Below are 267,265 nucleotides of genomic sequence, written 5' to 3' on the forward strand. Positions count from 1 at the left end.
CTCTCCAACATGTCTGCACAGAACACAGAGATGTCCCTACTCTGGAGAAAGTTTCTTTGAAAGGAAGCTTCCCTTTCTTCTCTGGATGATGAGACAAAAGACAAAGAAGGAATTTCTCACGAGAAAACGAAACTGTATAATGGAGAAAAAACCCATAGAAGAGACCCAGGAGCTTGTAAATTTAGCAGGAAAAGTGACATTCTAATTTCTATTTGACATCATATAAAAAAAGACATGTTCAGGAATTCCCACTGTGGCTCAGTGGGTTACAAACCTGACTAGTATCTATGAGGATTCAGGTTTGATCCCTGGCCTTGCTCAGTGTGTTGAGGATCCAGTCTCGCTGTGGCTGTGGTGTAGGCAGGCAGCTGCAGCTCTGATTGGACCCCTAGCCTGGGAACTTCCATATGCCTCAGGTGCAGTCCTAAAAAGAAAAAGAAAAAAAAAAAGAAAGAAAAAAAAAAAGACGAGTTCAGTGGAAATTAAGTTTATTTCTGGATATACCAACTAAAATATATGCCATATTTACTAAGGATATCATAATCAATGCAAAAATAGAACTCTTCTCCCCTGTAAAAGTTACATACATATTGTAGGTTAGACACATGATTATTTTCGTCAGGTCTTCGGGATTAGCTTCTCGAAATAGAAAAATCTAGTTACAGACATCCAATTTATCATACAAAATATATACAAGAGCATAATTGTAGTGCAGAAAAAATAAAGTTACCAAGATATAATGTATGTCATTTACTTTGCAAAAAGCTTCCAGTTAACTTTTTTCAAGGGCTTCACCCATCAGCCGGACAGCCACACTCTTGCCTTCGTCTGTCTGCACGACCAGCAAAGCCTCAAACCTGCCCGTGGACCTGGGCTTGAACTGCACGGGCATGTTGATGTAGTGCTGGGCCCTGCGGGAAGAGGGGCATCAGCACCGTGCCGGGTCCCCGTCAGCACCCTGGGTCCCCACCAGCGCCCCCACCCGTCAGTACCCTGGGTCCCCACCCACCCAAGGATTTGCTGCACCGTAGCTCACGGCTTCTGCGGTGTGCACCAAAATCCCTATGAAAGTCTTTATGAAAATTTATTTGCAGATTTTCGTGCGCCAGGTAATGAGTGCCCTGTGTTTGCACATAGTATACTGGAAGGTTTGTTTTTGTTCATGAAAGGAAGTCCCCAAACTTTAAGAAATATACCTTTATTCTTAATGATACAGGCACTTCACCACAGCCCACATGGTGTTATTGACCTTCTGTTTTACCCGCTTTTAAGTGAAAATTTAAGTTTAAAAATTTTTTTGCTTTTTAGGGCCGCACCTGCAGCATATGGAGGTTCCTAGGCTAGGGGGTTTAACCAGAGCTACAGCTGCCACCCTATGCCAGAGCCACAGCAATGCCAGATTCGAGCCGTGTCTGAAATCCACATCACAGCTCACAGCAATGCCAGATCCTTTAACCCACTGAGCAAGGCCAGGGATCGAATCCGCAACCTCATGGTTCCTAGTCGGATTTGTTTCTGCTGTACCATGACTGGAACTCCAGAAAATTTACAGCTTCTAGACTTTCCTTGGGGAAAGATAACTTAGTTTCATCTCAGAGCTACAACTGCAACTGATGTGTGCTGCTGTTTCCAGCTTATTTCCTGATTAAATCAATACAGTGCGGCCTCTTGGGTACAACAGCACTGTAGGCTAGAGAACAGTCTAAGTATTTCAAAACTCTTTTCCTGATATAATTGATAATGTAGAATATGTATATCTAAAGTTTGGGTCATCTCCCCCCACCCCATGCATACATATACCATATTCCCCAGGTCAAAAAATAATGTGCCTTAAAAAAAAGCGGCACCAGAGTTCCCTCTGTGGCTCAGATGATTCAGGACCTGATGTTGTCTCTGTAGGGATGTGGGTTTGATCCCCCGCCTGGCTCAGTGGGTTAAGGATCCAGGGTTGCTGTGGCTGTGGCATAGGCCTCAGCTGCAGTTCTCATTTGATGTCTGGCCCAGGAACTTCCATATGCCACAGGTGCTGCAATAAAAAGAAAAAAAAAAAAGAAGAGAAAAAAGGAGGTACCTATCCATGGCATTGACAAACTACAATTTTCTCTTTCATGTTAGCATCTCAATCCTCAGAATGATGTAGTACAATATGCCAAATTATGAGACTTTGTAACTTATAAATTACTAAAACATTAAAATATCTCAAAATAAATCTCTAGAAGATCCCATTACTAACAATATGGATACAGAACACTGTATTTACCTGAGGGAGTGTTTTGAAAAAACATATTACAACAAACATGTATCATCTGCTTTAGATTTACAAACACGTGAATAGACTGGGATGCCAGTAAGAACCCGGCTCCAGTGAAAATGGAACCCCCTACACTCTGGTGGGAATGTAAGTTGGCACAGCACTAAGGAAAATAGGATGGAAATTCCTTAACAAACTGAAAACAGAACTACCATATGACCCAGCAATCCCACTCCTGGGCACATAGCCAAATGAAACCATAATTCTAAAAGATGCATGCACCCATACATTCATAGCACTATTCACAATAGCCAAGATGGAAACAACTGGAATGGCCATCAACAAATGAATAGATGAAGAAGATGTGGTAGATGTATACGACAGAGTATTACTCAGCCACAAAAAAGAATGGAATAACGCCATCTGCAGCAACATGAATACAACTAGAGATTCTCATACTAAGTGAAGTCAGAAAGAAAAACACAGACACCATATGATATCACTTATATGTGGAATCTAAAAAAGGACATAAATCGACATATCTAAGAAACAAAAAGACTCAGAGAGAACAGACTTGTGGTTGCCAACGGGGAGGTGGGGTGGGGGAGGATGAACTGGGATTCACGGATGTAAACTATTGATTTAGAATGGATAAAGGACAAGGTCCTACTGTACAGCACAGGGAACTATATACAGTATCTTGTAGTAACCTATCATGGAAAAGAATATGAAAAGCAATGCATGTATATATGTATAACTGAATCACTTTGCTGTACATTAGAAATTAACACAACATTGTGAATCAACTATACTTCAATTTAAAAAAAAGAACACAGCTCCAGTGCCGAAACCAACGCCCAGGTCTAATTCAAAACCTTCCACCAGCCAAGGAAGAATTTCACAGCCAAGGAACTGGAGCGGAAGCAGAGAGGGGAGTGTGCAGGCATGGGTGTGGCGCCAAACCTACAAATTACAGTAACCGGAATCCTTCTTTTCCTCTAATTAAAGGAGGGCTTTGCTCTCCTGGCTGCAACTTGGAGAACCACCCTGCCTTGCGCAGTAATTCAGCGGAGCCCGTGGGCACACAGCAGCTGCCACACCTCAGCACAGATGAAACCTAAATAAACAGCTAACAGTAGATGCTTGGGGTCTGTGCGGGAACATGAACAAATTCTTTTAAAAAAGACACAAGAAAAAGATGATCATCTAGAGCCTCAAAAAGAACCTTCACCAAAAAACTGCTCATCAATGCTCCCAACTTTCCCGTTACCTTCCTTAGTCCCCCACTTCCCAGGCATGCAGCTGTTCCCAGCACATGCCCTCGCTCACCGCCTCTGCTCCTGCATAGTCACCTGCAGGCCTGCGACAGCCTGGGCAAGATGCCCACTTGTGACTGAAGCCAGCTTCCCCAGGAGCATGCGTGCGGCTCACCTGTCTGGAATGCGATGTGACCATGAGGGGCTGGAAAGGGCTCAGGGCCTCAGAGCCCACGATCACTTGCCCGGACAGGCTGGCTGTCACTCCCACCAGCAGGATAGGCACAAAAGCCCTCCAGCCCTCCCTGAGCACAAGTCCCACTGCCCAGCTCTGTGCCAGAAATCTCAGGCAAGCAGAGGTCTGCTCCTTGGCCAGAGTGGAAAGAAGTCATTGTTATGTTATGAAGAAACCACTTTCCTGCCTCCCTGTACGTAAGATTTAAGCGTACACATGGGTCACGAGAGAAGTGTTTTCTATGATGTAGCTTACTTTGCTTGGTTAAACAGGTCAGAGTTACTGCTTTGCACACATGGTTTTCTTGTATTTCATTAAGTTTATACTGAATCACTGACCCTAAATATTAAAGCTGATGCTGGAATCTGTAACTTTACTATTAATTCTAAGTTCCAGAATATGGATGAACATTTTCTGGAAATGCAGCAGAATAACAAGTACCTGCCACTAGTGAGTATAAAATTACCTTATTTAAATTTCAAAGTATAAAAAGTTAAAAACATTTTAAATAATAACATGTTCTAAGTATATAAGACAAACAAAATGTATCTTGTAATGCTATTTTAAATGATACAAACTGTTCAAATTTGGTTAATAAAAAAATATTTGCTCAGGGGTTCTCTGGTGGCCTAGGGGAGACATAGCTCAGAGCAGAGAAGGTGGAGGGCAGGGCCTGGAGCGTGTTGAACTCAGGCCCCTCTTGTCCGTGTACCTGCAGAAGGACCAGGCAGGACATCACTGACATGAAACCATGAGATGTTGTGCGAATCCGTGGGTCCTGCCCACAGCCCCCTGCAGAGGATGGCTTCCCCGTGCTGCTGAAGACCCCTCACCACTGGGTGTTCCTGGGATGCCCTCACAGGCTGCCTCCTGAGCTCCTGAAACAAGGCCATGCTGCCAGTAGCATTACCATTTTACAAATGAGGAAACAAGGCTGAGAGAAATCAAGTCTAGATCTGTTCATTGCTGAAACTGCACAATTTGTGCCTTGAGGCTGGGTTGTGGGGAAGCAGGTTTCACAGCACACAGGAGAGGGGAGGGAAAGTAAGGAGAGGTGGTGGAAAATCTGCCCTTCCCACCCGCCCCCCCCCACATCCACCAGTATCTAGAGGCCAACACAAGCTTCAGAGTCAGCCCTGCTGGGCTGAGCAACTCAGAAACAGCCTCGAATGTCTGCAAACAAGCTAAGTTTTCACAAAACAGAACATGTTTCTGGGACAGCCTCCTGATGCTAAAATGGAAGATCCTATAATGATAAATGGTTTAATTATAGATTCAAATATGAAGGTAAAATTACTTTTAGTTACTGTGAAGTCCAACAGAGCCCAATGGTGAAAATTCTAAACGACAGGGACACCCCAGGTTAGATTTCAGCCTTTATGTACAGCACATGGGAAAAGAAACTAGCAAGACCCCCAAAGAGCTAACAACACGCCAGCAGGCACATGCCTATCAATAATTACTTTTAATTTAAATGAGTTAAATGCTCCAATCAAAAGTGACTGAATGATGGATACAAAAACAAGACCCATGTATATGCTTCCTACAAGAGACACACTTCAGATCTAAAGACACACACCAGACTGGAAGTGAGGGGATGGGAAAAGGTATCTTAGGGAAGAAAACCAAGTGCCCATTGGCAGATGAATGGGTAAAGATGTGGTATATAGACACATACATACAGTAGAACACTACTCAGCCACAAAAGAGTGAAATCTGATTATGTGTAAAAATAAGGAGGGACCTAGAGGGTACTATGCTAAATGAAATAAGTCAGAGAGAGACAAACACGATGTGATTTCACTTATATGGGGAATCTAAAAAAACAAAACAAACGATCAAACATAACAAAACAGAAATAGAGTTATATTCCTAGAGAACAGGCTGCCAAAGGGGAGGGGAGCAGGGCGGACATGCCAGTGAGGAAGATGAAGGGTGGAAACTTCAGTTCCAAAATGAATGAACTTAGTGTGGACACTGTCAGCAGCTCTGCTAACATCTCTGCATGGCGGTGTATCACCCTAGACTTACTGCGTGTCAGTGTGAAACGTATAGAAAAATAGGAACTAACACAGTGCTGTAGGTCAGCTGATTTCAAAAACAAATGCAGGGAAAAAGGATCCAAGCTGTGGCTACCAGAGGCAGGAGGTGGAGAGCGGGAAGTGGATGAAGACTGTGAAAAATACAAACTTCCAGTTGTGAGATAAGTACGTGCTAGGGACGTGATGTACAACACAACAAATATACTGAACACTGCTGTACATTATATATAAAAGCTGTTCAAGAGAATAAATCTCAGAAGTTCTCATCACAGGAAAAAAGATTTTTTTCTATGTCTTGAATTTTGCATCTACATGAGACGATAGTTTTCATGAAACTTATGGTGATCATCTCTTCGTGATATATGTAAGTCAAATCATTACGCTGTACGCTTTCAACTTACACAGCACCCACCATGTGTCAATTATATCAATAAAATTGGAAACACACACACACACACACACACACACCCCTTAAAAATAAAAATAAACACATTAAAAAAAAAAAAGAAAGAAAATTAACAAGGGCGACAAGAGAACGAGACCCAATATAGGTTTACCTGAAGAATGATAACCGGAAAATAGGGTAATAAAATTTCCCCAATGAATCTGGGGAAGTTTTTGTCCCAATTAGGAAAAATAAGAATCTGTGATTCAACAGAGTGAAAATTACATTTGATGCAAAAATTAATCGCAAGACAGTTAAGGTTCTATGTAGGCTTACAGCTGTCATAACACTGGGAAACATGAGCCACAGGCTCGGTCCCAACACTGCACCAAGTCTGGGTGGCCACCTCCACGGCACGGCCTGTCTCCCTGCAGGGCACGGCCTGTCTCCCTGCAGGCTTGTCCCCTCCTGTGTGGAGATCCAAGCCCGGTGCTGGGCGGTAGGCCTGCACAGAAGGCAGCCTCAGAGTCCTAACCCCCAAGAGGGGTCTTGGGGTCCTGTACCAGGATGAGAGCACTTGGATTCAGGATAAACTCACCTCAAAGAATATTTTGAATGTTTGACGTAGAAAGGCTCTCTGGGACTTAAAAACTTCAGCTGGAATTGAATATGAAACACTTTCTGAAGTTATGCAAGTTAGATATTTGTGCATACTTAAATCAATATACCACGCGTTTTTTAAAGACACAACGTTGTCAATTTATGTATAGACACAAAATTAGGTAAAATAACAAATGCTCATGAAAACACACTTAAAGGAATTTTAATGCATTTGCTTTTTTTCTTTTTCTTTTTTTTTTTTTTGGTCTGCCTACAGTATGCAGAAGTTTCCTGGCCAGGGATCAAACCCGCACCACAGCAGTGACCCAGGTCACTGCAGTGACAACACGGGTTTCTCACTCCACTGAGCCCCCAGGGAAGTCCAAGTTTATTCTAGTTTTGACTGGAGTAAATGTTATCCATAAACATGGTGGTGTGATGGTACAAAAGAAAACAAAAGGAAACATTAAACAAATACTAAATGTTTCCAATTGTCCTGAACTTCCTTTTTAAATACAGTAGTTGAGGTGTTTAAAAAATTCACTATTATAACAAATTTATAAAACAAATTTCTAATTATCAGGGAAATGTTTTATCAAAGAGCTGAATACACTTACTTTCCCACAACCCTCAGCATTACTTCCAACTTACCGAGTGTGTAATAAAAGAATTATTTCGCAAATTAACTTTCAACGTCCTCGATTCTCCAACTCTCGTTGGCAGAAACTGATACACGTCTTGTGGGGCATAAACTCCACGGTGAATTAGGTCCAGCTGCCTGCTATGGAAACAGGTTTCAAGTTAATTATCTGGAATCCATAGTAACTAACTCTTTGCATATATTAACTCCTGGTCTGTCTGCATTAAGACAAACTGCAGGCAGTAGGGCCCCCAGGGCACCACCTGTCCCTGTACCCAGAGCCCCTCAAGGGCAGAGCTGCCCTTCCTTGTGGTCACCTCACAAACAGCATAGTCAGTGGGCGGCCTCCAAGTCATAGGATGGACCATTTGGGGCAGCCGGAGCAGGTCCACACCCAGCCCCTTGGCCCTGGCTGCCCTCCCACCCACATGTACCCTCTGGCTAACTCCAGGACCTTTGTCCCCCAAACACAGGCTCCGCTGCTGTCCTTCCTCTGCGAGCCTAGCCCTCCATGTAGACCCAGTGTCTGGGTGCCATCCAGAGCTGACCTGACACTGCTGCCCTCTCTCCATCCTCCTTGTCCTCCCCAACACCAACTGAATCCCAAACCTAGTGAACACAGCCCTGGCTAGCAGCAGGTCTGCTCCCACTGCCCCTACCACAGCCAGGTGAGAAGCCTGCAAAGACTCATCTATCCCATCACTGGACGGCATGCCCTGCTGTCCAGACACCCCAGCCTCAGCCTGCTGGTCTGCACGCTGCCCCTACATGCTACCCTCATGCTCAGGAGCCATCCCCAGCCGGGTCCTTTACACAGGTCCCCTTTCAGGGCGGGGGCGGGGGGTGTCTCCCCAGATATGACAGACCAAGCCACTCCTCAAATTTCCCATTCACTGCCTCCCATCCTTGCTGGGACTGTCAAGGAGCCTGTTAGTGTGACGTCACCACCCGGTCAGAGCAGCCCTGCTTCTGGTCCCAAGTCCCTCTCCTGGACCAGCTGGCAGCAGGCACCCGTCGGCCCGGCAGCGGTGCTGACAACACAGACCCTCAGCTCTCAAGCTTCTCCTAAGACGCATTATCTGCTCCCCCAATGTGTGTGTGACCTCATTTACATCACATCCAGAAGGCATTTCACATACATTTTCCTCATAAGCATTTTCCCTCAGATCTAGGTCAGCCCTAAGTATTAGGTAATACATTAAAATATTATCATTTAAGTTGTATATGCCGTTGCTATAACATACTTTTTAAAAGTTTTTAAGAATCTACTTTCAGAGTGCCCGTCATGGCGTATCAGAAAAAATCCGACTAGGAACCATAAGGTTGAGGGTTCAATCCCTGGCCTTGCTCAGTGGGTTAAGGATCTGGCATTGCTGTGAGCTGTGGTATAGGTCGTAGATGCAGTTCATATCCCGAGTTGCTGTAGCTAGAGCGCAGGCCAGCAGCTACAGCTCTGATTCGACCCCTAGCCAGGGAATTTCCATACACTGCAGGCACGGCCCTAAAAAAATAAATAAATAAATAAATAAAATGGTATAGCTGTTTTGGGGAAAATTTGGCAGTTTAAAGGTAAATAAATATCATACGACCCAGCAATTCTACCCTTAGACATTTTTACCAAAAAGAAATGAAAAAAACATGTCTATGGCGCCTTCATTCAAAAGGGTTCCAAATCAGAAGCCACTAAATGCCAGAAGTACAGTGAATTAGCTGTGATGTGTTCACATGGCAGTGCAGGGTCAACAACAAGGAACAGCTGCAGACACTCAGCTTGAATGAGCCCCAAATTGTCACCATAAGTGAAGGAACCACAAGCAGGAAGTTCAACAAGCTGACATGGCCAATGGCTGGGAGAACAGTCTTGAGCGCCTGCTTAGGGTGGGATGGGCTGCAGAGGCGCCACAGGAGCAGTCTGGGCCTTGACTGAATGGGGGACACACATCAAGTCCTAGGTAAGCCCCTGGGCCATCTCTCACAGCAATCACACCTCAATGACCCCTGGGTGACGAGTCATGAGAATGAATGAGCAGCATACCTAGGAATGGGGACCGAGGCCTCTGACTCAGCTCGTCTTTGGGACTTCATTACATTATCGAGTTTAATGAGGCCATTCGTGGACATGCGTGCATTTTCAGGTTCAAGTCCTGCTTTGACACTCTGTATAAAAAAATCACAGGGTGAAGAAGGAGAAACAAATATATGGACATTTCCCTATTTGAATTCCACTATTTCCTTCACAATTTTTAAAAGAAGGTTTAAGATTTTTAAATTCCTCTAATCACAAATGCTTTATCTTGCACTGTTTGTCTGTCTCTCACACACACACACAATCTTACCTAATTAAGGCAAACGGATTTCACAGAGCCAAACCCAGACCTCTAACATGCCAATAGAAACACACACTAAAAAATCAGGTAAAGAATCTACAACAGAATTAATGATATAATAGTAACACCAGGAACATACTTTGCATTTTCAGGCTAGTTTTTCATGCCAGTTCTACCTGGTGTCTTTGAAACACATCCCGTAATCGACTTAAGTTCAGTGTAACACTCACTTGTCCAGAGAGCTGGAACCTCAAGGTGTGCTTCAGGTGAGGCTCTTTAAGAGGGTGACACTCAACATCCCAAAACTGGGCATACTCCCCTTTGTCTCTGGGCAAAAACGTGATTGACACCTATGAAACACACATCCGGGAGAGGAACTCAGAGAACGAATCTTACACACATATAGTTAGTTACCAATTCAACACGTGGTATGAAAAAACTGAAGGGAATATGTTTTTGCATTGGCTGATTGTGCCTATGGAAAAAGGACTTGAATATTTTTCAGTAGGCTTATGACAATACCAGATCCAAGTATATTTTCCTTTAAGGTTTTATGTAATATATTCCTCAAAATGTAAATTTTTAAAATTAAAGTTATTAATTACTGCAGCTTTGGAGTGTAGTCTGAAGTCAGGGAATGTGATTCCTCCAGTTCCATTTTTCTTTTTCAGGATTGCTTTGGTTATTCAAGGTCTTTTGTGTTTCCACACAAATTTGAAAGACGTTTATTCCAGTTCTATGAAAAATGTGATGGGTAATTTGATAGGATTGCCTTGTGTAGTAGGTCACTGTAACAATATTGATTCTCCCAATCTGAGAACATGGTAAACCTTTCCATCTGTGTTGTTTTCAGTTCATCAATTTTCTTTTATTTCTATTTTATTCTTTTTGAAGAAATGGTAAATGGGATTGTTTCCTTAATTTCTTTCTGATTTTTCACTGTTAGTGTATAGGAATGCAACAGATACCTATGCGTTAATTTTGTATCCTTCAGCTTTACTGAATTCACTGATAAGCTTCAGCAGTTTTCTGGTAGCATCTTTGGGACTATTCTATGTACAGTATCATGTCATCTGCAAACAGTGACAGTTTTACTTCTTTTCCAATTTGGTTGCCTTTCATTTCTTTGTATTCTCTGACTGCTGTGGCTAGGACTTCCAAAACTATGTTGAATAAAAGTAGCGAGTGGACATCCTGTCTTGTTCCTGACCTTACAGGAAATGATTTCAGCTTTCACTGCTAAGTATGATGTTCACTGTGGGTCTCTCATATGTGGCCTTTATTATGTTGAAGTATGTTCCCTCTATGCCCACCTTCTGGAGAGTTTTTATCACAAATGAGTGTCAAAATTTTTTTGGGTCTATTTTTAGGCATGCACATGCAGCTTATGGAAGATCCCAGGCTAGGGGTCAAGCTGGAGCTGTAGTTGCTGACCATAGCAACTCGGGACCTGAACCGTGTCTGTGACCTACACCACAGCTCATGACAATGCTGGATCCTTAACCCACTGAATGAGGGACCTGCATCCTCATGGATACTAGCAGGATTTGTTACCACTGAGCCATGATGGGAATTCTCAGGGTGTTGAATTTTATCAAAAGCTTTTTCTGCATCTACTGAAATGATTGTATGGTTTTTATCCTTGTTAACATGGTATATATCACACCGATTGACTAATTTGCAGATACTGAAGAATCCTTGCATCCCTGGGATAAATCCCACCCAATCATGCTGTACCCTTATTTTTATTTTTGGCAGTGTCTGAGGCATGTGGAAGTTCCCTGGCCAGAGACAGAATCCGAGCCATAGCAGCACCCTGAGCTGCTGCAGTGACAATGCTGAATTCTTAACCTGCTGCACCCCAAGGTAAGTCGTAGTATATCCTTTGAACGTTTTGTTGGATTCAGTTTGCTAGTATTTTGTTGAGGATTTTTGCATTTACATTCATTAGTGATACTGGATGTGATTTTTTTTCTCTTTTTTGACCACAGCATGCAGGGGCTTGATGTGGGATCTCAGGGACTGAACCTGGGCTGCAGTGGTGAAAGTGCTAAGTCCTAACCAGGGAACTGCCCATAATTTTCTTTTCTGTGACACCTTTGTCTGGTTTTAGTATCAGGGTGATGATGGCATCATAGAATGAATTTGAAAGTGTTCTTTCCTCTGCAATTTTTTTGACTAGTTTGAGAAAGATAGGTGTTAGCTCTTCTCTAAATGTCTGGTAGAATTCACTACACTACAAAGCCACAGTAATCAAAACAGCATGGTACTGGCCCCCGAACAGACACAGATCAACAGAACAGAATAAAGCCCAGAAATAAACAAATGCACTCATGGTCGAGTAACCTGTGACAAAGGAGAAAAGGACACACAATGGAGAAAAGACAGTCTCTTCTAAAAGTGGTCCTGGGAAAACTGGACAGCTATATGTAAAAGAATGAAGTCAGAACATTCTCTAACACCATATACAAAAAACTCAAAATGGATTAAAGACCTAAATATAAGACCAAAAATCATAAAACTCCTAAAGGAAAACATAGGCAGAACACTCTGACACAAATTGTGGCAATATTTTTTTGGATCCATCTCCTAAAGTAAAGGGAACAAAAGCAAAAACAGGCAGTTCTCATTGTGGCTCAGTGGTAATGAACCCGACTGGTGTCCATGAGGACACAGGTTAAATTCCTGGCCTCACTCAATGGGTTAAAGATCTGGCATTGCTGTGAGCCATGGTGTAGGTCACAGACATGACCTAGATCCTGTGTTGCTGTGGCTGTGGTGTAGGCTGGCAGCTGCAGATCCAATTCAACCCATAGCCTGGGAACCTCTATATGCTGCGGGTACAGAGGAAATAGAGGAAAAAAAAAGAAGAAAAAACCTCTCAACAATCACCCACCTCCAGTCAAGGCCCTCCCTCCCAGCCCAGCAAACATCTAGCTACCATCTCTACAGAGTCATCTGTTCTAGACATGGGCCACACATCGAATCATACAATATCTGGCCTTGTGAGTCTGGTTGCACTCAGCATGTTTTCAGGGTTCACCCTGTGTAGCATGATATCAGTATTTCATTCCTTTTTACTGCCAAAGAACATTTCATTGTATGGACACACCACATTTTGTCTGCTTATGAGTTAATACAGACATGGGCTGTCTCTGCCTCTCTGAGCTATTGTAAATAAGGCTGCTATGAATATTTCTGTGTGAGTTTTTGTTTTAATCCTGGGATTGACTTTTTTGAGTATTTATGCAAAAGTGTGACTGCTGGATCATATGACAACTCCACCTTTAAGTTACGCAGAGCCGTGATGTTTTCACATCAAACTCTTTTCACGGTGGCCGCACCACTGTCTTCCATTCCCACCAGCCCCCTGTGAGGCTCTAATTTCCCCACATCCTTGCCAACACCTGCTATTATTACTGTGATTTTTAAAAGTCACAGTCCTCTAGTGAGTGTAAAGTGACCTCACTGCAGTTTCGATTTGCATGTCCTTGACAACTGGTGACTCTACACAGATTTTCTAGTGTTTACTGGCCACCTGTGTATCTTCTCTGGAGAAGTGTCTATACAGAACTTCTGCCTGTGTGTTAAACTAGGCATTTGTCTTTGTATTATTGAGTTATAAGAGCTCTTTACACACTCTGGACACAAGTCTTGCCTCAAAACACGTGATTTGTAAACATTTTCTCACTCTGGGTTTTCTTGTCACATTCTTAACAGTGTCTGTCCTTTGATGGCACAAAATAACTTTTAAACTCTGACAATCCATCTGTTTTTCCTTTTGGTACCTGTGTTTTCTCAGGCTACATCTAATAAACCAGTGCTTAACCCAAGATCATGAAGAGGACAGTATTTTCCACCATTTGCAGCTTTAGCTCTTACACCAAAGTCTACAGTCCATTTTGAGTTGATTTTTGTACATGGTTGCAGTAAGGATCCAATATAATTCTTTGCATGTGGATATCCAGGTCTTCTAGTACCATTTGTTGAAAAATATACTCTTTCACTGTGGAATTGTCTTGGTACTCTTACTAAACAATCAACTGACCATAAATATGAGGGTTGATTTGGGGGTTTTCAAAGCTGTACCACAAATTCTGCATGTCTATCTGCATGTCAACACTGCATTGCTTTGATTACTGCAGCTTTATAGGAGGTTTTGAAAATGGGAAGTGTAAATCCTCCAACTTTATTCTCTTTCAGATTGTCTTGGTTATTCTGGGTCCCCTATGAATTTTAGAATCAACCTGTCAGTCTCATAAGCACACACACTCAAGCTGGGATTCTGAGCAGGGCGGTGTTGAAGCTGTGTGTCAGTGTAGGGGGTCCTGCTGTTCCTAATAAAGTCAGGTCTCCTGATCCATCAGCAGAAGACGTCTTTTGTGTGGGGGCTTTCCTGCAACTTCCTCTCAGACGCTGAACTTCTGCTGAGCAATGTGTGCTCCCTGCTCTGCTGCCTGTGATGTGGGAAATGAAACAGACGATGCTTGCAGAACTGCACACCTTTCTCAGATGGAGCCCCTCTGGACCCAGTGAAGCCACTGAGTTTGTGACTCTATCATTGCTCAAAGTTTCTCTTGCATCAGTTAAGAGTTCACATTATATTCCACAACTTATTCTAAGTCTGAATCTCTGATAGTACTACATACCACGTAAATGCTATAGTTTAGATAGGTTTGGCTTTTAGAATGAAAAATAAAGTATGTCACTGAGGCCACATGAACAACTAGCCTCCCACCCCCACCCCGAGGGTACCCCAGGGGGCAAGGTCAGCGATACTAACAAATCAGAACCTGCCAGGACACCGCTGACTGCTCATGAACACTGAGTGGTAGGTGGCTAGAGGAGACCTTTCTGACTGTGGCTAGTGGGTAAAACTGCTGTCCAGGGCAGTACTACTGGAAATGTGTTCTAAGCACTGACAACACGCCACCAGACGAAGTGCTTACATCAGTTTGTAACTCGATGCACTGAGCTCAGTGCCATGTTTCTCAGTGCAACATCCCATGGCAGGAGCAGAGCTCTGCCCGGCACCGTGGCCGCTCTTGCAGGTGCCTGGCCGTGGGCAGCACTGGTCCCAGGTGAGAATGAGCGAGGTGCTCCTGGCAGTGGACAATGTGTTCTTACCAGGCTGGGAAAATATCCACACTCACCCTCTGGACTCCATGACTTTCCAGGACACCGGAAATAGGAGAACACCTGAACACAGCATAGGTAGCCCTAAAAACATCCCCACTCTCGTCCACTCCCTATGGAGAGAGGCAACAGTCAGGACAAACAACAGAGTTGGTGGGTCGATGCCACAGCAACACATTCTCTTCATGGTCACTGAGGACAGCCAGCCTGTTCCACGGTGGCCAGAAGCACCCCCGGGTTGGGCTTACTCCCGGCTGTGATAGTCTGTGGGATGCCGCCTCCTCAAAGACCCTGACGACCCTGCTACTTGACCCCAGGCAGCACCAACACTTGGTCCCTTGTCAGTGGGTCCTGCACTGTCTCTGCACACGTCTTCGGCTCAAAACCATTACAGTCGCACGAAGAACAGGCAGAGAGGCCAATGTGTTCCCCCACCACACGTGACCACACACACAGCACAGGCTGTCTGCAGAGAGGCTTGGACACACTGCCAAAGGAAGTCAATTCTGCCTCCTGCACTTGCGCCCCCATGACCCCAGGACAGGAAAGTGCATGCTCATGCTGTAATAACATGTCTATATATTTTTCAAAATAAAGTTATTCTAGATAAAACTGAGGGCTGCAGGAGGCAGTGCTAAACAGAGAAAGCACACCTTTCACTGTCCAGGGCGGCACAGCTCAGAGCCAGCCTGTGAGAAAGAGCCCCACCCTGGAGTGATCCCCGCCCACAAGGACGAGCCCCCAGGAGGGGGAGAAGCAAAAGCCAACAACCTCCAGCTATGAGCACAGGTCAGACACTCAAACATTAAAAAGAGCACCTTCCAGGCAATTAGCACTGACCTTGACATAAGGAGGGGCTAGAGATGACAGGTACCATCGCACTTGCGTGTCCCCGTGATTCTCAAGTTCCAGGTGATTTCCTAAAAGGGACACATTTCACAACTCAAACAAACTGGGGGTAAGTAATTGCGCAGATTCCGGTGACAACGTGTACTAATTACCTCATCACAGGGAACAGATGCAATTAAATCCCCAGGAGGCCAACTGGACGATACTGTTTCCTAACACAGTCCTATCTGACAGCTACACTTTGGATTTAACAGACGTGTGATGCAAAGCTCCTGAAGGACTGAAGCAGGTGCCAAGCAGGGAGGGGGTGGCTTGCGGGGTGCAGGGAGGTGCAGGCAGAGACCAGCTGAGGTCACTGCAGCACAGGGTAACCTGCATCAGGCCTGAGTTGGGGCCAAGGGAGCAAAGTCAGTGAAGGACTTGCTGATGGATGGGACAGGAGAACAGAAGGACGAAGAGACTTGACTGAAGGGAACTGGCTCAACTGAGTGGGCGGCCGTGGTGCCACTGCAGAGGAGGCTGGAGAAGTGGGGTCATGGGTCAACAAGAGCTCCGTGTGAGTCATCCACATGTGGAACCTGGGTGAGCCTGGGGTGACAGCTGGGGCTCAGGACGGCAGAAGCGGCAGAGGGGGCACCTGGTGGGGGCCAGTGCCTAGAGGGTGAGTGTTGAGCATAAACTAACAGACACAAGAGGGCCTGGATTTGGTAAAATAAAGCTCCTGAGTGACCTGACAGGAGCAAGTTCAGGGCTGGCAGTGGCACAGCTGACTGCTGAGGACATGAGGGAAGAGAGCACAGACCCCGCAGGAGGAGCTGGGGGGGGGGTACCCCTGAAACAGGCGACACAGTAGTTTCCAGACTCTCAAGGGCTGGGAGACAGTGGGGTTGAATGAGGGTGGGACTGGCACGCAGGACACAGGGGGATGGGGTGACAGACCTCAGAGCCAGAAGGAGTGGGCAGTGGAAACGTGAGAGGGCCAGGGGCCTGGGGGTCTGAGAACTCAGAGATCAGCTCTAACTCCTGCAGGAACTGAGCTGGAAAGATGGGGGGAACAATCAGGAAGTGCTGAGTCCAAACATGGCCCTGAGATCAGGGCTGGGCTGGAACGGCAAGGGACGGGGGGCCAGGAGCCAGATCCTATCTAAGAGGTTTACCTACAATTGTAGACACTGTGGGGGGCGGGGGAGGGAGGGAGGGTGGGCACACACAGGAGCCAAAGCAGTATTCTTCCCAGGCCCTCTGAGGAAGGAGGCTGGATGACCAACACTAAGCTTCTCTCTCTCACACCCCAAGCCCTCAGAGGCGGGGTTCGTCACAGCGGGCGCTCCACAGTGAGGAGGTGGGCAGGTCTACAGCCTGACTGTCACATCCTAAATGACAGTGAGGCTCGACCCACTTTCCTCTCTCCTTCAGCCACCCCAGCAATTCTGGTCTGGAGAGCTGGAAGGGATGGGTGTGAGAGGAAAAGTCCAGGACTCCTAGACTACAGAGTTATTAGAAGCCTAGAATCCATGTGTTACTATTTCAAGCTTCCCCCAATCCAGCCCATAACTGGAAGGATTTCCAGCAACTACCTGATCATGACCTGAAGTAATGACGCCTGCGCCCATCATGAACCATGGCTAACTAGGTGGAGAGCCTTCTACCCAACACAGAAGTAGACATTTGAATCAGGTAACCCTGCAATCCCATACCTGAAGTTTCACCAGGTTCTGTTGTGGGAAAAATAATAGTCTTGTTTCTTATCTCAACCCTGGTGGAAGGCGGTTTTCTCAGCGGTTTCACCAGATGGCTAACTGAGGGCTCAGGTCCCAGGGAAAGGACTCCAGGGGCACTGGAGGTCAAACGAATGAAAAGTTCTTCCTGGGTCAAGTCTTCTCGAATTTGAACCTTCACAATTTTCTGAAATGAGCCACACAAAAGGGTAAGAGGCAAGTGAAACTGTTGTTAAAAAAAAAAAAATTCCTATTTTTATCTTTTTTTTTTTTTTTTAAAGGCCCATACCTGAAGCATATAAAGTTCCCAGGCTAGAGGTCAAATCAGAGCTACAGCTGCCGGCCTACACCACAGCCACAGCAGCAGAGGATCCAAGCTGAGTCTGCGACCTACACCACAGCTCACATCAATGCCAGATCCTTAACCAGAAGCAAGGCCAGGGGTCGAACCCAGGTCCTCATGGATATTAGTTGGGTTCATTACTGCTGAGCCAGGACAAATTCTCAAAATGCCTATTTTTAAATCATGGTAGAGCAAAGTAATGCCAAACAGATGAAAGACTGATGAACTGAGAACATAAAGTCCCTTCACAAATCAGAGTATATGTCTGACTTTATCCCTGTCCCCCAGGCCCCTCTTTCTTCATGCTAATGATGGTCATGAGGCCCACTATCCACTCCAGACACCCAGCCGATTCATGCAGACCACATGGAAAACCCTGCTCAAGTGTTCTCTTTAAGTAAGTATGTTTGGGCAGAAAGGACACCTCGATTTGATTTCTGAAATATAAGTGCTATCAATAAAGATTACAACACTTAAACTGCAAAAAAAGAGAAACATTGATTAAAAAACATTTTAAAAAGTACCTTCTGCCCATTGTCACAGTGAATGTAGATCAAGCCACTCCACGGGAACATTGCATGTTTTGCAGACAAGGAGGAGTTAGGACTCACCAGAATCTGCAGCTTACTCCTTAAAAGAAGAACATGACACTGAGAGCCAGGCCCTTGTGCCCTGTCGCAGCGGTAACCACCAGAGGTGTGCATGCTGCTGTGTTAGGGACCAGACGCTCCCTCACTGCTCAGAAGGAGCAGAGAACAAGAGGTCACCCCACGCATGGTGACCCAGCAGCCGACACAAGCTGAGAGGCACGAACCCAAGAACCTAAGGCCAAAGCTCATGGGAAAGGGACAACCCCACAGAAACACCATCTAAACAGTAATTCGAAGCAAACATTTCTGGCACAGAAGCCTGACAGCACAGAAGCTCTGAGCCATCCATGAGATGGTAAAGGATGCCAGCACCATCACAACCAGAGAGAATGGGGGAGGTGGGAAGGATGGTTTCTTTTTCACAGATTCCTGTGCTCACTGCTCCCTTCAGAGCTAAGGGACATCCAAGACAATGTGGGCAATGTGACCACATCTGTGACGGAGGAGGAATGGCCAGGGACACGAGCAATCTCGGTGCCCACGTCCCAAAAGGCAGAGCAGGAGCACCTCCTATGCAGCTGCTGACAACAGCCTGTGCCATCATCTCGCATCTCTGCAAACAGCAACCATTCAACAGACTGCTTTCGTCCTAGGAAGGATTCCTGGGAGCGTCCCCACCCACACCTTAACTCAGTCTTGGTCAAGTCAACTCTCTGAAGTGCACTCGCCATCGTTTCACACAAGTGAGCAAAGGTCACACTGTTCTTCCCACATATGAAGCCCTTTTGGACAAGCATATCCTGGGTCACCCCAGCAGTAGTCCCAAGAAGCTGAAGAGCTCAGGCCTGTCCGTCAAGGATCAGGCTGCACATGGGCAGTGACTCATTGCCATGTGGTCCGAAGACTTCCTTTCGACTTAAAACACCCCTTGGAGAAGACATGTCAGGGGGTCCGGGAGCATCTGCAAAGCATCTCAGATGACCCAGCAGAGTGAGGTGCAGGCAGGACAGAAGACTGAGAAGCGCCCATGTCTTCCCAGCTACCTTCTCAGTCCAGAGTGTGGCTGGCTGTGTGTGTGGCCCATCTGGCAAGCGGTTTGGAGCTCACCCCAGCTCCCAGGGCCCCGCCTGCTCTGCAGGAAGCTGGCGCTGCACCACTCTGCTGAGTGAGGAAAACAGCCTGTTATCTGACCCCAGAAAGTCACCACGCCAGTATGTGATGACACCGGAGGAAAGGGAGCTCATACTTACTCTGGCGCAATAAACCCATGTTGTGGCGTCACTGTCAGGCAATGCGCCGGCCAGTACAGCTCAAATCTCAGTAACCTAACAGAATGGTTGATGATCTGGAAACGTCCAGTTTTCCCCATATCATCTATGATGGCAGATAAATAAAGTATTACTTACACTTAGCATTAGTGAAAAAGAGAGGTTAACAAACAGTAAAAATAAATCCTAAATAAATACACTACAATACCAACGCATTTTGCTTTCCCAACTGCCCAATTACAGAAATTTCAAGTTCCTGGTAAAGCAAGACCTTCATTTACTCTTGGAAACTACAAAGATACTGAACGAAGTTCAACACTGAACAAAGAGGAGGAAGGAAATCTGGAAAGTGCTACCATCTGCCTTATCATGGGCAGGAATGTAAGCACTGGACTTGGTGCTGCTCTGGACCACCTACATCAGTGTTAAGGGTAAAAGAGACCAGGCACCAGACAAGCCCTCTGGGTGGGGAGGGCAGAGTGAGAGCCTGGGGAGGGCAGTGCTCAGGCTGGGTCCTAGAGCACCAGTCCCACTGGCATGGAGCTGGTCTGTCTTCCGGGTCCTGGGGACACACTCACAAGAAGGGGCGACCAGGACCAAGTGTTCAGGCTGCACAGCCCACACTTCTTCCGAGACCGATCTGTCCTGAGGTGGGTGAATGGCTTGGGAAAGCAGCGGGGAGCCCTGAGGACCTTTAACTGGCAAAACATCCAAAGAAACGTTACCCCCATGCTTCCCACAACTGCCAGGGTCACTGGAGAGAGAAAAGAAATTAAAAATGATGAGAAAGCAGATTGTGTCACATTTTTATATTTTTCATAAATCTAAAAACACTTAGATAAAACTAAAAGTGCATTATATATGTATATTTTTCATTGACTAAAAATCCTTCTTGTGTATTCTTAAAGTAATATATAAAAAAAATAAAGGACAGTATAGGTTATATTGACTTTTAATTGGAATACACAGTGACTTTCCTGCTCTGACTTTTGCATGCCATCTGAGGTCTCTTAAAAGATTTACTAGAGGAGTTCTCATCATGGTTCAGTGGTTAACAAACCAGACTAGTATCCATGAGGACGTAGGTTCAATCCCTGGCCTTGCTCAGTGGGTTAAGGATCTGGCGTTGCTGTAAGCTGTGGTGTAGGTAGCAGATGTGGCTCAGATCCAGTGCCGCTGTGGCTGTGGCATAGGCCAGCAGCTTCAGTTCCTATTTGACCTCTAGCCAGGGAACCTTCATATGATGTGGATGCGGCCCTAAAAAGACAACAACAACAAAAAGATTTACTAGAAAACTACCCAATATTAAGAACTTATGGGGGTTCTGCTGTGGCACAACAAGATCAGTGCATCTCTGCAGCACCAGGATGCAAGTTTGATCCCTGGACTGGCACAGTGGGTTAAAGGATCCGCTGTTGCTACAGCTGCCACATAGGTCACAACTGTGTCTCAGATCTGGTCCCTGGCCTAGGAACTCCATATGCTGTGGAGCAGCCAAAATAAATAATAAATAAAAATAGTTGTAATAATAATAATTTATGAAAACAACAAAACCCTTCACGTATCTACAGGTGAATAATGATAACTGGGCTAAATGTTAACACCAAAAAAAAGTTACAACAAAATCTTCTGGGCAAAATACTAGTGTAAGAAATGCTAAGAAAGTTCAGGAAGGTTTTTATTTTTTTGCCTTTTTAGGGCTGCACCAGCAACTTATGGAGATTCCCGGGCTAGAGATCTAATCAGAGCTGTAGTCGCCGGCCTACGCCAGAGCCACAGCGACACCAGATCTGAGCCGCGTCTGCGACCTACACCACAGCTCATGGCAATGCCGGATCCTTAACTCACTGAGTGAGGCCAGGGATCAAACCTGCAACCTCATGGTTCCTAGGAGGATTCATTAACCACTGAGCCACAATGGGAACTCCAAAATAACTTTTAATATATATATAACTACTATCTTTGATTATCTTGGGAGAAAATAAACATTAAAAGTACAGGGAAGGAGTTCCCTGGTGGCCTAGCAGTTAAGGATTTGGTGTTGTTACTATGGTGGAACTTGCACATGGTGCAGGGGTGGCCAAAAAAAAAAAAAAAAAAAGTATAAAATAGACTTTCCGTGCTTAAAATAGTAACCTTTGTGTGACATATGACACCCATACCTTACGGACGTATTACATCTAGGCCAGAGTGGAATGCTGACGGTGTGAAGGGGACCTGGGGAGCACGAGTCACCCAGGTCTCCCATGCTTCACCCCAGGTTCCTAATGAAGCATGGTTCTAGACAACATCTTTGCATCTGTAGGCCTCACCTGATGAGCCAACCCTGTGTGATTTCTCAGCTGTGAAAGAAACATCGAGGGGCTCTCGGTATGGAAACAGATTCAGTGACAACCCAAGCAAATGCATGTGTGATCTCAGATTAGATCCCAGACCAAAGAGGAAGCTTCTGGTTCCTGTTTTAGTTACACAGGAGGTCACTGGGGCCCTGGGCGGCAGTCCTCTATCACATCGGCACCCTCACCTGGCTACACAGGGAGCAGCAAAAGCGCATCTAGGACTAACTGGTCATCCTGCCTGCAACCCACTCCAAAACGGCTCAGAAAAACAGTGAATATACATAAAGAGCAGCAAGGTAAATAGGGCAAAACGTTAACAACTGGAAATCTCAGTGCAGTGTACAGCAGTTCTCTGTCATTTTTAAACTTTTCTATAAATTTGGCATCATTTCAACTTAAAAATAAAGGTGAGATGCACATTTTGAGATTAAAAACACCAATAAGTACAAGGGAAAGATCAGCTTTCTAATGGATCAAATAACCTGGAGGGCTGGAGAGAGGTGCTCTGTGAGTCCTACCTGGAAGGCTCTGAGCTAGCCCGGGACGCAGGCGAATGGTGGTCTCTGTTAGGAGTGGATGTTCTAAATTCCCCAATTACTGAAAGGATAATCTTGCGCATATTTCCATAAAAGAGCTGAACGTCATTGGGCCGCTGAGGAAGATCATAGACTGAAATAGAAAATAACGTTTGAAATACATGAATTTTCAGGTAATCACATTACGAGGGAAACAGACATTTATAGACTTCTGCATTGCCTCATGTTTTCTTAGCTTGGGGGCCAGTGACTAAAGTTATGGCTCAGGGAGTTCCCGTAGTGCCTCAGTGGTTAATGAATCCGACTAGGAACCATGAGGTTGTGGGTTCGATCCCTGGCCTTACTCAGTGGGTCAGGGTTCCGGCGATGCTGTGAGCTGTGGTGTAGCTCACAGATGCGGCTCGTATCCCATGTTGCTGTGGCTCTGGCATAGGCTGGTGGCTACAGCTCCAATTAGATCCCTAACCTGGGAACCTCCATATGCCACAGGAGCAGCCCAAGAAATGGCAAAAAATAAATAAATAAAAACATTTAAAAAAAAAAAACAAAAAGAAATAAAGCTATGGCTCAGTACCAGTGATGGGAAGCTCAGGTTCTGGCCCTAGCCAACAGCTCTGTGACCTCTGGCAAACTCTTTCAACTCCCTGGGTGTCAGGCCCCTGAGTACAAGCCAGGAACAGCTCTCTCAGGGCTGGGAGCTTTAACAAACCCCTATAAGGCACAGTGGGCCAGCACTGCTATGACCTCTACATCTCCCAAGGAGGTGCCATCTCCACTCAGCAGGGAGGAATCTGAGCCCAGAGGCTGAAAGCACACCCTTCCTAAGTGGTGTCTCGTGAATATTTAACCAGCAGGACAAGCATTACCGCCATATGCAGCCTAATCAGACAGTGCTTGAGGCGAATCACTGTATAGCTCCCACCCGAATCTATAAATACAGGAAACTGTGTAGAACATGGTTGAATTGTACATATGAAAAAGGTGCTGGAGTTCCCGTCATGGTGCAGTGGTTAACGAATTCAACTAGGAACCATGAGGTTGCAGGTTCGATCCCTGGCCTTCCTCAGTGGGTTAAGGATCCAGCGGCTACAGCTCTGATTGGACCCCTAGCCTGGCAACCTCCATATGCTGTGGGAGCGGCCCTAGAAAAAAAGACAAAAAAAAAAAAAGGAAAAAGATGTTAAGAATTACCTATTTTTTAAATGGAAATTTAGAAAAAACATAGTATAAATTGAAATTTATACTAAACAAAACATCTGACCAAAAGTTTTAACTGAGGAGTTCTCATCCTGGTACAGTGGAAACGAATCCGGCTAGGAACCATGAGGTTGTAGGCTTGATCCCTAGCCGCACTCAGTGGGTTAAGGATCCGGCAGTGCTGTGAGCTGTGGTGTAGGTTGCAGACGTGGCTCGGATCTGGTGTTGTGGCTCCGGCGCAGGCCAGCAGCTACAGCTCTGATTAGACCCCTAGCCTGGGAACCTCCGTGTGCCGCAAGTGCGGCCCTAAAAAGGACAAAAAGACAAAAAAAAAAAGTTTTAACTGAAATTATTTGCCACATTAATTACACATTTTGCAAAAGATCACTACAAATGCTTGTGACAATCTCCAACAACTGTTTTTCAAAATAATCATGTAACAAGTTCAACTGCCACCTTCTGCAGGATCCAGTGTACAGCTGAGAGGGAACAAAGTGGGGCTGCTTCCTCCCTGCCCTGGACACAATGTGCCCCCATGGAAGCCAGCACCCAAGAGGCCACCCGGCACCCAGAGACCATGAAGCCCAGCTCCACTCCGTCTCAGGCCCTCGCAGGCCACTGAGGGCGTGGCTGGCTGTCCTGAGAGTCTGAACCCACAGCTCCCTCTGCACCTCGGCCCGTGGTGTCCTCAGTGGGGTGCCCTCCCAGACCCCAAAGCACAGTCCTGTCAAGGCACTCTCATGTGCCTGGACCCCAAAACCTCAACCCAGGCTGAGCTCCTTACCTTCTGCAACCTGCAGCTCATCCTGGAAGGCCACGGCGAAGTTGATGTTCTGCAGCACGCTGTGCGCCGGCAGGGCCTGCCTCACCAGCCCCGGGTCTTGCAGCACGGCTCTGCCAGCAGAGGGTATATTCAGAAGGGTTGTGCTTCTCAAACACCCTTCGTCAGATTTTATTAGCGCACCTGCCATTCCCATTACTACACAGATGTCGTAAATTCCAATCTAAGTAATTTTAAAAAGAGAACTTGTTTTGAAAACTCTCTCGAGTTCCCATCGTGGCGCAGTGGTTAACGAATCCGACTAGGAACCATGAGGTTGCGGGTTCGGTCCCTGCCCTTGCTCAGTGGGTTAAGGATCCGGAGTTGCCATGAACTGTGGCGTAGGTTGCAGAGGCGGCTCGGATCCCACGTTGCTGTGGCTCTGGCGTAGGCTAGTGGCTACAGCTCCGATTAGATCCCTAGCCTGGGAACCTCCATATGCCGCGGGAGCAGCTCAAGAAAAGACAAAAAGACAAAAAAAAAAAAAAAAAAAAAAGAAAACTCTTGAAAGTTATGCATGGTAGTACCATCACCAGTTTCAGTTATGCATTAAAATAAGAACTCTCTGGGAGTTCCTGTCATGGCTCAGCAGTTAATGAACCTGACTAGCATCCATGAGGATGCAGGTTCAACCCCTGGCCTCACTCAGGGGGTTAAGGATCTGGCATTGCCATGAGCTGTGGTATAGGTCGCAGACGAGGCTTGGATTTAGTGTTGCTGTGGCAGAGGCCGGTGGCTACAGCTCCGATTCGACCTCTAACCTGGGAACCTCCATATGCCTTGGGTGTGGCCCTAAAGCGCGCGCGCACGCACACACACACACACACACACACACACACCACACACGCACACACACACACACACACACACACAAACACACAAGAACTCTCTAACTGAAAAGTAGAAAGAATTAGGTTCTTTTCAGGTCACACATTGTGATTATTTGTGATAATTTGGTCAGTTAGAATATGTCTCAGAAAAAAAACACCCCATGCCAAGAAAGTCATACAAATAAGACAATAGAAGAAAATGTTTAAATTACCATAAAATTTCGTCTGACATCTAGAGAATTCTGAAGTGAGAGAACTGAAATGCAAACATCTCTATAAAACTCAGATGTTCGGAGTTCCTGTCGTGGCGCAGTGGTTAACAAATCCAACTAGGAACCATGAGGTTGCGGGTTTGATCCCTGGCCTTGCTCAGTGGGTTAAGGATCCGGCGTTGCCGTGAGCTGTGGTGTAGGTTGTAGATATCACTTGGATCTGGCATTGCTATGGCTGCAGTGTAGTCCGGCAGCTACAGCTCCGATTCGACCCCTAGCCTGGGAACTTTCATGTGCTATGGGTGCAGCCCTAAAAAAAGACCCCCCCCCAAAAAAAACCCAAAACAAACCAAAAAAACTTCTCAGATGTTCACAACAAAAGAAATCTCATTACTATAAATTAATGGCAAAAAGGAGTTATGAAGTAATCGCTGATTGTAAACCTAAGAGAGAGAAAGGGGGAAAACCAAAGAGCCTTGTGTTCTAATTTCTCCAAATGTCAGCTGCTATTTCTAAGATGCTCAACTGAGAAACAAGACCAGGTTTGAAGCTGAGCTCCTCACACGGTGTCTATGCTACCATCTCAGAGCAAGTCACAACGTAACTCTTAAAACATTCTCAGAGTCTTGCACAGACTAAAACTGAACCTGTGGCTCAGCAGGTTAAGAACCTGACTAGGCATCCATGAGGATGTGGGTTTGATCCCTAGCCTCACTCAGTGGGTTAGGATCCGGCATTGCTGGGAACTGTGGTGTAGGTCACAAATGCAGATCAGATCCCACACTGCTGTGGCTGTGGCGTAGGCCAGCAGCTGCAGCTCCAACTAGACCCCTAGCCTGGGAACTTCTATACACCACAGGTGCAGCCTTAAAAAGTAAAATAAAAATACCAAAAAAAAAAAAAAAAAAAAAAAACCAAAAGAAAAAAACAGACTAAAACGAGAACAACGCTTTAAACTGTGCATCAGAGTGAAACAGTGAAGCACAAAGGATAGGAAGGAGAGACGGTCCAGGCCGGGTTGGCTCAGGGTAAAGACACCCTCCTCACCAGATCAGCAGGAGCGTCATATCTCACATTGTGAGACAACGACACACAAGAATGTCTAACCACACCTGGGCCCAAGTATACAGCTGACAACATTCGAGCATGTTAAAACCATATTTAACTGGAGGTACCTAATTTCTTAGAAGTACGTTTCAGTAACTAAAGACCTACATATTTGTAAAATACAGCTTGATCCTTTCAAACAATTCTCAGCATTCCCAGAAATGTCCCAGGTCAGGTGTGTTTACACTGTGTACTAAATCTTCTGACACTTCCTAAATCTTCTGACACTCTTCTGCACCACCACTCAGTGATCAGAGGACTCGGACTGGAGAGGGGCACATCTGGAAAGGAGCACTGCAGGAAGTCAGGGGACAAGCGTCCTGCAGTAGTTCCGCCAGTTTCTCCTACAGGTAGCATAACAGCCATCCCAACTTTACCGAGATTTTACACCCACCAGAGCATGAATAAGTTGTGAAGCATGTCCCTTAAATCCTCAATCCCAACCACTTTTAAAGCTGCTGTTGTTTCCACTGAATAGTTCTCACAGTGGTCTTAGGGACATAACCCACCTTCGAAACTGCTGTCTTGAAATTTCATCTCCACCAAAAAAGTATATAGTTGATAGTTGTGTGGTTTTATAATTGCTTTCGCTGTCTGATGGATTATATATTATAGTAACATCCTGATGCCGAGAAAAAAAATCAGGAGTAAATATAATAAATATTGCTAAGAAAATCATTTTACTCTGAAAAAACTGTCACAGGAGAACAGTCACCAGACACAAATGCACATAAACAGCATTTCCAAGATCAGACAAGTCCTTCTATCCTACATTACTTTCAAGTATGATTTTAGCTTTCAGCCATAAAATATGTAATTATTACTTCAACCTAAAAATGAGTTCATATTTTTAGTGCAGAGACTTTTATACTTACTTCTTGTGTTCTTTCCTTGAGCACAAATGTATCTGGAACAATCTTTAATACTTTAGAATCCAGCAAAATTTTTTTCTGAGAATCCTTAAAACCTACTGCTTTAACAAAAGCTGCACGAGAGCCAGTGTTACGAACAGAAAAAACAATTCTACTTTCTTTGCCAGGCACTAAGTCATTCATTGTTACCATGTAACTGTCAGATAATTTTTTAACATTGTCCAAAATCAGGTTACTTGTTCCTCCATATCCAGACAAAGGTATCTGAAAGTACAGAATATATACATCCAAAATTACTGTTATGCAAGCAAAGAGTAGCAGATTAAATTGTAGTCAGAAGAATATAAATACAGATTTACTACAATTAAAATTATTACCCTTTGTGTAGTTTATCCTGCTTCCGATCCAGCATTCTATTAAAGACTATGTTTTGAAGGGAATCCAAATCAAAGAGCTACAAAATTACTTTCCAATATGCCAAGAATAATTATTTCACTGTTGTGGAAACCAAGCTTAGATGATAAATTTGGACTAATAATGATATTAGTATTGATGTGCTTGCTTAAAAAGTGTTTAGCATGATGGGAGTTCCCTTTGTGGCTCAGTGGTTAACGAACCCAACTAGGATCCATGAGGATGCGGGTTCAATCCCTGGCCTCACTCAATGGGTGAAGGATCCGGCGTTGCCGTGAACTGTGGTGTAGGTCACAGACTCAGCTCGGATCTGATGTTGCCATGGCTGTGGTGTAGGCCAGCAGCTGTAACTCCGTTTTGACCCCTGGCCTGGGAACTTTCCTATACTGCGGGTGTGGCCCTAAAAAAAAAAAAAGTGTTTAGCATGAAACATACTGGTGTTTTTACTTTGAAATACATAAAAAAAGATGAATTGATGGACAGTTAAAAATGTAATACCAACATCAAAAAGCCTACAAATGGAGTTCCCGCTGTGGCTCAGGTTGCTGCAGAGGTCCAGGTTTGATCCCCAACCTGGCATGGTGGTTAAAGGATCTGGTGTTGCCACAGCTGCAGCTCAGATTCAATTCCTGCCCAGGAACTTCCATATACTGTGGGTACAGCCATAAAATTTTAAAGTCTACAAACAATAAATGCTGGAGCAGATGCAGAGGAAAGGGAACCTTTCTACACTGTTGGTGGGAATGTAAACTCGTGCAACCACTATGGAAAATAGTATGAAGGTTCCTCAACAAACTAAAAATAGAACTACCGTATGATCCAGCAATCCCACTCCTGGGCATACATCCAGAGAAAACCATAAATCCAAAAGATACATGCACCCTTATATTTACAACATCCAAGACATGGAAACAACCTAAATATCCATCAATAGAGGAATGGAAGATGTGGTACATACATACATACATACAATGGAATATTATTTAGCCATAAAAAAGAATAGAATAATGTCATCTGCAGTAACATGGATGCAACTAGAGATTCTCATACCAAGTGAAGCCAGAGAAAGACAAATATCATATGATACACTTATGTGTGGAATCTAATAAAAAATGGTACAAATGAACTTATCCACAAACCAGAAACAGACTCATAGATCTCAAAAACAAATTTATGATTACCAAAGGAGAAATGGGGGGGCAAATTAGGAGTTTGGGATTAACAGATTCATACTACCATATATAAAATAGATGACTAACAAGGACCTACTGTATAGCACAGGGAACTCTACTCAATAACCTATACGGGAAAATAATTTGAAAAGGAATATATATTTAACTGATTTACTCTGTTGTACACCTGAAACTAATACAATATTATAAATCAGGTATACTCCATTAAGTTTTTTAGATGTGACAAAATACAGCACAATGTTACCTGTAGAATGTAGGTGGTGGGGTATGTGAGTGTTCACCATGTGATTCTTTCAAATTCCCAGTAATTCTGAATTTTAAACATGAAAAATTGTGGGAGGGCGGGGGCAGAAAAATCTATGATGATATAATCCTATGAATTTTGGGTTGCAGAGTCAGAGAGAAGTGGGAAAAGGAACCAGAGAGCCCAGGACTCAAACGGGCCCAAGAAGACCCACGCCAGATGGTGGGCACGGACTCAGGCCTGAGACGACCCATGCAGGTGGTGGGTATGGGGGAAGGGAGGCCCCCAGTGTGCCATCCTGGGACCAGGCTTAAACAGGGCTCAGCACCAGGAGGAAGGAGCCAGAGAACCCCCACTGTAAGTGAGAAGGTAGGGCAGTGGCACGCTGCCAGGAAACACACTGCCCTACCCGTCACGATGCACTCCTTAAAAACCATCTCTCATTCCTAATAATTAAAATGTTTCAAAGAATCCTTTGCCAACTCAAAATGTGACTGTGAGTTTTCGACCAGAAAAACTCTTCCCATAGGGCGGTTTCCTAACCTTAGCACAGTGGACGCCAGGCTGGGGTGGCCAATGTGGGCGTGCTATGCACCATGGGGTGTCAGCCGCACCCCAGCCTGCCCTCAGCAGGTGCCAGAGCACTTTCCCCACTCCTAGGCAACAACCACAAATGTCCCCTGTAAGGTGAGAACCACTGCTCCTCAGGCCTTGTGCACCTTCACACTGCCCAGCCCAGCTCATGTACCAAGTGCAGGCTCCAGAGCATGTTAGCTCGTGTCAGACAAAGCTAGATTTGCCACAAATACCCACTCTTTAAAACAAAACCAAACAAAAACCTTTCAGATATTTTATTAATCTTGTAATTTACCACATGACCTTTTCTTCTTTTTTCTTTTTTAGGGCCACACCTGTGGCACATGGAAGTTTCCAGGCTAGGGGTCAAATGAGAGTCACAGCCGCTGGCCTACTCCACAGCCACAGCAACGCCAGATCCTTAACCTACTGAGCGGGGGCCAGGGATCAAACCCACATCCTCATGGATACTATTCAGGTTCTTAACCCAGTGAGCCACAATGGGAACTCCCTCACATGTCTTCTTTGACACTAGGAACTGCACCAAAGCTTCAGCTCAAGTCCCACTGCCAGGAATGGCTCAGCTTTAAGGTCCTCCTTTCCTTTCTCCACAGTATCATCTTTTTCTCTCAGGGCTCTGAATCCAGCTAAAGAAAGGCCTTGGAGTCTTTGCAAATCTTGCTGGGAAGAAACAAACTGCAAAGCTCTTGCCCCTGTATCCCTACTGTCCCCAGGGCACTGGAACAAGCAGTGTCAAGAGATACTTTGGGGAATGGGAAGAGTAAGATGTACTTGAAAGTCAGTGTCTTAAACAGTTGGATCTGGATTTGCCAAAAAATGGGTTCCTGAAAAGTTGAGCACATTTCAAAATTTTACAACTGAAATGAAACTTACAAGCATTGGAACAGACTGTGACTTATAGGAACACCATAGCAGCTGCCTTTGTAACAGGACAGTTCTAAGAAGTATACAATTACTCCCTGATTTGTTTCTACATCTAGGTAATCACATATTTTGACTTCTAAAAAGCAGAGTATGTAAAATTTACTAGTATTTAGCCAATAGTCCAACATGTCATAAACTCCATGGAAGGAACAAAAAGCAATAAAATTATCTTACCGTGAACTTAACGCCTGGTTGTGATCGAATTCCAAGTTGTTTAATTTCTAGTTTGGCCAACATACATGATAATCGAGTAGGTGCAAATAACACAGAAATGCAAATGTCCTCTTTTGGACGAATTCTGATCTCACAGTTACTGGTAAGTCGCTCTTCTGAACCAAATGTATGCTGAAGCTACAAGGGAGAAACAATCTGTGCATAAAACAGCAGCAGCACAAATAAAACAGGCCAGAACCCTAACGTGAACCCTTCAAATACGAAAAACATGAGATGGTGCCCATGTGTAAGTGTTCTGGATCTAGATGGAATATGAAACAACAAAATTTGGCAAACCTGAAAGCAATCTTGGTCCTGTCCTCTAATAAGCAGTCTTAAGAGTTGGGTGGTAGATATGGAATTATTTCTTAAAGCCAATTTCTGGAGCCTAGAAACAAAGACACATTGTAAAGGTGGTTTTCCTCTGTCGACGTTGCTACCATCATAAAAACAACGGCAACTAAAAGGGCCTTCGGGGTGGGGAGTGGCCTGACTGGGACTGGGAACAGACCCACAAGACTCACCTTCTCAGAGGAGCTTTTTGGTTTAATCTCTCCGGTTGGGGCTCCTCAGCTGCCCTATCATTTCTACTATATGTTAGGTATTATCTGTCTTATAAAACAGCAGTAATAAATGAACACTCAGATTAACAAACTCATTAAGTCATTAAATCAATACCGCACTTAGCTCCAAAACCTACCTTTTGTGGAAACAAGGGTCTCAAGTACACTGCCCAGATTTTTCACTCCGAGAGGCTCATTTGCACAAAGCAGTCTCTTAAACAGCATACTGAATTAACCTTATTTTTAAAGTTACAATGCAAGTAGAATGGATACATGCAGAGCCATGGCTGGGAGTGTGAAAATCCTTACATCTTTGAAAGTATATGAACCTTCCATTCACTGGGGAACAGGGAACACATGAATAAATCTCTACTCAAATTTTGAAGACTGGCAGTTAAATTATTTAAGCTGTGGTCTGTTAAAAGGGAAAGGCTGCTGAGTTTAATTAGCCTTAGAATAAAATCTAAGACCTTCAGTTATCAGCACATCTGAGCAAAGCCACACTGACTAGGAAAGACTTTCTCAAAAACTTTTTCTCATAAAAACAAGGCCAACTAAAGCCATGTGCAGTGTTTAGAGACTGACTGCGCTGGCACAGGAGCTACTGAGGGGCTCAGCACCCCAAAGTCACAGCCACTCTGCATGCTGAGACAAGCCTGTACTTAAGAGCTGCATAAAGAACACACGCCATCCGTCACCCGGGCTGTAAGCTCCTGAACCCCATGCAATGCCTATTTCTCTGCCAGACTGCAGGAAGAAGAGCAAAAACACTCCCAATTGCTTAAGCTTCGTCATCAGCAGAGAATTCACCCAAGACCTCAAGAAAATTAACACCCAATTTTGGGGGCTTGTATTTTTAAAATAGGTGAAAATTTAATTAGAAAATTGGAAGTGATGACAGAAGGAATAAGGAATGGGAGGTAACTTTATTTCAATTCTATTACCATGGTCACAATGAGCATTAGGCGATGACAACAAAGCCTCGGCAGCGGAGGCCACACACGTACTTACTGGGTTCTACCGAGAGGGATGCCACCCCAGGCCAGAAACTGCTTGTTTGATAAAATTGGTGGGATATCGGAGCAGCAAGATCCAGGTGTCAGAGACTGATTTCCTGAAGAAATTACTTCACCTTTTAATAGCACTTCGTACTGAGGCCCAAATGGCTGCACGAATATTTTCAAGATCCTAACAAACAAAACCATCTAAGTTCAGTGTGTAGAACTCAATGCCTGTATCCAAGAGACTGAGCTGGGTGCTGAGGATGCAATGCCGTCCCACCCCTGGAGCTTACACCCCAAGGATGCAGACAAGAAGGAGCCATCTGGCCCTAGAAGATGGCAGGGGTTTGTGAAGGGCTGAGCAAAGCCGGGTGGGGGCGGGGTCTGGGGGTCTGGAAAGGGCCTGGAAGGCCTGGTGGGGAAGGTCTTGGAAGGGCTGAGGAAAGCCTGAGGGGGACACAAGTGTTACCAGTGGCACAGCCAGTGCTCCCCCCGCCCCCTCCTCCCCAGGGTGCTCAGGGACCCAGCAGGATACAGACCATGTGTATCTCAGGGCAGTGGCTAAGCTACTCTATCAAGCAGTTCAAATGCTGGTGACAAGGGTGCCCTGACATTATAAGATCTGGGCATCAAAAAGTCACTGGCCCTGGAGTTCCCATCATGGCTCAGTGGAAACAAATCTGACTAGGATCCATGAGGATTCAGGTGAGATCTATGGCCTTGATCAGCAGGTTAAGGATCCGGCATTGCTGTGAGCTATGGTATAGGTCACAGACCTCTCAGATCTGGCACTGCTATAGCTGTGATGTAGGCCAGTAGCTATGGCTTTGATTCAATCCCTAGCCTGAGAACCTCCATATGCTGTGGGTGTGGCCCTAAAAAAAAGTCACCGGCCTGGAGAAGGGATGAGGAAAAGCATCTTTAACAACTGACAATGCATGGCTTCCTTGGAGAGAGAAAAAAGCGAATGAAAAACACCAACACAGACACGGTATTATTTACTTGAGTCAGAAAATGTGTGAAGGGAGTTCCTGTTGTGGCTCAGTGGTTAACAAATCCGACTAGGAACCATGAGGTTGCGGGTTTGATCTCTGGCCTTGCTCAGTGGGCTAAGGATCCGGCGTTGCCGTGAGCTGTGGTGTAGGTCGCAGACGTGGCTCGGATCCCGCGTTGTGGTGGCTCTGGCGTAGGCCGGCGGCTACATCTCTCATTGGACCCCTAAGCCTGGGAACCTCCATATGCTGCAGGAACAGCCCAAAAAATGGCAAAAAAAGACAAAAAAAGAAAAGAAAAAGAAAATGCGTGAAAACAGGGATTTCTTACTTTCTAGGCAGCTGTTTTACGGAGACTTTGAGTGAACAGAAAGAGCAGAATGTGAGGCTCAAGGAGAGGGCCGTGCACTGGCTGAGAGAAGCACGTGCTCTGTCCTGAGGCTGGGGGCCCAGTACATCTAAATAACCGGCCGCCACAGAAGTTTTACCTTTCCTCACAGGCTCCGGGATCCTCCGGAGTAAACGAAACCGCCACTTCATGTTCTTCTCCTGGTTTGAGGAACAGCTTCTCTGGATCCACTGACAAGCGGCTTCCTTGCCCTGGGATCTAGACAGTTCCAAAGTGTAACTAGATGCTACCTGGTGGTGCAGACACACCTCGCTCACGCTCGCTCCCGCCTCCTCGACCCTCTCTCTGTGACATGACCTCCCTCCTGCTCATCCATCGATGCTCCACCTTGCTTTCTGGAGAGCATACTTCATTCTCCTTTTCCAGAACAAACTGTCTCCCACCCCATCGCCATCTCCGGGTCACAGACACCCCCTCAGACACCCACACATCTCAGATACAACATCTACAACAGGGTCACTGCCCTCTCTCCACCTGGACACAGGACACACACCACCTGCGGGGGCTAGTCTAGAACTCAGTTCTTCTACCAACAACCTCAGGCACCCCAGCTGAAGCTCCTGACCATCTGCTTCCTCCTCGCAAAGCACCAGTTCCAAGCACCAGGCAGGACCCTCCTGAATGACCCTCAGACACTCATACCAGCTCTGACACCAGGCAGGACGCTCCTGTGTGAACCTCAGGAGCTCGGAGAAGGTAGGCAGCACAGCAGCCTTCAGGAGGCAGGAGTCACAGTCTCACTGCTGAGGGATATGTTACAGCCTCTGGCACAAATCCTTACCTTGATATCCAGGCAGACATCAATATTCCCAGCATTTTTCAAAGGTAAGTACTGCCTTGTTGAGGAAGCCACAGTGGCCAACAAGTGCATGGTCTACAGGAGGGGTAAAACAGGCATTTTAAAAACACATGACACTTGGAATGTAATCCACCTGAACATAAAGGAATGGCAGAGCATAGCTTGGGTACCTGGAGGTCTTTCGGAGCATGGATCCTGGCTACTCCTGCTCTTGCTCGAAGACTGATACTTTTAATGATTGGTGTAGGGTTTGGACTATCAACCTCGATATCAACTCTTGCCAAGAATTCTTCTGCTGAGTCTAGAATCTCTATAAAAGTCACACCTTTAGTCCAATACTAGAGTTATTTAATTCTAAGGCCAAAACTACACAATCAGGGGCACGTGAAATACTAAGCAAAGTGATTTTTGAAAGAACTCAAAGAGGAACAGAAGTAAGTGGAGGAAAAACGGGAAGACAGCATCTGATTGGTAGATGCAATAAAATCAATCAACAGAAAAGACCCCAAAAAGTCTTTAGTGGTGCTTCTCTGGGTTATCCAAAATTGGACAGATTTGACCCAAAACAGCATGCTCTCTGCCTATTCTCAAAACAATATATTTCACGAATTACAGTAAATCTTTGACAGATATACGAACAGAGGAATATGTAGGTGTGATTTTAGCTACAGAATAAAAGCAATTTCCATAAAATATAAACACGATACCTGAAGAAGTGATCTGTTTCTTTGGACTACGGAAAAGAACCCAAATTATCAGAAATTCTGGATCCTGTAAAATAAAAAAATTTTGAATATACATTGACAATTAAGATTACAATCTTGGGAGTTCCCATTGCGGCGCAGCAGAAACAAATCCAACTAGGAACCGTGAGGTTGTGGTCTTGATCCCTGGCCTCACTCAGTGGATGAAGGATCCCGTGTTGCTGCGAGCTTCGGTGTAGGTTGCAGATGCGGTTCAGATCTGGCATTGCTGTGGCTGTGGCACAGGCCGGTGGCTACAGCTCCGATTAGACCCCTAGCCTGGGAACCTCCATATGCCGCGGGTGTGGCCCCAAAAAGACAAAAGACAAAAGACAAAAAAAAAAAAAAAAAAGTGTAAAATCTTAACAAGAGAACAGCTGTTTGGAAACTAAACTTCCAGCTTAACTGTACCCCAGCCCTTCCATGCCCGGCTCACCTGCCCATCGGAGCTGGCGGGCATCATGTGGTTGATCACAGAAGGGGCTGTCAGCTGAGCAACCACATCGGCGTAAGGAAGAACCTTCAGAGCTGGGTGAATGGGCTCCTTGGAGAAGGCAAAGCAGCGCCAGGCCATGGCATTCTGTCAGGAGGGGGAGAGGTTGCTTCAGTAGAGCAGGTGGTATAATGCTGGTATAATGGTAACCGTGCTGACAGACCCTTAACAGAAGAATATGCTTTCCTAAGAGACAGTAACCCAGGCTGCTACCACTGTATTTGCAATTCCAAGTCAATGTGCTCTGTAAAGGCCCTGTCACTGAGTACCGGTACTTAGGCACTGATGATAAGCATGACTAGGCTGTCACCGAGTACCACTGGTACTTACAGCATTGATAATAAGTCTGACTGGGATGGTGGCATGAGTCCTGTTTATTAGTTTCAACGGCAAAGCTTTCCAACTTCCATAAGTCAAGTCACCAAAATCAAGAACATCTTTCTTTTCTGTTTCCACCTAATTGGAAAAAAGAGGGATTTATAAAACAACATATTAATAAATACCACAGCTTAAGTTCCCATCACTTCCTTTCTAGCCACAGAGAGTCAGCATTAAGGGTGAACTTACCTAAGATTCCCTGGTCTGCTTTACAAAGGCTATTTTCTACAAAAATAAATGTTAAATCCCTTTTGTGAATTAGTCTATGTACTAAAATACACTTCAGAACTAAGCAGTATCTCAGCTCTCAAAGACTGTGAGGCCGGAAGACAAACTGACAGTTTTATAAAACACAGCCTCCCTTGTGTCCACACCTGGCTTCTCCATTCCCTTCAAAACACATGCTGGCATTTCCAGACTTGGTCCAAACTTCTGACAACACTGAAAATGTTTAAAATGATATTAACACAGGCACATCCCAAGTTAAAACAAGTACCTATTGATTGTCATGACAGACTGACTTCTTTAAACAGGGAGATCAATCTAACAGAGCCTCACACCCACACATGTAGAAATGATGGGTAACACTTAATACACGCCAGTTTTTTGGCCAAGCCCAATATCCAGTGAAGGGAACCAGAAGCAGTGGTAGCCCATGAGGCTCTGGTTGAGCTTCAACATCCTCCAGAGCAGGGGGTGGGGCTCTGGGCTGCTTAAGGGCAGAGCAAGGCTATATGGAACTTGACTCCTGCACAACGTGCAGAAATTCAGAAGAGCCCTTTTTATGGAAGGGAACTGGGAAGCCTGTGTGCGTGTCGGAGGACACAGGAACTGTGTCCAGGGACATGTGGGCACTGGAAGAGCTTTCCAAGAATGTGAGCTCCTAGGCCTGGCCTGTACCAGGCAGGGGGAGTCCAGGCTGAAAAATCATTGAAACTGCACGCCCCCAGCACTTAGAACAAGCGCTTTCCAGGGGACATTCATGAAAAACCAGGACATATGGGATTTCTAAGGCAAAAAGCAGCCTTTGTGAATATGAGCTCACATTAAACATTTTAAGGTATCAATTATAAAATTAGAAACCACAGAGGAGTTCCCTTCATGGTGCAGCAGATATGAATCCAACTAGTATCCATGAGGATGCAGGTTTGATCCCTGGCCTTGCTCAGTGGGTCAGGGATCTGGCACTGCCGTGAGCTATAGTGTAGGTCACAGACACAGCTTAGACCCCTAGCTTGGGAACCTCCATTAGCAGTGGATGCGGCCCTAAAAAGCAAAAAAAAAAAAAAAGAAAAGGAAAGGAAAGGAAAGGAAAAAATGAGAAACCACATAAAGAAAAGAATCAGGGAGACCTAGAAAAACTAGTGGAAGAATTAGCACTCAAAGAACTAGAAATAATCTGAAATAAATTACAAAATAAGTACCTTTTAAATATAGATAATAGAGTCCACTTAGAAAGGAAAAGCAGAAGATTCAAGAAGCAAGGACGAGCAAAAAAAAAATGTATAAATAGCTTGACCGATCTGTAAAAGTTTAATATTGGAGGTTTTTTTTTTTTTTTGTCTTTTTGCTATTTCTTTGGGCCACTCCCGCGGCATATGGAGGTTCCCAGGCTAGGGGTCTAATCAGTGCTGTAGCCACTGGCCTACACCAGAGCCACAGCAACGCGGGATCCGAGCCGCATCTACAACCTACACCACAGCTCACGGCAACGCCGGATCCTTAACCCACTGAGCAAAAGGGCAGGGACCGAACCCGCAACCTCATGGTTCCTAGTCGGATTCGTTAACCACTGCACCACAACGGGAACTCCGGATTAAAGAAAAATTTAATCTATCCAGCAGAAGTCAAGAAAGGTGGGAAAAAAACAGGAATTTTAAGAAGCATTGTAACAAAACAGAGGTTGAAGACGAGAAATAAAAAGATGGAAACAGATATACCAGACAAAATACACTTTGAAACAATGGGGCAAAGAGACTTGTTACTTTAAAAGAAACTATTTCACTTGGAGGGTAACAATCCACTAAGGCAGGAGACTCTCACAAGATGGACAGACCCAGGCCAGTCAGAGCCGGAAGTCAATGGAAATATCAGAAATGAGAACTGGGAGGAACAGACCTGAGCCAAGGGACAGGAGCTAGGAATCTGCACCAGAGAGAGAGGGGAGCCACATGTTACAACACTAAAACACCAACACAAACTCAGCAGCCAGAGTGCCCTGACCAGAGGCCGGTGGGAGGGGGCAACAGCCGCCCAAGCACTCCTAGCACACTGGAGACTATGAATCTAAAATGCGCGGCAGTCAGGTTTCCAAAAAAGATCCAAAAAGTCTCTATGGCCAACTTTAGCAACTGTATAAAACTGCTACCTGACTGCATTCATCAGCTCTGGTGCATGTTATGTAATACAATATTTTTTAATACATACACAACTTCTCCCCAGTCTTACTGAGGAACAGCAGCCCATCACAGCATGAAGTGCTGCAGGAACTGGGAACCGACACCACAGCAGGTCCGGCTCCTCACCATTACAGACACCACAGAGAAGAGAACACAAATTTCTCCTGAGGACACAGTGCCTATGCATGCGCGTTACCTCTTAGGGTTTTTCTCAACAACTATTAGTTGGGTCTATGTGCGCCGAGCACTGTCCACTTCCTGCCCCCAAGGGGGTGGGGGGTGATGACAGACGACGACTATAAACAGGGACGCATTCAGCACATCAGGTGCCAGAGTGCTAGACAGGGCAGCAGAGTGGGCTGAAGGACGCCAGAGCACTGGGTGCATCCAACTTCCATGGGGTCTGCGGCCATTGCCTCACCACTTCTTCAGCTGTCCTCCAGTGCCCGCAAGGCCAGGTCCTCATTAGCATCCAAACCGATCCCACGTCGCTGTTCAGATCTCCACATAGTCTGTCACTGCGCCTGGCTCCAAGCAAAACCGATCACACGGTCCAGGGCAGCGGTTCCTGCACACGGACACTCAGGTCCCCGCCGGGAATGACAGACCACACTGTTTCTCCAAGCGACACCAAAAAGGCTCAAGAATAACATCCAACACTCCAATCACCTGGAATAATCACTGCATCTGGTTCTATTTCTTAGTCTCTTTTTCAAACCAGTTCTGTCAAGTAACTTTTCAGAACGTCCCAAACTAACATCCATCAGCAATTACAGTAAAGCCTGACCCTCAAGACGTAATCTTGAAGCAACCTCTCCCTCTTTTCAGAGGGACACTTTTTTGGAGGAGGAAAAGCAAGCCTTGTTTTATATGAGGGCTCAGGGTCTTACCTGTGTTAGATTTAAAAGTTCATCCCAACCAAAGGGGGGAAAACCCCCACAGAGTTGAAGAGCCAAGAAACACAGAAAATAACCAGAGAGCACAAGCATTAGCAAGAATTTATACTCCAGACTACAAGGAACATCTACAGAAACTGGTAAAGACATTCAAAACAAGAGAAAATGGGCAGGAAACATGAACAAGCGTTCAGAGAGGAGGGAACCAGAACGGCTAACAGACGCATCAAGATGCTCGGCATCGCAGTAATCCGAGCACACCAGTCACAACTAACTTCACATGCAAGAAGCGAGCAGACAGTTTACTAGCAAGTGTCAGCAACAAGTAGGGAACTCTCATAGATTTCTCTTGGGAACTTCAATAAGCATTCTGGCACAACCTAACCAGGATAAAAGGACATTTACTGCAAAACACGGTGTCTGCTACGGCTACATCACAGACCCTTTATGAGTCAGAAAAGGAATCTAACGGTGTGGCCTCTGTACAGGCCCTGAGTCCACTCACAGGAATACTGTTCCCTGGTCTAATCCTGCCAGCCCTTCTGGAGCCCAGCCTCCCAGAAGGCTCTCCGCAGCCTGGCCAATGCTGGGCTGCCCTCACCAGTGCCTCCCAAGCCTGTCTGAACACTGGACTCAGAGCCCAAACGACACCACGTGCCAGCAAGATCATGGGCTCTGGGAAGGACACACACTAGGTAATTCCAGTGAGCCTCTCACAATGCAGCCACCTCAGATCCTACTGCGTCCTCACATCTGCTAAAAAAACATGGTCTGCTTAGGGACAGGTTCAAAAGCCTTGTTAGTGGGACATAGTGAAATGCAGAAGATTAATGACACAGCTTCTCAGGCAGGGGTAACTTGGTGAAGTGTGGACACAAGTGGCTGTCACAAGTGAGGGAAGGAGACACTGCTGACACTAGTGTGAAGACAGAGGGACACTGCGAAGGCCCCCACACTGCACGGACAGCCTCCACCCACAGCAAGGCCACCCGGTCTGAAATGTCACTGGTGCCACAGCAGAAAATCCTGGGCCTGCGGCAAGTACCACAGAGCTGTGACTGAAAATGACATCAAACGGCACTGAAGCAGACAGGAAAAAAGGACGGAAAGTTTCTAACAAGAGAACTTCTACCAATCACACGCCTGTTCCACGCCCTGGCAAAGTACACTGCTGGGCTGGGCCAGCAAGCACACCCCCGTGGGAGGGTGGGAGAAGGCCTCCCCCCGCCCCCCCAACACACACCACAGCCGAGACACAACCACCACACTTTGCCAGAGCAAACAACACAGTAACTGTGAGTCCCTGTGGTTAAACCAACACCCGTCATCCTGGAGAGCGGCTCTGCTTTTCTGTTAGCACCCTCCTCGCCGCCCCTCACGTGCTCCCTAATCTTCATTATGTCAGTTCTGACACCACTCACAACCAAGACAAGACACTACTCGTATAGCTGAGGCTGTTACTAAGGCTGTAATCTGTAATCATCCGCCGAGATTTAAAAAGTACTGATGCGTGGCTGTGTCCTCCCCCCACTCAATGCTGAGTTAGCTGGTCTGGGGAGGGGGGAACAGGACCTGGCACCGGGGTGCAATTAGAATCCCCAGAGTTAATCCAATGTGCATCCAGGGTTGAGAGCCTCTGTCCTAGAGAGGTCTGAAAGCCAACCAACCTCGACCTGAGTTCTTTCACTTCCAGAAAGTGGGTGACTGTAGAAGAGAAATGTTTTTGTTGAGCAAAGGGTCTTCAGGTACAGAAAAGGGAAAAGAATATGAACATGGTACTTTCCCGGTACCTCAAACTACACAACAGAAATCAGCTGGAAAGTAGGGTATAATGTTATACTTTGCTTACAAACATCATAGCAAGTGCCTCTAAAACAACACAAATAATTTTAAATTCTAGAATAAGACGATATTAAGAGCAGATACTTAGCTTGATTATAACAAATTTATTTTAGCCATATAACAGGTATTTCTAAGTTTAAATATCCTCACTAAAATGCCAGGTATGACAAGGACATGCTTAAAATAGTCACCTCGATCATGGGGGTCTCAGCAATGGCGGTGAGAACGACCCTGCTCGCCAAGGCTTCTGCTTGTACTACTGTTTCTGCATCTGCTGAAAACGGCCAAGAGGCAACACTGAAGATACATCTGAAAATCCCAGGATCAGAGGGTATGAAAAGCACTTTGATGTCTTCTGTGGCATGAGGTCTTACGATGACTTTATTCTTGAAAACCAAACAAGGATAAGCTGAAAGATCCACCTTAAAAAAAGAACCACACAGTCCATTAAGAAATTAACTTAAAAAAAGAAGTTAACTTAACATTGAAATCAAGAGGAACCAACTGGTTTAAGATACCTTGCCCTAGTCACCCAAACTACCAAAGCTAGACATTTCTTTTCCTCTTCAAAACTATCCAGGCCTCAGAAATCATTATATGTAAAGTACAAATAGTCAAAATTGTGAGGATGCACGAAAGTAAGTTATTCAATCTCACTTTTCTTGAAAAGGGCACCAAAAATGACAGCACCTCCTGGGCCCTGGACGACACCTTGGGTCCCTCCTCCTGGGCCTGGACAACCCCCATGGGTCCCTCCTCCCAAGCCTAGCTGTTCCCCTTGATCCTTCCTCCCGGGCCCTGGATGTCCCCCTGCGTCTCTCCCCCCAGGCGTGGACGTCGCCCTAGGTCTTTCCTCCTAGGGTTGCTATCACCCTGGGTCTGGGTCCCTCCTCGCAGGCCCAACATCACCCTGGGTCCCTCCTCCTGGGCCTGGACATCCCCGAGTCTCTCCTCCCAGGCTGGACATCACCCTGGGCCCTGGACTCTGGAGCTGGGTAACAGAGGTTTAGACTGATCTCTGAGGTTCCTCATCAGGCCTCCGAGACCATGATTATAATGGACTCCCTCCCTCCTTACTATAAATAGGGATCTTTTCGACTCCCAGTTCCAGAGACAAAATTATCTCCTCCATGCTCCTGAAAAGGCCTCCGATCTCACCTCCTTCCACCCCAACCCTTCCTCCAGTCACCCTCGGGATCGGGACCAGAAAAGGGGAGGGACGTACATGGGGTCCAGGTGGTCACCAGCAGGTAAGAGGTGGGAGCTGACCTCTGCAAACACCTGCTGGCCGTGTGCCAGCCCACCTATTCACCAGGCTCACGTGGTGAGCAGGTATCACCGCAGGACAGCTAGAGTCTAGAACCTCAGGTGTCACCAATTGTGTGAGAGGTCCTGCTCCAGTGTTAAAACTGTGCTTCCAGGTATTTCAAAGATCACGTACGAACATGATAAGATAAATTACTCAAGAAGATGCCACTGACTAAATAAAGGCAGAGGTCCCAAAACTAACTTGTTTCTTTTTTGTTTTGGATAAATGACAGTAACTTATATTCAATCACGTTTAACAAAACCAATTAAGGAGAGACCAGAGACTCAGAGCTCCAGTCATCCTTTTATTTTTATTTACTTATTTATTTATTTTGCTTTTTAGGGCTGCAGCCATGGCATATGGAAGTTCCCAAGCTAGGGGATGAATCAGGGCTACAGCTACCAGCCTACACCACAGCCATACAACGCAGGATCCAGGCCATGTCTGTGACCTACATCACAGCTCACGGCACCGCTGGATCCTTAACCCACTGAGTGAGGCCAGGAATCGAACTGCATCCTCATGGATATTAGCTGGATTTGCTTCTGCTGTGCCACAACAGAACTCCCTCCAATCATCCTTTTAAACAACAACACTAATGGAGTTCTTGTCGTGGCTTAGCAGTTAATGAACCTGACTAGTATCCACGAGGAGGTGGGTTCATTTCCTGGCCTTGCTCAGTGAGTTAAGGATCCAGCGTTGCTGTGAGCTGTGGTGTAGGTCGCAGATGTGGCTCTGATCCCGCATTGCTGTGGCTCTTTGTAGGCTGGCAGCTACAGCTCCGATTGGACCCCTAGCCTGGGAACCTCTATATGCCGCGGGTACGGCCCTGAAAAGACAAAAGAGAAAATAAATAAATAAATAAACAACAAGACTAGAAGCACATTCACATGAATTTGGAAATAAGTTAATGATATATAATGATTCATTAATATAACAACTTATGGAAACGGAGCCAAACATTCAGATTTCATTTCTTATACAGGAAGTACCACAAAAAAGGGAACCAAGAAAATGATCCTGCTGCAATGACTCTATGTAAGGTGTGTGTAGGGGGAGCCAGGGTCCGCAGTGTAAGCGAAATACTAGGGACTGGGAAGGGAAACCCAGCACGGTGGCAATGCAACAATCAGCTCCAAGGGAAGGACACGTGAGCTTACCTTCTCGCCATTGACGCTGACGCTGAGAACCCCGACGCTGACCTGCAGCCAGCGGTCAGTGGGGTTCAGTACGCTGAGGTAGGTCTGAGAAGCGATGCCAACACAGCAAGCATGTGGGAACTTCAACTCCTCAGGCACGCTCACAGTCCCTGCGGAGAGGCAGGGCAGAGTCAAACGCCCACCCGACCCCCAGCCTGAAGCACACTGGTTACATGGAAGTTCTCACACAAGGCTGCCTGTGTATACCTGGGCCCTAGATTTAAACAGAAGTTGCTAACACGGTATACGCCTCAGTGCAGGCAGCTCAGTAACTTTTTCCTGCTGCATCCAGCTCGTGAGGAAAAGCAAAATTGATCAAATTCAACAATTTACAGCTAATCAACTTGTAGATGTTACTGCCAATCAGTAACCTCTTCCCTCTTTCTCCTATAAATAGAAGCCACTGTCTAATGTAATGAGAAATGACAGAAGCTTTCACCAGCTTTGTACATCCTCACGCAGTTTTCATGGAGTTAGTTTCCTCCAGAAGACAAAGGGCAAAGACCGCACTTCAGTGGTGGTGAGCACTGCCAAGAGAGCAGAGCACCCCAATCTGCTTATGAGGGGGGACTGCTGGCACAGGTGCCAGATGGCTGGGCTCCCTCTGATGGAGGGTGTGCAGTCTCCCAACACCCAGGTACCACTCCCAAAAGACTTAGACACTGGCGGGGACTCATCCTTTAAGGAGGGCCTGTGAACCAGACATCTCCTCACAGAGATAACAACAGGACTCCTCTCTTCAAGCATAAGACAGAAACAGAGAGACAAAGGCACTGGGAGTTTTACCTGCCTAAGCTTTTATGGTTTTCTAAGACCACGCAGGGACCCCTGCACAGAAGTGTTACGGTCTATGTTCCAAAGTCAGGATAAAGAGAAAGGCTTACAAGAAATTCACGCTAATCAACATCTCCTTGAAATGAACGAGTTTTATGGTCCCAACCGAGAAAGGTGAATTTTTAAACAGCAGTAATCAGTAGGCAGCAACAGAGAAAAAGCCTCTTACCAAATCCTGTCACTGCTCCTGAGTCCCAAGATTCAATGCCACAGCTGGTGGCAGCAGCCTGTGCAGGAAAAGGCTTTGCTGTACTCAAGAGGCTCTGACTCACAGCACTCGGGTACAGGTCACAGAGGGAGACGGCACCCATCCAGCCTGAGCCAACACTCTGTCCCAGACAGATGCCCATGGGTGCCACGCTCCGAATGTGCTCCCCTGTGATGGCAGGGTGACAGCCTCCTGAGCACCCACAGACCATGGTGCTCTGTGGCAGGGTTCCCGGGTATGGCTGGGCAAAGGGCATTGGGGCTGGTGGGGGATGTTGTGTTGTGAGTGTGGGTGCCACAGGCTGCGTCTCGGGAGCAGAGCCACCTGCTGAGGCCATCTGGTGACAGCCCTGGCCACCTGACACGTCTTCAGGGGTTCCCCTCCCAGCCGCACCCACAGGCGCCTGGCGGGATGCGGGCAGGCGGAGTGCGGCCGGGGGTTGGAGGCCCGGGTGGCTCAGAAGAGCCGGGCTGAGCCGGTCCTCCTCACGGGGGCCTGAGGGCACACCCAGTACACTGGCTTCCGACAGGTCTTCAGATCTGGAGCAAAGCTCTGAACTGGATCTCAAGCGAGGTTTTCCTCTTTCAGGTCTGCTATTCAGAGAAGTGGTCTCAGTCACATGCTCCGGACCCAAGCTCTTCTGGGTGATGTACACTAATGCTCCTTTTGCTCGACTTTGAAATGGCCTTTCTTCTCTAAACCTATCCACAGCTGGCTCCTGAGATGGAAGTGGACTGGCCTGAATAATCGTGGTGCTCAGCTCAGTGGTGATATCGCTCTGTGTGACAAAAAAATGCTTAGATGTGATCCACAGACAACCTGTGTTACAAATACACAGCCCACTAATCGGCTCTCGAGTCACGAATCTACACAAAATCACCTCTCTGAAAAAGAGATGTCTTATACCAAGAAAAGCAGTTTTGCAGCAGTAAAATGCAGGATTACAAGCTGGAAAATCTGCATTCAATGTTTTACAGAAATCCTGATGAGGAGGTATATACCATTTACGGGGCCAGAAACCGTGCTTGTTTGACAACTTCAGCAACAGGCTGAGAAACAGCCCAGCAGAGGCGGCCTGCACTGCATACTCACAACAGGCAGCTCACTGGAAACAGGATACTGTTACCTTCACAACATACCCAGGTCATCACAACTAGCTTCTCCCTGCCCCCATCCAGTCTCAGACCTCTCTGCCTCCTTCCCGCCCCCATGGCCACAACCTTGGTCTGAGCCTGAGCCTGAGCCGCCGCCGCTGCCACCACCAAATGAGTCCAACAGCCTAGGCTCAAATCATCCTGATCTAACTCGCCCCAGCACATCCTCTGTTGCAACAAGCTTTTGAAACATCAACACAGACCGTGTCTACTCCTCCTGGACAGCCTCTGAACTCCAGAACTGTACATCCATGATGTTGTGTGTGGCCCTCCTCTTCCTCCATTTCCAGGGCAGCCATTCTGAACTTCCTGGGGTCCCTCAAAGCAGTGTGCACTCTTTGGTCCCTGCCTCTCCTAGGCCTAATTCCAATCAGTCCTCCCACCAAGCTCTGCTGGACATGCCCCTGGTCTGACTGCCCCCAACCCTAACCTCCCAAATCCATCAGCACATCTCACTGCCTGGCATATCTCTGCCCCCAGACTCAGACTGAGGGCTTACTGAGGGCAGATGCTGACACATCTATACCTGCAGGGCCCACCAGCACAAGCAGCTGCCTCTCTCTCTCACACAGACACACTTTAAAGGTGAAAGAGCAATAGAGCTCTTCAGGCTGACTTCAGTCTTCATCCTAAAACTCGAGCACCAGGAGCCTGAGTAGAGAGATAGTAGAGGGTGCCCACCTTGCGGTCCTCAAGGCCACGATCTGAGGCTGTGGTGGGCCACGAGCTGTCCCGCTCAGATACATAGGTCAACCTGCTCACACTTGATTGTGGGCACATCAGCTGGGATGACTCCCTCTCACCAGGGGGCACCTGTGGACAAGCTGCTGAACCAGAAGACTCCAGGGCACACCTGGAAGAGAGAACAACTGCACCTACACCATCTACACTGATAGAAAATCCTTCCTTCTTGCCTACAACCCTTCCTCCTGCACTCTGTCCCAGGTGCCATTTATAACTCAACCATGACTCATTCTTTTTCCCTTTAATTATCTAAAACTTTAGGAGTTCCCGCTGTGGCTCAGCAGTTGGCAAACCCGACTAGCATCCATGAGGACGCAGGTTCGATCCCTGGCCTTGCTCAGGGGGTTAAGGATCTGGGGTTGCCATGAGCTGTGGTGTAGGTTGCAGATGCAGCTCAGAATCTGCGTTGCTGTGGCTACAGCTCCGATTCGACCGCTAGCCTGGGAACCTTCATATGCCGTGAGTGCGGCCCTAAAAAAAAAAACTTTAAATTATAGCCCTACTAAATGAAGTATCTGGTAAGCTACTGACAGAAAAAAGCATCGGGGCAATTTCATTAATAAATCCCATATATAGGAGTTGCCATTGTGGCTCAGCAGTAATAAACCCCACTAGTATCCTTGAGGATATCCATTCAATCCCTTACCTCACTCAGTAGATTAAGGATACAATGTTGCTATGAGCTGTGGTGTAGGTCACAGATGCTGCTAAGATCCCTTGCTGCTGTGGCTGTAGCACAGGCCAGCAGCTGTGGCTTTGATTCTCCCCTAGCCTGGGAACTTTCACATGCTAAGGTGTGGCCCTAAAAAGGAAAAATAACAACAAAAAAACTCCCAACCCCTTCCCCCCAAAAAACCCAGAAAATTACTTTGCTGGTGAGCCCTAAAACATTCTTATTCCCCACCTGGTGATTCCTTTTTTTATTCCTTTTTAGGGCCACACCTTCAGCATACAGAGTTTCTAGGCTAGGGGTCAAATCAGAGCTGCAGTTGCCGGCCTAAGCCACAGCAACGCAGGATCCTTAACCTACTAAGTGAAGCCATGGATCGAACCTGAGTCCTCTTGTATACTAGCCGGTTTTGTTACCACTGAGCCATGACAGGAACTCCCCACACGTGGTACTTTCACTTCCAGATACCTATCCTGAGGAAATCAATGAAAACACAGAGAAAATTTTATGAACAGAGTTGTTCATTTCAGTATCCTTAAATGGTGCAAAAATAAGAGTAAAATATAGTAACACCAATATCCACCAGGAGTACCAAATAAACAGTGACAGAGTCATTATGCAGTCTGTAACATGGCTGATTTTCTCTTAAATGCAGGGAATTATTATAATAAGTGCAAAATGCAGAGTAGAAATTTGCATAGGAAAAAATGGCTTGAAAGAAATTCACAAAGTATTTATAGTGGCTACCTTTGAGAACTGAACCTATAGATGATTCATCTTCTCCTTTATATTCTTTTCCATTTTCCTAGACTGAGCATGTATTTTTATTACTATTTAAAAAACAAAAACGTAAGTACCTACCCTGACAAACTTGTTCCAGAAATTTCGCTAGGAGAAGAATGACTCAGTGGAGACGTGGATGGTCGGAAGCTATCCTGGTCGTCCTCTGAGCCAAGTCCACCGTGCTCAGGAGAAGAATTTTTCACATCTATCAGAAAGTGTATCTTTCCGTGAGAAGAGAAAAAAAAAAAAAAAAAAAAAAAAAAACCACCCTGTAATTTTGTGAATGTGACCAATTACCCGTGACACTTACCAATACTTTTTGGTGATGTTACGGAATGGTTTTCAAAAGTCACATGCTTCTCACTGTTGCTCATCTCACTGGCATGCTCACTCTGCCTCTGACATCCCCTGCTCTTCTGTCTCACTTCACACTCCTCCGACAGCCAAAGTGAAGCCACCCTGGCGTTTCTCACTGATGCGAAGCCATCAGAGCCTAGAGCTGGTGCCAAGGCAGTGTCTCCACCATCCCCAGCATCTGGGGCTTTGTGCTCAACAGAATGTGTCTTCACATCGACTCCAGCACCCCCTCTCATATTTGTAAGAACTGAATTTGAAGAGTTCACTGTCCTCAATGAGGCCTGGTTCGAGCTTGCTCCATTTTCGCCATAAAAAGCAGCTGCCAGACCTTGTGGCTCCCTTACACTTATGCTAGCAGTGCCCATGTCCACTGCATGGATGTCACGTGTAGTCTGTTCTTTGGACAAAGATAAATCCCAAATATCAGACACACCAGCTCTTGAGAGGTCTCCTGGTCCACCTTCACATCTACTGATTTCTGTTTTCTGAAGGTACTTCTCCATGTCAAACGTGCTGGATCCATTACTTTTTTCCAGATCGTGAGGTAAGAAGTGAGACACAGTGGGACTGAGCTCTTGTTTACCATCTTCATGCAAAGCCTTCTCTCTGGTTTTATTGGAAAGTGCCTTGATCATGGCAGCCAGCTGGGAGGGATCTGCGCTAACAGACGCGTCTGCAATGGCCGAAGCAATGGTGCTGATTCTGAGCACAGAGTCACCAGCACGAGGCAGCTCGCTTCTGCCTCTCTGGGGTTTGCTGTCTGAGGTGAAAGTGTCCTAGAAATGAGAAAATTGATAACAGATAAATTTATTACTTCGGTTCCATAGACATGTACCTAATGTTTAATCTTTTTTTTCTTTGTGTTTAATGTTTTTAGGGCCACACCCGTGGCATATGGACATTCCCAGGCTAGGAGTCAAATCCAAGCTGTAACTGCTGGCCTACGCCACAGCCACAGAAACATGGGATTCGAGCTGTGTCTTCAACCTATACCACAGATCATGGCAACACCAGATCCTTAACCCACTGAGCTAGGCCAGGGATTGAACCTGAGTCCTCATAGATACTAGTCAGATTCATTTCCTCTGAGTTATGATGGGAACTCCAAGAAAGATAATACTAAAATAAAGTTTCGAACAATTTAAGAAGGAATCTAACAAATAATATGTAGACATCTCTGCACACACACACAAAAAATAATAAAATATGAAGAGAAATTAGAACCTAAATGGAGAGATGTGTGATTTTCACAGATTAGAAGATTTAATATTATAAAAAATCAATTTTACTGCTCTATAGATTACATGAAACCCCAATTTAAAGCCCAGCCGGGCTGCGGGGTGGCTGTGGAAGACAATCTGACCTAAAATATACATGGTAACTCAGAGTGACAGGAACAGCCAAGATACTTTTAAAGACAAATAAAAGGAGATTTGTTCCACTAGATATCAAGACTTATTACAAAACTGTAATATTCTAACATCGTCACAATGACATAAGATAGATCCCAAATGTCCATCACAGTAGAATGGATTTATCAACTGCAAAATATTCGTATCATACAGCAATGAAAATAAGCTACTAGGAGCTCCATCATGTACAGCGGAAATGAATCTGACTAGGAACCATGAGGTTGTGGGTTCGATCCCTGGCCTTGCTCAGTGGGTTAAGGAGCCAGCGTTGCCATGAGCTGTGGTGTAGGTCACAGATGCGGCTTGGATCTGGTGTTGCTGTGGCTGTGGTATAGGCCGTGGCTGCAGCTCTGATTCAACACCTAGCCTGGGAATCTCCATATGCCGCAGGTACAGCATGTGGAGCCCTAAAAAAGACAAAAGACCAAAAAAAAAAAAAAAAAAAACTTCTCATACTTGCATTTCACAAACAGTAACCAAAAAAAAGAAAGAAAAATATATGCCACTAGATGATTTCCTGTCTGTAAAGTTCAAACATGGGTGAAATTGATATCAGGTAGAGGTCAGACAGGAGGAAAAAGTGTTGTCGGGGCAGGGTGGCTCTGGGCTGTTGGCAGTGCTCTCTGACCTGGGTGTACATGGGTGTCTGAGTTGTGATAATTCACTGACCCTGAGTTGTTTTTTGTTTTTTTGGCCACACCTGCAGCATGCAGAAATTCCAGGGCCAGGGATCAAACCCATGCCACAGCAGCAACCCAAGCCATAGCCAGATCTTTAGGTCGCTGGTTCACAAGAGAACTCTATCCTAAGTTTGTTTCATAAACTCCTTTGAGGTGTTCCGTTGTGGCTCAGTGGTTAATGAATCCGACTAGGAACCATGAGGTTGTGGGTTCAATCCCTGGCCTTGCTCAGTGGGTTAAGGATCTGGTGTTGCCGTGAGCTGTGGTGTAGGCCAGCGGCTACAGCTCCAATTCGACCTCTAGCCTAGGAACCTCCATATACCGCAAGAGTGGCCCTAGAAAAGGTGAAAAGACAAAAAAATAATAATAAAAAATAAACTGCTTTGAATGTTAACTGTACACTGATAAAACTTTCAAGAAAACCTATGGGAGTTCCTGTCATGGCTCAGCGGAAACAAATCTGACTAGCATCCATGAGGACACAAGTTTGATCCCTGGCCTCACTCAGTGGGTTAAGGATTCGCCACTGCCGTGAACTGTGGTGTAGGTTACAGACTTGGCTCGGATCTAGCGTTGCTATGGCTGTGGTGTAGGCCATCGGCATCCCTAGCCTGGGAATGTTCACATGCGGCAAGTGCAGCCCTAAAAAGACCAAAAAACAAACAAACAAAAAAACCTGTAATAAACTGAATTTTAAAAAACTCCATGTTATGCATTTTTTACATGTGACCCTTACTTTGATCTTGTACAAGAATTATGATAATGCTGTGCTTTCCTTGCTCAAAGGCTTAAAGATACCTCTGTTTTCCTTTTACTGGCAGTTAAAGTCACATCATTTTCATCCACTTGTGAAATATTCTCCAGTTCTTCAGCCTCAAGTGTAACTGAGCCTTCACTTAGTTGTGCCTTTAAATCTCCTGTAGAAAATATACAGTATTCAACACACATCTATAAACTACTTCACAAAAACCATCTGTGGGATAAGGACCACTAAACATAACTGCTAAGCAAGACATCTTTGTACCCCCAAATATCAGTCACCCTCACAAAAACTGTTTAAATGTACAGTCACTAGGACAAAGAACCATAGCATTATTAATTCCGCTCAAGTCTAAACTTTGAAGAATGTGGATTTTCATATCTTCCATGCAAAATACTGACAAGCTCATTTAGTACTTTTCAACTGGAAATATTTCACAAATACACAAGCTGAATTAAAAAAGGAGTACATCGGAGTTCCAGTTGTGGCGCAACAGAAACGAATCTGACTAGGAACCGTGAGGTGGCGGGTTCCATCCCTGGCCTCACTCAGTGTGTTAAGGATCTGGTGTTGCCATGAGCTGTGGTGTAGTTCACAGATGTGGCTTGGATCTGGCATTGCTGTTGCTCTGGCGTAGGCCAGCAGCAACAGCTCTGATTAGACTGCTAGCCTGGGAACCTCCACATGCCATAGGTGGGGCCCTAAAAGGAAAAAAGACACCCCCCCCAAAAAAAACAAAAAACAAACAAAAAAAACCAGAGTACCTCTTGAAAATAACAGAAAACCAACTGATTACATATATAGTCTCTTTATGCCAGCCCCTCTGGTGGAATACACGCTCTTTCAGGACAATTTTACGGTAGGTAGCACTAGGCATTACACTACTGAAAAGTAGCTGCTTAATACTCTATATTAACCAAGAAGAGTCTGACTTTAAATATTCATCACAGATATTTATCATATTCAGACTATCACAGTCCAAATCTCAAAGCTCCTCTTTAAAAGTCTACCTAAATAATAAATAGCTATAATTCATTGACTCAGTAGTTTAATAAGCTAAAGTTAACCTAACTGCTTGAACAAATTACATTTATTTTGGTTTTTACAAAACCATTTAGGTGAATTTGGGCTGATCTGTTTTAGATTTTAGATTGAGAAAGCAATGTAAATTTTAGATTGAGAAAGCAATGTAAGGTTACATAAAAATCAAAACGGTAACTAATAAGGAAAACATTCAAAGCGGCATATACAATTTTTCCTCATAAACATGATCATATGGCCACTGATTTAAAAGTTAAAAAGTTACTAAAAACTTCATTTAATCCATTACCTGCAAATAGACTGTGATTAAGATGAACCATTTCTTTTTCAAATTACTTCTTGATAAGTCTGATTTTCTTATTAGAGCAACAGGTTCTCTCTTCTCTGGTGATCTAATAAAATAACCAAATGATGGCTACAAAATAAACATGTAAGTTATTTATTTAGTTTTCATTTGTTTTTGAGAAATTCTAGACTATTTTATTCTAATATCCAGTAACCTAGCTAAAATGATTTTGACAAAGGAATTCTGATTTTTTCCCTTTAAATATAAATTACTAGAAATTGGAGTTGCTGCTGTCGCTGAGTGGTAATGAACCTGACTAGTATCCGTGAGGACGCAGGTTTGATCCCTGGTCTTGCTCAGTGGGTTAAGGATCCTGGGCTGCCATGAGCTGTGGTGTAGGTCACAGATGTGGCTTGGATCTGGCACTGCTGTGGTGTAGACCAGCAGCTGCAGCTCCGATTTGACCCCTAGCCTGTGAACTTATATATGCTGCAAGTGCAGCCCTAAAAAAAAAACAACAAAAAAAAAAACTGAATAAACAAATTACTAGAAATAAACTTTACAAGTCCAGAGATCTTTTATTTCCTTACTGCAAGGTATCTTGAATCATCAGGAGAAATACTGTCAAATAACCTGTCTTAAGGAATTCAAATTGAAACAACACTGTTCCTTCAGTAATTATTACTGAGCCTTACTGTGTGTCAGGCACTGTTATTAATCACCAGTGACAAGTCAGTGAGAAAAAAGATAAGATTTCTTGCCTTCCTGGAAGTTACAATACTCTCAAGTGTATTTTATTTTATATGATAAATACATCCTCGCAAGTCCGTGTTAAGATTAGGTACGTTTCTACTGCTGTGGCTGAGAGTTCAAGGACTTGCTCAAGGGCAGGGAATCCCCCCACTCCCCAGCCCCTGTCCTCCCTCCAGAGATCTCACTTGACAAACCTGAAATAGAAATTTGCTAAATGCACTCAATTTTCAACTGATCTTCACATGGGAATTTCTTCCCTTGACCCAGCAACTTGAACCAAGGACCATCTCAAAACTAATACAAAAAGGAAATTCCAAAAGACGAATCCATCACCCCACTGCCCAGTGTTTGGTCCAACTGTTCTGAAACGAACTCAGTCATTCCAAAACTTGCCTCATAATGTCAACCATCAGTCCAGGCAGAAAAATCTGCCTCTAAATATTTACTCTCATTTTTTAATTCACTGCACAGATAGGACCCACAGAGTTCAGTTTCCAACTTTTCTGTAAGTCAGCTGAGTCCTAACCCCAAAGCGGTTTCCATCCCACCTGGAGTGAGACCCAGTTTGCATGCACACCCCTCCGAGAGCATCATGTCCCTCCAGGGACTCACTGATAGGCACACAGACCGGACCTCTAGGAAACCCTCAAGTTAGACTTTTCCTGTTCCCGTCCTGCCATTCGACCCCTGCCTGCACGTGTCTCCTGTGCTCAGCCTCTGCCTGCTTCTCCTCCAGGGCCTGGGCCTTCTCCACCGAGGTTCCTGTCACACCTGGAGACAGGCTGGCGTCGCCATCTGCTCCAATCACTTCTCCCCGGTTGCCAGAGATGAACCCCAGCCCTGGGACCTTACCCTCATCTTCTATCATCAAGCCCTCCGCCCCTCACAGGAGCTGCCAGCTACTCCCTGCTTCTCCACAGGCCGCCCCAGCCCTGCCTCCAGGCCTCCCCCCACTGTCCCCACCCTGGGGCCCATCCAGCACCTCCTCAGACCCCGCCCTGACCCCCCCCAGCCCAAGCAGCTACCACTAGCCCAAGCAGCTACAACCAGCACTACCACTTGCATTGAACACTTTTATATGTACTGTCTTTAGACCAGGGCTTAAACAGTGAAACTTTGAGTTCTTCCCACAAGCAATGACACAACAGCAACCAACAAAACAGCAACCAGATACTATAAAACTCTTAGAGGAAAACACAGGCCAAATACTCTCCGATATAAACCACAGCAACATCTTCTCAGATCCACCTCATAGAGTAATGACAACAGAAACAAAAGTAAACAAACGGGACTTAATTAAACTTAAGTTTCTGCACAGCAAAGGAATCCCTAAACAAAATAAAAGGACAACCCACAGAATGGGAGAAAATGTTTGCAAATGAAACAACTGACAAGGGATTAATCTCTAATACCTCAATACCAAAAAAAAAACCAAAACAACCACATCAAAAAATGGACAGAAGATCTAAACAGACAATTCTCCAAAGAAGACATACAGATAGGCAAAAAAACACATGAAAAGATATTCAACATCACTCATTATTAGAGAAATGCAAATCAGAATCACTAAGAGGTACCATGTTACACCAGCCAGAATGGCCATCATCCAAGAGTCTACAAACAGTAAGTGCTGGAGAGGGTGTGGAGAAAAAGGAACCCTATTGTACTGCTGGTAGGATTGTAAATTGGTGCAACCACTGTGGAAAACAGTATGGAGATTCCTCAGAAAACTAAAAATAGAACTACCATTTGACCCAGCAATCCCACTCCTGGGCATCAATCCAGAGAAAACCATGACTCGAAAAGACACATGTACTCCGATGTTCACTGCAGCACTATTTTCAATAGCCAAGACATGGAAACAACCTAAATGTCCATTGACAGATGAGTGGATAAAGAAGATGAGATATATATACACAGCCATTAAAGGGAAAGAAGAAATGGCATTTTTAGCAACATGGATGGACCTAGAAATTATCATGCTAAGCGAAGTCAGACAATGAGACACTAACATCAAATGCTATCACTTACATGTGAAATCTGAAAAAAGGACACAACGAACTTTGCAGGACTGATACTGACTCAGAGACTTTGAAAAACTGGTTTCCAAATGAGACAGGTTGGGAGGTGGGGAGATGTGCTGGGGCTTTGGGATGGAAATGCCATAAAATTTGGTTTTGATGATCACTGTACAACTATAAATGTAACTGAGTAATAAAAAAAGAAACAAACAAACAAAAAAACCCTAACAAAATAGCAATTGAGAGGGGCAGGACCCTGGAAGCATGGTTGCTGTGCCACCCGCTCTCCGTACACCATCACATCAATCCCAAGACCTTACAGAACAGTATTTCATTCGAGAAATGGGGAAATGAAGGCACAGAGGAGTCAGTACACTGCTCAATGGCACAGAACCGCTCAAAGGTAGAGCGAGGACCGCAGTCAGGAAATGGCCGACTGTACAAACAAGGCTCTACCAATACCCGACCACATCCCCCAGGTACCGCACTCCAAAGACACCTTCATAACCTTCGAAACTCAAGGGATGCACACCCCATACTCACTCTTTTCACATTGTAACCTCCACCAAGGCAACCAAGAGCTTCAGACCTTTGAGCAAAGAATTCTCCCAAAGACAGACGTCGGTAACTGGCGTCATCTCTGTCCAAATCAGACGTGCTAAGTGACCTCCTCAACAGACTGTAATTGGCTGAAGCCCCCCAGGAAGTATCCCCCAAGGCCTCTGAGGTGTTCTGGACACCCACACTTTCGCCCTATAAAAAAAGGTATCGTTTCAGTTCACTTCTCTAGCAAGCTTTCCTTCTGCTGTCCTAACACACATAGAAATAAAAGTTTAACTAGGAAAATTTACATATTTAATTTTTTTTAAAATTTGGACAGATTCAAGCTTAAGCAGTTAACAAACGTAATGAAGTCCAGGAGAGATATTAATTTTTAACACTGGAGTTATAATATGCATTGTTTTAATATATTGCTTAGTCAAATGCTGTCATTAATATAAATCTTTAGAAAGAAGTACATCTTCAATAAAAACGAATAGCATTACCTCATTTGAAGACATGGCTAAAACCAATGGAAATATCTTTGAAGTCTATTAAGGCAATTTTAGGTGAACTGAACATTATTTCAGTATACCAGCTATTCTTCAATTAATAATTTAGAGTAAGAAGGAAAAGGCAGAAATTGTCTGAACACAAAAAATACCAACACTCACTAAATATCTATTCAGAAAGAAATGAACATTTGTCTACATTTAAATGCAAAAAAATCCTAAGTTTTGATTAATGTCAATAAAATACAAACCTGCATAAATTGGTGCTCTTTATTAAATTCTTCTTCATCATGTGCAATCAAATCCAATGCGTCAGCTGAAAAAAAAGTTTATGTAATTTTATATTATACTAATATCTAATTCAATACTAGTGTAGAAATATAACTTAGGAAAAGGAAATATTGAAGCAATACAATTGAAAAAACGATGTGAAAGCTTCTGTCACACAATTGCTACATCTGTATTAAACACACAGAGGAGTTCCTGTTGTGGCTCATTGGAAATGAATCCGAATAGTACCCATGAAGACTCGGGTTTGATCCCTGGCCTCACTTAGTGGGTTAAAGGATCTGGCATTGTTCTGAGCTGTGGTGTAGGTCTCAGATGAGTCTTGGATCCTGCATTGCTGTGGCTGTGGTGGAGGCCAGCAGTTGCAGCTCCCACTTAACTCCTAGCCTGGGAACTTTCATATGCCTTGGGTGTAGCTCTAAAAAAGCAAAAACAAAACAAAACAAAACAAAAACACAAGAGTCTGTCCTTCTGACACTCTTGGTAACCTAACTGATTTCACCAAGTGCTAATCTGCCCTAACTTATTAAATGGGCTTAACATGTAAGTTTCTTATTTTTAAAAGATTCAAATTAGGATTTCCCATTGTGACTCAGCAGGTTAAGAACCCAACTAGTGTCCATGAGGATCCGGGTTCGATCCCTAGTCTCACTCAGTGGGTTAAGGATCGGACATTGCCCCAAGATACAGTGTAGGTCTCATATCCAGTGCTGCTGTGGCTGTGGTATATGGAGGCTGGCAGCTGCAGCGCCAATTCAACCCCTAGCCTGGGAACTTCCGTATGCTGCATCACAGCCCTAAAAAGCAAACAAACAAACCCCAAACCAAAACACCAGTGCTCTAAAATGTAAAGAATCAACCAACCAAATCTAATAGCCAGAAGAAGAGAAAATAACAAATCAGCCTATGGGGTGGCCCTGGAAGGCAGGTAGGTATGCATGAATCAGCCAAGAAGATAACCCAGAAAAACTTACTTTAATGAGTTAACATATCTTTTGTGGGTTGTTTTTTTTTTTTTTGTCTTTTTCTAGGGCCACACCCAAGGCATATGGAATTTCCGAGGCTAGGGTTCTAATCGGAGCTGTAGCTGCTGGCCTACACCACAGCCATAGCAATGCTGGATTACAGCCACATCTTCGACCTACACCACAGCTCACAGCAACACTGGATCCTTAACCCACTGAGCGACGCCAGGGATCAAACCCACAACGCATGATTCCTAGTCTTGGATTCGTTAACCACTGAGCCATAACAGGAACTCCTAACATATTTTTAAAGTCATTATGTAAACAGCTCCAAACTCTTTTTTAGTATACTCCTGAGTACTTTATCTCTGAATTTTTAAGACATGATTAAGGAACTCTACAGCAACCACATATGCTCGTCAGAAATCACTCAGATTATAAAAAAGTAGAACTTCATTTCTCATAAGATCCTATGCCTAATTCTTTGCCAGATTTAAGCATTAGTCCTTTCAAATGCCACAGCTGTTAATTTTTCTTTGGCCATGCCCACAGCATGTGGCAGTTCCTGGGCCAGGGACAGAAGTGGCACCACAGCATCGATCAGAGGCATTTCAGTGACAATGCTGGAGCCTTAAACTGCTGGGACACAAGGGAACTCCTTTTTTAATTTTTAAAAAATGTTTGAGGAGAAATAGTTAAGTAAATTTTCATTTAAAACTACCTTGAGGAGTTCCCGTCGTGGTGCAGTGGTTAATGGATCCGACTAGGAACCATGAGGTCGCGGGTTCGATCCCTGCCCTTGCTCAGTGGGTTAACGATCCGGCATTGCCGTGAGCTGTGGTGTAGGTTGCAGACACGGCTCGGATCCTGTGTTGCTGTGGCTCTGGCGTAGGCCAGGGGCTGCAGCTCTGATTAGACCCATAGCCTGGGAACCTCCATATGCCGCGGGAGCGGCCCAAAGAAATAGCAAAAAAGACCAAAAAAAAAAGACAAAAAAAAAAAAAAAAAAAAAAAAAACTACCTTGATATTATACAATTATACCCTTGGTCCAATCTTCCTGTTCTGAATATCTCTCTTTACATTTTCAAAATTCCCTTCTCCTTCCTATATGAAGCCTCCCCCAGCCTGATTCCCCGTTAACTCAGTTCATCATTTCTTCGCTCCATCAAACTTTTCCATGATTTTTGTAGTCATTTTCTCTATTTCCTCTCCACCCATGCTAGTCATCCTTTCCTACCTGGCACTGCTCATTCGTGAGACAAGCATGGTCTCATGAAATCCCTCCATTATCTATTTTATTTATTTTATTTATTTATTTGTCTTTTTGCCTTTTCTAGGGCTGCTCCTGAGTCATATGGAGGTTCCCAGGCTATGGGTCTAATTGGGGCTGTAGCTGCTGGCCTACACCAGAGCCACAGCACACGACCTGCAACCTACACCCCACAGCTCACGGCAACACCTGATCCCCAACCCACCGAGCAAGGCCAGGGATTGAACCCGCAACCTCATGGTTCCTAGTCGGATTTGTTAACCACTGAGCCACGATGGGAACTATTTTATTTTTTTCCTTTAATAGTAACAGGTCCATATGGTTCAAATTGCAGAAGGTAATGTGTATTATGCTTCAATAAAGAGTTTTGGAAGCTAACTGAATGATATAATAGGGAATATGACATATGGAAGGCTCCCCTCATCACTGTCCCCTCCCACGTGGTGCCTAAATTCCCACACTGTTTGAACTCACCCAGTTTTTTAGTTCAAGTAGCTAGGGATGCCTGTAAAGTTTCTTTTTGAAAAACCTTTCCCCTATATGTATTTAAAAATATGTGTGCCTTCCTCTCTTCTCCCAACGTCTATGCAGAACATTCCATGTGCTTTTTTTTTTTTTTTTTTTTGCTTTTTAAGGGCCACACCCAAGGCAGGTGGAGGTTCCCAGGCTAGGGACCAAATCGGAGCTGCTGCCAGCCTACACCACAGCCATGCCAGATCCTAGCTGCGTCTGCGACTTACACTACAGCTCACGGCAACGCGGGATTCTTAACCCACTGAGTGAGGCCAGGGGTTGAACCTGCAATCTCGTGGTTCCTAGTCGGATTTGTTTCCACTGTGCCATTACAGGAACTCCTGCATGTGCTCTTCTATGTCTTAAATTTTCAATAATTTTTTTGGTGACCACTCCCTTATCAGAACTAAAAAGCTCCTTTTCTCTTTTTCATGGCCGCAGAGTATTTCCTTGTGTGGCTGTGTCTTATTTAACCAGCTCCCCATTTGTACACCTACCTTGCTTCCAATCTACTGTATGATAAGCAATGTGCACAGAGATGCCATACGTCCGCATAGGAGGAGCTGCAGAACTATTCCTAGGGAACTGATCTTTTATTTCTTTTTCTATACATGGTTTACATCCTTTGCCCAATTCAGTACTGAGTAGTTGATCATCTTCTTACTGCTTATTAAAACTACTTATAGGAGTTCCTGTCGTGGCTCGTGGTTAGTGAACCTGACTAGCATCCCTGGCCTCGATCAGTGGGTTAAGGATCCAGCGTTGCTGTGAGCTGTGGTGTAGGTCGCAGATGTGGCTCAGATCCTGCATTGCTGTGGCTCTGGTGTAGGCTGGCAGCTACAGCTCCAACTGGACCCCTAGCCTGGGAATATCCATATGTTGTGGGTGCAGCCCTAAAAAGACAAAAACACACACACAAAAAACTATTTATATACTGGGAATTAAGCCTCAATCTGTACTACGAAATGCAACTATCTTTTCTCAGCTTGATCATTAATTTTTAAAACCTTTTTACCAAAGTGTAATATATACACAAAATGTGTATTATTGTATCACTGTAGTTATTATAACGACTAACATTTTATTACTGTAGAGTGTATTTAAGTGTATAACTCAATGGATTTTCACAAGCTGAACACATCTGTGTTGCCAGATCAAAAACAAAACACCCTGGTACCCACAAGACCCGGAGCTTCCTTCCCGTCACTGCACACCCACCCAGGGGAGCCACCACCCTAACCTCCTTTGCAGAGCTGACTACATATAAAACATGTGTTCTTAGTTAGCCTTATTCCTTATGCCATTCAACATATTTGTGAAATTCATCCACGTTGCAGCCAGTAGCTAGACATCATTCTCATTGCCACACAGCATTTCAGAGTGGGAATAAAAACAAGCCAGTCCAAGGTCAACAGGAATTGGGAGTTTCTAGTTTGGGACTGACACTATAGTGCTGCTATAGACACTGTAATGAAGGTCTTTTGGTCAATATGCACATCCTCAACACTGGGTCTACATACTCAGGTGTAGCATTACTGGGTCACAAAGTATGAAGTTCATAAAGTTCATGAGATACTGCCCAGCAAGTTCCCTAAGGTTGTATCAATTCACATTCCCACCAGCAGCACATGAAATTCCATGACTAATGACTTCCCAGTGACAAAGTCCATATCCAGTGTCCAGTGTGTGTCCACTGTAAATCAAGATAGGACTGAGCAAGCTCTAACTATACCTTAACCTCCAATTTCCAACTCCTATTTTCAACTACCGAATACCCCCACCTCAAGCCACAATTATCCAAAATCCTTTAATTTCTTTTCTTTTGCTTTTTCTCATCTCAGTTAATGGTACTGCCATTTCCCCAAAATAACTCAGACCACAAACCTCCATCTTTTCTCATCTTTCCTATCCTCTAAAATCCAGTCACCAAAGCCTAACATCCTATTTCCATGTCTTTCATGAGCTACTTCTCACTCTCAAGGTAATCACTAGACTTCTACAAAATCCTAGGGAACCGTCCATTGCTGCCAGAAGACTCAACTGCCTCCAGGAGGACAAGGAGGTCTCCAGCAGTCCCAAGTGCTGACCAGACAGGCCTGGCTGCTGCAGGGCCACTGCTCTGCCACTCCCCTCCCCGCATCATGCCAGGAACTGGTACCAGCCACACTGGGTACCTACCATTCTTAAAACATGCCTTGGCTTTCCCATCTCCTTCTCTTTCCCTGGGCTTTCTATCCATCTGGAATTTCTCATGCCCCCGAATTTACCTGCTGAGACTCTATGTCAAGAGCCAACTCCTCCTGTTACCTACTCACACCAAGATTTCCCTCATCTGGACCCCAAAGGCTGCAGACTGTCCAGTGTTCTCTCTGCTGGTGGACAGTTTGCTACCAGCTGAAAGCGTGCCTTGTCCATCTCTGTACTGCCTCACTGGACCCTGGCGGGGGCAGCTTAGTACAAGCAGCTGTTACAGTCACATCTTACCAGGGCACCTTTCTGAGCCCAATGGAAACAAGCCTGGGCTTATGCACATCTGCTCTCCTCATCCCACTTGGAAGCCTCAGCGGCACATCAACACAGCCATGGGCCAAGGCTCATAGCGCCATGCACTCTGCAAAGCTTTCCTTTCACTGTCAGATGCTCTGCTGACAAACCCAACGGATATTCCTAACAATCTCCCCATCTGAGATTCCATTTATCTCTTTCGTCCCTTTTCTTCCATTTCCATATTGCTCCACTTTTACTCTAAAATGGATCGACTTGGAGTTCCCATCGTGGCACAGTGGAAATGATCCAACTAGGAACTATGAGGTTGTGGATTCAAACCCTGGCCTCACTCAGTAGGTTAAGGATCTGGCACTGCCGTGAGCTGTGGTGCAGGTCACAGACACAGCTCAGATCTGGCGTGGCTGTGGCCAGCAGCTGTAGTTCCAATTAGACCCTTAGCCTGGGAATCTCCATACGCTGCAGATGCAGACCTAAAAAGCAAAAAAAAAAAAAAAAAAAAAGATCAGCTTTGTAGTCTCTTATTTAACAAAATAGTTCTTTTGTTCAAGACAATTTAGAAAGCAAGAAAGTAAAGGCCGAGGGGCTGCACAGTGGCCACCCCCCCACCCCACCCCCGCTTTGCAGGGACCTAAGCCACTCATGGAGGCCAGCGGTGACCCCCATGCGTCTCTGTTCCTATAAAGACAAGTGAGGAGCTAAGAACATGCACCAGGCATCTGATGACCTCGGCAACATCAGCAACCGTTAACATGGCTCAGTGCAGTGGTTCTCAACACACTTACAGCCAGATCTGAAGTCTTCACTGAGCTCCTTGCTTAGTGACACATTTAAATCCTGTTCTTTATTGAAGGATGTGTAATAAGCAAGATCAGTGACCCATTTGCCCTCTTCATTTTGATAGACAATGCTCTGTGGTAGATCCATTTCTAAAAAATAAAATTCAAAAAAGATATCTGATGACACATACAACAAATAAAATATTCTTAAATAATTTCGTTTAATTGACTTATCTCAATTATCAACAGTCCTGAAATCTTCCCAAAACTGGTTAGAGAAAGGAAAATCCATTTCCCCAACAGCAAGTATCTCTCTGACAGTGGAAAAGCCACCCTTAATCCCAATAAAAGTCCATCACAAGAGAATGAGGGCGGAAGAGACGACTAATACTTGGGGCACAATCCCACTAGAGCTGTGAAGAACATCATTTTTTAAATCCATAGAACACTTAAATATTCCAATGTGAAAGGTTAGGCAGGTTCCACTTGGAACTGTATTCTTTTCAAACTGTATAGAACTATTATATATTTTTTACGTATAGAACTATTACATATTTCTTTACTTTTACTTAAAAAAAGAAGAGGTCCACTTACGGTCCTTGCTGTTTCCAACCAACTCGTAAGATTCACATGTGTGCCTTGCACTAGTTGGTGACCAAAGAGCATCGGTGGAATTAAATCCATTGTCACTAACAGACTTCAAAGATGCCACGTCCACACTTTTTTGAATGGACACTTTACGTGTCTCAGTGTCTAAAAATCCATCCACAGGCAACACTGTCTCTGAAGCTGATGCTAAATGCTTATTCTGATGAGGAGACCCGGCTGCCAGCTTTGCAGGGTCCACCAGGCCAACATCACCTTCACTTGCATTTGTGTCATGAAAGTAAACATTAGTAGCCCTCAGAGTCTTCATCAGGACAACCTCTCTTCCACTGTCCTTTAAAAATTAAATGACAGAACAGCAATAAGTTTTGCTTATTACAACTCCTTCCAAAAAAAAGTTACACAGCTGACAATAAAATATTTATTCTAAAAAGGAACAGACTACACAGTATTCACTGTATTCCACAAGTGTTTTTTTTGTTTTGTTTTGTTTTTTTTCTTTTGAGGGCCGCAATTGTAGCATACGGAGGCTCCCAGGCTAGGAGTCGAATGGGAGCTATAGCTGCTGGCCTATACCACAGTCACAGCAACACAGGATCCAAGCTGCATCTGTGACCTACACCACAGCTCATAGCAACGCAGGGTCCTGTAACCCACTGAGCAAGGCGAGGTATTGAACCTGTGTCCTCATGGATACTACTCAGATTTGTTTCTACTGAGCCACAATGGGAACTCCTGTTTTCTTCAAGAATGTATGTGAGCCAACTGTAAGGAATTTATACCAAAACCAAAATTGAAAACGTGGTCATGGCAAACATACACCAACAGATTCAGATACCAAAAGTGGGTCCAACATATTCATTACATTACAGGATGTTAGACTTGCCAGGTTAACTTTTCTAATTACCAATGAAAGTCTCTGAAAGGATGGGAAACCCATTAGTGTGAACAGACTTATAGAAATATGATTAAGAGACACTGAAAACACAAACATTAATAACTTTAAACAGGAGTAAAATAGGAAATGCCACAAATTACTACAGAAGATTTAAAGACTTAAATGTAAAAGTACTAGGAGAAAATAGAGATAGATAGTTTTATACCCCTCAAGTGAACAACATCTTCTAAGCTTAACACGTCTGTAGATCAAATTTTATCTTCAAAAAAAAGATACATCTAAATCTTAACCCCAGGTGGTACCTGTAAATTGTGATCTATTCAGAAACAGGGTATTTGCAGATGTAATTCAGTTAAAAATGTTAAGATGGGAGTTCCCATCCTGGCTGAGCAATTAATGAGTCTGACTAGCATCCATGAGGACACAGGTTCAATCCCTGGCCTCGCTCGGTGGGTTAGGGATCCTGTGTTGCTACGAGCTGTGGTGTAGTTTGCAGATGCGGCTTGGATATGGCATTGCTGTAGGCCAGCAGCTATAGCTCCAATTGGATCCCTAGCCTGGGAACCTCCATATGCCTTGGGTGCAGCCCTAAAAAGCAAAAAAAAAAAAAAAAAAAAAGAAAAGAAAAGAAAAGAAAACAGATGTTAAGATGAAGTTATCCTGGACTTAGAGAGGGCCTTAAGTGAGCAATGTCCTTGTAAGAGAAAGGAGATGAAGACTTCAGAGGGACAGACGATGTGAAGACGGGGCAGACGTTGGAGTGATGCTGCCCTGAGCTAAGGAAAAGAACCCCCAGAAGCTTCCAGAGGCAGGACTGGGCCTTTGGTGGGAGCTTTGTCCTTTCAACAACTCAATTTCCCCATCTGCCCTCTAAAACTGTGAGGAAATAAAATTTCTATTGTCTTAAGTTAGCAACATTGTGGTAATTTGTTCTGGCAGCACTAAGAAACTACCACAAACCCTACAGCCTAAAGTGTATGAGGACCAGCAAAGGGAGACCCCAAGAGTGAGCGTGCTGGGAAGAGCTGCTGTCTGCCAACCAAGGAGGGGTGGTGGGAGGGTGGGGGGCAGCACTGCCCGCACCTGGGTCCCAGCTCCCAGCCTCCGGGACTGTGAAGATACATGTCTGATGTTCCAGCCAAAAAATTTAATAAATCAAATATACAAGAATCAAAATATCTCCTTAACATAGACAGCTTACGAAAACAATAGTTAAAATATGAATATCCCAGAATTCCCTGGTGGCCTAGTAGTTAAGGACTCAGTGTTGTCACTGCTGTGGCTCAGGTTCAATCCCTGGCCTGGGAACTTCTACATGCTACAAAGCACAGCCAAAAAAATTTTTTAAAAGACTATCCCAATAGATAAAAAAGACAGAGGAGACAAGGAACTATCATGTAAAACTAGACAACTTCCTTTTACACAGGATACCAGCAATAAGAAGTACCAGACGTAGGAAACCATCTCCCTCCTCTATAAAACATCTGAAAACAATCTGGAATAAAGAATGTAGTTGGGGAGTTCCCTTCATGGCTCAGTAGTTAACGAATCCGACTAGGAACCATGAGGTTGTGGGTTCGATCCCTGGCCTTGCTCAGTGGGTTAACGATCCAGCGTTGCCACGAGCTGTGGTGTGGGTCGCAGACGCGGCTCAGATCCAGCATTGCTGTGGCTCTGGCGTAGGCTGGTGGCTACAGCTCCGATGAGACCCCTAGCCTGGGAACCTCCATATGCCGTGGGTGTGGCCCTAGAAAAGACCAAAAAAAAAAAAAAAGAATGTAGTTGGATGGTCTCTGTGTTGTCTGGGACAAGGGGCAAGGCCACCAGGTGTGGGACTGTGACCAACCCTGGTGGAGGACAGGACAGAGGGGGCCAGAAGCTAACCCACGGAAGGGGAGCCAGTCTGAGTCGGTCTCCTAGGGAGCAGAGCAGCCCCCTTGCTGGTTCTGAGAGTCACAGGGTTTGCTTAAAAAAGGGGATGCAGCTGCTCTGACACTTTCTAATCCTAAACACAAAACGTGTTTGTCTGCACTCTGACAGTGTAACTCAGCAAAACTTGAGAGCTAGGGAACGTGAGGAGGAGGGAAAAAAATAAAAGCAATGCAAAAGTCTCTTGGCAGGTACAGTTTTAGGAGAAGGCGAGCAAAGTATCAGAGACCCTCTTACTGGCATCTCAGGGAAACAAAGAGCCTATGATGCACCCTGGGGACGTGTTGGCATCGGCTCAGACAACAGCAGAGAAGTACGTCTGCTAATGACTTAGTGAGAGGAGCAGGCCCTCCAGAGACTAGAAAACAGCATCCTTCACAAAACCTAACTGTGAACTTTGAGATGTGCCATTATTTTATGTAGCACAACTATGACACATCAGTAACTGTAAGATACATGCTGAACTCAGAAGTGTAAAAATATGAAACTATTGATTCATTTTAGAGTCAATAAAATCAGTGTCAGAACTTGCAGACAAGGAGGAAACCTGGGGAGGGAGAGGCAGCAAGAAATAAATTGAAAAATAGATTAAGGACTTAAGAGACATTTTTTAGAAGATACGCAAATGGCTGATTAAACATATGAAAAGATGCTCCACGTCATTAGTCACTAGGGAAAATAAGTCTATTTCTTATATACAACAATATATATCTAAAAAGAGAGAAGCCTGTTTAAGACAGTAGTGTGTACTTCTGAGTTCTTAAATGCCATTCAGTAAAAAAAATGGGCAGCTTACCTTGCCAGATCAAGGACACAATACTGTTACCTCTGGTGACACACACAGAATGATGTTAAAACACAGCAAAGGTAAGACATTTCATGCACTACTGTAACATGGTTTATGACTGACCCACAGGTAACAAAGCTATGATGAATGGTTCTTGAGCACTGTACCAATCACTGGGAGCCAGGGCCAGCCCTCATCCCGACTACACACGCAGGGCCCTTGGATATTTATCATCAAACAGCCTAGAGGCTCCCACCAAACCTGGCTAATTTACAGATCGAATACCTCTTAAGGGAGACAGAATTAAGATGGCTGAAAAGAAGGACTAGATCTTACTTTCTCTCATAAAAACAACAAAATTACAAACAAAGGCTGAAAAACCTTAAAACTAATAGACTGGAAACTTTCAAAAAGATGTCCTACTCCAAAGAGGAGGTCACATCAAGAGGTAGGAGGGGCAATTACACGATATACACAACCCCATAACTGCCAGGTAGTCAGCCTCCAGGCTGGAAAGTAACTATCACAGAGACTCACTTATAGGAGTGAGAGTTCTGAGTCCCACGTTAAGTCCCCACACCTGGGGATCTGGCAATGGGAGAAAGAGCCCCTGGAGCATCTGGCATTGAAGGCCAGTGGGGCCTGTGCGTAGGAGCTCCACAGGACTAGGGGAAATGGAGACCCCATTCTTGAAAGGCACACACATGCTTTCACGTGCACTGGGTCCCAGGGCAAAGCAGAGGCTCCATAAGAATCTGGGTCGGACCTGACTGCAGTTCTTGGAGGAACTCCTGGGAAAACAGGGGGTGACTATGGCTTGTTAGGGGGGAAGGACATTGGAGGCAAAAATCTTGGGAATATTCATCAGCATGTGTTCCTCTAGAAGTGGCCATTTGGGGAAAATCTGGCCCCACCTGGCAGTGCTGAGAAACCCCAGGCCAAACAATAATCCAGGTGGAATCACAGCCCCACCCATCAATAAACAGACTGCCTAGAGGTCCCCCAGGCACACAGCTGCCTCTAAGCTCCCCCAAAGACAAAGCCCCACCCACCAGAGGGAAAAGAATCAGCCCCATCTACCAGTGGGCAGGCACCAGTTCCTCCCATCAGGAAGCCTACAGCAAGCCCCAGTATCAACTTCAGTAACAAGGGGGGCAGACATGAGAAGTGAGAGAGGTTACAACTCTGTTGTCTGCAAAAAGGAAACCACACCAAAAACCTATAAAAATGAAAAGGCAGAGAACTATAACTTATATAAGGGAGCAAGAAAAAAAAAAAACCAGAAAAACAACTAAGTGATCTGGAGATAATCAGTCTCCAGGAAAAAGACTTTAGACTGATGATGCTAAAGATGATGCAAGACACTGGAAATAAACTGGAGGCAAAGACTGATAAATTACAGGAAACACTTAAAAAGAAATACAAGATTTAAAAATCAAGCAAGTAGAGATGCAAACACAATAACTGAAATAAAAAATTCATTAGAAGCAACCAACAGCAGAATACAGGAGGCAGAAAAACAAATAAACGGGGTGGAGAACAGACTAGGGAAATCTGATAGGGAAACAGAAAATCACTGATAGGGAACAGAAAAGAGAAAAAAGACTGAAAAGAAATGAACAGAGTCTCAGAACACTCTGAGACAAAGTTAAATGCACCAATATCCATATTATAGGGGTGCCAGAAGGAGAAGAGAGAAAGGGACAGAAAAAATATTTGAAGAGATAACAGCCAAAAACTTCCCAAACAGGGAAGAGGAACCACTCACTCAAATACAGGAAGCACATGAGTACCATGTAAAACACCCCAAGACACGTATTAATCAGACTGACCAAAATTGCAGACAAAGACAAAATATTAAAAGCAGCTAAGGGAAATAAACAAATAACATACAGGGGAACCCTAATAAGGTTATTGGCAGATTTTTCAGCAGGAACTCTGCAGGCCAGATGGGAGTGGCATGATATACTAATGTGATGAAAGGAAAAAACTCCAACCAAGATTACTTTACCCAGCAAGGCTCTCATTCAGATTTGAAAGAGAAATCAAAAGCTTTACAGATAAACAAGGAGTTCCTATTGTGGCACAGCAGAAACGAATCTGACTAGGAACATGAAGTTGTGGGTTCGATCCCTGGCCTCACTCAGTGGGTTAAGAATCCAGTGTTGCCGTAAGGTGAGGTGTAGGTCTCAGTCTCGGCTCAGATCTGGCATTTCTGTGGCTGTGGTGTAGGCTGGCAGCTGTAGCTCTGATTCAACCCCTAGCCTGGGAACATCCATATGCTGTGGGTGCAGATCTAAACAGAAAAAAAAAAAAGTTTTACAGATAAGTAAAAGCTAAGAGAATTCAGCAACACTAAACAAGCTTTACAACAAATACTAAAGGAACTTCTCTAGGCAGAAAAGAAAAGGCCACAAGTAGAAACAAAAATAGCACTAATAACAGGCTCACCAGTAAAGACCCATACACAGTAAACGCATGAAATCATCCACGCACAAATATGCTACCAAAATCAGGAACCGTGAAAAGAGGAGGCTACAAATGCAGGACACTGGAGATGCACTTGCAATTAAGAGACCAACAACTTACAACAATCTCGCATATATATAAACTCCTATATCAAAACTTCAGGGTAACTGCAAGCCAAAAATCTACTCTAGACACACGTACGAATAAGAAAAATCAACTCAAATACAACACTAAAGATAGTGATCAAACCACAAGAGGAGAAAACAGGAGAAGAAGGGAAGAAAAAAGAGCAAGAAAACCAACTCCAAAACAGTTAATAAAATGGCAATAAGAACATACATATCAATAATCACTTTAACTGTAAATGGACTAAGTGCCCCAACCAAAAGACATAGACTGGCTGAATGGATACAAAAACAAGACCCACATATCTGCTGTCCTCAAGAGACCCACTTCACTTCTAGGGACACAGACAAATTGAAAGTGAGAGGATGGAAGAAAATATTCCATGCCAATGGGAATCAAAAGAAAGCTGGAGTAGCAATACTCATATCAGACAAAATAGACCTTAAAATAAAGAATATTATATGAGACAAGGAAGGACATTACATAATGATCAAAGGATCAATCCAAGAAGATATAACAATTTTAAATATCTATGCACCCAACATAGGAGCACCTCAATATAAAAGGCAACTGCTAACAACCTTAAAAGGAGAAACTGACAATAACAAAGTAACAGTGGAGGACTTTAACACCCCACTTACAGCAATGGACACATCATCCAGAGAGAAAATCAAAAAGGAAACACAGGCCCTGAATGAAGCATTAGACCAGATGGACTTAGATATTTATAGGACATTCCATCCAAAAGCACCAGAATTCACATTCTTCTCAAGTGCACATGGAACATTCTCTAGGATTGCTGACATTCAGGGGCACAAATCAAGACGTGCTAACTTTAAGAAGATTGAAATCATATCAAGCATCTTTTCTGACCACAACACTCTATGACTGGAAATCAACACAAGGAAAAAAAAAAACTGCAACAAACACAAACACGTGGACACTAAACAACATGCTACTAAATAACCAGTGGATCACTGAAGACATTGAAGAGGAAATTAAATAATACCTAGAACCAATGACAACAAAGATGTGACACTCCAAAACCTATGGGATGCAGCAAAAGCAGTTCTAAGAGGGAAGTTTATAGCAATACCAGCTTACCTCAGGAAACAAGAAAAAGCTCAAACAAACAAGCTAACTTTACATCTAAAGCAACTAGAGAGAGAACAGACAAGACCTAAAGTTAGCAGAAGGAAAGAAATCATAAAGATCAGAGCAGAAATCAGTGAGTTAGAAACAAAGAAAACCATAGAAAAAAATCAAAGAAATGAAAAGTTGGTTCTCTGAAAAGATCAACAAAATTGATAAACCCTTATTCAGACTCATCAAGAAAAAAAGAGAGAGGACTCAAATCAATGAAATTAGAAATTAAAAAGGAGAAGTAACAACAGGTATCACAGAAATACAAAGGATCATAAGAGACTACTACATGTAACTACATGCCGATAAAAAAGAAAACCTAGAAGAAATGGACAAATACTTAGAAAAGTACAATCTGGAGTTCCCGTCGTGGCCCAGTGGTTAACGAATCCGACTAGGAACCATGAGGTTGCGGGTTCGGTCCCTGGGAACCTCATATGCTGCGGGAGCGGCCCAAGAAATAGCAACAACAACAACAACAAAAAAAAAAAAGACAAAAGACAAAAAGAAAAGTACAATCTTACAAAACTGAACCAAGATGAAATAGAAAAGATGAACGGACCAATCACAAGTACTGAAATTGAAACTGTGATTTAAAAACTTACAACAGGAGTTCCTGTCGTGGCACAGTGGTTAATGAATCCAACTAGGAACCATGAGGTTGCGGGTTTGGAACTTGCCCTTGCTCAGTGGGTTAAGGATCCGGTGTTGCTGTGAGCTGTGGTGTAGGTTGCAGACACGGCTCGGATCCAGCGTTGCTGTGGCTCTGGCGTAGGCCGGAGGCTACAGCTCCGATTTGACCCATAGCCTGGGAACCTCCATATGCTGCGGGAGCGGCCCAAGAAATAGCAAAAAGACAAAAATAAAAAACAAAAACTTACAACAAACAAAAGTCCAAGACCAGATGGATTTACAGGCAAATTCTATCAAACATCTAGAGAAGAGCTAACACCTATCCTCCAGAAATTATTCCAAAAAATTGCAGAGGAAAGGACACTCCCAAACTCATTCTATGAAGACACCATCATCCTGATACCAAAACCAGACAAAGATTCCACAAAAAAAGAAAACTAGAGGCCAATTTCACTGATGAACATCAATGCAAAAATCCTCAACCAAATACTAGCAAACCGAACCCAACAATACATTAAAAGGACTGTACATCATGATCAAGTGGGATTTATCCCAGGGATGCAAGGATTCCTCAGTATCTGCAAATCAATCAGTGTGATACACCACATCAACAAACTGAAGAATAAAATCCATATGATCCTCTCAATAGATGCAGAAAAAGCCTTTGACAAAATCCAACACCCATTTCTGATAAAAACCCTTCAGAAAGTAGGCATAGAGGGAACCTACCTCAATATAATAAAGGCCATATATGACAAACCCACAGCTAACATCATTCTCAATGGTGAAAACCTGAAAGAATTCCTGCTGAGATCAGGAACAAGATAAGGATGTCTGCTCTCACTTCTATTCAACACAGTTTTGGAAGTCTTAGTCACAGCCATCAGAGAAGAAAAATAAATAAAAGTAATCCAAATTGGAAAGGAAGAAGTGAAACTATCACTATTTGCAGATGACATGATACTGTACCTAGAGTATCCTAAAGACTCTACCAGAAAACTGTTAGAGTTCATCAATGAATCTGGCAAAGTCACAGGATACAAAATTAATACATAGAAATCAACTGCATTTCTACATACTAACAGCAAATGATCAGAAAGAGAAATTAGGGAAACAATACCATTTACCATCACATTCAGAAGAATACTTAGGAATAAACCTACCTAAAGAGACAAAAGACCTGTACTCTGACAACTATAAGACACTGAGGAAAGAAATCAAAGATGACACAAACAGATGGAAAGACATACCATGCTCTTGGATTGGAAGAATCGGTATCATCAAAATGACTATGCCACCCAAGGCAATCTATAGATTCAATGCAATCCCTATCAAATTACCAAGGACAGTTTTCACAGAACTCAAACAAAATGTTTTAAAGTTTGTTTGGAAGCACAAAAGATCCAAAATAGCCAAATACATCCTGAGAAAGAAAAATGGAGCTGGAGGAATCACTCTCCCTGACCTCAGACTATACTACAAAGCTACAGTCATCAAAACCACATAGTACTGGCACAAAGACAGAAATGTAGATCAGTGGAACAGGATAGAAAACCCAGGATTAGGAGTTCCTGTCATGGCTCAGTGGTTAATGAATCCAACCAGGAACCATGAGGTTGCGGGTTCGATCCCTGGCCTTGCTCAGTGGGTTGAGGATCTGGCATTGCCATGAGCTATGGTGTAGGTTGCAGACGAGGCTTGGATCCCGAGTTGCTGTGGCTCTGGCGTAGGCCGTCAGCTACAGTTCCGATTTGACCCTAGCCTGGGAATCTCCATATGCCGTGGGAGCGGCCCAAGAAATGGCAAAAAGACCAAAAAAAAAAAAAAGAAAACCCAGAATTAAACCCACACATCTACAGTCACCTAATCTATGACAAAGGAGGCAAGAATATATAATGGAGAAAAGATGGCCTGTTCAATAAGTGGTGCTGGGAAAACTGGACAGCCACATGTAAAAGAATGAAATTAGAACATTCCCTAACACCATACACAAAAATAAACTCAAAGTGGATTAAAGGAGTTCCCGTCGTGGCGCAGTGGTTAACGAATCCGACTCGGAACCATGAGGTTGCGGGTTCGGTCCCTGCCCTTGCTCAGTGGGTTAACGATCCGGCGTTGCCGTGAGCTGTGGTGCAGGCTGCAGACGCGGCTCGGATCCCATGTTGCTGTGGCTCTGGTGTAGGCCAGTGGCTACAGCTCCAATTGGACCCCTAGCCTGGGAACCTCCATATACCACGGGAGCAGCCCAAGAAATGGCAAAAAGACAAAAAAAAAAAAAAAAGAAAGAAAGAAAAAGGAGGAGAAAAACTACAAAAGAGATTTGTAGAAGAAATACGAGAAAAATAGATTAACATGGTGTCATATTATAAAGCACTTTAAGGACCACTGATTTGAAACACAGAGACATAAACAACATACACAAACACAAACCTCACTGTAACAAGATTAACCTGGCGTTGACAAACATGATGGAAGGGCAGAACTACTGTAGAGGCAGTAAGTTCTTACAGTAGGAGGAAACATCCTGAACTTAAGTGGTGGTAAAAGGAGGAAAAAGGCGAGAATAAACCTAAGACGCAGTTCTGAGAACATACTAACAGGACATGGGCTCTCTGCCTGTCATGCCTTTAAAATGACAATCCTGGAGTTCCCGTCATGGCTCAGTGGTTAACGAATCCAACTAGGAACCATGAGGTTGCGGGTTCGATCCCTGGCCTTGCTCAGTGGGTTAAGGATCCGGATCCTGCATTGCTGTGGCTGTGGTATAGGCCGGCAGCTACATCTCTGATTGGACCCCTAGCCTGGGAACCTCTATATGCTGCAGGAGTGGCCCTATAAAAGGTTAGATTACTATAGGAATAAAAAAAAAACTCTATATAAGCACACACACAACCTCTAAATTAAAAACCATCATACAACCCTGAGGAACACATTACTTCAATAAAGGGGACAAAGAATCACTAAGAGTCAGAAATGACTATCAACTTTCAAGCATAGGCGCAATGGAGTATCAATAAACTGAAAACAGTGAAATACTCAAAAATATACATAGTTCGGCAAGGTTAAAGATGATTGGTTTTTCTTCTTTTTTTTTTTTTAGGGCTGAACCCATGGCATATGGAAGTTCCCAGGCTAGAGGTCGTGCTGGAGCTGGAGCTGCCAGCCTACATCACAGCCACAGCAACGCTAGATCCTTAACCCACTGAGCGAGGCCAGAGGTCAAACCCGCATTCTCATGGATACTAGTTGGAATCGTTTTCACTGCGCCACAACAGGAACTCTGTTTTTGTTTTTTGTCTTTTGTCTTTTTAGGGCTGCAACCATGACACATGGAGGTTCAGGCCAGGGTTCTAATCAGAGCTACAGCTGCCAGCCTACACCACAGCCACAGGAATACCAAATCCAAGCCGAGTCTGCAACCTACACCACAGCTTAGGGCAACGCCGGATCCTTAACCCACTGAGCAAGACCAGGGATTGAACCTGCAACCTCACGGTTCCTAGTTGGATTCGTTTCTGCTGCTCCAGGATGGGAACTCCTGTTTTTCTAATTTAATGTTTAAACACCGAACTAAATAACTTTTCTAATAATAATAATATAAACAGATCATTAAATATTTAAAGTTGTATATTTAATATACTCTTAGTGATTACCCAAGATACATACACACACATAAAAATATTATCGGTAGGGTTTTTAAAATACTTTTTCTACATTTTCCAGAAGTCAACAATTCAGGTTTTGAAAAAAACTGTCTTACAAAAGACTTTTCATCCTTTTCATAGAAAATTTAAAGAAAATGAATATAAACTTACTCTGCCACAAAGTGGAACAATACTCTTCAACCCATCTGCCCTTTCTTTCTCCTTTTCAGTTCCCCACGTACTAGAGGAAACGCGTAACACACCATCCACGTGCCGCCTACTATCTCCAGGACAGACAGAACTATCTGAAAAGAGGAACATTAACAGAGCAACGTCAAAGTTCCAGCAATGTACTGTGACAACTTCTTCTGACCATTCAGATTATTTCATGTAAATGTAACACTAAGCGTTTATATAAATTTGCAGAGAAGACAATCACCATCGGTACAACAAACTGCAGCCACACAGAGAATTCATTTCTGATTCTCAAGTGTCTGAAAAGAACACGATCATCTGTACTTTGCAATCTAAGAACGACAGACAACAGTATTTCTAAATGATGTCAACATATTAGATGTTCCTAAATGCTCATTTGAAAAGGTTTACACTGTGTTAAGCTTTAAGGGGATAAAAAGGTTAATATATGTTAAATCATACCAAAGAAATGAAATTTTTGAAAAAAGGCAGTCAAACAATTTCCAAGCAAAGGAATCATGTCAATACTCACGGGTTGCAGAGGGACAGACGTGCCCCCCACCAGACTCTCCGCAGGGAATTTCGGAGCCGCCTGAAGAGCATGAGTCATGGGAGAGCAGAGAGATGCTGTTTTTATCTGCCTGTGGAAAGAGTACCTTAGCTGTTAAAATTAAAAACATATACTTTGAGGGGAAAACATGGGGAGCAAAAGTCTTCCACACAGAAGGATGCCAGGTAATTACCACAGAATGAACTGGAAAGGCTCCCACTGTAACCACCATGGTAACAACTGTGTCTGGGAGGCCTCAGCACCGATACTGAAGCCAAGTCACAAGAGGACCTTGGGAAACACCATTTCACCTGACCTTAAGGGACCACCCTACGGTACACTATTGTACCCTACCGGACCTCAATGCTAACAAAAGGGGAAAGGCCCCCGCACAAGGAGACACCTGGCCACCACCACAGTAACCCAGACGATCCGACTGAGGATCACTAGCAGAGACCAACAGACATGCACACCCCTCACCCGAGGTGGGCCACGATGAGCGTGTACATCATCGCTGCATTTAGGGTTATCTGCTCATGAGCAAAATCTCAAAGCAGGAAGGCAGAAAGCAGTCAGATACACCTAGCACATGGGTCATCTCGCCAAACCACAGAGCCGAATGACATGAAAGAACTCCAGACTGAAAGAACAGAGACATGGCCACCAAACACAAGTGTGATCTCCGATCAAAGCCTGTATCAGAACCATAAAAGTGCAGGACGTTTGGAGACAAGGGGGTAAATGGGATCATACATGGGAAAAATAAATGAAATCACAATATCAAAGCTAGACAAGAGAATTGCAATTACATAGGAAAATGTCATTTGCAGAAGGTAAATGCTGAAGTATTATGTCATAATATCTGCAACTTACTTTCAAATGATTCGGTAAAAAAGTACTTATGCAGTGAGAAAGAAAATACAGAGATGGCAAAAATGTTCACAGCTGGTTAATCTGGACAAGGGTATACAGATGTTCACTGCATCATTCTTTTTATTTTTCTGCAGATGAGGGGAAGGTAAGAAGCAGCAGGAAAGGACAGGAAAGATAGTTTTCATCAGTTTCTATCTGGGAAAAACAGAGTCCAGAGAAAACCAAAGCTTCAGTTTTAATGTTAATATCCAGTGAGTCCAGTAATAATTTTCTAATGTCAAATTTCTGAAGGACAATAAAGACTGGCATATACCTGACTAGGATCACTTGTAGGTAACTTAAAATAGTGTTCTGGAGGTTCCTGTCCTTCTAGGTCTTCATACATCATTCCTGGAATTGCCAGTTGCTCAAAATAAGCTTCCAAATGATCATCATAAAATTCTTCATCATCAATATCATCATCTATCAGTAAAATGGAGGAAAAAAAAAAACAGGATAAATTTTTAAAGTACTGACTGAACTCTAATATTTAACTCGAAAGGAAAGCACAGGTCAATGGTCAATAGTCTTAAGTGATTTTTCTTAACATCTGACATGGAAAAACTATTATAATTTCAGCCTATAAATACTCAACCTTCATTAAGAAGACAGCGCAGAAATAAATCCTGACATGAATCAAAAGTTAAGATCTAATAAATGTGGCAAAGAGCAGTGGCAGATTAGTCAGAAAGTAATATGGCAAATGAGCCACTATCAAAAAAGGACAGTTAAGGAGTTCCCTTGTGGTGCATCAGGTTAAGGGTTAGACATTATCAATGCAGCAGCTTAGGTTGTATTGCTGTGACAAAGGTTCGATCCCTAGCCCAGAAACTTCCAAAAAAAGAAGAAAAAAAAAAAAAAAAGATAGATAAGCCTGCCACATTCAAGGTAAATTAATAATGATTAACTGTAAAATGAAACCACAAACAGTACCTGACCTTCAACAAGAAATAAAAGAAAGATATAACAAAGCTAGAGTTCCCATTGTGGCTCAGTGGTAACAAACTTGACTACTATCCACAAGGATGAGAATTCAATCCCTGGCCTTGCTCAGTGGGTTAAGGATCTGGCACTGCCATGAGCTGTGGTATAGGTCACAAACGTGGCTTGGATCTGGCATTGCTGCGGCTGTGGTGTAGGCCAGCAGCTGTAGCTCCAATTGGACTAGTGTGGGAATTTCTACATGCTGCAAATTTGCCCCAAAAAGAAAAAAAAAAAAAAAAAAAAAAAAAATCCTACCTCCACCAAAATAAAAAATCTGCCAATAAACAAAACTATGGCAGTGCTTTTTGGTGTTCTAGCACCTAGCCCAGCAAGGGCAGGATAAAACTAGGACTGTCCATCGCTTATAATGGTATCATAAACCTTTTCAAGAGGATAATTTTGCGATCACCTCTAACAATCCAGTCTACTAAAACAAAGATCTGTACAAATTTAGGCCCATAATTCCTTATCCCCAATTACATAATCCAAAAAGATCTAAAAACTTTAGCAGCAAAACCTGTCCTGATTTTAGTTTCTATTTACCCCACTCGGTTCACCAAACTGGCCTTCGAAGCCATGACTAATTCTTTTTTTTTTTGCTTTTTAGGGCCATACCCAAGGCGTATGGAAGTTCCCAAGCTAGGAGTCGAATCAGAGAGAAAGCCTCTGGCCTACACCACAGCCATAGCAACTTGGGATCTGAGCTGCGTCTGCGACCCACACCACAGCTCACAGCCATGATGGATCCTTAACCCACAGAGTGAGGCCAGGGTTTGAATCCGAATCCTCATGGATACTAGTCATAGTTTCTGCTGCACCACAATGGGGGAACTCCGAAGCCATGAATAATTTGGTCTCTGCCTACTTTTTAGGTTTATTGTCCAACTCATCATCCTATAGGTGCTCTGAACATCTGCATACCACGTGGTCCACTCGCCCCCTCCTGAGGACCTCCACTGAGGCTGCTCCCAATTCCTGAATGGACGTCTCTTCCCAGGTCTACATGAAGGCCTAGCACAGGCCTCCTTTTCACATCACGTATGTCAATCAGAACTAAATGTCCTCCTCCTGTGCACCCACAGTGTACCGCTGAGATACACTGAGCTGGAGGCCAGCCATGCTGTCCCTTTCCCCCATGTGGCCAGGCCTTTCAGAAAGCACTGTCCCAGTTTCTTAACACAGTGCTTTACACTGAGTGGGACACCTACAGTGTCACCTGTCCCCTAATGATACTCAACTGAAGGATGAGCATAACCCTCTCAGGGCTGCTATCCAGGGAAAGGTTTAAAGTCCCATCGCTTGCCAGACATAGCCATTTGAGTGCTGGCACATAGGAGGTAAAGGAGAAGGCAAAGAAACAAAAAGCTGCACAACAGCTACAGCAATGAGGCTGCAGAGACCTGGAGCAGCACAGGAAGGTCGAAGAAACAGGCCGTTTACCAGAAGACTCTTCCAGGCTTGCCAAGGCCATCAGTCTCTCATTTTCTAGGAAACTTGTGTGGCTCAAGTCACTGTTTGGCTCCCTCTCTTCAAAAGGTTTTCCAGCATCAGGAACAACAACCTGGAGGAAATAAAACCATGATGAGAGGAGCATAGTCACCACTTGACCAGCGCACAGGTTGCAAAAGCAGCTACCAACATGGCCCCGGGTCAGCATGAGCAGCCACAGGTCAGGCAAAGAAGGGCTGGCTGGCTGTTGTACAGTATTAATTAACAACTTTCTTCCTACCTCCAGGCCTCTCCCTCCCCTGATGCTCCCCAGGAGACATCCTGAAATACAGGGTTTCATACTGTGTGCACATGCCAGAGACCTGGTCACGCAGTTCCACACTAACACACAATTGATCCAGGCAGCTCCAGGCTGGATAGGAGGGCAAGTTAACAGCAGAGCTGGACTTGAGACCCTCACTGCTCCAGCCAGGAACCACAAGGCACAGAGCAGTTTGCGGGGACACTCAAGGCCCAAAAAACAATGTCGATTTCCTCAACCGTAAGTTTTATTTCACACTCATATTAAATATACAGCAAACAATCCATCTTAAGAATTAGACTGCAGGAGTTCCCATTATGGCACAGGAGAAACAATCAGACTAGTAACCATGGGGTTGCAGGTTTGATCCCTGGCCTCACTCAGTGGGTTAAGGATCTGGTGTTGCCATGAGCTGTGGTATAGGTCGCAGACGTGACTCAGATCCTGCGTTGCTGTGGCTGTGGTGGAGGCTGGCAGCTTGTAGCTCTGATTAGACTCCTAGTTTGGGAACCTCCATATGCCGAGGTTGGGGCCCTAAAACAAACAAAACAGCAAAAAAAAAAGAATTAGATTGCAAAATGCAACCTAACTTTTCAGATAACAACAGAGGCTCTCCATGCAACTGCACACTGGTGGTAGGCAGAGTGGACGGACAACACCAAGGGATGCTCATCCAATCTAGGGCACCAGGCAAACTGCTGTCACAATCTGGTTTGAGATTCTTCATAATAATCAAGAGGAAGAAAACCTCTGCCTCCTGGGTCATGTTGGCACTAAGAGCGCAGCTGCTCTGCCATGCTCGGTGCCTCACACAGGGCAACAGAACGAAGACCTGTCTCACTCTCATCAAGTGCTACGGCATATGGCACCCCGGACGAGAGCCCCTGCCCCAGCTCCAGGACGGCCCAAGCCCAACCACAAGGCCAAGGTTGCCTCGCTGGCCCAGAGGCCAGGTTTCCTATCGCACCCAATCACCTCCTGCCTTCATTTCTTCACCCCTTTCTACCAAGCATCTCATGTCTCTGCATGTGCTCCACTGCTTTCCTGGTTTTTTGTTTGTTTGTTTTGTTTTTTTTTTACTATTTCTTGGGCCGCTCCCGCGGCATATGGAGGTTCCCAGGCTAGGGGTTGAATCGGAGCTGTAGCCACCGGCCTACGCCAGAGCCACAGCAACGCGGGATCCGAGCCGCGTCTGCAACCTACACCACAACTCACGGCAACGCCAGATCCTTAACCCACTGAGCAAGGGCAGGGACCGAACCCGCAACCTCATGGTTTCTAGTCGGATTCGTTAACCACTGCACCACGATGGGAACTCCTGCTTTCCTGTTTTATGGCCCCCTCTTTCCATTAATGATTTCTAATACTTTTAGGAAGTCAATTCTTCAACCATCCTAAGGAAATAAATTACCTATCATAGGAAAAGTTATGATCCCTCTATTAGAAACCATTTTTTTGGAGGGTAAGAAGGATGGACTAGGGGGTTGGGATCAGCATATGCACATGGAGGTAACAGAATCAATCACTGGCCAAAAGAGACCTGCTGCATAGCACAGAGAACTCTGCCCAGTACTCTGTGATAATCTATGCAAGGAAAGAATCTGAAATAGTATGGATGTTTGTACATGTATAACCAAAACATTATGTTTTACAGCAGAAATTATCATAACATTGTAAATCAACCACACTTCAAAGAAACTTTAAAAAAAAGAAACCATTCTTCCTAAATGTTCAAGAAATCATGCTTTTGAGTTTCAATTTGACTATCCGAGTTCCTCTAAAAAACCTCTCTTACACATGGCTGCTCATGGTTGCACACAGAGGGAGCAAGTGTGCAGAGCAGGGGTCACAAGCATTTTCTGTAAAGGGCCAGACAGTAAACATTTCAGGGTTTGCCAGCCGTGCAGTCTCTGTCACAACTTCTCAACTCGGCTGATGTGGCACAAAAGCAGCTGTAGACAATACAGAAACAAATGGACATGGCCGAGTTCCCATAAAACATTACAGAAAGAGGCAGCAGATTTGACACGGTTAGTGAGCTATCGTTTGGCAGCCCCCACAGGGAAACAGCTCTTACTTCAGACTGATTTCCATCATTTTGTAAGAATAATGTTAATTTTTTTTTTTTTGCTTCTGTTGCTGGTCTAAACTGTTATGTTGGCTATTCTTGTGTTGATTTTATTTTTTTTAAAGAATTTTATTACATTTATAAGTGTACAACAATCATCACAACCAAATTTTACAGCATTTCCATCCCAAACCCTCAGTGCATCCTCCCACCCCCTCAACCTGTCTCCTTTGGAAACCATAAGTTTTCCAAAATCTTTGAGTCAGTATGTGTTCTGCATAGAAGTTCACTGTGTCCTTTTTTTAAGATTCCACATGTAAGTAATAGCATTTGATGTTGGTGTCTCATTGTCTGACTAACTTCTTAGGATGATAATTTCTAGCTCCATCCATGTTGCTGCAAATGCAATAATTTCTTTCCTTTTAATGGCTGAGTAATATTCCATTGTATATATGTACCTCATCTTCTTTATCTACTCCTCTTTTGACAGACATTTAGTTTGTTTCCATGTCTTTCCATGCCAGCCCCCACAGGGAAACAGCTCTTACTTTAGACTGATAGCCATCATTTTGTATGAATAATGTTAAAAATTCTTACAAAAGTAGGAGTTCCCGTCGTGGCGCAGTGGTTAACGAATCCGACTAGGAACCATGAGGTTGCGGGTTCGGTCCCTGCCCTTGCTCACTGGGTTAACGATCCGGCGCTGCCGTGAGCTGTGGTGTAGGTTGCAGACGAGGCTTGGATCCCGAGTTGCTGTGGCTCTGGCGTAGGCCGGTGGCTACAGCTCTGATTCAACCCCTAGCCTGGGAATCTCCATATGCCGCAGGAGCGGCCCAAGAAATAGCAACAACAACAACAACAACAAAAAGACAAAAAAAAAAAAAAAAATTCTTACAAAAGTAAAACAAAATAAAAATTGCATTTCCTTTTTGGAAGTTTTAAAAATACTTAGGTTAGGTTATATTTTATAAACAACTCTAATACATGACTACAGGCCTGAAAACGCAGTTCACTGCTTACGCTGGACATAAAACTGCTCACTGCTCAGCCCTTCCTTTTCACCTCAAGAAAGAGGTGGGGGGTTTCAGTCACATGCCTCTGCCTGTGCACACACATGCATGATGCACATGCACACACACACAGAAGTGGACATCATGTCCAGGCTCATAAATCAGAGTTGTATCCCAACCCATCCAACACAGTGATTTACTCAGGGGAAGACAGAAGCAAGTGAGCTCATTATAACTTTTTTTTTTTTAACTCTGAAAGATGACCTCTTTTTTTTTTTTTTTTTTTTTTTGGCTCTTTAGGGCCGCACCCACTGCATATGAAGGTTCCCAGGGGTCCAATCGGAACTGTAGCCTCCGGCCTACGCCAGTGCCACAGCAACACCAGATCCGAGCCTCATCTGCGACCTATACCACAGTTCACGGCAACACTGGACCCTTAACCCACTGATCAAGGCCAGGGATTGAACCCGCAATCTCATGGTTCCTGGTCAGATTTGCTTCCGCTGCGCCACAACGGGAACTCCCCAAATGACCTTCCTTTTTGATTACAAACGTTAAGGGTGTACACTTGGGTTGCTTACAAACAAAAACAGCCTCCCTGTCATTCAACGGATGACCGAGTGCCAACTCTGTGCTGGACACACAGGATGCAATAAACAAAACGAAGATGACCCGGATCCCACTGGGAGCAGAGCAGAGGTGCAGCCCATCCTGGAGACACACACAAGGCCCCCACTTAGCCCTCAACCTCCCGCTTACTCACAGCGGTCACAGGCATTTCTGCTACTTACACGTAAGACTTCGATACTATAGCACTCGGCACTCATATATGCAAAAAATGAACTTTCACTCTAATAACATTAAAATTGATAACATGTAAGATTACCTTGTTCTCCTTATTCATCCATGATGGTGAACAAAAATCAAGAGGAAAGTCTGTTCAAGAAAAAAAGAAACTGAGAGTCCAAGTTATTTCATCAACCAAATATCCAACAATACTCAAAACCAGCAAACCGACAAACTAAACATTTTTCTCTTTGAAAAGAATAGAGCACTTCTAAATGACGGTATAGGAGCCCATCACTGGTCAGTTAAACTGTTGGAGGAACCTCTGTGGCTCAGCAGGATAAAACTCCAGCATTGTCACTGTAGCAACTCAGGTTGCTGCTGCGGTGCGGGTTCAATCCCTTGCCAGGAACTTCCACAAGCCAAGGGCACAGCCAAATAAAAAACACTACAGGGTGGGAATGAGGGAAGAGAGAAACAAGGAAAATGACACCACAGGGAGCAGGACATCTCCAGGACAAGTGACCTTATAGACACCACAAAAAAGGTACCAAAACACAATGGAACCTTCCAAGGAGCCCAGTTCAAGCAGACTGACCAAGATGGCTAGTACACTGAGTATGGACCAGAGAACTATATGATAAGCAAAAATTATGTTTGTTAGGGTATTAACACTGTGGTTATCTAGGAAAATGCCCATATTTTTAGAAATGCAAGCTGTGTGAGAATAAAATAAAGTCTGGGAATTCCCATCGTGGTTCAGTAGTTAATGAATCCGACTAGGAACCACAAGGTTGTGGGTTCGATCCCTGGCCTTGCTCAGTGGGTTAAGGATCCAGCATTGCCGGGAGCAGTGGTATAGGCTGCAGACGCATCTCGGATCCCGCATTGTTGTGGCTCTGGCATAGGCTGACAGCTTCAGCTCCGATTAGACCCCTAGCCTGGGAACCTCCATGTGCCTCGGGAGTGGCCCTAGAAAAGGCAAAAAGACAAAAATTAATTAGTTAATTAATTGAAATAACGTCTGAAACTTTTATCCTCTTATTTTTCCCTCCTGTATACTCTTTTTTTGGCCCCACTCACAGCATGTGGAAGTTCCTGGGCCAGGGATCAAACGTGCACCACAGCAGCAGCCCAAGCCACAACATTGACAACACCAGATCCTTAACCTGCTGAGCCACTAGAGAACTCCTACATACCTTTTATTTTTTTTGTCTTTTTAGGGCCGCACCTGCAGCATGTGGAGATTCCCAGGCTAAGGGCTGAACTGGAGCTATAGGCGCTGGCCTACACCACAGCTCACAATACTGGATCCTTAACCCATTAACCAAGGCCAGGGATTGAACCTGCATTGTGCCAGCAGCTGCAGCTCCAATTCAACCCCTAGCCTGGGAACCTCCATATGCCACAGATGTGGCCCTAAAAAAAAGTTAAAAAAAAAAAAAAGTGTACAAATCAGTGGTTTTTAGTATCTTTATATAGTTGTACAACTATTATCACTAATTCTACAATACTGTCATCACTCTGGAAAGAAATCCTGTACCCATAAACAATCACGACCCATTCTCTCTCCCCCCAGACCCTAGCAATCACTATGCTAATTTGTACCTACAGACTTACCTCAGACACATGAAACCACAGCAATAGCCTTGTGTCACTTAGCCTGTTTTCAAGGTTCATCATATTATAGCACATACCAATACTTCTCTCCTTTTTCTGAGTAATACTCCAACTGTATGGACACACTACATTTTATTTATCCATACATCAGTTGGTGGAGATTTGAGCTGTCTCTTTTTTTTTTTTTTTTCTTTTTAGGGCCACACCCGCAGCATATGGAGGTTCCCAAGCTGGAGGTCCAATGGGAGCTAGAGCTGACAGCCTACATCACAGCCACAGCAACATCAGATACAAGCCACGTCTGTGACCTACATCACAGCTCACAGCGATGCCAGATCCTTAACCCACTGAGCAAGGCCAGGGATTGAACCCACAACTTCATGGTTCCTAGTCAGATTCATTTTCGCTGTACTATGACGGGAACTCTGAGCTGTTTCCACTTTTTGGCTATTGTGACTAATGCTGCCATGAGCATTCATGTATACAAGCTTTATGTGGACATACATTTACATTTCTCTGGGTGTACCCTGGGTCACAAGGTAAGACTACCTTTAATGTTTTGAGGAAGCATCAAACTATCCCGCACAGCAGCAGCACCATTTACACCCTGCCCAGCAGTGGTTGCGTCGCAGTTTCTAACCAACACTTGCTATTTCTCATCTTCTTGAGTCTAGTAATTCCAGTGAGCCTGTGGTCTCTCCGGGTTTGATTTTCATTTCCCTGCTGACTACAGCCATTGAGCATCTTTTCATGTGTCTATTGGCCATCTGGACAACTTTCTTAGAGGTACATCTAATGAAAAGCCTTGGCCCATTTACAGTAATGGGTTATTTGTCTTCCTACTGAGTCATAAGTCTTTTTTACATAGTCTAGATGTTAGCCCTTATCATATACATATGATATACTGATATATGTGATCTGTGAATATATTCTCCCATCTTTGGGTTGTTTTTTTACTGCCTTCAAGGTATCTTTTTTTTTTTTTTTTTTTTTTTGCTTTTTAGGGCTGCAGGTGCAGCAAATGGAGGTTCCCAGGCTAGGGGTCATATCAGACCTATAGCTGGCGGCCTACGCCACAGCCACAGCAACGCCAGATCCGAGCCGAGTCTGTGAACTACACCACAGCTCAAGGCAACGCCGGATCCTTAACCCACTGAGCAAGGCCAGGGATCAAACCCACGTCCTCATGGATACAAGTTGGGTTCGTTACTGCTGAGCCATGACGGGCGGGAACTTCTCAAAGTCCTTCTGAAGCACAAAAGTTTCCAATTCTAAGTCAAACTTGTCTTGTTTTCTTTTATTGCCTGCATAAAAAATTTTATTCTACTTTCGTATGTATTTAACATTTTTCATCAGAGAGATATACAAACATCATTTAAAATTTTTAGCTAAACATAAATACACACTCATTCATAAATCTTTTAACATGGGTTCAAGCAAGGCCTTCTGAGTTGCTGCTGTTTAGAGGTACACAGTATCCTTAGCACATTAGCCTAGAATACACGGTTTTCGATTTTTAGTTTTGACTTCTCTGAAGAAAACGTAGAGTACAATCCTACATTTTTTTTTCCTTTTTTTTGGCCATGCCTGTGGCATGTGCATGTGTGAGGTTCCTGGAGAGAGTGAACCCAAGTCACAGCAGTGAGCTGAGCCACTGCAGTGACAACACCAGAGCCTTAACCTGCTGCGACACAAGAGAAGCCCATCCCCCACATTTTTACAGTTTCCCAGATCTAATTTGATAGAAATTTGTCAATTGACTCCAAAATGCTCAGCTTGATTTTCTTAGAAATAATTCAAGAATGTATAGTTTACCAGTTTATATAAAAATAGGCTGAGGGGCGTTCCCATTGTGGCTCAGCAGAAAAAAATCTGACTGGTGTCCATGAGGATGTGGATTTGATCCCTGGGCCTCGCTCGGTGGGTTAAGGATCTGGTGTTGCTGTGAGCTGTGATGTAGACTGCAGATGCGGCTCAGATCTGGCGTTGATGTGGCTTTGGTATAGGCCAGAGGCTACAGCTCTGATTAGCATGGGAACCTCCATATGCTGCTGGTGTGGCACTAAAAAGACAAAAAATAAGATAAAATAAAGTAAAATAAAATAAAATAAAATAAAATGGAACAAATTTTAAAAAAATAAATAACCTTAGGAGAAGTTCCCACCGTGGCTTCAGTGGAAACGAATCTACTAGGAACCATGAGGTTGTGGGTTCAATCCCTGGCCTCACTCAGTGGGTTAAGGATCCAGCATTGCCATGAGCTGTGGTGTAGGTCACAGATGTGGCTCGGATCTGATGTTGCTGTGACTGTGGAGTAGGCTGGCAGCTGTAGCTCCAGTTAGACCCCTAGCCTGGAAATCTCTATATGCCTGGGGTGCAGCCCTAAAAAGACAAAAAAAAAAGAAAAAAGAAAGAAAGAAAGAAAAAGAAAAAAAAGAAAAAATAACCTTAGGAACAAAAATGCCAACAAGAATATAAATTAATTGGTTGGGAAAAAAGGAAATGGTCTATCAGAAATAGCCTCCCTATCTTGAACACAAGTGTGATGTGACCATCAGATAGCATAGCTTCCACAGGAAAGGAGATCTGAGCTTAATCAGGACAAGTAAGAGATTAAGAGATCTTTCCCAGAATTCCTGTGGTGGCCAAGCAAGTTAAGAATCCAACTAGTATCCACGAGGATGTGGGTTTGATCCCTGGCCTCACTCAGTGGGTTAAGGATCTGTCACTGTTGCAAGCTGCATTGTGGGTCACAGATGCGGCTCCGATTTGACCCCTGGTCCAGGAACTTCCATATGCCTCAGGTGCAGCCCTAAAATGCAAAAGAAAAGTGACAAAAGTATTTGTACAACACAGGGAATATAGCCAATATTTTGTAATAACTATAAATGGAACATACCTTTTAAAAATTGTGAATCACTATATTGTACACCTATAGCTTATATAATATTGTACATCAACTACACTTCAACCAAAAACGATTTTAAAAAGGAAATTACGGTATACACATTGAGAAATAATCTCTATTAGATCTCTACAAGATCCAGTACCTTGCTCTTGTTCCACCGGTGAAACCCCATCAGAGGGACCTTGGCTCTGCAGGGGGTTCCTGGCTGCCGCCTGCTCCTCTGCGCCTACCCCTCCATTTTTAAAAACGGCCGCTTTGAGAACAACATCTGACAACTGCTGACTTTCTGCATGGTTCTTTTCCTTGGAGATGGAACTTTTATATTAGGGAACAGAATAAAGATAAAATGTTAGTTACCTTGGGTGTATCTATAATCATCATAGCTATATCCTTAATCAGTTATGGGTTTCATCTCTCAAAAAGAAAAAAATGACAGAACTATTTCTGGGCCCAGCCAGATGTCCTGGGGACTAGACCAACATTTTGGGTCCAGTGGTATACACCTACCAAAATCCAAATATCTTGTTACTCTACCTCTCAAATGATAAAACAAGTTCTTTTTTTCCTCCCCAAGTATGGTGACTATCACATCTAGAGAAAAGCTCAGTTTTTTAAAAATAATGGAGACTTAAAGGACACTGGTATATTTGCCAAATCACCACTTCTCTGAATTACAAACACTGTGAAGGTTTTACTTTGGTCCCTGCCACTGTTCTTTGTTTGACTGTTTTTGGCAGCGGCAGGTGGAAGTTCTGGGACGAGGGGTTGAACCTGGGCCACAGCAGCGACCTAAGCAGCTGCAGTGACAATGCTGGATCCTTAATTGGCTGCGTCACAAAGAACTCCCTGCCCTGTCACTGTTCCTATCCCCATCTTCCTACCTCTGTTGTGTTATATATGGATTAAAAGGTTCTTCCTTAAAGGCAACTTTCCACTCAACCTATGGCACATGCTCTTGGGTCTGTCATGCTAACCACAGCCATGTCACACACAAGGTTGGGGTCAGGGGAGGGCTCAGGCAGAACTTCAGGAAAAAGCTGCTAAATGCAATACATTCACATTCATCACATGACAAACAGATACCTAGGGCCAGGCTTAAATCTGGCCAGAGTAAATTAAAAAAAAAGATAGCTCTTTCATAGATGCCAAGTCCTAATCTTCCATGACTAAGGCAAACTGTAACTTCCGTCCCAGTTTCCCCATCTCTTTATTGGGGCTATCACAGAAAGGCATTCACTTAACCCAAAGGCACATTCACAGGAGAGCTTCATCCCAACCAAAGAGAAGTGAGTAAAACAGAGGGCAGGGGTGGGTGGAAAGACTGGGATGGGTACAAAGTCCTGTAATAGAGAAAACAGAAAAAGAAGTGGGGGTTCACAGCAAAGGAAACCATTACTAGGATGAAAAGGCAACCTACTGAATGGGAGATAATACCTGCCAATCATATGTTCAGAAAGGGGCTAGCATCCAAAATACACAAAGAACTCATACAACTCAATAGCCAAAAAAAAAGCCCAATTAAAAAATGGACAGAAGGCGTTCCCGTTGCAGCTCAGCAGGTTAAAAATCCAACTAGTATCCATGAGGATGCAGGTTTGATCCCTGGCCTTGCTCAGTGGGTTAAGCATCAGCACTGCTGTGAGCAGTGGTGTAGGTGTCAGATGCGGCTTGAATCTGGCATTGAGGTGGCTGTGGTGTGGGCCGGCAGCTGCAGCTCTGATTCAACCCCTAGCCTGGGAACCTCCATACGTCACCAGTGCAGCCTTAGAAAGAAAGAAAAAAAAAAATATCCAATAATCTAAATGCCTAACATGGTATAGTCACTGACACTGACATGTAACCCAGATTCATTATAATAGAAAGATGACCACAGCTGTTAATTTCTAAAAGTTATAAACAGCTTGTGCAGTTTAATCCTACTTCTGTAAAAACCATTTCATACATATACATATGTACACATGCACTGAAGATGGTAAGAAAACTAATAAGAAGAGAATTGGAGTTCCCATCGTGGCGCAGCAGAAACGAATCTGACTAGGAACCATGAGGTTTCAGATTCGTTACCTGACCTCGTTCAGTGGGATAAGGATCCGTTGTTGCTGTGAGCTGTGGTGTAGGTCGCAGAGGCGGCTGGGATCTGGCATTGCTGTGGCGTAGGCCGGTGTCTACAGCTCTGATTAGACCCCTAGCCTAGGAACCTCCATATGCCGAGGATACGGCCCTAATAACACAAAAGAAAAAAAGAAGAAAGAGAATTAATGGCTATGTGCCCATTAGTGGAGCTACAAGCCTTTGCTGTCTCCCTTTTTACTGCCTGTATTTTATTATTCTTTCAGTAAGTATATATTACGCTTGGAAGAGAAAAGGTATTTTGAAAGACTAAAAATGTTTGTTACTAGCACCACATAAAGAAAACTCTTGGAAGGAGTTCCCTTTGTGGCTCAGAAGTTGACAAATCTGACTGGGATCCATGAGGATGTGGATTTGATCCCTGGCCTCACTCGGTGGGTTGGGGATCTGGTGTTGCCATGAGCTGTGATGTGGGTTGCAGACTTGGCTCAGACCCCACAGTGTTGCTGTGGTTATGGCATAAGCCAGCAGCTGTAGCTCCAATTCAACTTCTAGCCTGGAACTTCCATATGCCTAGGGTGAGACCTTAAAAAGCAAAAAAAAAAAAAGAAAGAAAGAAAAAGAAAACTCTTGGAAGAGACACAACCCCAGGTCACTTTTGGTAGATGAGAAGCCCGGTGCTAACATACACGGAGATGCAAGATCAAGCAGGGACTTACTCATCATCCTGGAAGACAAGCTGTAACCTCTCTCTCGGCACACCTTCACTCTGGCTGCCGGGCGACTCAGATGGAACCAAAAACTTTCCTTCCACTAAATAAGAAGCCTGGACATCAGAATACCTACACACACAAAATGTATTTTAACTGTTAATAATTAAATCAGACACATTTAAAACTCACCAAGACACAGAACTGTACTGACAGTTAAACCAACCACTTTTGGGGTAAAAACGAATGGGACCCCCAATGTTCAGAACCATCACCCCGGAGTTCCCATAGTAGCTCAGTGGTTAACGAATCCAACTAAGAACCATGAGGTTGCGGGTTTGATCTCTGGCCTTGCTCAGTGGGTTAAGGATCCGGCGTTGCCGTGAACTGTGGTGTAGGTCGCAGATGTGGCTCGGATCCTGCACTGCTGTGGCTGTGGCGTAGGCTGGCGGCTACAGCTCCGATTAGACCCCTAGCCTGGGAACCCCCATATGCTGCAGGTGCGGCCCTGGAAAAGACCAAAAAAAAAAAAAAAACCCATCACTTCACTTGCAAAGCAGTGAAAATCTCTGCAGTAGAATGTGTATGGAGTAAACCAAAGAGTCACAGAAATCTTAAAGCTCAAGGTTTTGAGAGAGTTAATCCAACCCCTTCATTCCAAACATAAAGATGAATCTCTGCACAGATGGTACAGGTGGAAAGGCAGGAAAGCACTCAGGTTCTTCACACAGGCAAACGGTACACATCACCCTTGGGGACGCAGCTCAAATGATCAGCCACCACGAGGCTGAACTAGTCCAAAGGCAAACACTATGGGCACAAAAGCCATCGGTAGGTGCTCATCACTGGTACTCAATCCCAAATTTACCCACCCACCACTGAGAAGGTGATGGAATAGAAAAGAGAGTTTTATTTCCTATATTGACTTTGCATAAATGGCCAGCTCCCTCGGGTAAAGCAAAAGCTGAAGTTTAGCTGAAAAAATGTACAGAAGAATCAATATGTCACATGCTTTAAGGATCCATTCCTACCTGTTATCAGTGCCGGATCTATTTCTAGCAAGTGTTGAGACAGCAACAGGCAAGCCAAGCTTTGAAGAAAGAGTGACATTTTCCAAAATCCCACTATTACCAAGTAATGAGTTGGTTAAAAAGCTTGGAAAGGACTCTTCAGCTATACCTCGAAAATCCTCCATCTCACTGCAACAATAAAAATATTTTTATAAATCAAATATTACTATAAAACTTCTTCAAATGATCAAGAGTACAAGTCTCATAAACCTTAGAAAACAGATAAATCTTAGGGAAAAAAATCCTATTTTCTTGAAACAGCACTAAGAAGGCGTAATATCAGCAAGCATTGTAAGGTAAAGTAATTCTGACTACACTTCTACTTTATAGCTGAGAACATAAACATCAAACTACCTTATAATTAACATAATAATGAAATACAACACAGCTTAATTTACTCTCGGACTGAACTTATCACTAATGGCACAACACTAACGGCACATCCAAATTATTTCAGAACATTACCTAAAAGTACGTCAGTCGAGTGCACATTCTAACATGGAGTAGAAAAAACAGAACTAGCAAAATCTAGCCCCTGATTTCAGAGATTAAGGATGAATATGGAGAAGTTCCTGCAGTGGCTCAGTGGAAACAAATCCAGCTAGTAACCATGAGGTTTCGAGTTCGATCCCTAGCCTTGCTCAGTGGGTTAAGGATCTGGTGTTGCCGTGAGCTGTGGCGTAGGTCACAGACACAGCTTGGATCTGGTGTTGCTGTCGCTATGATGTAGACTGGTGGCTACAGCTCCGATTCAACCCCTAGCCTGGGAACTTCAATATGCCTTGAGTGTGGCCCTAAAAAGATAAAAAACAAAAAACAAAACAAAACAAAACAGGACGAGTAAGGAGTTCCCATTGTGGCTCGGGGTAACGAACCCAAGTGAGAATCCATGAGGATGTGGGTTTCAATCCCTAGCCTTGCTCAGTGGGTTAAGGATTCCAGCACTGCCCCCTCCTGCCAGCACCCCAGCTCTGCGGTCTTTCCCTCAACACTGCTCATTCTCCCACCTTTAAGGAAGCCCTCCTCCAGCTCAGACCCTGCCACCCCTGCAGCTACTGCTGCCCCATCTGCGCTGCCTTCCCACACAGACCTCCAGGAGGAATCAGCTCTGCCCACCCAGCTCCACTCCAGGCTGGCTTTGTGCCACCACCCCACCAAACATCTGTCAACATCACCACTGCCCTCCCTGCTACACAGCCCCATAACCCCAGGTCAATTTTCAGACCTCCCCCTCTGACCCAACACAACTGAATTCTCACTCCTTCTTCTCAGAAACTTCCTTCACCTGGTTTCTGACTCATAGCTGTTGGGCTCGGGGCTTCACCCACTGCGTCTTGGTCCTTGGAGGGTGCCTCCTGCTCTCCTGCAACCCCGGCCAGTGACGGCTCCTGGGATGCTCCTGGGTCTCTCCCACCTGCCCACCGTCTCTGCATGACTGCCCTCAGCTTCCAGATGCCAAAGCCACAGGACAGGTCCATCTTCAGCCTGGGGCCTTTGCCCTGCCCTACCCACCTGACATTGTCACTTGGATTTCTAACAAGCACCCCTAACGTCAGTCTTGATTCCATCTCCTTGGAACCCCTGCAAAAAAGCTTGCTCTTCAGTCGTTCCCATGGAGCCATGACGACCCCATTCACCAGGTGCTCAGACCAAAAACCACACACACACCCTACATGCAACCCCTCAGCAACTCCCAACAGCCATGTGGTTTCTTGCTACTTCCAAGAAGCCTCCCTGCCTCTCCTCCTCCTCCTCCCAAGACACCCCCTCACCCCTTACACTCCAGTGATCCTGCCGGACAAGTCAAAGGCCATCACTCCTTAGCTGAGAACTCTCCCCTGGCTTCCTGTCTCCTGAGAAAGTCAGCCTTTCTCCCCTCCCTCCATCCTCACCTTACTTGCTGGGAATGCCCAGAACTTGGACCTCAGCTCCATCATGCAGCCCTCGCCTTAAATGAAGAGATCTCAAACTCAGTGCCTTTACGCAAACACACTGACAGACACTAAGACCAAGTGAAGCTACAGATGCATGTGAACCTATTTAAATTCAGTGAAATCATCGTTGCCAAATAAAACACATCTAGTGGAGCCCATTCCTGAGGGCAAGGCATGTCTACATTGAAAACACACCCTGAATCATTCCACATCTGTCTCTGCTACAACTACCCTGCCCTACTGAAAAGCCTCCTAACCAGCCTCCACGCTTCCAGTCTTACCCTACAATTCCTTCTCCACTGGCAAAGGGGCCATTACATGTGAATCTGGAACCGTACCTTCCTGACAACTTCAGTGAGGCACCTCCTCTCCCGCCCACCCAGCCTCACTCACCACACACTAGTTTTTCCATTCCTGCAAGAGCCAAACCCATCCCTACCTTGGGGCCTGGAATACGCTTGTAAATACCTGCACAGCTGGCTCCTTCCCAACATTCACCTCAAGGTAAACGTCACCTTCTAAGCGAGGTGACCCCCTATCAGGAAGTCAAAGTGGCCCCACGGTTTGCCACGATCATTTTAATTTCTTCCAGCATTTATCACTGTCCATGTTGGTCTGTCTTCTTCCACTAAAAAGACTGCTCCCTAAGAGCAGAGGCCTTGCCTGTATGTCACTCCTTAAACTACTGCACAAATCTTCCAACTAGCCTCCTGCATCTAGTCTTGTGCTTACTAAGTCACTCATTCATTTACAAATACATACACCCTGTCCAAATATACACCAATCTCTTTAAGGGTTACCATCCCTCTTTAGGATTCAAATCCAAGAAAATCAGATATTAAGCAAAGATCATTCGTGCAACAATCATTATCAAACACAAACTATGAAAGACCCTCTGCATGAAGCAACATACATGGCAGCTCCCCTAAGGAAGCTGACAACCCCTATCACTTACGACACACCTAAAGTGCTCCAGTAGAGCTTTGCTGAGCATGCAAACAGTAACACAATCCAGTGGAAGATTCCTCAAGATGCAATCTAATACCCAGTCTCTCTTTCCCAGAAAGAATTACGCTCGCTCTAAGCCATCCATGTTGCCCCACATTCCTAGAGCTTTCCTAGAAAGGAAAATCCCCTAACTCGTCCCTATTGCATTACCAGCCCTCCTCAATCACCTTAAGTATTAACACAACACAATGTTATACTTCCCTTGACTATGTCTGAACTAAGTAACCATGTTTGGGATTTCTCTTGATTTTTGCTTAAAGCAGCAACCTCAATTTTCATGCTTGAGTGTACTCATTTAATTACTTTAATTTCGGGCGTGGATATATAAAATATCATTTGCTGTAGTCGACTGGAAGCCTACGTTTATAAGTGAACACATTCAAAAGCATATGCTGCAGAACAAAGGCAAAGTCAAACCTCCCCAAAATCCTAGGGCACTCTTTACAACTAGGTAGGCATTTGGTATAGCAGTTTTCAAAGCTTACCGTAATCTTTGCCCTAAAACTTGAAATCCGGAGAAAGAGTTTATTTTGGGGCAGTAAAAACTCCAGTCGAACGACCTCAAAATGGTAACAGCGAGTGAAAACACTGTCATGAAAACAGCTGTCCTCCAGGCGACCGCCTCGAAGGGGACCTCATGCTTCAGCAAACAAAGTCTGCAGTCGGGAGAAAAAAAGCAGAGTGACGTCAAACACTGTCTCTTTTCCCGTTTTTCCAAGAAACGATCCGCGGGGCCGCAGCGGGACCCGCCGGTCAGCAGCGCGTGACCCCCGCCCGCCGGGCCCGCGAGCGGGGGGGCGTATGAGGGAGGGGAGACCCGGGACCGGGCAACAGAAACGAGACCCGAGTCCGGAGGCCCGGCCCTCACATCAGCACAAGTCGCCGCCGCCCCTCCACCGAGCCCGCGTAGCGGGAAGCAAAGGCCGAGCAAGTTCAAAGTTCGCGGAGGAGGGGGCGTCCGGTGTCCGAGAGCATCGAAAGTGCGCGTGCGCCCGTCCCCCACTGCGGCCGCCGGGTTAGGCCGTACCGCGCGCCCCTCGGGTTTACGTCGGTTCGCGGCACGAGGCGAGGGGCGGGGACACCAAGCGGGCTTTGGATTGGACAGCGCAAAGTGACGAGCGCGCTGATTGGACGAGGGTGCGCGCCCGGATTTGAAGCTTGAAGTCTTACTCCAGCCTGAAGGCACCGCCCTGAGAGCCACGCCCACTGGAGAAGACCGCCCTCCCTTACCCGGGACACCCGGGCGCGGTCTCTCACCTTGTGTGTACTACAGTATTTCGGGTGGACAAGTCACCTGACACACCCCGACCTCGGAAGTGTCGGCACTCTGTCCCTACAGGAACGGACGTGAAATGTGCGGTCATCTGCCGCACGTTTACACGGTTGCAGCTACGGTTTTAAGTCATCCCCGGGTCCGCGCTACACCGAGTCGTTGTTACAGCGCAGTAAGGTTGGTCTGGGTGGAAAGGGGTGAGACCATCCATCCCTAATTACCTTCCTACGTTTTCCCGTCCTCCTTAGCCACGAATCTCATCACCAACACCTGCTCAGCACGAAGCCCTAACTGAAACCTTACTGCTGCTCAGCTTTACTCAAACCACTTCGCTTTATCTCAGAATTTCTTCCACACAGTCCCTCTTTTCCAAAGTAAACTCCTAAACTTCATTCAACCGGTTATGAATATTGACGCTGCACATTTGGGAGAGAATGGGGGGAAAAAGTTGACTTTAACAGTCCCTATTCCTAATTTTAGCCTGGTGGGGAAAGACATGTTAATCACATGACTTTCTATCTCCTCCAAAATATTGCCCAATTACCATTCCTGCAGGCCATCGTCACTGTTTTGCTCTCTCTCTGCCTTTGGAAATGCTGCATCTCTCCATCTTAAAAACGAAGCAAAACACCTACCCTTCCTTAATTGTTTCATCTCACAAAAATCATTCTGTCTTTCCTACCCTTAATCAACTCCTCTCACATCTTACACCACTCATTCCATGTTTTCTGGCTGGCTTGGCCCCAAACACTACTTCCACAAATGTCAGAGTCAGTGACATCTCCGCAGTTCTCTTGACATCTCTTCTTGAAATCTTCCAGCCTTGACATTTAACTACCCCCCTCTTCTACCTCTGTCCACACTCAATGAACAAAGATTAAGTGGAGAAAATCTCAAATATTTTTGATAGGCCAGAAATAGATTTATTAAAATAGGATGCTTGTGAGAGACACAAGCAGGCAGGCAAAGAAGCACTGCCAAGATTTTCTGAATCTTGAAAAATAATCCAAATGTTTAGCGCTAGAGCTGAAAGGATGCTATTTTTGTATAACGAGCAGCCCTCTACCTACACCATGGCCACATGCTGGTGGTGAACTGCTGGAATGTGTCCATGCTCCACCCTGTTGCAGCTTACCATCCTTCATAAAGATCAAGTGACCAGAGCTCTCCCCGAAACACCCAGCAACCCGACCATGATCCCAAAGTATCTGTGGGACAAGAACCTAGACTCTTGACACCAGACTGCCTAAATCTGCTCAAATCTCAGTGTTCTCACTGCCTATGCTGTGCAGCCTCACGCAGCTTTAAGCTGCAGGTGTCCTCAAGGTTTGGTTGAGGATTAAACCAGTTAAGTTGCATAAGGCATCTACAATATTGGCCTATAGAAGGAAGTACTCAACTAACATATCCAACTTCACTTGCCAGCTGAAGACGAAGAACTCCCAGTGAATTCCCATCTCCACATTCAAGTAGAGCTTGAAGCAGCCCCATGGCCACAGGTACCTCCCAGGGAGTTAGAAGTAACACCTATCCAGGGAGGAAAAGGCAGGTGTCTCCCATAACTCCCCTTTACCAACTGTTTTGAGTGGTAACATGTCAACCACAGACACCTTCTACAATGTAAATCTCACTTGCTCCCCAGATGAATCTTATTCTTTCATGAGACTAATACTCACATCCTCCTGCCTGAACACACCCCATCCTGTTCTGGGTTTGGACCATCTCCCTGGACTCTACCTTTCTCCGTGAGATGTCACATCCCTTCCAAACCCTGCTGGCTCCAATAAATCAATGTAATGCCTACTGTACTGCTCAACCTTTACTATGAAGCTGAATCCTCATTACCCCCTTGTAAATTCTGTAAATGCCTTCTTCCATCAGAGTGAATGTATACAAACTACCTCCTTTTACATATCTCTGATTATTTGACTCAGTATCTTATACAAGATGCCCAATATTCACTGAATTGAAGAGTCTGTGTCAACTCATTCTACCATCCTATCCCAGGTGCCTCTATGATTGGAAATCTCAAAGACCTGGAATCCTAATCCTGAGCTAGATCCCAGCTTAAAGTGAGATCCTTGTTACTATGAAACTAGACAAGTCCACTAGTCTTAAACATATTCTTTAACAGAATGAAGACCTTTGAAAATTATTTAGAAAGAGCTTTTTTCTTACATTGGAATGCTAAGATAACTCTACATACAAAACATTTAAATTACTAGACATACAAAACTCACATGTTCCTTAAAATGTATCTTAGAAGCTATTTATCCTTTGCTCAAGGGTTATGACACTGATAGGAAAGAGTCTTTGAAAATTAGGTTAGGGAGTTCCCGTCGTGGTGCAGTGGTTAATAAATCCAACTAGGAACCATGAGGTTGTGGGTTTGATCCCTGGCCTTGCTCAGTGGGTTAAGGATCCGGCGTTGCCGCGAGCTGTGGTGTGGGTCGCGGACGTGGCTCGGATCCCGTGTTGCTGTGGCTGTGGCGTAGGCTTGCGGCTACAGCTCCAATTCGACCCCTAGCCTGGGAATCTCCATATGCCACAGGAGCAGCCCTAGAAAAGGCGAAAAGGCAAAAAGACAAAAAAAAAAAGAAAGAAAAGAAAAGAAAATTGGGTTATAAGTTATAATATACATTTACAACTATATCTATGTGTGATTAGCTTACAGACATGCTGTTCCAATTACATCTTTCTCTAGCCATGAGAATTCCTGAGAAAACTGAAATATTACTAGTCCCACAGTTTTAATCATTTTATCAGTCATTGTCAAGTATATTCTGATTTCAGATTTTAAAATATCATTTTAGGGGAGTTCCTGTGATGGCTCAGCAGAAACAAATCTGACTAGGAACCATGAGGTTGTGGGTTCCATCCCTGGCCTTGTTCCGTGGCTTAAGGATCTGGCGTTGCCATGAGCTGTGGTACAGGTCATAGATGTGGCTCGGATCTGGCGTTGTGGTGGCTGTGGTGTAAGCCAGCAGCTATAGCTTCTATTGGACCCCTAGCCTGGGAACCTCCATATGCTGTGAATGAGGCCCTAAAAAGCAAAAAAATAAAATACCATTTTAGAATACAATCTAATGTATATTAGATTGAAAGCGGACATTTTTCAGTTCTAGATGTTAGTCTACATATAACTTTCTCCTTTCTAAATAAATGCCATGATTAGCCCTTAATTTGTTTGGATTTTTTGTTTGTTTTAGCAACGTGATATTTTAAGAAGATAAAAGCATTACCAACCATCAAATAGGATACATTCTATTTTTATAAGGCAACAGATTCATATCTTTAAAAATATATTTTATTAAAGAATCTACTTGGACAATAATTACAAAAGTTTTAAACAGTAATTCCAAGCAGTAAAAGAGGCAGTCTCCTTTAAAACAAAAAAAAAAAAAAAAGACCAAACAGTCCATATTAAGTTTTGCTGCTTTATACACAGGAATGATTTATTTTACAAACTAGTCATTTGCAACATTAGCCTGTAAAATTAAGAACATTTCTTAATATGTCTCAAAGGCAAAGTGAACTTTATAATGATCTTTGTAATGATATGCTTTCACATTAACCAGTATGACAAATCACAAGAAACTTAATACCGTGACAGTTCAAAATAAAATGTACAGAACAGGCATTCTGAAGCCAGCTACTGTGGCCGTCATGTGTACACCTCTCGTATTTCACCAAAGGTTCTGAAGTCAGCTACTGTGTGTTAACTCTCAGAGTCACTGTTGTGTGTACACATCTCATATTTCATCAAAGGTTATCAACCAACGAGGCAACTATTCCTTTGATGTGGAAGCACAAACACATTTAGGTTCCAAACACCATGTTCTGGTTGTAGTACATGCAAGACAGACCCTAAATTAGAAAAATCTTCTGAAAGAAAATGAAGAAAAACAAAAAGCCAAGAATGAAAGCATTTACAAGCACTTGAATAAGGCCTTTAAGTGTTAAATCAGTGTTTTAAACCCCTTCATTCTCAGGCAAGGGATTAAGAGGCCGAGAGAGAGATGGTCTGCGAGGGTGAGGATACTGGAGGCTGGCAGTGTCAGCAGCGCAAGAGTGCTCTACCAGAGGAGGAGGAGGAGGGAGCTGGGCATAGCTGGGCCGGCTCCATGCAGCCCGTGGGGAGTCCAGAGGGGGAAAGAAACACCTGAAACAGCGAAGACAGGAACAAAACACCAAAACAACAGAGAGAGAAAAAAAGAAAAAACAGAAGAAAAAGAGAAAAGGAGTAAATACAAAGAGAACCAAAGAGGAAAAAACACATGCTAGAAAAAAAAGCTTTAGTATATTCATGCCAAAACTAACAGAACATAACAGCAAAATCAAGACCCTTACTCAAATCAGGCTTGTTTAAGCAAGTATAGAAACTTGAAAAAAGAAATACAATCTGTTAAACTAAAAATGCTAAAAAAAAAAAAAAAAGAAAAAAAAGAAATTCTCAGTATGAATGTTACAAAAAGACGTTAATTTTATAATTTAAAACATTTCTTAATCTCTCAGAGACGCATTTGACCCTGCACTGTAATTTACAAATCAAGTAAGCTTTCTCTTTCAGCACCGCTTCATCTGTAGCAGCAGTAGCAGCAGCAGCACGTTTTTTAGTCAATACATGATACCCAGAAGCAATTCAGAGAGACGATCACAGAGTATAGCCAGCTATTGCAACGTGCTTTTGAAGAAACATGATCTTTGAACATACTTAACTGTTTTTCTTCAGAAATCTTAGGATAGTACAAAATTTTGATAAGTAAAAGGGCTCAAAAAATATGTCCTCTTAGTCTTCCGCCATTTTATGACTTACCCGTAATACTTAAGCAATTTTGCAAAAAAAGATTTCTAGCTTTGTCATCAGGAGACATGAACTAAATGAAGCAGCCAACAAAATCAAGAAGATCCTGGGGCATGGAATGTGGAGGTTACTGTCCATGCAGTTTTAGCTAAATTTTAACTGCTTCTTAAATAATGTGTCCAAATTCGACTTGAAGGAAAACTTAAGCCCCGGAATCACACCATAAAAATGTACAAGCACATATTAGAAATATCTTTAGTGAGTATGAATCAAGAACTTACAAAGGTGTTTTCATTTTACCACCAGATTATAAATGAAGCAATACCAAATGTTTAATTTGGCTACAAACTATACAGTCAAGTTACTTTCATTTCACTACACCTCTTAGTCTCACTAATATTTTTTAAATATTACAAAGAAATAACAGCTGTACTGATTATCATGTATAAACCAATTCTACAAAAGGTAAACAAATTAGCACTCAAAACAATCTTTATGAAAAATATTTATTCAGTCTTCAAATTAAAATTATAAAAATTCATTTTAGCTTACTGTTTTAGAAAATAAAAGTCATACACCTATAGATAATAATATTCTCCAAATGGAATAAAGTGATATTTTTCCCTCCTCCCAACAACTGAGGATGGTAACAATCCTTTAATTTTAAAACCCATGTTAGTTTCAGAAACATTTCAAAAAATTGTTTTGGTGACAATGTCTCAACAAAAAGCCTCTCCGTTTATATTTCAAAAGTTTCAAATAGTGTCAATAAACTGGCTAGTACAAAAAAAATGATATACACTGTATTTTTAAAGGCCTTTTGGATTGCGTTTAGTAGTAAGCAGGCTGCTGGTGTATCTTGGGAGAGGTCAAACGGCGCTGGGGAAGGGGAAAAGGAGCTCGCTTTCCATTCCTGTGTGCATGCAACAAGCAGCAAAACAGCAAAGTTACTCCAGTTAGCTGGTACTCAGCTGTGCTTTCTGTTAAAGGACATAATACAAATGGAGAAGGGAAAATGCATCACAGATCTAACGCACACGGTTATTGGCACAATAAGAACACAGATCAAGAGGTCAAAGCTCTTTACAAAAGAAAATATGCAGTACAGGCAGCACCCAAAACCCAGATTTTTAAAACACAATCAACACTAGTATCTTCTGCTTCGTGAAATAACCTTTATAATCTGCTATCTTCTACAGTAACCTGAAATGGTTTTCATGCAAATACTTATTAAAAAGTAGGACTTCTTTATAAAAATATAACAATATAAAACGAGTTGAGGACATTTTAAATACAATTCTCTTATGTACTTTATCACAACAGGACAACCACAGGACAGCTTGTTATAGCTGTGCTTTGATGTTTCCTGGACAGTATCCCCAATTACTCACAAAGTCAGAGTAAAATAACTTTACCTTACAAATTCACATTTGAAACTTGAATATGAAAACAAAAGGATGACTCTTTAGATGACATCGTTCTTTACTGAGAATCTAAAATACACTGAAAATTCTAAAAATCAAGAACTCAAAATTTTACCATTTCCTCTTATAATCTCCATGAAAGTTTGTCTTTTGTCTTTTTGTCTTTTTTGTTGTTGTTGTTGCTATTTCTTGGGCCGCTCCCGCGGCATATGGAGGTTCCCAGGCTAGGGGTTGAATCGGAGCTGTAGCCACCGGCCTATGCCAGAGGCACAGCAACGCAGGATCCGAGCCGCGTCTGCAACCTACACCACAGCTCACGGCAACGCCGGATCGTTAACCCACTGAGCAAGGGCAGGGATCGAACCCGCAACCTCATGGTTCCTAGTCGGATTCGTTAACCACTGTGCCATGACGGGAACTCCTCTCCATGAAAGTTTGAAACGCACATACCAAAAAAAAAATTTTAACTCACTCTTCTACAAAGCCTTGATTGGTGTTTTTTACTTAAAATTTCATTTTCACCTGACTCAAAGACTACCCTACCAGCACTAGCAACACTCATGTTCCTCTGGACTAAAGCCCCAGTGTTGTCCAGCATTTCCTCTTCGTCTCACTACTTCAAAGCAAAGTAAAATCTTACAGAGTTATAGGCATTTCTGAGAGACCACTACATTTCAGAAAACAATTTGGTTTAACAGCCTCAGAACCTACCTGTAAATATTAAGACCAAGTAAGCCACATATAGAGCCACCTAAGTGCATTTTTTTCTAGCGTCACAGTTACATGTGAATTTCTTCATTCAAGCTTAAAATCCAAGAAACAGCACATCTTTAGTACAGCTACCAGAATGATTTAAAAGGAAGATAATGTCTAGTTTTCTCATAAAACAGCCTACCTGCTGGCAGAAGATCCATTTAGTGAATGCTGCAGATTTGGGGTATTTGAACCTAGGGAAGGATTTGCGTTTCCCTGCTGAGAACTCCCACTGACAGGGCTCCCGTTACCTTTCAGAATCCCAGTGCACTTCCAGTTGTCCATATAGTTAGCTGAAAGGAAAGTGGTCAACACATGAACACAGCTAATACTATGCTTTGGAGCCTACGTCTGTGTCCTTGTCCTCAAATGACAAAACTACAATTAAATAAAAGAGACCTACGGGCTACACATCGCTCTGGATAAATGGTAAAGATGTTTTTTATATAAGACACGCACATATATATATATCAATAATTTTTTGAAGCTTTAAAAAAATTAACTCATTAAAAAAAAAGCTTTCAGAGTTCTCACGTGGCCCAATGGGTTAAGAATCTGACTTCGGGTTCGATCCCCAGCTCGGGCACATCGAGTTAAAGGATCAGCACTGTTGCAGTGGCAACTCAGATTAAACTCCTGGCCTGGGAACTTCCACATGCAGCGGGTGTGGCTATTAAAAAACAAACAAACAAAGCTTTCATCATCCATTTCCTTTCCTTTCAAGGTAAATATTAACAGACAATTCTCCAAGTTACCATGTGATTACATTAATATCAAATTAATTCTGTCTTCATTATAATGAATTTCAATTACAATGTGTGGGTAATAGCGTCACCTTCTTGGTTAAGCAAGCTTCAGTCATGCAGATATCTAACTTTCCCATGGACTAGGGAAGACAACCTCTGGGGTTTAAGTGGCTTATCCAACTTCGCCTAATTGTTCAGGATGCAGCACTGGTCAATGCAGACACTGAACCCAGGAAATCCACGTGAGGGAGCCTGCTGGGCTTGGGCGGGGCAGCAAAGACCTCCAGGGAAAGAGGTCTAGGCTGGCTCCACCCTAAAACTGCACCTTGGGAAGAGTGACTCCTGTGGTCAGTGAACTCAGCCCAACTTCGGATCCAAAGCATGGGACACCACTGACCAGAATGGTGCATAGATCCCCAGGACCCCCCTGCCCAGTGGACAAACATCCATGGCAAGTGTAGCTGATGCCTCAGCACCCAAACTGCAGCCTCAGGAGTTCCCATCATGGCGCACTGGTTAACAAATCCAACTAGGAACCATGAGGTTGCGGGTTCGGTCCCTGCCCTTGCTCAATGGGTTAACGATCCGGCGTTGCCGTGAGCTGTGGTGTAGGTTGCAGATGCGGCTTGGATCCCGTGTTGCTGTGGCTCTGGCATAGGCCAGTGGCTGCGGCTCCGATTGGACCCCTAGCCTGGGAACCTCCATATGCCGTGGGAGCGGCCCAAAGAAATAGCAAAAAAAAAAAAAAAAAGACCAAAAAAAACCCAAAAACCAAAAACCAAAAAAAAAACGAACAAACTGCAGCCTCTCCGCCAGGAATTTGAAAGAAACTTTTAGAATCAGGGGCCTCAAGATTCTTTAACTTTTAAGGGTTGTAGAGAAGTGGGGAAGACCCTGGATTTTCTCCTAGGAAGGGCTAACTGGCTAAAGCAACTGTTTCATCAAGTAGGAGATGACTTTATTCTGAGCGTATAGAGAAGTTGCTCAAGTTTCACATGTAGCAGACAGTGTCTGCTGAAGATACTATCCATTGCTACAATTAGTTATACTTTGTTCCACATGGAAACTTAATTCGGTTAGTCAATAGCTGCTATGAACTAGGTAAACTGATAAAGACTTGAAACGTTATAATTAAAAATAACTATAGATAATTTTTTTCCCAAATATTTCAGAGTTCTCATTTCCAAGTGAAAATTCTAAAGCAATGATTCCTTCACTGCAATCTTACCTTTCCACAGTCGGACACAGCCATCGTCTCCTGATGATGCCAGCACTGTCCCTGTTATATTCCAGCTCACTCTCCAGACCTGGGAATTATGATTATCAAACTGAGCCACCACCTGGATTTCAAATTTGGTTGGCCCACCGGAGGAAGTAAGTTCTTTCCTGTTAAAAAAAAAGTGTCTGAGGAATTCTGTGTACACACCACACACAGAGTTCTAAATTAAAAAACAAACAAAAAAAATGGTCTCACACCCATACCACATCAACGTGCATATCCACACCCCTACCTTCACTAGCTTATTGAAAGCCAGGCCGTGTCACTTTCCTGTGACTCCCCAATACCTGGCATGATCCTACCACATAAAAGACATTCAGTGTCTAAAGAGGATTTTCCCCCAAAATAATTAAGTAATTTTAAAAGGAAAGCAGTAGGAAGGGAAGAATAGGAGTAAGGAAAGAAGGGAAAAAGGAAAGAAAACAGTGGAATTAAAATTCCAAATTTAAAGCTAAACTAAACAGGATATTCACAAGAATGTCTCAGCGCTAATTTAACTTTCCCCAAGTAGACTGGCATCTCCCATTCCTTCAAATATTTAGAGAACCAGTTACATTCAGAGGATCCGTTTCATTTTCAGTAATCTGCCTAAATAAAGCATAACTAAGAAAACATGAATCGGAGTTCCTGTCGTGGCGCAGCAAAAACAAATAACTGGGAGTTCCTGTCGTGGCTCAGTGGTTAACGAATCCTACTAGGAACCATGAAGTTGCGGGTTCGATCCCTGGCCTTGTGGGTTAAGGATCCGGCATTGCCGTGGGCTGCAGTGTGGGTCACAGAAGCGGCTCAGATCCCAGTTGCTGTGGCCCTGGTGTAGGCGGCAGCTGTAGCTCTGATTAGACCTCTAGCCTGGGAACTTCCATATGCAGCAGGTGCAACCCTAGAAAGGACAAAAAAAAAAAAAAAAAAAAAAAAGAATACAGGAGTTCCCGTCGTGGCTCAGTGGTTAACAAATCCGACTAGGAACCATGAGATTGCAGGTTCAATCCCTGGCCTTGCTCAGTGGGTTAAGGATCTGGCATTACCATGAGCTAGGGTGTAGGTCGCAGACGAGGCTCAGATCTGGCGTTGCTGTGGCTTTGGCGTAGACCGGTGGCTACAGCTCCGATTAGACCCCTAGCCTGGGAACCTCCAAATGCCGAGGGAGCGGCCCTAGAAAAAGGCAAAAGTCAAAAAAAAAAACAAAAAAAAAAAACAAAAAAAAAACATTCTTGGGAATCCCTATTGTGGCTCAGCGGTAAAGAACCCAACTAGGATCCATGAGGATGTGGGTTCGACCTCTGGCCTTGCTCAGTGGGTTAAGGATCTGTCATTGCTATGAGCTGTGGTGTAGGTCACAGACTCGGCTCAGATCCCCAGTTGCTATGGCTGGGGCAAAGGCCAGCAGCTATAGTTCCAATTTGACCCACAGCCTGGGAACTTCCAAATGTTCTGGTATGGCCCTAAAAAGACAAAAAAAAAAAAAAAAAAAATAGAATCTATTCTTGGAGTTTCCATTGTGGCTCAGTAGTAATGAACCCGGACTAGTATCCATGAGGATGCAGGTTCCATCCCTGGCCTCACTCAGTGGATTAGGATCTAGTGTTGCCATGAGCTGTGGTATAGGTCACAGAAGTGGCTAGGATCTGGCGCTGCTTTGGCTGTGGTGTTAGCCAGCAGGTGCAGCTCTGATTTGACTCCTGTACACTCTCCCCCACAAATAAAAACAATCAAGAGGCAGGAGAACATTCAAAATTAGTAACTATTTCAAAAACTCACCTCACAGGCTTCAGTGTAAAAATTCTCACATCTTTGGTTGCTATGGCTAGGATATGGAATGACCTCCCCAAGTTTGGAGCAAAAGCAATGTCATGGACAGGATCTGTGACTGTCATGAGAGTTTCGGCTTTGGCATATTTCCTAGTGAAAAAACAATTTATGTCAAAAGAATCAGAAGTGAAGTTTTACAATCCACATATCTAGGTACTGAATTTTTTTCATCGTGCTCACAATGAAGTAGTATTACCTCTGCAGTATGTAGCATGTCCAAGTCCTAACCCCAGAAACTGGGACTGTGATCTGTGAGGGGCCTTCGCAGACATATTAAGGAGCTCAGGGTGGGAGAGAAACAGGCATTAGAGGAGAAGCCGTGCGCAGACACAGGCTGAGGCTAGAGTGCCACTGCCCAGCCAGGCAGCCCCAGAGCCTCCAGAGGCAGGAAGGCACAAAGAAAGGCTGGAAAGCAGCTCAACCCAGGCTAGGGGCTGAATCAGAGCTGCAGCTGCCAGCCTGTATCACAGCCACACTAAGGCCAGATCCAAGTGACCTACACCTCAGCTCGAGGCTACGGCAGATCCTTAACCCACTGAGCAAGGCCAGGGATGGAATCTGCATTCTCAGGGATATTAATTGGGATCTTAACCCATTGTGCCACAACGGGAATTCCTATAGGTCTTCTTTTGAATAAACCTTCCTAGCCTCCTCCCCTAGCCATAAACTCTTAACACTCTGATTCTCAAAGTTTATAAAATTAATCACTATTTTTCATTTTTCCTTTCTCTGCATGGTGGTACACACTGGGAGATCAATTACCGAGTCACTCAATTTAGTATTATCAGAGCCAAGCACAGAACCTAGCACATCACAAGATAGCAGCAAATACGTGATGAATAATGCATAATTGAGTTAACAAATAATGAAATAACATTTTTAAAAAAGCAATTGAAAACAAGAACTAAGCCAAAGCAGTACTGACCTGGTGTTCTCATTATATTCGAAAATCTGCACCTTGGCCATTGCATTAGGACTACCATCATCACTGCCCACTGCGATCATGGGGGGGTGAGCTCGAGAGCTGGAAACGAAGCGGGAAAAGGATCTCACATGATTAGAATGTTGATACACACTTGTAGAGGGTTAAAACTGCATCCAGAAGCTCTTGCAACTCACAAGCAGCATGTCACTGCTGGGACTAGAGCCTGCCACACCACAGCTTGGAGGTGGGTCCCCAAGTTGCTCAGCATGGGCACTGGGATCACAGCCTTTCACCTTATTTTCCACATTTTTTTTTTTAATGGCTGAAATAGAAAGTAGCTCTTTTCCCAAAAGGTTTCAAGCTGATTTTTTTTGTTTTGTTTTGTTTTGTTTTGGTCTTTTTGCCTTTTCTAGGGCTGCTCCCGCAGCATATGGAGGTTCCCAGGCTAGGGGTCTAATAGGAGCTGTAGGCACCAGCCTATGCCAGAGCCACAGCAACACGGGATCCGAGCCGCGTCTGCAACCTACACCACAGCTCCCAGCAACGCCAGAGTCTTAACCCACTGAGCAAGGCCAGGAATCGAACCCACAACCTCATGGTTCCTAGTCGGATTTGTTAACCACTGAGCCACGATGGGAACTCCCCCTGATTTTTTTTTCTTTAAAGACACTTCAAGAGTTAGAATGAACTCCGTTGTGGTGTAGCAGTAATGAACCCAGGAAAAAAAAAGTTTTTCTTCCTGAAGATCTGTCTTGTCAGTCTCATGAAGCCAAAAACAAAATGTGATTAGCGATTTAGATCTTGGAGTTCCCATCATGGCTCCAAAAGTCAAGAGAAAAAAAAAAGGTTTAGATCTTTATCACTAGTAATAAAGCTTTGGTTAATGAGATCATATCATTGAGATAAGAAAAATACCAGGTAAACTGAAAAGTAGTACAGTAATAAAATTACACTTTACTTATGATTCTTGGCTATTCAAAGGGATATAAATTCCATAGTAGTTTCTGTACCTCACAAATTTTGGTGGGGGGTTTTTTTGGGGGGTGATGTTTTTTGGTTTTTAGGGCCGCACCCACAGCATATGGAAGTTCCCAGGCTAGGGGTCAAATTGGAGCCATAGCAGCCAGCCTACACCATGGCCACAGCAACAGCAATGCAAGATCCGAGCTGGATTCTTATCCCACTGAGCAAGGCTAGGGATCAAATAATCCTCATTCTCATGGATCCCAGTCGGGTTTGTTAATGGCTGAGCCAGGAAGGAAAATCCTGTTTTTGTCTTTTTAGAGCTGCATCCGAGGCATATGGAGAGCCCCAGGCTAGGGGTGGAATCAGAGCTACAGCTGCTGGCCTACACCACCGCCACAACAATGCAGGATCCACAACAATGCAGGATCCGAACCAAGTCTGCGCCCTATACCACAGCTCACAGCAATGCTGGATCCTTAACCCTTTGAGTGAATAGATAGTGATCAAATCTGCGTCCTCATGGATACTAGTCAGATTGTCTCCACTGAACCATAATAGGAACTCCAATTTCTTTTTCCAATGTTCTACAAATCCAACTTTTTTTAAACAAGGTTAAATATTTGAGCAAGAACAAGTACAGTTAATATATTCTAAGATGATTGAAAATAGAGTCATTTTAAAATATTCTAAAAAATAAATAATAAAACATCCAGATAACAACTGAATTGAGGCTACCTCATTTGTATACCCAGAAATAATATACTCACATTTCACCCATTTTCCACAATATGACTCACAACTGAATAGTGAGCAAAACTACCCAAGTCTCAAACTGAATACAGTAGACTGATCATCTCCTTCCTAGGCTCCATGGAAATGATGAAACACCACAACAGCACTGGAAATCAGGTGCCCTCAGAAATCAAGAAATCTGCAGGAATTCCAGGAAGACAGGAAGCAGACCAGACAGAGCAAATGCTAAGGGAGCTCTTTCTGTTCAACCACTCTCAATGAGGAGATAATTCTAGAAGATCCAACCTCTAAGCAATAAGCAAATAATCAATAGTAATGAGTCATGGGCAATCGTGAATTGATTCATTTAAAGAAGTACAATCAGGGAGTTCCTGTGTAATGAAACAGGTTAAGGATCTGGTGTTGCCACACTGTGACGCAGGTCAGTCACAGCTATGGCGCAGGTTCGATCCCTGGTCTGGGAACCTCCACATGCCACAGGTGCATGCCACAGCCAAAGGAAAAAAAAAAAGAAATGCAACCAGAAAACTCACATGGCTGGCAGATGACACTGGGCTAAACAAAGTCTAAGAAGGACCCTAGTGAGATGATTAGAACTTAAAAGATAAACGTAGTATCCCTAAAACCAGAAGAGCAAGGGAGTTCCTGCTACGCCATAATAGGATCAGCAATGTCTCTGGAGCACTGCGACACAGGCTCACAGCCTGGCGCAGTGGGTTAAGGATCCAGCATTGCCACAGCTACATTGCTGTGGCTGTGGTATAGGCCAGCATGTGTAGCTCTGATTCAACCTCTAGCCTGGGAAGTTTCATATGCCGTAGGGGTGGCCCTAAAAAGCAAAAAAGGGAAAGGAGCACCCATTAAGAGTTAATGCCATTATTATTCTGAGTGAACAGTAATTTTCACAAAATAGACTACATTTGCATCTATAATGAATATTTACATAATCTAACCTTGTAAATTTGGTACTTAATTTTTGGAATTGACTTGTAGTCAAGACAAACCCCTTATATTTGTACTAAATATTTATAGAATGTAAATACATGTAAATACAAATACTGTAAATCTCGCCAGTATACAAGCAATATAAAAAACTTTGGAAATGAGAGGGCAGAAAAAGCAAAAAGAGCTACTTCGCTCTTTTTTATTTATTGATGTGTGTGTGTACGTGTGTGTGTGGCTACACCTGCAGCACGTGGAAGTTCCCAGGCCAGGAACTGAACCCACCCAACAGTGAAGCAATGCTGGACCTTTAACCCATTGTACCACAAAGCAAAATCCCAGTACTCAGCATACTCCAGCACCGGACATGACCTGGAGTTGAAGCAGCAGGGACAGGTAGGTGACCTCCACAGAGCCTCTCATGGCAGAGTCAGAAAAGGCCATAGCCTCAGACAGGGCCAAGCCCAGCATGGCCAGCCCCAGAACAGCTAGGCCCCAGAACAGCCAGGCCCAGAATGGCACAGGCGAAGGGCAGCTGTTTCGGAGGCAGCTTCCTAGCACAGCCAATGATCAAGCTGTCCAACACTGTCCCAATGCCACTTTTTTTTTTTTTTTTTTTTAAGGGCCACACCTCTGGCATATGGAAGTTTCCAGGCTAGGGGTCTAATCAGAGCTACAGCTGCCAGCCTATGCCACAACCACAGCAACACTAGATCCGAGCCATGTCTGAGACCTACACCACAACTTGGCTCTAATGCCAGATCCTTAACCCAATGAGCAAGGCCAGGGATCTAATCTGCATCCTCATGGATTCTATGTTGGGTTCTCAACCCACTGAACCATATTGGGAACTATTATATTTTTTATCTATTTATTTTTATTTATTTTTTTGTCCTTTGAGGGCTGCACTTGCAGCATATGGAGATTCCCAGGCTAAGGGTCTAATCGGAGCTGTAGCCACCGGCCTACGCCAAAGCCACAGCAATGCCAGATCCAAGCCACATCTTCGACCAACACCACAGCTCACAGCAACACCGGATCCTTAACCCACTGAGCAAGGCCAAGGATTGAACCCACAACCTCTTGGTTCCTAGTGGGATTCGTTTCTGCTACACCATGACGGGAACTCCGACTATATATATATATTTTTTTTTCTCCCGACTATATTTTTTAAAGTAATAAACAAGACTACCTAAGAAAAGCATTTCCAAAAAAAAAAAATAAACCACCAGGTTCTAAATGAAATAATGACTAGGCTTATATCTCCAGAGGTTTGCTGTGTGAGCTTACCTTGAAGGGTTCCAAGAAATGCAACTGCAGCTTAGCTTGCAGGAAACCTCATGCTGCAGAGACCACTGGCTGAGGTTCATGACATCTGGTGCCTCATATATTCTTACTATACCGTCTGCTGAGCAGGTGGCTAACATAAGACCCATATGCTTAGGAGCAAACTTTACATCAGTAACAGATGTCCTACTGTCCACTAGCGTTGTCCTCTTCACCTGAAAAAAATATTAATTCATATCACATACAGAAGGAAAGGATGGCAGAGTGGAAAGAACACAGTCTCTGAAATCAGAACTCCTCTGCCATTTTCTAGGTATCTGACCCTGAGTAAGATATTCAAAACCAGGAGGCCTCAATTTCTTCCAAAGTTCTTGGCAAAATACCACTTATACAGTTTGCAATCAGCAACAAATCAGTAACTAATTATTCCCTTTAAGGCAGAAGAAAAGTGGCTTTAGAAAGTCTAACTTTATTAAATTATATAAGTACCGTCTTTTTTTTGTCTTTTTGAGGGCCGCACTCACGGCATATGGAGGTTCCCAGGCTAGGGGACTCATAGGAGCTGTAGTTGCCCGCCTACACCAGAGACACAGCAATTCCAGATCCAAGCCATCTGCGACCTAAACCACAGCTCACGGCAATGCCAGATCCTTAACCCACTGAGTGAGGCCAGGAATCGAACCTGACACCTCATGGTTCCTAGTTGGATTCATTTCCACTGTGCCACAACGGGAACTCCCCAGGTATTCTCTTCTTAAGCAGATGGGTCAATAAACCAGAAAATGTAATTTTCACACGGGCAGTTCTGTCATGCAATGCCTGCCACAAGCAGCAAAGTAAAAGAGCGAAGATACTTTAAGAGCAAAATGGATGGTGTGCAACTTTTCCCATCAAGTGTAAGAGCTGGTTGGCCCTGTTTGGACTTCTATCCACCCTGAAGAGAAGGCGTTTAGTAGAGACCAAGCCAAGGCTACGAAGCAGCTGTCCTGATAATTACAGAATTCCACCACTGCATGTACCAGCTATTTTCTGGCACCTAGATGATTCTTGACTGAAAATGTCAATAAAATTAGAAATTAACAGTTTACTATTGATTACTAAAATACATCTTAAGGTGTCTGAATATCAAAAGAATATCAAATTAACTTCAAAGACAGCATCTTTGCAAAGTTTTGTCTACAAACACCACTGAAGAATACACAACACAAATGTTGAAATAGCAATGCTAAGTGGACTTAACTAAACATAAATAATTAAGTCAAATAAAAATCCTTTATATGCCACCACTCCTAAAGCCAACCTATAGTTCGCTGATTCATCTTGACTGACCGAGAAAAATCCCCTCTCTTCTCTAAACTTCCCACGTTTTCCTGTCCTCAAGCAGCAGTTGGCCGAAAGAAGCCCCAGTGCAAAGGCAACTCGACCAACCCCTCATCACAAACACAAAACTGTAAAACAATATGAACAGCATGTATTCAATACTGAATACAAGCCCACAGTAATTAAAAATGTGTTAGAGGCGTTCCCGTCTTGGCTCAGTGGTTAACGAATCCGACTAGGAACCATGAGGTTGCGGGTTTGATCCCTGGCCTTGCTCAGTGGGTTAAGGATCCGGCGATGCTGTGAGCTGTGGTGAAGGTGGCAGACACAGCTTGGATCCCGTGTTGCTGTGGCTCTGGCGTAGGCCAGCGGCTACAGCTCCGATTAGACCCCTAGCCTGGGAACCTCCATATGCCACGGGTGCGGCCCTAGAAAAGGCAAAAAGACCCCAAAAAAATTTTAAAAATGTGTTATAGCATAAGAAGAGACATACCAATGGAATAAGAAAGTCCAGAAATAAACTCTCCCTACAAGGTCAGTTGATTTTCTTTTTTTTTTTTTTTTTTTTTTTTTTTTTGTCTTTTGTTGTTGTTGTTGTTGTTGCTATTTCTTGGGCCGCTCCCGCGGCATATGGAGGTTCCCAGGCTAGGGGTTGAATCGGAGCTGTAGCCACCGGCCTACGCCATAGGCACAACAACGCAGGATCCGAGCCGCGTCTGCAACCTACACCACAGCTCACGGCAACGCCGGATCATTAACCCACTGAGCAAGGGCAGGGATCGAACCCGCAACCTCATGGTTCCTAGTCGGATTCATTAACCACTGCGCCACGACGGGAACTCCAGGTCAGTTGATTTTCGATGAGGATGCCAAGACCAGTCAATGGGGGAAAAATAATCTTTTCAATAAAAAGTGCTAGGGTAACTGGATCTTTTTTTTTTTGTCTTTTTTTTTTTTTTGTCTTTTTGCCATTTTCTTGGGCCGCTCTCGCGGCATATGGAGGTTCCCAGGCTAGGGGTTGAATCGGAGCTGTAGCCACCAGCCTACACCAGAGCCACAGCAACGCGGGATCCGAGCCGCGTCTGCAACCTACACCACAGCTCACGGCAACGCCAGATCCTTAACCCACTGAACAAGGCCAGGGACCAAACCCGCAACCTCTTGGTTCCTAGTCGGATTCGTTAACCACTGCGCCACGACAGAAACTCCTGGATTTTTTATTTCTAATTAATGGCCGTACCTGCCATATGGAAGTTTCTGGGCCAAAAATCAATCTGAGTCATAGCTGTCACCTAGACCATAACTGCAGCAACTCCAGATCCTTAATCCACAGCACTGGGCTGGGGATTGAACTCATGTCAGCCCAGTGCAGAGACAAGACCAGATCCTTACCCAGTTTCATCACAGTGCAAACTCCAGAAAACTGGATATTGACATGAACAAGAACAAAGCTGGACCCCTTATACCATGTACAAAAATTAACTCTAGAGTTCCTGTCATGGCTCAACAGTTATGAACCAGAATAGTATCCATGAGGGTGTGGGTTTGATCCCTAGCCTCGATAAGTGGGTTAAGGATCTGATTGCCGTAAGCTATGGTGTAGGTTGTAGACACAGATCAGATCTGGTGTTGCTGTGGCTCCGGCATATGCTGGCACCTACAGCTCCGATTGACCCCTAGCCTGGGAACTTCCATGTGCCACACGTACGGCTCTAAAAAAGAAAAGAAAAAAAAAATTAACTCAATATGAGTCAAAGACCTAAACGTAAGAACTAAAACCACAACACTCCTAAAAGACAACTTTAGAGGGGACCCTGCTATGGCTCAGTGGGTTAAGAACCCAACATAGTATCCATGAGGGTGCAGGTTTGATCCCTGGCCTCGCTCAGTGGATTAAGGATCTGACATTGCTGTGGCTGTGGTGTAGGCCAGCAGCTGCAGCTCCAATCTGACCCCTAGTCCAGGAATTTCCATATGCTGTAGGGTGGGGGGGAGACTTTCAGAGAAAACTTCCATGACACTGGATTCGGCAATGAACTCTTGAATATGAACCCAAAACACAAGGAAACTAAAGAAAAAAATGAACTGGACTTCATGAAAAGTTTATGCACCAAAGGACACTATTAAGACAGTGAAAAGGCGGAGTTCCCGTTGTGGCGCAGTGGTTAACAAATCCGACTAGGAACCATGAGGTTGCGGGTTCGGTCCCTGCCCTTGCTCAGTGGGTTAAGGATCTGGAGTCGCCGTGAGCTGTGGTGTAGGTTGCAGATGCGGCTCGGATCCTGTGTTACTGTGGCTCTGGCGTAGGCTAGTAGCTACAGCTCCGATTAGACCCCTAGCCTGGGAACCTCCATATGCCGTGGGAGCAGCCCAAGAAATAGCAAAAAGACAAAAAAAAAAAAAGATAGTGAAAAGGCAATTCACAGAATGGGAGAGAATATTTGAAAATCATATGTCTGGTAAGGAATTAATATCCACATATAAAGAACCTGCAACTCAACAAGAAAATGGGCAAAGGCCTAGAGTAGACATTTCCCTAAAGAAATAAAAGGGTTCTGGTGACAATTCCACTTTCGGAAGGTGGGAGTAGGAGCTACTCCCCACCCCAATAGACAATCTTGGACACAGTGGGGTGTCTAAGGAGCAACTCATTTTGGATACTCTCCACTGGGAGACAGCCCTAGATGCCATGGGCTGAGAGTTCAGCCCACAAGAGCACCCTTCCTCAGACTCCAAGAAGCCCCACTTGTTACCTATGCTCGCGCCAACCCGCCGGGCTGTAACACAGGCAAAGGTAGGGCAGGGGTGGAACAGCCACACCCCTCCCAGGTGCTACTCTCCCTGAATCTCACTGTTCACCAGCCTAGAGGGCCTTTGGAGTTTTTTATGGAAGACGCATTACACAGGCACAGATGATGAGCCATCAATCTCCAGGCCCTCTCCCCTCCCTGGGGGTCGGGAGTTGGCCTGGGTCTGACCAACCACCTGAAGCATTCCTGGAAAGACTTCTGCTCCTTGGGTGCTCCTGCACGCCCCCCTGCCCCCTCCCCTCCCCACCAGCAACCAACGTCTCACCCAGTGGCTCTGTCCTCGCAGTTTATCATTTGATTCTCCTACTATTTCTTCCCAAACAGCAGCTGTTCGGTCAAAGGAACAGGAAGCCAAAACCTGGCCAAATTCAGGATGGGCCCACGTCACACGCCACACGGATCCACTATGTGTCTGAGGAATTAAAAAAGCAAAAACAAAAAAAACTAAGTTTATTTATATTTCACACATAAAATGTTTCATTTGAAGAAACAGAATACAGATATTTTTACCTCAACAAGAGGAGAAAGCTATTTAACATTTAAAAAGTTAAATTCTAGGAGTTCTTGTCATGGCCAGCAGAAACGAATCCGAGTGGGAACCATGAGGTTGCAAGTTCGATGCCTGACCTTGCTCAGTGGGTTAAGGATCCAGCGTTGCCATGAGCTGTGACAAAGGCCAGCAGCTGTAGCTCTGATTAGACCCCTAGCCTAGGAACCTCCATATGCCGCAGGTTCAGCCCTAAAAAGACAAAAGACAAAAAAATAATAATAATAATAATAATAAATAAAAAGTTAAATTATAGAACTTTTAACTTTTAAAAGCTACTTTATATTTAGGATTGCAGTCTGGACTCAAGTTTTCTAACATTTTACTAATAAAGAAAAATCCACAGAGTTCCCACTGTGGCATAGCAGAAATGAATCCCACTAGTATCCACAAGGATGCAGGTTCGATGTCTGGCCTCAATCAGTGGGTTAAGGATCAAGCATTGCTGTGAGCTGCAGTGCAGGTCACAGATGCGGCTCAGATCTAGCATTGCTGTGGCTGTAGTGTAGGCCAGCAGCCGCAGCTCCAATTCAATCCTTAGCCTTGGAACCTCCATATGCTGTAGTTGCGGCCCTAAAAAAGAACAAAATAAACCAATAAATAGTTTGGGGGGGTTTTTTTTGTCCTTTTTTGCCATTTCTTGGGCCGCTCCCGCAGCATATGGAGGTTCCCAGGCTTGGGGTCCAATTGGAGCTGTAGCCACCGGCCTACACCAGAGCCACAGCAACGTGGGATCTGAGCCACGTCTGCAACCTACACCACAGCTCACGGCAACGCCGGATCCTTAACCCACTGAGCAAGGCCAGGGATCAAACCCGCAACCTCATGGTTCCTAGTCGGATTCGTTAACCACTGAGCCACGATGGGAACTCCTAGATATTTGTTTTAAATTATACACTTCAGGGGGAGTTCTCATCGTGGCACAGCAGAAATGGATCTGACTAGCATCCATGAAGACGCAGGTTCAATCCCTGGCCTTGCTCAGGGGGTTATGGATTCAGCAATACCGTGAGTTGTGGTGTAGGTCGCAGACTACTCGGCTCGGATCCCACGTTGCTGTGGCATAGGCCAGCGGCTACAGCTCCAACTGGCCCCCTAGCCCGGAACCTCCATATGCCATGGACGCGGCCCTAAAAAGACAAAAATAAATAAATAAATAAATAAAGTATATTTGTTTCTTTAACAGTTAAAAATGTAAAGAAAAGTATAAATTTTATAATTCTCATCAAAGCAAGTACTGATGCTACCAAATAGTAAATGTTTCAATTTCTTTAAATCACTGTAAAAATAAATACTAACCTTCCAGCTAGCAGTGCAATGCCAATCCCCACTTTCACTTTTGTCCCAGACCTATAAGAAAAAAAGATATTTTATACCAAGAATTGCTGCAAATTAATATGCAAAACATTAACACTGAGTCAGTACTAGGGCAAAGGAAAGGAACATAAATTCACAAAAGAAAATAACCAGTAAGCAAACATTCACTCATTCAGTCCAATATTTATGGAGAACCTTATGTCAGACACCGTGCTGAGCACTGAGTGGCCAAGGACTCTTCATTCTAACAAGTAACAGAGACAATTACAGCTACAGTCAAGTCTAGTTATTTATGGTGGTTATGTCCTATGATGTCGCTATGAACACTGAGGTAGCAAATACCTGACCACGCCTCCTGGGAAACACAAGGTGAGGTTCATAAGGACCTCTGGTCATGACTGTCAGTCAATACATAATCTTGTTTTGTGTATCTGTTAAAAACACCTTATTTCGGAGTTCCTGTTGTAGCTCAGTAGGTTAAGAACCCGACTAGTATCCATGAGGATGTGGGTTCAATCCCTGGCCTTGCTCCGTGGGATAAGGATCCAGTGTTGCCACAAGCTGCAGTGTAGGTTGGTTGCAGATGTGGCTCGGATCTGGCATTGCTGTGGCTGTGGTGTAGGCCAGTAGCTACAGCTCTGATTCGACCCCTAGCCTGGAAATTTCCATATGCCTCAGGTACAGCCTTAAAAAGAAAGGAAAAAAAAAAAACAAAAACCTTATTTCATATACATTATTGATTCATTAACACTAAACTCACTGCCAACAGCACAATAACTCACGTCTGAATGAAGCTTCCCCTACACACATCCTCAGCAGGATACATCACGGCCTCCTGCATGTGGGACCTCCATGCGGCACGTGAGCATGGCGACTGGGGACCCCTCCAGACGGTGGAAATCAACACCAGAAAATACAAAAATGGGCGAAATGTAGCACTAAATACATGAGGACACTTATTTACAGCAAGAGCCAAATTCTAAGGCAGTGTCACCTCTCCAACCTCAGCTGGGAACGCACACTGGATGATGACTGAACTTCAATTTTTTTGCCACCCTGCTCATGTCGACAAATAAGCACATGTATTGATTTGGGGTTGCAAAAATAAATTTTACAAAATAAGAAAATTCACACAGAATTTATAAATAACAAGGATAAACTGTATCTACAATAAATGCAAAATGCAAAATATTGAACCTGACTACCCACAAAAATACAGGATACAGGAATTTCTGTTGTGGCTCAGCAAAAACAATCTCCCTAGTATCCATGAGGATGCAGGTTCTTTCTTTGGCCTTGCTCAATGGGTTAAAGATCCAGCATTGACGTGAGCTGTGGTATAGGTCGCAGACGTGTCTCAGATCTGGTGTGGCTGTGGCAAACGCTGGCAGCTCCAATTCAACCCCTAGCGTGGGAACTTCCATATGCCACATGTGAGGCTCTGAAAAGACCAAAAACAAACAAAAAAAAAACACCAGGATGACATTTTAACCTATTAAAAAATGTAACGATGAGTTACCCTCATTGGCGCAGTGGAGATGAATCCGACTAGTATCCATGAAGATGCTGGTTCAATCCCTGGCCTCACTCAGTGCGTGGGGAATCCAGTGTTGCCGTGAGCTGTGGTATAGTTTCCAGACACAGCTTGGATCCCACGTTGCTGTGGCTGTGGCATAGGCCAGCAGCTGTAGCCAATTTCAACCCCTAGCCTGGGAACTTTCCATATGCCACGTGTGTGGCCCTAAAAAGCAAAAAAAAAAAGTAATGATAGGAGTTCCTGTCGTGGCTCAGCAGAAACAAACCTGACTAGTATTCATGAGGACTTGAGTTCGATCCCTGGCCTTGCTCAGTGGGTTAAGGATCTGGCACTGCCGTAAGGTGTGGTGTAGGTCACAGACACAGCTCAGATCTGGCATTGCATGGCTGCAGGATTCAGCACTGTCACTGCAGTGGCTCAGGTCACTCCAGTGACATAGGTTCAATCCCTGGCCTGGGAGCTTCACATTCTTTGGGTAGGGCACCAAAACAAAAAACAAACAAAAAAACCATTTTAAATAAAAATAGAATTGCGGAGTTCCCGTCGTGGCGCAGTGGTTAACGAACCCGACTAGGAACCATGAGGTTGTAGGTTCGGTCCCTGCCCTTGCTCAGTGGGTTGACGATCCGGCGTTGCCGTGAGCTGTGGTGTAGGTTGCAGACGCGGCTCGGATCCCGCGTTGCTGTGGCTCTGGCGTAGGCCAGTGGCTACAGCTCTGATTAGACCCCTAGCCCGGGAACCTCCATATGCCGCGGGAGCGGCCCAAAGAAATAGCAAAAAAAAAAAAAAAAAAAAAAAAATAGAATTGCCCCAGAGTTCCTGTTGTGGCGCATGGGAAATGCATCCGACTAGGAACCATGAGGTTGCAGGTTTGATCCTGACCTCGCTCAGTGGGTTAAGGATCTGGTGTTGCGGTGAGCTGTGATGTAGGTCGCCAACATGGCTCGGATCTGGCATTGCTATGGCTGTGGCACAGGTTGGCAGCTGTAGCTCTGATTCGACCCCTGGCCTGGGAACCTCCATATGCCACGGGTGTGGCCCTAAAAAGCAAAAAAAAAGAATTGCCCCAAGAACACTGTATAGCACAGGGAAATCTACTTAATAGTTTGCAATAATCTATATGGGGAAAAAAATTTGAGATAAAGATAGATAGATAGATACATAGACATAAACATATACACATGTTTAACTGATTCACTTTGCTATACACCTGAAACTAATACAGCATTGTAAATGAAATATACGCCAATAAATTTTTTTTTTTTTTTTTTTAGGGCTGCGCCTGCAGCACTTGGAGGTTCCCAGGCTAGGGTTTGAATCAGAGCTGTAGCTGCAGGCCTGCACCAAAGCTCAGGGCAACGCCAGATCCTTAACCCACTGAGTGAGGCCAGGGATTGAACCTGCAACCTCATGGTTCCTAGTCGGATTCGTTTCCACTGCACCACAATGGGAACTCCTCTAATAAAAAAGATTTGCCACATGATCCTGCAATTCCACTTCTGAATCTACACCCAAAAGTGCTGAAAACAGGATCTTGAAGAGGTGTTTGTTTACCCACATTCATAGCAGCATTCATTATTCACAACTAAAATGTAGAGGAAACCCATCTCCACTAACAGATGAGTGATAAGTAAAACGTGGTGTGTACAACATTCAGCACCCGCCCCCCTTTTTCGGCTGTGTCTGGGGCAGATGGCAGTTCCAGCCAGGCCAGGGGTCAAATCCAATCCACAGGTGTGGCAATGCCAGATCCTTAACCCTCTGTACCACAGTGGGAACTCCAACAATAAGCCTTTGAAAATTTTTAAGTTTAACTTAAATATTTCCTTTACAGGAAAGCAATCATGATACATGCTACATGTATAAACTTCAAAACATTATGCTAAGTGAAATCAGGCAGTCACAAAAAAGATAAATATTTTAAGATTCCACTTATAGGAGTCCCCAGAGGAGTCAAATTCAGAGACAAAAAGCAGATAGGTGGGTGCCAAGGGCAGGGGGACTTTTGAGTGAATGTTTAATGGGCACAGTGCCAAATCAAAAGGTTCTGGAGATGGATGATGGTGACGGTAGCACAAAGATATGAACGTACTTAATACCACTGGACTGTATACTTAAAAGTGGTTGAGAATTTTGTTATATGTACTCACTACAACAAAACAACAAAAATTTGAACTGCACTGATGATGCCCGACATGGACGATAATAACACAATACTCTTCTACGTCGGTTGTAATACAAGCCCAACAAGGCAATCTACAGATTATTCTCAAAAGCTTTTAAAAGATGCACTCATTTCTCTACTGGAATGTGCCTAAGGCAATCACCGGAGAAATACAACAAGCTAAGTTAATGATGATTTTCACTGCAACACTGCTGGCGCACAAAGCTACTAGAAGACCGAGTACTCAGCGGGTAAGGAAACCTGTTCTGTTAACAGACATTAACGCTATACCCAAACGGAGGGCGGAGGGCCAGCCCCTCGCAAGCCAACTCGACAGCCGGAGGAGCGAGCTCTCACCGCGCGGCCTGTCTGCGGAAGGGCGGGGACGCCGCGAGGACAAACCCAAACGGCGCGGATGGCGACTCTGGGACCCAGGGCCCGGGTACGGGCCAGCCACAGCGCTCCCACCGAGAAGGGCTGACCCGCGCGCCCGGCGTCCCCCACGCGGGGGCGCGCACGCCGCCGTGATGCGTACAAGCACGCGCCCCCTGCGGCCTCGGGCGACGGTGATCCCACAATACCCGGGGGGAAGACAGAGGCTGCCCACCGGCCGACCTCCAGGCCTCGTGCCCAGGAGTACGCCTCACATCGGGAGGACCGAACTCTCCACGCGCCTCTCCGCTCCAATGGCGGGCCCCGCACGCTCCTGCCCCACTTCCGGGCTCGGCCCCGCGCGCACCTTGACGCTCTGGTCGCTGGAGCAGGTGGCCATCCGCCGCCCATGGAAGTCGAAAGACACATCGTGGATGAGATCCTTGTGGTCCGCCGCGATGCTGCGCGCCACAAACATGGCTGCGGCAGGCTCCTCCCGCCTCCGAGAGGGAGGCGCGGCTGCGCGCGGACCGCAGCCCACTGGGACCAGGGGCCAGGGCGCGCGCAGCGGTGCTTCCCGCGTGCTGCTTGCGCGCCCCGGGCTGCGCGGCGCCCCACCCCCGGCCCGTCATTCCCTGCGAGGCCCCGCCCCAGCCCGTCATACCCGAGGGGTCCCACCCCTACCCTATCACACCCTGCGAGGGCCCGCCTCGGCCCGTCATACCCCGCGAGCTCCGCCCCCAGCCATCCATACCCGGCGAGGCCACGCCCCCCAACCCCTTATATACCCCGCGAGGCCCCGCCCCAGTCCGTGAGACTCCCTTCCAGGCCCCGCCCCCCAGCCTCATAATCCTCAGACCTTCCCTGCCCCGGCCCTCCCTACCCCGCGAGGCCACACACCCGCCCCGCCTGTTACACTCCGCGGGCCCCGCCCCATGTCCGTCAAACCCCTGGGGGCCCGCCCCACCCCTCCCCCCGGCCGTCAAGCCCCGTGAGGGCACGCCCTGCCCACCATAACTCCGTGTGCCCCCGCGCTCAGCCCAACAGAGCCCCGTAAGGCCACGCCCCAGTCCTTCGTACCCCAAGAGATCCAGCCCAAGGTCGAGCAACCCTACGAGGCCCGCCCCGCCTCGGCTCCGCCTATTCCGCGAGGCCACGCCCTAGGCCGTTACGCTTCGCTGTCACGCCCCGGGCTCGTCACAATCAGCGGGACCCTCCTGAGCCTGTCCTTCCCCTCGGAGGCCTCACTCTTCCCCGCCCTTTGAGCTCACGGGGTCCCTTGGCCTCTTGGGACTCCCGCCACCATCTGAAGAAAGTTAACTGACTGTCGATGTGTAGAAATTGGGGAGGATGCAAAGGTTAAGACTGCTGTCAGCAGGCCTCTGTCCTGACTCAATATCCTCTGCCCCTGTTCGCTGACGCGGTGCTTGGAGCGGGTCAGGGGGGTGCACACCAGAGTGGGCAGCGCAGACGGGCGTGCGTCTGGCTGCGGCAGGGAGGCCGGACTGCTGTCTGGGAGATGCCCCCACCGGGAGGTGGGGAATGCTTGGTCTTGCTGGAAGTGCCTTCACGTGCCTGCCCCCCACCACTAAAAATGGTCAGTTTCTATTGGCGTTTCAAGAGGCAAAGCCCCAAATCCCTGAGTTGCAGGTATGAGTACTAAGAACTATTATAACTTATAAGTTCAAAGGCACTCATTTCCAAAGAAAGTACTGTCTATGAAAGTCCTATGGATTTACAGGAGCTTGTTAACTGAAGTTTAGCACTTGCCATCAGCCTCTATTGCAGCTGCCCACCCACAGTACCCCCTGACCTAAGCTCAGGGTGGAGACCAGGACTGAGGCTTCTGCGCTCTGGGAAAAGTGGATGAACAGATCTTCAGACTATTAGATATTTTTAGGGGAAGGTTTTATGAGCCCAATTATTGCATCTTCTCATATCTAGAAAAACACTGAAATTCATTCATGATGACTAATGTCTGTGACTAGTAGTAACCTTCACAAGACCAGCAGCAAACTTCTGTAAAATGTGTGCAAGGCTACATGCACCTCCCCCTTCACCTGTATGACATGTCTTGATATTCCTCCTTTCCTCTTTGGAAAGTTAGTGGACAAAACAAAAGATGTCATCTGTGAGAACAGCTACTGCCAAGGGTGGGCCAGTCAGCCCTGAGGGAACTCAGGAAACCATATCAACAGAGTGATTACACAAAGACCTTTATGGCTTCCCACAAAAACTGGTTTTCCATAAATCATCTTCTGTAAATCTGGTTATCCGTAAATCTTTCGTTCTTATTACCTCCTGTTTGTTGCAAAAACTCATATATCCTAGCTTCCTCCCTCACCTCAGAGCAGTTTCTCAGGGCTACCTAAGAAGTTTGTCCTGGACTTAAGTCCTAATCTCGCCCCAAATAAAACTTAACTTTCGGAGTTCCTGTCATGGCTCAGTGATTAACGAATCCAACTAGGAAGCCTCACTCAGTGGGTTAAGGATCCGTGGTTGCCGTGAGCTGTGGTGTAGGTCGAAGACGCGGCTCAGATCCCACGTTGCTGTGGCTCTGGTGTAGGCCGGTGGCTACAGCCCTAGCCTGGGAACCTCCATATGCCGCAGGTACAGCCCTAGAAAAGACAAAAAACAAAAACAAAAAAACGAAAAACTTAACTCTCAACATTCAGGTTGTGTTTCTGTGTGTCTACAAGCTCCAAACCTTAAGAAGAAATTACAGGTTTTGAGACAGTAAGTAGATCAATGGAGGTCAGAGATTATATGGGTGGAAGCTTGAATAGAAGGATTTTTTTTAAAGAGATTATTTTTTAGAGCAATTTTTTTTTCTTTTTTTTATACAGCAAATTTGTGTGTGTGTGTCCTTTTGCCTTTTCTAGGGCCTCACCCATGGCATATGGAGGTTCCCAGGCTAGGGGTCTAATCGGAGCTGTAGCCACCAGCCTACACCAGAGCCACAGCAACTTGGGATCTGAGCCGCGTCTGCGACCCACAGCACAGGTCACCGCAACGGCAACGCCGGATCGTTAACCCACTGAGCAAGGCCAGGGATTAAACCCCCGCAACCTCATGGCTCCTAGTCAGATTCGTTAACCACTGAGCCATGACGGGAACTTCTTTATAGAGCAATTTTTTAAAAGAGTGTGGAATAACGGTGGAAGGCAAATAAAGTAGGATCAGGCTGAATTTATTGTATGAACCTGAAGCAGAAGATAAATGCGCTCCAGGATAGACACATAACAACTAGCCTCTTGTTTTCACATTTACAACCAGCCACCTGTCTATGTTTCAAGATAGAAATACAATAGGCACAAGGCAAATAACTTCTGTGAACTTGTTAAACAATGGTAATGACAGGATCAAAAGAGGGGCTGAGCCCTCTTGGACAAAAGAACAAAGAGGTCAGGTACTCCCCATCCTCAGGATCAAGGACACCCCAACTACACATGCGCAGAGACCCCCCTCTGGGTCAGAGAGGGAGGGGGTGCCAGGCCATAATAAGTCTAAATAACCTACCCACCCTGCTCTGCTTTGGAATCCACCTTGGCCAAAAGATCAGATCAGGGAGGGCCCTGGGTCTGGTCAGGTGTGAAAGATAAAGCAAGATAATTAGCTAAAGGAAGACAGAGCAGAAGAACTACTCCACATGAGTGGTTTAAGTCACCTCTCTGGCAGACCCTAACTGAGGGGGGGACACCTGCACCCTCACTACTCCTTTGGGTGTGTATTACTGTTTTGCTTCTGTCTTAGATAAATAGACTAATTCTCTGTATTTCTGTGCTCTCCCACATGTTGTACTGTGTTTTTAAAGATAAATTGACACCTATTTTGACAGTTTTTGACTCCACCTTTGCTTTCAACAGAGGCGGGGGAGCGAGAATCAGGGCAATTCTGCTTTCAGCCTCTAGCTAGTCTAGTGGCTAGGATTCCTGGTCAATTCCTGAGCAGAAAATTAAGATCTCCTTGCAAACCATCACCCACTGCTGTCTCTCTGAAATCTTACCCACTGAGCAGAGATTCTGGATTCAGTGATGTAGGTCAAGGGGTTAGAAAGGACTCTACCGTTTGTTTGGAGAGCTGAGAAATAGACCAAAAGATGACGCACACTAAATGAAGGAGTGCCAGACCTGCCTTGGCCTATGATAAAGGAAGGGATCTGGAGGCCTCGGAAGGTTGGCATGTTAGAGGGTTTATTCTGTAAGACCCGCTCACCCACCCCAGGAGGGCCCAGAGAATACCGCTTGCACCATGGTGGTGAGAAAGGAATTTGTGAAGGAGACTCTGCAACCTTGAAGAGCTCCTGTGCTCATTCTTTCCTGTAGGCATGGGGTCACTGTAGGAACTGCTGACACTGATCCAGGATCCTTAAACGCATTTGGAATAATTGGGTCCCAGGAGAGCAGGACCATTACCAAAGACAAGATGTGCCCAGTTACATAATGTACATAATGAACAGCAGATTCAAGGCAGCAGTTAGGATAGTGACTGTGATCAACACCAGATTGACCCAGTTTATAGACCCAAAAACCCTGAGTAAAGGGGAAGCCAGGTGCCCTGGAGGAAAGACCCTGTTGTGCTGCCCAAAATAGACCCTGTTAACCTTCCTCTCAGCTTCCCTCCGGGACCCAGGGCCTTTCATCACAGTCATTATCCTGTGGGGAAAAGGAAGTAATTAGGCTTTTCAGGAATTACTGAACACTAACTCTGAACTGACCCTAATTCCAAGGGACCCAAAAAAATCACTGTGGTCCACCGGTCAGAGTAGGTCTTGTAGAGGTCAGTTGACCAGGGGAATTTTAGCTCAGGTATGTCTCACAGTGGGTCCCCAAACCCCTCCTATGGCCATTTCCCTAATTCTGGAGTGTGCGAGGCAGACATACTCAGCAGCTGTCAGAATCCCCACTCTGGCTCCCTGACCTGTGAAGGCATGATATTCTGATGGGAAAGGCCAAGTGGAAGCCACTGGAATGGCCCCTATGGAGGAAAACAGCACCTAAAGCAGTACTGCACTTCTGGGCCTGCAGAGGCCACTGCCACTAACAAGAGCCTGGATGAAGGGTGCCCACTCTCACTACAGCCCCATTCAGTTCACATACAGGGTACAAGGCCTGTGCAAAAAACAGATGGATCTTGGAGAATGACCAGTTCTTGTACACTTACCCAGGCAGGCACTGCCACTACAGCTGCTGTTACAGATGCGATTTCAGGGCTCTAGCAAATGAACACATCCAGTGGTAGCTGGTTTGGCAGCTGTCGGTCCACAGGTCGGTGGATGCCACCCAGTCACCTGTCATCACCCAGTGAGCTCATGAACGTGTCTGCAGTCAGGGGTGGAGGTCATACGTGGATTTCCACTTGCCCACGGTGACCTGGATCCACCACCACTGGGTGCCTAATCTGGAGCAGCAGTGACCAGCCCAGAGTCCCTGTATGGCACCATTCTCCAAGAGAGCCAGCCAGCTACTTGGTGGTAGGTTGATGACACTGGACCACTTCCATCACAGAAGGGGCAGCATTTTGCTCTTACTGAAAGAGACACATACTCTGCATATGGATTTGTCTTCCATCACACAGGGCTTCTGCCAAAACTACCATCATGGAGTTCCACACAGCACTGCTCCCCACCCCACCCCCACCCTTTTTTTTTTTTGCCAACACCCATGGCACGTGGAAGTTCCCAGACCAGGATCAAACCCTCTCCATAGTGGTGACCAGAGCCACTGCAGTGACCACACAGGATCTTTAACCCAATGTGTCACAGGGAACTCCAATACACAGCATTGCTTCTGATCAAGGAACCTGCTTCACGGCACATCAAGTGTGGCCGTGGCCCCTGTCCATGAACTCACATGTCCTACCATGATCCCCCTGGTCCTGAAGGAGCAAGCTGTGATGGGAGCATGGACTGCTTTGTGAAAGATGGAGTCACAGTTTGCAGGGCTGGGGCAGGGTTCCCAGAAGGCTGTGTGTGCTCTGAGCCAGCATCCTGTACATGGTGCTGTTTTCCCCAACGCCAGGAATCCAGTGGAGGACGTGGGAGGGGCACCACACATGTTTGCCCCTAGTTACCACTGACCTTTTTGTTTCCTGTTCCTGCTCTGCCCAAAGGTCTTAATTCCAAAGGGAGGAGTGCTTCCGTCAGGAGACACAATGATGCCATTGCATTGGAGCCACGTGGGCTCCTTACTGCTGTGATTAAACGGGCAGAAAAAGAGTTACCGTGCTGTCTGGGGTGATGGGTCCCGAATATCAAGGGAAGATTGGGCTGCTGTCCCACAGGAGTGAGGAGCAGTACCTATCTCCTAGGATTCCATGACCTGTGGTTAAAGTCGGGGGGAACCAGGGCCTAATGCAAGCAGGAGAACTAATGGCTCAAATGAAGGTTTGGGTCACCCCCTCAAATAAAGATCCACAACCAGCTGAGATGCTTGCTAAAGGCAAAGGGGCTCTAGGATGGACAGTGGAAGGTGTGCTACAGTCACCAGTGGCCAGCTGCAGAAACTAGGACATATTTCTTATCTGGTTAAGGGTATATTTGTAGGGTAAATGTGCATATGCACACACCTATGGTAAATATCTTTGTTGTTTCCCCTCGTATTCCCTTATTATATGACACAAGGTGTAGTATTGACATCATAGTATATAAGTTATGGGACATCAAGGAGAAGAGAAAATATCACTCAAGGATTTTGCATCAACTCCCAGGAAGGGCCATCATTTTTTTTGTTTTTGTTTTTGTTTTGTTTTGTTTTCTATTTTAGGGGCATGTCTGTGGCACCCCAGCTAGGGGTCGAATCAGAGCTATAGCTACAGGCCTACCCCACAGCCACAGCAACATGGGATCTGTGACCTACACCACAGCTCACAGCAATGCTGGATCCTTAACCCACTGAGCAAAGCCAGGGATCGAACCTGCATCCTCATGGATCCTAGTTAGATTTGTTAACTGCTGAGCCACAAAGGGAATGCCAGGGTCAGCTTGTTTTTGGATGTTGACAAGATAGCTGTACCATGCTGGATGGATGCTAGATAATGTGGATAGGCCTCATCCATTCTGTTGAAAGCCTTATGAGCAAAGACTGAGGCTTCCCATTGAAAGGAAGGAATTCTGGGGAGGGATGGACTGGGGAGTTGGGATTGGCATATGCACACTGTGGTATATGGAATTATTGGCCAACGGGGACCTGCTGTATAGCACAGGGAACTCAACCAATATTCTGTGATAATTTATGTGGGGAAAGAATCTGAAAAAGAATGAATGTGTGGGGGTTCCCAATGTGGCACAGTGAAAACATATCTGACTAGTATCCATGAGGATACAGGTTTGATCCCTGGCCTCACTCAGTGATCTGGCATTGGTCAGGGATCTGCCATTGCTGTGGCTGTGGCGTAGGCCAGCAGCACAGCTCCAATTTGACCCCTAGCCTGGGACTTCCATATGCTGCAGGTGCAGCCCTAAAAAAAAAAAAAAAAAAAAAGAGAGAGAGAGAGAGAGAATGATGTGTGGATGTGTGTACATGTATAACTGAATCACTTTGTTGTATAGCAGAAATTATCACAACATTGTAAATCAACTATACTTCAATAAAACTGTTAAAAAATTATAAGAAAAAAAAAGGAAGGAGGAGTTCCCGCTGTGGCTCAGTGGTTAATGAATCTGACTAGGAATCATAAGATTGCAGGTTCAATTCCTTGCCTTGCTCAGTGGATTAAGGATCTGGCATTGCTGTGAGCTGTGGTATAGGTTGCAGATGCAGCTCAGATCCCGAGTTGCTGTGGCTGTGGCATAAGCTGGCGTCTACAGCTCCGATTAGACCTCTAGCCTGAGAACCTCCATGTGCTGCGGGTGTGACCCAAGAAAAGACAAAAAGACAAAAGCCAAAAAAAACACAAACAAACAAACAAAAAAAAAAAACCACCAAAGAATAAAAAACAAAAAACAAAACCAGGAGTTCCCGTCGTGGCTCAGCGGTTAACGAATCTGACTAGGAGCCATGAGGTTGTGGGTTCGATCCCTGGCCTTGCTCAGTGTGCTAAGGATCCGGTGTTGCCATGAGCTGTGGTGTAGATTGCAAACGTGGCTTGGATCCCCGCATTGCTATGGCTCTGGTGTAGGCCGGTGCCTATGGCTCCGATTAGACCCCTAGCCTGGGAATCTCCATATGCCACAGGAGCGGCCCTAGAGAAAGGCAAAAAAAAAAAGGAAGGAATTCTCTCTCAACACAGAAATCCTGCCTCAGTCTCCAGCCTGGTAACTGGTCCTACAGACTTCAAACTTGTCAGCATCCACAGTCACATGAGCTGAATCTTTAAAACTTTTAAATATAAATACATATTAACTTTTCCATGCATATGTTTAGGGATTCATTTTATATAAAAGGGATTTGGAGTTCCCGTCCTGGCTCAGTGGTTAACGAACCTGACTAGTATCCAGGAGGACATAGGTTCTAGTCCTGGCCTCACTCAGTGGGCTAAGGATCTGGCAATGCTGTGACCTGTGGCATAGATCACAGACACAGCTAGGATCCCCAGTTGCTGTGGCTCTGGCTTAGGCTGGCAGCTAAAAAAGACAAAAATAAATAAATAAAAATAAAAGGGATTTATTTCAAGAGATTTGAAGAGGATACATTCCATTGGTTCTGTTTCCCTGGAAAATTCTGATACATCCCTTTCACCTGGTTTGTATTTTCTGTAAATTGTACAGTATGTACTTTTCCGTCTAACTTCTTTGTCTCTCCATTACACGAGTGAACTTCACCCCTGCTCTGCGTGGGTCCCTCCAGCGGGGATGGACTGCGGGGGAACAGCGCCTCCGGGACAGCCGCCTGCAGGTGGCACTGAAACACCCCGCCTAGGACTCTGAAGTGCACGGACACATGTGCAGATTCCTAGGTGTAGGCGACGTCTGAAATTTCCATGGTTCGTAACGGAGCAGACAGCATATAATCAAGTTAGTGAGGAAAACCTGCCTTTCCTAAAAGCAGTGCCAGTCGCCACCACGCCCTGAAGCGCTGAGGCTGCGGTGCAATTTGCAAGAGTGCAGCCGGGAGAAAGCCCCGCCAGGAAGCGCCCAGGATTCACCGTTTGCAGGCTCCCGGGTCAGGGGTCCGGGTCTCCAGCGGCAGGAAGTCGCAACACTTGCTGCCTAGAGCCTGACTCTGCAGCATCGCCACTCCCACCCCGAGCCCATGGTGCCAAGGCGCAGGCCCGCGCGGGGGTCCCAGTTCCCAAGGCCCTCTGAGCGCGGCCGGAATAACTGAGCAGCTTCGAACCCGCGCGTCCTCTGTCCTCCGCTGCTATACGCACGCTGCCTTTCCTCTGGAGAAGGGCTGCTCGCTGTACACACGTGTACACACTGTACACATACACACACGTGTGTCCTCGGGCGGAAAGCTGCACTCTGAGGGGAGCCGGCGGCTTCTCCGTGGACTTCGCCGCAGGCGCCCCGCTTTTCCGCCCCTGCCCCTGGGAAGGGGGGACCTGTCTAATCCCGGCGCCCAGAGCCTCGCCGCTGTCCCTCCAGTTGGGGCAGAAGAGAGAGAAGTTGGTGCAGTAGGTGGCCCCGCAGCACCGCGGCGGCGCTGAGAAGGTGGAGGAAGATGGTGCCTTCTGAGTAGCTCCGACTTAGGCTTTGAGAGAACCAGGGCATCTCCAGAACCCTGACCAGGTTTCAGGGAAAACTCTTGGCCTTGGAGGCGCTCTGTTCCCGGAGAGGCAATGGCAGTTGGGGCTGGGGTGGAGGACAAAATCTTCTCTCGCACCAGGTTCAGAGGCCGGTTTGGGTTTGGTGTTTTGTTTGTTTGGTTTTGGTTTTGGCTGCATCCCACACCTGTGGAAGTTAGTGGGCCAGGGATCGCACCTGAGCCACAGCAGCGACCAGAACCCCTGCGATGACAACACTGATCCTCAACCTGCTGGGTCACAAAGGAACTCCAGAGGACAGTTGTGGATTGGGAACAGGAAGGGCCTGTTTCTGGATGGGAGTTCTGCAGTTGCGTAAGGAAAGCACTGAGCTTCTGTGTTTACACCCCCAACATCCATCCGGTTTTCCCACTATGGTTTGTATCATATCCTGAAAGGACACAGTAGAAGTAAAATGACAGGATAACAGACTTTTCCTGGTGGAAGGACCTTAGGGGGTTCAGTCCAGTGGTTTCCTGACTGGTGTCCAGGGTGCTCAGGGATCCAGGTCTCTCCCAGCAGACACATCTGGTCCCCAGGATGCTTGTCATTGACTGAGGTCAAACACAACCCACAAGTCTGGGGTAGGGGGGTGGGGGACAGGAGTTGCTGTGGTCTGGCCTGGCCTGGTGGGAGGTAGAAGGGTGGAGCTGGAACCGGAGTCCTTGACCTTGAGTGAGGAAGGTTAGTCCACGATGCTTCTTGTCAGGAAGGTAAGCACTGAAGTAGAGGGTGGGACAAGGGGGAGTGAGGAGAACAGTTAGTGTGTCCCCAGCCCAGGCCCTCTGAGATCAGCTGGTTCCTCTCTGTTCCACGCTAGGGGAGGGGCCAGAAGCTATACCCCCACCCCCTTCCTCACGTCCTCTCCCCAAGAGCAGAGCAGCTCCTGATCACAGCTTCTCACCTCATAAGGAGGCCAGTTGTCCTGGGACCTAAGAGAGAAAACAGTTACTGGCTGGACAGGTTATGTGGGACAGCTGAGCGTGTGCCGCATGTGCTACTAGATGAGGGAGGTGACGCAAATCCTTTGCAGGTCACTTTGGAACAGTTTAGAGGCCAACGGAGACTTCCCAAGCCTTTTGTGCTCCGAGATTCCAGGCAAGGAGGCAGCCTTGTCCCTGCCACCTGGAAACTGCATGTGCGTGGTGCACTGCACCTGCCAAATGATGGGCCCTCAGGTCCCCCACGCCCTAACCCCCAGAGCCTCTGGACTGGTACCTGACGTGGTACTAGAAACTGAGCGGCTGGGATTAAGTTAGGGGTCTTGGGGGCGGGGGAGATTATCCTGGTTTATCCAGGAGGGCCTGATGCGATCAAAACTGTCCTTATGAGGAGGATGCAGCAGTCAAAGGAAAGGATGATGTGAGAACAGATATTAGTGTGAAGTGGCTGTAAGACAAGGAATATGCATGCCTCTAGAAGGCAGGAGAAGCAAGGAGTAGATGCCCTCCTGGAGCTTCCAGAGGGAACACTGGTCTTGATCTTAGCCCCATAAGACTCATTTTGAACTACCAGCCTCCAGAACCATAAGAAAATAGGGGTTTTGTTTGTTTTCTCCAGCTGAGCAGCATGCAGAAAGTCCAGACCAGGGATTCAACCAGCATCACTGCAGAGACTGAACTGCTACAGTGACCAGGATCCTTAACCTGCTGAGCCACAGGGAACTTATTTTTCCCCTTTGATGTTGTTGTTGATGGATTTGAGGGGTGTTCACAGTTTGGGGTTGTTATGAACAAGGCTATGTAGTGACTTTAAAAGATGGCCACAAAGTGGTCCTCACGTCCCCCTCTGCTGGAGCTGCTTTGACTAATAAAGACCATGGAAGTGAAATTGTGTCCCCAAATTCATATGTTGAAGTCCCACTCCCTCCTCACCCCCAGTGTGACTATTTGGAAACAGAGCCTGTAGGGAGGTAATTAAGGTTAAGTGAGGTTGTAAGGGAGACCCTGATCCAGTTGAGCTGGTATCCATTTAAAAAGAAGAGTTCCGGGAGTTCCCGTTGTGGTGCAGTGGTTAACGAATCCGACTAGGAACCATGAGGTTGCCGGTTCGATCCCTACCCTTGCTCAGTGGGTTAATGATCTGGCATTGCCGTGAGCTGTGGTGTAGCTTGCAGACGTGGCTCGGATCCTGCGTTGCTGTGGCTCTGGCGTAGGCTGGGGACTACAGCTCCGATTAGATCCCTAGCCTGGGAACCTCCCATATGCAGCGGGAGCGGCCCAAGAAATGGCAAAAAGACACACACACACACACACACACACACACACACACACACACACACACACGAGTTCCTTGATGGCCTTGAGGGTTAAGGATCTGGCATTGTTGCTGCTGTGGCTTGCATTCAGTCCCTGGCCCGGGAACTTCCACATGCTGCTGGCACAGCCCCCCTCCCCAAAGCACACAAAGGAGGCCTCATGAGGACAGTGAGAAGGTGGCCGTCTGCAAGTCAAGGACAGAACCCTCACCAAATGCCAGTCCTTGATCTGGTCCGTCCAGCCTCCAGAACTGGGAGAAGATGAACATCTGTTGTTTGAACTGTCCAGCCTGTGGTATTTTGTTACAGCATCCAAACACTAACACAGACATGTTACTCCTGAGGCTACAAATAAGAGGCCATTCGGCTATATCAAGCTGGGACGTTCTCTGGGAACACCTGTCTCAGTGCCCTGGGCTGCCCACCTGGCTGTGCTGGGACCACCCTGCCCCAAAGGTACTGGGCCCACTCTGTCTGAGCCCAGACTTCAGCCGCCCGCCGGAGGACAGGCCAGAGTGAGGAAGCACAGAGGTGACTGTGCCAGCCAGGTGGTGGGGATGGGGAACAGGGCCCCTCTCAGCCCCTGACCCCAGAGTCTGTGAAAGGGAACAACGGCAGTCGGAGACCCCAGGCTTTGGGGTGCTTTTCAGCCTCGTGATAACTGGAACACTGCTGCTGTGAGCATTCTTGGAGAAGTCTTTTATTTATTTATTTATTTATTTTTGTCTTTTTGCCTTTTCTAGGGCTGCTTCCCACGGCATATGGAGGTTCCCAGGCTAGGGGTCTAATCGGAGCTGTAGCCGCCGGCCTACGCCAGAGCCACAGCAACACCAGATCCGAGCTGAGTCTCTGACCTATACCACAGCTCACAGCAATGCCAGATCCTTAACCCCCTAAGCAAGGCCAGGGATTGAACCCGCAACCTCAAGGTTCCTAGTCGAATTTGTTAACCACTGTGCCACGATGGGAACTCCTGACATTAGTGCTTTTAAACTCCCTTTTCCTGGAGGCCAAGCTTGGTCCCTGGGGAGGGTTTGGAGTCAGGTAACCTGGTGCTGATGTAGCCTCGACCCCCACCTCGACTGAGCTTCAGCAAGTCTTGTGAAAATAAACATTTCAGGAGTTGACCTGAGTGTGCAGGAGTTTGAATATGGTTAGGAGTGAGGGGAGGTTCTTATAGAGAAGACACAGAGCAAGGAAACTCTTTGATTGGTTGCAGCTCAGGACGTGGTTCCTAGGGAAAGTCTGTCTGTCTGTCTGTCTGTGGTGGTTGTCCTGACACCTCATTTTCTCAGAGTCTAATACACTGACTCTGGCTTTGGGTTTGATAGGGATGGAGTAGGATAGTTACACAGGTAGTTTTAGAAACCCCACGAGGGGGTTACAGATAGACAGGGAACTTTGGGGGTGGGGGGTACCATTGTAAGAGAGAAAGCTATGGGAACATGGGAAAACAAGCAGGCTTGAGTACAAAGCCATCAATAGAAACAGGACATGTGTCCCAGGCCATTAAGTGAAACAAGGCCTGAATCCTGCCAGTAGAGTCCGGCCAGATAATGATCCTTAAAACCATGAACAGGAATTGAAGGGAAGGGTGACATTCCAAAGTAAGTCCTTCATTATACTGCAGCCAAGATGATTTAAATATTTTAGCATATGTCACCACTCTTCTGCTGACCGGAAGAAGGGCAAGGACAGTCCTAGTTTGACCTTTAGGGTCAAAACCTGCAGGATGCTAAGGAGGAGCTAGTGAGGTAAGCTGGCCAGCTACTCAAAGAATGAGGAACTGAGTGGTCTTCTCCCTGAGCTGTGACATAAAAATGTAGCCCGCTTAACTCTGGGGCAGAGCCCCCTCGCCTGCCCACCTGTATCCTTCACAAGTATCCGATATTAATACATCTACTACTTGCCTAACATTTGTCTCACTGAATTCCTTCTGCACTGACACAAAGAACTTGAGCCTCATTAAGTCCTGACACCAGGTGAGTGATTCTGATGAGAGGACCATGAGTTCGAGTTCCAGTCCAAGGTTTTAGTCTGGGCAGCTTTGTGGGCCTCCAAGGCAAGGGCAGCTTTGCTGGCCTCCACATTTACTTACTCGATTAACCAGTCAATAGCTCTGTGCCTCAGAGTTCCCATTGTTAACGAATCTGACTAGGAACCATCAGGTTGCAGGTTCGGTTCCTGCCCTTGCTCAGTGTGTTAACGATCTGGCGTTGCTGTTGCCGTGAGCTGTGGTGTAGGTTGCAGACGTGGCTCGGATCCTGCATTGCTGTGGCTCTGGCGTAGGCTGGCGGCTACAGCTCCGATTAGACCCCTAGCCTGGGAACCTCCATATGCCGTGGGAGCAGTCCAAGAAACGGCAAAAAGACAAAAAAAAAAAAAAAAAAAACCTCTGTGCCTCATCTTCTCACCCTGCAGTAGAGCCAGTAATAGTCCTGGGAGGAGAGCTGCAGTGATTCAAAGCAATCCAAAGCAGAACCCTCATATGCTTTGTCAGGACAGTATCAGGCTTTCAAATTCAATTTACATGGAATCCCTCTATCTTAGGCCAAATTTCCAGGTTACGAGTATTAGCTTTGTGTGAAAGACTGGGAGGAGGGACAACACTTTAGATATGTTAGGAAATCTTTGAAAAGAACACCTCAGCTGGGTACTGTTGTTGTTTTTGTTTTGTTTTATTTTGTTTTTGATTTTTAGGGCCGCACTCATAGCATATGGAGGTTTCCAGGCAAGGGATCTCATTGGAGCTACAGCTGCCAGCCTATGTCACAGCTCACGGCAACACCGGATCCTTAACCCACTGATGGAGGCCAAGGATCGAACCCGCAACCTTATGGTTCCTAGTCAGATTCATTTCCGTGGAGCCAGGACAGGAACTCCCTGGTACTGGTTTTCTAAATGTCTCTGGGTACCCCCGGAAAGGAAGGAGAAGTTGAAGCAGAGTGGGTGGTGTCACCCAGCTGGCTTTGCAAAATTCCAAGATTGACAGTGGCACTGGGTGTGTCAACCATTCACAGTGCCGAACCAGTTCACTCTTGTGATCAGAGCTTGTGTCTACACTGCTCTGGGGGAGCCTTGATGACACAGGGCAGTGGGTGATGAGGAGGCTTTAGATGGAGTACACATTTTAGAGAATGCTTTCAGCTATTTATTTTAGATGAATTGGCTGAATGGTAGTCCCGTGGAAGGGATGGAATGGGTCGCCCTGCACATAGGGAGCTGACCTCAGAAGCACACACTTGGTCAAACTCAGAGGTGGCACCAGAACTTGGGTTTTCCACCTCCAAACCCACCTCCCAAACTCTAAAGTGCATTGCCTGGGGGTCTGATAAACAGCTTCTGGCTCAGTAAGCCTGGGTAGGGCCAAGTTCCTTATTTCTTTCTTTCTTTCTTTTTTTTTTTTTTTTTTTTTTTTTTTTTGCCTTTTCTTGGGTTGCTCCCACAGCATGTGGACGTTCCCAGGCTAGGGGTCTCACTGGAGCTGGAGCTGCTGACCTACGCCAGAGCCACAGCAACGGGGGATCCGAACCTCGTCTGCAACATACACCACAGCTCACGGCAACGCTGGATCCTTGACCCACTGAGCAAGGCCAGGGATTGAACCCACAACCTCATGGCTCCTAGTCAGATTCATTAACCACTGTGCCAGGACGGGAACTCCAAAGTTCCTTATTTCTGATAAGCTTGCAGGTGAGGCTCATTCACCCGGGGGGAATTTGAATAGCTTTCCTTTCCTGGGATTAACTGGGGGAAAAACAGCAGGAGGTAGCCTCCAGTTGATAAAAAGCTAGTGCCACAACCGTCCTACCCTAACCTTCATCAAGAGCTCCCTCGTGGCACAGTGGGTTAAGGATCTGGCATTGTCACTTCAGCAGCTTGGGTTGCTGCTGTGGCTTGGGTTTGATCCCTGGCCCGGGAACTTCCACATGCCAAAGGCATGGCAAAAAAGAAGAGCTACCTGAAGAAATGGACTTACTCCTCCCAGGTCTCTCTGGGAGGCAGCAGGAAATGACAGAGAAAGCACGTTGTGAGACCTGGAAGTAGGGCGGGTCGTGGTTACTTACCATTCTGGTTCCAGAACGCGTGTGTATGTTGGTATCAAAACAGGCAGCAGTGGAGCTCCTGTTGTGGCGCAGTGGAAATGAATCCGACTCAGAACTATGAGGTTGCGGGTTCGATCCATGGCCTTGCTCAGTGGGTTAAGGATCCAGCGTTGTTGTGAGCTGTGGTATAGGCCGGCACTTGTAGCTCTGATTAGACGCCTAGCCTGGGAATCTCCATATGCCCTAAAAGACGACAAAAGACCAAAAAAACCAAAAACCAAAAACAAAACAAAACAAAAACCCCAAACCAGGCAGCAGTTAACAAAAATGCAAACAAAGTGAAAAAGCATAGATTTCTCTAAAGGCAAAGGACCCAGAGACTTCTTCACATTAAGAAAACCACACAGAGGAGGAAATAATGTGACCTACCCCAGGCCAGACGTGCAGAACATAGACTCTTCCCAGGAAGCGCAGCTGCCACTAAAACTCGCTGATGGCAGAAGGCATGTCATACATGAGAAGGTGGTGGATGGTGACTACAGGCTGAGCACAAGCATGGGGAGTGAGGGGCGTCCTGAGGGGGCTGTACACCCTCTGACCCCTCCTGACCATTTCTAGAAACTGGCTGCCAGGTGCAAATGTGCAGAAGAGCCCACCCCTTCCTGCCTGACTTGCTGCCCAGGGAGGCAAAGCCGTCCCAAGCTCTCTCCCCCCATATCTGAGTCCCCAGGGCCCCTCCCACCAAGTGTGTCCCTGTCCCTTTTTATTCCCCTTTATTCTCCTTTGCTTTTTTCCTGCCATCCTCCACAAGGCTCCTCCTGAAACCAGGTCCCCCTACAGCTGAGTTCTCATACCTGTTCCCCTCAAGACTGGGGAGTATCAAAGAAAGGGGGGGGGCCTGACAACGAGCAGGACCTGTGGGGCCTTCCAGGTGCAAAAGCCTTTCCCTGTCCCTGGGTCTCGTTTGTGGGGAAATCTTCAGCCTCCTAGACCTTCCCAGAGCTCCCCAGGAGCAGATGCATTTACCACTTAGGGGGGTGAGGGGTGAGGGAAGCAGAAAAAAGGAGGAGCGGACAAGAAACAGTGGTGCAGGACAGGGCAGAGCCCCGGTGCCTCCCAAAGGGACACAAAACACTCTGACACAGACCTGAGTCTTCCTGCAGGAGTCAGGCCACCAAATGGCGGATGGTGACTTCAGGCTTAGCACAAGCACAGGGACCCCAGACTGGCTGTCAACTAAGATTTCCAGACCCATCAACCAGAAGAGGCTCACACACTCCATGCACCCCCCACCAATTTTGCCAATGAAAACTCTTCCCCCAAACCATGGCGGAGTTTAGGCCTTTGACCCGAGCTGCCTGTTCTCCCTGCCCAGCTCTGCAATAGGACTTTCTCAGCTCCAAAGTAGCACTTGGGTCTGGTGGGCCTTGCAGACTTGGGTTGGACAACACTCCTGCCCTGGTTTGGTCCAGGTCAGAACCCTGCTTCCACACCTCTTTCCCAGGCCATATCTTCTGGCTACTCTTCTGTACTTGGAAACATCAAGGGGCTCACAGAAGTGCAAGCAGCTCCCAGGAGGGACAAGGGCAGGTCAAGTTGGGCACAGGCTTGTACCTGAACCCTCCTGCACCATCCACCTCTGTTGTCTGGGTCCTGTGTTCATGTGTGCACGTAGAAGAGGGGCCTGGGGGGAGCCAGGAGCTGGGCTCATACAAAGGAGAGAGAGATTCTGGGCCTCTTCCCCTTTGGCCCACCTTTAGAGCATCGAGGACACAGCCTAATCAGTCCCCTGACGTTTTCCTGTGTTAAGACACTCCTGAATGCGATAAGAATAGTGCAGGACCATCAGAGAATAACTTGCCAGGCAATTATTGTTTTCAGAAAGTGATATTGCTTTGCAAAATGTTTTCAAAATGTAAATTGCATGTACACTTCCACTTAGAGATGAATAGTTTATTTTATTTATTTTTTTGGCTGCACCATGGCATGTGGAATTTCCCAGGCCAGGGATTGAACCTGTTGAACCTGAGCCACAGCAATGACCTGAGCCAAAGCAGTGATGACAGATTCCTTTTTTTTTTTTTTTTTTTTTTTTTTGGCTTTTTAGGGCCACACATGCAGCATATGGAAGTTCAGCAGCTGCCAGCCTACACCACAGCCAAAGCAACGTCAGATCCAAGCCAAATCTTCGACCTACATGACAGCTCACAGCAATGCCGGATCCTTAACCCACTGAGTGAGCTGAGTGGGGCCACAGATCAAATCCATACCCTCATGGATACTAGTCAGGTTCATTACCACGGAGCCATGACCAGAACTCCCCAACAGCAATGGATCCTTAACCTGCTGTACCATGAGGGAACTCTGAACAGCTTATCCTTTGGGTTCATTTAATAATGATTTAGGGGTGTTCCCGTCATGGCGAAGTGGAAACGAACCCTGACTAGGAATCATGATGTTGCGGGTTCAATCCCTGGTCTTGCTCAGTGGGTTAAGGATCTGGCATTGCTGTGAGCTGTAGTGCAGGTTGAAGACACGGCTTGGATCCCATGTTGCTGTGACTGCGGTGTAAGCCAGCAGCAACAGCTCCGATTAGACCCCTAGCCTGGGAACCTCCATATGCCACGGGTATGGCCCTAAAAACACAACAACAACAACAACATAATAATGATTTAGATGATGGTAAGGCAAGTGAGTAAATTCAAATTAAATTATTGATTTTTGTGATTATAAATGAGAACATCAACAAGAATAAATTACATAGTTTTCTGAGTAAAGTCTAATTCTTAGGAAGTTGCATGAAAACTCTGTATTAGCCACTACATGTGGTGGACGGATATGCTGACATTGTTATTTATAAAGTCCTTATAGAGTGCAGGCCTTCACGGTGAGTTAGCGAAGGGTTATTTTTCTCCTGAGGCGCAGAAGGACCATGTAATGGGCTCTTCTGCATCTATTGCTGGCTGGTGACGGATGCTTTCCAGGCAGCTGCTGGAACTTGCTAGTAACAACTCAGCATCCATTGAATAATCTGCAGTAACCATGAAATTCAATTCAAAACCAAACTTCAGTGTACATACATTTTTATGATTCATCCGTCATTGTATTGATTCCGTTTCTCACATTACATCCAGAGTGTTCTTTCATGTAGGAGCCCTGTTTACAGGGGGTGAAATGGGAGATTTTCTCTCCACTGACATTTACTTCCAGGCAAATACAGAAATAAACCAGAAATGACTTTCCCATCTATGGGGTACACAAAGGCGAGAACTGCCCAGGTGTTCGTTCCTCAGTGCACCTAGATCCCAGTTTTGTCCACCTAGAATGTGTGATTAATACATTGGCAAATGCAACTGTGTTTGTTCGAGTCATAAATGAATGAAAGTCAGCTTCATATGTTCTTTCATGCTGAAGTTTTAAATGTCCTTCTATCCATGAACCATGTCTCCTCTTTCTGCCTATCTGTCTGATCAGGCTGAAAACACTCCTAGATTCCACAAATTAAACAAGCCCCTGGATCTTGGACTGCCTTCAGCCTGGGATGTAACCTACCCATGACCTCGTCACTTCTGCCTGCTCAGTGGTCCTAACGCAAGGCTCAGAACAAATTCCAGGTCCAGCCCAAGAGCCACCAGACACTAAGGTTCCCATGTGCTTGTGCCTCCCGCTGACCTCAGCCAGGAGCACTCTGCCTCCCTCTTGCCCCCCTGCCCCGGGGTGCTCAGTTGATTAGGACACTTGGGATGAATGGCCTCATCCCCTCACCCCACGCACAGCCCAGGAACACTGAGGGCGTTAACTCCCTGTGAGGTGACCTTCTGTCCAACAGGATACACTAGTTGGTGGCTGTCCTGAGACCCTGTTGGTTGGTGGCTCACAGCATTCCTTGCAGATTAAATACACACTGTCACAAGGTGGCATGTTGTAGAGCGTAACGTCGCTGTGCCTGCCTGTTCCCTCTCGGGCCTGAGTACAGTCTAGGGGGGCAGCCTCCCCACTTCCTACTGCACCCCAAACCCTACAGTCAAGAGTGCCTATCCACTGGCCTTGACCCCTGTGTTTCTGTAGTTCTTTTCTCTGCTGTGGCGCTGACTGATCCATGGGCCTGCACCCAGCCTGAGCTGCTCACTTGTCACCACACCCTTGTCCACATGGGAAAGACATCCCTCTCAGGGAAGGCGGTGATCTGCAGAACACTCCCAGGTCACCAGGCTCCATTCTGACACTGTGTCAAGCGACGGGATGGCACTTTGTTTCCAACACACTTATAGGCCGAAGTGGAACTTGGTCTATCAGCCAATGACCAAACAAATCCTAAAGCTGTATCTGACATTATGCTGGAACTGAAACATAATACTGCTTGTGTAAATAGAATCTGCTATAGAGTAAATTTGGGTTTTTACCACATTTAGTGGGTGTCCATCATCTTCCTTGGTTACAATCTTTTTTTGTTTTTGTTTTTGTTTTTGTTTTGTTTTGTGTGTGTGTGTGTGTGTGTCTTTTTGTGTTTTCTAGGGCCACACCCATGGCATATGGAGGTTTCCAGGCCAGGGGTCTAATCGGAGCTGTAGCTGCTGGCCCACACCACAGCCACAGCCACAGCAACTTGGGATCCGAGTCGCGTCTGTGACCTACACCACAGCTCACGGCAACGCCAGATCCTTAACACACTGAGCAAGGCCAGGGATTAAACCCACAACCTCATGGTTCCTAGTCAGATTCGTTAACCACTGAGCCATGATGGGAACTCCTTCCTTGGTTGCAATCTTAAATACAGGCAACACTGGAGAGAAATTGGGATTCGCAGAATCTCCTGGAGGCTGGAAAATAGGCGGGAACCGAGGGGGCTTTGGCAGCAACAAAAACTCACAAAGTGGACACCATCAGACCGGTTTGGTGCACAAAGGCCCCTCGTCCTGTGCTACACCATCAACCAGGATAGCCTCAGTTACACTGCAGTCAGTCTAACCCAACATATCAGCCACTTAGCGCAGCAGTGCCGCTTCTTGCCGACTCGGTTGTCAAGTCTTCTTGACAGTTGTCGGTTCTTGCTGTCTCTTCTTGCCCCCAGATCCTGTAAGAGTTGTGAGGACTCGATACTCACCTCGCTCGTGCAGACCTGGATGGTGAAGGCTGTGGGCAGGTCATTTGGTAGAGAAGCTTGTCTCAAAAATGTTTATAACTGGGCTGTGACTGGAGAGCTCTCCAAAAGACTGAACAAATCCTTGGGTTGGTAGAATACATTTTTCCATTTCTTTCTGGATTGACTATTGATTAATTTTCACGGACATTCGCCTGGCTATCCGACAGAACACCAGAGGTACATGCCAGAGGGCAGTGGGAGTTGACCCTGAACCTGTACTCACTAGCCCTTGCCCACCCGACCCGAGTCTCAGTCCCCAGGTATTCCTAAGAGTTCTCTTGATTAAGTGAGGACTAAAAACTTTACTCCAGCTGCTTTTGCTTAAGACTTGGAGTCTTAAGGGGCACAAGTGCATTTCCCAGGCAAGGACCTAGGGGATCTGGTTGGGAGGTCCAGCGAAACATAGGTGGCTGAGGTTTTTTTGGGCGTGCGGGGCCACACCCTAGGCATGTGGAATTTCCCAGGCTAGGGGTCAAATCGGAGGTCTAGCTGCTGGCATACACCACAGCCACAACAATGTGGGATCCAAGCTTCGTCTGCAACCTACACCATAGCTCACAGCAACATTGCATCCTTAACCCACTGAGTGAGGCCAGGGATCAAACCCACAACATCATGGTTCCTAGTCAGATTCATCAACCACTGAGCCACGACGGGAACTCCCAAAGTTCTGTTTCTTGAGGAAGAATCTCTGCTGGCTAAGCTAAGCTCGAGGACTAGCTCTTCTGGTAGGAAGTGTGGTCTGGGCTGGGTGCACAGCTTTCTTCCAGGGCCAGTCCTTGGGCCTCAGCATCCCTGAGTTTAACGCCCTAGATCCCATTTCCATGTCCTCTGCTAAGGGTCGCAGAGGTGTGACTACCACACTTGCTCCAATTTGGTTAACTGGCCTAGAGCTAGTCTCCCTGGGGTGAGACAGTGAGGCATCAGCCAGGCCAAGGGCCAAGGCCATTCTTGGCCACTCAACTCCCTCCTTTGCTAGAACAGGAATTCCCCTCTGTTTCAGGGAGTGACACACACGTAGAGTGACAGAGCTACAGGGGGCCGTGGAGGTCACCTGCACAAATGCCATTTCAGGTCCCACAGGTGTTGAAACTTGGGACCAGGAGAATGAGAGCAGTAGGTATCCTTTGTAGACGTCTTTCTGTGAGCAAGGAATATGCGTTGCTACACAATGCCAATATTCTTCATTCTACCCAATTTTTAGGTAACATTTTGCTGGGGACAAAGGCGTAGCAAAAGTGCAGGAGTCAAATCTTCACAGTTTTCTGAATCCATGACTCCATGTGATGCTGGTGCAATGCAATCATCAGGCTCAATCACTTGGAATTTTAAAATTTTGGTGAGGGGAGTTCCTGTCGTGACTCAGAGGAACCAAATCTGACTAGTATTCATGAGGACGTAGGTTCAATACCCGGCCTCACTCAGTGGGTTAAGGATCTGGCGTCACTGTGAGTTATGGTGTAGGTCCCAGACATGGTTCGGATCTGGCATTGCTATGGCTGTGGTGCAGGCCAGCGGCTACAACCACGGTTCGATCTCCAGCCTGGCAACCTCCATATACTGCATATGTATCGCCCCCCACAAAAGAAGACAAAAAGTAAAAATGAAAAAATAAAATTTTGGTTAGCAATTTCAGATCTCCACAAAGTACATCTAAATCTGTATACCTAAAGGGAATTACATGCTATTTGGAATTAGTACTGGTGAAAAGCAGCCTCCCCAGGCTGGTGAGAAGCAGTCCTAACTGCAGCCTGTCTTTGGCAAGCCTCCTGGCGGGGGCTGCTGAGGTCATAGCGGTGTTTAACTGGGGGATTAAGCAGCAGGCAGAGCGGGAATCACTCCTGTGATATCATCTGTGTTATGCTGCCAGTAAATGTTCTGAAAATACTCTGCTCCGGAAAAGCTGCATCTGAGTGAGAGTGGTGAGTTTTCCAAAATAATTCTCATCAACTCCTGCCCCAAAAGAACACAGTCCTGTAGACCAGTGAGAGGCACCGCCAGCAGTCTCTGAAAGGGGCACTGCTGAGAATCCAGAGGAAGGGGCTGTCCGCTGGTAATGACCTTCACACAGATGGTAATGACCTTCACACAGGCACAAACGGATACCATTAGATGGGTAGCCCATGAACTGTAAATCCAGAAGTTTCTGTCTTCCTTTTCTCTCTCTCTCCCCTTCCTTCTTTCCTCTTCTTCCTGCCTCCCACTCTCTCCTTCTTTTTTCTTTCTCTCATGGAAGAGAAAAGGGCTGAACTGCTTACGTAAAGTTTTCGTTTGAAAGCTAATATTACAGTCCAGAGAATGTAGGATGGTTAAAGACTTAAACTTTCACCATGTTTAAAATCTGCACAGTAAAGAAACAACTATCATTTACTCTTAAAATATAAGAAAAATTTCTTAGCAGCCCATAAAAATAAAAAAGTAGTTTAAAAATTTTTCAACAACCCCCACAGTCTTTTAAATCGCTTATTTTTGTTTATTACTTTTGCTTTAAAAGATCCTCAGAATATCATAGGGATCATCAATACAGCATTTTTCACAAACCCAGATTCTGAATCTTTGTTTTAAAAAGGTCATGACTTGTTTCCTGGAACTGTTTTTAGAAAAAGTCATCCCTATCTATTTTGGCAGGCTCTGTGAAAACATTAGCCTTCCTTGCAATAACACTTTAACAGAAGTTAGTCTTAAAGCCTAGCTAAAAAGAGCAAGGGATCCAGTAGCCTATGAAGCAGATTTGAAGCTGAAAGACTATTACTTTTTAAAAAGCATGAAAAGTTATCTTCAGTGGATGAGAACTCTGTCCCCATACTTGCCTCCTGTAAGCCTGTACATTCCCAGCAATCTGGCTAAACAGAGCCCTGGGGTGCCCCTGGCTGGAGGGCATATGACTTTCCACATTTGCTTGGCTGATATTAGACCCACCAGTGACAGTGGCAACAGAAGTAACACTCACTCTCAGAGAACACACTGCAAAAGCTATCGTCCAGCTACTGCTATAGGTGGTGGTCTGGTCTCTGTCTTTATTCTTATTTATTTATTTATTTATTGTGTTTTTAGGGCCACACCCACAGCATATGGAAGTTCCCAGGCCAGGGGTCTAATAGGAGCTGTGGCTGCTGGCCTAATCGACAGCTACAGCAATGCCAGATCCAAGCCCTGTCTGTGACCTACACCACAGCTCACAGCAACGCCTAATCCTTAACCCACTGAGTGAGGCCAGGGATGGAACCCACAACGTCATGTGGGTTTTTTGCTGCCCCACAACAGGAACTCCCTGGGCTCCCGCTTTAAAACTGGGATCTGGGGCCAGGAGCCCGCCCTGTCTCGCCTTTGTCAAACTTTTCTGCATCCCCCTGAGGCTGGGGGTTTGGGTGTGTGGAAAGTAACATAATGTCTTTTCTATCAAAGGAAATTGGTTACTTCATTTTGGTCTGGTTTTGGCTAAAAGTCCCTCCTCCAACCCCCTCCTCTTTCCCTCTTCTCCCAGTAACAATGTGTTTCAGATTAGCCAACGGGGAAGAATGTGCGCCCTGACCTGACCGATAGGAAGGGGACAGGAACATCACCTGCGTTAGGGATAAATAGGCGAGGGTCCTTTGTTTGGTGTGCACACTTTTTGGAGAGCCAGAGCCCTTCTGCAGAAGTAAAGAGCCTTGTCAAGATTTCTTCTTGTCCAACGTGTCTCACTTTCTGACACTGACGACCTGAGCCATTCTCCAACAGATTGGCACCCTGGTCCCCAGCCAGCTCCCTCAGGATCTAAGAGCCCAGTCCTCACCTCTCACTGGCAATGAGCTGCCCAGGAGGGGAGAACCCAGGACTCTGTGGGCTGGGCAGTTCCGAGCAGTGAGGGGTCACTGTCCCTTGCTGGCACAGTGCTTCCTTCCAGAGTCTCAAGGGATGCGGTCCACAGCGGTACTGACATGCTGTTTTGGGTGACTCTCCGTCACCTTGGTCCATGTGTATGGCCCCCAAGTGGTCCATCCAGGCTGGACGCTGTTTGGCTACAGCCCCTGAGGACAGAGGGCTGGCACTCAGACTGGTGATTCTGCCAAGTTGACCGGCTCCCAGGGTTCATGACCTCTGCTTTGCATCCCCAGCAGGACCCCAAGCCTCATCGCTCAGCCTGGTCTGTCTCAGGTCCTTCAGGATGAGCCTCTCCTGGTTGGCTGCCCCTGGCCCAGCAGCCTGGAGGTGTGGAAGCAGTGTGGGGGGTTGTGTGTGGGTGGGGCAGGATGGGGGGATGGGGGATGTGTGTGTGGGGGGATATGAGGGGCGGGGGTGTGGGGTGGGATGGACATGGAGGGGGCCCGCACTTTCTAAGAGAGCCCAAAGGGGCGGAGAAAGACTGGGCTGGGAGGTTGTTCTGCTCTGTGCTGCAGGATTCCCCACAGAACCTTCATTGGAGCAGAACAGAGCCCTCACCTGACTCTTCTTGCTCAGTTGGCCAAATGCGGGGCACTAGGAAGCCGGTGTTCATGGGGCACTGGGCTGCAGCTGGCAACAGTGCAGCTGCTTCCCTGTGGCGGTCTGGGTCCCCACTGGGTGGGCACAGATGGGTGCCAGGGCCCCAGCATTGCAGGTGGGGGCTGGCATGCTGCAAGGAACCTTGACACGTGTTGGTTGAGCACTGAATGGACATGGAAGTGTCTCTTCTTTAGCACTTTTCTAAACCCACGCTGCATAAATCCACATGCATCACAGAGGCCTGTGGATTTTGTAATATGTTCTTTTTTTGTTGTTGTTGTTTTTGTTTTTGTTTTTTTGCTTTTTAGGGCTGTACTTGCAGCATATGGAGGTTCCCAGGCTAAGGGCTGAATCAGAGCTGTAGCTGCCAGCCTACGGCCATAGCCACAGCACGGCCGGATCCCAGAGGTGCCTGCAATCTACACCACAGCTCACAGCAACAGCTGGATCCTTAACTCACTGAGCGATGCCAGGGATGGAACCTGCAACTTCTTGGTTCCTAGTCAGATTTGTTTCCTCTGCGCCACAACGGGAACTCCCTGTAATACGTTCTTAAAACAAGTGGTGTCCGCATTTGTTTTAAGACCAGTTGTGTACATTTTTTAGGGCAGTCCCAGATTCTCAGCAAATTCGCATTTGTATTTCCAGGTAATGTGTGTCAGACCCCCAGGCACACTGCTGACGGGAAGTGAATTAGGACAGCTTTTTCAGAGGGAGCTTGGGCAACACATCAAAATGCTCTTTTGCTGTTATTAATAATTGTGAAAATCAGGAAACACTCTCAATGTCCAACAATAGAGGATTGATTCATTGTAATGGGACATTCAAATGGAACAACTATTAAAATGGAACTGGACCCTGAAGATCTAAATTTAAAGTAAGTGAGTTAATGCAGTTCCCATCGTGGCTCAGTGGTTAACGAATCTGACTAGGAACCATGAGGTTGTGGGTTCGATCCCTGGCTTTGCTCAGTGTGTCAAGGATCTGGCGTTGCCATGACCTGTGGTGTAGGTTGCATATGCGGCTCGGATCCCGTGTTGCTGTGGTTCTGGCATAGGCTGGCATTTATAGCTCCAATTAGACGCCTAGCCTGGGAACCTCCATTTGCTGTAGAAGCAGCCCTAGAAATGGCAAAAAGACAAAAAATAAAAAATAAAAATAAAGTAAGTGAGTTTAGAGTTCCCACTGTGGCACCATTTGGTTAAGGATCTGGTGTTGCTGCAGCTGTGGTGCAGGTCAAAGCTGTGACGGGGATTCCATCCCTGGCCCAGGCCCTTCCATATGCCACAGGTGGGGCTGAAAAAGGAAAAAATAATAGTAAACTAAGTGAGTTGACTTTCTTTTCGTGGTACTCAGCATCCGGCACTGCAATTTCCGGCAGATGGTCATCCATCCTGATTTCTCCTGGCTCCGCAGGTGTCCAGTCCCCTCACTCTGCCCTCTGCCACAGAGGTGCCCACACAGCACCATGCAGCTCAGCGAGAACTAGGATACAAGTCCTCAGGCCTGGGGCCTGTGCTGGTGGCAGCCCCATCCGCCATCACCAGGGAGGGGAGACAGCCAGCAGGAGGTTACCACAGAGTGGTAGGTGCTACAAGGCAGTACTTGGGCCACTCTCCACACAGGAGGGACACACCACTTAGTCCTCAAGAATAGGACTGGCTGTGGTGTAGGCTGGCGGTTAAAGCTCCAATTCCACCTCTAGCCTGGGAACCTCCACATGCAGAGGGTGAGGCCTTAAAAAGACCAAAAAAACCCATAAAAAAACAGAAAAGAAAAAAAAGTAATGACAAATACTCATATAGATACTACCTGAAATAAACAAATTAGTATTGTGTCATATTTTCTAAAATATTCTAAAAATAGTTTTACTCTGTTTTAAAAATAAAATATTAACAGTTTAAAAAGTGATACTAAAGTCTTGATTTTTTTGTTGTTGTTTTTGTTTTTTAGGGCCGCACCCATGGCATATGGAGGTTTCCAGGCAAGGGGTCTATTTGGAGCTATAGCTGCTGGCCTACACCACAGCCACAGCAACGCAGGATCCAAGCCACATCTGGGACCTACACCACAGCTCACGGCAATGCCTGATCCTTAACCCACTGAGCGAGGCCAGGGATCAAACCCGCATCCTCATGGTTCCTAGTTGGATTCGTTTTTTATTGTAATTCTTTTTTTTTTTTTTTTTTTTTTGTCTTTTTTTGCTATTTCTTGGGCCGCTCCCGCGGCATATGGAGGTTCCCAGGCTAGGGGTCGAATCGGAGCTGTAGCCACCAGTCTACGCCAGAGCCACAGCAACGCAGGATCCGAGCCACGTCTGCAACCTACACCACAGCTCACGGCAACGGCAACGCCAGATCGTTAACACACTGAGCAAGGGCAGGAACTGAACCTGCAACCTCATGGTTCCTAGTCAGATTCGTTCACCACTGCGCCACGACAGGAACTCCTGGATTCGTTTTAATTGTGCCACGATGGGAACTCCCTGAAGTCTTAATTTCAACTGGAACCCCAAGGGTATATGCAAATGATCCCCAGGTCCTGAAGTCAGGCATCTACGCAAATGAGGAGGATCAAAAGGTTTACTTGGAGTGAACAGCTCCAGTAGTGATCCAGTGTAGACGCTAAGGTCATGATCCCAGAGGACCATATTGTGACAAGAAGTCAGAGTCCTGGGGAAGGTAGTGAGAGCTCACTTCCTCTGACCCTGACACTGGCAAATGTTGAGAAGAACACCATGTAACAGGTGCTGTAAACTTTGATCAGTCCCACTGTACTGGGTGTGGCAACTGGTTCACTACTTAGTTAAGTTTACTCTAGTTCACCCTTATTAGCCTTGATCCTTCAGGTGTTGTAGGGCACCCTCCATCCCTTGGGCTGTACTACGCTCTGCTGTTCCCCTGAGGATTGTCTGTTTTTTATTTTGTTTTGTTTTTTTGCTTTTTAGGGCCGCACCTGCGGCATATGGAGGGTCCCAGGCTGGGGGTTGAAGTGGAGCTACAGCTGTTTGCCTACACCACAGCCACAGCAGCTCGGGATCAGAGGTGAGTCTGCCACCTACACCACAGCCCATAGCAACACCAGATCCTTAGCCCCCTGATCGAGGCCAGGGATGGAAACTGCATCCTCATGGATCCTAGTCGGGTTCGTTAACCACTGAGCCATGAAGGGAACTCTGGATTGCCCTAACTTTTATCTTGCCTGGTTGGGGACAGTTTCAGTAACTTCTCCCCATCTTTCTTATTCTACATGCCAGGAAATCTTTGCACGGGCTCTCTTCAAATGCTGTGTATCTTCACAACTACACATGTTGGGACTGGGAACTGACCACATCCAGGCCATGGACCCAATGGACCTAGTGGTCCCACGACAGGGGATCTTGGATCAAAACTCCACTTATCACCTGTCTTCATAAGCCCAACTCTACCTGGAGGTAAGTTGGACATAGTTCAGGGCAACCCAGATTCTCCATCTCTTTCCTTGGGCTCCATAGCCCTGATGTATGGCTGCAGGCTCTCTGGAGAAGGGCTGGGGTCATAGCTACCATTTATACTTGTACTGGTGTTGCCAAGTCTTTCAGCAGGGGGAACTGGCAGGCTTCCTGCCAATCAGTGTGCTTTTAGGTCTGTGAACTGATTTAAGCTGTGAGTGAGAGACTATGATTTTCCATTGCTGTGGTTAATTTCACACTTGAGCTTTCCAACACCTGGGTTCCTTTTTCATGATTTGAGTCAGGTTGCATCCCAATTAGCTGGCTGCCATCCCTCTCACCCCCAGCACAGAGCCCCTGGGTCTGTCTGTCACCAGCACAGTCTTCCCAGGCCCAGGACTTTCACTGCTACTCTGGCCACTTCATCCTCCTTGTGCAGCCACCTCCCCTCTACTCTTCCAGGACCTTGCCCCACCCCGGCAACCACGAATCTGTTCACTATGTCTGAGTCTGTTTCTGTTTTGTAGATAGGTTCATCTGTGTTATATTTTAGATTCCACATATAAGTGATATCATGTGGTATTTGTCTTTCTCTGACTTACTTCGCTTAGTATAATAATCTGTAGGTCCATCCATGTTGCTGCAAATGGCATTATTTCATTCTTTTTTATGGCTTACTAGTATTACATTGTACTTACGTACCACATCTTCTTAATCCATCACTCCATCAATGGACATTTAGGTTGCTTCCATGTCTTGGCTATTGTAAAGAGTGCTGCTATGAACATATGGGTGCATGTATCTTTTTGCTGTTGCTGTTATTGCTTTTTAGGGCCACACCTGCATCATACGGAAGTTGCCAGGCTAGGGGTCAAATCAGAGCTACAGTTGCCGGCCTATGCTACAGCCACGGCAACGCCAGATCTGAGCCATGTCTGTGACCTACACCACAGTGCATGGCAACATCAGATCCTTAACCTAATGAATGAGGCCAGGGATGGAACCTGCATCTTCATAGATACTAGTCAGGTTCTCAACCCACTGAGCCACAACAGGAGCTCCATCTTTTTTGAATTATAGTTTTGTCTGGTTCCCTGCACTTGAGTTAGACATTTTTTGGTGAAGAGTGGGTTCTTTAGGGTGTGCCATGTGTCAGCATGAGGGAAACCGCAAGGCAGGAAGTGAGAGGCACTCAAAAGATAGAATTCATACTGCTATGATACTGAGCACAGCTGATTAAGATTTGGGGATTTGAATGCATCTTCCATAGTAAAAACGTACTTCATAAAAAAATTTGATAGAAGAAATATGAATTAAAACTGTCTAGAACTTCTGTTCCACCTGGGGAGAAAAAATTTTCTGCAAACAATGTGAATTTTTTTGTATTTTTATTTAATTTAGTTGTAATTCACTTAAGAAGCAGCCCAATTTACACTTAAGCATAAAATAATAGGAAGTAGGGAGTAGTTGCAGATAAAAAGAAAACAAGGAAAAGAATGTAGCGCATTCAAATATCTTAAGTTTGTTGAGAATAATTATAATTCCTAATGTTAGCAGGGATGTGGGCAAACTCATATCATTTTATTTATTTATTTATTTATGTCTTTTTAGGGCTGCACCAGCAGCATATGGATGTTCCCAGGCTTGGGGTCAAATCAGAGCTACAGCTGCCAGCCTACACTACAGCCACAGCAACGCTAGCTCTGAGCCTCATCTGCGACCCACGAGACAGCTCACAGCAACGCCAGCTCTTTAATCCACCGAGTGGGGCCAGGGATCGAACCCACATCCTCCTGGATACTAGTCCAATACTACCGCTGAGCCACAACAGAAACTCCTTTCATATAGTTTTAGATACCTATCTAAGAACACAATGGTTCTTTTCTTTCATAAAGCAATTTAGTAGTGCTTTTCAAAAGCTACAAAAATATCTTTAGTGGGTGAGCTAAGCACTGGCCCATCTCCCCTCAACAATCACCTCTACTCTCAGAGGCTATTTTCTCCTTAAAAATGTTCTGGCCGTGGGAACCGTCCATTTGGGCTGCTACAACCCAAGCAGCATAGACTGGGTGGGTCAAATAATTCTTACAGTTCTGGAAGCTGGGAAGTGCAAGACCAAATGCCAGCGGATTTAGTGTCTAAAGAGAGCCAGGTGTCTGGTTTACAGAAACTGCCTTTGGTCTTCTCGCAAGAGAACTCTCTGAGGATTTTTTAAGGAGGCTCCACCCTCAGGACCTACTGGCCTCCCTAAGGCCCCGCCTCCACCTCAACCTGTGAATCTGGGGGGAAGCAAACATGCAGTTGAGGCGGGAAGGCACCTAGGTCACATTGGCCAGCAGGCTGGAGCGCTAGGGAGCTAATGGCCTCTAGGAGCCTTTTTCACACCAGGACAGGTGGGGCAGCTCGTGGGTAACCCCAGCTTCCTCTGCCTCCATCTGGGCAACAGCACTGGTTCTGTACTTCCTTGTAGGGTTCCCAGTGGGACCAGGTCCAGTTGGTAGCAAACCCTTTACCACTTCCTTCCCTCCTGTCCCTGCCTCCCTTCCACACTTCTTTACCAGGCTTTCCTGGCATTACCTCCCACATGGTGCATCTGCACTCAGGCCCCCTTCTGGGCTGGCCTCTGGGATGTCTAAACGGAGCTGCATTGATACCTTTGGCCCAGTCATTCCACTTCTGGGTATTTATTCCAAGAAAATAATCCTTCAAGAGGAAGGAGCAGTTATATCTAAAAATCATATCGCAGCATTTTTATATGACAGGGAAACTGGAAACAATCTCAATGTCCAAAAAATCCATTCAGTCGCATTTATTTGTTTGTTTATTTATTTTTTTATTTTGGGCCGTGCCCAAGGGATGTGAAATTTCCCAGGCCAGCCAGCAACCCAAGCCCCTGCAATACGCTGCCAGATCCTTAATCCTCCGGGCCACAGGGGAGCTCCCAGTCACATTTATTTTTCACCTACTGTATCCTGGGCACTGTGCTGGACTGGGCATTCCCAAATGGAATGTCGTACAATTGGACAGGACAGGAAACAAGGCAGGAAGATGATGGAACCTGAACAAAGGCAGCATGGGGGAGGGGCAGAGTGGAGCATGGGTTTGACAGAGTCTTTAGAAGGAAGAATCTGAGCCAGTAGACACAGAAGATAAAGGATGGGGAGATGGGGACGATAAAGTCCAGGTCTGTGCTGGGGTGGATGGGTGATGGGAGAGAGAATGCGGGAAAAGAAGCAGGTCTCAGCTAGAAGGCCTCCATTTGGGTAACTTGAGTTTGAGAAGATTTACAAGATTGCTTTGACATTATTTAATGTCTATGGACCCTCCTGCCACTGCACTATTTAAGCCAGGCCCCTGGACCCCTGTCTGCGTGAAGTTTCATTCAAAAGAGAACAAAAATCCGGAGTTCCCGTCATGGTGCAGTGGTGAACGAATCCGACTAGGAACCATGAGGTTGCGGGTTCGGTCCATGCCCTTGCTCAGTGGGTTAACGATCCGGCGTTGCCGTGAGCTGTGGTGTAGGTTGCAGACGTGGCTCGGATCCAGCGTTGCTGTGGCTCTGGCCTAGGCTGGTGGCTACAGCTCCGATTCAACCCCTAGCCTGGGAACCTCCATATGCTGCAGGAGCGGCCCAAGAAATAGCAAAAAAAAAAAAAAAAAAAAAAAAAAAAAAGACAAAAGAGAACAAAAATCCAGAGTTCCCACCATGGCTCAGTGGTAATGAATCCAACTAGTATCCATGAGGACACGGGTTCGATCCCTGGCCCTGCTCAGTAGGTTAAGGATCCGGCATTGCTGTGAGCTGCGCAGCTCAGATTCTGAGTTGCTGTGGCTGTACCTACACTCCAATTGGACCCTAGCCTGAGAACTTCCATATGCCATGGGTGTGGCCCTAAAAAGAAAGACCGGAAAAAAAAAACAAACAAACCAAAAATCCAACTACAGCTTTGAAGAATACTTTAGATTTTTTTTTTTTTTTTTTGGTCTTTTTGCCATTTCTTGGGCCACTCCCGTGGCATATGGAGATTCCCAGCCTAGGAGTCGAATCGGAGCCGTACCTGCCGGCCTACACCAGAACCACAGCAACATAGGATCCAAGCCGCGTCCGTGACCTACACCACAGCTCACGGCAACACCGGATCCTTAACACACTGAGCAAGGCCAGGGATCGAAAACGCAACCTCATGGTTCCTAGTCAGATTCGTTAACCACTAAGCCACCGTGGGAACTCCACTTTAGATCTTTCTTATCACTTTCTTAGTCTTATTCCAGTTTTCAGAGGATACACCCCAGAAACATTCCCAGAAATCTTTACACCCTGCTGCATCTCAAGCTTCCGAGGTCATAAAAAAGACCTCCTACTTGCCCCCTGTGCAGTAATTCTCCCACCGTCACGCTTTCCTCAACCTTCATTTCCTCTTCTGCTCTTTGTCCCTGTCACGTGCCACTGAAAGATGCCACCAGGTCTTCCAAGCCACTCTAGGGAGGCTGGAAGATCTGGGGCAACCTGTCCCCCACCTGGAACCAAGTAGATGGTGCCACCTGGGAATGTAATTCACCTGTGCCTTGAGCGTCCTGGGGCCTGAAATTTTCCTTTCATGGCTCACAGTGGACGCAAATGCTGCTGCTGTGACAAGCACTGCCTTAGAATCCTCGTTGCTCTCAGCAAACTGGAGCAAACCATTAGAGGACAAGCACTGCTCCCCAACCAGGGAGGTGGACAAGTGAGTTAAGGGACAGTGTGTATCTGGTGACAAGAACTGCTTCTGTGAGATAGAGATCTGGATTTGATGAGCTGACTGAGGCCAAGAACTGCAGAACATCCCAGGAGATACCACGCCTTGAACGTCAGTAATCCATTTCAAGGACAGAACTTCAGAAACCAGGACAATAGATTGTGGGACATTTCTGGAGTGAGATTTTTATGTATCTTAAATTATACTCTGTAAGTAGAAAGTCCGACTGGCTGCTTAATTTTCTTTCTTCAACTTCTTCTAGCTCCCACAGTTTTTTTCTGATCAGTGTTATTATTTTAGGTGTGGAAGGACACTTTTTGGCCCCAGGTATTTTAAACCTCTCAGGTAGCTCTGTCCCAGAGCATTTTGATGCTGTGTGCTCTGCAAATGTGTTGGCCACTGGCTCATGTGGCTCTTGAGCATTTGAAATGTGGCTGGTTCAACTGAGGAACTGAATTCTTAATTTCTGTCAAAGAAAATAATTATTGCTGACACGTGTAGATGATGAGGTAAGGAAGCCTTTCTTCAGGGTGTTTGTAGGGTGACTACTAAGCTAGGTATAGGGACCACCGTAAGGGGGAACAATGGGGTTCAGATCCATATATAGAATGTGAAAGCCAAATTTATAGCCCAGCCAGGAACAGGGTGTCAGTGGCCGGAAAATTATCAAGAGGTGTTTATTGTTTGTTTTTTGTCTTTTCAGGGCGTACCCGCAGCATTTGGAAGTTCCCAGGCCAGGGGTCAGATCCAAGCTTTAGCTGCCGGCCTACACCACAGTCACAACAACGCCAGATCCAAGTGGCATCTGCAACATATACCACAGCTCATGGAAACACCGGATCCTTAAACCACTGAGCAAGGCCAGGGATCGAACCCATGTTGTCACGGATACTAGTTGGGTTTGTTATTGCTGAGCCACAATGGGAACTCCACCAAGCGGTGTTTAAAAAAACGAAATTAAACTGAGTAAAATTTAAAGATCTTATTTGCTTTATTTTTATTTTTATTTTTTTTTGTCTTTTTGCTATTTCTTTGGGTCTCTCCCGAGGCATATGGAGGTTCCCAGGCTAGGGGTCGAATCGGAGCTGTAGCCACTGGCCTACGCCAGAGCCACAGCAACACGGGATCCGAGCCGCGTCTGCAACCTACACCACAGCTCACGGCAACGCCGGATCCTTAACCCCTGAGCAGGGGCAGGGTCCGAACCCACAACCTCATGGTTCCTAGTCGGATTCGTTCACCACTGCACCACGATGGGAACTCCTTATTTGCTTTATTAAATGATTCATGAATTGGGCATATGGACAGGAGCTCTGAGGAACTACCAAAAAGACAGACTTATGGGCAGAAGGGAGCAGGAACAAGGGAATTATTCTCAGAAGAGAAGCCAATTGGTTACTGCAAGGTCAGGGTCAGGGGTCCATCACAGAGATCACCCAACTAGTGATGATCAGGTGACTCCTACCATACTCCTTTTAAGATTCCATTTCTGGAAAAGCTGAAACTACACTCAAGTCTATCTCTGGGGACATGCAACTTCCCAAGGACTCCATTTGAAGTTCCTCTGCAGGGTCAAACCCGCACTGATCCAAAGACAACCTGGGATTAATAACTGGCTGCGTCACTTCGGGAACACCCTGTAGTAGTCTTGGTTTATACAGAGAAAGGGGAGAGGGATGTTGGTTGGGCAAGCTGATCTAGTAGGATTTTTGCTGAAGGTGGGCCAGATGTCACTTGGGGGACGGCAGAAGATGAGGAACCTGATTTAAACTGTAAATGCTCAGATACTGAGATTCGGGGACTCCTAATGGAATTCGACAATGCAGAGAGAAACTGGGAACTCCAAAAGCCCAGACCTCGCTGAGAAAGAGCTCAGAGGACTCTATCATTTCACTTTAATTAAAATTTAACTTTTTTTTTAGGGATGCATCTGCAGCATATGGAAGTTCCCAAGCTACAGATTGAATCGGAGCTGCAGCTGCCAGTCTACGCCACAGCCACAGCAGATCTGAGCCACATCTGTGACCTACACCACAGCTCACAGCAATGTGGGGTCCTTAACCCACTGAACAAGGCCAGGGATGAACCCACAACATCAAGGATACTAGTTTGGTTCTTAACCCACTGAACCACGATGGGAACTTTGGTTAAATTTAACTTTTATTTAGTGGATGCACAGCTAAAGTTCTTCTAACCCTTCACATTACTTACTGAAGGTGATATAAGATGTTCTAAGCACGTGAGCTTCCCAACAATGGATTATCTTAACATAAAGTGAGATGATTTTCATCATCAGCAGTTTGTTTGGTAAAAGATGATTTGTCCTTTTCAGAGGTAACACTAGCTTTTCAGTTGTGGAACATTTACAAGTGTAGTCTCCAACCTCCAGAAGAGGTTACCTCTTCTGCTATAGCGGTTTATTTGGCACAAAACCCGAGGCTGCGCAGAAGCTGGCCTCAGGTCTGGTTTATTTCCTCCTAGAGGAGAAAGTGGGACACGGGTCTAAACTGACCTAGATGACATTTAAAATAAAGTTCAGGGAGTTCCCATTGTCGCTCAGTGGAAATGAACCCAACTAGTATTCATTAGGACTCAGGTTTCATCCCTGGCCTTGCTCAGTGGGTTAGGGATCCGGCATTGCCATGAGCTGTGATATAGGCCACAGATGCAGCTTGGATCCTGCATTGCTGTGGCTGTGGTGTAGGCCAGCAGCTACAGCTCCAATTCAAACCCTAGCTTGGAAACCTCCATATGCAGAGCAAGTGGCACTAAAAAGACAAATAAATAAATGAAGTTCAGCAGTTTCTGTTCTGGCTCAGCAGTGAAGACTCGGACTAGTACCCATGAGGATGCTGGTTTGATCCCCGGCCTTCCTCAGTGGGTAAAGGACCCGGAGTTGCCATGAGCTGTGGTGTAGGTGGAAGAGGCGGCTTGGACCTGGTTGTGGCTGGCAGCAGCGCTCTGACTGTACCCCTAGCCTGGGAACTTCCATATGCTGCACGTGAGGCCCTAAAAAGCATAAACCCCTCCCCCAAAATCAGTTCAAGCAACGCTGTTCTAAAAATTAAGACTAACAGGGAAAAAGACATGGGACGGCAAGGAGGAAACAGGTCTCCCCAGCACACTCGCCAAGCGACGAGGCCCAGAACCCCGGCAGCTCGCCTTCCGCGTCCTTCGCCTGCATATCCGGGGTTCCTCCCGGCCCCGCCCCCTCCACCTGGGCGCCGTCAGGACCACGCCTCCCCCGGTGCCCCGCCCGCGTGGCGCAAGCAGCGCGCTGACGTCACGCACCAGGTACTTTCCCCGCGCCCCGGTCTGCGAGGGGGCGGGGCGGGCGTGGAGCGCGCATGCGCGGCAGCGGCAGCGCGCTGCCCGGATCGTGCGGGGCCCGAACCTCTCCGCCGGCGCAGGCTCCCTCGCGCCAGCTCCCTCCCGCCGCCATGTCGGCCGCCATCGAGCGGGAGTTTGAGGAGTTGGACGCTCAGAATCGCTGGCAGCAGCTATACCTGGTGAGTGGAGGGCTCACGCAGCCGCCGCCTGCCCCTCCGAGGACCCGGCTCGCGCCCGCCAGCGCCCGCCGCCTCCCCCGCCTCCCGCTGGGGCGGAAGTGGCCGCGCGCGGGCCGCGTCAGGACGCGCGTGCGCCGCCTGGGCCTGGGCAGCAGGGTACCGGCGTGCGCGCAGGCGCAGTCGTCTCCGGGGGCGGTGCCGGTGGCGGGCGTGGGCGGGGATGCGGCGGGGCCCGAGGTGACGGGGCTCGGGGTGACAGGGGCGGGGGTTCGCGGGGAGGGGCGTTGCGGCGCGCCCGGTTTGTCTCGGCGTTCGGGGAGGAGCTCGGGGAGGTAGGGGGTGCCGAGAATGGTCGCCCCGTGCCCCATCCCGACTTCCGCGCGACGTGAGGGGTTCCCCGCCCGGGCGCTTGTTTCCCCAGGCCCTCCTGGGTTACAGTCCTTTCCGCGAGGGAACGAGCTCTATGTTGGCTTCTCAGGCTACCTGCCGAGCATTTCACTTCCAAGTGTACTTGAGTTAAGCTCTTTTAAAATGACTCGGTTGTCTGTTCTCCACCGTTTAATCATTAGCACGTTGTTTCCAAGATCGTACTGAGTGGTTGGTGAGTTAATGCTGCTCCCGCGGTCGCTCTGCACAGTGAAACGTCAGAATTAAGGCTTTCCTGTAAACCGCAGTGATTCCGGACTTTCCCCCTTCCCATTTAATTAGATGACAGTTTCTCTTGTGTTCGAGATGTAACGTTTTCTTCTTGAACACTTTAGCAGGAAGTGTAATAAATACCCTGATTCACGTGGTTGGAGTGTGGAGAATTGGGTATTAACTTTAAGGACTTTTCCAGCTATAGAAAGTTTTAAATGCAAATTCTCGTAGGAAGCTTTATGTGGGAGCCTTCCAGCTATGTCTTGTGCAGTTCTGTTTGTTTTAGCCGAGGCTCCTGTCCCCAAATTGTTAGTGGTTTATTAGAATTCATGTTTGAAGAGAGAAAGCTGCCTGTTGCAGCTTTATTCAGCTAACATTTTTGATTAAGCAGTTTGACTTTTTTTTTTCTTTCTTTTTCTTTTGGCCGCCCCCTGGGCATATGGAAGTTCCTGGACCAGGAATCGAATCTGCGCCCGGTGGGAGCTGGGACCTGTGTCATAGCTGCAGCAGCTTGGGATCCTTAACCCATTTCACCACAGAGGGAACTCCCAAACTGTCTGATTTTTTTTTTTTAATCATTAATATCCCTGAATATTTAATGAAAACTGTAATCTATCTCACAAGAAAAATGCATATATATCAACTGAAATTTTCACATACATTTTCTTTCTTTTTGTCTTTTAGGGCCACACCCGCGGCATATGGAGGTTCCCAGGCTAGGGGTCGAATGGAGCTGTAGCTGCCGACATATGTCAGAGCCACTGCCACATTGGATCTGAGCCACGTTTGTGATTTAAACTACAGCTCACTGGAACGCCAGATCCTTAACCCACCGAGCAAGGCTAGTGATTGAACCCCAGTTCTCATGGATGCCAGTCGGGTTTGTTAACCACTGAGTCCTGATGAGAACTCCTTCACATGCATTTTCAAGGAAACCCTTCTGTGGGCATGTACCTAGGACTCATATAGTGGGTTGGTCAGTGCTGTTATTTTTTATTTCCTAATGGAAGAGCAAGCACATTAGTTTGCTCAGTACAAATCCTGCAGACACTGATATTATGTTAAAAGTAGGCCACAAACCAAGAAAGAAATGGAAAGCAAGTCCAGGAAGAATTTAGACTTAAGTGTTTTCCTTGGACTCTAAGTTCAGCCATTCTGTAGATGTTTGCTGAGCACCCTGCTCACAGCCTTAGAGATTCAGCACAGAGCACCCTGACCAAATTCTTGCTTTGAGGCCCTCACCTTCTCAGACTTGTTCTGTTCTCATGAGGGCCTCACTGCAATTCCATCTTTCCATTCATCACTTATCACACCCTCACCATGTGCCAATGCCAGTTGAGTCCCTGCTCTCCTGGATCCAGCAGAGTGGGGAGTGGTAACTAGGTAAGCTAGTTAAGTTATTAAGCACAGGGTGCTTTGTGTCCCCCACCACCATGACCTGGGAGTCCTGCTGCAGCTTCTTGCAGGGGGAGGGCCTTCCCTAAGGACAGATCAGCCTGGGGAAGGGGTTCATGTTCAGAGGAGGAGGAAACATGTGCAGAGGCACAGAGCAAACAGTGCCAAGAGAACTGTCAACGCTTGAACCTGGGGAGGCCTGCAGTGTGAGGCTGAGGTGCCTCAAAGACCGGACCAGACAGTAAGGCAGAGCCTACGGGCCCTTGGAGGTGGGATTGAGGAATTGGTGCTGGTCAAGAAGACTCACCATGGACTTTTAAGCTTAGAAGTACCTTAGTCATGTTCTCTTTACATTTTTTTAGCAAGATCATGTTGCCGGCAGGGTGGGTGGGGCTAGCTGTAGGCAGGTAAGCTTTGAGCTCCTGAGTGGAGGCGTGACTGGAAGAAGGATAGGGAGACAGGTTTGAAACAATGAGGTGAGGGATGTGTTTGGCTTTGAAACTGTTCAGTACCATTTGATTCCTATAAGACATCAAAATAGGAATAGTTTAATACATAAATTTGGAGTTGAGGAGAGGTCTGAGCTGTGAACATGACTTTGGAAATTACGAGCGCACAGGTGGTATATGAAGTTCCAGACGTGGATGAGGCCACCTAGGGAAAATTGAGAGGGTTTGGAGATGCTTAAGGCCAAGGACAGAATCTTGTCAGACAGGAACATTTCAGGGCATAGGTAGAGAAAGAGGAGCTTTCAAGAAGAGAGGCTGGAGAGAAATTGCCTTAGAAGTAGGGAGAAAAATCGATGGTGGGTGTGGAGGAGCTGATGGTCATCAGCAGGCACATGCTGCAAGGGGACCAATGTGGTCGAAACCGAAAGGGTCCAGTGCATCAATGGCTAAAAGATCAACAGATACCTCAAAGAGAGCCAAGTCACATGCACGATGGGGTGGCCTGTGGTGGCTGCAGTGAAGCTTGAATGTGTGACTCCCCTGCCTAAAACCTTTGGTGTTTCCGTTGTTGCTCACCATATAGAATTCAGACCCCTGCTGGCTCACATGTCCTGTCTCTCCATGTGACTTTCTTCTTCCTTTCAATTGAGTTCTCCTGCTGTCTGGCCTTCCTTCAGGTCTTTGTAGACGGAGTTCTCTTTGCCAGAGGGCAGTTCTCCGCCTCCTCTTGCCCCCTGTATGTGCCTGCCTCCTACTCATCCCTCAGGTCTCACTTCCTCAGGGGCCTCCCAGCCTCCCTGGTACACACTTCACTGAGTCTCTTGGCTTCCCCTTTCGATGCCAGGACTTGGACGTGATGCTCGTGACTTTGGGGCCACAGATGGTGTGAGGCAAGCCGCTATTGTTGAGTAGAGAAAAGGTGTTTGGGGGGTTTTCTGCTTTGTAGATCATAGCAGTGAGTGTATTGGTGATAATGTGGGAGAGGAGTAGTGCTGTTTTGGAAATACACAGTTGTCTAGGGAAGGAAAGGCTTTGCTCTGGAGCAGAAGCTCAGTATAAATGCAAACTGTGCTTACTGAATATTGAGAACTTGTGCTTCATATCCTGTCACTCAGAGGTATGCAGGGAAAATATATTGCAGGAAAAGTGATTGTTATTATTTTGAGTCTGAAATACTCTGGCCCCTTACCCGCCTCCCCCCCCTCACCCCCAACAGTTAGGTTTATAACATAGCTTTCAAAATAGGAGGTTTCTGGGAATGGGTAGCTGAGTTGGGAGTTATCTTTTCACCATCTCATCAGGCTGCATGCAGGCAGGTTCAGGCCCCTCAGGGGCACTTGATAAATGTTAGCCGAGTGGTTACTTCCCACCACAGACTGGCGACTTGACGTGTTCATGTGATTGGGTGGGGTGGGGGTGGGGGGCTAAAGAAAGAGGTTGGAAGGTGAAGGGTAGTAGGTGACTATTGGAGCAGGAACCTTGGAAAGCAGGAGCAGGTGGGGTGGGGCACCAGTGCTGGAGCTGCCTTGAAAGGCACAGAGGCCTGAGCTGCAGAAGTCTCATTGCTCTGAGCTACAAACTGCTAACATTCATGTAGCCTGAGGTTACTTCTGGCTTCCTGAGAAATGTTCCTGATCCTTCTGGCCTTTCCTTTGTCAGCTGATTGCTGTCTGAATCAGGCTGGGGCGGTAAAAGGGCAGAGGACAGGAATGGAGTTTTTTGAGCCTTGGGGAGGAGAGTAAAACTGTAAGGAAATGGCAAAAGCTAAGTCATGGAGTTATGTTTCTAATAAGGGGTAGCTCAGAATTTTGTTCATTAATCAGAGTTTGTGGAACTTTTAACTGACTAGTAATTTTTCTGTTTTTGCTTTTTTTAGGGCCACACCTGCAGCATATGGAAGTTCCTGAGCTAGGGGTTGAATCAGAGCTACAGCTGCCAGCCTACACCACAGCCACAGCAATTCAGGATCTGAGCCATGTCTACAATGTATACCAGAGCTCATGGCATCGTCAGATCCCTAACCCACTGAGCAAGACCAGGGATCGAACCTGCATCCTCATGGATAGTAGTTGAGTTTGTAACCTGCTGAGCCACAACGGTAACTCCTGAGTCATTTTTCTTTATTAGAAGTTTGTAGTTGTAAATATTGTCAGAGTTCTTAGCATTTGTAAGCTAATTTTTAGAAATGTCAGGTGAGCTCTATTCTTCTAGTGTTTACAGTGGGTACCAGTTCGGAGGATAAGTCACAGCCATCTTACTCTAAAACACTTCCCTTGAAGTGTCTGCTGCACCTGTTCCTGCCAGCCTTTAAGTTTGGTGCTCAGTGCTCATTGTGTTAAATGCCTTGAATCTCCTTGAAAGTCACCTGCTCTGTCACACCTTGGAGTCTGTGCTGCCTTATCTGGGAAACAGCTTCAGGATCACACTCTTGGAGTTCCTGTCGTGGCATAGTGGAAATGAATCCGACTAGGAACCATGAGGTTGCGGGTTTGATCCCTGGCCTCGCTTGGTGGTGGGTTAAGGTTCTCTCATTGCGGTGAGCTGTGGTGTTGGTCGCACACATGTGGCTTAGATCTGGCGTTGCTGTGGCTGTGGTGTAGGCCAGCAGCTACAGCTCCAATTTGACCCCCTAGCCTGGGAACTTCCATATGCTGTGGGCGTGGCCCTAAAAAAAAAAAAAAAAAAAAGACCCGACTCTCATTTTAGGCAGTTATGTGCTCCTTCTGGGATTTCTGAGCCCTCTGTCTTTTATTAGTGTGCGTGTCACGTTGCTTTGTCACATTACTTTGTGGATATCCCCTTGTCTGCCTAGCTCCTTGAGTGTTGCTTCATTTCCTTGTTTCCCCATTGTCTGCCTATGGGCCTGTGACTTGTTAGATGTTTAGTTAGTATCCACTAAAGAAAAGAATGCTGCTCTTTTTTAGGGCCGTACCTGCAGCAGATGCAAGTTCCTAGGCTAGGGCTCGAATCAGAGCTGTAGTTGCTGGCCTACGCTATGGCCACAGCAATGCTGGATCCTTAACCCACTGAGTGAGGTCAGGGATTGAACCTTCATCCTCATGAATGCTAGTTGGTTCATTACCACTAAGCCACAATGGAAACTCCCAACAGTTTTTATTTTTAAAAGCCTTTTGTATTTCCTTTCCCTTTCTGATATGTAAGAGCTCTTTACATGTTAAGGAAATTAAGCCTTTCTTGTATATTGCAAGTAGTTCTTAAATTTATCGATTATCTTTTGTTTATGGTATTTTTTCATGTAGAAAATTTAAATATTTATGAAATCAGATTTATCAGCCTTTTCTAGATTTTTGTGCCATAGCTCAGAGAGGCCTTCTGTATTCTATGATTACAAAATATTTTCTCCAGTGGTTTTCAATGCAGTTTTATTTATTTATTTTTTTTGCTTTTTAGGGCTGAACCTGTGGCATATGGAAGTTCTTAGGCTAAGGTCAAATTGGAGCTGTAGCTGCTGGCCTGTGCCACGGCCGTGGGGTTTGAGCTGTGTCTGCTCATGGAAACACCAAGTCCTTAACCCACTGAGTGAGATCCGGGATCCAACCCGTATTCTCATGTATACTAGCTGGGTTTATAACCACTGAGCTGCAACGGGAACTCCTCAATGCAGGCTTATGGTTTTATTTCTTTTACGTTTATTTTAGTATTTATTTGTTTATGGCCACACCCTTGGTGTATGGAAGTTCCTGTGCCAGAGACTGAATCTGACCTATGCTACAGTTGTGGCAGTGCTGGATCCTTTAACTCACTGTGCAGGGCGGGGTATTGAACCTGCACCTCTGCAGCATCCCCAGATTCTTAACCCACTGTGCCCTATATGGAGTTCTTATTTCTTTTAAGTTTAAATCATTGCTTAATCAGGACTTAATTTTGGTATTAGGAATGGGGTAGACATCCAATAAAATTGTTTCTGTGATAAAATATATTAACAGTGTGCCATTCTAACCATTTTTCAGTACACAATCCAGTGTCCTTCCATTTACACTGTTGTGCAACCTTCACACTATTTGCAAAACCCTTTCTGCTCCCCAGAGAGGAACTCTGTCCCCATTAAGCTGTCTCCCCTCCTCCCCCAACCCTGGTAACCTCTACTCCACTTTCTAGCTCTGTGAATTTGCTTACTCTAGGTACCTCATACAAGTGGATTCATACAATATTTGTCTCTTTGTGTCTGGATTATTTCACTTACCGTAATGTTGGTAAGGTTGAACCATGTCAGGGCGCACATCACGCATTCCTTCTTATGGCTGACTAATATTTTGTTTCTCCATCACTTAAGGGACATTGGATTGTTTCCGCCTTTTGGCTATTGTGAATAATGCTCCTGTGAACATTGGCATGCAAATATCTGTTGACGTTCCTGTTTTTAATTCTTTTGGTTTGGACCCAGAAGTGAAGGTGCTGGATAATGTCATAGTTCTGTGTTGAGTCTTTGAGGAACTGCTAGACTATTTTCCACAGTGGCTGCAACATTTTACATTCCCACCAGCAGTGTTTGGGAATTCTGATTTCTTCACATCCTCACTAACACTTGTTATTTTCCATTTTTAAATTGATGGTCTTGCCAGGTAGGTATGTCATTGTGGTTTAGTTTGCATTTCCCTAATGACTAAGGACGTTGAGCATCTTTTTTAATGTGCGTATTAACCATTTGTGTATCTTTGGAGAAATGGCTATTTAAGTCTTTTGCCTTTTTATTTTATTTTATTTTATTTTTTATTTTTAAATTTTTATTTATTTATTCTTTGCTTTTTAGGGCTGCACTCATGGCATATGGAGGTTCCCAGGCTAGGGGTCCAATCAGCTACAGCTGCTGGCCTACACCACAGCCATAGCAATGCTGTGGGATCTGAGCTGTGTTTGTGACCTTTACCACAGCTCATGGCAACACGGGATCCTTAACTCACTGAGCAAGGCCAGGGATTGAGCCCACGTCCTCATGGATACTGAGCCACGACAGGAGCTCCTTATTTATTATTGTTATTATTATTTTCCTTTTTTTCTTTTTATGGCTGCACTCCTGGCATATGAAGATTCCCAAGCTAGGGATCCAATTGGAGCTACAGCTGCCGGCCTAAGCCACAGCCACAGAAACGCAGGATCCGAGCCACGTCTTCAACCTACACCACAGCTAACGCAATGCCGGATCCTTAACCCACTGAGTGAGGCCAGGGATTGAACCCGCATCCTCATGGTTCCTAGTCAGATTCGTTTCTGCTGCACCACGATGGGAACTCCAGAAGCACCTTATTTTTCTTAAAAATTTTTTTCTTAATTAAAAGAATTTTTTTTGGCTGCACCCATTGCATGTGGAAGTTTCTGGGCCAGTGATCAAACCCGCACCACAGCAGTGACAATGCCAGATCCTTAACCTACTAGGCCACCAGGGAACCCCAAGAGTTTACTTTTTTTAAGAGCAGTTTCAGTTTCACAACAGAATTGTGAGGAAGATAGAGAGATTTCTCATATACCTTCTGCCTCTACATATGTACAACCTCCGCTGTTATCTACACCTACACTGGGTGGTGCATTTGTTACAGTCCATGAACCTACATTGACACATAATCACCGAAATCCATAGTTTACATTAAGGTTCACACTTGGTGTTGCACACTCCCTGAGTTAGGACCAATGTGTTGTATGATGTGTATCCCTCATTAAGGCATCATGCAGAGTGTTTTCACAAATCATCTGTGCTCCTCATCATCCTTCCTCTCCACCAGCCCCTGACAACCACTGATCTTTTTCACAGTTTTGCCTTTTCCAGATTGTTACAGAGTTGGAATTAAACAGTGGGCAGCCTTTCACATTGGGTTCTTTCACTTAGTAAAATGCATTTAAAGTTTTTCCAGTTTTTTCGTGGGTTGATAGCTCATTTCTTTTTCACACTGATTAGTATTCCTTTGTCTCCGTGTTTCAGTTTATTTATCCGTCCACTCTCCGAAGGACTTCCTAGTTTTGGCAGTTATGCGTAAAGCATCTATGTGCATGTTTTTATATGGACATGGTTTTCAACTCCTGTGGGTAAATCCAAAGAGCAGGTGTTCCCTGGTGGCTCAGTGGATTAAGGATTCGGTGTTGTCACTGTTGTGGCGAGCATTCAGTCCCTGGTCCTGGAACTTTGCATGCTGCGAAGATGTGGCAAAAAAAAAAAAAAAAAAAAAAAGTGCAGTTTTATAAGAAAGAGCTGAAGTTTCCTCCCAAATGGCTGAACCATCTGTGTTCCTACCAGCAGTGAATGAGAGCTTCTCTTGTTCTGTATCCTAATTATTGGTGTTGTCAGTGCTTAACGATTTTGGCCATTCTAGAGCCTTTGACTTTTTTTTTTTTTTGTCTTTTCTAGGGCTGCACCCGCGGCATATGGAGGTTCCCAGGCTAGGGGTCGAATCAGAGCTGTAGCTGCTGGCCTACACCACAGCCACAGCAATGCCAGATCCGAGCTGCGTCTGCAACCTACACCACAGCTCACGGCAACGCTGGATCCTTAACCCACGGAGCAAGGCCATAGATCGAACCCACAACCTCATGGTTCCTAGTCAGATTCGTTAACCACTGAGCCATGATGGGAACTCCGAGCCTTTGACTATTTTTAAATTGTCCTTTCATTGTTGGATCGTATTCTGGTTATAAATATCTCATCAGATGTATGATACACAAATATTTTCTCACAATCCGTGGCTTTTCACTTTTTAGATAGTGTCTTTTGATGGATACAAGTTTTCAAAAAAATTTTTTAAGGGCCACACCCATGGCATATGGAAGTTCCCAGGCTAGGGTTGGAATTGGAGCTACAGCTACAGCCACAGCAACGGGATCCAAGCCACATCCATAACCTACACCACAGCTCATGACAACACAGGATCGAGGCCAGGGATTGAACTCACATCCTCATGGAAACTAGTCAGACTCCTTTCTGCTTTGCCACAACAGGAACTCCCACAAGTTGTTAATTTTTATGAAGTCCAGTTTATTTTCTTTTGTTGCCTGTGCTTTTGGTGTTGTAATTTAAGAAACCATTGCCAAATTCAAAATTGTGAAGATTTTTGTTTGTTTGTTTTAGGGCAGCACCCACAGCATATGGAAGTTCCCAGGCTAGGGGTCAAATCAGAGCTGCAGCTTCTGGCCTACACCACAGGGCACAACAATGCCAGATTCCCAACCCACTGAGTGATGGCAGGGATTGAACCTGTATCCTAATAAATACTAGTTGGGTTCATTACTGCTGATCCATCATGGGAACTCCCAAAGATGTAAAGATTTTCACTTCCTATGTTTTCTTCTGAGAATTTCTTGTAGTTTTTTAGCTCTCATACTTAGGACTCTGATGCATTTTTAGTAGCTTTTATGTGTTGTACATGGTAGAAGTCCAGCTGTGTTCTTTTGCATGTGGATGTCCAGTTTTCCCAACACCTTTTGTTGAAAAGACTGTTCTTTCTAAGTTGGGTAGTCTTGGCCCCCTGTTGTGCCACACCACACAGATTTGAGTACTGTAGCATTGTAGGTTTTGTAATGGGGAAGTGTGAGTACTCCAACTTTGTTATTCATTTTCAGTATTGTTTGGCTTTTCAGCGTTCTTTGACTTTTCATATGAATTTTGGGATGATTTTTTTCTGTTTCTATAAAATCGCCGTTGGAATCTTGATAAGGATTACATTGAATCAGTACATCACTGAAATATTAAGTTTTGTCATCTTAATGTTAAGTCTTCCAGTCCATGAGCACAGAGCAGCTCTGTTTATTTAGGTTGTCTTTAACGCCTTTCAGCAATGTTTTGTAGTTGTTAGAGTACAAGTCTTTCACCTTCTTTGGTTAAGCTTTTTTGTTTTGTTTTGTCTTTTTAGGGCCACACCCATGGCATATGGATGGTCCCAGGCTAGGGGTCCAATCATACAATCAGAGCTGTAGCCACTGGCCTCCTACACAGCCACAGCAATGCCAGATCCAAGACACATCTGCAACCTACACCACAACTCAGGGCAGCATCGGATCCTTAACCCATTGATTGAGGCCAGGGATTGAACCTGCGTCCTCATGAATGCTAGTCAGTTTCTGCCGAGCCACTATGGGAACTCCAAGCTTTTTCTTAATAGAATTTTGATTCTATTGTAACTGGGATTATTTTCTTAATTTCATTTTTTGGGGGATTGTTCATTATTAGCGGGTAGAGACACAGCTGATTTTTGTGTTTTGCAACTTTGCTGAATTTGTTTATTAGCTCTAGTAATTTTTTGTGGATTTTTTTAGGGTTTTCTACGTACAAGATCACATTTGTGAATAGAGACAGTTTAATAACAACTTTCTTTCCAACTTGGATGCCTGTTAGTGTTTTTTTTTCTTTTTTTTTGCTTAAGTGTTCTGGCCAGAACTTCCAGTACTGTGTTGAACAGCAGTGATGAAAGTGAGAAGCATTGTCTTGTTCCTGAACACTTAGATTTTTTTCTTAAATAACTGCCTGCTTTTATCATCTGGTTTGTAGAATGCCTGCTCTCTCCTTCCCCCCTCTCCTTCATTTGCGTCACCATCTTAATAGCTGCAGAGTCCCTGTCTATGTGTGGGTGAATGGACCATGAACAGAAATCTCTCTCTACCTGTTCATCCTCATTTCTGGCGTTTCCCTCTCTTGTTCATCGCAAGTCTTGTCTTGCTTATACTTCTTGCAAAATGTCAGTTAATCCTCCTTTCACTCCTTTCTTTGTTACGTATACTCACATCCCTGTGACTGTGCACAGCTGCTTTTTCTGCTTGGACCCATCCTTCCCCCCTTGTTGACGTGGCATCTGCTTGCTTCAGGTGTGTTCTTACGCTGTGCTGGCCACGCCGTCAGGGAAAACAAATCCTCTTCCTCGTTTACCTCAAATTGTGAGCATGTTTTTCCTCTGGCATTTTCTTTTTTACAGCCAGACCCATTGCACATGGAAGTTCCTGAGCTAAGGTTTGCATCAGAGCTACAGCTTCGACCTATGCCAAAGCTTGTGGCAAAACTGGATCCTTCACCTCCTGAGTAAGGCCAGGGATCAAACCCGCATCCTTATGGATACTAGTCAGGTTCTTAACCTGAACCACAATGGGAACTCCCAGGAAAAGATTTTTAAAATGAATATTCAGAGAGAGCGTTTAAAACACAGGAAGGTCTCAAATCTGTGACGGGAGTTCCTGAAAAAGATCAGAGGAGACTGAGATGAAAGAGTAACCAAAGAGACAGTGGAAGAACATTTCTCTCTCTCTCTCTTTTTTTTTTTTGGTCTTTTTAGGGTCCCACCTTCAGCATATGGAAGTTCCCAGGCTAGGGGTCAAATTGGAGCTGCAGCTGCCGGCCTACACTACAGCCACAGCAATGCCAGATCCAAGCCGCATCTGTGACTTACACCGCAGCTTACGGCAACACTGGATCCTTAACCCACTGAGCGAGGCCAGGGATCGAACCTGCATCCTTGGAGATACTAGTAGGGCATTATTGCTGAGCCATGACAGGAAATCTGGAAGAACATTTCTCTCTCTCTCTTTTTTTTTTTCCTCACTTTTTAGGGCTGCACCTGTGGCATATGGAAATTCCCAGGCGTAGGGGTCAAATTGGAGCTGTAGCTGCTGGCCTACACCACAGTCACAGCAACATGGGATCCAAGCTGTGTCTTTGACCTGCACTACAGCTCACGACAACGCCAGATCCTTAACCTACTGAACAAGGCCAGGGATCGAACCTGCATCCTCATGGATGCTAGCTGGGTTTGTTAACCCCTGAGCCATGATGGGAACTCCCTGGAAAAACATCTCTGAGTGAAGAAAGCCTTGAATCTCAAGATCAAAGTCTCCACCAAGAATATAAAGGGAGTTCCCTGGTGGCACAGTGGGTTAAGGATCTGGTGTTGTCACTGTAGCAGCTAAGGTTGCAGCTGTGGCATGGGTTCAATCCCTAACCTCAAATTTTTATATGTCATGGGTGCAGCCCCCCCCCCCCAAGGCAAACAAATGAACCAAAAAGCATGAAAACCTGAGTGTGTCTGAGTTTTCTAAGTATTCAGGGTAAAGAGAAAATAAGATAAATTATCTTTTGGAGTTCCTGTTGTGGCGTAGCGGAAATGAATCTGATTAGTGACCATGAGATTGCCGGTTTGATCCCTGGCCTCCCCTCAATGGGTTAAGGATCAGGCATTGCCAGAGCTGTGGTGTGAGTCACAGGTGTGGCTTGGATCTGGCATGGCTGTAGCTGTGGCGTAGGCTGGTGGCTACAGCTCCGATTCATCCCCTACCCAGGGAACCTTCATATGCCACAGGTGCAGCCCTGAGAAGACAAAAGACAAAAAAAAAAAAGATAAATTATGTTTAGGGAAGTACAAATCAGATTTGTATCAGATCCTTTGGAAAAGATGGGCAATGCAGTTAACTCACACATGTCTATAAATTTCAAATACAGCTAAGGAACTAAATGAATTTTGCTCCCAACAGCAGCTCAGTTCCACATACTGGTTTTTTAATGCCTTTGTTCATACATAGTGTGATTCTAAGAAACTGTATGGGTTTATACTATTGCTGTCATGAGCGCCTCTCTTTTAAATGGCTACACAGTCTTTAGTTGGGTGTATCATGGTTTAGCCAACTAATTCTTTGCCTGTCAGAGGACATTTAGGTTATTTGTAGCCTTTCAAATGTTATAAGTAACTCCATGAAAAACATTTTAAGAGGGGAGTTACCTACATTTTGGATCATTGCCCCTAAGAAGTAATGAGTGAGTCAATTATTCCTAGTTTTTTTTTTTTTTGAGAAAAATCATATGAAAATCAGTATGGTTTAGGAGTTCCTGCTGTGGTGCAGAAGGTTGAGAATTCGACAGCAGCAGCTTGGGTTGCTGTGGAGGTGAGTTCCCTGGCTCAGTGCGGTGGGTTAAAGAATGCAGTGTTGCTGCAGGTGCAGTATAGGTCACAACTGTGGCTCAGATTCAGTCTCTGGTCTGGGAATATCCATATGCTGCAGGTGCGGCCATTAAAAATTAAAACACCCAACGGCAAAAAAGCCAATCAATCAATGGAAAAATGGGCAAAAGACCTGAATAGACATTTCTCCAAAGAAGATATACAGATGGCCAGCAAACACATGAAAAAATGCTCAACATCTTTGATTATAAGAGAAATGCAAATCAAAACTACCATGAGATACCACCTCACACCAGTCAGAATGGCCATCATTAATAAATCCACAAGATACCACCTCACACCAGTCAGAATGGCCATCATTAATAAATCCACAAATAACAAGTGCTGGAGGGGCTGTGGAGAAAAGGGAACCCTCCTGCACTGTTGGTGGGAATGTAAACTGGTACAGCCACTATGGAGAACAGTTTGGAGATACCTTAGAAATCTATACATAGAACTTTCATATGACCCCACCATCCCACTCTTGGGCATATATCCAGACAAAACTCTACGTAAAAGAGACACATGCACCCATATATTCATTGCAGCACTATTCACAATAGTCAGAACATGGAAACAACCCAAATGTCCATCAACAGATGACTGGATTCGGAAGATGTGGTATATATACACAATGGAATACTACTCAGCCATAAAAAAGAATGACAACGCCATTTGCAGCAACATGGATGGAACTAGAGAATCTCATACTGAGTGAAATGAGCCAGAAGACAAAGACAAATACCATATGATATCACTTATAACTGGAATCTAATATCCAGCACAAATGAACATCTCAGAAAAGAAAATCATAGACTTGGAGAGAAGACTTGTGGCTGCCTGATGGGAGGGGGAGGGAGTGGGAGGGATCGGGAGCTTGGGCTTATCAGACACAACTTAGAATAGATTTACAAGGAGATCCTGCTGAATAGCATTGAGAACTTTGTCTAGATACTCATGTCGCAACAGAACAAAGGGTGGGGAAAAAATATAATTGTAATGTATACATGTAAGGATAACTTGATCCCCTTGCTGTACAGTGGGAAAATAAAAATAAAAAAAAATTAAAACCAAACATGGTGTTTCTGCTGTGGCGCAAAGGGGTCGGCAGCGTCTCTGCAGCACCAGGATGCAGGTTCAGTCCCTGGCCTGGGAATTCCACATGCCACAGAGTGGCCAAAAAAGAGAAAGAAAGATGTGGTTTAAATTTGGGGGATCAAATTATTCTTTAAACCAAAAGTCCTTTCCACTTAAGTTTAGCTTAAAAAACGAGTATTTGTTGAGAACAGTGGTTCTCAGCTGGATGCTGGTGGGGTGTATTTGTGGTAGAACTGGCTTTGGCAGAAGAGAGTTTGGCTTTTCACAGCTAAGCTGGGAGAAGGGCTCTTGCTGCTGATCTGAGTAGAGTTGGGTGCTGCTGCTTGGCACACAAGGTGCACAAGGAGCCCACAGCAGTCACCCAGCCCCATGTCAGAGTGAGAATCATCAGATTAACAGGTTTTCCTGCTGAGGGGAAACATCCTTGATATAGTATTTAGGGCCACTGTGTATGGGTCCTGTCTGCTGTAGGAGGGGAGCATTTTATCATCTTCTGATCAGTCATCAGTAGAGGCTGATTTGGGTGAATATGATAGATTTAGGGATGGTTGAACACCTGCCTTCTCTTTTCCACCTCGAGAAACACTGCGTGTTTTATTGGTCCCACAGCGGTTTGTTTTTGTCTCTTGGGTATTCCTGAAGATGCCTCATCAGTGTCTGGTCCAAACGTTCAGCTCTTAATTTGGCAGTTCTGTGGATATTAGTTAGAGGCCTGCATTAAGCTGCCTGGAGAGAAAACCAAGCAATGCTGACTTAACCAATAGGGACTTATTTTTCTCGTGAGATGAGAATTCCGGGGGTAGGAGTCCAGAGCAGTTATTGTGGCTCAGTGATATCATTGATGACACAGTCTTCTGTTTCTGCTTGGCCCTCCTCAGAATGTGCTTTTGCTGGGGTCACAGCATAGCTGCTGCCTGGGCATTCCCACTGCTCCCCTACATCAGAGCCTGTACTCTGCTGAGCCTGGCCTTTTCATAAAAGCTCACCTGCAACTCCCACTGGGGGTTTCTGCTTATTCCCCTTGGCCATAGCTGTGTCTCAGGACTCTTGTAGTTGTACGAGAGACTGGGAAATATGGCTTTTAGTTGGATTCATTGTAAGAAAATAAATTCAGAAACCTTTATTAAGAAAGAATAGGCAGCTAGTACATACCTCTGCCGCCACTTTCTACAGTATCAGAATTCTTGTCTTCCTAAACCCACAGCAGTTAAAGGAAGGTAAAGGAGAACAGGTAACAGCAACATTGGAAATTTGAGAGAATAGACTTGGTAAGAATCCTCTCTTTTTGAAAATTAACTGAGAGGAGTTCCTTGGTAGTGCAGTGGGTTAAGAATCTGGTGGTGTCGCTGCTATGGCTTGGGTGCTGCTGTGGCTCAGGTTCTGTCCCTGGCCCGAGAACTAATACATGCTGCAGGGGTGGCCGAAAAGAAAAAAAAAAAAAATTAACTGGAGTTCGCATCGTGGCTCAGCAATGCGGGATCTGAGCCTTGTCTGTGACCTACACCCCAGCTCATGGCAATGCTGGATCCTTAAGCCACTGAGTGAGGCCAGGGATCAAAGCTGCATCCTCATGGATATTAGTCCGGTTTGTTTCCACTGAGCCACAATGGGAACTCGTGGAGCTTGGATTTGATTGTTGGCGCTTGGATTTGATTGTTGGCGCTTGGATTTGATCTTTGGCCCGGCGACTTCCATATGCTGCAGGTATAGCCCCCTAAAAAAAACCATACCGCCCTCCAAAAAGTATATATTTGCATTGACTGATGTTATACTAGGACTCATTAGTATTTTAGCAAGTTTGTTTTAAAGTTCTTTAGGAGTTCCCATTGTGGCTCAGTGGTTAACCAATCTGACTAGGAACCATGAGGTTGTGGGTTCGATCCCTGGCCTTGCTCAGTGTGTTAAGGATCCGGCGTTGCCGTGAGCTGTGGTGTAGGTTGCAGACGCAGCTCGGATCCTTTGTTGCTGTGGTTCTGGTGTAGGCCGGCAGCCACAGCTCCCATCAGACCCCTAGCCTGGGAACCCTCCATATGCCAGGGGAGCGGCCCTAGAAAAGGCAAAAAGACAAAAATAAAAATAAAATACTTTATAAACCAAAGAATGTGTGAAAACATGGTTTAAAATTTAATTGACCCAAAAGGTCTCCAGTAAAAGTTTAAAATGACAGTGGGTTACTTTGGAAAGACGAGAGAGGAGCAGGGTGGGGAAAAGCTGTATCTGATGTGTTTTATTACTTTTCTAAAAAAATTACATTTGGAACAAATGTGGCAAAAGTGGTTAATAAGTGTTTAATCTCACTGGTGGAAACAGGGGTTTCCTATTATCTGTATTCTCCTGTTTGAAATATTTTGTAAGCAGAATTTTAATTACATAGATCTCACCCTCCCGGACAATTAGGCCCCTGGTGTTCCTCGCCAGAAGTTACTAGTGTTTTGATTCCTTCTGGGATGTCTCATGTTCTCAGGCCTGTTTATGTTTGAGTGGGCCGCTCTCCCAGATGGGAGCCACTCAGCATCTTTTGTACCTTTTCACCACACAGTACATCTTTGAGACCCCATCCCCCAAGTGTGTGCAGTGCTTGAATCCCTTTCCTGGTGCCCAGCCGTCTTACCTCCTCACTTACCGCACATTTCACTTCTGAAGAACACAGCTTGTTACAGTTTTGCTCTGTTAGGTACAGTGAACATCTTTGTGCATAAGTCTTTGCACACAGGTGTATGACTATATGGTGTGAATTTCTGGAGGTAGAATCGGTAGGTCAAGTTTATTATGATCTTACTGGATTGTTCTCATGAGAACATCATAGCAGTGTACATTCCATAGCATCATGTGGAAACACCCATCCCTCACTCGCCTCACCTGCCTCATGAGACTGGAATTTCTTTTTTTTTTTTTTTGTCTTTTTGCTATTTCTTGGGCCGCTCCCACGGCATATGGAGCTTCCTAGGCTAGGGGTCCAATCGGAGCTGTAGCCACTGGCCTACACCAGAGCCACAGCAACTCGGGATCCGAGCCGAGTCTGCAATCTACACCACAGCTCACGGCAACGCCGGATCATTAACCCACTGAGCAAGGGCAGGGACCGAACCCGCAACCTCATGGTTCCTAGTCGGATTCGTTAACCACTGCGCCACGACGGGAACTCCGAGACTGGAATTTCTTATTCTTGTCACCTGCTTTCTCTGCACTTGATACAGAAGAGCTGTCAACAGAAACGTACATGTTTTAGTACCATTTTAAGGTTTTTCTTTTATATCGGTTACTAACTTCAAATATAAAATTACTTGTACTTTGTAGTGTTTCAACTCTTCATATATTGTTTGAGGTTGTACAACAGATGTAAGCCTAGACCTGAATGGTTTTATTTTACATATAAAATTTATTATTTGACATTTTAAAACTTATTTATAATTTGTGGAAATGAAGCTTTTTCTTCTTTCCATCCAGTTAAAATAATTCGTTATGCTTTCATGTAAAAGTAGTTGAAACTGAAAGGTAATATTTTTGTTTAAGGGAGTTCCCGTTATGGTGCAGCAGAAACTAATCGGACTGGGAACCATGGGATTGCAGGTTCGATCCCTGGCCTCGCTCAGTGGGTTAAGGATCCGGCGTTGCCATGAGCTGTGGTGTAGGTTGCAGACACGGCTTGGATCTGGCATTGCTGTGGCCCTGGCGTAGGCCAGTGACTACAGCTCGGATTAGACCCCTAGCCTGGGAACCTCCATGTGCCACGAGTATAGCCCTAAAAAGACCAAAAAATATATATGTATATATATTTTTTGTTTGTTTGTTTGTTTTGTTCAACATACTATTTGAGACTGGTAGGATTTTGATACCAAAACTGAATAAATTGTAATGGACAAGAAAATTAGAAGTCAGTTCAGCTTAAAAATATAATGGGTACATCTTAAATAAAATAATAGTGGTACATAACAAAAAATAGAATACTATTTAGCACAAAAAAGAAATGAGCTATTAATCCCTGAAAAGACGTGGAGGGACCTTAAATGCATATTGCTAAATGAAAATCTATTATTGTAATTCAACATATTACCAGATTAAAGGAGAAAATTTACGATCATGAATGCAGGGAAAACATTGAGAAAAATTCAACACCCATTTGTGATAAACATGTAGCAAACTAGAAATAGTGAGGATATTGAAGAGAAACATAAAGCAAATATTACACTTAGTGGTTAAATCTTGGAAGCAGTTCTTTCAAGATCAGGGAAAAAAAATTCTATTTGAATTGAATAGGCAGTCCTAGCCAGTACAGTTAGGTAAGAAAAAGAATGAGGTATGAATGAGAAACATGAAGTATGAAGAAGAGATAGAATTTTCACTGTTTGCTGGTAATGAGAATTTCAGAACCAGCTGCCAGTTGTTGGAGAGTTCAGCAAGATTGCTAAATGTGAGAGTAGCATTAGAAGGTCAATAGCAACAATTGTAAGGGTGTGTATGAGTTTGTTTCTGTGTGTGGCCCATTGCATTTTCCAAAATGACTGCACCAATGTATGTTGCATCCTGCATGCTCTTTGCACAGAGGGTGTGAGTCCTTGAACTTCAGGGTGGTCTCTGTTCCCTACTCTTGCATCTTGGAAGGCCCATTGGGTGAAAATAAGAGCTACAAAGTTAGCTGTCCTAGGGCTTCTGGGACAGAGGGAAATAACTTGGATAACTTACTTATGCCCACTTTATAAAATTGCCTGATGCCTAACTTTTAAAATACAGTTTTCCCACATGTAGTATGAGCAAAATCCCAAATTAATTTTCAGTGTTAATGCATTCTCTCTCTGTGTGTTTCTGTTTTTACATGAATTATTGGAATAATGTTTCATTTGGGAGAAAAACTGTCATGATGGATATACCAAGTAGCTGGATGCCTAGTGCAGGCACACCTTCACCAGTTTCTTCTGTGGTGAAGTACTGAGAACCATAAGGTCCTAAAATGAGCATCTTTGGGTCTAGGAATAAATTTTGTTGTTGTTGTTATTGTTGCTTTTTAGGGCCACACCCGTGGCATATGGAGGTTCCCAGGCTAGGGGTCCAATCAAAGCTACAGCTGCCGGCCTACACCACAGCCACAGCAACGCCAGATCCTTAACCCACTGAACGAGGCCAGGGATTGAACCCGCAAGCTCATAGTTAGTTCCTCGTCCGAATTGTTTCTGCTGCGCCACAATGGGAACTTCTCTAGGAATAATTTTTTTTCTTTTTAAAAAATTATTCAGTGAATTTTATTACATTTATAGTTGTACAATGATCATCACAACCAAATTTTATAGCATTTCTATCCCAAACCCCCAGTGCCTCCCCCCACCCCCCAACCTGTCTCCTTTGGAAACCGTAAGTTTTTCAAAGTCTTTGTGTCAGTACCTGTGCTGCAAAGAAGTTCATTGTATCCTTTTTTTAGATTCCACATGTATGTGATAGCATATGATGTTGGTGTCTTGCTGTCTGACTGACTTCACTTAGCATGATAATGTCTTGGTCTGTCGATGTTGCTGTAAAGGCTGTTATTTCTTCCCTTTTAATGGCTGAGTAATATTCCAGTGTATATGTACCACATCTTTATCCACTCCTCTGTCGAAGGACATTTAGTTGTGTCCATGTCTTGGCTATTGCGTAGAGTGCTGCAGTGAACATTGGAGTACGTATATCTTTTCAAATCATGGTTTTCTCTGGATGGACGCCCAACAATGGGATTGCTAGATCAAATGGTAATTCTATTTTTAGTTTTCTGAGGCATCTCCATACTGTTTTCCACAGTGGTTGCACCAATTTACATTCCCACCAACAGTGTGATAGGGTTCCCTTTTCTCCACACCCTCTCCAGCACTTACTGTTTGTAGACTTTTTTTTTTCTTTTTTTTTGGTCTTTTTCCCTTTTCTAGGGCTGCTCCCGCGGCATGTGGAGGTTCCCAGGCTAGGTGTCAAATTGGAGCTGTAGCCTCTGGCCTACACCAGAGCCACAGACAGCAACGCAGGATCCAAGCCCCATCTGTGACCTACACCACAGCTCATGACAACGCCGGAACCTTAACCCACTGAGTTCCTGTCATGGTGCAGTGGTTAGCAAATCTGACTAGGAACCATGAGGTTTCGGGTTCGATTCCTGCCCTTGCTCAGTGGATTAAGGATCTGGCGTTGCTGTGAGCTGTGGTGTAGGTTGCAGAGCGGCTCAGTATGATGTAATCATGGCTTCCTCCACTGCTTTTTTTTTTTTTTTTTAATTACTCAATGAATTTATTACATTTGTAGTTGTACAATGATCATCACAATCCACTTTTATAGGATTTCCATCCTACAACCCCAGCGCATCCCTCCACCCCCCCTCCATTGCATTAATTGTTGCATACAGTGTTTATTGCTTGTAGATGTGGAATACAGCATGGCAGTAAAAGTGTATGCAGGGAGAGCCTGCCTTCTTGAAGGATCTTGGTTCAGGCCTGAGGACTCACACTTACTAGCTTTGTGACCTTTGATAGATTATTTCACCCCTGAAAGCCTGTCATACAAAAATGGGGCAGATATTCCTTCCCACTGGCATTGTCAGAATTGAATAAGGTCATGTAGATGACATATTTTGCATAGTACTTGGTGTATCTTAAGTGCTGAACCATAGCTACTTATACTGACTGGGAAAGCATCTGTTTTGCTATATAAAATACAAGAGAAATATTAAAACATATTTTTGTTCTTTTAAGGAAATTCGCAGTGAGTCCCACGACTATCCTCATAGAGTGGCCAAGTTTCCAGAAAACAGAAATCGGAACAGATACAGAGATGTAAGCCCATGTAAGTACTTGTGTTGTGTGTGTGTGTGTGTGTGTGTGTGTGTGTGTTTGTGTGTGTGTGTTGGTTTGTTGTAGGAGGCAGGGCATGATTGAAAAAGTGTAGGGTCAGGGTTGATAAATACAGTGATTTTTTTTTTCATATTAATATGGTACATGTTCTTTAAAGAAAAATTTTAAGGCCTAAGTAGTAGGAAGGAAAGTTGTCCATAATTATTACATACTTCAACATAGCCACCATTATTTTGATGTTTTTCCTACCAACCTTTTTTCTTATACATGATTTTTCTCTTCCCGTCGTGGCTCAGTGGTTAAGGAATCCAGCTAGGAACCATGAGGTTGTGGGTTCGATCCCTGGCCTTGTTCAGAGGGTTAAGGATCCGGTGTTGCTGTGAGCTGTGGTATAGGCTGGCGGCTACAGCCGGTATAGGTCGCAGATGCAGCTTGGATTCCGAGTTGCTGTGGCTGTGGCGTAGGCCAGTGGCTACAGCTCCGATTCGACCCCTAGCCTGGGAACCTCCATGTGCCACGAGTGCAGCCCTAAAAGGCAAAAAAAAAAATATGTATATATATATACATATACGTGTATATATATATATCGTGAATTCATTTATGTATACTTATTTTCATGTTATTCCATGGACTTTATTGGTATTATTTAAAGTATTTATTGGTGTAATTTTTTCCTTCTCCAAATTACAAAAGTAGTGTGTACTCACTGTAGAAAAATTTTAAAACAGAAATGTATAAAGGAAAAAGATCCCATGATTTAAAAACAACATGATTTTAAAAAAAGAAGTCCTCTTCCTTCAGCTATCATCTCAATGATCAATTTCCCATGGGTGTTGCTCTCATAAGCGGAGGAGGTGACCCATTAAATCCAGATGAACCAGGGAATTTTTTTTTGAATGTATAGCTGGTTTACCATGTTGTGTTAATTTCTGCTGTACAGCAGAGTGATTCAGTTATACGCACATATGTATTTCATGCTCTTCTTTTTTCTTTTTTAATTGCTGTACCTGTGGCATAGGGACATTCCCAGGCTATGGGTTGGATCAGAGCTGTAGCTGTGCCTACACCACAGCCACAGCAACACCTGATCTGAGCCACATCTGCAACCTACCCCAAAGATTGTGGCAACACCGGATCCTTAATCCACTAAGGTCAGGAATCAAACCTGCATCCTCATGGATACTAGTCAGGTTCTTAACTCACTGAGCCACAACAGGAACTCCCTCCTCTTTTTTTTTTTTTTTTCCGCAGTGCCCATGGCATGTAGAAGTTCCCAGGTCACATGCCGTTACCACCTGTGCCACCGCTGCAGCAATGCCAGATCTTTAACTTGCTGTGCCACATGGGAACTGCCTGTATTCTTTTCCATTATGGTTTATCACAGGATATTGAGTATATTTCCCTGGGTTATACAGTAGGACCTTGTTGTTTATCCATCCTATGTATACTAGTTTACATCTGCTAATCCCAAACTCCCAGTCTGCCCTTCTCCTCCCCACCTCCCTGGCAACCACAGATCTATCCTCTATGTCTGTGAGTCTGTTTCTGTTACATAGATAAGTTCATTTGTGTCGTATTTTAGGTTTTACATACAAGTGATATCATATGATATTTGACTTTCTTCACTTAGTGTGGTAATTTCTAGGTCCATCCATATACTGCAAATGGCATTATTTCTTTTTTTTTTTATGGCTGGGTAATATTCCATTGTATTTATGTACCACATCTTCCATATCTATTTCTCTGTCTATGGACACTTAAGTTGCTTCCATGTCTTGGCTTTTGCAAATAGTACTGCTCTGAACATTGAGGGCATGTATCTTTCAAATTAGAGTTTTCATCCTTTCTGGATATATGCCAAGGAGTGGAACAAGAGAACTCTTAGTGTTTTAAGGCATCTCCTTACTGTTCTCTGTTGTGGCTGCACCAGTTTACATTACTTCTATTAGCATAGAAGGGTCCCCTTTTGTCTACACCCTTTCCAGCATTTATTATTTGTTAACTTTTTTTTTTTTTTTAGAGCTGTACCCTCGGCATATAGACGTTCCCAGGCTAGGGGTCAAATCGGAGCTGTAGCTGCTGGCCTATGTCACAGCCATAGCAATGCTAGATCCAAGCCGAGTCTGTGACCTACACCACAGCTCACAGCAATGCTGGATCCCTAACACACTAAACAAGGCCAGGGATTGAATCTGAATCCTCATGGCTACTGGTTGGATTTGTTACCACTGAGCCATGATGGAGAACTCCACTTGTTGACTTTTTAATGATGGCATTCTGCCTCCTGTGAGATGGAACCTCATTGTAGGTTTGTGTTGTTTTTTTTTTTTTTTTTTTTTTGTTTTTTTGTCTTTTTGTCTTTTCTAGGGCTGAACCCGAGGCATATGGAGGTTCCCAGGCTAGGGGTCTAATCAAAGCTGTAGCCACTGGCCTACATCACAGCCACAGCAACGCCAGATCCGAGGCATATCTGTGACCTGCACCACTGCTCACAGCAATACCAGATTCTTAACCCACTGAATGAGGCCAGAGATTGAACCCGCAACCTCAAGGTTCCTAGTCGGATTCGTTAACCACTGAGCCACCACGGGAACTCCTCATTGTGGTTTTGATTTGCATTTCTCTCATAATTAGTGATGTTGAGCATCTTTTCATGTGCCTGTTGGCCACCTCTATGTTTTCTTTGGAAAAATGTAACTATTTAGGTCTTCTGCCCATTTTTTCATTGGGCTATTTGTTTTTTTGTTGTTGAGTTGTATGAACTGTCTGAATATATTGGAAATTAAGTCTTTGTCAGATTGTTTGCATATATTTTCTCCCAGTTCATAAATTGTTTTTTTATTTTGTTTATAGTTTCCTTTGCTGTGCAAAAGCCTTTAAGTTTGATTAGATCCCATTAGCTTATTTTTGGTTTTATTTCTTTTTTCTTTTTTTCTTTTTCTTTTTTTTTTTTTTTTCCTGTCTTTTCTAGGACCGAACCCAAGGCATATGGAGGTTCCCAGACTAGGGGTCTAGTTGGGGCTGTAGCCACTGGCCTACGCCAGAGCCATAGCAACTTGGGATCCGAGCCATGTCTGCAACCTACACCACAGCTCACAGCAATGATGGATCCTTAACCCACTGAGCGAGGCCAGTGATCGAACCTAGAACATCATGGATACTAGTCTGGTTCATTAACTGCTGAGCCATGACAAGAACTCCTATTTTTGCTTTTATTTCTATTGCCTTGGTAGGCTGACCTAATAAAACTTTGGTACAATTTATGTCAGACAATGTTTTGCCTATGTTCTCTTCCAGAAGTTTTACAGTGTCATATATTTAAATCTTTAAGCTATTTTGAGTTCATTTTTGTGCATGATGTGAGGGAGTGTTTTAGTTTTATCAATTTACATTTAGCTGTTCAGCTTTCCCATCACCACTTGTTGAAGAGACTTTCTTTTCTCCATTGTATATTTTTGCCTCCTTTGTCAAAGATTCATCGACCACAAGTATGTGGATTTCTTTCTGAGCTCTCTGTTCCATTGATCTGTGTCTGTTTTTTTGCCAATACCACACTGTCCTGATTATTGTAGCTTTGTAGTATTGCCTGAAATCTGGGAGAGTTATGCCTTCTGCTTGTTTTTTTTCCCTCAGGATTGCTCTGGCAATTCTTTTATGGACCTAGAATATGAATTTTAGGATTTTTTGTTCTAGTTATATGAAAATGCCATGTGTAATTTGGTTGGGATTGCATTACATCTGTAGATTGCCTTGGGCAGTCTAGTCATTCTGACAGTTCCTCCAGTCCAAGACCATGGGATATTTAGGAATGTGGTTTTTTGTTGTTGTTGTTGTTTTCTCCTTTTTCTTTTTTTGGCTGTATCCGTGGCATATGTAAGTTCCCAGGCCAGGGATCGAATCTGGGCCACAGCTGCAACCTACACCACAGCTGCAGCAACCTTAACCTTAAGGCAGATCCTTAAGCCACTGTGGGCTGGGGATCAAACCTGCGCCACCTCAGAGACAGTGCCAGATCCTTAACCTGCTGTGCCACAGTGGGTACTCCTAGGAATATGTATTTTTCAAAAGCTCCCGAGTTGATGCTGGTCATTTTTCCTGATTGGTAGTCCTTGCGTCATTTCCACACATAGTACTGAACAGTCATTGGCTTGGTTCGGAAAACTTGTGTTGAAGACCAGCTCTGTGTCTCCCTTTGCTGTGCATAGAGAGAACTGTGAGTCCATGCACCCTGACCTCTAATGACGTCTACTACAGGCACGAGACGTACCCAGAGAAGCACAGTGGTGGGGGGCTAAGAGGAGGCCCTTACCTCTGCCTAAGGAGTCAGGGTGGCTTTTAAGATAATGTTATTTTTTTTTTTTTTTAATTTTGCCAACATGGTCTATCTTAAGAGTTCCTATTGTGGCTCAGTGGTAATGAACTCAACTAGTATCCATGAAGATGCAGGTTTGATCCCTGGCCTCACTCAGTGAATTAAGGATCTGGTGTTGCTGTGGCTGTGGTGTTGGCCTACAGCTGTAGCTCCAATTTGACCCCTAGCCTGGGAACTTCCATATGCTGGGGGTGTGGGAGGTGGCCCTAAAAAGCCAAAAAAAAAAAAAAAGAAAGGTCTATTTTAAACCAGCAATTATTTTTCATGTAAAAAGTTGCTCACATTCATATAGGAAATAAAAGTGCAAAGCTGAAAAGAGCAAGCCGAAGGATTTTTTTTTTTTTAAGTCCCAGATCTTCCTAGATTTTAATTCAGCAAATCTGGAAATTTTTGGTGGGGGAGCTGAAGGCATGTAGAAGTTCCCTGGCCAGAAATCAGATCTGCACCACAGCAGTGACCTGAGCCTCTGTAGTGACAGTGTCAGATCCTTAATCCACTATGCCATGAGGGAACTCCTGGAAATGTATCTCCTTATATGATTCTTATATACTGGCTTGAAACTACATTTAGAGGTATAAATGTGAGGTATGTGTTCCAAGAGGGGTATTTTGGAATAGAAAGAATGTTAAGAAGTCCACAGTCTTTGTGTAATTGCCTTGACCAAAAATGCCTCATTTGTCTCAGTTAACCATGAGATGACTGCAGAAAAGATGGGCCAGAAAGTGGTGGGCTGGGAGGAGCAGATGGGTTTGGTAATCACCCTGAGAATTGTGTTTATACCATTAGAGACTGCTGCCAGATGGTGAAATCTTCCTGTTTGCTTTTGCTCATAGAAGTCCCAGTTTACTCTCTGATCTAAAAGGAGATACTAGCCTTCCCTTCACTGGTCATGAAAGAGTAGTTTTTTGTTTTGTTTTTGTTGTGAAAACATATACCATAAATTTACCCTTTTAACATTTAGGTGTGCATTACAGTATTCTAAACTCTGCACATTGTTGTGCGACAGATATTTTCATCTTGTGACACTGAAGCTCTTCTCCTGAAACAGACTCTCCCCATTTCCCCTTCTCTCCAGCCTCTGGAAATCACCATTCTACTTACTGTTTCTGAGCTTGAGTACTTTAGAATTTTACAGTGTTTTTTTGTGATTGGCTTATGTCACATAGAATAATGTCTTCAAGGTTTGTCTGTCAGCTTTTAAAGTAACGAACACACAGACTTCTGATTCAGCTTGTGTAGCATGTTAGTTGGGACCATCTAAACAAAAAGATTCTCAGTTCCTCTCACCAGAGAGGATACCTGACTAATATCCATGAGGATGTGGATTTGTGGTCTCACTCAGTGAGTTCAGGATCCTCCGTTGCTATGAGCTGTGATGTGGGTCATGGATGCGGTTCAGATCCCGAGTTTCTGTTGCTGTGGGGTAGGCTGGCAGCTGCAGCTCCTATTTGACCCCTAGCCCTGGAACTTTCGTGTGCCTCGGTTGCAGCCCTAAAAAGATAATAAATAAATAAGTAAAAAACCAAAAAGATTCTAAATAAACAATTTGAAGTAAGTTGCTAGATGGTGAGGAAGTGAGGAAAACGTTGAGGTTTTCTGTGTTCCTCGCCTCCTAAAAAGACCTCAATAGGAGTTCCCCTCATGGTGCAGCGGAAACAATCTGACTAGGAGCCATGAGGTTGTGGGCTTCTCTCAGTGGGTTAAGGATCTGGTGTTGCTGTGAGCTGTGGTGTAGGTCGCAGTTGCAGCTCAGATCTGGTGTTGCTGTGGCTGTGGCATATGTAGACCGGCAGCTGCAGCTCCGATTAGACCCCTAGCATGGGAACCTCCACATGCCGAGGTTGTGGCCCTAAAAAGCAAAAGACTTCAGACTTCAGCAAATGGCATAGGTGGTCCGAATGCACAGCCACTATCAGCTGCGGCACTTGTGTTCACCTAATAAAATAGTCTCAGGCTATATAGTAAGCAAAGAGGAGTGGAATTACAGAAAGAAATGGATAATTCTATATTCATCGACTTTTTTTTTTTTTTTTTTTTTTGCTTTTTTTTTTCTAAGGCCCACACCCACAGCATGTGGAGGTTCCCAGGCTAGGGGTCTAATCGGAGCTGCAGCTGCCGGCCTACCTACACCACAGCCACAGCAACATGGAATCCGAGCTGAGTTTGCAACCTACGCCACAGCTCTCGGCAACGCCAGAGCTCTCGGCAACGCCAGATCCTTAACCTGCTGATCGAGCCCAGAGATAGAACCAGCATCCTCATGGATCCTAGTCAGATTTGTTTCCGCTGAGCCACGAAGGGAACTCCAATAGTCATGGACTTTTTTTTTTTTTTTTTTTTTTTGTCTTTTCGCCTTTTCTAGGGCCGTTCCTGTGGCATGTGGAGATTCCCAGGCTAGGGGTCTAATTGGAGCCGTAGCCACCAGCCTATGCCAGAACCACAGCAATGAGGGATCCGAGCCACGTCTGCAACCCACACTACAGCTCAGGGCAACGCCAGATCCTCGATCCACTGAGCAAGGCCAGGGATGGAACCCCCAACCTCATGGTTCCTAGTCAGATTCGTTCCTAGTCCACGACAGGAACTCCTTCATGGACTTCTTAATAAGGCAAAATATTAGTAAGGAAGTAGAAGATTTGTACCACACAGTTAAGCTTAATTTCATAAGAAAATTATATGCAACTTTATGTCCAACAGTTAGAGAATGCACATCCATCTAGGACTTAGATGGAATATTTAACAAATGGACCATCAACTAGGCTATAAAGTAAATTTTCACAATTTAAGGATTGTTGTCTTACAGGCCATGTTCTTTGACTGTAATGCAATTAAATTATGGATTATTAATAAAAAGATTAAAATTCCCATAAATTTGGAGGTTTAAAGATTTCTAACTAATTCGTGAGTTAAGAACACATCATAATGGAAACTTAAACTCAAGAGTGAATAATAGGTAAAGAAATATACGTCACAACTTGCATAAAGTAACAAAAACAGTACTGCAAAAAAAAAATACTGTCTTAAGTGTTTGTATTAAAGCAAAAGATTCAAAATTGAAGTGGTAAGTGTCCAATTTAGAATAAAAGTAACCCCAAAAAGCAGAAAGGATATGATACAAATATAAAAGCAGGAGAGGAGTTCCCGCTGTGGCACAGTGGAAATGAATCCAACTAGGAACCATGAGGTTATGGGTTCCATCCCTGGCCTTGCTCATTGGGTTAAGGATCTGGTATTGCCATGAGCTGTGGTGTAGGTTGCAGATGGCGGCTCGGATCTGGTGTTGGCTTGGATCTGGCGTTGCGGTGGCTGTGGAGTAGGCCGGCAGCTACAGCTTGGATTCGACCCCTAGCCTGGGAACCTCCAAATGCAGTGGATGCGGCCCTAAAAAGACCAAAAAAAAAAAAAAAAAAAAAAAAAAAAGTGCAGTCTAAGTAGCCTGTCACAGCTAAATAAATTAATAAGTACTGTGTTGGGTGAACTCTATTTCCACTAAGAAAATAATGGAACTTGTGGTTTTATAAGCCTGGCTTATAGTAATACAAGCTCTCCCGGAGAACAGAAAAAGGGAATGATCGCCCAACTCCTTTTTTGAGGCTATTATATGACTTTGATACCCAAACCAGAAAAATTTAGTAAGAGAAATAAAAGTTACAAGCACAGCTCCGTTGTCAGTAGAGATGTAAAAATCCTAAAGACAGCAGGGTCTGTACTAAGTGTGTTTTTGGAATGTGAGGGTGGATCAGCATCAGACAGTCTTATCTGTGTAATTCATCACAGTGACAAGGTAAGGGAGAAAAAGTCATGTGAATATCTCAGTAGATGCAGAAAGATTACTTAAAGCCAATTGTTGGAGTTCCCGTTGTGGCTCAGCAGTAATAAACCTGACTAGTAGCCATGAGGACATGGATTCGATGCCTGGCCCCACTCAGTGGGTTAAGGATCTGGTGTTGCCATGAGCTGTGGTATAGGTTGCAGATTCGGCTCAGATCCTATGTGGCTGTGGCTGTGGCCACTGCCTGCAGCCCAATTTGACCCTATCCTGGAAACTTTCATGTGCTGCAGCTGTGGCCCTAGAAAGACAAAACAAAACAAAAGAAAACAAAAACAAAAAAAAAAACCCCAAAAACAACTAAAGTCAATTCTTGCTGCTGATTAAAAACAAAACTCGGAGTTCCCGTCGTGGCGCAGTGGTTAAGGAATCCGACTAGGAACCATGAGGTTGAGGGTTCGATCCCTGCCCTTGCTCAGTGGGTTAACGATCCGGTGATGCCGTGAGCTGTGGTGTAGATTGCAGACTCGGCTCGGATCCTTCGTTGCTGTGGCTCTGGCGTAGGCTGGCAGCTACAGCTCCGATTCAACCCCTAGCCTGGGAACCTCCATATGCCATGGAAGCGGCCCAAGAAATGGCAAAAAAAAAAAAAAAAAAAACCTCATAGCAAACTAAAACAGAAGGCAACTTTTTTTTTTCCCATCAGGACTGCTTTATTTTTATTTTATTTTTTTTATTACTCAATGAATTTATTGCATTTATAGTTGTACAATGATCATTACAATCCAGTTTTTTAGGATTTCCATCCCACACCCCCAGCTCATCCCCCCACCTCCCAAACTGTCTCATTTGGAGAGCATAAGTTTTTCAAAGTCTGCGAGTCAGCATCTGTTCTGCAAAGAAGTTCATTCTGACCTTTTTTCAGATTCCACATGTCAATGATAGCATTTGATGTTGGTGTCTCATTGATTGGCTGACTTCATTTAGCATGATAATTTCTAGGTCCCTCCATGTTGCTAAAACTGCCAGTATTTCATTCCTTTTAATGGCTAAGTAATATTCTATTGTGTATATGTACCACATCTTTTTTTTTTTTTTTTTTTGTCTTTTTTTTTTGTTGTTGTTGTTGCTATTTCTTGGGCCGCTTCCACGGCATATGGAGGTTCCCAGGCTAGGGGTTGAATCAGAGCTGTAGCCACCAGCCTATGCCAGAGCCACAGCAACGCGGGATCCCAGCCGCGTCTGCAACCTACACCACAGCTTACGGCAACGCCGGATCGTTAACCCACTGAGCAAGGGCAGGGACCGAACCCTCGACCTCATGGTTCCTAGTCGGATTCGTTAACCACTGCGCCACGACGGGAACTCCATGTACCACATCTTCTTGATCCACCACTCTGTCGATGAACATCTAGGTTGTTTCCGTGTCTTGGCTATTGCAAATAGTGCTGCAATGAACATCAGAGTACACATGTCTTTGCGAGTCATGGTTTTCTCTGGTTAGATGCCCAGGAGTGGGATTGCTGGATCAAGTGGTAGTTCTATTTTTAGTTTTCTGAGGAAGCTCCATACTGTTTCCCACAGTGGTTGCACCAATTTACATTCCCACCAACAGTGTGATAGGGTTCCCTCTTCTCCACACCCTCTCCAGCACTTACTGTTTGTAGACTTTTTGATGATGGCCATTCTGGCTGGTGTAAGGTGGTACCTCACAGTGGTTTTGATTTGCATTTTTCTAATAATGAGTGATGTTGAACATGTTTTCATGTGTTTTTTGGCCATCTGTATGTCTTCTTTGGAGAATTGTCTGTTTAGCTCTTCTGCCCCTTTTTTGATGCGGTTGTTTGTCTTTTTGGTATTGAGCTGCAGAAGGTGTTTATAAATGTTGGAGATTAATCTCTTGTCAGTCGATTCATTTGCGAAGATCTTCTGTGGATTGTCTTTTGGTGTTGTTTAGGGTTTCCTTTGCTATGCAGAAAGTGTTGTTTAATTAGGTCCCATTTGTTTATTTCTGTTTTTACTGTCATGACTCTAAGAGGTGGATCTGAGAAGATGTTGCTGTTGTTTATGTCAGAGAGTGTTCGGCCTATGTTTTCCTCTAAGAGTTTTATAGTCTCTGGTCTTATATCTAGGTCTTTAATCCACTTTGAGTTTATCTTTCTGTTTGGTGTTAGGGAGTGTTCTAATTTCATTCTTTTACATGTAGCTGTCCAGTTTTCCCAGCACCACTTATTGAACAGGCTGTCTTTTCTCCATTGTATATTCTTGCCTCCTTTGTCATAGATTAGTTGGTTGTAGGTGTGTGGGTTTAATTCTGGGCTTTCTATCCTGTTCCACTGATCTATATTTCTGTCTTGGTGCCAGTACCATGCGATTTTGATGATTGTTGCTTTGTAGTATAGTCTGAAGTCCAGGAACCTGATTCCTCCAGCTCCATTTTTCGTTTTCAGGATGTTTTTGGCTATTCTGAGTCTTTTGTGCTTCCAAACAAACTTTAAAATAATTTGTTTGAGTTCTGTGGAAAATGTCCTTGGTAATTTGATAGGCATTGAATTGAATCTGTATATTGCCTTAGGTAGTATAGCCATTTTGGTAATATTAACTCTTCCAGTCCAAGAGTATGGTGTGTCTTTCCGTCTGTTTGTGTCATCTTTGATTTCTTTCATCAGTGTCTTATAGTTTTCAGAGTACAGGTCTTTTGTCTCTTTAGGTAGGTTTATTCCTAGGTATTTTAGTCTTTTTTGGATGTGATCATAAATAGGATTGCTTCCCTAATTTCTCTTTGATCTTTCATTGTTAGTGTATAGAAATTCAGTCCATTTCTGTGTATTCATTTTGTATCCTGCGAACTTTGCCAAATTCATGGATGAGCTCTAACAGTTTTCTGGTAGAGTCTTTAGGAATATAACTGTAGTTATAGTATCATGTCATCTGCAAATAGTGATAGTTTTACTTCTTCCTTTCCAATTTGGATTCCTTTTATTTTTTTACTTCTCTCATTGCTGTGGCTAGGACTTCCAAAATTATGCTGAATAGTAGTGGCGAGAGTGGACATCCTTGTCTTGTTCCTGATCTCAGCAGGAATTCTTTCAGCTTTTCACCATTGAGAATGATGTTAGCTGTGAGTTTGTCATATATGGCCTTTATTATGTTGAGGTAGGTTCCCTCTATGCCTACTTTCTGAAGGGTTTTTATCAGAAATGGGTGTTGGATTTTGTCAAAGGCTTTTTCTGCATCTATTGAGAGGATCATATGGATTTTATTCTTCAGTTTGTTGATGTGGTGTATCACACTGATGGATTTGCGGATATTGAAGAACCCTTGCATCCCTGGGATAAATACCACTTGATCATGATGTACAATCCTTTTAATGTATTGTTGGGTTCGGTTTGCTAGTATTTGGTTGAGGATTTTTGCATTGATGTTCATCAGTGAAATTGTCCTGTAGTTTTCTTTTTTTGTGGAATCTTTGTCTGGTTTTGGTATCAGGGTGATGGTGTCCTCACTGAATGAGTTTGGGAGTGTCCTTTCCTCTGCTATTTTTTGAAATAGTTTCAGAAGGATAGGTTTTAGCTCTTCTCTAAATGTTTGATAGAATTCACCTGTGAAGCCATCTGGTCCTGAACTTTTGTTTGTTGGAAGCTTTTTAATCACGGTTTCAATTTCAGTACTTGTGATTGGTCCGTTCATCTTTTCTATTTTGTCTTGGTTCAGTTTTGTAAGATTATACATTTCTAAGAATTTGTCCATTTCTTCTAGGTTGTCCATTTATTGGCAAATAGTTGTATGTAGTAGTCTCTTATGATCCTTTGTATTTCTGTGATGTCCATTGTTATTTTTCCTTTTTCATTTCTGATTTTATTGATTTGAGTCCTCCATCTTTTTCTTGATAAGCCTGGCTAAGGGTTTATCAATTTTGTTGATCTTTTCAAGGAACTATCTTTTAGTTTCATTGATCTTTTCTATGGTTTTCTTTGTTTCTATTTCATTGATTTCTGCTCTGATCTTTATGATTTCTTTCCTTCTGCTAACTTTAGGTCTTGTCTGTTCTCTCTCTAGTTGCTTTAGATGTAAAGTTAGCTTGTTTATTAGAGCTTTTTCTTGTTTCCTGAGATGGGCTTGTATTGCTATAAACTTCCCTCTTAGAACTGCTTTTGCTGCATCCCGTAGGATTTGGAGTGTCACATCTTTGTTGTCATTGGTTCTAGGTATTTTTTAATTTCCTCTTTGTTTTCTTCAGTGATCCATTGGTTGTTTAATAGCATGTTGTTTAGTCTCTACGTGTTTGTGCTTTTTGCATTTTTTCTTGTTGATTTCCAGTCATATAGCATTGTGGTTGGAAAAGATGCTTGATATGATTTCCATTTTCTTAAAGTTACCGAGGCTGGATTTGTAGCCCAGGCTGTGATTAATCTTGGAGAATGTTCCATTTTCACTTGAGAAGAATGTGTATTCTGTTGCTTTTGGATGGAATGTCCTATAAATACCTATTAAGTCCATCTGGTCTAATGCTTCATTCAGGGCCTGTGTCTCCTTACTGATTTTCTGCGTGGATGATCTGTCCAGTGCTGTAAGTGTGGTGTTAAAGTCCCTCACTATTATTGTGTTATTGTCGATTTGTCCTTTTAAGTTTGTTAGCAGTTGCTTTATATATTGTGGTGAACTTATTTTGGGTGCGTACATATATAAAATTGTTATATCTTCTTGGATTGATCCTTTGATCATTATGTGGTGACCTTCCTTGTCTCATATAATATTCTTATTTTAAGGTGTATTTTGTCTGATATGCATGTTGCTACTCCAGCTTTCTTTTGATTCCCGTTTGCATGGAGTGTTCTCTTCCATCCGCTCACTTTCCATTTGTATGTGTCCCTAGAACTGAAATGGGTCTCTTGAAGACAGCATATATATGGGTCTTTTTTTTTTTGTAACCATTCAGCCAGTCTATGTCTTTTGGTTGGGCATTTAGTCCATTAACATTTAATGTAATTATTGATATGTATGTTCTTACTGCCATTTTATTAATTGCTTTGGATTTGTTTTTGTTGCTGGTTTTTTTCCCTTCTCTTGTTCTCTCCTCTTGTGGTTTGAGGACTATCTTTAGTGTTGTATTTGAGTTTATTTTTCTTATTTGTGTATCAATTGTAGATTTTTGGTTTGTAGTTATTCTGAAGTTTTGATATGAGTCTCTATATATATGAGATTGTTTTAAGTTGTTGGTCTCTTAATTGCAAGTGCATCTCCAGTGTCCTGCATTTGTACCCCCCCCCTCATGATTTCTGACTTGGGTGGCATAATTGTGCATGGATGATTTCCTATCTTTACTGTATATATGCCTTTACTGGGGAGCCTTGTCATTTGCGGTATTTTTGTTTCTGGTTGTGGCCTTTTCTTTTTGCCTAGAGAAGTTCCTTTAGTATTTGTCGTAAAGCTGGTTTAGTGTTGCTGAATTCTCTTAGCTTTTGCTTATCTGTGAAGCTTTTGATTTCTCCTTCAAATATGAATGAGAGCCTTGCTGGGTAATGTGCTCTTGGTTGGAGGTTTTTCCTTTCATCATGTTAAGTATATCATGCTACTCCCTTCTGGCCTGCAGAGTTGGTGCTGAAAAATCTGCCAATAACCTTACTGGGGTTCCCCTTATGTTATTTGTTTCTTTTCCTTAGCTGCTTTTAATATTTTGTCTCTGTCTTTAGTTTTGGTCAGTCTGATTAATATGTGTCTTGGGGTGTTCCTCCTTGGGATTAATTGTATATGGTACTCATGTGCTTCCTGGATTTGAGTGAGTAGTTCCTCTTCCCTGTTTAGGAAGTTTTCGGCATTATCTCTTCAAATATTTTTTCTGTCCCTTTCTCTTTCTCTTCTTCTTCTGGCACCCTTACAATATGGATGTTGGTGTGTTTAATGTTGTCCCACAGTTCTCTGAAACTCTCTTCATTTGTTTTCAATTTTTTTCTTTTTTTCCACATTCGTAATTTCCACTAATCTGTCCTCTACCTCGCTTATTCGTTCTTCTGCCTCCTGTATTCTGCCGCTGGCTGCTTCTAATGAATTTTTTATTTCAGTTATTGTATTTTGCATCTCTTCTTGCTTAAGTTTTATATCTTGTATCTCTTTGCTCAGTGTTTCCAGTAAGTTATCCATCTTTGCCTCCTGTTTATTTCCAATGTATTGCATCATCTTCAGCATCACCAGTCTAAAGTCTCTTTCCTGGAGGCTGATAATCTTCAGATCACTTAGCTGTTTTTCTGGGGTTTTTTCTTTCTCCCTCATCTGAGTTATAGTTCTCTGTCTTTTCATTTTTATAGGTTTTGGTTGTGACCTTTTTACAGATAATAGAGTTGTAGCCTGTCTTACTTCTGGTGTCTGCCCCTCTTGTGGCTGAAGTTGGTAGGGGAGGCTTGCTGTAGGCTCCCTGATGGGAGGGACTGATGCCTTCCCACTGGTAGATGGGGCTGATTCTTATCCCTCTGGTGGGTGGGGCTCTGCTCTGGGTGAGATTAGAGGTGGTTGTGTGCCTGAGTGTCTTTAGACAGCCTGTTTACTGATGGGTGGGGCTATGGTCCCACCTGGATTGTTGTTTGGCCTGGAGCTTCTCAGCACTGATGGGTGGGGCCAGGTTTTCCCCAAATGGCCACCTCCAGAGGGACACATTCTGATGAATATTCCCAAGAGCTTTGCTTCCAATGTCCTTCCCCCACAATAAGCTACCTTCACCCCTGTTTTCCCAAGAAGTTCTCCAAGAACTGCAGTCTGGTTTGACCCAGATTCCTATGGAGACTTTGCTTTGCCTTGGGACCCAGGGCACGTGAAAGTCTGTGTCTGCCTTTTAAGAATGGAGTCTTCCTTTCCCCCAGTCCCGTGGAGCTCCTGCACCCAAGTCCCGCTGGCCTTCAATGCCAGATGCTCTGGAGGCTCCTTCTCCCAGTGCCAGACCCCCATGCATGGGAGTTTGATGTGGGGCTCAGAATTCTCGCTCCTGTAGGTGAGTCTCTGTGATACAGTTACTTTCCAGTCTCTGGGGCTTCCCACCCGAATGGTATGGGGTTGCTTATATCGTGTAATCGCTCCTCCTACCTATTAATATGTCCTCCTCTTTGTCTTCTAGAATAGGATATCTTTTTGAAAGTTTCCAGTCCATTTGGTTGAAGATTGCTCAGTTTTTGGTTGTAAATTTTGTTGTTTTTAGGAGAGCAGTTGAGTTCCAGTCCTTGTATTCCACCATCTTAATCCCCTGCCTTCCAGTAGGGAACTTTTATAACCTCACGTCAGATATCTAAATGACACCTGCAATCACATCACTCTTAACATGTTGCGAACAGTTTTTAAAAGTCGAGGCCAAGGCAGGGTGCCCACAAGTACCACGTCCACCTTTCGGGGTGCTGGGTCCTACCTCTGCAGGAAGAGGGCAGGAAGGGAAGGGATGAAGGCATGCAGACTGGGGGGAGGAAGCAAAGCTGCCACTGGATCTGCTGCTGGCTGACAAGCCACCCATGCTGCAGAAGTCCCTCATGCTGCCTCGAATCAGGGCCCTGTTAGACTCAGACAACCTTGCCCACATCTGCTGAGCAGCATGGTTCAGGTGGTGGCTGTGCCGGGTTGTCTTGTCCCTCCCCAGTTGTGGGCCATTGGCTGAAACGCCTGTATGGGGCCCCTGCATGTGATCTGGACTTGCCCCAAGTGCCACACTGCATCCAGTCACCTCTCCTTAGGCATCACCCATCACCTCCAGCTCCTGCTGTTGGTTGGGGTTGGCACTGTGCCATCTAGATTAAGGCAGAGGGTCAGTACGCCACCATGGCATGGAGAATCACGGAAGAATTCATGAGGATTGTAGATGACACAGTTTTCTTCACAGATAATCCCAAAGATGCACAGACCAATAATTATCAAACATTTTGATAATTTCCGAATTGTACGACAATAAATCAATTTATGAAGACAGATATATACATGACAAGGATGTGCTTGTCGTAGTAAGACTTAGGTAAAAACTCTTGTATAAGGAGTTCCTGCCATGGTGCAATGGGTTAAGAATCTGACTGCAGCAGCTCAGGTCACTGTGGAGGCCCAGGTTCAATCCCCAGCCCGGTGCAGTGGGCTAAAGATCCAGTGTTGCTGTAGCTGTGGTGTAGATTGTAGCTGCAGCTCAGATTCAGTCCCTAGCCTGGGAATTTCCATATGCCTCGGGTGTGGCCAAAAACAAACCAATCCAAGACTGTTGTATATTAGTATTCAGAATAAGTATAGGTATAACAAATTTTATGGTAACTGTTATGTACATATTTGCTAACATTTTCCTCATCCCATCGAAAGTTTAAAAACTGAATCTGCGTAACATTTTCAAAATCCATTGTATGACAGCTCATTTACTTAAAAGTGTCCTTGTTAATAATTAGGGCCTTGGCCTCTGAGTCTATCTTCATTTTTGATATTGAGTGAAGAGTTTTTAACATGACACGAGAAGCGCAATCCACAAAAGGAAAATATTAACAAATTGGACTCAACCAAAATTAAGAACTTGTGCTCTGCGAATGACCCTGTTAGGAGGATGGATAGATGAGGACAGACTGGGAGAAAGCATAAACCACAGAGAACTCGTATGTGGAATGTGTACAGAACTCTGAAAATACAACAGTAAAAAACCCTAACAGTCCAATTTGGAAATGGGAAAAACGTAATGAACATAGATGACAGATAAGTACATGCATGCTTTTCCTTAGGGAATAGCAAATGAAAACCATGGTGGTGAGAGGTCACCATACCTACTAGAGCAGCTGAGGCCCCGGTACTTTGAGGATACAGGATCCCCAAGGCTGATGAAGGTGTAAAACCATGTGGCCACTTGGGAAAATAGCACAAGCAGTTTCTTTAAAAGGTAAACATCTACTTGCCTTATATGACCTGATCACTGTCCTCCTAGATGTGTATCTCAGAATTGCAGCCTTATGTCCACACAGAAATGCGTACATGGGTATTCAGAGCAGCTTTAATTGTAAGAGCCCCAAATTGGAACAACCCAGATGTCCTTTAGTGAGTTGGTGGTTAACCATCTGTGGCTGTGTTCATCCTATGGAGTAGGACACGTGCCACGCAGCAACTTGGATGGGCCACACAGGACTTGGGCTGAGCCAGGTGGCCAGACTCCCAAGGCTCCCTGCTGTGTGCTTCTGACCTTGCAGTGTTCTTGAAGTCTCGAAGTCATGCTGATGGGAAGCCGGCAGATTAGCGGGTGGGGTGGGAAGGGCGAGAATAGAAGGGGTGGCCCCTGGGGACCTTGTGGTGGAAGCATCAATCTATACATGTGATAAAGCTGTGTGAACTATTTTCACCACACAAATGATTCCAGCAAAACTGGAGGCGGGGCTGTGTCTGTCTGTGGGTTAGACCAGAGTTTTCTAGGTTTCTGAATCTGCTGGCCTTCCTGAACTGGGTGCTGGGCAAGGCATTGTGTGAGGCAGTGGGGGCATGGTGAGCTTGTCAGGGTCCCTAGCCACCACAAGCTTAACCTGAACAAAGAAGGCCCTGGTGCTGCCACCACTCCCAGGCTGAGTGGGTCACAGCCTTGTCCCTAGGGTAGCAGCTGCATTGCTGGGGGAGCTCTGCTGTCTGAGCTGTGATGGGGCATTGAGTCAAGAAGGAAGCCTGGCACATCCACCAGGATGTCAGTTACACTCGGCAGTTGTACTCAGAATGGGCTTCAGGGGAGGACTAGTTTACATGTTAAAATACAGATGCACAGGCAGTTCCCCGTGTCTGTTGCTTTCATCGCTGTGGCCGGAGTTTCGTCCCTGGTCTGGGAACTGAGATCCCATGTCAGGCATTGCTCACTGTAGCCAAGAATAATGACAACAACAAAATACAGGTACATAGACAAGTAGAATCTTTAACCTCCTATACAGTTGGGGTTTTTTTGTTTGTTTTGTTTTTTTTTTGTTTGTTTTTTGTTTTTTTTTTTTGTCTTTTAGCCCACACCTGTGGTGTATAGAGGTTCCCAAGCTAGGGATTAAATCAGAGCTACAGCTGCTGGCCTACACCACAGCCGCAGCAACACAGGATCCAAGCCGTGTCTGCGACCTATACCTCAGCTCATGGCAATGCTGGATCCTTTAACCCACTGAATGAGGCCAGGGATCCAGCCTGTGTCCTCATGGACACTAGTCAGATTCATTTTGGCTGAGCCACAATGGGAACTCCGTTTTTTTTTTTTCCTTCCGGCTATGCCGTGGCCTGTGGAAGCTAACCCGAGTCACGGCAGTGATCTGACCCAAAGCATTGACAATGCTGGATCCTTAATCCACTGAGCCACTAGGGAATTTCAAGTTCATGTAAATGTTTCAGATAAAAAAGGACGTTTCGAGGGCTCTATACTTGACACTGAGATCCGAGTGGGGGTCGGGCAGTAGACAGTGGAAAAAGGCTGGGTAGGCCAGCCGTCTCCTTTCATGGTGAGAATGAGGCCCCAGAGCACCAGTGGTGCTGACCAGGGCATGCGTCTCCAGTAGCAGGCTGTTCTGCCCGTGGACATCCCAGCCACGCCTGCAGCTGCAGGGCTGGCAGGGCCAGAGCAGACGCCAGAGTCCACGCCTGCTTTCATCTGCACCACAGAACCTCAGTTATCTGTGTTGGTAAGTCCTGAAGCTTTCTGAGTTCTTTGCTTTGCCAAATTACTTCATTCCTAAAGTCAATTAACATGGCTTCATCTGCTGGCGTTTATGGTGGCTTAATAGCGATATATCATTCGAGAACCATTCTGCCACAGCTTCACCATCTGAATATGAATGTTTTCTGGAATTCATTGTGTAAACAATACTTGAGCTCTTGCCAGCCTCAGTGGCGTTGGCACTAGGAGATTATGGAAGTGGAAACCTGATTTCTCTAGTTGTTGAATTTGGGCATTGAGACTGGTGAATCCAAACAGGATTTCTCAACTCTCCCTTCCCTTTGTTTTCAGGATTTGGGCCTCAGGCGTGTGTCCCCGACATGTGGGCGAGTCTCCTGTGTAAAGCATTCACTCTTGTCTGTGTATGGCACACTCTGAACCCAGATATTCGTGTGCTTGACCTCATCCAAGTCTTTGCTGAATGTCAGCGTCACTGACCACCCCATTTAGAATCTTAACCTGCCCCTCCCCAGGACAGCTTATCTCCTTTACTCTGCTCTTGTTTCCCATAGGAGTTATTGCTGTAAACGTGTCATTGGCTGCATTGTTTTGCTTTTTGTCCACGCCTTTCTGAGAGCTGTGTTCCCTGGGGTATGGACAGGTCCCAAGTGCCTGGAATGGGGAAGGTATCTAATAAATGCCTGGTCTGTATTGTTTGTGTGGTGCCCCACGTGTTTGTAGATGTAAGGAAAGTAACACTTCTTCCCCCAACTGCCTCTCCCCTCAATTTTTTAGCCTCTGACTCCCTTAGAAGAGGAGTTTCCAGGAAGATGGTGAGATGCTCACTGACTGTATTACGTTGAAGCCAGTGTGTCTTACTTTATAGAAGCTGTCCAAGAGGAACAGTGTCCATGTTCCACATGGCAGTGAAGAATTTTACCCTTTTTATTTTTTTTTCCCTTTTTTGTGCCCCTTGGCATATGGGATATGACATACTGGCCAGACCAGGGATCAGATCTGAGCTGCAGTCACTACCTACACCAGATCCATAGCCCACTGTGCTGGGCTGGGAATTCAACCTGCGTCCCAGCGCCCCAGGGACGCCACTGATCCTGTTGGTGCCACATCAGGAACTCCACATTTTACCCTTTTTGTGAGGACACTTTCCAGGTCTTCTCTCCATCTCAGAGACTCTCGGGGTAGAGTCATTTTGGGGATATGTAAGCAGGATTTAGTTAGCTAACTGTCCTGTCAAGTTTAGGAACTTGAAATCATGATTGGCTGAGAGAGACAGATGTCTGCAGACAGCTGACCTCTTGTTTGGAGAAGGTTGAATCCACTGTGTGCTCCAAGTAGCCAGCCTGGTGACATGTGCTCTGGGAGAGGCTTGGTGGCCACTCGGTCTCCTCTACCTCTGAGGGACCCCTGGTTGAGCTCTCAGTGGGTAGGTTATCCTCCTCTGTCCAGTCTGCCCACTGTCCTGCTGCTCTTCTCTCCTGGAAACTCTCATGTGCTTGGGGGTGGTTGTGGTGCCTTGCACATCCCTCAGGGCCCCTGCCCACCCCCAGCCCAAGTGTGCCTTCCTCCTCCCCATTGGCCTGCTCCCTGGCTCCTGGGGCAGTGAAGTTCATTGCTTGATAGGATTCTTTTCTTTTAAAAAGCTTTGAACAAAGCTTTTTAGTGTCATATTGTCCTCTTGTCCGGCTTGTGGGACTTGTGTGCTGAGTGTTGGAGGTGGTAAAGGTCAGGAGCAGACCATGGAGGGTGCAGGGAGGTTGGCACCCAGCAGAGAAAGGAAGTCACAGGCAGGTCCCCCATGAGAGCGGTGTGCGCAGTGATGAAGACAGGGCCGGGCCAAGTGGTGGCCTTGCTGTCCCTGCTTTTCCAGGGCATGACCTTGGCTCACGAGTGTCAGTAAGATGAGCAGAACATTGCACAGGTGTCGGGGTGGAACAGTGACCAGCCAGCTGTGTCCTTCAGCCGAGAATGACATGGTGGTTATGTCGGCAGTGAAGGATCCTGTGGCAGGTGGCTTTTTCTCAACTGCAGTGTTGACACTCTGTCTGATGCTCATCTGTTCCCTTGTCACATGGCACTTAGTGCTTATGGGGACCTGGCTTTAGTTCCAGCACCGCTTTTGGTTTAGCACTTGATTTACAAGAGAAAATTCATGTTTTTGGTGCCTCACGCCTTCTCCTTGGAGGGTCGAGGAAGGTTGACACAGCTGTCGCACGTGCTGTGTTCCTGGCAGGGAAGTGCTGTGTACCATGGAAATCCATGCTGCAGGCCACTGTCCTCTGTGGAGATTGGGGGCGGGGGTGGGGGCAGAGTCTGTGCTGTTCTGATGGTCGAACTTCTTCCCAGCTTCTGTTAATCCTGATCTCTCTCCAGTAAATGTGAACCCTTCCTATTTGACCTGACGGACTTTCCAGAAGATATCTTTGTAATAATGATAAAAGGTGAAGCCAGTTGCGGGGGGTGGTGTTTAAAAAAAGCTCATTGTGACAGTGTTGAAAAGGCTGCTCAGCTCTGTTGTCAGCTACGGCTGTGGTTCGAGCCAGTCATTTCTTGACAGATGCCGCCGTTTCTCAGAAAACAGCCCGAGAGGGCGGGGCCGAGGGAGCTGGCCCCTCTGAGGCCGCCGCCTCCCCAGGCTGCCACCTCCCTGGCAGGAGGAAGCGCTCATCCCTGCGTTCTGCCGCTGGTGGTTGTTGAGCAATTAGGTTTCCTGTGCAGTGTGGTCTGTTTGCTTTAGTGGCCTGTTGTGTGGCAAAGTGAGAATCCCTGTCACTTTCTCCCTCTGTGGACCCTTTGAAGACAGGGCAGGGAGATGGCCGTCCCCTAAGGAAGGTTGCGGGTGCTGCGACTGGGGACCCAGAGCTTAGGGGGCTCTGACATCTTGACACTCATCTCAGAGGTTCCTATGCAGAATTAACTCCTCTGGGAGAGGAGCAAGCATGTGGCTTTCTGGGTTTTTCCTAATTCGGAAGTTGAAAGTTTGATTTGGAGTGAACCCTTCAGACTTCGCACAGACCAGCTGTGACCTGGGGGAGGAGACCCTCAGGTTTAAGGGGACCTGTGTCACTTGCAGGTATTTGTATATAGTTTTAAAGGGATATGTTTTATTTAATACAAGAAACTCAGTTTTTTCTCTACACAGATTAAGATTCTCTTCTTAATCAAAGAGTTACCTACTTTTCATTTTTTATTAATCTTAATGGAAGAATTAAAATGGTGTAGGTGTATCGGAGAGTTTTTTTTAAAAAAATCAGTCAGTCCTGAGTTAAAAATATAGGTTGAGCAAACATTTCTTAGCCAGTCCTGAGTAGCTACCGCTTTCCCAAGGATTACCTTCCTTTCGTAGGGGTGCCTTTAGGGTAGCACCCTGCTCCTCACTGGTCAGCGCTGGGGCTCCAAGGAATGGCTCTGTACTTATGTGGGTGTGTGATTGGTGTTTTTTATGAACCATAGTGACACCTGGGGTCCATGTTCACACCGGAGGGAAAAGAACAGTGAGTTCAGAGGGCAGGGTGTTGGTACCCTTTAGAGGGCACCTCTGTCTCTGCCCAGGCCTATTTCCTCCACTGCCATGGAAGGGTCTGGAGGACCTGCCAGATAAGCCCCAATTCCAAGGGCTATGGAAGGGAACCTGCCTGGTGCTTATGCATTCTTGCTTCTTTTGCCAAATTGCTTTTTTCACTTGTGCAATAGACATGATTAATCTTTGGGGTTTGTGTTTTTTTTGTGATTACAACATGAGGAAATACATTCCTTTGGCATTATATTTTAGTGGGACTTGAATTTTAGGGAGGCTGTAGCATTTTAAAAGCACATGTTATTCTCTTGATATGTGTTATCTAGAAGGTAGATGGTCTTTATTTTAATTATGTAGCTGACCTTTCTACTTTCTCCCATAATATAACAGTTAAAGGGTAATCAGACTATTAAAAAGAAGTGACTTTTTTTTTTTAAGTGTTGACATCATCTTTCCGAGAACACTAGTATCAGTAATTTACTATAACAAGATCTTCCCTTTTCCTGTTGGCAAATGGCATGTAATATTTACAGAGGTCTTGGGTTCAATCCTGCAGAAACATCTCAGATAAATTGTTGTGTGAAACTGAAGCTAAATTGACATGTGAAACTAAAGCCATTTAACATTTGCTTTCATATAGAGATAATGTGAACAGTCTTTTTAGTTTAAAAGTGGGGGAGAGAATGGTTGTTATTTGCTCAGGGGGAGCAGTTTTTAATAGAACGTGTTGTCCACTTAGACATCAGATGTGAGTTTAGTTTATAATTCAGTGATGTGCCTCTGACGATCATATGTGGAATTCAAGTTAATGCCAATTCTGCTATTATACATGTGCTTTCTCTCCCAGTGTCATACTTCTTTTCCCTTCCCACCAACACAATCCAAGGTAAAGTTGTGTGTTCCACATATTTAAGCATGAATTCTAAATCTGTGAGATTTTTACTTTCAAAAACTAGAGGTATATCTGAACTCCTATAACACAGCCTAAGTAATGAAGCATCTTTAGTTGTCCTTTAAAGAATTGGAATATTCCAAGTATATTAAATAAATATAGTTTAGCACTTAGTCTAAATATAGTTAAAATTATTTAAATTTAGTTGAATGCAGATCTGTTGAGGAATGAAGAGAATGAAATGTAGTTACTGTGGAGTCTGGCCTTATTTATTTGAGGCCATTGGTTTTTGTAGGTAGACTTATTAGTTCTTAGGCACCAAGAAGCTTCCATCCTTTTACTTTTAGGAAGATAAATGCTTTATTCTTTTTACTTACGTTTTGCTCTTTGGTTTGTTTTCTAGTTAAATAATACCTAATCTACACAAGCAGAAGCATTTCCTTTTAACATACAGTAACAAAAGGATTTCATCTTTGCATCCTTTTTTAAAAAGGGAGTAATTGGAGTTCCCTGGTGGCTCAGCTCATTAAGGATCTGGCATTGTCACTGCTATGGTGTAGGTTCGACCCCTAGCCCGGAAACTTCTGCATGCTGTGGGCTTAGCCAAAAAAAATAAAAAATAAAAAGAGCATAATTTGGGATTTGACTTAACCTCTCTGTGGTGCTAATTTATTTGACTTTGTCAAATTTATTTTCTTCTGTCATTTTATAAATACCCAGAAAATTAAAATAAAAAGAGGAGTTCCTGTTGTGGCTGAGCAGGTTAAGAACCCAAAATAGTGTCTGTGAGGATGTGGGTTCGATCTGTGGCCTTGCTCAGTGGTGTTGCTGTAAGCTGCTCTGTAGGTTGCATGTGCAGCTTGGATTCTACCCTTACCTTGGGAACTTCCATATGCTGCAGGTGGCGGCTGTAAACAGAAAAATAAAATTTTAAATAAATAAAATTTTAAGAGAAATGGCACGTTTGAATGACAGTATGGTTTACTCTCTATTTCAGATGATCATAGTCGTGTTAAACTGCAGAATGTTGAAAATGATTATATTAACGCCAGCTTGGTTGACATAGCAGAGGCTCGGAGGAGTTACATCTTAACACAGGCAAGTGTGTGATCTGGACCAGATACCTCACTGCTGCTTTTGTGGTTGGTCTGCTTTAAAATGTAGCTGAAGAAGGGGAGTTCCTGTCGTGGCTGAGTGATTAACGAATCTGACTAGGAACCATGAGGTTGTGGGTTCGGTCCCTGGCCTCAATCAGTGAGATAAAGGATCTGGCATTGCCATGGACTGTGGTGTGGGTCACAGACTCAGCTCGGATCTGGTGTGGCTGTGGCTGTGGCTGTGGCTGTGGTATAGGCCAGTGGCTATAGCTCCGATTAGACCCCTAACCTGGGAACCTCCATATGCTGTGGGTGCGGCCCTCAAAAGACAAAATAATAAGTAAAATGTAGCTGAAGGAGTTCCCTTGTGGTGCAGTGGGGTAAGGATCTGGCATTGTCACTGCTGTGGCAAGTGTTTAATCCCTGGCCCAGAAACTTCCACATGCTATAGATACAGCCCTCCCCCCAAATGCATAAGGATATCTCTCTCTCTCTCTCTCCATGTCTGGTATAGATCTCCATTTTGCAGGAGGAAATTGGCAGTACTGCTGCTAAGTGGAATGGCTGAGAACCTCCTTCCCTTTTCAGAACCACTAACAGAAGGTTAAGGAGTGACTGTATTGATGAAATGATACATCCTTTTTTTTTTTTTTTTTTTTTTTTTGTCTTTTTGCCTTTTCTAGGGCTGCTCCCGTGGCATATGGAGGTTCCCAGGCTAGGGGTCGAATTGGAGCTGTAGCCACCGGCCTACACCACAGCCACAGCAACGCAGGATCCGAGCCTTGTCTGTGACCTATACCACAGCTCACAGCAATGCCAAATCCTCAACCCACTGAGCAAGGCCAGGGATCGAACCCACAACCTCATGGTTCCTAGTTGGATTCGTTAACCACTGCGCCACGACGGGAACTCCCGATACATCCTTTTTTTATTTTCTTTTGGCCAAGCCCCCGGCACATGGAACTTCCCAGGCCAAGGACTGAACCCACATCTCTACAGCTACCCAAGCTGCTGCAGAGACAATGCTGATCCTTAACGTCTGTGGCACAGTGGGAACCCCTGGTCCTATTTTGTATTTGAAGTGGATTTCAGGTCTCCATGTCCTCGGTATGATCAGATGCACTCTTCTGGAAAAAGACGCTTACCTGAAGCAGCTTCCTTGGTGCCTTGCTCATCCCTTTCTCATACCTACTTTTTCTTCTCTGTTCTCACAGGGTCCGCTTCCTAATACAGGTTGTCATTTCTGGCTCATGGTTTGGCAGCAAAAGACCAAAGCAGTTGTCATGCTGAACCGAGTTGTGGAGAAAGAATCGGTGAGTAATACTTGATATTTACAACTTTGTATACTGCCTGTAGTTATTAACTTATAAGTATTTTCGTATTTCTTTAGGGATATTCATTTGTTCATTTTGGTCTTTAATTGCTAAAAGCTAGCAGGGTGTTTCTGACCAGAACTAATGTCTCCTTTCCTTTCTTACATAAATATTTAAATACCAATCGCAGACCGCTATCCTCCACCAAGTATAAGTATGATGCGACAAATACTGACTAGTAGTATATAGACCTTTGGAATCCCTAGGCTTTATTAGAACCTTTACAGTAATTATTACCAAAATCTTGGAAATTTTGTAAAAGATAAAAGTGACAGGTTTTTCAAATCTTTGTAAGTTACCATCGGCTCTCAGCTCATGAGACAGTAAGTGTGGGGATGTATAAATGTATTAATGTTTGAAGTGCAATCTAATCCCACTGGCGACTAGTGGTGTTACATTGCTTAAGTCTTTCAACTTCTGTGGCTTTAGGGTCCTCTTCTGTCAGACACCAGATCGGAGAGTACTGTCTGTCGGGTCTCTTGCAGCCCTGAGCCTTGAGTCCACTTTACTTCCTAAGCTTCCTGATTTTTCCCTCTTTTTAGTGGTCTTCAGTTGTGGTGAAGTGTTTCTGATCTGAAGTGGCGTTGCTATACCACAGTGCCCCTAGAGTCAGCAGTAGTCACTTAGGGTGGTTTTGTGCTTCCCACTGTGATTACAGATCACTGTGGTTTGGACAGTTTGAGAAGCATTGTAAGCTAGAGGATTTATAAGCTTTATCCCTCACTTTGCAGTATAATTACTGTGTTAAAGAGATAAGACTGCCACCAGAAATTAGAAATCACTTTTGCAGTGATTGGATCTAGATGCTTCATGAGGTTTGGGTTTAATCCTTCTGGGTGATATTGTTTATCAGCATAGTGATGATACTGTTGTTAGTCAGCTGTTGCTAGTCAGTGCTCAGCTCCTTAATTGATAGGGGTTATAAAGTAGTGATATTCCAGTTTTGTCATTTAGACAAAGCAGTCTTGAGATTTTGTTGGAATATTTCTGTTAAAAAAAAAAACCTCCCACTCTGGTTACTTGACCATATATGTATAGGAAAAGCAGTCTTCAAAAAAAGCTAATTCCCTGAGTTCCTGTCTGGCTCAGTGGTCAACGAATCTGACTAGGAACCATGAGGTTGCGGGTTGGATCCCTGGCCTTGCTCAGTGGGTTAAGGATCTGGCGTTGCCGTGACCTGTGGTGTAGGTCACAGATGCGGCTCGGATCCTGTGTTGCTGTGGCTCTGTCTTAGGCCAGTGGCTACGGCTCCGATTGAACCCCTAGCCTGGGAACCTCCATGTGCCATGGGAGCGACCCCAGAAATGGCAAAAAAAAAAAAAAAAAGCTAATTCCCTAGTGTCCTTAGTATGTGACCACTTAGGTTTCCTTGCTGTGGGGGCAGGGGCGGGAGGGGATCAGTTACTGTGAAGTCATGAGTTTCAAGGTATTTGATTCATTTCACTCAATTACAGTTATTATCCCTATTTGTAGTCAAATTGTCCCTCCAGGGCCAGCAGAAGTCTCTTCAAGTTGGGCCCTGAGTTCTTCTGAAACAAGCCTAAGAGTCTTGTTTCTTGCTTTCTTGCTGTCTGTTCTGACCGCATACTGCAGGCTCATCTTAAAACTCCTCTGTAAGAATCAGCTATTTCTTTAAGGAGCCTCGGTTTCTTTTCTTGGGCAATAGTGCCTCAAGGTCACAACAAAAATAGGGATATTTATTGTTACCCTTTCAGTAAACAGAGCTAAGAAAAAAAAAATGTTTGTGTTCAAATGCAGAACTGTGGGAGGTGGCTTAACCCTTTCTACTTTACATCTGTTACAACCTTTTTCCAGGCCATAAATTCTGGTTCTCAGAGACACTAGGGATGTAGAACATCTGATAATGACTCTTACTTTGTCCCATGTTACACAGAGAATATACTCATAATAACAAAACTTCATTATCAAAATAACCACTGAAAAAAGTTGAAAATTTTTTGTTTTCCCCATTCTGATTTTTTGTTGTTTTGTTGTCTTTTGTCTTTTTAGGGCCTCACCCATGGCATATGAAGATTCCCAGGCTAGGGGTCAAATTGGAGCTGTAGCCAGGGCCTATACCACAGACACGGCAGTGCCAGATCCTTAACCCACTGAGTGAGGCTGGGGATCAAACCTGAGTCCTCGTGGATACCAGTCAGGTTCATTAACCACTGAGCCAGTATGGGAACTACCCCCATTCTATTGTTTTTGAAGTTGCACTTCGCCTACACTGCCAGGGTTTATAGTGCTTTACAATCTCTCGTATTGCTTCGTGTACATGTGTGCATACTGCTGTGTCTCTCCATTACTCTGTCTGCAGCTCTTACCCAAAAGGATCCTAAGGAAGGGCTCAGGAACACTGTAGTCCCTGTTTCTTCCGTTCTGGACCATTTATTTGCTGTCCCAGTGCTCAAGTCAGTTTGGCAGGGTATAAAATCTTTCGTTCACATTTGCTTTTCTTTGAGCAACTTGAATGTGTTATTTCATTTCCTCTGACATTACAAACTACTGTCAAAGCCAGACAGACATCTAATTTTATTTCCTTTATAAGTTGCTTATTTTTTTTTAAACCTCTGTTACCCATAGAACTTTTTTCCTTCAAATTCCATTAATTTTACTGAAATATGTCAGTGTTGGTCATGCTGGGTCAGTTTGTCCAGGGGCATAGTGTGTTCTTCCAGTGTGGATTTCAAATATTTTTTCTTTCTTTAAAGAAAAAAGTATTGAATTATACTTGTTAACATTTATTTTGTTCCCTTGCTTGCTTTGGTGTTCTGTGGGGCCTCCTATTATATATGTGTTAGATTTTCTTTGCCTGTTTTTTGTATTTGCCACATTTTCTCTAATCCTATTTGACTCACTCTTCCTTTCTTTTTGATTTAAAAAGATGTTCTTTTTCTCTTTAGACATCATCTGTTGTGTTTATTCACCTCTTTTACCTTTAGTTTAGTTAGTCTCTGTTTCTTTTCTCTCTCTCTTTTTTTTTTCATGGCCGGTACCTGTGACATATGGAAGTTTCTGGACCAGAGATTGAATCTGAGCCACAATGGCGGCAATACTGGATCCTTTAACCCACTGTGCAGGGTCAGGGATCGAACCTGCACCTCCTCAGTGACCTGAGCTGCTGCCTTTGGATTCTTTTTTTTTTTTTTTTTCCTTTTTACAGCCTCACGTGCAGCATATGGAAATTCCTGGTTCAGGGGTCAAATTAGAGCTACAGCTGTGGCCTGGCCCACAGCCTCAGTAACACTAGATCTGAGCTGCATCTGTGACCTACACCACAGCTGGTGGTAATGCCGGATCCTTAACTTGCTGAGCGAGGCCAGAGATTGAACTTGCATCTTCACAGGGACAATGTTGGGTCCTTAACCTGCTGAGCCACAATGGGAACTCCTGGAGGCATTTTCTATTGTTTGTTATTTGCAGGTCTTTGTGAGTTAGAAAAGGTAGAGTGGCCATATTTTTACAAGGGTGTTTTTCTGGTGTTTTTTTCATAATGAAGTGGCTCTGTCTCACCTTACCTGTCCTGCTGGCTTCATAATTTGATTTTTTGGGAGATGCTTTGATTATCATGAATATGAATTCCATCATCAGTAGTTACGCCAAATTGTAACAACTCTAGAGAAAGGGGGCTTATCTTCCTATTCTCTCCCTGACATGATTTTAGTAAGTATGAATGTTGTTTCTAGATATGCAGTATTTAATAGATTAATGGTTATTTGTGGAAAATATTATAAAATAAAGCCTTTTCAGTACTGTTTGAAGGTAAGATCCTTTCAAGAGTTTGATATTTTTAGAAGCAGAGTGAATGCCAGTATGATGCTAAAATATAAATTATCTGCTGTAGAAATGACAAATGGGAGTTCCCATTGGGGCATTGCAGAAACAAATCCGACTAATATCCATGAGGATGTGGGTTTGATCCCTGGCCTCAAGGGTGGGGGACCCAGCGTTGCCATGAGCTGTGGTATCAGTTACATACGTGGCTCGGATCCCATGTTGCTATGGCTGTGGTATAGGCTGGCAGCTGTAGCTCCAATTTTGATTCTTAGCCTGGGAACTTCCATATGCCGCCAGTGCAGCCCTAAAAAGGAAGAGAAAAGAAAAATGACAGATGATTTTTATTTTATGAACATGGTATCTAATTATGTTTTCTTTAATGTATAAGTTAGAGGAACATTTTACAAACCTGCTTTTTGTAAGATGTCAGTTTTACTGAAATACATTGAACATAAAACAAAGTGTGACTATTCTTAGATTTTGGTACTTGAAAAATATACACCGTGTATGTGGTTTGTTTTCCTTTCCAGCTTTTTATGGTTTCATAATGTCTGTGAACTAAAAGAATCATATCCACGTTCTTAAATTTAGGTTAAATGTGCACAGTACTGGCCGACAAAAGACAGCCGAGAAATGCTGTTTAAGGAAACGGGATTCAGTGTGAAGTTCCTGTCAGAAGACGTGAAGTCCTATTACACAGTCCATCTACTGCAGTTAGGAAACACCAATGTAAGACTTCTCGTGCCCAAAAGATGGGGCTTCATAGGATGATTTTAAGGGTGGTTCTTTGTTATTAGACCTGAAGTTTGGGGCAGCCCATACATTTCGATGCCATCTCTGATGGTGTATAGCCATAACCATTTCTTTACAGCTCTCCCGGGACTCTCAAGAAACCCTAGAAACTAAGCATTTTAAAGTTCACGTTGATATTTGAGGATTCAAAATAGTTTATTAAAATTAGTTGAGGAATAAGAGCAGGCTTAGAATCGGGCCAGCCTGGATTCCTGTCCACCTCTGTTGCTCTAGACCCCTGAAGCCTGGCTTCCTCTGGGGGCAGAGCCCATTACGGCTCTTGCTCAGGGTAGTGGTGGGTAAGGGTGTGCAGAGAGCCATGTTCTCAGCAGGTGCCCAGGAACCGCCAGCCCGATACTTGCTACTGCCTGGAGACCCCAGGGACTCGCCACACAGAAACTTGTCTTTACTGAACTGGTGAGGATGGTGAAATCAATTTAGCATAGAACATTTACTTGGGTTTTTCCAGAAATTCAAGACTTGTTCCTTGGCACTTGGTTGAGGTGCAGGTGTGCGGGGCTTGTGAGTCTGCTCTTGTCAGAGGAGAGCCCTCCCCCTCTTCCCACTTACTCCTTGCCTTCTCTGGTTTATAATTAGAGTAACTAGAAAATTTCAAATGAGAGTGATTCTTGGATGCTGTTAGAAACTTGGAAAATACTTTAAAAATGGCTTCAGGAATATATTTAGTCTATAAAGCAAGATAGTGTTTTAGGAGTTCCTGTCGTGGCACAGTGGTTAATGAATCCGACTAGGAACCATGAGGTTGCGGGTTTGGTCCCTGCCCTTGCTCAGTGGGTTGACGATCCGGCGTTGCCGTGAGCTGTGGTGTAGGTTGCAGATGCGGCTCGGATCCCACGTTGCTGTGGCTCTGGTGTAGGCCGGTGGCTGCAGCTCCGATTGGACCCCTAGCCTGGGAACCTCCATATGCCGCGGGAGCGGCCCAAGAAATAGCTAAAAAGACAAAAAAAAAAAAAAAAGATAGTGTTTTAGTTAAGCATTAGGTGAATTAAGTGATTCGCATGTGATCATTAACCAGAAAAAGAAAAAAAAAGGCTTTATGGAGAAGGGAGATACAGACTCTTCAGATGTGCAGAAATACCTTTTATGGTTGCTCTCTTAAAACACCTGTTTTCCATTCCACGCTAAGCACAGGTGTGTACCGTGAGCTAAAGGCTGGCCCAGCCTCCCATGGATTTGTAACTAAGCTTACATGGGATCTCTTGGGTCATCTGAGGGGTTCCGGGTGGGAATTAGGAGGCTGGGCCTTGTTTGTAAACATCCTTACCATGTTTTTTCTGTACCCGTGAGTCCCATCTGCCCACGTTCTGTGCTGCACTGAGACACAGCAGCAGCTCCTTGATGCTGGGTGTTCTGTGCTTATTCCCAGAAACAGAGCTGCATTTCCTTAAACTCCTGTGGTGCTCAGAAAAGTCTTCTCTTGGTACTTATTTGTTCCAGGTACCTCATCTGCTTGTGGCATTAAAATTGTTTTAGGTGGAGGTAGGCTTTGATATTTTTCTGTTTCTGAAACCCGTCCTGAGAATTGATTACACCTCAATTACATAGGTATAACAAATACCTGTATTTTGTTTATCAGTTTGCAAGCTACTTTCATCTAACACACAGCCTGCCTGTAATGTGGATAGAGTGTTCTTAATATTCCTGATTTTCATACTTAAGAAACCTGGAAAATCCACTAGATTATAGGATTTTTTTCCCCATAAACAGCTTTCTCAGCTAATAAGTGACAGACCAGAACTCCTCTCTTCTAATGTCGTAGGACAAGGTTTTTTGGAGAAGATGCTAATTGTTATATAGGAAGCCCCTCACTCTAAAGTTGCTGAGGCTGCCCTGAGAGCTGGCCAGTTACCACATTTCTGTTGCTAGCAGTTGAGTGATTTCTTCCTGCCTGGGTTCAGAGTCCACCATGATTCAATAGGAACAGTTTGTTTATGTTCTACTTTACAATGTTCAGTAAGAGCCAGGCAAGGTAAAAGAATAAATAGCATTTCAGGAGGAGAGACAGAATTGCATTTGGTTAAGTGCTTAGACTCTGAAACTATATGGCCTGATTTTAAATCCCAGCTCTAGCACCCTTGTCTGTGAGATCGGTCCCATCACTTAACTTCTGCACCTCCATTTTCTCGTCTTCACGAGGAGGATAATGACTACTTGCCTTGTGGGGTGTTGTAATGCTCCAGTGACTGACTGCTCTGACATGCCTGAGACTCAGGGTGGGCTCCATCCGTGTCAGGGGTTCCCCCATGATGGGATGAGAAGGGGGGTGGAGCAAGGGCAGTGGGAGAGACAGTTGAGGGAGATCCGAGCCTTGTTTGTGACCTACACCACAGCTCACGGCGACTCCAGATCCTTAACCCACTGAGCAAGGCCAGGGGTTGAACCTCCGTCCTCGTGGATACTAATCAGATTTCGTGGATACTAGTCAGATTCGTGTCCACCGCGCCTCAACAGGAGCTACCTCTCCTGAGTCTTGATGGGAGCTCAGAGTCTCAACTAAGGTCAGCTGGAGAACTTCCTTGTCTTTTGGACTTTTCTGTTTGGTTGGCTTTCGCAGTTTTCTGTGTCCTTGGCCAGCTTCAGTGTATTGAGTTCCAGGAAGGCTGTTGTGTTGACTGCCTTGTGTTTCCTGCCCCTGCAGATTTCTGCAGAGCAGGCTGAGAGCCTGATTGTGTGATGCTCGGGGGATTTGGTCGAGCGAGTTGAGATCCTGTGCCCACCTGGGCGTCCTCCTCTCCCTGCTTCTTCTGCCCTGAGTACCTTCTGCACCAGCTCCTGCTCACTTCTTGCTTCCGATATATATATATATATATATATATATATATATATATATTTTTTTTTTTTGTCTTTTTGCTATTTCTTGGGCCGCTCCCGCGGCATATGGAGGTTCCCAGGCTAGGGGTCGAATCGGAGCTGTAGCCACCGGCCTACGCCAGAGCCACAGCAACGCGGGATCCGAGCCGCGTCTGCAACCCACACCACAGCTCACGGCAACGCCAGATCGTTAACCCACTGAACAAGGCCAGGGACCAAACCCAAAACCTCATGGTTCCTAGCTGGATTTGTCAACCATTGCACCACGACGGGAACTCCTGCTTCCGATATTCTTAATGTGTCTGTGATGCACTCGTTCCTAATAGCTCAAGTCTTCTTACACTTCTCCCCACAATTTAAATTTTACCATTTTGCCAGCTTGCTCAGCACTTGAGTATGTCTGTACTTGGGACACCATAATGGAGCTTTCAGCTCCCCATGGGCAGGGCCCTTACCTCTGCTGTTGTGCTGAGTGCCCTGTGACCCACACACACCTGAGTGCTTGTTCTAAAACAAGCTCGGTGCTTCCCCCACACTCCAGGAACCCCTCTGTGGCTGATGCAGATGTCCTCGGCCTGGCCCTTGCCTCTTGTCCACCTTTACCTCCTGTGACACCCAGGCTTTGTCCTGGCCTGTCCAGTAGCTTGTCCCTGGACTATGCCTCTGCCATCACCTTTCCCTCTGCTTAGGTCCCAGCTACTCTGTGGCTCCCCTCTCCTCCTGGCCTGGTGAGTTCTGGTCATCTTCCAGAGTGAGTGACTGACCACATATCTAATTTGGGCAGTTCATTGACCCTGCAGAACTCACAGGGCCCTGAGCTAAGGCGGTGGCAGTGTGGTGCAGATTCTACAGTCATACTGTGTTTGGGGGGCAGGTCGACACTCCTTGCCCCTCTCCAGGAGCAGAGAAAGGTGGGTGAAGAGAGGTGCGGCTGCGTCCAGGGGTTGCAGTAGAGGCGATCATGGTGGGGGGATCTCTGGGATTCTCCACGTGCGGCAGGATCGGGATCCTCCCTAGGTGTTGCCTGTTCCTCTCATTAGCCTTGGAAGGTAATCACTTCTTAAACCTCTTGACAGACAAGGAAACGGGGCTTATGAAAGTCTTGCTACCTTCTTTCGGACCTAAGGTGTGAAAATAGTTGGCTGTCTAGGATCTTCCTGATGACCAGAGAGTTGGTCATTTTACTTGCATTGCTAATGAGAAGAGTTTGATGGAAGCCGGCGGGCCAAGGTGGCACCCAGCTGCCACAAGCCTCTCAGCTCCCCACTGGCTCCTGCCTGCTCAGCTCAGATGGCCTCTGGCCTCACAGACAGACAGATATCCTACTGGCATCTTATCACAGTCTTCAAATTTAGGTTTCTTCCCAAACCTGTAAAGGAGCTTTTGCCTAAAAGGAACAGTGAGCTGCCGCTGTGTGCAGAGTGTGGCATGCGTGGTGCCAGTTGCATGGAGGACACTTGGGTGATGTGGGTGTGGGCTGGGGTGGGTGTCCCAGGAGGGGCGTCCCCCATAGGTTGGAAACTTGGAGTTCGTCAGGAACTGTAACATCTCAATGTAGAGACTATTCCGAATAAAGATGAATTTTCTTTCTATCCTCTGGAGCCCCTTCCCCTCGCCTGTCTTTCTGTCTTTCTTTCTTCCTTTCTTTCTGCCTAGAAAAGAAGGAAAAGGTATCCAGTCACGGATATAAACTTTTTTCTACCCTAGTCGTAAACATACGGATCTTATTACTTCACATGGTCCTTTGGGAATTATGTGATTCTGTGAGCTATGTTTTTTAAATCTTGTTTCAGTAGGAGTGAATTAATAAAAAATTAATCTCTAGGAAATTCTTTATTCTGATCTTGTAGGGGAAGACTGATTTTCAAAGGTCTCTTAGTGGGGAAGACTGTATTATATGAACGTTGGTGAGCATTTCTGGGAACTCGCTTTGAGGATCCCAGACGGTGTGACCTGAATTTGAAGGAAAGAAAGAGGCCATTAGTCTTGAGCCAAAATACATAAGCAAAGAGAAAGCAAGCAGTCACTCAGGACTGTGGGGTGACCACATCTTTGGGCAGGAGGCGATGCAGCAGTTGAACACACACTGATGCTAGCACTGGCCACGCCCTGGGGAGCTCAGCTTGTGGGGACCTCTAGCAGGCCTACCGGGTCGGCCCCTGGCGTGGTCAGCACTGTCTGGTGTCTGGTGGCTGCAACAGGGCGGTTGTCAGAGGAAGGGTTCGAACACCACCTGGGGTCTTAGGCCCCATTGAAGGCGAAGGTGACATTGAGTTAACAGTCTGCCTGTATGGGTGCTGGATGGCTGCCATTTGTGGTTTTCTAAAAGGAAGCTACAGTTTAGCCTTCTTAATTTGGAGTGTTTTAAACACCTTTTAATACAGTAAACTTAATTCCTTTCATCTTGTACAGTAAGATCGTATTTTTGGTGTACAGGTCTGAGTTTTGACAGTGCATTCGGTTGTGTCACCACCACCCCAATCAAGATAAAGAACAACTCTCCCCCGCCCCCCAGTTTTTCTGTGCTGCCTGTGCACAGTCTGTCTGACCTCCCCTTCCAGCTCCTGGCTACCACTGAGCTGGTTTCTATTCACATAATTGAGCTTTTCCCTGACTGTCCTATCAACAGAGTCATATGTGTACTTAGAATCTGGCAGCTTTGACTTAGCATACTTCATTTGGAATTTAAAAGGAGGTGTTTTGAACTTTAATAATCATGATGAGGAGTTCCTGCTCTGGCACAGTGTGATCTGCCTCGTCTTTAGAGGGCGCGGGTTCAATCCCTGGTCCAGTGCAGTGGGTTAAGGATCAGGCGTTGCAGCAGCTGTGGCTCGATTTGATCCCTGGCTTGGGAACTTCCATATGCTGCAGGGCGGCCAAAAAATAAATAAATAAAATAATAGTAGTCATAATGAGCATTTTAATTAGTAATAGGGAAATCTTCTAGTACTTCCAGTATAGTGAGAACCTGGGGATCACAGTGTATGTGGGATTATGAAAGCTAGATATTAAGAAAAATTGGTCAACTAGGAGTGTATAAGTTTTTAGAAATTTTGAACTCCTGCACTGTATTTTATCAGTGTTGTACTTAATATAACTGAGTCTTGGACTTAGGAGTCTTAATTTCTACTGAAAAGGGGGAAATTTAATTAATTGATTTTTTTTGTCTTTCTAGGGCCTCACCCACGGCATTTGGAGGTTCCCAGGCTAGGGGTCCAGTCAAAGCTATAGCCGGTGGCCGACACCCCAGCCACAGCAATGCCAGATCCTTAACCCACTGAGCGAGGCCGGGGATTGAACCTGCATCCTCATGGATGTTCGTTGGGTTCATTAACCGCTGAGCCACAATGGGAAATCCAGGAAATTTTATTTTTAAAAACTGAAAACTGGAGTTCCTATCATGGTGCAGTGGTTAACGAATCCAACTAGGAACCATGAGGTTGTGGGTTCGATCCCTGGACTGGCTCAGAGGGTTAAGGATCTGGCGTTGCCGTGAGCTGTGGTATAGATTGCAGACGCAGCTTGGATCCTGTGTTGCTGTGGCTCTGGCGTAGGCCGGGGGCTACAGCTCCAATTCGACCCCTAGCCTGGGAATCTCCATATGCCGAGGGAAGCGGCCCTAGAAAAGGCAAAAAAGACACACACACACAGAAAAAAAACCCTGAAAACTAACTTTAATTTTTACATTTGTATTGAAAGGTGGCTGGTACAGTAATAATCTGCAGCTGGTCACCATTGGAAAATCAGGGATTTTTTATGTTGCTTCTGTGGCCCCTTCTCCCAAAGCAGTCCTGTAATAAAAGTTGGAAAATTGTGCAAAGGCGTGTTAGTTACTGCTGTTTACAGAAGTGAAGAGTGTGAGGCAGAGAAGTGTTCCTGGGGGCAGAAGGCAGTTGGCAAAAGCTAAGGAGCATTTTCATAATGAGTTAGTCAGAAATAAAGGTCATTGGGAATATCCAGGAAGTGGTGGCGAGTGCCAGGCAGGCTTTAAGAGACAGGAAGCATTTAGCGTCTTGGTAAACCATTTCAGCACACTGGCAGGGCATGCAAACAGTTCTCGGATGGGAAATTATTACCACAATTATTACCAGGGGGAAAAACAGCAATTACAGCAGTTTCAACAAAAAATGGAAAGATTGTTTCTTTAATTCTGTGCCTGTGTAACAGAATCTAAAAGATAACTGGTATGAAGGGGACAATTACACCTTTAAAAACTCTGGAGTTCTTTAAAAAGAAACGAGTAAAGAATGCAAAATTATACTGGCAGAAAATTTCAAAAATAGAGACTCCATCCACTCATCATGATGTATGAATTAAAATACTGCACCATGTACAGACAGGTTCATGGAGGAATCCAGAGCTGCAGAGGCTATGGCACCAGTCCTGGTTCTGCCATTGCCCCATGTATGACCTTCGGTAAATTACTTAGCCCTTCGCTTCAGTTTTCTCATCTGGAAAGTGAATTTTAATGGGATTGTTGTACGAATTAATACCTAAAAAGCTTAGAAAATGCCATCAAAATAATAAGTGTTACAGGAGTTCCCATTGTGGCACAGCAGAATTGAATCCAGTTTGGAACCATGAGGTTGTAAGTTCGATCTCTGGCCTCCCGCGTGGGTTAAGGATCCAGCGTTGCTACGAGCTGTGGTGTGTAGGTCACAGACGTTCGTGGCTCGGATCTGGCGTGGCTGTGGCTGTGGCTGGCAGCTGTAGCTCTGATTCAGCCCCTAGCCTGGGAACCTCCATATGCCGTGGGTGTGGCCGTAAAAAGCAAAATGAAAAAGGAAAATCATGGTACAGAATATCCTTAAGGTTTCAAAGCATTACGCAAAACACATCTTTCCGCACTAGGTTTTTAAAAGAAAATCCTTAGTGCAGCAACATGGATGGAACTAGAAACTCTCATACTAAGTGAAGTAAGTCAGAAAGAGAAAGACAAATACCATATGATATCACTTATATCTAGAATCTAATATATGGCACAAACAAAGCTTTCCACAGAAAAGAAAATTATGGACTTGGAGAACAGACTCATGGTTGCCAAGGGGCTCCCCTTGGAGGGAGGGGAGGGATTGGAATGGACTAGGAATTTGGGGTCAATAGATGCAAACTATTGCCTTTGGAATGGATAAGCAATGGGATCCTGCTGTATAGCATCGGGAACTATGTCTAGTCACTTATGATGGAGCATGATAATGTGAGAAAAAGAATGTATATATGTATGTGTGACTGGGTCACCTTGCTCTACAGTAGAAAATTGACAGAAAACTACAAAAGAAATCATTAAAAAAAATAGAGGCACTAGGTCATCCAAAAAAAGAAAAAAAGAAAGAAGGAAAAACGTAGAACTAACATTTCCCCTTGATTTTCACTTTTTAGAGTGGTGAAACCAGAACAATATCTCACTTTCATTATACTACCTGGCCAGATTTCGGAGTCCCCGAATCACCAGCTTCATTTCTCAATTTCTTATTTAAAGTGCGAGAGTCTGGCTCCCTGGATCCTGAGCATGGGCCTGCGGTGATCCACTGTAGTGCCGGCATCGGGCGGTCAGGCACCTTTTCTCTGGTGGACACCTGTCTCGTCCTGGTAAGTGTTCTGGGCACCCGCCTCCGTCATTCATGCCTTTTACCGTTTCCGCTGGCAGCTGGCAGCGTCCTGACAGCGTCAGGATCCCAGAACTCTGTTTTTCAAACTTCTACCTTCTTTTAGAAGAGGCCGAAAATCTCATTCACGTCCTTTCTCCTCCGTCTTGCTTGTGGCTGATGGGGTTGTGTCTGCAGTGCTTCTAGCGCTCTCCAAGACTTTTTCCTGGTGGCTTTATGTTACGTAACTAAGAGGTCCTCCCCTGCCCCCCGTATTTGGCAAACATCAGCTGGTAGATAACATTGAATTCCTCTCATGCCCTAGTTTCCTTACTTAGAACTAAGGATAGTGGTGGTATTTTCCTTGCAGGGCTGTCGAGGATTAAATGAGTCGGTACACTTAGGACACGTCCTGCCTAAGCTCTCGGCACATGTCGTGTTAGTATCACCTAAGGTTCCTGTGTTGCCGGAAGCCCGCATTCAGGCCCATGCCACTCCTCCTCACCTGGGCAGGTGTCAGCATGTGTCCTGTATCACCTGGCTCTCTGCCTGATGTTGTATCTACTTCAGTCACAAGTGGATTGTTATCTTGAAGTGAACTTTTTTTTTTTTTTGTCTTTTCTAGGGCCACACCCTTGGCATATGGAGGTTCCCAGGCTATGGGTCTAATCAGAGCCGTAGCCGCCAGCCTACACCACAGCCACAGCCACAGCCACAGCAACTCGGGATCCAAGCCACGTCCGTGACCTACACCACAGCTCACAGCAACACCGGATCCTCAACCCACTGAGCAAGGCCAGGGCAGAACCCACAACCTCATGGTTCCTGGTCAGATTCGTTAACCTCTGAGCCACGACAGGCACTCCTGAAGTGAACTTTGACACGTTTAAGAACGCTGGTGTCTGTCCTGTTCATGGAAAATGTTAACACTGACGTAGGTATTTGCCTCTTCCCTGAGACGCAACTTCAGCTTCTCTCTTTGCTGGTTGGGGTGGGGGTGTGGTGGTTAGAGGCTGGTGCCTCGGCCCCCTGGTGTCATTGTGAGTCTGGCTCTGCCCGACTTTCAGCTCCACTACCCTCAGGAGGCTGCTGCACACAGACGTGAAGGCTGAAGGTGCTGAGCTAAAACCAAGCTGCTCCTCCCAAGATCTTTGTAAGAAAAAGAGCCTGAATCTTGATGTATTTATCCTTACGTTAAACCAGAACTGGTCATAAATCGTTCCTTTGACCAGCCAGTAGCCAGAGCGAGTGAGGTTACTGTGTCAGCATGGATCACCCCAGGACCAGAGTTGCTGCCTCTGCTGCTGGACCAGGAGGCCTGGGCACCCTGTGCCCACTTTCCCCTCCTCTGGCAGCGCCCCGCAGAATGCCGAGCAGTTTTCCCTTGTTGTTTCTTTTGCCTGGGCTCTTAGTGAAAGGCCTGAATAATTTTTCTTTTCTTGCAGATGGAAAAAGGAGATGATATTAACATTAAACAACTGTTGCTGAATATGAGACAGTACCGAATGGGGCTGATTCAGACACCAGATCAACTCAGATTTTCATATATGACTATAATAGAAGGAGCAAAATTTATAAAAGGAGATTCAAATATACAGGTAAACTTGTTCGGGGGAAAATAGTACCTGTGTATCAAGTAACTATACTCCATTTGAGCACCTGTCTTCTCCCTTCCTTCTGAAAAGCATGTTTACTTGACCGTGGTAAATCCAGCTGGCAATGCCAGATCCAAGCCATATCTGGGACCTACACCACAGCTCACTGCAACCCCAGACCCTCAGGGGATCAAACCCGTGTCCTCATGGATACTAGTCAGGTTTGCTACCCCCAAGCCACAGTGGGGACTCCCAGCTGGTCATCTTGAGATTCTAAAATGCATACTCACACCCATGTAACTCAGCCTCATGTTACATCCTGCCTATTACCCAGAAGAAAGCAAAGTTTTCGTGTAAGGAGTGTTTAAGTATTTAATCATCAATATGATCAGAAAACTTAGGTACTTTTGCCCCATTAAAAATTCGACCTGGGCTTATACAGAAATACTTAGTTTATGTAGTAGATATTTCATCTTTTATAACAACAAGCAAACAACTTGAGTACTTGTATCAGATGCAAAATTGATTGGTGGCTTTGTTTTCATAAAGATATTTTTATTGGAGTTCCCGTCGTGGCTCACTGGTTAATGAATCCGACTAGGAACCATGAGGTTGCGCGTTCAATCCCCGGCGTTGCCGTGAGATGTGGTGTAGGTTGTAGACGTGGCTCGGATCCTGAGTTGCTGTGGCTGTGGTGTAGGCTGGCAGCTACAGTTCCGATTGGACCCCTAGCCTGGGAACCTCCATATGCCATGGGTGCAGCCCTAAAAAGACAAAAAGACAAAATAAAATAAAAAATATCACCAAGGCGGCAGTGAAGGCCAGCAAGAAGTGAAGGGTGTCCTTCCCCCTGCTCTTTAGTTTCCTCAGCAGTCTCCATTCTATGTATTGACTGCATAATAAAACTGAAAAAAATAAATAAATTTAATGTTACAAAGATCAGAAGTTACTTTGTCTAGAATCCCCAAACTGCATGCATGAATTAACTGTCCTGTGCCCCCAGAAATATCTCATTTGATGTATAAGGATGTGATACTCAATTTATGCAAAGACTTTTCTTTCTCTCCATCTGCCTCCTCTTTGCCTCTAATTTTTGGGAAAACTCAGTATTTGTAAGAAGAAAGAAGGAAGATTTTCCAGTGTGAATTGATGGGGTGGGCGGGGCATTCCCTGCCTCAGCACACCCCAGGGTGCCGTCTCTGTGCCTCTGACCGTGAAAGCATTGTCCCCAGTTCTTTTTACTGAAGGGAGCATCTGTCCTCACCTGAGCTTTAATGTAGATTTATGTGAAGGGCATGGTGTTTTCATTCTTGATACTGTTTCATGTTAGTTTTCCCGTAAAGATTTCCGACATAGGTGGATATACAATCATTTAGAACCTGCAAGGACAAAGGAGAGCTGTTAATATTCACATCTGAAGTGATTGTGCCTGAAACCAGTAAGTACGTGTGTGATTATAGTCACCTATAGTGATTCACTGCACCAGTCCGCATGGCCTGGCGCTACCTGGGTGACTAGACATGATTGCTGGTTGTCTCTAATAATGACACCATTTACTTTCCATCCTTCTGGCACGAGGTGGCCATAAGCACGCAGTACAGGTGCTGGCGTTGCCACATCCTCATGAGTAGACAGACCCCTAAGATCGGTGATTGCAGGAAACCTCCCAGGGGGCGTAATTTGCCAAATCAAACTTGATGGTGTCAGATCTCCTGCTGCCAGGTTGACACCACTAATCAAGTAATAAGGAAATTATATACTTTCAGCAAATTACAGTGCGTTTCAGGTTTAGTTACATCACCCCCAGCTTTTTCAAGGGGCTTTTCTCCATGAGAAGAAGCTGGGGTGGTGTTCCCAGCTGCACTTGGTCTGTGGGAGTGGCTCCACGTGGGTGTGAGTCTGGGCACAGGGAGCCGCTCAGTTTGGAGCTGAGTGCAGTGTTGACTCCTACTTCACTAGGTGAATGGCGCCTCTTTGCCTGTGTCATGGGAAAGCAAAGTTTGCTGCCCCAAAACATGGCAAAACAGCATTGTCCTTTTCTTTTTTAATTTACTAGCCTTCAGTCTCTTTTTCTCCCCCCTCACGCTGTAGCCCCCTGCTGAGTCTTTTCTTATTGACAGATTCCGGATTTGTGCTTATTCTGGGAAGTGGTCCAGTAAGACTTGGTTTTTGGCATCAGCTTGTTTATTGACATTGTTGAGCCTTGTCCAAATATGAGCCCGGGTTGCTGTAACTAGACCTTTGTGAAGAATTGACCAGCATAGTTCTGGAGACAGTATCATTTTTATTTGGTACTTTTCTGAACTATCTGGTGTCTAAAATTGATGATGGCTTCAGAGGTACAGGTATTGTTGAGGGGCTCCAGCACAGCAGGCCCAGACTGTCTGGGTGCAAAATTCTGGCTCTGCTGCGCATTAGCCCATCGCATCTGTAAAGCGGGGGATAGGAGTAACAGTGGCAGCGCCTCCCCCGGGGGGGGGTCTCCTGAGGACCTAGAACCAGTACAGGTGGGCATGGGATATGCTCAGAGAGGAACCATTTCCCCACTAGCATTTTTTCCAATATAACAAATGCTGTTCGGACTGAGTGAAACAGCTTTGTCATGGGAAGGAAGAGAATTGACATGGTCCCCTCAGTGATGAGTCCTTCTCTCATATGTTTAGTTCTTTCTCTACTGTTGGCAGAACACTCTTCCTGGACTCAGCCCCTGCTCAGGAGCACTGGGCCCCCAGGAACCCAGGTCAGGGGCAGAGGTCATTCCCAGGTCAGCTTCCCTCCCGGCCTCCTCTCAGGCCAGGCTCTCCTCCGTGCTCTCCTTCTAGCCAAATTGTTCTCACTGTCCTCCAAATGTGACAGGTTACAGAGGTTTACATTCTCTGAGTCTTTTGTGAGTCAGCTACTGTAAAACAAAGAGATGCATTAATTACGCAATAGAAGAGCTATATTGGGAGAAGGTAGAATGTGGTAAAATGCCATCTTCAATTCCTCTGTTGTATAATGAGAGAAGTTAAAAACTAGTTTATTGGTGTATCAATGCATTTGCTGCAATTTACAAAATCTAAATATACAGGCATTATTCAAATTGTTCAAATATACAGGTGTAGCAGAGCATCTTGAGGGCATGAGTATTGTGTAAGTTCTAGGACAGTATAAGTTTTGAGGGGTTTGTCTCTGTTTAGAATCATTAATCCTCAGACAGTAAGTTAGAGACTTTATTCATTAGATCCAAGACTCCACGCTTTTCAGGATGGCAACTTTTAAGAGGGCCACCCCATCTGTGCCAAGTGGCCATTTTGTGCCAGCATAGGCACTCAGACTGCCACCTTGGCTCCTCTCTCTGTGGTGGGGAGAGGGCGGAAGTGCTCTACCCCTGCAGGACACCGAGGGCGCAGGGTCCCCATGCGGAGGCTACACTTGCCTCTGCCCTCTCCAGCCCGCGCTTTGTCACTGCCTGAATCTTCCAGGGCCCAGTTTATTCTGCCCACCACCGCCCCCGCTTGTCCCTAGGATGGGGGCAGTGAGGCCCAAGGAAGCTAGCGTTTGTCACCCATGCTGCTAGGCATAAATTGCAGCAGGTCCCGAGGTGGGTAACATTCCTCCTATGTCTATAGAAGGAAATAGAGCCTCATCTGGGTCTGGATCCTGCCTGCTCTGAAGTCCAGGCATGCTGAGCTGTCCCTTCACCTGGTGCTGGCCTCGCTGCCCGGGCCGCTGCTATAGCTGGTGGGGACAGATTGAGGTGTGCACGGACCTACATGCGAGCTCACCATTAGTTCTCCAGGAAACTGCACAGTGGCAACGGCAGGGAGACAGTGGTCATACTCAGGTGCCACCTTGGCCACTGCTTCTGAAGTGACCACTGCCTTTGGGCTTAGGAGGCCGGCAGAGTCAGGCTTTGGCTAAAAATCTCACTATGACCGGTGTTATAATGAGTTCTTGTATAGACTGTCTCAGGTTAAAATCCACTAAGCTTTATTAAGTTATATTCAACTCCATACTGGTGTGCTGCAATATTCCATGCTTTATTAAGTCTTCAACTTAAAAGAGACAAAGATAGAAAAAGGATGACAAAATGCCTTTTCCATTCATGTGTAACATCATAGGATTTTCTTAAGTTAAATATGGAATTTCAGTTCATAAATTTTTCTTAAAGAAAGCCAAAATTTTAGTGTTTGCCTTTATTTCTCATTTCTTTTTTTCCTATATAGAAACGATGGAAAGAGCTTTCTAAGGAAGACGTCTGTCCTGTTTTTGATCATTCACCAACCAAAATAATGACTGAAAAATACAATGGGAACAGGATAGGCCTAGAAGAAGAAAAACTGACAGGGGACAGGTGCACAGGGCTGTCCTCTAAAATGCAGGATGCTGTGGAGGACAACAGCGAGAGGTAAGGTGCTCCAGTAAGGTGTCAAAATATGAGACTCTTACTAGGTTCCCTGGACATAAGCGGATATAAATCCCTTGTGTACTGGATTAATTTACATTAATGCTTAAGGGCATCTAAGTAATATATGATGACATCATTCATCTCAAAGAGCTTCCAGTCCTAAGATGCCAATAATTACAGACAGAAACTCATTGGAAAATGATTTAATGCAATACTAATTGGATGTAAAAGTTAATACAATTAGGTGCTAATATGTATAGTGTGGTACAGAAAATAAATGGTGTGAATGCTTGCTGTTTGTGCAGTTACGTAGTGTTCATATTCTTAAAATGTGATGAATAATATGCCTTTATAAAATTATGAAATACTTAAATGAATGTTTCAGTTTTATTCCGTCATTGGAAGAAGAAAAACGTCTTTCAAGAAATTGACATAAGTTCCTGTTGTGACTCAGCAGTAATGAACCCACTACTGCTATGTCCACTATGAGGACATGAGTTCAATCCCTGGCCTCGCTGAGTGGGTTAGGGATCCAGTGTTGCCGTGAGCCTTGGTGTAGGTGGCAGATGTGGCTGGGATCACACGTTGCTCTGGCTGTGGTGTAGACTGACAGCTGTAGCTCCGACTTGACCCTTAGCCTGGGAACTTTCATGTGCCTCGGGGTGCGGCTGTAAAGAGAAATAGAAAAAAAAGAAAAAGGAAACATTTTGGCCAGGAAAAAAATTGACTCTGAATGTAGTAGACACTGAAAGATTTTTAATGATACTGTACCATCAGAGCTATGCTTTAGAATAGCTACTGTGGCAGGAAGGGAAACTAGTTAGGCTTTTGCTGAAATATAAGCAGTGAGTGAAAAGAGATGGGATTTGTGAGGGTTTTTTGGTAAGGGAAGGAACAGTGATTTACGTGTTGCCCTTGGCATTGTCCCAGGACTGTGGTCTTAGGAGTCAAGAGCTTCTGTTGGAATAGAACTCTGTATTGGGAAGGAAAATGGGAGCTGGAAAAGTGTGTGGACAGGAGTTCCCATCGTGGCTCAGTGGTTAACAAATCCAACTAGGAACCTTGAGGTTGCGGGTTCGATCCCTGGCCTTGCTCAGTGGGTTAACGATCCGGCATTGCCGTGAGCTGTGGTGTAGGTTGCAGACACGGCTTGGATCCCACGTTGCTGTGGCTCTGTTGTAGGCTGGCAGCTACAGCTCCGATTCGACCCCTAGCCTGGGAACCTCCATATGCCACAGGAATGGCCCAAGAAATGGCAAAAATACAAAAAAAAAAAAAAAAGAAAGAAAGAAAGAAAAGAAAAGAAAAAAAAAAGCATGTGGACAAACAGCAGTAGGTGCAATGGAATATTCATGGAAACATTAGGTCTAAGGGCCTTGGTGAAAAATCAAATACAAACTCTAAAGGGGCTCACATGCTGGGAGACCCTGTCTTCCTACCCCTGCTGGCTGGTTAGCAAAGAAACCAAGCTGGCACTGCGCTTCTTTTCATGTCCTGCTCCAAGTGTTTATTCACATAAAGTGTTAATAAAAAGTTGAGTTTATTAACGTAACTGCCGCTGGCCTCCAGCTGCCCCTCTGGGCCCTTGCATCTATGTGTTTGGGTAGAGAAGGCTGGGTGGATGCGTTTGAACCAGCCTCCCACTCACCTGTCCTGCTTGGTCCACAGTGCCCTGCGGAAGCGCATTCGAGAGGACAGGAGAGCCGGCACAGCTCAGAAGGTGCAGCAGATGAAGCAGAGGCTCAACGAGACCGAGCGAAAGAGGAAAAGGTGGTTATATTGGCAACCTATTCTCACTAAGATGGGGTTTGTGTCGGTCATTCTGGTTGGCGCTTTTGTTGGCTGGACACTGTTTTTTCAGCAAAATGTCCTATGAATAATTAATTTTGCCACAAGCTTCAGCACTGTTAGCTGACGGTGTTGCGTGAATCACAGGGGTCCGTCTGTGTGCAGACGGTGCGGAGGCTGGATGCCCACAAGAGGTGGTGGGTCCTGGACCCACTGCCCCAGATAAAGACTTGATGCTTATGCAGAACTGGCTCATTCTCAGCTCTATCTGTGTACGTTAAGCCTAATGTCCTTTATCACAAGGATTCGGTTTTGGAGGCTGTCTGGATTTTAACCTGCACTTGATAAAAGCAATAAATATTGTGCTCTTATCTACATTATTACTGGAAAGAAAATGACCTTTAAGTAACGTGTGTTATGTATAATGTACTATTGACATGGGCATCAACATTTTATATTCTTAACCATTTCAGGGTAAATATATTTTATAAGTACCTATTTAATCTTACTTTTGTAGTTAAATGTACTTTTTTAAAAGCTCAATTTGAAAATTCTGTTACCATAAAAAAATAAATTGTGTGTTGATTCAATTGTATTGGATAAGTTTTCCTAAAGAGAGGTTTGATATGAGCAGTTAGAACTCTGAATAAGCAGTTTTTACTATATATTTGCATTTCTTTTATGTTTTACAGTTTCCTAATTTTAAAAAGAAAAACAAACAAAATTTTTCTCTTTAAAAAAAATATCTTTGAAGGGTAATTCTCCTCACTGGCATAGTCAGGTAACAGTTGGTCAAGACTTTGTTAAAAAAAAACACAACAAAAAAACTGGTTTTGTAAACCCCATTATTAATACTGTTTATTTTTCATGAAAATTTCAATGTAATTACCCTAATTTATAATTGGGGTTATATCATGATGTAGGAAATAAAAATAAGGAGCAGCGTTTTCTTATCCATGTTTTCAGTTTACTAGACTGAACTTTTGAAGTAAAAAAATTTTTAAGTTCTTTCCACTTCAATAAATAGTATAATGATGTACAAACCTTACGCTGTCCCTTTAAATTCTTAATGGGTATTTTTTAAGCATTTTGTGTTCGAATTTAACTGCTCATTTGAGCGCTAGCTTTGTTCAGATCCTAACATTCCTTCCAGTGTTTAACTTGTTTTACTTAAACTTTAAATAGTTGTTATAAATTTTTTTATTGTTATTTCCCCAGTACAATTTTTTTTCTACTATACAGCATGGTGTCCCAGTTACAGTTGTTATAAATTTAATTGCTGAAATAATGAAATCACATTATTTCAGTAGTTTTTAAACTATGGGTTTCTCAGGGTGCAGACTCCCAAGAGGTGGAAGGAATTGCTCAAGCCCTCGGCCTTCCCTTCCCCCCAGACTGCCTCTGCTTTGTTTTACTCACTACGTGAGAATTCCTGAATTCAAGTTTGATTACTTTAAGGGGGCGGTTAACCGTTTGAAAACCGTTGGTATAAATAGTCATTTGGAGTTGATTTGAATAGCTTCCTCAAATGTGTTGAATCACACTGAAAGCATAGAAGCACGTAGGGGCTGTGTATTAAGTATAATTTGTGGACCGTGCACCTGTGCCCCAGCCCAGTAACCATTGTGTCCTGCAGCCTTTAAATGGAAGGAGGTGAAAGGGACGTTTGTGTGTCTGTCTGCATTACACCTATGTTCAGGAACCAGGACCCTTACATTTTAGGTCACTATTGGTTAAAAATATATATATTTTTTTTTCTGGAGTTCCTGTTATGGCTCAGTGGTAACGAAGCTGAGTAGTATCCATAGGGACTCAGGTTTGATCCCTGGCCCCGCTCTGTAGGTTAAGGATCTGGTGTTGCTGTGAGCTGTGGTGTAGGCTGGCAGATACAGCTCTGATTCGACCCCTAGCCTGGGAACTTCCATATGCCTCAGGTGTGGCCCTTAAAAAACAAACAAACAAACAAACAAAAAAAACCCACTTTTTTCCCTTGGTTTATCTTTGCTGAAATATAGTATATTACTCGGCAAGTCAAATACAGGTAGACCTGTTAAATTCCAGCTGCAGAGAGCCTTGCTTTCAGTGAAGGGTAAAGACTTTATGGGAGGCACACTGGCAGGATGCCCTCGTCCCTGCACAGGGAATGTGCTCTGTGGGACACTTTGCTTTTCCTGCTTTCTGTCCTTCTGGGAGGTGTCTCTGTTACCTGTATGTTAGATCCCACCAGTGCAGGGGCGCTTGTTGATAAACCTCTGCAAAGGCGAGTGGGCTTTCCTCCTGCAAGCAGATGCCTGGGGAGTGTGCTGAGCCTCCAGTCGGGAGGGGTCTAGTCAGCAGCCCTCATGGGTCTGCTCCCTTGGGAACCAGCATGTCTTTGGGTCTCCGTGGTATTTACCCCTTGGGGCAGATGCTGAAGATCACTTGTGCGCTTTGACTCTGATGAAGTGGTGGTATTTTGCTAATAAAAAAAAGCCAGAGGCCTTATTATTTTTAAGAAAGGATATTTGCATTAAATTCCTAGTCTGTGTGTGTTCACATCTGTTCCTTCCAACAAACTGATAGCAGCCTCTACTCAGGGATGCACCACTGCTTCTGTGCTCATTTCCACTTTCATCTACCAAGCGTTTTATCCCATTCACCTGCTGATTTTTATATCTAAAAATAAATTCTTATTTAGTTTACCCATGTATAATATAACATTAAAATAATGCCTTTTTCCTGAACTCTTTTTTTTTTTTTTCTTTGCTTTTGCTTTTTAGGGCCACGTCTGCAGTATACGGAGGTTCCCAGGCTGGGGTTGAATTGGAGCTGCAGCCAACAGCCTACGCCACAGCCACAGCAGCGCCAGATCTGAGCCACGTCTGCGACCTACACCACAGCCCACGAACACCGGATCCTTAACCCACTGAGCACAGCTAGGGATCGAACCCACGTGGATCCTAGTTGGGTTCGTTAGCCGCTGAGCCACAAAGGGAGCTCCTTTCCTGAACTCTTTTTTTTTTTTTTTTCTCCACTATTTCTTGGGCTGCTCCCTCCGCATATGGAGGTTCCCAGGCTAGGGGTCCAGTCAGAGCTGTAGCCGCCAGCCTACGCCAGAGCCACAGCAACGCGGGATCCGAGCCACGTCTGCGACCTACACCACAGCTCACGGCAACGCCGGATCGTTAACCCACTGAGCAAGGCCAGGGATCGAACCTGCAACCTCATGGTTCCTAGTTGGATTCGTTAACCACTGCGCCACGACGGGAACTCCTCCTTTCCTGAACTCTTAAGGGAATTAAAAAAAAAAAAAAAGTAATATAAGAGTACATAGAGAACTTTGAATAATAATAGTAGCCAGTTCTCATATTTAGAGGGGTTTTATACATTTCTCTGTCCTTTTCCTCTTCTATATTTTTGGTCCATTTCATTATGTATTAGTATTTCTACCAAGAAATGAACAAAAAAGACAAAGGAGGTAAACAACCTGATTTTTTTTTTTTAGTAGCTCTGCCTAACAGGTGTGCCAGAGGAAGGAGTTGTGACTTGTATGTTAATTTTACATACACTTGTGCATGTCCCCTTTCAAATAAATTAGAATTTAATGATTTGAATTTTAAAAATACGTACTGGTTAAAAAAACTGGTGCATGAGATAGAGCAGTCCTGCAGTTTGTCACAATTCCCTCTTGGTTTTCACTGCCATCGGAGGGGTGGTGCTTCCCCGCAGTGGTCATTCGCCCTGCCAGGCTCGGTGCTCTGCGCCTTCCACGGTTACCCTAGTGAGCCTCCCAGCAGGAGTGTGAGGCAGGTCAGACATTATTGAGCCATAACCAGCCTGAGGCTTGGCTTTCCTACCTTTGTCCATGCTGCTGTCATTGAAGAGTGTCAGGTATATGGTGCATCTAGAAAGATCATTCTCAAAAAAGGTTGTTTCCCTCTTAGAAAAACACTTCTGATTAGATTCTATATGAAAAGACAGAGATCAGAACCTGGCTATGTTAGAAGTCTTTTATTGGCTATTGTATACTGTTGTAAGGAATACATTTCCAAGGTGCCAGCCTCGTTACTGAACAGATTTTATTTATTTTATTTTATTTTTTTGCTTTTAGGGTCGCACCTATGGCATATGGAAGTTCTCAGGCTAGGGGTCGAATTGGAGCTGCAGCTGCCAGCCTACACCACAGCCACAGCTGCACCAGATCCGAGCTTCATCTATGACCTCATGTCAACGTTGGGTCCTTAACCCACTGAGAGAGGCCAGGGATCAAACCCTCATCCTCATGGGTACTGGTCGGGTTTATTACCACTGAGCTACCACGGGAATTCCACTGCACAGATTTTAAATTTGGTTTGCTTTGATGTTTGCTTTCAGACTCAAGCCTCATAGAGATCAGTTTGATGCAGGGTATTGTATGCCTAATGTCTACACATATCATCTGTTGCTCCCTATGTGCAGGAGTCACGCCTTCTGTGAGCTCCAACTTTGAGTCCTAGCAGGTCCAAGAGGGTGTGTCAGTGGCAGGTGTGGCGCAGGGGTGAGGGTCTGCCTGCTGGCAGGGTGTGGACAGCTGAGGCTGGGCTTGTGCTGCTTCCCCATCTGGAGCTTTGGCCCAGCAGGAATGATGTGCTCTGGGCTCCCATTTCCTTCCTTTCTCTCTCCCTTCCTCCCTCCCTCCCTTTTCTTATTCCCTCCCTCCCCGCTTTCTTGCCCACAGCATGCAGGAGTTCCTGGGCCAGGGATTGAACCTGAGACACAACAGTGACAATGCCTTAACCCACCAAGGCACCAGCAAACTCCCTGGGCACCCATCTCACTGCCATCTGTCTCTTTTATTACGTCAGAAAACCCTCACTTGGCATTGACTTATTACTTCGATGCTAGGGGCAGAACACCTTAAGAATAAATTTTTGAAAAATAGGAATTTAGTGTTTTTTCACGTAATAAAATGAAGCCCTGGAGTTCCCATCGTGGCTCACTGGTTAATGAATCCTACTAGGAACCATGAGGTTGCGGGTTTGATCCCTGGCCTTGCTCAGTGGGTTAAGGATCCGGCATTGCCGTGAGCTGTGGTGTAGGTTGTAGACGAGGCTCGGATCCCACATTGCTGTGGCTCTGGTGTAGGCCGTGGCTACAGCTCCGATTCGACACCTAGCCTGGGAACCTCCATATGCCACGGGAGTGGCCCAAGAAATGGCAATAAAAGACAAAAAAATAAAAATAAAAAATAATAAAAAATAAAATGAAGCCCTTTTGGCTTAAAATCCAGGTCTTGGTTGTTGCCTGGCTGACTTATTCTGGGCTTGACCTATTTCTTCCGCCTTTCCCCCAGTCCGCTGGTTTGGACCTGGTTGCATTTCCCTGCAGTAGTGGGCAGGTTACACACACCATATCCTGTTCTGTCGAGTGTGTAAGTGGTGTCATGGCGCCTGCCCTGCCCGGGAGCCCTCTGCACACTTAGTGGCTTCACTCTTGTGCCTGGCCCTAAGACAGCCCTTTTGTTGTTTGTCCAGATTGGGAATTTAAGCTTTTAACTTGGGAGTTTTAAGGTAGCCACTTTCTTGAGTAGTTTGTAAAGATGAAACTTCTAGGAGGATAGTGGGTTTGGCGATCTTCCCCTCGGCAGCAGGAATTTTCCTCAGTACCTGCTGTCTTCAGATGCTGCAAGAGCAGCGTTGAGCAGCTGTGCCCAGGGCTTTAGCTCAGCCTATTCAGAGAAATGTTGTCTCCCTTTGCTGCTGGGTCTCGAAGCTTCTGTGGGGAGGACTTTTTCAGCTGCTGTTGCTGAGCCTTTGCTCACGTTGTGTGCTATTCACTACGTCTCAGAGTGCTACCCCAAGTGACAGAGACTCATACCAGGGGCTTTACTTGGGTTGAGGGCTTGTATTTACCAGTAACAGCCTGACAGTGAAAAAGCCCTTGGACTCTCTGGCCATCTCTGTGGGTCCACTGAGAGAATGAAAAGTTGCATCATCTGAACTCTTCCTGCTTCATTAGGGTGGAATATGGAATGACAGGACTCAGTGATGGTACTACTTAGAGAGTCTACTTTAATAATGTCTGGTTTTCCACCATGTAGTATGTTTTGGGATGCTGTAAAGACAATTGCATGTGAATTTCTTTTCCTTACAGAAGCCTTTTTTGTTGGTGGTAGTCTTTTTTAGGGCTGCACCCAAGGCATATGGAAGTTCCCAGCCTAGGGGTCGAATCAGAGCTGCAGCTTCTAGCCTACGCCACAGCCACAGCAACACTGGATCCTTAACCCCATGAGTAAGGCCAGGGATTGAACCCACATCCTCATGGATACTAGTTGTGTTCATTACTGCTGAGCCACACAGGAACTCTGGGAAGCCATTTTTTAAAGAAAAGCATCTGGAGTTCCCCTCGTGGCTCAGCGGAAATGAATCTGACTAGCAAACAAACCTGAAGTTATTTTGAGTTTTGGTGAATTCAAGAGAGGGAAGCTGGAGTTCCTGTCGTGGTGCAGTGGAAACGAATCCGACTAGGAACGATGAAGTTGTGGGTTTGATCCCTGGTCTCGCTCAGTGGGTTAAGGATCCAGCGTTACCGTGAGCTGTGGTGTAGGTCGCAGACGAGGCTTGGATCTGGCGTTGCTGTGGCTCTGGCATAGGCCGGCAGCAACAGCTCCGATTCGACCCCTAGCCTGGGAACCTCCATATGCCATGGGTGCGGCCCTAAAAGGACAAAAGACAAAGGGAAACCGAGTAAGCTGATTTTGTCTGTGAGGCAGTGCCTTGCTTATCCCAGAACTGAGTGTTTGGTTCTCCCACTAAAACCCTAGTGTGATGTTTTGATGGCAGGAGCTCCTTGGGTGTGTTTGTAACCTCAGGTGGGAAGCTGGCCACTGGCAGGCTGGTTCAGTCATTGACCGTGTCTTTGTCACACTACTGGGGGAGACAGTGCCTGGCAGTTCTGCATCATGTTACCCTAGTTTCAGATGAGAAAATGGAGTCAGAAAATAAGTACCTTGCCCAAGATTGTACAGCTCATTCCTGCAAAGCTGTGGTTTAAACTCCTGTCTGACTGGATTCCCTGTAACTCATGCTTTCCCATTGTATCTCACCAAATCTGTTGTTATGTGATAGTTCAACCAGATATTTAAATAGAAAAGCATTAGACAGATAATTTTTCCTGTTAAAATCCAAAATTACCCTCTTTTTTTTCCCCTCCTTACTTTAAAAAAAAAATTTTATTTTGTGTTGGTGTATAGTCGCCTTGCCGTATTGTGTTGGTGTCAGATTACAGCAGAGTGAACCAGTTGGACATAGATGCACATCCATGCTTTCCCCTTGTAGGTTATTACAGAACATTGAGTGCAGCTCCCTGGGCTCTACAGCAGGGCCTTGCTGATTCTGTTTTTTAAGTGAAGCAAATCAAAGGTTTTCGCTCCAAAAGCTTTCGTGAAACAGTTTCAAGTAGCACAGGAGCAGAGCAGTAGTGGGGCATCAGAGCCTAAACAACACAAGCATTTCACTCTGACCAGTGGACTGGGTCCCTGCATTTTAACAAGCGGACTCTGCGTGCGAAACACATGCATGTTTGCCGTGATCAGAGTCCTTTCCTCACTCAGCCACTTAGGCCTGGGGTTCTTAGGTCCCCATCAGAAGCATCTGTGGTCATTTCTGTGACCACAGGCATCTCGCAGCAATGTTTCCTCGATGTCTTGATGTCTCTCTGTCAGTGTCAGAAGATCAGACACCAAGGAGCCTGGTCAGGAAGAAGCCCAGTACTTGGGGGTTTTGACTCAACGTTTGGATAAGTGTGGGGTGTGGTTTAAATCTCCTATTTATTTATAGCGTTTAGACCTGGGGGTTTGTCCTAGTAAGGGAAGTTCTTAAAGGGAAAGACCAGTTACCGTCTCAGAAGTTCAGCTGTTTGCAAATTCTGTGAAATAACATTAAAAGCTCAACTGCCCTTAATGTAGTCGTTTCATTCCTCTGTTGCTTGTTTAAACTCTCATTTATCTTTACTTTTTGGCCTAAAAATACAATAAACCTATCAATTACTTTATGTCTGTGTTTTCTTTTATACTGATAGTAACTTTAATCGTGTCACTTCAGTTATGTATTGCTATAATCATTAGCATTATCCTTCAGGACAGAAGGCATCTGCTCACGGTCCATGATTTAACGGTGTAAGCCAGCTTTATGTTCAGACATTACGTTCATGACACTTTTAGCAGTGTGATACAGTGGAGGTCCAATTGGATTAGGCTTTTGCATTGAATTCCAAAGTATTGGTAAGTCTAGCACATACCATGTAATCTTCCTAAACTGTTGTGGGTACATTTTTTTTAAACCTGTCTGTCTATGTATGGCACATGCAGGTCATTTCTTGAGTAATACAGGATGACCTAAAAAATTCATAGTTAGTAAATCTTGAAAAATTACGGTGCTTTCAAAAGTTACTCCGATTTAAAATGAGGCCACCAATTCTGCTTGAAAATCAGGCACGTAAGCAGTTTTACTGAGACACAGCAAAGCCCTCAGTGTGCTTGAGTGTGATGTGTTGGAATGTGTTGCCTTTTTGGTTCATTGTTAGTCCTTTTATGTTTGCGTGTATCTGTGTACGTCTGTGTGTTTGGTAACTATGAATTGAATAGATGACTTCTTATTTTATGTTTTAGGCCAAGATTGACAGACACCTAAATATTCATGACTTGAGAATATTCTGCAGCTATAAATTTTGAACCATTGATGTGCAAAGCAAGACCTGAAGCCCACTCCGGAAATTAAGTGAGGCTTGATAAGCCTGTAGATTGCCTCACACTTGTCTGTTTACAAAGTAAACCTTACATCCAGGGAACGAAGAGCACCACCAGCAGAAGACTTTGCAGAACCCTCTAATTTGATGCATTGTTAAATTTTTTTAATGCGTGTGTGAAATGTAGAAAGATGTAAAAGAAATAAATTAGAGAGACTACTTTGTATTGTACTGCCATTCCTACTGTATTTTTATACTTTTTGGCAGCATTAAATATTTTTATTAAATAGACTATATTGGTTTGTGTGCGTTATCTTAGGCCAGCTTTGCTCCACATAATGAATGTTTTCTTAAGGGTTTTCTCTCAAATTTGTATAACCAGCAATTGACATGTAAATTGAGGAGTTCCCGTCGCGTCACGGTGCAGTGGAAACGAATCCGACTAGGAACCACGAAGCCGCAGGTTTGATCTCTGGCCTTGCTCAGTGGGTTAGGGATCCGGCATTGCTGTGAGCTGTGGTGTGGGCTGCAGATGCGGCTTGGATCTGGCATAGCTGGGGCTGTGGCGTAGGATGGCAGCTACGGCTCTGATTAGACCCGCAGCCTGGGAACCTCTGTATGCCAGAGGTGCGGTCCTAAAAAGACAAGAAGGAAAAAAAAAAAATTGGAATTGGTTCAAAACATTGGTCCCTTGCTTTTTTAAGTTTTTTTTTAAGTTATTCCTCAATACTCTATCAGTGGAGGTTAAGTGAATGCAACCAAAGAAAAGTGATGCTATTTCTTTTGCTATTTGGAAAATTATCAATATGGATAATGGTATTAAATTAACTTTGAATAAGTACAGCAATTCAGTGCAGTTTTCAAGTCATGGTGTTATTCTTGTGTCGGATGCTGAGCCTCCCCCAAACCTTCCCTATTGTAGAAACCAGAGATTCTTCCCTGAATGGGGCTTTTAGCCTCTAAACCATCTACTTTCCCAACCAAGTCAAGGCTGTTGGTGACATTCTTGTCCAGAGATACCCAGGCCTCTGTATCATGTGTCACCTTAAGGTCTAACAGCTCACACTTTTGTGGGCGGGCGGGGTGGGGGGGTTGCCTCATCTGCAGCATGTGGAAGTTCCCAGGCCAGGGACTGAACCTGTACCACAGCAGCAACCTGAGCCACTGCAGAGAGACCACTGGGTCTTTAACCTGCTGCACCACAAGAGAATTCCCAACTCCTAATTGTTTTTGTTTGGACAACTGTGAGAGTTTTGTAACACTCTTCATTGAATACATCTATTTCATCTTTTAAAAATTTAATGATTTACGTTTTTCCTCTTTGCTTCATCATCAGGGGTTTGGGGTCTATTTTAGGAGTAATCACATGTTGGTAGTCCCTACCCAGCTTTCCTGAAGAGTGCCTGGGACAGTGGCACAGACAGTCCTCCATCGCGTCAACACGGCTTGAGAGAGCAGGCTGCCCACAGGGCCCTCTGTCCCTGACTTGCCAGCCCTCTTCCAGGGTGGTAGCTGACTTTCCCTCCAGATATCACCCCGAGGCTCCCCTTGGCTCATGCCACGGCCACGTCCCCTGGACACTCTCAGTGCTCTTGGACCTGCCCCCTGGCTGCTGCACCAGCGCCTCTGAAGCTTCTCAGAAGAGGAGAGGTTTGTCGAAGAGTCACTCCTTGGTCCCCTTCCTGCCACCCTGGCAACCTCTATTCCACTCTGACTCTGAAGTAGCCTATTCTAGGGACTTTATGTAAGAGGAATCACCCCGCATTGCCTCTCTGACCAGCTTGTTTTACTCAACATAATATTCTCAAGGCTCATCATGTTTTCTTCCTTTTTCTTTTATTTTTTTCTTTTTTTTTGCTTTTTAGGGCCACAGCTGTGGCACGTGGAAGTTCCCAGGCTAGGGGTCTAATCAGAGCTGTAGCTGCCAGCCTGCAGCACAGCCACAGCGGCACAGGGTCCCAGCCTCATCTTCGACCTACACCACAGCTCAGGCAACTCCGGCTCTTTAACCCACTGAGTAAGGCCAGGGATCAAACCTGCCTCTTCATGGATTCTAATCAGATTCGTTAACCACTGAGCCACGACAGGAACTTACCATGTTTTCCTAAGGCTGACATCCATTGTATGTGTAGACCAATTTTTTTTTTTTTAGATCTTTTTAGGGCCACACCAATGGCATATAGAAATTCCCAGGCAAGGGGTCGAATTGGAGCTGCAGCTGCTGGCCTACGCCACAGCCACAGCAACACCAGAGCTGAGCCACATCTTCAACTTATACCATAGCTCATGGCAATGACGGATCCCTGACCCACTGAGCAAGGCCAGGATCAAACCCATGTCCTTGTGGAAACTACTCAGTTTTGTTAGCGCTGAGCCAAACAAAACTGACAAGGGGAACTCCTAGACCACAATTTTAACCCCTTCATCTGTCAATGGACTTTATTTTTTTTCACATCTTGACTACTGTGAATAGTCCTGCAGTGAACATAGAAGTGCTCATATGCCTTTAGGATCCTGATTTCAGACCTTTTGGATAGATACCCAAAGTGGGACTGCTGGATTGTGTGCTAATTATGGTTTTTGGTTTTTTTGTTTTGTTTTTTGTCTTTTGAGGGCCACACCTGCAGCACATGGAGATTCCCAGCCTAGGGGTCGAATTGGAGCTGTAGCCACCAGCCTACGCCAGAGCCACAACAACGCCAGATCCGAGCTGCATCTGCAACCTAAACCACAGCTCACAGCAATGCCAGATCCTTAACCTACTGAGCATGGCCAGAGATCGAACCTGCAACCTCGTGGTTCCTAGTCGGATTCGTTTCCACCGCGCCACAACAGGAACTCCTAGTTGTGCTTTTAATTTCTTGAGGAGATCCATACTGTTTCTGTAGCAGCTGTACCATTTTGCATTCCCACCAAATCCAAAAAAAAGCTCCAATCTCACCACATCCATGTTGTCTTTTTTTTTTTTTTTTTTTTGGCCTTTACTTTTTTTATATATAATGATTTTTTTTCCATTATAGCTGTTTTGTAGTATTCTATCAATTTTATACAGTACAGCATGGTGGCCCAGTTACACATACATGTATACATTCTTTTTTCTCACATTGTCATGCTCCATCATAAGTGACTAGACATAGTTCCCAGTGCTATACAGCAGGATCTCAGTGCTAATCTATTCCTAAGGCAATAGTTTGCATCTATTAATCCCAAATTCCCAGTCTATCCCACTCCTTCCCCCTCCCCTTGGCAACCACAATTCTGTTTTCTAAGTCCATGAGTTTCTTTTCTGTGGAGAGTTTCATTTGTGCCATGTATTAGAGTCCAGATATAAGTGATATCATATGGTATTTGTCCTTCTTTTTCTGACTAACTTCACTCAGTATGAGAGTCTCTAGTTCCATCCATGTTGCTGTAAATGGCATTATTTTGTTTTTTATGGCTGAGTAGTACTCCATTGTGTATATATACACCACATTGTCTTAATTTAATCATGTCAATGGACGCTTGGGTTGTTTCCATGTCTGGGCTATTGTGAATAGTGCTGCAATGAACATGTGGGTGCATGTGTCTTTTTCAGGGAAAGTTTTGTCTGGATATAGGCCCAGGAGTGGGATTGCTGGGTCATGTGGTAGTTCTATGTATAGTTTTCTAAGGTACCTCCATACTGTTCTCCATAATGGTTGTACCAGCTTACATTCCCACCTACAGTGCAGGAGGGTTCCCTTTCCTCCACACCCCCTCCAGCATTTGCTATTTGTTGACTTATTAATGATGGCCATTTTGATTGGCGTGAGGTAGTATCTTGTGGTAGGTTTGATTTGCATTTCCCTAATAATCAGTGATGTTGAGCATTTTTTTTCATGTGCTTGTTGGCCATCTACATATCTTCCTTGGAGAAATGTCTATTCAGGGTTTTTGCCCATTTTTCAATTGGGTTGTTGGCTTTTTTGCTGTTGAGTTTTATTAAGTTGCTTGTATATTCTAGAGATTAAGTCCTTGTTAGTTGCATCATTTGAAACTATTTTCTCCCATTCTGTAAGTTGTCTTTTTGTTTTCTGTTTTGTTTTTGTTTTTATTTTTTATTTTTTTATTACTCAATGTATTTATTACATTTATAGTTGTACAATGATCATCACAATCCAATTTTCTAGCATTTCCATCCCGCACCCTCAGCACATCCCCCCACCCCCCAACATGTCTCCTTTGAAAACCATAAGTTTTTCAAAGTCTGTGAGTCAGTATTTGTTCTGCAAAGAAGTTCATTGTGTCCTTTTTTCAGATTCCACGTGTCAGTGATAGCATTTGATGTTGGTGTCTCATTGATTGACTGACTTCATTTAGCATGATAATTTCTAGGTCCATCCATGTTGGTAGTATTTCATTCCTTTTAATGGCTGAGTAATAGTCCATCATGTATGTGTACCACATCTTTACCCACTCCTCTGTCAATGGACATTTAGGTTGTTTCCATGTCTTGGCTATTGTATAGAGAGCTGCAATGAACATTGGAGTACGTGTAACTTTTCAAGTCATGGTTTTCTCTGGATAGATGCCCAGGAGTGGGATTGCTAGATCAAGTGGTAGTTCTATTTTTAGTTTTCTGAGAAATCTCCATACTGTTTCCCACAGTGGTTGCACCAATTTACATTCCCACCAACAGTGTAATGGAGTTCTTTTTTGTCCACACCCTCTCCAGCACTTACTGTTTGTAGACTTTTTGATGATGGCCATTCTGGCTGGTGTAAGGTGGTACCTCATAATGGTTTTGATTTGCATTTTTCTAATAATGAGTGATGTAGAACATGTTTTCATGTGTTTTGTGGCCATCTGTATGTCTTCTCTGGAGAATTGTCTGTTTAGATCTTCTGCCCCTTTTTTGATGCGGTTGTTTGTCTTTTTGGTATTGAGCTGCAGAAGGTGTTTGTAAATGTTGGAGATTAATCCCTTGTCAGTCGATTCATTTGCAAATATTTTCTCCCATTCTGTGGGTTGTCTTTTGGTGTTGTTTAGGGTTTCCTTTGCTATGCAGAAAGTGTTAAGTTTAATTAGGTCCCATTTGTTTATTTCTGTTTTTACTGTCATGACTCTAAGAGGTAGATCTGAGAAGACGTTGCTGTTGTTTATGTCAGAGAGTGTTCGGCCTATGTTTTCCTCTAAGAGTTTTATAGTCTCTGGTCTTATATCTAGGTCTTTAATCCCTTTTGAGTTTATTTTTGTGTATGGTGTTAGGAAGTATTCTAATTTCATTTACATGTAGCTGTCCAGTTTTCCCAGCACCACTTATTGAACAGGCTGTCTTTCTCCATTGTATATTCTTGCCTCCTTTGTCATAAATGAATTGGCTATAAGTGCGTGGGGTCTTTTTGGTTTTTTTATGATTTCTTATGCTGTGCAAGATTGTCAATTTGATTAGATCCCATTGGTTTATTTTTGCTTTTGTTTCTGTTGCTTTGGTTTTTTGATTTTTTGATAATAGCATTTTTGACAGGTATAAGGTGATATCTCATTGTGGCTTTTATTTGCATTTCTGTGGAAATTAGTTATATTGAGCCTTTTGTTCATATACCTGTTCACCATCTGTATGTCATCTTTGGACACAAGTCTATTTAAATCTTTTACCCTTTAACTGGGTTATTAGGGTTTTTTGCTGTTGAGTTGCAGGAGTTCCTTATGTATTTTGGAGACTGATCTTTCATCAAATTCATGCTTTACAAATATTTTCTCTTATTCAGTAGGCTGCCTTTTCACTCTGATTGTTTCTCTCCTGTTGACTTGAATATTGCAGTTCCCAAGGCCTCATTTTGGGGCCTCACTCTCAGTGCCAACACCTGCCTTCCTGATCTGATCCCTCTGTGCTCATTACGTGCAACTTCAGACCCCTGCCAGATGTCCCTTCTGAGCAACACACCGTACATCTAGATCCCTACGAGGTCATTGCCTAAATCCCTGAAACTCCAGAATTGAATGTCGTCTCCTTTACATCCATCACATCTTCCTCCTTTGTTTTCCTGGTTATTTGATCACATCTGCCAGAAACCTGAAGTTAATTCTGAATTCCTCTGCCTGGGCTCCACATCCAGCCTCACAGTTCTGCTAGCCTGTCTCCTAGCACCCCTGCCATGGTTTACACCTTCATTGGGTTCGTGGCTTTTCCTGATAGTCCACTCTCACAGTGTCCCAAGTGATTTCACGTGAAGATCTGGCTGTCCCCCTCCTTAAAATTCTCTGATGCCACTTTAGGGAATGTTGCGTTCATTTAAATCCCAGCACTTCTGTGCACCATTTCATCTTTTTGCTCTTACCTGCCTGTGCTGGTTTTACCCTCAGTTTTGTTGAGAGGTAGTGGCGTCCATCACTGTACAAGTTTAGGTTGTAAACATGATGGTTTGCTTTGCATATACAGTTGGCTTTGGACGTGCAGGTGCACTTAGGCATGGATGTTTTCAGTAGCATGTACCCCAGGACTGCACAACCGATGAGGGTTGAATCATAGATACAGATGCTGACAAGGATTTCCTGCTGCCTGGAGGGTGGGTGCCTCCAACCTCTGCATTGGTCAAGAGGCAGCTGTCTTATGAAATGATTACCACAATAAGTTAACACCCGTCATCTTACACAATTAAAAAAAAAAAGAAAGTTTGCTTCTGGTGAGCATTCTCAGGATTTACTGTCTGAACTTCCCTATGCACCTGCAGTCCTCCGTGTTGTAACTTGAAATACGCACGTTTTGACCACCTTTCCCCAACCTTCCACCCCTGGTATCCACAGATCTAATGTCTTTTTCTCTGATTTGGGTGTTTTGTTTTTTAGATTCCACATAGAATTGAAATCACATAGTATTGGAGTTTTTCTCTCCGATTTATTTCACCTAGCATAATGCCTTCCATGTCCATCCATATTGTCATAAATGTTAAGATTTCATTCATTTTTATGACTGAAAAGTATTCCATTGTATATATTACTACAGTTTCTTTATCCACTTACCAACTGAGGAACCTTAAGTTATTCCCGTTTCTTGGCTGTTGATATTAATGTGTCAGTAAACATGTGGATGAAGATAATCTTTTCAAATTAGGAGTTTTCATTTCCTTCAAATAAATACATGAAAGTAGAATTGAGTCATATAGTAGCTCTATTTTTAGTTTTTTGAGAAACAGACATGCTATTCTCCTTAGTGGCTGCACTAAATTACCTTCCCACCAACAAGGTAGGAGGGCTCCTTTTCTCCACACCGTCACTAACACGCTATTTCTTTCTGATAATAGCCATTCTGAGAAGTGCGAGTTGATATTGGGGTTTTGGTTCATGTTTCCTTTTCATGTACCTATTGGCCATCTAACAGCTTCTTTGGGAAAATGTCATACAAGTCCTTTGCCCATCTTTTTTTTTTTAATTTTTATTACTCAATAAATTTATTACATTTATAGTTGTACAATGATCATCACAATCCAATTTTATAGGATACCCATCTATTTAGATGGCAGATCACGGCAATGCCGGACCCTGAACCCACTGAATAAAGCCAGGGATCAAACCCACATTCTTGTGGATACCAGTCAGGTTCGTTACCCCTGAGCTACAACGGGGAACTCCTGAACCTTGGTTTTGACCCATGCCGCAGCTGCAATATCGGATTCTAGTAGTTAAGAATCTGGCATTATGATTGCTGAGGCTCTGGTTTGATCCCTGGCCCAGGAACTTCCATATACCGTGAACTCGACCAAAAACATAAATTAATTAAATAAAAGGACAAATTTCACCATACATAAATTCTACCTCAATAATCCTCTTTTTAAAAAATTGAAAAAAAATAAAGCTGTAAATTTAAGATATGTGCACTTCACTGTATGTTACTACTCAATTTTATTTATTTATTTATTTATTTATTTGTATTTTGTCTTTTGTTGTTGTTGCTATTTCTTGGGCCGCTCCCGAGGCATATGGAGATTCCCAGGCTAGGGGTTGAATCGGAGCTGTAGCCACCGGCCTACGCCAGAGCCACAGCAACGTGGGATCCGAGCCGCGTCTGCAACCTGCACCACAGCTCACAGCAACGCCGGATCGTTAACCCACTGAGCAAGGGCAGGGACCGAACCCGCGACCTCATGGTTCCTAGTCGGATTCGTTAACCACTGCGCCACGACGGGAACTCCCAATTTTATTTTTTAAATACACAGCACAACTATTACTAGTATAAACTGTTTGCCTTCAGGATGATGCCGTGGGTCTCGGAAGCTGGGATTTTAAGTCCAATGTTAAGCTTGTGTCTTACTTTGCCCTTCTTCTTAGAGTCAAGGGGACCATGGTCACCAAGGAACTTAACAAAAGGATTTGAGAGAACTTCAGTTAATATCTGATTAGTGGATAGTGTCTTTAGATGGATTCACCAAAAAGAAAATCTCAAAAAGCATGGCTGCTTCTAGGCAGGGGAGCTGGCAAACTGGGAGTGTTGGGGTGAAGTACAGCTTTTTGTGCTGTTTACTTCCTTTTCCCATGAGCATATATTGGTTTAAGAAAAAAAAAATCTGGAGTTCCCGTCATGGCTCAGCAGTTAATGAATCTGACTAGCATCCATGAGGACACAGGTTTGATCCCTGGCCTCGCTCAGTGGGTTAAGGATCTGGTGTTGCCGTGAGCTATGGTGTAGGTCGCAGACACGGCTCGGATCCACATTACTGTGGCTGTGGTGTAGGCTGGCAGCTATAACTCAGATTCAACCCCTAGCCTCGTAGCCTCCATATGCCACAGGTATGGCCCTAAAAAGAAAAAAAAAAAAATCTGAGTTCCCATTTTGGCATGCAACAGGATTGGCGATGTCTCTGGAGCACTGGGATGCGGGTTCAGTCCAAAGCTGGTGTTGCCACAGCTGTGGCATAGTTCGAAACTGTGGCTCCCATCAGATCTGATCTGATCCCTGGCCCAGGGAACTCCATATGCTTCGGAGAGGCCAAAAAGAAAGAAAGAGACTGGGAGGGAGAGAGGGATAGAGGGAGGGACAAAGAAGGAAGTAAGAAAGGAAGAAAGAAAAACATAAACATAAAAAATAGAGTTCAGTGGGTTAAGAACCTGAGAGTATCCATGAAGGTGCAGGTTAGATCCCAGGCCTCATTCAGTGTGTTAAGGATGCAGGATTGCTACATGCTTTGGCGTAGGTTGCAGATGCAGCTCGGATCTGGTGTTGCCATAGATGTGGCATAGGCTGGCAGCTGCAGCTCCCATTCAACCCCTAGCCTGGGAATTTCTATATGCCGCATGTGTGGCTGTAAGAAAAAAAAAAAAAAAAAAAAAGAAGGAAAGAAAGAAAATCTGGGAGTTCCCTAGTGGATCAGTAGGTTAAGGGTCCAGCTTGTCACTGCTGTGGTGCAGGTTCCACCCCAGGCCCAGGAATTTCCACATGCCACTGGTGAAGTCAAAACAAACAAACAAAAACTGCACATTTAAATAATTATTTAAAAGGTACACTAAAAGTGACGTGAGGATGTCTCGATATATTGTAAATTAAAAAGAGAAATTCAGTGAGTTCTCCTGTGGCACAGTGAGTTAAGGATCCGGTGTTGTCACTGAAAAAAGAAGAATGTTAAGCTACAATTGTGTAGCTCATTCAAACCCATCTCCATTTAGGGCAATCCCAGCTGTGATTCAAGATGAAGTGACATCACACAGCTTAAACAATGGCCACAAAAGGGGACACGCTGGGCCCACTGAGGTCACAAATGGAGCAAAGCTGTGAACTTCCTCAGAGTTCCTTCTTCAAGAGCATTTGTGTGGTTCTTGGTTTATTCCATTTTCAAGATATTTGAAAATAGTAGAAGTTTCAGAGGAGATTATTTAATGAGCCTTGGCTAGGCTTTAAAGATACTGAGAGAAAGGGAGAAAAAAAGTCACTCTCGTGATGATAAAATATCATTTCACAGAAAACTGTCATTTCAGAGACACTGCTTTATGCCAGGCAGAGGCTGTGATGGGATGCCGGCCGAGGGCATTCTAAAGGAACACTAGTCAGAGTTCCCGTGGTGGCTCAGTGGTTAACGAATCTGACTAGGAACCATGAGGTTGTGGGTTCGATCCCTGGCCATGCTCAGTGGGTTAAGGATCCGCGTTGCCGTGAGCTGTGGTGTAGGTTGCAGACGCGGCTCGGATCCCGCGTTGCTGTGGCTCTGGCGTAGGCCGGTGGCTACAGCTCCGATTAGACCCCCAGCCTGGGAACCTCCATATGCCAAGGGAGCGGCCCAAGAAATAGCAAAAAGACAAAAAAAATAAAAAATAAAAAATAAAATAAAGGGACACTAGTCATGTTTATGGAATGTAAAGCAGATTTTTGAAGAAAAGGTAGCATCTGAGCCGATGCCTTGCCTGAGAATATTGACTCTGAGGCTGTTTCTCAACATTTCTCCGTGCTTTCTTGCGTCATTAACCTTCCACATCTCTACCCAAACCTGCATGCTCGGAGCCAATCCTGTGAATCTGCACTGATGGGCTTCTCCCGTATGTTGTGTTACTTTGGTAGCATGACCTGGGCCGTGACTGGAGTGATGTACCTCCAGCTCCTGAGACAGCATCACATGACAGGAAGGCAGCGTCCATCTGCAGGGATGGGACTCGGGGCACCTTCTCCAGGGCGGCGTGGGCAGAAAGAATGACAAACAGGGGTTCCCATCGTGGCTCAGCGGTTAATGAACCTGACTAGGCTCAGCAGGTTAAGAGTCCAACTAAAAAGAAAAAAAAAAAATCTATTACATATACATACATATTTTGTTCATCCATTAGTGACACTTGGGTGCTTCCGCATTTTAACAATTGCAAATAATGCTGCTTTCAGTTGGCATGGGTGTCCAGATTTTGCTTTCGGTTCTTTTCAGTATATCCTCATAAGTGTAATTGCAGGATCATATGATAATTCTATTTTTAACTTTTTTTTTCTTTTTGCTGCACCCATGGTATATGAAAGTTCCCAGGCCAGGGACCTACACTTCAGCTGGAGCAATGCCAGATCCTTAAGCTGCTGTGCCACAGCCGGAACTCCCTATTTATAATTTTTTTAATGACCTCCCAGTCTGTTTTACACACCACTTGTACTATTTTACATTTCTCCCAAGAGTGCTCAAGTGTTCCAGTGTCAGCATCCTAACCAACACATGATTTTCTGCTTTTTTCTTTAAGGTAGGCATCCTAGTGAGTGGGAAATGATACCTTTGATTTGTATCTCCCCAGTGTTGAGCATCTTTTCATGTGCTGTTTGGCCATTTGGATCTTACTTTGCCCCAATCTTTTTGCTTTCTGTTCCACAGACCCAGGATTTAGTTGTCCTGTCGTGAAGTTCGCTGATTCTTCTGCTTATTCAAATATGCCCCTGAATCCCTGTAGTGAAATTTTCATTTCAGTTATTTTACTTTTCAGCTGGAGAATTTCTTCTTGGTTTCTTTCAGGTTCTTCTCTATCCATTTTGTTCCTGCATCATTTTCTTGACTTCACATCTTTTCATTCCTTGGCATCTTTAGGACAGTTGTTTTAAAGACTTTGTCAAGTGGATCTGCCATCCAGGTTCTTTGTTGAAAACTAGACATTTGAATCTAATAATGCAGTACATCTGGAAATCAGAATCTCTCCCTCCCCCCATCTTCAGGACTTTCATTTTCTTTCTTTCCTTTTTTTTTTTTTTTTTTTTTTTTTTTTGCTTTTTGGAGCCACACCAGTGGCATATGGAAGTTCCCGACCTAGGGGTCAAATCAGATCTGCAGCTGCTGGCCACAGCCACAGCCTCAGCAACGCCAGATCTGAGCCACGTCTGTGACCTACACCACAGCTCACAGCAATACCAGCCCTTAACCCACTGAGCAAGGCCAGGGATTGAACCCACATTCTCCTGGATCTTAGTCACGTTCATTATCGCTGAGCCATGACAGAAACTCCAGGATTTTCATTTTCTTTTCTTCTCTATCCTTTTTTCCTCTCTCTCTTTCTCTCTCCATCCCTTCCTTATTTTTGATTGTTGTAGGCTGTCTCTGTGCCACAGATCAGCCTGAGGTGTAAATTGAGGTCATTTCAGGTCTTTTTTTAGCCCATGCCTTTCTCTTTGCACGATGGTGATTTGTTAATTTCCCCCATATATGTGGTTGCTTCTGATCGACCTAGACTTTAATGTTTGGTTCCCAAAAGGAAAGAGTAAAATGAAGGGGAAACAAATGGCACCAGCCCTTTAAATCCCCTCAAATTCACTTGCAGTAACAGAGGAATATGCAAAAACTTGACCATCCACCTGTTTGTGTGCATCTCTGTGATCAGAAGAAGCAATCATTGGTCAGAGCACATCAGTGGTATTTGGCAGAGAGGGTTTTTTTCCCACCCTGGATCCTGCAAGCTGCACCAATTTACATTCCCACCAATAGTAAAGGAAAATTCCCCTTTCTCCACACCCTCTGTAGCATTTATTATTTGTAGACTTTTTGATGATGGACATTCTGACCAGAGTGAGGTAATGTCTGCTGTCTTTTTTTTTTTTTTTTTTTTTCTTCTCTGTTTGTTTTGTCTTTTAAGGCAGCACCCACAGCATATGGAAGTTCCCAGGCTAGGGGTCGAATCGGAGCCACAGCTGCAGGCCTACGTCAGAGATACAGCAACAACTTGGGATCCAAGCCACATCTGCAACCTACACCACAGCTCCCAGCAATGCCAGATCCTTAATCTGCTGAATGAGGCCAGGGATCAAACCCACGTGCTCACGGATACTAGTCAGCTTCCCCATTACCACTGCACCACAACGGAAAGTCCCTCAGTCGTAATTGCTTCAAATATTTATTTCCCTTTTTCTCTTACTTCACCTTCTGGTATTCCCATTTTGCATATCTTATACCCTTATACCTCTTGTAGTTGTCTCACATTTCTTGGATTTTCTTTCTTTCTTTCTTTCTTTTTTTCTTTTTTTCTTTTTTTTTTGCCTTTTCTGGGGCCGCACCTGTGGCATATGGGTTCCCAGGCTAGGGGTCGAATCGGAGCTGTAGCCACCGGCCTATGCCAGAGCCACAGCAATGCCAGATCTGAGCCTCGTCTGCAAACTACACCACAGCTCATGGCCAGGGATCGAACCCACAACCTCATGGCTCCTAGTCGGATTCATTAACCACTGTGCCACACCGGGAACTCCTGGATTTCCTTAAAAAAATTTTTTTTTCCATGGCTCAGCAGAAACAAATCTGACTAGTATCCATTAGTTCAATCCCTGGCCTCACTCAGTAGGTTGAGGATCCGGCATTGCCATGAACTGTGGTGTAGGTCATAGACGTGGCTCGGATCCCGCATTGCTGTGGCTGTGGTATAGCCCGGCAGCTGTAACTCTGATTCGACCCTAGCCTGGGAACCTCCATAGCCACAGGTGTGGCTCTGAAAAAGACAAAAAATTTAGGGGGGCCACACTGGCTGCATGCGGAACTTCCCAGGCCAGGGATGGAACCTGCACCACAGCAGCAGCACAAGGCACTGCAATGACAATGCTAGAGATCCTTAACCCACTGCACCACCAGGGAACTCCATTAAAACTTGTTTTCATTGAAGTGTAGTTGACATACAATTTTATATTAGTTTGAGATGTACAACATGGTGATTTGACATTTATATGCACTACAAATTGGTCATCATGGTAAGTCTAATAACCATTAGTCATCATACAGAGTTATTACATTATTGACTGTATTCCCTGTGCTGTACATGACATCACTATGACATTTGTTTTTTAACTAGAAGTTTATACTTTTTTTCCTGTCTTTTGTCTTTTGAGGCCCGCACCTGCAGCATGTGGAGGTTCCCAGGTTAGGGGTCTAGTTGGAGCTGTAGCCACCGGCCTATGCCAGAGCCACAGCAATGCCAGATCTGAGCCTCATCTGCAAACTACACCACAGCTCTCGGCAACGCTGAATCCTTAACCCACTGAGCAAGGCCAGAGATCGAACCCACAACCTCATGGTTCCTAGTCGGATTTGTTAACCACTGAGCCACGACAGGAACTCCTAGAGCCCTTGTCTTCATCCTAGTTGTTTTAAATTCGCAGTCTGGTCATTTCAACATCCCTTCCACGTCTGGTTCTAAAGCTGGCTCTGTCTCTTCAAATTATGTGTTTTGCCTTTGGTGTGCTTTCTAATTTCCCTTTACAACAGGATGTGATGTTCTGGGTAAAGGAACTGCGATAAAGAAGCCTGTAGTGGTGGGATGAGGGGATGAGGGGTAGGGAGGCATCCCAACTATGGTGAGCCTGTGCCCTGGGCTGTGTCCTTCACAAGTGGTCCTTGTTCCCCGCCCCCTGACCTCACACTGTTAGGAAAGATGAGACGGCTGCCATGGGCTGGGGTTGTATACTTCCCTTCTTCTGGGTAGAGGAGGCTCTGATAAAACCCCAGCGGATTCGGCTCTGGGAAGAGTTTCTACTGAGGTCAGACCTTGTTCAGAAGGACAGAGGGCTCTGGTGAACCCTAAAGTTGCTTTCCCCTCCCCCGGCAGAAACATGAGAGTTTTTCTCTGGTCGAGCTCCTGGAGATAAAACTCACAAGTATGTGCCCCTTCCCTCTCCCCCCTCCCCCGACCTGGGGACCTGGACCTTGTCACTGTCAGCCTTGTCCACCCCGAGCCTCCAGGAGTTGCTGTCTGGGTCTTCCTGCTGCGGGAACTTCTGCACGTGGGCTTCCAATCTGGTAAATTGTGAGTCTGTGTATCTGCCGTTTACCCTGTGACCCCACTAAAAAGAGTCGTTCATTTTTCAGTTTGTTTATCTTTTTCTTTGTTGTTAGGACACAGTGACAACATCCAAGCTCCTTACATGCTGGGCTGAAAACCAGATGTTCCCTTTGCTTTTTACTCTTTAATATTTTGTTAATGTTAGTGTCAACGATAAAACTGATGACGGAGAAACTGCAAAAAGTTGTCCTTGTTCCTTTAAGGAGGTCCTTTATGGCTACACCCCAATTCATTTTTCCAGATTCTTTTAAAGAGCTTGAACCAAAGCTACTGCTAACAAAAGGGTATTGTCAGCTAAAAACTCCCATTTAAAACGAGGCGTTCCAAAATTGTTGACACTTAAATGTCCCTCGAGAGGAGCATAGACTAAATAAATAGTTGGAGAGTCAGACTGGAACACTGGGTGTCAATGTGTCCATGATGTATTGCTTCATTAAGAAAAATAACGAGGAGTTCCCGTCGTGGCGCAGTGGTTAACGAATCCGACTAGGAACCATGAGGTTGCGGGTTCGGCCCCTGCCCTTGCTCAGTGGGTTAACGATCTGGCGTTGCCGTGAGCTGTGGTGTAGGCTGCAGACGCGGCTCGGATCCCGCGTTGCTGTGGCTCTGGCGTAGGCCGGTGGCTACAGCTCCGATTCGACCCCTAGCCTGGGAACCTCCATATGCTGCAGGAGCGGCCCAAGAAATAGCAACAACAACAACAAAAAACAAAAAAAAAAAAAAAAAAAAAGAAAAATAACGAGTTGTCCCAAAATATATATGATTCGAATACACTTTTGTATAAATAAATAAGCACCAGCACACACTCACTAGCACGCAGAAACATAAGTAGCTTTTCCATTCGTGTTAAAGGTCTGAAAGAGAAGATCACAGTATCAGGGGTGCTCCTTGGAGAAGGGCTCAGTGGGAGTGGGGTGCAGGGCAGGTGGGGACATCTGCTGACGACTATGTACTCTTCTGGTACTGGGTTCATATCATCATGTCATTTGGTTCCACTTAAATGGAACCAGAGGAGTTCCTGTCGTGGCGCAGTGGTTAACGAATCCGACTAGGAACCATGAGGTTGTGGGTTCAGTCCCTGCCCTTGCTCAGTGGGTTAAGGATCTGGCGTTGCCGTGAGCTGTGATGTAGGTTGCAGACGTGGCTCGGATCCCGCGTTGCTGTGGCTCTAGTGTAGGCCAGTGGCTACAGCTCTGATTTGACCCCTAGCCTGGGAACCTCCATATGCCGCGAGAGCGGCCCGAGAAATGGCAAAAAGACAAAAAAAAAAAAAAAAAAAAAAGGGACCAGAGATAATCCTTTGCATTAAATAAAATTTCTAGGAGTTCCTTTTGTGGCACAGCTGAAATGAATCCGACCAGGACCCATGAGTGGGTGGGTTCGATCCCTGGCCTCACTCAGTGGGTCAGGGATCCAGTGTTGCCATGAGCTGTGGTGTAGGTCACAGACATGGCTCGGATCCCCTGTTGCTGTGGCTGTGGCGTAGGCCTGCAGCTGCAGCTCTGATTCAGCCTCTAGCCTGAGAACGTCCCTATGCCGCAGGTGCGACCTTAAAAAGCAAAAATAAATAAATAAATAAGTAAAATTCCTGGACCTTGTAAATCTGATATTAAAAAAAATAACTGAGAAACTCAGTGACAGATGCAAAATCAAAGGTAATAACCTTTTAGTTTTTGTGGCCAGGCAGTCTTATTTCACAGAGGACATTGCGTATTTGAAAGTAAAATCGCTTCCTATTCAGTTTCACAAATGGATGCTTTTTGCTAGTCCTAAACCCAAATATTTGTGCAAGGTGTGATCTGCTCTCTCTGGCCTGGCCCCAGCGTCAGCGTGACATTAACTTCTTCCCAAGCAGCTAAGCAAATGAACTCTAGAACCAAAATACTTCGTATTTTAAAAGTTGCAAAAATCTGAACTTGCTTGTCCTCAAAGCTGATGTGAAGAGGCAAAGCAGTGGGTTCAGAGACCGTCTTCAGATGCACCTGCTGCACCTCTGGAAGCTGCAGCTCCAGGCCTGGGTTGAGTCTGCTTACATCTCATTTCAATCCTTCTGGGGGACAACCTTGCCCTGGAGGAAACCTAAATGCAGCAGGAATGACCCACTGGGTCAGGCTGGCCCAACGGATGTGTCAGACTCCTGAGGTTGGGCAGGGTCACCCCCAGGCCCCTAATTAGAAGCAGGGTCACTGCAGTGAAGATGAAGCCAGCCTGCAGGAGGTGGGCCCTTCATCCAGTCTGACCAGTGTCGTCATGAAAAGAGGAGACACACAGAGGGGAGACCACCAGGAAAAGCGAAGCCACTGCACAGGCTGGAGGGCAGGATAGTCCTGCCCCAGAGCCTGCTGAGAGAGCTCGGCCCTGTGGATACCTTGCTTCTGACTTGTACCTCCAGAGCTGTGAGAGAGTCCATTCCTGTTTTAAACATCCAGTCTGTGACAGTTTGTTTTTGCAGTTCTAAGAAACTAATGCATAATGTCTTTTCTTTTAACATTTTTAAATTAAAGTATACTTTATAGGGAGTTCCCATTGCGGCTCAGTGGTTAACAAACCTGACTAGTAACCATGATGTTGTGGGTTCGATCCCTGGTCTCGCTCAGTGGGTTAAGGATGTGGCCTTGCCATGAGCTGTGGAGTGGGTTGCAGATGAGGCTTGGATCCCGCGTTGCTATGGCTGTGGTGTAGGCGGCAGCTACAGCTTCCCCTAGCCTGGGAACCTCCCTATGCCGCAGGTGCGGCCCTCAAAAGACAAAAAGAGAAAAAAACAAACAAAAATATAGTTTATATACAATATTGTACCAATTTCTGCCGTACAGCAAAGCAACCCAGTCACAGACACAGACACACACACTCATTTCTTATATTACCTGTTTTTTAATTTTAAAAGTTTTGATATAACTGTATGATACCTGGAGTTCCCACTGTGGTGCAACAAGATCAGCGGTATCTTGGGAGCACTGGGATACAGGTTCAATCCCCAGCCTAGTACAGTGGGTCAAGGATCAAGCATCACTGCAGCTGTGGCGAATATGCCGTGGGACGGCCAAAAAACAAACAAACAAAAACTATATGACACCTTATAATTCTAGCAGAATTCCATGTAGACATGTTATGGTAGCATTTTTTTTAAAAATTACTTTTGGGAGTTCCCTTATGGCACAGTGAGTTAAGGATCTGGTGTTGCTGCTGTGACTCAGGTTGCTGCTGTGGTACAAGTTTGACGTCTGGCCTGAGAGCTTCTACATACTGTGGGCATGGCCAAAAAAAATTACTTTTGAAAATGCTTACTTGAAAATACTTGCGTGTGTGTTTATTTTTGAAGTACCTCAGAAAAAAGTAGAGAGAACTGTATAAATATATACACAATGACTAGATTTTGAATTATTTTTTCCATATTTACTTTATCTGTTTTTAGTAAAACACTGTGAAATAAGTTACGTACATCATATATGCACTCTTAAATACTTCATTATATAACTCGGAAAGACACAGACTCTCCCACCTGACACCACGCCCTCAGCGTACGTGCTTGGCGAGGTTGATTTCCACCAAGTCCCATCTCCCAAGGGCATTAAGTGACCAGCCCCAGATATAGTCACTAATTCAGGCTGTGGCCCAATATGCCTGGGCTTCATTTGGCCCCATGGAAAAGGGGTTATTTTCACTGGATGTGGGGTCTGGATGCTGCACGTCTGGACTTGCTAGGAACATCCCCCTCCCCACACCGGCTGCCGCCTGCAACTGGAGAGGGTCCAGCTAACAGTCCAGCACAGTGGAAAGCAGTTAAGAACTGAAGAGGGTTTTGTTAAAAAAGAACAAAGAGGAGTTACCATCATGACTCAGTGGAAACGAATCTGACTAGTATCCATGAGGATGTGGGTTCAACACCTGGCCTCACTCGAGGGTTAAGATCCGGTGTTGCTGTGGCTGTGGTGTAGGCTGGCAGCTGTAGCTCCAATTGGACCCCTAGCCTGGGAACCTCCACATGTTGCAGGTGCAGCCCTAAAAAAGCAAAGGAAAAAAAGAAAAAAGAACAGAGAAAGGGATCAGGACCAAGCCCAGGGGACGTTATTAGAATTTGGAAGGTAAATTACCTCCCTGTACTGTCACTGAGCCAGAATTGTCTCCTTTTAGTCTCTTAAGTTATTGGAGATCTTCTATTTTCTTTGCAACGAAAGACTTACCTTTATGCTCTCCACCCTTGGTCACATTCCAAAGTTAAAATACGGTGAAGCACAGGGAGTGGCCTTTGGAGTCAGTGATTCTCTAGAAATTCTCACTCTCCAGTGAATCTAAGAGCTCCTTCTTGGGTGTTTGCTTGATGGTCTTCATTTGACTGCTTTCTGGGGGTGCTGGGGTGCAAGGTGCATGGGCACAGCCTGGCAGCCACCCTGTGGGAACCTGTCACCTTGGGCTTGTTCTGGCCTGGGAATTCCATGTGTCCCTTGCATTGGGCCAAACATATTTTCTTCAGTGGGAGCAAGGGCGGAATTGTGGAGCTCCACTTTTTCTTTCTCTCTCTCTCTCTCTCTCTCTCTCTCTCTCTGCATGTGCACAGCTGCAAGAGGCATGAGGACGTGCCAGGGCCAGGGACTGAACCCGAGCCACAGCAATGGCAACATGGGATCCTTAACCCGCTGGGCCACCAGGGAACTGCAGGCTCTGCTATTTCAAAGTGGGAGTTTTAGCAGGGCGGAGAATCTTCAGGTTCTTTGTCTCAGCTGGTAGCTGATAGCTCTCCTGCTCTCCAGCCCACACAAGGGTGGGTTCGGCTTCCATCCTGCAGACCCCAGAGAAGGAGGCTGGACTGGCTGGGGGCGGGGAGCAGGAAGGGGAGGCCCCAGGCCGGGAAGGAAGCACCTGTGTGCGTGGTGTGTCTGCGTCAGAGACCCAGCCTGCAGCTGGCGTGTTGGGCTCCTTGGCAGGGGCCCCCCTGAATTCCCTGGAATAAGGGTCTGACATAAATGTCAGGAAGAAAACAGTAGGTTCCAGGAAAAGGAGGATGGCAGGTGAGTCCCCAGGACTGTGTGACTTCGTGGTTGGAAGTCCTGCTCCTGGTCTCGGGTTTCACGTGCTGCATCTGTCTTGTTTGAAGTGTTCTCAATGCTGCGCTTCTCCGTGCACCTTGGCATTTGACACCATTTGTCCACTTGGCTCCTAGGAGCTTCCAAATGATCATTTGACCTTTTTTTCTTTGAAAACAATCTCATCCATTGATGCTTTAATGATATTCAGCTTGTGTTCAAGTTCAGCAGGTTTCTAGCAGGTGGTGTGGGTAGAGCCTTAGGCTGTGGCTGGGTTTCCTTGGGCAAAGCTGGGCCAGGAGCTGGCTGCAGCCGTGCTGGGCTCTGCATCTCCATGTGCTGGGTCACCGAAAAGCAATTCCTGGAAGAAATGTTTTCTAATGCCTGTTGAAATTTACCACCTCATGAAAATGCGTTTCTCAGAAGTGAAGAGTCATGACCACGTTCAGGGTTTCGCCTAAGGTCCTGGGCACAGCTGAGCATGGTGGACAGACAGGGAGAGTTGATTGAATGAGATTCTAGTTACTTACCAACCAAACAGGCCATCATGTAGAGTTTTATAGGCAGCAACCAAAAATCCTTTACTGAACGCTTGCAAGGTAATAATAGAAAATACAAGTGGTTTGAAAATATGATGTCTTATTTCTAATCAGTTTTACAGACAGTTACTCAAACATTGAAAACTAGTGTTTGGGAATTCCTATTGTGGCCCAGTGGGTTAAGAACCCGACTGCAGTGGCTCGGGTTGCTGCAGAGGCTTGGGTTCAATCCGAGGCCTTTGCAGTGGGTTAAGGGAGCCAGTGTTGCTGCAGCTTCGGCATAGATCACAGCTGTGGCTCAGATTCTCTCCCTGGCCTGGGAACTTGCATATGCCACAGATTCGGCCATAAAAGAATAAAAAAAAAAAAAAAAAAAGAAAAGCAAGCAAGCAGGCCAGGGTTTGGCAGAGAAGGACGGAATCGCTTTCCTCCTTGCTTGGTCCTCTGAGAGCAGGGGACCAGGTCTGGAACACCCAGCGACACCCCGTGTGTGCAGGTGTCCCTCCTTAATGGTTTATACTCATTTATTCAACAACTGGAGCTGTTCTCAGGGCCCATCACATACCTGGAAAGCAGGTAACTCCTGAGGGATGCCCGCGCCCTGGGAGTGATACTGTACATGTTTCAGGGCCTGAACATGGGTAGCAGTTGGAAAGCGCCAGGGACCCCAGAGGACTATGAGCTCCGTCTCCAAAGCCTTTGGGGCCCTCAGAGGTGAGCACACCATCCAAGAGTGAGAACGTGGGCGAGCCTGGCTTGCAGGCTGGAGGCCGTTGGAAGAGGTGAGGTCCAGGCCTGCGCTTGCATCACTGATACTGGCTGAGGTGGGAGTGGGGCTGGAGGGACAGGGGCTTGGGCCACACACAGGGAGACATTAGAGGCATATTAAGCATTAAAGCAAGACAGTGACGTGAAAAACTGACCTGGCCCTGGTGACTGTGCTTTACCCTTGTGCTCCCTGCATTTCCGCATGTACGCAGAGTTGGTTTTTATTGTTTTGCTTTTTTTTTTTGGTCTTTTTCTGGGGCTGCACCTGCGGCATATGGAGGTTCCCAGGCTAGGGGTCTAATCGGAGCTGTGGCCGCCGGCCTATGCCACAGCCACAGCAATGCCAGATCCAAGCCGTGTCTTCGACCTACACCATGGCTCACGGCAACGCCCGATCCTTAACCCACTGAGCAAGGCCAGGGATCGAACCTGCAACCTCACGGTTCCTAGTCGGACTCATTAACCACTGAGCCACCACAGGAATTCCTTATTGTGCTTTCTGATTGCAGCTTGTCCAGAATGTTAGCGTCCCGAGAGGCCAGGGTCCACAGTGCCGGCACAGTGCCTGGCGCGAAGTAGGTGTCACTCAATATTTACTGAGTAATTAGTAATTACTATTTTCAAATTGTCTCAAGGTCAGCAAGATCAAATACTGAAATTGAAATATTGAAAAGGGTGAATTTCTCTCTCTTGAAATTCATCTGTCTTAAAAAGGGCTGTGACTGAGGAATGGGTGGTCTGGTTGAGAAATGCTGGCCACAGCACTGTTGGGGAACAATTTTACAGTGAGGCAAGTGGGGACCCACATGGGTGGGAATGGAGGGGAGTTTGGAGAGGCCATGGTGCTGGCCTCTGCCCGGGAACCACGCATTCTTTCCCCCCAAAAAAGCTCGGTGAGGCCACGCCACATGCTGGACCTGGTTGCGAACATGGGTCTTTTAGCACAGAATCAATAACCTTCAAATGTGCCTAAATGCTATAATCATGAGTGCACATGTGTGATCACACATGCATAGCTTACTTAGGTGTCTGCTCATGTGGGGGGCTGCTGCCCAGGACCCCTGCAGGCAGGTCCTGTCTCCTGCACTGCCAGTGGATGCCACTTGCACAGCCACATTGCCTTGTGGGTCCCTTGGTGACCTCAGCTGCCTCCTCTCACCACCATGTCCTCCCTGGTACCGAACCCAGCTCTCCCAGCGACCTCTGCCCTCCCCAGATGCCACAGTGCACTTAAATACCTTAAGTTACCTCTACCCAGGATCAGATAGTGTGCGAATGGCCTGTGCATCTTGCATGTGTAGCAGTGCAAGTTTCATAGATAAGAGTGACCAGGGTCGAACTTTACACACTGCCAACCCCACTCGAAGGGTCTGGTTATCAGCTTCCAGTAGGAAGTGAGTTCCTGGGTCCAGTGCCTGGTGTTCCTCGCCCTCTCCCAGGGACTGCCGACTGGACCACGCCTGGCTCTGGTGCCCACTCTTTTCCAGGGCCTTGGTCTTTGAGGGTCTCCAACAGGAGGTCAGAGGAGGTGAGTCTATGAGGTATTGGTGGCAGCACCAGGTGACAGGGATGCTGGTGAGCCATGGTCAAAGTCTGGAGATTGCGACAGCAGAGCCCATGGGCTTGTGCTTGTGGAGGGCAGGAGAGAGGCCGTGCTCAGCCTTCTGGCAGAGGACCTGGGAGGAAAGATGTCAGCGGAGCAGGGAGGAGGGAAGGAAGCGGGGATGGAGGCAACTGGAGGCCTGCCTGGTCCCCAAATTCAGAGGCTGAGAGGGTAGTTGAGATGTTCAAGGGAGAGTTCAGAAGAGAAGATGAGCTGGAAATAGACATTTGGGAACCGGCGCCATGTAGATAGACGGATTTTTAAGCTATGATGCCATGGATGTTAGATATTGAATTTAAAATATCTGTCATTTCAAAATTCCCACTGTGGCTCAGCGGAAATGAACCCAACAAGTATCCGTGAGGATGCGGGTTCAATCCCTGGCCCTACTCAGTGGGTTAAAGATCCAGCATTGCTGTGGCTATAGGTCGGCAGCTGCAAGTCATGCCACAGGTGCAGCCCTAAAAAACAAACACAAACCCTATCATTTCAAATACATATTGATCAATCAATATTAATCCAAATATCATATTCACAATTCCAAGTATCTGAAATAATTTAATATCTCTTAAGTAGAAACACCAGAAGCGAGTTCAGTTGCTGTGCCTATGGCCTTGTGCATCCTCTCCGAGTCATTTTGCCAAAGGTTGTAAGTAAATTGATGGTTGTGGTACAGCCTGTTCCCTGGGCAACTTCACTGAGTCCAGAATTTCCCCCTAAATTTTTATTACTTTAACTGAAATTGGCCAGCCGTGTTCCCTTGAAATACCTATTTCCTTAGGCCAAATTTGGAAAAATTTCCCTTCTTTTGAATATGAGGAGGATGCTCTAGCCAGACCCAAGGAAGAAATACTGAAAGTGCAAAAAGGGCCCACCACTCATCCAGCCCTACTGAGATGAGGGCATCACCTGTAAGCACCTGGCTCCTCTGCCTGTTGCAGGACTTTGGGACCTGCTGCCAGGTCAGGGGTGCCCCCTGCAGCCCAGGCCTGGAATTGCTCTGAAGTAGAGAATTCAGTGGCATAGACTGCATTGCTCTCATTTCTTTCAAAACAAGTATATATTAACTGTAGAAAATTTAGACTTTACAGGCAAACCAACAGATGAAAAAAATTTTAAATCACCCATATATAGCTGCTGCTAACATTTTGGCTACCCCACGTTTTTGCTATGAGCGATACTCATTTTCCTCCCAAATGAGACTATATGATAGTGTTTTGAAACCAATTTGTTTTCACTTAACTTCTTCTTTATATGCAAATTGACAGCAGCTGTGAGGACAGACGCCCACACCAGCACAGTGATCTGCCTGCCTGCAAGTTCTGTCAGCTCTCTTGATTGAGAACCACTATGAAATTAAAATATATATGTCATTTACATAAAATATGGTTGAAAGGCTCAGAGTTTGTCATCTCGGAAAAAACAAATATCTTCAGAATTTGTCATCTAGGAAAAAACAAATATTTTCAGAGTAACTAAATATAAATAGTCTCTTCAATAATTCTAATCTATTTAGAAATTTAAATGGAATTACTGCTGAATGAAATAATTTCTTTCCCATATTGTTTTATCTGATTTTTCTTCCTCTTAAGGGAAAAAGTATATTTCTGCCAACAGTAGGGATTTTTTTCCCATAAGTATTCTCAATAGCAATATATATATATATTTTTTTTTTTTTTTCTTTTTTAGAGCCCAACTTGCGGCTTATGGAGGTTCCCAGGCCAGAGGTCGAATCAGAGCTACAGCCGCCGGCCTACACCATAGCCACAGCAACATCAGATCCGAGCTGTGTCTGCGACCTACACCACAGCTCATGGCAATGCCATGATCCTTAACCCACTGAGTGAGGCCAAGGATTGAACCCGAGTCCTCATGGATCTTAGTCGGGTTTGTTAACAACTGAGTCATGAAGGGAACTCTGCAATATCCTTTTAAAAACACATATTTCAGGGTCAAAGAAAATGAAAACAAGCAAACCAACAAGAAAGTTGAAGGCAGAAAATAAGATTTTAAAAACTTGCTTTGGTTAGAAACAAATCAGTAGCACTAAATATATGTATAAATTACTACACATTCTGCATTGTGTAAATGGCATCCAAGATAGATTTTTTTTGTGAAGAAAAAAGAAATATAACCTACATGTTAAAAGAGAAACGGTGGAACAATTCCCTCTACTGGATGTTTTAATGGAGAGCTAGACGTACTGAATTCTTGCATGATGGGAGTGCTCAGAAAAGTGAATTCTTGCATAAAGGGAGGGACAAGGCAAACTGGGACTGGTGGGGGTAGGGGGAGGAGAAGCTGACAGAGCATCTTACATTTACACTGTTAAAATTTTTTACAGTGAGAGTGTGTTCATCACTTATATAAGAATCTTTAAAAACAAGATACAGAATTCTATATATAATATAATGTCACTTTGTTTTTAAAATATGTCTGCATATTTCTGCAGTTACATATATATCAAAAACTATTTGGGTAGAATCGCACGAGAAAGTTAACAGTTTTTTAAATTTTGGCTATAACGATTATAGAAGGTATTTGTTTTTCTTGACTCTTTTGTATTATCTAATCTTTTAGAATATGCATGCACTGAATTAATAATTAGAAAAATATTCTGTTTAGCAATAAAAATTTAAAAGCCTAGTAAAAATTAGGTACGTTAAATTAGGTACATTGTTTTCTTTCAATGAAAAGAATCTTGTTTGAATTATTATTGATAATCTAATCAGTTTCTGCTTTTGGCAGTTATATGGGATTCTTAATCTGCTGTGCCGAAAGGGAACTCCAGTCCAAAGTGTAGCTAAACATTTGTGTTAACTGCAATAAAAAGCAGTAAACAAGGGAGATCCTGTCGTGGCACACTGGAAATGAATCTGACTCATATTCATAAGGATGCGGTTTGATCCCTGCCCTCACTCAGTGGGTTAAGGATCTGGCATTACCTTGAGCTGTGGTGTAGGTTGTAGATGCTGCTCAGATCCCGAAATGCTGTGGCTGTGGTGTAGACTAGAAGCTGCAGCTACGATTCTACCCCTACCCTGGGACCTTCCATATGCTGTGGGTGCAGCCCTACAAAGCAAAAGCAAAAAAAAAAAAAAACAAAAAAAAAAACCAAAAAACCAAAAACAGAAAACAACTGACCTGTACTTTAAAAAAAAAAAAAAAAAGGAAACAAGATTTCCCACTGTGGCACAGCGGGATTGGCAATGTCTCTGCAGTGCCAGGATGCAGGTTGGACCCTGGCCCAGCACAGTGGGTAATGATCCAGCGTTGCCGCGCAGTAGCCGTGACTGGGGCATAGGTCACAACTGCAGCTCAGATCTGATGCCTGGCCCAGGAACTCCATGTGCCAAGGGGTGGCCAAAAAAGGAAATAAAAAGGTAGTGAGGAATATTTGCAGTGAAGAATGTAACGGGTATTTCCTTATTAGTGGTATAACCCAGATAAGCGCTGAGATCAAGCTCTTCAAACCCCAGCCCTAGGTGCGGGAAGCCAAACCTCCAGAGCATTTCTGTAAATTTTTTCCTGTTCTCAGTATCAGAACAATGTGCTCACATTACCATGGGTGAGCAAGACAAGTCTGACACAAGACCCTGTAGGTAAGAGGAAGGGGGGCTCAAATCACTCAATTTGTGGGACTGAAATTTTACGCCCTGAGAACAACTCCCCGTTCCCCTCCCCCAGGCAACCACAGCCACAGCAACATCAAATCCGAGCCGCATCTATGACCAACACCACAGCTCATGGCAATGCCGGTCCTTAACCCACTGAGCAAGGCCAGGGATTGAACCCGCAACCTCATGGTTCCCAGTCGGATTTGTTTCTGCTGCGCCATGACGGGAACTCCTGCTGGTCTTTTTTAAAAAAACCAACCCTTACTTTTGTTGACCTTTTTTTTTTCTATTCTTTATTTATTCTCTAATTTTTGTTTTCTTCTTTCTGCTAACTTTAGGTTTAAGTTGTTCTTTTCCTAGTTCTCTGAGGTATAAAGAGAAATTGTTGATTTAAGAAATTTCTTCTATTTTTTCCCTCACAGCCATAGTATGTGGACACTCCTGGGCTAGGGATCAAATCCCAGACAACATATGCCACGGCTGTATCAATGCCATATGCTTAACCCACATCTCCACACAATGCCAGATCCTTGACCTGCTGTACTACAGCAGGAACTCTGAAATTTCTTCTATTTTAATTTAAGTGTTTACTGTTACAAACTTCTCTTTAGTACTGCATCTCATAAATTTGGGCATTTTGTGCTTTCATTTTCATTTGTCTGAAGATATTTCCTAGTTTCACTTGTGGGTTATTCTTTGATAGGTTATTTAAAAATGTGCTATTTAATTTCCACTTATTTGTGAATTTTCCAGTTTTTTTACAGCTATAGATTTCTATTTTCATTCTATATTAGTCAGAAAAGATACTTGGTGTGATTTCAACATCCATAAATTTGTGAACTTTTTTTTTTGGTCTTTTTAGGCCCAACACGTGACATATGGAGGTTCCAGGCTAGGGGTCAGATTGGAGCTGTAGTGTAGCCACTGGCACAGACACAGCAACACCAGATCCGAGCTGCATCTGTGACCCACAGCACAGCTCACAGCAATGCCGGATCCCTAACTCACTGAGTGAGGCCAGGGATTGAACATTTATTCTCAAGGATATTAGTCAGATTTGTTTCCACTGAGCCATGACAGGAACTACCTGTTAAGATTTTTTGTAGCCTAATGTAATCTATCTGGAGAATGTTCCATGTGCATTTGAGAGAATGTGCATTCTGCTGCTTTTGGGTGGACTGTTCTGCATGTGTCTGTAGGTCCAAACAGTCTATAGTGTTGTTCAAGTCTTCTGTTTCCTTACTGACCTTTTATCTGGTTGTCCTATCCATTAGTGAAAATGAGTATTGAAATCTCCTACTAGTACTGTATTATTATCTACTCTCTCTTAAATGTTGTCATTGTTTGCCTTGCATATTTGGGTGGTATAATTGTTATAGCTTCCTCATATATTGACCCTTTTATCTTATAAAATGTCCTTCTTTTTCTCCAGTGACAGTTTTTTTTTCTCTAGTGACAGGTGCTTTATTTATTTATTTTTTTTTGCAGCACCTACAGCACATGGATGTTCCCAGGCCAGGGACTGAACCCACGCTGCAGCAGTGTTTGGAGCCACTGCAATGACAAGGCCAGATTCTTAACCACTAGGCCACCAGGGAACTCCTGGTCCCTCTTTTCCTCTTGCTACCTTTCTTTGTGTTTCATTGATTATTTTGTTGACATACTTTTTCTTCTATGTATCGTCTACCATTGTTTACTGTGTGGTTGTGGTGGGGCTACATAAGACATCTTATGGAGTTCCCACTGTGGCTCAGTGGTTAATGAACCTGAGTAGTATCCATGAGGATGCCAGTTCGATCCCTGACCTCATCAATGGATTAAGGGTCAGGCATTGCCATGAGCTGTGGTGTAGGTTGCAGACATGGCTCGGATCATGCATTGCTCTGGCTCTGGTGTAGGCCGGTGGCTATAGGGCTGACTGGACCCCTAGCCTGGGAACCTCCATGTGCCATGGGTACAGTCCTAAAAAAAAAAGACATAATTATTTTATTTTTATGTTGTTAACTTGAATCACCTATAAAACTCTCTCCTTTTATATCTCTCCACCCTCATTTTGTTATTGATTCACAAATTACATCTTTATGTTATTTATGAGTTAAAATAGTTTTAGCTATTTTTATGCTTTTGTCTTTTAAATTCTATTCCAGAATTAAAAGTGCTTTATACACCACCTTTTACACCATTACTAGTTTCTATATTTGTCTATTTAATTTTATCAGAGATTTTTACGTGAGGAAACATGGGTTCAATCCTTGGCCTCGCTCAGTGGGTTAAGGACCAGCATTGCTGTGAGATGTGGTGTAGGTCACAGATGTGGCTCAGATCTGATGTTGCTGTGGCTGTGGTGTAGGCCAGCAGCTGTAGCTCCAGTTCAACAACTAGCCTGGAAACCTACATATGCCATGGGTGCCGCGCTAAAAACGAAAAAGAAAAAGAAAAAAATGCTAAAGAAAGTCCTGCCCTAAAAAGAAAAAAAAAAAAAGATTCTGTCTCTGATTTTTGTTTAACTTTTTTTTTCATTGTAAGTTGTCTTAGGTGGGGATGGTTTAGGTTCACTTTATTTGGAGAACTTTGAGGTTCTCAAATTTGCATGTCCATTTCCTTTCTCAGAATAGGAAAGTTTTCAAGCCACTTTTTTATATTTTTGTCTTTTGTCTTTTTAGGGCTGCACCTGCGGCATATGGAGGTTCCCAGGCTAGGGGTCAAATTGGAGTCTCAGCTGCTGGCCACAGCCACAGCCACATGGGATCCGATCCATGTCTGCAACCTACACCACAGCTCTCAGCAAGCAGGATCTTTAACCCATTGACTGAGACCAGGGATCAAATCTGCGTCCTCATGCATCCTAGTCAGGTTTAATAACCACTGAGCTACGATGGGAACACCCCATTTTTTTTTTTTTTTTAAATAAGCTTTGGAGTTCCCATCATGGCTTAGCTGTAACAAATCCGACTAGGATCCATGAGGATTCATGTTCAATCCCTGGCCTCACTCAGTGGGTTAAGGATCCAGCGTTGCTGTGACCTATGGTATAGTTTGCAGCTGGGGCTCAGATCTGGGTGTTGCTGTGGCTGTGGGCATGGGCTGGCAGCTATAGCTCCAATTTGACACCTAGCCTGAGAATCTCCATATGCCTCACCTGCACCCTAAAAAGAAAAAAGAACCCCCCCCCAAAACCTTGTCTCGCTTTTGTCTTCTGGGACTCTCATAAAGCCTGTATTGGTCCATTTTATGCTGTTTTACAGGTCCTAAAGGCTTCCTCCATTTTCTATCATTCTTTTTATACCTCTCACTTAATAATTTCAATCATCAGAATTGATGATTCTTTCTTCTGCTTAATCAAGTCTGCTGTTGAACTCCTCTAGTGAATTTTTCAATTTATTTATTATATTCTTCAGCTCCAGAATTTCTGTATGGTTCTTTTCAAAATTAGTTTCTCTTTCTTAATATTCATTTTGTTCATGTGTTGTTCTTATTTCACTTAGTTTTCCATGCTGTCTTGTAGATCATCGTGCTTCTTGAAGACAATTCATTTGAATATTTTGTCATGTAATTCATACACTTGTTTCCTTGGGATTGGTTTCTGGAGATTTCTTTTGTTTCTTTGATTGAACCACATTTCTCTTTATTCTTGTGCCTTGATTTGTTGTTGTTGTTGGGTTTTACCTATTTTTGTCTTTTTGTCTCTTTAGGGATGCACCGCAGCATATGGAGGTGCTCAGGCTAGGGGTCGAATCCAAGCTGTAGCCACTGGCCTATGCCAGAGCCAAAGCAAAGCAAAATCCAAGCCGCATCTGCGACCTACACCATAGCTCATGGCAACCCCTGATCCTTAACCCACTGAGTGAGGCAGGGTATTGAACCTGCATCCTCATGGATGGTAGTTGGGTTCATTAACCACTGAGCCACGACGGGAACTCTGGGTTTTACATATTTGATAAAAGAGCTACCTTTCCCAGTCTTCTTCAGGAAAGACCTTCACCTGTCAGCCCAGTTGGAGATTCTGGGGGCCTCTGAAATCCTTCTTGGAGGATGTAATTTCTCTGTCTTGTGCATGTGATTTCCCAACTAGAGGGGTTTGCATGTTTCTTTTTTAAGGGTTATAATCTCTTGCTCCTGTGGTGTGCTGGTTCTCTGGTGCTACAATAGCAAGATGCCACCCTCTCCTTTGTCCTCAGCAGTCCCCAGAGATCCAAAGTATGTTGGCTGCCACTAGCATCCTGAGTCAGGTGAGACCTGTCCCTCAAGCATCCCTCTGAGAAGCTGGATTGTTGGACCCACAGTTTATTCATCTTTCCCTCTTTATTCCCCCCACCTTTCTGCCAGTGGGTGCCTTCTGATTGTGCAGTGCTGGTCTGTCCCACCACTGCAGGCTATCTAGTACTGCAGCAGACTACTCCTGGCCCCGCTTGCTTTCAGCACCCCTCCAGGCATCTAAAATATACCATTTTCATCAGGACTCCAACTCAGCGGGGACAGAAACCAGTGGCTCCAGCAGCCTTCCAAAGCCAACATTTTGGATGCATGGTCCACTCTTCCCCACTCCTCCTCCAGAAGCAGCGAGCTGGTGACTCTCTCAACCGTGCTGAATGGTCAATTTGGGGGAGAGACACCTGTGGGTAAAGTGAAACTGCTCTCCTTACCCATTTCAGTGCAGCTGTTCTCACCTCTGTGTGCACCTGGGGAAATGCAACTTTTTTTTTTTTCCTACACCACAGCCACAACGCAGGATACAAGCCTCGATTGCGACCTATACCACAGCTCACAGCAACCCAGATCACTACTGAATGAGGCCAGAGATCGAACTCGCAACCTCATGGTTCCTAGTCCATTCCTTTCCCCTGTGCCACAACAGGAACCCCAGGGAAATGCACCTCTTAAACTGGTTTCTGGTTCTTGTAAATGTATTTTGGTCCATAAGCTGGTGTCTGTGGGATTGAGGGCTTGTACTTCCTATTCCACCATCTGACTGACACCCCCCACTCCACCCCACAGTAGTTCCCAACAAGGAAACACAAAGAGGCTATAGAACCCAGAATAATTTATCTAATTTATCACAGATAAGTCATGTGCTGTGTACTGTGGAACAGGGTATATCCCTTATGTTATAAACCTTTGTTTTCCAGAAGAGAAAGCCAAGACACAGAGCTAACAACCAAATAACATAAGATATAAGATCATGTGTAGAAAGTGACTGGCATGTAGTAGACCCTCAAAATGGAAACTTTTTGGCGTTCCCG

The 267,265-nt window shown here is 45.0% G+C and overlaps 2 protein-coding genes and 1 long non-coding RNA gene across 6 annotated transcripts; 1 reads left to right on the forward strand and 2 right to left on the reverse strand.

Annotated features, from left to right (window-relative positions):
- CEP192 (centrosomal protein 192) lies at positions 472 to 122,712 on the reverse strand. The gene is given in 54 exon segments (XM_021096019.1): positions 472 to 911; positions 6,768 to 6,826; positions 7,421 to 7,547; positions 9,445 to 9,566; positions 9,967 to 10,086; positions 14,890 to 14,985; positions 15,713 to 15,792; positions 17,419 to 17,626; positions 18,307 to 18,412; positions 19,623 to 19,746; positions 20,219 to 20,394; positions 22,498 to 22,648; positions 24,497 to 24,606; positions 27,191 to 27,303; positions 27,557 to 27,817; positions 31,100 to 31,276; positions 31,436 to 31,526; positions 32,713 to 32,889; positions 34,183 to 34,301; positions 34,885 to 34,977; positions 35,073 to 35,212; positions 35,610 to 35,673; positions 36,082 to 36,225; positions 36,469 to 36,594; positions 41,845 to 42,075; positions 44,123 to 44,271; positions 45,165 to 45,981; positions 47,039 to 47,210; positions 48,633 to 48,759; positions 48,865 to 49,687; positions 51,802 to 51,920; positions 53,094 to 53,135; positions 53,138 to 53,219; positions 56,408 to 56,617; positions 57,168 to 57,232; positions 63,244 to 63,387; positions 63,832 to 64,177; positions 75,644 to 75,777; positions 76,200 to 76,308; positions 77,404 to 77,552; positions 79,554 to 79,674; positions 83,828 to 83,877; positions 88,398 to 88,570; positions 91,045 to 91,167; positions 92,067 to 92,234; positions 95,533 to 95,703; positions 103,444 to 103,594; positions 105,276 to 105,433; positions 107,085 to 107,225; positions 108,061 to 108,159; positions 112,012 to 112,223; positions 116,404 to 116,550; positions 117,985 to 118,035; positions 122,443 to 122,712. Coding segments are annotated over 54 exon segments (8,718 nt in total). The 5' UTR covers positions 122,554 to 122,712; the 3' UTR covers positions 472 to 772.
- On the forward strand, positions 158,774 to 236,048 carry PTPN2 (protein tyrosine phosphatase, non-receptor type 2). 4 transcript variants are annotated; one of them, XM_021096021.1, is made up of 10 exons: positions 159,164 to 159,344; positions 180,555 to 180,645; positions 204,819 to 204,919; positions 206,133 to 206,231; positions 210,663 to 210,800; positions 219,075 to 219,284; positions 220,726 to 220,878; positions 225,084 to 225,265; positions 226,934 to 227,035; positions 235,680 to 236,048. In XM_021096021.1, exons 1-10 carry the CDS (start codon positions 159,183 to 159,185, stop codon positions 235,699 to 235,701), a joined length of 1,260 nt encoding a protein of 419 aa, XP_020951680.1. In that variant the 5' UTR covers positions 159,164 to 159,182; the 3' UTR covers positions 235,702 to 236,048. The 4 variants fall into 4 exon arrangements, with proteins under 4 accessions (XP_020951681.1, XP_020951682.1, XP_020951679.1 ...); XM_021096023.1 differs by lacking the exon at positions 210,663 to 210,800 and having other exon boundaries at positions 158,776 to 159,344; positions 235,680 to 235,993; XM_021096020.1 differs by lacking the exon at positions 235,680 to 236,048 and having other exon boundaries at positions 158,777 to 159,344; positions 226,934 to 228,006.
- LOC110261158 lies at positions 217,353 to 219,480 on the reverse strand. Its single transcript, XR_002344985.1, has 2 exons — positions 219,116 to 219,480; positions 217,353 to 217,486 (listed from the first exon to the last, which is right to left on the reverse strand). It is a non-coding gene; the product is annotated as an uncharacterized LOC110261158 (long non-coding RNA).

The sequence above is a fragment of the Sus scrofa genome, chromosome 6 (genome assembly GCF_000003025.6).
Source record: "Sus scrofa isolate TJ Tabasco breed Duroc chromosome 6, Sscrofa11.1, whole genome shotgun sequence".
NCBI lineage: Eukaryota > Metazoa > Chordata > Mammalia > Artiodactyla > Suidae > Sus > Sus scrofa.

Excerpts from the sequence above, each read along its gene's own strand:
- PTPN2 (XM_021096020.1), top strand. The coding sequence starts at position 159,183 with ATGCGCGGCAGCGGCAGCGCGCTGCCCGGATCGTGCGGGGCCCGAACC. Across the intron at positions 210,801-219,074 it reads TGCAGTTAGGAAACACCAAT|AGTGGTGAAACCAGAACAAT; the intron begins GTAAGACTTCTC and ends TTCACTTTTTAG. Across the intron at positions 225,266-226,933 it reads GTGGAGGACAACAGCGAGAG|TGCCCTGCGGAAGCGCATTC; the intron begins GTAAGGTGCTCC and ends CTTGGTCCACAG.